Raw genomic sequence first — 288,358 nt, 5'->3', positions numbered from 1 at the left:
TCAAAGACACATAGGAGGGGGAGATTTTTTTTTTAAGACTTCCAGTGGCAAATACAGACAAGGGGGTAATGCAAACACAGTTAAACTCTTTTGATGCAAAGGAAGCAAATGCTCATATTGTGGCTTGCAACAGAATGAGTCAAGAAATTAAGACAATCGAGCTATGTCATGTTTTAGCTCACAGTCACTGTAAAGTCTGGGGTTGTAAACTCTTTCCTTTCAGACAGGCAAACAGTGAGAGCTCTGTTCTGTTTTCAAGGGGTGGATGCTATCACTTAGACAAGATCCTAACTCCCAGTGGGTGATAAAAGCTTATCACCCCCATGAACAACGCAGCCCAGTAACTGGTGGGTGCCTCTATCTCGCAGCTCCAGCTGCTGGCTTCCTCTGCCTTGAAGTAAGGGAAACATAAATAAAACAATCACCATATGGATATTGCATTATGTAAATGGCAGTGGTTGTGAGAAATGCAGTTTCATACAGTATTGGCAAAGGACTGAATTTATCACCAGCAGTTCAAGACTGGCTGAGCCGAAAGAAATGTTTCTCGGGCATGTTCCTCTAGGAATAAAGGACAGCTGAGCATTATCTTCTGGACACAGTCTTCCTGGCTAGCTGACACAAGGAGACTGTTGGAAATCAATAGTCAGTGTGTGAGGATGGATGAACTGCCTGAAATGAGCAAGATTTGGTACCAGCAGAAGAACATGCTGCAACTTGCTTCTAGCTGCACTTCCACGTAGCATCAGCTTCCAGGATGCTCATGCAGCAACGGGTGGTTTGGGACAAAGAGCTTCAGGAAACATCATTCCTGAGCCTGAGTCTCTCTCCTAGTTAAAATCAGCAATAATAGCACTGAAAGGTGAAAGACAATGATGCACTGTGACCCCTGGACTGCAGCAGGAGGGACTTTTATATTGTGCTTAAGCATGAAAAATGGCCTTCCTAAGCTTTCTTCCGTCTCATACTGTGTTGTGCTGGGGCTGATTTGCTGCTCATGTCCATTTCCAGCCAAAGTCTGTTATTCAGTTAAACCAATGCAAATCAGGAGCAGCCCCAGATGAAGCTAATGAGGTTTCTCCTGACTCGTAGAGGTGTACAAGCCAGCAGATTTCAGTCCTCTGTGGTCAGTGTTTATTACCGTAAGCAGGGAGTTGCTCAGCTCTGGATGGAGAGCCAGGACCAGGCTGATATACAAGTTAGTCACCAAAGTACGCCATGAGCAACGCCCCTGAAGGACAGCCAAGGACAGAAGTTTAGACCTTGTACAATTTTTAATGGTTTCGGCGCCGGCCTTGAATCATCGCTGACCACCTAGAAGCAGTTCAGGACTTAGGAATCTAACATGGGACTGAAGCTGAGCATCAGTGCCAAAATCCCAAACTGAGCACAGCAGCCCTGCACCTTCCTTTCTTTAAGTTTCTTCGAAAGGTCTGCGGGCACGCACGTGTTTGCTTTTCTGCACATAGCCAACCCTATCCCAGGCTTGATTCGTGCACTGCAGAGTCAGGACTGTCCCCAGCCTGGTGCTGTGGTCCACAGGACATGTTCAAAGGGTGCCCAACACATCTTGAGAGGTAAATGGCCGAGGAATTTTAAATTCTATTCCAGAACCTAAAACCAGGGAATTGCAGAGCCCTACACCTGCTCTCGGACCCGGCCCTTCATCTCTGTGCCTGGCTTTCAGCACAGGTGTGATTTTCAGCCTTAAACAACTTGAGTGACTTCATTTAAATAAGCCACCAGTCTGAGTTCTCTTTAGTCTCTGAGATAGGGGATTTTTTTGCTTGTATGTTCTGTGGTTGTAAGAATGAAAAATGAGTGGTCAGACCGGTAGTTTGCAGTTATATTGGCTGTTTCCTTTTCCAAAGATAATTATTGTTTTTTTACTCAATGAGTTGGTTTTCTTAATGGCTTGCAGTAAGGTTTTTTTGTTGGTTTTTTTTTTAAAAGTTTTGTTGTTAATAATAACTCCAAAGTAGTCTTAAAGCAGAGTACCTACAGTTTTACAGAAGTGTGAATGCTCTGCTGTGAACCCCATGCAAACAGATCACAGCCCCTAGGAGAGACACAGAAGTCTTAAAACTGACAGAACAAAATGAGTAAACCCTCTTACACAAACCACCGTACTGTCTAAGAGACAACGATTGCTCATTATCCTTTTATTATACTTAAACAGAAGAACCTTCTACAAAGCAACAGACTCATAAAAGCTCCTACCAGCTAGGAGTCTTTGAGAAAGCCATACCCATCGTTCAGTGCAGGAAGTTAATTCCACAGCCATGGGTAATTATCTTCTGATAAAGTTCAGAAGTACACAGCAATAGTGGCAATCATTCAGGGGTTTTAGAAACAAATAAATTACTGGGGTCCTTCCCATATGTTACAAGCCAGTGCTACTGAAAAGAGTCATTTTGCCCATTATGAGTGATTTATGAACATTCATTTTCCTTTCTTAGTCAGATACTAACAAACTTGAGATCAGAGGCAGAAGCAGGGCCTCAGCTATGAATAGGATCGTAATGCCTATTGTTCTTTGTAGCGGATATGTTGTCCTGAAGACTGGGGATAGGAGGAAAAAAAAATCCTCCGATCCTAAGGATACTCCAGCACAAGTAAAACAATGGCTCCTTTAATAAATCTATAGAAGATACGGAGTTTCACCCATCCAGGTCCTGATAGGGTGCCTCAATACAGGGTGTAGAGACAGGCCTCTGAAATCAGCTTATTGAATTGTACCTGTCCAAGGATGCTCAGGATGAAACTTCTATAAATGAAAAGATGAACTCAGATAAACGTTTCACACCTGAAAGCATTTTCTGATAGTCGGGACTGTTAGTTCCAGTGTTCGCAGTTCATATTTTCAACATCCCCTTTTTCTTAATAGAAGACAGAAACAACTTTTGGAGAGGAGACTGACTCTTTCTGGTCAACAGTTTGACTGGGTCTGCATGTCTGCAGCTGACTACAGATATGGCGTCACTTGATTATGCAAACAGATCACTTTTCTCGATGTTATTACATCCTCCTCTGTCCCACGGATCACCCCTAGTTTCAACTCAATCAGACCAATATTTGCTTTGCCTCCAGTCCTTACACAGGTCGTTACCTTGGAACATCACCCTGTCCTTTAGATTAAAATTTGTGAGATGCATAGAGCTTGCATCATTTCCTGCAGTACCCATAGGCCCTTTGAGGTGATGCCTATCCAGGGACTTCACCATTTAGCATTTGTCCGACACACCCACAAGAACCGCCTTCTTCCTCCACAGGCCTTTCTTCTCTTGCCAACACTTGCACTTTCTCTTCCATAAGTAAGAACATGGTTCCTGGATTACTCACAAGGTATGTCGCAGCTGCGGTCACTACTCATCGCACAGATACAGAGCATGGAATTAATTTCAGGATTTGGACTGGCCTGAGCAGAATAACTACCCATGCAATTAGTCTGCATAAGGATCCTTGTTGCAATACTTACGTCACTTAAAGTGCATGAACTAGTCTTGCTTAAGCTAACTCAGAGATGCCAACATAGCAGAGCAGAGAGACACGGAGCTTCCCGAAGCGCACATGCTAAATTCTGTCTTACTAGAGATGTCCATGGGCTTTGGGTGCTCTTGGATCAGACACATTAAGGCCAGCAGATTTTTAGTCCTGACCTTTGCAGCACATGGAAGAGCAACATGGCCACACAAAGCATGGAGTTCTCCACCATGACTGCTGGAAGGACCCATAATTCTTTACCCTGCTGTTTAGCATTAATTCAAGTTCTGAAGCCTATAGCAGTTGCAGTGCCTCTGTGCGTATTTCAACAGTAAGGAGAATTTCCAGAAAACTTCATAAGCTGTCTGTCTTCATTATTGCCACAAGCTGCTGAGCATACAGAACCCTGTAGTTACTGTTTCAAACTCTGATAAGGGATCTCTTACTTTCATCCATTGGCAGAAGGATGAATTAAAACAACCAGTGAATTTCTTCCCATATATAGGTCTCAAGGCTGACTGAATATTTTTAGTTCTCTATACGATAAGGCCAGTGTATGAAACCTTGAATGGCAAACAGCAGATGACTAGGGAACAATTATTCATGCTTTCCCCTAAAACCAGAACTAGGAGGCAAGCAATGAATTATCAGGTAGAGGATTTAAACCAAAAGGAAGTACTTTTTCACGCGATGCATGCCTAAACAAATGGAACCCATTGCTGCAGGATGTTGTAGGTGCCGGGAGTTTAAATGAATTTAAAAAGCAGTTAGACAAATGTATTGAATGAAAATCCATTAGCGACTACGAAAAAATAAATATACACCTCCTTTACCAGAAGTTGCTGGAAGGAGATTCTGGGGGAAGTGAAAGCAGTGGCTTGACTCATCTTTAAACAGTCACAGCAAATCAATGTCAGAGACAGAAGTCCTGGGATAGCTGCTTTAGAGCTGCTCTTATATTTCTGTGTTTAAAAGGCATTACCTTTCCTCAACTGCTGTCAATACGCATTTCTTTGTGGGACAATTCTGCTAGCACCTGTCTTTAAAACAAGGAAAGACATATTTACTAGGTAATGGTTTCCATTTCTTTCTTACATGCTGTAACCTCAGTTGCTAACAACCTCCTCTTTGCCAGAAGTGGCTGCCGTTTTTATTTAGATATTAATAGCCCTTTTACAGAGCTGCTAGGCACACTTGTCCTCTACCATTCCTCATTTTCATATTTTCACCTAACATAAATTGAAAGTTTGAATGAAAATGTACAGCCATGACTCGTGTGTCATGGCAATATCTATGGAATATAGCTAATTGTACACAATATTTCTGAAGTCACTGGGTTTCATAATTCCATTGACATGACAACAGTTTCAAGGCAATTCAAATGATCAGCTTAATCAAACTTCCAAGGGATAGAGTTTGGGTTTCCTTTTTGGTGTAGCACACCTTACAAAAAGGATTTCTGAAAGGCATTCCTGCAGTATACCTCTGCCTGTGTCCTTCTGCTGTTAAAATGCTTTTTTCCACTACTTGAAGAATACAAGGGTACCCACTCTTGCAGTTTCTCCTAATTGGTCTCGTGTGAACACCTCATGAAATCACTTTGTGTAAAAGACCGACAGGCAATTCCTTCAAGGCAGCCTTGTGTGTTTTAGCATTTCTTGTTGCTTTGGGCCATTGCCCAAGGAGTAAAAGCTGTCCATGACATGAAGCCTCTACACTTGAAATCTCTCCTCGGAGGAGGTTGCCTTTTCTGTTTATTTTCCAAATCTGTTTCAGCAGTACCTGGGCGAGATGGGAAGATGCATGACAGAGAGAAACATGTGATAATTGCTTCCACAAACTCTCACCTACCAGCCCCTGCCAAATATAAAGTTGCTCGTTCCTTTTAGTATGCCCCTAGAAACACTGCTATTCATTTAGGAAAGCCTCCTGGAAAAATCTCCTTCTGAGCTTTTCTTTTGTTCAAAAAGCAATAATAATTTGAAAGCGAGCATCAAATTCACAGGTCTACCTAGTAAAAGCACATATAGTTGAAGATTAGATCAAGAGAGGGGATTAAATGCACAGATATAGAGCACAGATGCTAATTGGCTGTCAGTGAAGGTAAATCATTTCTTAAAGGAGGAAATATTAACAACAAAAGATCCACACAACATTTTAGACTGAGGACTTCACCCTGCAGCTACATCCCTTTTCCAGGCAGTGTAATCATCCTGTGGGATATTGTCTGGAGAGCTGGGTACAAGTCAGCAGTGCCCAAAGTCACTGGGAGTGGCCCATAAATGCTGATTTAACTCTGGAGCTGGCTGTTCTGCACAGGTGCAAATTTTGCCCTTGGCAAATATAAGCAACGTAAGTGACACAGAAGCAATGACTTCCGCGACCTCTCTCAGATGATTTGCATCTGAAAAGAGACGTTTTTGGAAATCAAACTGTTTCGTCTCGATGTCTCCAAAATAAAATGATTTGACTCTTTGATTCAAATTGACTTTTAATTCTGAGACTTCCTTCAGTGCTCAGCTATTAAAGTCCTGGACTGTTTTAAAGGTTAGACTCCAGAAGGATTTTTTCTTTTGATTTTGACCCAACTGTGACTTCAGAGCAAATTGCCAGAAGGGAATCAATCAAGCTGAGTTCTTAACAGTTGTATCAAAGTGAAACAAGGGTGAGTTTATCACAGAAGGTGTTGCCCACAAATTTCCAGAGCTTTGCTCAAAACATGGGGTCATTTTTGCTATTTTGGAGCTATTCTTTAAATATGTGGACAGCAATACTGACATATAAAGAACTAGCAGCTGAGGCTACAAAGAGAGCTCTGTGCCTACAGAATTCTGTCCCAGGGACCTCACTGTAGCACTAGACCTTTGATATCCATGGAAATGTGGATTCCCAGGAATTGTAAGTAACCCTGTGGGCAAATTCATCTTATAACACTTGGGAAAAATAAAAGGCATCCAGCATGAGGTCATCAGTTCCTACTAAGGGAACAATTGTCAAGATGTAGTTTAAAGAAGCAGAATTCACTTGAAATCCCTCTACATCTGGAGCTTACTTCTCATGTTACAGGAGTCCCAAATGTTCAAAACAGTGAACCATTAGTGACTGAAGGAGCAGCAAAACATCTGTATAATGCATGAAATGTCTGGAAGTGCCTGACTCTCTGGGAATCAGCTGAAGCTTTCAATTGATGCTTTAATGGTGGTAATTGAAGTTTGCAGAACTGGCACATCCTAGCTCGGTAATTAGATGGATTACAATCTTTCTTGTTTGGCAGCATTCTTTAAACAAGCTTCAGCTTTTCATATAGTCAACACTCTAGCAGAGATAAATGTAACATCAGTTCAGAGTGAAAAGTAATTTAAGGAAAGACTCAAATTTATCTTCACTGAGTACCGAACAGGAGATATTTCAAAGACAGGACAATGGCCCTTTCTATGGTAAAAGAATGGCCCATTTCTCACATATAAAGGCTAGCTTGTGAGGGGGAATCTATGGGTGTGCCTTCCCTGAAATCACTGAAGCTAAACCTGCTTATAATATTTCAGGATCCAGTCTATGCATTAATGAACGGTTGAAATTCTGGTAAATAGAAGTGTGTAGGGAAAGGAGAAAAGGGAGAATTCCAAGGGAGAAAAAATATATTGCCTATCAATTAGCAAGATAGGATTTGTCACTGTGATTGGTAACCATATGGCCAATGGGAAAAAAAAAAAAAAAAAAAAAAAAAAGGAAGCCATAAAAAAAAGATCTGTATTGGGATTATTTAAAGTGAAATTAAGTAAAGGTACTAGAGATCAGGAACCAGCCTCCATCTATAGCGGAATGGGAGATTTATTCTTCAGTCATTTACACCCAAACCTTGCTTCTGTAAATAATTTTCATTCTTAGCCTTAAAATGGCAGCATCTAGCTTGTGCTTGTTTTAAAGCCACTAACAAGTGTGCTACATTTACCTATCGTATTTTATTGGTGCCTTTTGCAATTTCAGAAGCAATGTTTTGAAACTGGCTCTATTTCCTAGTGCTCATGTCTAGATTTTCTCCTACCTGGATATTTTAGTTGAGTGATATGAAAACTTCTAAACATCAGTGGATTGGTTTATCTAAAGAACTGAGCAGCCTGATGATTTCACTGAACAAATCCTCGTCCCTGTGTTCTGAGAACCAGATCGCATGGTTGTGTCACTGCTGTGATGGAAACAGACCTCCAAAGCAGAACAGACAGGTACGGTTGTTCTTCTTGTGGTCACACTATTGCCTCAGTTTCCTCTAGAGCATCTCCCATCCCTTCACCTCCTTCCTTCCTCATTCAGCAGGTGGACAATGTTGATGCTCTTGCTATCCCACCAGAGTCAAAATATTTAATGTCTGGGGCAAATCAGGCTGGCATAATTCCAGCGACCAAGAGAGGATTGACAAAGGAACTCTATGCGTTCTCCCAGTTTTTATCCAGGGTCTTCCAATCACGTGCACTTCATCTGGAGGAAATTCAGTAGCTGCCACCGTCATTATTCCCTTATTGCAGATTTTGCATCGTGCTTGGCTCCCCCCTGACTAAACAGAGTTTTGCGGTACAATATCCCTCCCACACCTTTGTGTTAGTACCTTGAAACAGGAAAAGCCTGTGACCTCCCTGTGTGAGCTGGTGGATCCCATTTCAGTGAAATTTATGAAGCACATATATATCGAAATCTGAATCACTGAAGCCTTGACCTAATATCCATTGCCGTCAGCGAAGGACCTTACTGACAGTAACAGCCAGGATCTCACTCAGTGTTCAGCAAAGATTCCCATGAAAAATATCCCACAGGACACGCTTCATTTTCTCCATAATTTGCAAGGTGCTCAGGTACTTAAGTGATCAGAATAAATAAACAGAAAAAGAATGAAAAAGCCAGAGACACAGACAGATGACTGAAAGAGACTCTTTCTCACTGCAGCAAATCACTCAGAAAGTCTGGGTTATATTTCCAACCTTGTCACAAGCTGCTGTCTGATCTTGGGAAAGCCCCTTGAAGGCCATTTCCATTCTGAAAACTGTCTACCTGAAAATGACAACACCTTACTCAGCAGATCTACTTTCTTGAGCAGTCATAGCCATAGTGCCTTCATTTCATTAAAAAAAAAAAATTAAAAATAATTAAAAAAAAAAAAAAAAAAGGGCTGTTGTTTTTTTCTTATTCAAAGAGCTGAGCTCAGCTGTAGGCTGCCTTCTGCTTGCTCAACAGAAAAAAATAGTTGTATCCCTGCAACCTCAACATCACAGGCTGTTCAAGAAAGGTCCCTGTGGACTTATTGGCTTGCACAATGTCCGGTGCAAAATATGCTTGTATTTCCAAGAACAAATGAGTGTGAACTCATCTTGATGAAAGACTGCAGCATCTCTAAACATCAGGGCAGTGGTTTACCAGAAAAAACTTCAAATAAGAACATTTGGGCATAAAACATATTAACTACTCTTAAGATTGAGTTTAATCAGTTCATAAAAGGGATTATATAATGTGATTGCCTGCACACAAGAGACCCCTTTCAGGCCTGCACTCCTTAACTGCAGAATATATCTTAAGGCTAAGAGATCAATCGATGGTAAGGACCCTTCAGAGATTTGACCATGTATGGGAGGTGTAGTTTAAATGAAAGTGCTTTAGCCGTACATCCCTCCTGTCTTACAACATTCAGTAATGTAGCATTTAGGAGGATTATGATAAATTGGTAGTGTAATGATAGGGCAGGGATACCCTGGGTGAAAGAAAAGCCAGGATAACGCTGCTTGCAGGACTGGTTTAGTGCCACAATCCTTGCACATCTTGGAGGTCTCCAATGCAATATGGTGCAAAAGAACACCTTCAGTGGAGGTACAGTGTGAAGCACTGAACCAAAACAAGCTGCTCTGTGAGAAGCAAGTACTGGGGATGATGGACAGGTACCCATGATGGCCTTGCAGGATCGCCCCCACATTCAGCAAGGGGCACGTAATGCCTCTGATTGACACACGATGGTTTCCACATACCTCTGCCACTTATGAACCAGTGCTGAAGAGGGACCTCAAGAGTTAATTTAAAGCAATGGGGCTTATCAACTTGTACGCAGTGCCACGTAAGTCATAAGTATAGCTACACTATTTTGGGACCAGCACTGGCTCTGAGAGCAACATAGATACATGCACTTGGCACTGTGCCTGCACTAATAAATGATGACTTGGGTGGTTCAGGTCTGGATCTCTCATCACCTACTGCATGGTTTATGGGCAAAATTCACCCATGGATAATGGTGAATTGACTGTACTGCTAAATAACTTCTGTTCCCACACACTGTATCAAACCAATGGCCACACATACACACACAAACTGAAATCTCCATGTGGAGGCGAGATAGAATTGCAGCTGCTGCAGAAATCACCGCTGTCCGATGTAGAAGAATTGCTAACAGCTGTCATTCACCCATCCATAGTCGTCTGTTGCTAAGCTTTACAAAGAGGACCTTGATGCCTTCATTGACAGCTTGATTGTATAGTTCACAAGAACACTTTCCCCTTTCTCCAGGCTGGACCTTTGAGCAACTTAATTTGTGAAAACCATTTCAAAGTTCCTTCTCAAAACACAGGATGTCTTCACCCAGGAATATAGTTCGGGATTGTTCAAGGTGACAGTGAATACCTGCAGGATACACCAGGTACCAAGTGTGAAGAGTTGTAACAACTCCTGAATCGAGTGTGGAGCATAGAGTCAATGCTGAATGGTTACCATTGCCCCTTGATTCAGGGGATTTGGGATAGGTGAGATACAGAGGCTGATAGTCTTGTTTTGCTGAAGTTTTCTATGCAAGAATATTATAAAGTGTATTCTCCAAAGCACTCAGCTTCCTATGCCTCACTCAGGTGGCATAAAAGCTGTACAGACTGGGCATACCCTGGGGGTCAGATCTGAAGACTTTGGAGGTCTGCAAATGGCATGGAATTGATACAGCAGGATTGCACCAAGAGCAGATGATGCTCCCTGTGCAACCATTGCCAATTGGCTCTTCTTATCTGCTGAAGGGTGGCTGGAGGTCAGACTGCTCGAACCCCGGTACAGCATTATACTTTCTGTTAAACAGAAACATGCTGCAGCAATTTCTTTCTTCTTTGGACCCTGCCTCATGCCGTCATATGAATAACAGGCTTGCTACTTGCATATACATGCATATCCTTTATATATATATAATTTTCAATGAGGCTGTGGCATTTCTGTGTGAAATATCCATGGACCTCATTCATGCACAGCTATGAGTCTGATCAAGGTAGGGCAGGAAACACAGAGTGATTAATTTTAGCTTTAGCTCAAAGAAGTACAAGAAAAAAAAAAAAAATTGTGGAGTATTTTCAACCTGACACAATTTTATTCATTGCTATCTGTGGAATTCAAGTGGAGAAGGTCACTCACGCAGCAGAGAAACTAATCACTATGGGCAGGATTCATTTTATCTGAATGCCATTTAAGAGGCAAGCATCTAATCTAAGGCAGTTTTCTATGCTCCATACTCAATGGAAAGAGAAGGCAACACCCAGTATGGGCTGGATCAGTGACCCTCTGAAGACAACTCTTTCTGCTGACTACAGAGGGAGTTCGAATTACAGTTTACTTTAAATGCTTGGCTTTTATGTACTTGAGGTTATAAGAGGCAAAACTTCCTCTAAATATTTAGCGCCTGCAATACTCAGGAGTTATGCGTAGCGTGCCATTTTGCTTGGGTTCCCCTACCATTTCGGGTAATGTTTTCTGCCAAGGTTAAAATACACCAGATCATAAAGGAATAAAGAGCATTACCTTCATGTTTCTCTGAATAACACACATAGGTTGGGTGCCTTTTCCCTTCACCTATAAAAAAAATATGGGTCATTAGTGCATTCAAGAGGGGGAACCAGTCCTGAATTTCAACAGGACGTTCATCAATACCTGGCACTGCAATGGCTGAGAAATGTCTATTGTTCAGTATAAGCCCTGCTTAACAGACTAGGGATAAGAACCATAAAGCAAGCAGACACTCTTGGATTTTTGTATCCTCAGAAGTGTGATTGAAAAGCAGTGACTGGTTCACTGCACTATTGTTCAAAGATTAAGGCAAACAGAACAAAGAAATGGCAAGGTCATCCAGTCCATCAGAGAAGACACACTTTCCACAGTCTGTTTCTGAGTGTTTTGTCCGATCTCATTTTTAAAGTCTCATTCTGTGGGGGTTATACCAGCTCTTTTGGGAGTTTGTATTAGTCTAATAATAGATCTTCCTCTCAGGAGAAGTTCCTTGGTATTTGCCCTGTTATTCTTTGCATAGTATTATAATGTTGCTACATTCACTTCTTAGATAATTCCAATAATCTTTCCTTCAAATTTGGTCTTTTCATATACTTACACACAAGCTTCGCTTCATCATGTTATAGATAATATTTCAAACCTTTGCTGCTTAGAAGACTGCAAAAGCAAAGAAGTCTTGACACAAAGCTCAAGATGTGAATTCAAGTTCACGTGAACACGATGGCTACGTGGATTTCTGTTCTGGACAAGTATCAAAGGCTTCTTCCCATCCACAAAGCTACACAAGAACCTTAGCTGGAGGAATAAAAGGCAGTTTCTCAGGTGCCTCCAGCTACAGAAACCTCATATGATTTACCCGGCCATGCTAGTCCTGTGCACTCAGGTTGTTTTTTCTTAACTCGGCCTCACACTTTCTTGAAATCCTTTCTGTTTGCCAGTACTGTTTTGACATAACATGTGTCCAGCACTGAATATTTTGCCACAGATACTTTTATGGAAAACAGAAGCCTCTGTTCCCCTGAGCCTCCCTAATGTTTCTGTAACACCTAGAGGCTCTGGTACCATTATGCAATGTGTTGTAAATGAAAAACATGGTCCCTGTCTCATAATTAAATGATTCATTTGTACAATGAAGCCTAAGACAGTGTACCATGCTCATTTTCATTAACTCATTGATCACTTCCTCAATCTGGCTGCGTTTTCTCATCAGGTATCAATTATCTCAATATTTTCAATTGAAAAACACCCAAGATTTGATTCATTTTCAACACTAATTTAAAGAAAACAGAGTCATAACACTTGCTATCTCAAAACAAACAAAATGTTCCATGAGTGGTGAAAGTTTTTGTTTAAAATACACCTACATTTAAAATCAGAGGCAACATTTCAGGTGGGGAAAAAAAAGCTGGCTTTCATTAATAAAATCAAATTAGCTTTAAGTGGAAGCAAGAGAAAGCAAGCCTGAGGAAGGCAGACTGAGATGGCTTCTAAGTTTCAAAATACAATGAAAAATAAATAGAAATGTAAGTGGAGAAATCAAAACATAATGTTTTTGATTTGAGGCTTGTGCTGGTGTGAATGTATTTAATACAATTCTTACTACCCTAAGTTCTAACTTACAAAAAAGTTGCCACTGGTAGGGAAAATAATCATAGGAGGAAGTATATGGTAGGTTTAGAAATTCACACACCCACATGTTCTTCCTCTGTCCCTCCACCCCAATTGTGTCTGTCTTTTTTCTCATAGAACTCAATTTATTTTGCTTTCTTGATCTGTATCTTGTCATGATCTTGGCTGGGGTAAATTTCATGGTTTGGCTTCACATCCCTATGTTGAGAGCAGATGTGTCCCAATCAGAAGCTCACTAGGATAAAGCTGATCAGTGCTTAACTCATCCTAAATTCATTGACTTTTCTGATGTGTAGATTTTTTTTTATCCCACAAACCACCATATCTTGCTTTCCATTTCCACCACAGGACCTTTTTCTGCTCTGCCTTATTCTCATATCTCTGAACAGGCTTCCATGCAGTCAAAGTGGCTACATCTTCCTTGCATACTGCTTTTATTGACAATTGAGCATGGTGCCACTCTTCCTGTGATATGGGGGGAGATAAGGCTCTTGATGCCAATCAGTTACTCTACATAGGAGATACAACATTCCTCTGCCAAATATTTGACTAACCTTTCTCCCAGCCATATTTATCTCAGTGAACCACTATAAAATCCTGTGGCCTAACAGATCCATGTGACATTTCAGGGAGAGGGCTTACCAGAAATTTTAAGGAGGGGGGGTGGGGGGGTGGAGGGGAGGGAAGAGAAAGAAAAGAAAATCAAATTACAAGCTAAAATTTCAGCTGGTATGAATTAACAAAGCTTCACTGAAATCAAGAGCTATATCGTTTCACTTTGGTTAAGAATTAGATCACAGAAGTTTATGCTTCCAGAACCTCTCCTGGTATAAATTTTAGTATTGAGAACTGTTTCAATCAGGCAAAGATTTGGCATCATGTTCAGCCACTTAATGGGTTCAGTATAGAAAAAGTTATATGTAAATGCCAAATGAAGTCAATGCACACCAACGCTTCCAATGGATTTAGTGCAACTCTTTCATCTTTGGGGAAGACCCGAGTTTTAAATAGACCAGCTCTTTGTTGACTTCATATGAATATCTTAATCTCAGCTTGATTGGCAACCTTTTGTAAAGGGATCACTCTTGGAGGATGAAAGCAAAGGAAAATTTTCTTCAGAAACCAAAAGAGGTGGGCAGGAAGCCAGCTGGTGGGAAAGTCTGAAAAGATAAATGGATGTTGCTTCAATGGGGACCACTGAGCAGCCCACAGCGACCAGTGTCTAGAGTGATGTACCAATTGGAGATAGTGCTACTCAGTATAAACCCAATTAAAACTCTGACCAGGATGAAGACCTTTGGCACATTCCAGACTATTTACATTGGGATAGAAAGCAAGACTTGAGATTTAGGCAATTAGGTAGCCAGGTCTGCAACACATGTGCAGAGCTTGCTACCAGGGACTGGCCAAAAAGTACCAAATACATATGGATGTGCCTCAGAAACCAGCTGCCCTCATCACACTTTGGCTGTGATATGTTTCAATGGCTGCGACAAGTGACAACGCAGACCCAAAATGAGAGGCACTATCCAAAAGTGCAGAGAAGGAACTGACTAACAGGGAGATGACAATGGCCTGTGCACAAAGAGGAACTGTTGGGCTGTAGAGAATATTTTTGGAGTTCCTCAAGGATCTGTCTCAGGACTGATGTGACAATAATTTCATTAATAGCATTACCACACAAAAAAAAAAAAAAAAAAAAAAAAAAACAAACCACAAAAAAACCTGCAGCCTGCTGTAAATGGAATTTGCTGATGAGAAGTTTAAAATATCCAGGATTATCAAGGCAGAGAAGGATGAGGAAATCATACAGAAAGCACCAGATAGTGTCAGTGATGAAGTAAGAGAAAGAGAATTACTTTCAACAGGGAGAACAAGTTTGGCACTTCCCTTACAAATCAATGAGAAAAGGATATGTGGATCAACGGTGTGAGTATATGAATGCAAATCTGCAATAATATGGATCCTGTTAAGTTTCTTGCTCACCAGTCCGAAGGAACAGATGATCTGATCAGATAAGTTGGCCTCAGCACCAGCATCTCAGTTAAGGGCCGACCTGACTTGCAAAGTCACCAATACGAAAAAGAATTGGGGATAACGGTGCCGTATGTGTATCCGAACATTTCTGAACACGCTTTCTTAATTTTATATGGAGAAGTGCTCTCAGCGACGTAAAGCATAAATCATTACCGTGTAGACATTGCAGTACAACTAAACAAGGACTGGGGCTCATCCCTCTTGTGCCGATGACTTTTTGGCCTTAATTGCTTTGTGTAGTATTTCCTTCTTTTTTCAGGATTGCCTCAGTCAAAAGCAGGCAATAGGCACAGGACAGGGTCTGGCTGCTGGGTGCTTAGGGGGGACGTGGGGGACACTGCAGCCAGTGGCCTCCACTCTTCAGACAGTCTGGGACAGGCTGGTGGGTACAGGAGAAGGAACAAGAAGTCACCCATTGACAAGACAGACGAGCCTCCCTGACCTACACCGCCTGATGGCCCCAGCAAGGTAATAGAGCAAAGACAGCGAGTCAGAAAGGAGAAAACAATGATCCACAGGCGAGGATGAGAATCAGACTTTCTGCCGGTGAGGGTGGCTCTGAAAGCCATTGCTAGGGCTGCCAAGAGGCTGAATCCCAGAAACACCACCCGGTTGTCCACTGCTAATCCCCACTGTCTGAGCTGTCGTACCCGCCGGCAGTCTCGCAGGGGGTCAAAAATCAAAAATCTGGCCGAGAAGGCGGCAAATCCCAGGGCACCCACTTGACTGACTTATCCTGCAAACGTGACACACACATGCTGCAGGGATGGGCATCTTGGAAACGTTTGCTGATACCACCCAACATATTCATTTGGGATACAAGAGAGACACATTCAGACGAATGCACTATCTGGGAGAAACGCAGCTCTGCCAGGTGTACAGGAGCCTGGGTCCTGGGACAGGGACACAAAGCCACACCTGCAGTCTCCCATCAGGCAGAATAAATTGCAGTTTTGGATCATAGCCCTTGGGCATTAGTACAAGCTAGCAGATCCAACCCTGGAGCGTTTCCCCCTAAGGTTATAAAGAACAGGGGGGTGGTTTTTTATTCTACAGACTGGTTTTTTGGCACCAGCATTGGTCCTTTTTTTAAGAAATCATTTAAAATGTGATTGGGGGGGTGATTCACACCAGGCTTTTCAGAGACTTTGTGCCAATATATCTGAAGTAAGAAATTGTAGGCACCGTGATCTACAGGCTGAATTTTGCAGAAGCAAAGCAAATAAAAAAAAAGAAAAATCAAGACCATCATTTAAACTCCAGGGAAATTAATCCAAGTGCCATAGATTTCCCACTCTCCACTGCTTCTTGCAAACAAGACAAATACACCTGAGCAGTTAACATCTCACTACTTGAATAAGTGAAATTGCCCCTTCTAAGCCTAAAGCTACCACTACGAGAGAGCAATGGTGAAAAAAAACCCATTAAAAACTACTGCTGGAGAAAAATGCTAAGGCTTATTTGGCTCAGGATTTTCAGTCAATCTATTAAATCAACAGAGACACACTTGCAAGTTCCTATTTAGCCATACAACCCCAATCTTAAGATATTCAAACATAAAAGTTTGATTCAGGCCATTCCCAGTAAAGATGTTATCAAAACTAAAAATGTCTTACACTGCTGGTAAATTTATTACTCAGAGAGTCTACTTGTCTGGTTTCTTGTCAGCCTACAGAGGTTTTTTGTTGTTTTTTTTTTTTTGACAGCATAGTAACATTTTCTTTCTTCAATGCTTCATTAGCTCATCTTACTCATGCAATTTTCCCCATTTTATTTCATGTAAATCAAATTACTCATCAGCTCTTTAATGCCATCAGTGTACAAAGAGCCTTCTATTAAAAAAAAAAAAAAAAGTCACATAGTAAAAAACCCAAACCTGATGCTTATACAGGTAGTATAATTTGTTGGAGAACTATTCATAAGAGATATATAAAGTTAAATGCTCTTATGAGGATAGAAGGACTTGGGAGGAATTTTAACAGGATTAGATTCTCTAGTATGTGGCTGAGGTAAGGTGGTCAGGAAATATTTTTCCAAACCAGAGGATTTTTGCCTTAATATATCCTTTTTTTCTTTCTTTCTTTTCGTTCTTTCTTCTTTCTTTCTTTTGGCAGGTGTGGCTAATGGTACTCACGCTTCAGTGCCTTAATTCATCTGCTAAGTATTCCCCTCTTGAAAGCACGTACCATAAGCAGAATATTCTGTTTATTCACCAGAATAGGCAGGTGAACTTCAGGCAGTTTACAACTTTGCATGCGAGTATTTTCTTATCCCCTGCAAGATCAAAAATGACAGCAGAAGCAAGCAGCAGGGGCACTGGTGCAGACTTGAATTTGACTGTGCAAGAGAGGTTTCAGTGAGAGGTTTGTACTCACAGCCACGGATGACGAACGTGCACAGGTCAGGTGAAAAGGGGTAAAAAAGGTGAAAAGCCCAGAAGCAGGGTGCTAGGGCAGGACTTGGGGTGCCCTGTCAGAGATCCCTCTCATGGCCTGGGTATCTCACCACTTCTCCCCGCCGAGGACAAGCTCCTCCTTGCACGTGTAAGGTGCAGGGCAGAGAGGTGGAAAGCAGAGGGAGGGGGTTGTGAGGATCAGTGCATTAAACACCCTTGTAAATCACAGTTGCAGGGTCTGAAAAAAAGCAGGTCAGCTAGAAAAAAAACCACTTTTTCAGTTATTAATCTTGTTAAACATCAGGTTACTGAAATTCAGATGCATAGATATATGTGCATATGCACACAATTCATTAGTTTTAAATGTCTCATTTCACCACTGCTTTTTACCCTAACATTAAGGTACAGCCAAATACTAAACACAAACCACTGGAACAGACAAAATTAAAGCAGTAAGAAAGCAAATGGCTGATCGCTGAGCCAGCAGACAAGAGAAAACAGTGTAAATCGTACCTAGTGAACCTCAGGGGTCTTTCCCAAGCATGATCAATAACAGGTTAGTCTTCTGAGCAGAAGGAATTTCTTCTAGGACAGACAGGCAGCATCAACTGAGATTTGTCTCTCATAGACAGGGTATATAGGAAGAGGTTTCCAAATGTTCTTATATAACCAGCAAAACTGGTGACTTGTAGGATTGTCTCATAAATACTGAAAGTGATGAGACAGGGGGTCTTGAAATGTGCAGGCTAACCTAGGGAACAAGCATTGAAGAGGTATCAGTATGATGAGACACAAGAAGGAACATCTGTGAGAAATTAAAAAAACAAAAAAAAAAAAAGTAGACAAAGGGGCTGATCAAAATCTCAGGGAGAAACTTGGTCCCAATTTCATTAAAAAGAAGATTTCACCTGCAATTAATGCCCTTGCTTGCAAAAGCTTTTTGGTTTTTAACAGAGAAAGAAATCTGGACTTTGAAAAGATCACTATTCTGGCAGGGAAAGCACTAATTAGCCAGTGGGGACCCTGGGGAGTAGATCTGTGTATAGTTGTGAAGCTCAACATTTCTTGCTAAATTTTCTGTCAGTCTGAAGTGAGGTAGGATGCATTAGCCAGAAGCAGTCTTTTCTCACAGTATCACCACTTTCAGCCCTGTCTGAAGCTGGGAAGTATAGTGGTTTGTGAGAGTTAAAAAATTATCTTTCAGTTTTTCACCACGGAGTTCAGTTTTCCCTCATTCTGGATTGCATTTCCAACAATTTAGCCAGTAATGAAACCAGCTGAGGATAGCATACCAGCTGGGGCTAGTGAGCCTTCAGCATGGTTCATTCTTCAGCCTCTGCTCCCAAGGACTTCACTGAGCCAATTCAAGTTAAAAAAATGATGGGGAGATTTCAACATCTTCTACCCCGGTTCTTGCCTGTGATTTGTCCTTGAAATGCACACACTAGCATAGCAGTAATCCAGAGCCAAGCACCTGACACATCTCTAATTAGCATTGTTCTTGCAGTTTTACTTTGGATTTTTCCCCTGTGAAATCATTCTTTTTGAGTCAGAACACTTATTGCATCTTAAAGCTGTTTCTGCTGCATTTGTTCAAGATTATTTGTTTCTACCTGATGACATCTAAACGCCCTTGTAATGGATGGTAGTAGCTATTCTTTCAGTCCAGAGAAAATTTTCAGATAACCAGGAATTTACTGCAAAATGCTGCCCTTCATTCCTCTTACTCATTCTTTTGCATGATTGCAGCTGACTGGGGTGGAAATTTGAAGAAGGTAAATGCTGAACAAAGCTGTCTCCTTGCACTAACCTCATTTTCATGAGATAAATCTTTCTGAACTTTTAGCAGACCTACTTTATGATTTGATGTTGTCCTTTCAGCTCTTCTTACCCAAACAGGTCAAAACCTCCTCTGTAAGAACCTGATCCTGCATCAATATTGGCTCCTGGGAATCGTAGCCACCCCAGAAGCCCCATTTTTAGTGGGAATGGGACATAGCAGAGCTGTGGTTTCCAACAGCTTGGTGAAATACAAGTACCTTACAAGCAGGAGGCATGGATTACCCCTGTGAACAAGGTTTTTTGGAGCTCTGGCAGCTCCAGGGTCTTCACACACAGCGAATCTTGGAGAAAGAGCTACAGGACAGATAGATAGGTTCAGGCAGTCTTGCTAGCTCAGTGTCAGCATCACCACCAGGCTGGGAAGAAAGTGCAGACACAGGAAGGGATGAAGACATGGCCAATTTGCTCAACAGAGGCTTCGCTGTAAAAAGATCAGGTGTTGCCCATACTGATACACGTCCATCAGGCCCTGCTCCACTCCTGGCACAGAGGAAAAAAGTCCATTTATACCTATCCACCCCTAAATAAAGAAAGTTTTTTCCCCCGGACAACACGTATCTGTCCACAAGTAAGGGGGATGGAGACCATGAGTGCTCTCGTTGAGCAGCGGAGTTTGTATTAGGGCTGAGAGAACCTCATTTGGGCCTCGCTGGTGAGTGATGCTCAGAGTCTGGTTTAGAGGTGGGACAGCAGGAACCTGCAGAGCAGGCTGCCTTCCTGCATCACGTACATTGGTGGTTGGTCTTAATGCTGCGAAAGTTGGGGTCCTCCAGAGACCACAGGTTTCTGTGGAGTCGATAGAAGAAACCGAAGGAAAACAAGCCCATTTCCTCTAGGATTTAACTTCCTACATGGGGATCCTCACCTCTTGGCAAAATAAAAGGAATCATCATGGGGAAACGGACTGAAACCTGCAGAGACGCACCGTAGCACGAGATGTAGGGCAGGGAATTTTTTGCGTTTGCTGTGCACGCTCCACTGAGGGGACACAGTATTTTCACAGTATCTTACAGAGTCTCAATTAGAGTTTCACTCTTGCCTTCCACTTGTGCTGGCTTTCCACCCCCCTTTGACATCACCTCCAGCTGTGTCTGCTGCACTTCCCTTGCCACGGTGCTCTGCACCGGTTGCACAGATAACAGCCAGACAGAGGCAGCCAGAGGGCTAAAGGCAGCATCTCTTTCTGAATGCAGATTACATGGCTGAAGTCACAGAGTGAAGTTTACACAGGCAATCCTCCTGCGTCAGGAAAAGCAGGCACTTGCACTGGCCTCAGGAAGGTCGGGAGGCTGTATGAGGACTCTGATGCTTGTCCTAAGATAGCGTTAATTTGGCTTTGTGCAAGAGCGGCTGATGAAGCTCTTGGAAAATAAGTAGTACGGGGTTTTTGCATAAGAGCCCACAGTCCCTTCTTGTCAGAGGAGAGCCATCTGCTTCCTTCTGCCTCTCTGTATTCTGCTGGGTTGCATAGCTATGAACAGGGATAAGACCCAAGAACATCGAAGGCCAAATTCTCGGCTGTGCTTTTGCAACTGCTGTGGGGCAACCTTTGTTGAGATTTCCCAGTGGCAGGAGGACATCCAGTATTGCACCATTCCAAATAATCCCTAGCTCCAGGAATGCACTGGGAATGTGCCCTGAACAAGCCCATACCCTGCTGCTGCAACCACTCCATGAGGGTCACTGAACTGAGGTTGCTCTGATTTGTTGCAGTGAGTCGAATTATCCATCTGGTGCAGGGATCCAGAAAACACGGGCATGTGAGCTTCACTAAACTACTCAGTCTTCACAAGTATCGGCTAAAGTGAGGCATCTGAATCCTGAAGTCCCACAAGTATTATAAAGAATACTTCAAACTCCCTTTGAACTCACTACAGGAGTGAGTTTTGAAAAGGAAGGTGCTGAGATTTGCTCCCTTTTTCACTGGAGGTCTGCAGATTCTGCAGGGCAGGAAAGCTCCCCTCTCCTTCAAATAACTAGGAAACCAGAGGTGCTTTTCCTCCCAACCTCTCTTATCTCCCTGCCCTGCCATCAAATTTCTGAGTGTTGCACCTCCAGCAGAGATATGCTCTCAGGTTTGCCCTCACTGGCAACTGCTTCATACTTACCCTCCCAAGAGGGTTTCCCCAGCAAAGATCAGGATCCCCATAACAACTCAATGAGATGTATTAGTGAGGTTCAGAAGAGAGGACACACTCCTTTCTCTGCTCTGCTCTGGTGGCCTCTGGAACAGCCTAGGCAGAAACTGCTCCCCCAAGGCAAAGGGGACAGAAATCCCCCAGTCCACAGGAAGGAAAAGTTTTGGATTCCCATAATACCCCAAATATATGTCAGATACCATCTATTTCATGCTTCCTATATCTTCTTATATAAAATCTGAAGTAATAACAGAATAGTAATTTCATTATTGCACGTGATCATGTAGCCTCCAAAGCACTGGTAAGAGGTGTAAGCATTTCCCTACGCAAGTCCAGTGCAGCTGTAAACAAAATTAAATGTACCTGGAACTGGAAACATCACAGGGAGCTGCAGGACTACATTTCTGGCTGTTTGTTTCAGCAGGCAGTACAATCAGAAAGGCTGTAAAGCGTGATTTAGATACTCTGCAGCATAAGCATCAAAGGAGAACTTTGACACGAGAGTTACAGGTCATTTTCCCCTGACAGTCTCCTATGCCCGTGGTGTGAATCTACAGCCATTCTAAAACTAGTGATCTTTGGGCTTCATGAAGACTTGATGATTAAATTGTCATCTGCGACACAGAAATTAAAAATAGAAAAGAAGTATTAGAATAGCCTGTACATTCCCTTTCTACATCAGGTGCCCTCCCTACCGTGCATCGTACAGAGGTCTTCTCAGCTGATTTTTAAAGGACAAATAAAAAATGGATCTAGCAATTTGTAGATGGCTCTGGCATTTTGACTTCATTTGTCACCTTCCTGCCACGTCCAATTCTCCCCTCACTTACCCCTACTTAATATGTAGGTAAGATACCCCCATTTAATACCTCTACCTTTAGCATGGGCCCCTCTGTTTGATAACTTAAAAGACTGATGAAGTGATTGTGGACAGAAATAACTTCAGCATCCAGAGAGTCCACAACACTCAACTCTGATATGAATTTTAATTATCCACGTAATTCAGTTTCCTTGACTCAGATAACACATTTTTGGCATCACGAGTCTCAGAACAGCATGATGCTCACTAGGCTCAGGCTCACCTTTGCCAGGCAGAGATGGCCTGTCAAGTCTATAACCTCTGCCGAAGCGGCCGCCGAGTCACAAGGTCATTAGTAAGAGTTTGCCAGCATGCCACACAGTGAGTCATATTTAATAGCCCATCTGCTGTCACACTTCAGAAAATATTTTCCTATCATTTCTCCTTCCTGTTCTATTCCTAAGGAGCAAAACAATCCTTGGCGGATCTGTAACTACCAGAACCTATTTTTGCAAATAACAGAACAGAAACATAGCTGTTGCCTTTCCCACTACCCCCAAATGTCTGATATCTCTTAACATTCTTGCTGACATTTTAACAATGCTGGCTGCTGTTAGGGATCAGCATTAGGATTCGTAGTCACAAGCCAGGGCCTGATTTTACTAGGCACTGTAAAGACATAGCACAAAAGCTGAACCCCAAATGGCTGCAGACTAAATACATTCACAGGGCAATTCCCTTCTCACTCGGCACGGATTCCCCTTTGGGACCAGGCTCCCAATTTTCGCTGCTGACTTTAACTTGCCTTTATGGGGACCTGCTCTTTCTGAATACATAATTCCTCATCCTTTTCCTTTATTTGCATGCTCAAGACTAAGTTAAAAGTAAATGGGTTATTTTATGGCTATCTCTGTCTTAACCTTCTTTTATTTTTTATATTTTTTTTTGTTAATGACATAAACTGTCCTGCATTTCTAAAGCTATCTAAGCAGCAACAACCTTTACAGAAATTCTGTCTTCATCCTGCTGTTCTATGCTATGTAAGTCTCATTAGTCATCTTGAAATTTAGTAGCTCCATTTTGTTGTCTGTTGGGGCTTTTTCCTAGAGGATCTGAAGGGGGCAGGCAGAAGAGATTGTTGTGAATGAACTGATCATTTTCTGAACTCATTAAATATGCCAGTAATTATTAATAATTAATGGCAGCAGAGGTACATTCCCTCCCTCCCCAAGAAGCCAAGAATGCTCTTTAATAGCTGTACAGCAATCCTTTGAAAACAGACAATGAATCTGCTCCTTGGGGGTAACAGTAAATGACCTGGATTGATGCTTTCCATTCCTCTTCCACTGCAGTTTGCATATAACAAGAACTTTAAAGAGAAGGGATTTGCTTTCTAGTCAGTTAATATTATGCTTACTTCACCTCTGCAAATGCCTCAAAGTCTAAGTGGCAGATGTCACAGAACCTCCTCTCTAGAAATCTTTTTCTCACTTCATCTCTGTGATGAAGCTGCACTGCAAATGCCAACAGCCTTCCGCTGAAGAAGTCTTCGCAGACATCAGCTCCTGAAACCTCGCAACATCTCCCCGCAGCAAACAAGACACCCTTCCCCTGTCATGGAGCAGAAAGATGAAGCAGAAAGAGTGACTTGCAGGACACTGCGGGAGCCTCAAAGCCAGCAGACAAGAAAGAAAAATGAGAGCATCCAGATTCCTGACACTGCCGGCTTGGATATCCTCCTGATGCTTGGGCAACACCGATCCTGGTGTCAATGGTCACGTACTCCACACCTCCTCCTTCCACTCTGGACTAAATCAGTCTCTCGTGGCACGCCGCTGGGAGAAACGCTTTCAATTTTTATTCACCAGTGGGTGATACAGCCAGAGCAAAGGAGGAATCTGAAGTGCAGGATGAAGCGATCTCACTTTGAACGCATGAGATGCAGAAGGTCTGCTTATACTTTCACTGCAATGAATATTGCCTGTTTCAATCTTATACAACTTAGCTGTTTACCCACAGGCAGAGGGCTGAAGTTTTCTGATCCCCCAAAAAATGTAAAACAAGTGAGCAAAATCAGCTAATGATCAGTGTATTTTTATAGGTAGTCAGGGTTTTGTTTGGAGATTAGTTTGTCTTTATGTCAGACGGAGAATTTAGATTGCAGTTTAATAACACTAATGAAATTTAACAGGTTTTTAATTTAATACAGATAGAGGCTGTTCATCCTTCTAGTTCCAGTAACAGAGGATGCACTTTGGCAAAAATTTAAGGATATGGACCACAACACAGTAGCCTATGACTGGAGCAATCAGGTCTCGCATGTATAAGCCAGTTCTACTGTCCTTTGCATCTTGTACTGCATTTTACACCTTTGAAAAATTAACACATAAATCAGAGTTGTCTTTCCTTATTCCTGTGCGACACAAATGCAAAACTGGGACATTACAGCCATACGGGGTGGGGGAGACAAAATCTAAAAAACTATTTAAAGACAAAATAGTATTTGGTGGAAATTTTTTTTGGCAGGAAAAGTTATGGTTTCACCTGTAAATAAAGAGAAAGAACAGGCTGATTTGCTTTAACTGAAAAGAAGAAGATTTGTACTTTCAACTTTTGTTTCCAACAAAAACACAGATTCATTTCTGGTGACTGATGAAAAACAAGGCGCGCTTTTTTTCTACTTATTTTATTTTTAGCAGATAGACTGGTGCAATTGCCTGTATGTGTCCATCAAAAGATGCATTGCTAGTCCTAACAGCAATTTTACCCTATTGCATAAACTAGCAAAGAGGAAGGAAACGTTCATCTAGAGAAGTAATAGTAATAAGAGATGGAGATTCTGCCTTGAGTTTACAACATGGAGAAATAGATTCTTCTAAAACGACATGGTAAAGGCAGTTGTGAACCTCCACACAAAGCAAATTATGCTTGTAATTTGCACTAATGCTCAGTTTTGCAGGAACAGAAGAGACCCATGCTGTTCTAAGGACAAACAAGGGGGAGAAGCACTCAGCAACGTTTGGTGTACATGCTCAGGACCAAGTGGAGCAAATTAGGGAAAGCTACTACTTCGTAAGTTGTCCCAGAATCCAGGAGAAGGTTGAAATTAGCTGCAAACCAGCCCAATCCCCACATTGTGATGACTTGTACAAAGCAGAGGATATGAGCCCCGTGGCAGCTCTGTGGGAAATTGTTTTCCCAAACCACTTCCACTTTTAAGATTTCTCCTGTTTCACACCAGGACAAATCTGTGACCTCTAGAAGATTTTCTCAGACCTCTGAGAGCCACCCACCTCAGAAGGGTCAATAATCCGGTGGGCAGGGCCTCCATGCTGGACAAAGACGACCAAAATTCAACTCCCTTGTTGATTCCGATCAGGGGCTGGATCTCAGGTTTTCCATGTGCCTAGCAAGTCCTGTTAAATGCCAATCTGTTGGCTGTCTTGGGCAGGGCAAGATTAGTTAGCTAAAAGAATATGACCTCAAATCTAGACTTTCTGTGAAAAGCACAGAAGATTGAAACCTTAGGGAGCTAGTAGGAAAATTAGTGCAGCTAGGAGAGATTTTAGTCTGGGGAGACTTTCTTTTATGGATTGGTGAAACAAATTGCGTTCGTACAGCCCACATGAGCTTCAGGGGGAAGAAACAGTTATGTGTGAACAAAAAGAAAGCATCAAATTGACTGGGAGAAAAGACAGACAACCACTTCTGTAGTAGGCAGCCCCAGGAAATGGAAAGAAAGGAAAATAATATGAGCTATACACTGGAAAACTCCAGAGAGTAAAGGGAAATAGCATGAAAAGAAACCAAAAAGAAAAAGCGTATGAAGCTTTAAAATCAATGGAAAAAGTAAAATTATGAAAGAAGTCTCCACATGAAAACAGGCAGAGGTGGTGACTTAGGGGAAGTTCAGAGGGTTTCATCTGTAAACAAATGTAAGAGATTTCAGAAAGCAAATAAGGAACCAGTAGTAGCAGCAGAAGATACACAGAAAGGAGTGTTTCAACATAGTGGGCACAACCAAATAAGAGCGAGGAAGTGAAAGAGAGGACGGGTGATCAAGGAGGGGAGTGATGTAGCAGCTAATGACACACAAGCTTTCAGATTTTAACCTGGCAAAACTGAGATATCAGGTCTTGCAGAGGTTTCTGAGTTCATCTGCATATCAGACCTGCACCCCAGTAAGCATCACCTTCATTGTTACCAAAAATCTGCCCCCAAGCTCCCAGGGATTGTGTCCACATGTCCTGCCTAGGGAAACTACTATCAATTTACAGGATCAAGTTACCACTGAAAACAGAGTTGGAAGGAGTCAGGGGGTCTCCTAGTTCACTGTCCTGCTAAAGACAAAGTTATCTGCACCTTGTTCATTCCTGGCAGATGTTTGTCTGGTCCCTATAAGTGTCCTTACTTATCTTCATCCAAATGAAGTCATTGCTGTAGTGAGACTGCATCAATTTTTAATACATAAATCTGTTCAAAACCTACATCTAGCTCTGCCCAGAAAGTTGTCATCTGTACAGGCTGAGTGAGGAGCTAAGTCCCCCACTGGGCTGCAGGAGGCTGACCCTATTTCTTTGTGGATGGGAATGAAACTGTATCTACCAGTGTTGTGTTAAGTACAGATTTGTACCGTGCAACATGTATTTAATTCACTCACACACACACACATGCAGCACACAAAGAACAATCTGAAGGCCTCTGTGCTGAAAAAAAAAAAAAAAAAAAAAAAAAAAAGCTTGTTTTTTTCTTTAAAAAGTAAATATTGGCTTAAAAGTTCTCCAATTTAATCTGAACGTCAGAGTGGATGGTGTCGCATTGCTCAGTGCTGGAGAACAGCCAGCAGCTGCACACCACAGCCTTGGGCAGAGGGAATGACTTTCTGCACCATGCAGCTTCTTCTCCAGCCTCCACCAGACGCACTATTCACACCTCACCTGCGTTGTTCCACAGGCACTTTTAAGCCTCTCCAAATCCTCTGCTACCCACTTGCGGGGTCTGTGGGACAGATTTCCACAGGATGCCACAGCTGAAAAGGGTCCGGACAGTGTCAGTATGGAGTCAGGCAAGGCTCTGTGGCATGAGTCAGCCTAGTTGGTGTGGCTACTCCGACTCACCGCACTTTCACCAATACCGTCCCACAGCAGCAGCTATTCAACTGGCCAAGCGCTAGGTCTTGTGTAACCAGCCGCAGCACAAAAAGTTCACACTGAGCAACACCACGCTGCAAGTTGCCAAATGTTTATTGTACAAGCCTGGGCTAACCATAACGGGAACCCAGCTTGGGCAAAGCCGAAAGAAAAAGATGCTTAGCTTGGGATGGAAGCCAAGTCAATTATTTTGTAAACAAGCTTGGTGCTCTTCCTAAACAGGGAGGTCAGATCCTCATTTGGTGTAAATGGATATGGCTTAAACTGGTCTCAAAGAGCAGGTCAGGAGAAGCAGCCAAGCACTAAAAATCACTTTATAATGGCTGTCCCGGCTGTTTAATGCTGTTCAAAAAGCCAAGCACAACTTCCCCAGGCTCTTCACCTCTACTGACTGCAGGAGCAGTCCCGTACCAGGACACCTGCATTTCCATTCCTGACATTGACTATAACAAGAAGCTATCAATGGCAGTATATTAGCAGCTGAATAGCAAAATGCCTTAAAAAGGCTCAAGACTTCTGCCATGGGAGGAATGCCCCAAAAGATGGTCCATACTTCTCTGTGTGGTTTGTTGCTTTACCCACAGCAGTAGAAAATTAACGCAGGAAGGTCATCTACATCAGAGGAGATGACCCTCCCTCAAGTTGCTCCTGAAGGCCACCAGGGAGGTGGCAGAAGCTGGAAAGAACCTCAGATGCCTGGTGGGGTGACAGGCAGGGGAAGGAGGCAGTGGAAGAAGAGCCAAGCTGTTGTTCTGATGTGACTCATTCATTTTCCACTTGAGTTTGTGACTGTTCTTACAGAAAAAAAAAAAAGACCAAGACTGCTTCGGGGCCTTATTTTAATTTTTTCTGACACAAACAGAGCTTTTCTTCATCTTTTCTGTTCTTCACCTGGCATTTCACTTCTTAGTATGGGAGAGCTGATCTTTCTTTCCTGTTTTTACCCCATCTCATAGCTACAGATGATGTGGTAACATTTGTTCACATTTATGCAAAACATGATGACCCAAAACACAATGATTTTTATTCCTATTATGCCACAAATCTGGAATTTGGGCTAAACCACACTCTGGATGGAAGACATTATATCAAAGACTTGCTTTTCTAACTCACATTTAGGAGATTTGAGTACATTTACTAGCATTCAACTAGTTTGTTTTAAGCCCTCTATGCACTTTTTTGTTTTACTTTAATAATATCAATGTGATAGGAAGTTACGCATTATGTTAAGAAAAATCAACAAACACTTTAGTAATCTGCTTTAACTGTGGTCTTCTACATTTCTTTAGACTTTTATTTGGTTAGCAGGAGAAATGTTATACTGAAGCCCATTTTTTACTTTCTCTGTGCAACCCAATATTTTATACACCTTTATTATATCCATTAATCTTCATCTCCATTTTAACCCAAGCAACACTGCTCTGCCAACTCTCTCCTCTCCTACAGGTCTTGCCTGACTTTCAGAATTTCCCATTCCCCTCTATGGAGCTGTTCTGTTTCTGCAATACTTGAGAGGGAGAGTCCCTGGCAAATGCCTTTTAAGTTTATTAAATTCTCACCCCTTCCTGACTAAAGATTTACATGGGGTTTTACCCCATCCATAAAACAAGGCCCTTTAAATGTGTTTTTCTCAGATACATGGAGAAAGTCTATGTTTATTTCTGTAAATAGGGATCTGAACCTCTATCAAAAGGAAAAAATAGCAAAGAATCACCCCCTTACACACACATAACCAACGGATTAATTTCAGCAAAAGCAGAGGGAAAACCTGGCAGATGGAGTTTTCCTCCCTCTGAGGCATTTTGGCTAATTTACATCCTCGTTTCAGAGCTAAAGGCTCCCACTGAAAGGCAGCCATGTGTTCCTTTTAAACAGGTAGATTTGATTAAAGGCTGGACTTCTGGGGCATGATCCTGCCGCCTCTGTACAATCGGTCCTACCAAGGATAATGAGATTAGTCGCAGGAGTAAAGCACCGCAGAACCAAACCCTGGAGTGTCACCAATTAATAGAAGAATTTTCTCCTCTTTTCCCCTCCACCCCTTTCTTTATTGCTCTTAAAATGCCAGGGGAGCTTCAGAGTTATAGCAATTATTGTTATGGAGAACAGGGCATAAAATGAACTGTTATTGCCTTTAAAAGAGCTGCAATCTCTTTACCTTTCAAAAGTAGGGCATAAAAATCTGTATGCAAATGAATAAATATAAATGCAAATATAATCTACACCAGGAAAAGCTGTTTTTCCCTGAGCTAAGGAAGCATAACGATATTCAGGCTCCCAACTGTAAATGGTGCTCAGTGTTTTGTAAGGGCTGTGGAAAAATGAGGCAAGGGTTTAATCCACTTTCTCCTCTGGTTGGAGGAAACAGGTGTAGCTCCATTTCTAGGTAGCTTATTATTTTTCATGAATATATTACAGGCACTCTTTGCATATTTCAACTGGTAGCAAATTTTGCTGTTCCTGCTCAGGAATACTCACTGGCTACAGAACAACATGGACTAGGAGGTTTAACTCTGCTGCTTTGCTCAACTTTGATGGTTTATGTGGATTTGAAGAGGCAGTAAAACATCCTTTGGCAAACGAAGGCTTCCAAGTGGAGGGAAGTTGAGTGCATCCTTTGTTTACCAATAGACAAACAAAAGGGGAATTAAAAGGCAGAATTTCTTGTCAAAGGCCCCACCTTGCAGCAGATATTCCATGTGGGAAGCTTCCAGGAGACACCTGTCCCCAGCCCACATGGGACAACTGGGGTTCATACAGCTGAGACCTTGTTAGCAGTGGAGCTCCCTGAAGAAAGATTCGCATTAATTCACAATTCAGCACTGAGACAAACGGTGAATGAACAATGAGAGCATCAAGTGTGTAGCTGGGCAGAGGCATACAGGCAAAACCACAGGCACCTGAGCGAGTGCTGGACCAACGAGAGCACAAGTGGAGAAAAAGTGTTGGTGTGAGGACTACTTCTTTGCATGCTCTTGGTTCCCGAGATCCAGAGTAACTCTGTTGAAACAAAACCACTGAATACCACTAATCACTGTGACTTCAGCCCCGGGAGAAAAAGAAATGCAGTACAGTGTTCTCTTGTCTGGATCAGAAGGGGAGCACATGGAGCAGTTTTGGGGAAACTTGATGATCCCAAGGAAAAAAGAGAGAAGGGGAGGGAAGCATTAAGTTACTCGCAAGCATGTACTGTGTCCCAAAGTCCAGCGTGATACCTGTAGCAAGTTGATGGGAGTGAAGTCAACTTAATGAACAAGACAGTGAACAAAGCAAGAGATGTGAAAAATAAAGACAGTAGGTCATGGGGAAGGAAGCAAAATGACTCAGAGGACACCAAACTTCTTAAAATGCTAAATGGAAAGACCAGTAAAATTCAGTTGCAGACAACAGTCTGGGAGAAAGTAAGAATTCAGCAAAGGAGACAGGTTTAAATCCTCCCAGGATGTGACACAATTTATTGGCAGAACAGAGAAGACATTAAAAGGTCCCTGGTGAAACTAAAATTAAAGGGGATTATTTTGCTGCAACATTCACAAAAGGACAACAGGGAAACAAACATACATTTCCCACGAGGTGCAAAGGTCAGAAAAGAGACGTGAACAGATGAACAAGAAATCGAAACTGCTAGAGATTTCATTGTAGTGATGGGATTGTTGCCAGCACTGAGAAGAATGGCAAACTTCTAAGGAAAATTTGGCAATAAACCAGTGAGTTGGGAGACAGCAATGAAAGTAGGTCACAGTGATGACCTTGACTTCAGTGTTAGGGGGAAAGAAATGCAAGGCACAAGGTATTTTAATCTGGCATAGAATAACGTACCATCAGGCCAATACTTAATATGGGAAGAAAAGAAAACATTAAACAAAATCAAGAGTCAAGAAAATCCAGAAAGTTTCTTTAAATTTAATGGAAACTTCAGCAGAGCCATATTATCATAGAATCACAGAATAGTTTGGGTTAGAAGGGACCTTTAAAGAAGATCTAGTCCAATTCACCTGCCACAGGCAGGGACATCTTTCACTAGACCAGGTTGCTCAAAGCCCCATCCAACCTGGCCTTGAACACTGTCAATGATGGGGCATCCACAGCTTATCTGGCTAACCTGTTCCAGTGTCTCACCACCCTCATTGTAAAAATTTTCTTTCTTATGTCCAATCCAAATCTATCCTCTTTTAGTTTAAAGCTGTTACCTGTTGTGCCGTCGCTACAGGCCCTCATAAAATGGGTGCTCAATGAAGGCAAATACTCCTGATGCCAACTGGCTCTACTGTATCCCAGCTGGAAGGGTGGCAGGGAACCAGGAGGGTGACAGCCAGGAAGAAACACGGTATCAGGGAGAAGGATGCCCAAGAGAATCGTGGATGGGTGGGAGGGATACCAGTGGCCCAAAAAGAGCATCTGTAAAGAAAGCTTGGAGAGAATGCATAAGCAAGAAATGTCCTGGGAACCAAAATGTCTCAGCATGGTTCTCTGCACGCGTTGATAAGCCTCTTCTGTCCGAAGCAGGTGGAGAACAGTATATGTCCACAGCAAGGGAACCAGCTGGGACATAACAGCAGGGTGCATTTGCAAGGGGAACCATTTCAAGGCACACAGGAAACCCTTACAAAGACACACACAGCAGGCAAACAGCTCTTGTATGAAATTGGACATAAACAGCCTGGTAGAACCAATTGATAAATTGGGGCAAGCAAACCCAAGAAGATCATTATCGAGTGTGACATATAAAAACAGGCTCTAGTGTTGTGAGCTGCTCTGCCTGGGCAGGCCCCTAAACTCCCTCAAAATGTTACTGATTTCAGTGATGCTCCATATCTCTGCTGTCATCGGTCTGAAATAAGCAGGATGAGCTGGAAGGTGCTTACACACTTCAGTACCTCAATTTTCCCTGCAGCAGGCCAAGATCCAAAACAAGAAGAGCAACCTCTCCATGGGCCCTCATTTGATATCCTGGCCAGGGTAGAGATGAATGGTTGGGGATGGGGGAAATCATAGTGAAAGCCCCAAAATGTTCAGCAGAGTTTTCAACAGTAGCTGGAGAAATTACTCACTGGTGATTCACAAATTCTATGGTCAGAAGGGGCTGGTGATCATCCCCTCTGACTTCCTGCAAAACAGGCAACTAAAGCCTCGCTTTGCATCAAGCTTTTCATTGCTGGCTGCTCTGGAGAATGTCATTTAGGCTGGGTTCAAAGCCTTCAGGGACAGAAATAATCTACCTGTGTGTAAGGATCTGTAATCTTGCCTTGGTGGTCCTTTTACAGTCGGTGGGGATATGGTCAATATATCAAATGGAGCTTTGGATCTTCATTCGCTTCATCCTAAATTAAGTGCCTGCCTTTGGTTGGGTGAATCATACGCTAAACTTCATTAACTCTGCTGTCTGGATCCTCACCAAAAGGAAACAAGACACAGAGTTCTGAGGAGCAGATGTAGATGCATTGTAGGCACCCAAAGCTGGGTGAGATAAATCGCAGCCCAAGAACCTAAGGTTCCAAAGCACCCTTAAATTTGTTACGATTGTTAATCTCATTATTCTGAGCATGTAGATAAATCACACTAGAAATGAGGTATAATATTTCTGTCTTCAGCTTCCAACCACTGACTTTGTAATGTCATTGCCTACTTAACTGAAGAGCTGTTCACAATTAAATTACTCTGCTGTTATACTCTCCTTTTCTCTGGATCAACAGAGCTCATTATGGGCTAGATCTGTTATCACTGAAGACTAGATAATGATGCCAGATCAGACCAAATAGTTCCGTTATCCAGGAAAGAAGGATCTAAAACAATCTGTGAATCAAATGCTTTATAAAAGATATTTGGTTTGCCTCTTCTCTACCTTTTTATCCCTTTCACAAGAAAAAAAAATAAAATTAACAAAACCACCCCCCCAGACCCCCCAAAACTCTTCTACTTCCAAAGCAATTACAAAAATAGATAAATGTGGATATTGATATATAAAGCAGCAGTTCTTGACACAAGGAAGAAATATGTAAGGAGCACAGAACATAGTAAAAGAATTTCCCCTGCTTGTTTACCCTGGTGGACTTCCTCTTGGATAGCATAACAGGTGTCGTGCTCATAGTGTGGTGGAGGCTTTGCCTCCAAAAATACGGCAGCCAAAGGGAACAGCCCTCAGGTGCTATTTTTCTCTCAGCCTCGGAACACAGTTTCTTCCTAAAGGCCAAAGATGAGCTTTAAATGAGCCAAACCCATTGCAACTGGATCACAGAAGAAATTGTGAAACCTACCTGTAAAAGTTGACATTCTGTTATCACGCAGACCTACTGCACGTTCAAGAAGAAAACTGCTACTCTGAAAGTTGTATTCATGCATAACTTATCCGGAAAGGTGCAGTTTTCTTTTTTATTCATGCGTAACCTTCCTTTTTCGCTAAAACTATTTTTATTCCAAAAATATTTTTTCTTTTTTGTTGTTTCACAAGCAGAACCCCAAGCCAAAGGGGAAAAAAACCCCAAACCATATGCTGCCAGAAAAGTGATACATCATGTTTCACACTGGCGAAGGATAAAATGAGCAGCTCAGAAAACACAAGGTTAGACTTGGTGCATCTGCACAGTTTGCTTAATAAAAACTGATGTCTGCTTTGCAGTTTCTCTTCCCCCATTCCAGCTAGCTGGAACACAGACCAACATTTCTTAGAGCAGGATCCTGTTGTTAATGATAACTACTGAAATATCGCCTTGGCAAAGATTTCAACAGACCATCCAGCTCAGTCCCTGGGAGGATCAGGAATACCTAAACCACTTCTGACGAATTCTAATAGCAGATGCCTCAAAGGTGCTTTGATGCTGTCCTGAAGGCTGTGGTAGAGGTATGCCATGACAGCCCTACAGAAACAGCAGGAGACTGGGTCACACGCGCATTTCGAAGATACGCTTGCACATTTCAAAGATACGCTTCGCACCAGCCCTGAGGACTCTGGGAACTGCGTATTATCTTTCCCAGCCTAAGGGCTTCCCTTACCTCCACCAGCTGATCTGCTCCGGGAGCTCGAGGGGAAAAGGCAGCCGACAACATCTCCCCAGAGGGTTTTCCCAGCATGTACTAAGGCTTCCACAAGTAGAGAGGAAACCCAAGCAGCTCCACTGACCCTCGCAGCCCCAGAGCTGGAGGACAGTAAGGATGGAGGGAAGGGAATATGCCTGAGGGACCACTGGCTGATAGGTATTTGTTTTGAGCTCTTTTGAGCTGTTTCCACAGCATTTGCTGTGGCTCCTTTGCTGCTTCTGGCCCTGGGGGAAAACTTGCTCATTATAAAATCAAAGCAAGAATCCAGCACCTTCAAAACTGTGCCCCAGGGGCCTGAAATGTCCCTGATGCCTCCTTTCTCTTCTTCCTGAAAAATGCCTTCTACATAAACCACATATTTTCAGGTATGCCCATGGTGTCCACGTGACAATCCCAGGCAGGAGCAAGTTAACACTGTTCCAGCCTTCCTTCCAGCTTAATGTCCCCATCTCCTTATCATGACTGTGTAGAACTTCCCAGATGGTGGGCACTTAAGGCATTAAAGGATCCTTTCAAATCCAAGTTATATTGGTAGCCCTCCTAGGCTTTAATACTCCATGCAAGCAGACATCTGGTGCACTGTGGAAAAGAATTAAAGAACAGAAAACATTAACACAGAGGTAAAGACTGTAAATCGAAAGCCATCAGGAAAAGAAAAGCACAAAAAATCAGAAATAAAAACTTTCATTTAATAATAATATTCTAGGATGGCTTCATTCCATGACAATTTCATCAAAATTGCTCCCATAAGAAAAAAACATATTGATGTTTTTTGCATTTCAGGTCTGAATTCCATCAGCCACATTTAAAAAAAAAAAAACAAAACCAAACAACCCCCACCAAAAAAAAAACCAACAAAAAACCCAAAAACCCCAAACCCTAACAAACACAAACTCAGGGGCTAAAATCTTGTCAAAAATAGTTTCCAATTAATGGCTATTGGCAATTTGGATGGATTTATATGTAAGACCACAATGAGCTATGTCTTCCAGTCTTTTTTTTTTTTTCTTCTTTTTTCTGAATTAATCATCAGTGCAGAGAAATAAGCTCTCTTCTTTGCGCATGTCAGTTCTGTGTTCCCTTCTCTTGGAAGAGCAATCTATTTGACTTTCTCTGAAAGATGGTCTCACCCACTCTTCTTCCCAGTTCTGTGTCAGAACCAAACTGGTTTCTTGAACAGTGAGATTAAGACAGTATTTCTGCAGCAGGCTTCCACTAAAATATCTTTTAGATATCATCTATAAGTAATTTCTGCCCTACTCTTATGTCAATGATTCAAGTGCCTCTACTCAAGCTTGGGCATTCTGTGAGTTATTCTTGTCTCTGAAAAATACTCTTACCCATTTACAGTTCCTCCTTGTCCCAATATACTACTTTAATTGTTGCCATCATCTGCCTTTAGTCCACTATAAAGCACACCAGAAGAAGCAATGTTGCAGATATGGAAGTATGGAGGCTGGTTTGGAAAGCAGACAGGCGTCCAATTTACATATGAGCAGGTAGAAATACATTTCTGCTTAGTGATATCTCAAACTTCCTAAGCAACACAGGGACTTCCTCTGATTATAAGCCAACGTTGTTTCGATTCAGTTATTTGTATTCAGCTATAGCCTTTGTCTGGGAGCACAGCCAACTGAAGTACTGAATACTTAGCGAGTATAATTAGAAAGGTAAGAAGCTCCAAAAGGAATGAAACCAACATACACACAGAGTCATTACACAGGACGCATGAGGAGAAAGTTGAGGAGTGGAGGGCAAAGACTTGGACACACACAATAAAACCCCCACACCCTAAGCAATCTGTCTCTACAAAACTGACAACTCTGTCAAATGAACTCCATTCCCCTGATAATTTGGAGAAATGTTTGTTTGTGGAGTGGGTGGGTTGGACTCATGACCTGTTTGCTGAAGCAACAAAAGCTCTTGAAAAAGAGCCTTCCTAAGATCTGACAGGCTTTGGCCTTCAGCAAACAACATGTTCAAAATAAGCAAATAATGAGCAACCTTCATCGATAAACTGCCAGCACAGAATGCCTTCCGATCTCCCAGAACAGTTCTTGCTGGGCTGTCCTTCAGGCCTTTTCTCATGGCCCCAAATAATCACGCGGCTCTCTTGCTCTCCAGCTTTTCTTTCAGTATGTGAGTCATTGCTATGCTTAACATTCAGTGCAACTTCATAAAGAAGCCAGCTTATCTCTGGCCAGATTGTTCCAGGTATTTACATGCTACCTGGATCATGAGAAAATCAATAGGAATCAAGTACGTAAATCTTTGAGGATATGGACCACTGTTCCTCCTGAAATGCCCATCCATCTCCTGTCCCTCCAGTTGAGTAAAAGCACTACTTTTCTACTAGTAATATGACGTAGCCTTCCTGTCTACCCACAAACAAAGGTTTGCTACGAGGAGCAGAGCTTTGCACTTAACTAGGACAGGCTGTGGTGACTAACACTGGGAAAACATGGTCAAAGTTACAAGTGGCTGCAACCACCCGATTGATCCTGGGTGGTTTACATAAATGGGATTACTCAGATTGGTCCTTTGGAGCAGCTGTTAGGCTCTGCCTGAGCACTTCGGTCCCGTCCCTCCCTAAAACATCAGACTGTCAGCCACAGAGCTACCTACCAGTTACTAGGAAGAAATCCAGTCAAAGTCTGATGCAGATGCCACTGGAGGCTCTGCAAAGATTGCCACTAGCTTAAACTTCTCATTAGCTCCTAACTAATCTCTTGTTGCCCATCTTAGTGGGGAAGTCAAGCAATGTGTGTAAAAAAAAACCCCTCTCACACAAAAAGTCAGGGTTGAAACCTGCTGGGTAAGGATTACACTATGAAAGTATTCACATTACCGTTTCCCACTGTTCAGTGTAAAAAGTGACCCAAGAGTGTAGTCTCCAGGCCCTATCAGTGCAAGACACACACGCCATGAACTTCTGCAGTCCGCTCAGGTCTGCCCTTGTTTCCAGAGCTGGGAGAAGCCATTTCACAGTGCTCACAGTAAACCCTCCTCCTCTCGCAGCAGCGAAACATGTGCACCTCGGAGAAGAAATTCTGGAACCAGCCCTTGTTCTCATTTGAAATCTCACATCTAACTTTACGACCAGGAGGCTTCAGCATCCTACAAAGTAAAGAGGATAAGGGGGTGTAATTTGAGGCCAGGCTAAAGCCACTGATTTTTGCTGGCCCAGCTTTGCCGGATTTAGACTGACATAGCTGTGCTAACTCCAGCAGAATGAAAGATGCTCCATTAAAACAGTGTTCTTTTTAAGCAGAATTTATTTTGCTAATGATCAGAGGATGGAAAGGAGAGGGCTAAATCACCAGCCAAAGCAGAGTTTCACCAGGATAAACTGTGTTCCCACTAGGAGAGCTCTGTGACAAGTACCCTACATGGCAACATCTTCCAGCACAGATCTGGTCTGAGTCTTTCAAAGGAATCCAGGTGTCGGTTTTACTTGCGCTCAGGGTTTCTTTTCCCTGCCTCGGAGCTCACTCCCTAGAACTATCTCTGCTCTTAAGCCACTGCCTGTGTCGTGGCATCCCAGTTGCTTTTCTCATTTGTTTTCACCTCCATCCATAAATAGTTTTGCACAAACTGAAATTCCCCCACCCCACACCTAGTTTTTAATTTTATTTTGGCTGATAGCCATGATAGCCCATTAATCCAAGCCTGAAATGAAGCATTAAAGCTGGGCCAAACTCCAGCAAGCCCAAGGCAGCCTCATTCAGTGTCCTGACTTTTCCACAGCTAGCTAAGGATCAGACCCAGGAATGATTCCTTCAGCTTCACGACCATCACTATGGTCAAGCCATTCCCCAACAATCATGCACTTTCAATATTCCTGCCTTCATTTCAGCCATCCTTTCAACAGTTTGTTGAAAGGAGGATGTGTTCCACCTCCCTAAGTGGCTGTGGGACAGGTACAAGGTGTGTGACCAGCACACTCAGGATAAAGATCCGCATGCAAGCACATAATCAATACACCTGTAGCATTTTAAGCCCCACAGACCGTTCTCACCCTCAGCCTTTCCATGTGGTTGCTCTGGACCACAAGCTGGTCTCAAAGTCAGTATACCGCTGTTATCCCATTGCACCAAAACATTCCAAGTAAAATCAACCAAATATCCAACTCCAAGATGGAGATTTCACTCATCGTTGACTTGGATCAGATATTTTCAGTTGTATACCGTGTTCACGTCCGTAACACAGGAGACTGGAAAAGGCAGTTTTGCTATGTCAGTCTTCTGGTTAATATTTTAATCACTTAACCGTCCCTCTGCCCTTCGGTTGGAAGGGGAAGTCTTCACTTCCTGGCCTGGTATTTCTGCACATTTCTACTTTCTGCTTCATTTTTATTCCAAAGAGGGCTGGTTTTCAGCTGTGGACAAAATGACCTTTGAATATCTGTCTACAAAGAGATTTGCGATCTTTCTGGCTGAAAGTGACAGCGCGTATTTGCCATCACTACCAATGCTCTGATTTAAGTCAGGTTTTAACTTTATTACCAAGATTAAAAAAGAAAGAAAAAAAAAAAAAAAAGAGGAAAAAAATCATGACGGTACTTACACTACATCCAGTAATCATGTCTAGATTATACAGAATAGTACATCTGAACGCACTGTACCTTTGCCACACTGTGGCATCACTGCTATTCATTGCCATTCTGTGTGATCCATCATGTATTCCTTGTTAATTTTAATTTTCCGTGGTACTTTTCTACTTATGAAGATGCTTTTTCTTGAGCTAAGGGCAGGTTATCATCTCTTTCAGTAAATCAGTTTTGACCGAAGAGCACAGTTTGTTTTGGCCTCCTTATGCGGACAACGTGTCCCTGATGTAAAGCAAACCACGAAGCTGCAGCTCCCAATAACTTGCTCACAGTTCCAGCCTTGTCTGTGTTGCCTAAAAAGTATGTTTTTCACACAGGGATTAATTAAGGCACGTTAGTCATCTCCTGAAAGCTAACAACAGGACAATACAGTGCTAACACAATAGGTCCTCCCAATTGCCTGGCAGAGCTGTACTAAAACTGTGACTGGCCTGAACCTTGCTTCCTATAGGGCCTCATAGGTTCTTGCTGCACATTTCATTTCTGCTTCAGAAAAACTCCTTTTCTGGCTTTTAATGTTTTTTTCCAGAAAGTGGGTGTGAAAGTGGCAAAACATGAGTGTACAGTGCAGGCACTGCAGTATCTACAGCATTATATGTAATATGAGGTGATGCTAAAGTGCTAATCCAACCACAGATGATGCAGCAGCTCCGTTGGTGGGCAGATGGGTTCTGGTCTGAGACATTGCGATTGCTCTGTCTCAAACCTGGCTCTGGTTTTGCCCCTAGTTAACAACTGACAGTGAAAACCCATAAAGCCGGAGTATAACACTTTTGGTGAGGTAACCTTAATAAATAAAAAGTTCATTAACAGTACTTTCTCCTTGCTGGGAGGAATGACCAGAGAGAAAGTAATAGCTGCTTGGCTACCACTGAAATATTCTAGATTTCGTGAGGATTTAGGCTGTTGATGCTCAGTTTGACACTGAGCACTCTGTACCATCAGAGTTTTTATGATGTTTAAGTAGATGCATATGAAACAGTTTCATAAGACAGCTTGGGACATCTGACTGTGGTGGTTTGTTAAATGCCACTAAAATTTTCTGAAATGCTTAATGTAGGGTAAACCCATTGGCTGTCAGGGCCTTTAGCACACATTGTCTCCTGTCCAGAATAAGTTAAGCAAAGCAAAGGAGGAGTCATTGCTTTATGACAGGGCCCTTCCTAAAGGGTAGGCAAGAAAAGTAAGTCTATGAATAGGAAAAGACACCCAATACAGACAGTCCAAAAGAAGGAAGGGCTGAGAAGTGGAAAAGTCCCCGAGCAGAAAAACACAGACTTGAACTTGTGAAGGAAGAGTACTCAGCACCAAAGGAAGTTCGGGAGGTAGAGAGGAACCAGATGACTCAGTTGCTTAGCAGAAGACAGCCTATGAGACCAGGCAGGAAAGAAAAAAGTTTGCTTGGTAAAGAGAGAGGCTTTGTGATTTGGATCAGACTCCATACATAGGAAAAGAGGATGTTTTCCTTAGAGGGCTCTATCTTCTATATTTTAAGGAAAAAGTGGAAATAAATATGTACAGAGCATTGGAAAACGTGAAGAGTTCATGTTAATTTCTGCATGGCCTGTGGGAAATAAAACCCACAGCTTGATGCAAGACCATTTTATTATCTGAAGACTCTTTGAAGGGCCAACTTCATTATCTGTTGCCATCTTAGGGTGCTCCTTCAAATGCTAACTATTGGATGAAGACCAGTGGATGAAAGAACAACAGTTTGTGTGTAGACAAGACATGAAATGCAATAGGAAAGAAACATACCAGCTGATTTAAAGAAAATAAAACCAAACCCAGTAATTTAAAAGAGAGAAGACCCTGGCTTTATCTAGTCAAAATGTATGTTTCTAGCTTCTGCCTCCAGCTTCCTCTAAAAAGGGTATTCTGTGGATTTTCTGAAAGTGCCTGTTTATGTTAGAAAGAGCCCTTGGAAGCTGAGCAACGACTTGCCATGTCAAATGTGTTACACTCACTAGCTTATAAATATGCAAAACTAATATAACACAGGCATGGTGCTCTGTTGCTGTCTGAAAACTTAGCCATACTCAAGGGTGATTCAATCTGCATTCATTGCTTCTGTGGGAACAATCCATTTGTCGGATGTTTTCCATGTGCACAATAACCTCTGAGAAACTGAAAATGAATTGCCATCGAACGGAGATGACTTCTCAGGAAGGTTTGCCAGTTTAGCTGTAATCATATAAGCAAAGCAGAATCATTGACCCTCCAAGAATCAATACAGCTATGCTAGTGTAAAATTATTTATAATACAGCTATGCTAGTGTAAAATTATTTATAATGGTTCTTTTTAGGCCATGTCTACAATACAGACTTTGGAAAGCATCAGTCATGGGAGTGCTAGGCTGCAATGTGTGACAGACATAACCGAGCTGGCAAGAGTACCCAGCCTAAACTGATTTCCGAATGGCTGTGATTTAACATGCGCAGGATACTCCACTAAGCTACATCGGCAAAAGAGGAGTTTTGCTCATATAACCTTCACCCCCTTTTCTATGCCAGAAATATGCTCCTTGAAAAGATCTGACCTTATTCTTGTGTAAAACATATTTTTACCAGTACAGGTGTCATATGTGCTGACAAAAATCCTTATAATACAATACTGTACAGGCACATCCTTTTAGATTACCCATGCGCAGGGCAATGACTTGTATCTTCAGCTCCCTCCCTCCACCCTCTCAGGTCAGCTAGAGATAATCCTAGCAGGCAGGTCTGCAGGCTCAATACCTTCAAACAGGAATGAGTGCCAAGCAGGGCATCCCCCAAAACATCTCCTGATATTCTACTTCTGCAGTTGTTTAAAGCAGGGTCCACCAGGTTAGATGAAACAGCCTCAACTCTTTGTCTAGATTAACCCAGCTGATTTTAGAAGAAATAATTTTGTCTGAGAGGTCAGTAAATACCAGCAGGAAACCATGGCAAGTACCTCAGAAAAGTAACCTCTTCTACAGACACAACTGATCTGGAAGGATATCTGTCCAATCCTCACCAGGTTTTCCTCTCTCCTTCCATGTCAGACCAATACGTTATCTTTGCTGGTGTTTTCTTTCAGCCTTCTTTTCCAAGAATATGAGGCCTATGTAATCACACTGTGTAAGACTGGGTGTACTTGTATGGTGGCCTTTCCTTCCCAGCAATAACTTTAAAACCCATTATCAGTTTAAAAATTATTAAATACATTGATTGAGAGGTGGAAGACCCAAAGACACAAAAGTTATGCAAATAGAATGATGAGGAAGAAGACGAAAAATCACATAAAGAAAAAACCTATATTGTGTCTTGTTCTGGGACCATCACCCCGCTAGAAGACGTAGATAAACTGGAAGGTGTCCAAGCAAAGAGGACTAAGATGGTGAGGGCACTGAAGCTCATAATGTACAAGGAGAGGCTGGGACAGCTGGCTTCTTTCAACCAGGAGAGGAAAAAGCTAAGGGCAGGGAGATCACATTGCTGTTTTCTACCGCCCGATGGAAGGAAAATAGGGAAAATGGAGCCAGCCCTTTCTGAGACATGCACAGTGAAAGGACAAGATGAAACAATTGCAACTTGCAGTGGGGCCTATTTCAGCTGGACAAAAGAAAATAGTTTCACCTTCAGAGGAGTTCAGTGCTGGAACAAGACCCCTGAGAGGGCAGGCACTGTCCAACCTTGGAGATTTCCAAACCTGGCTGAACAAGAAACCGAGGAACCTGATCTAACTCCAGAGTTAGCCCTGCTCTGACCGTGATGCTGGATTAGACGCCTCAAGGGGACCCTTCCCACCTAAATCGTCCTATGATTCAGCTATGATTAGACACCAGAGAGACCGCACAAAAATTCAACCTCAAGATACAAATCTATAGGAAATGAAATTTCCTTGGCTTTGCTGCTCATGGAACTATCTGAGTTTTCAGTAGTGGTTTTTCTCTTGGTTTGCCTTATATTAAGAGGAAGTTGTATTAAAGCAGTACTGTGGAAAATAAAGAATGGAAATAAGTGTTCAGCTTTCCCTTCAATAGGCAGAAAAAGAAAATGCATCTTTAATCATAGTGAAAATCTGCTTAAAAGATGAAAGGAATTTTGCTGTACAGCATTGAGTCCTGGAGACAATAGGTAAGCCTATGGAAAATTAGGTGTGTGCCTTCATTTCCAGTGCAGGAAAGGAAACACCATAGCAGCAAGGTAGCAGACATTGCTAGTGCTCTATGCCCAGAATATTTTTTTCCTCTCTCTGTCTCATCAGATGGTCCCATTCCCTCAGTTTCCCCTCTGAAATCACTGCCCTTAGCTTTGGGTGATCTGAAATGTGACGCCGTACCTGGCTCTAGACAAACTGTATGATACTGCTTTTGCCCCAGGAAAAACAGTTGTTGAACAGAAGCACTAAGCAAACCCCCTGACTTTACTTTTCCCCAGCTAGATAGAATTTTTCCTGACTTTACTTTTCCCCAGCTTTACGTACAGTAGGGTATCAGGCTCTGACTGATGAGGGCAGAGAATAGAAGTAGGGCAACTCCATAGCCCTCTCTTGACACTTCCAGGAGAAAACAATTACACTCAGCGCCTCATGGGCTCTTGTGGAGTATCCAAAATCTCATCCATCTAGAAAGAAGAGGGTGCAGTTAGCCTCCATTCTAGGAGGCTAACTGGATCAAGCCCTGAGCAGCCCAGTCTCGGAGCTGCCCCTGCTTTGAGCACGAGTCTGGACCAGAGACCTCCCGAGGTCCCTTCCAACATAATTCATCTTATGATCATACTGATATTTACTCAAGAGCTTTAACACTCAACTGATGCTAATCTAGCTGTCTTTCACATCTCCATTCCCCCTGCATTCACCAGCCTCAAAAGAAAACATAAAAACCAATTTCAACCAAATGTGCTTTTGGGGTGTTTTGGGTTTTTTAATGAGCAAAAAATAGAAACTGGGGTTGACAACTCCTTTTTTACAAGTTTCTATCTAACCCATTGAATTGTTTTAGTTTTAAAAATTACACCCCCCACTCTGGAACTATTTCATTTAGGGATTTTTATTCAGAAAACACTTCATCTTTAGACAGGATTTTTAACAGCCTTCAATTATTTTTAATTGAGAATGATTCAAAATTGCTTTCTTTCATTTTTTTGGACCTAACAAGATGTTTTCAGCCCTCTCCCAAAGTTTGTTTATCTAGAGACAAGGACTCCAGTCTTGACTTTTTAAGGTGTGTGTTGGGGCTGCTCATTAGTTCACCAAAAGTATAGATTAACGTAACGTTGTCAGTGTGAAACAAATGTTGGTTGCAGACTTTGAAACAGCAGTCAAACCAAGAAGTGGTTCCTCCTGTGCCCTGAGCAGCCTGTGCTTTCTTATGTCTCCTGACCATTTCCAGCTCAGCATGGGTCCTCTCCACCTTGGCCGTTACACCACAGCAATGCTCCTAGGGCTGTATGTGTTCCCAGCTTTCTGACAAAGCTCCCTTAGGTAATTTATTTGGAGCAACAAAACAGTACCTGTTATGGCTCCAGATCTGCTCTCCCAGAAAGCCTCCTCACCAGCCTCTTGGTGGGGAAAAGGAAGCTGCTGCTATTGCACATCACACTCCAGCTCCCGCATGGAGCTAACAGCAGGACCAGATGATGCTGGGAATACTATTCCTCCGGAAGGGTCCAAACCTGAAATCCTGACATAATCCCAGGGGTATGGCTAAGTACAGGTGATTACACAACATGCTGCAAAAGTGCCAGCAGACCTCTAGGACATTGTCTGTGCTAAGAGCACTTCCATTACCTCCCCAGAGAAAGTAGCATTTGTCAGTCTGGAAGAGGGAGAGGTCAAGCGTCCCTGAGACAGGAAAACCAAAGAACGTCTGTGGTGTTAGCTAAGACTGGAACTTGCTCAAAGAAAGTGCCTCGTGTCAATTTTCATGCATTGAGTGAGATGCTGCATTAGGTGAGAGATTGACCGTAGCTATGCAGCTTGCAAGGGACAACAACTCCTAGGCAAGACATCTGACTCCTTAAAATTTTGCTGAAAAAGCCACAGGTTGAAACCCAGTCACCTGGTGTGCCTTCCCACCTAGAAAATAAACGTGAGCAATCTTATATAATTATAATAATTAGCATTTGTAGTATGATGATGCTTTGATGCAACCCATTTTATGTGGCTTTTTATCATTGTTCTTTAATTAAAAAGATCTCCAGCTATTGAGATCAGCACGAGTGCGTCACACCCAAATGAGTGAGAAAGCAACTTTACCCCAGATCCTAAAAATAAGGGTTGTTCAGAATTTGGATACCCCTGAAGTTGGCAGCGCTTGTAGCTGGGGTTTTGGTTTGCACTCATGTCGCTAGGTTCTAGCTTACGCTTGGCAGATAAGGAAAAGGAGCAGAGCCAGTAAGTTTCCTAAAGCCACAGCTGGAGCTGGGATTGACTGTGCTGGGTCTCAGTGCTCTGCCAGATCCAACAAACTGTGCACCTTTCCTACAGTAAAAGTTGCAGATGTGAAAAACAGACTACGAAACAAGCCAAAAAAAAAATTTTTTTTTTCCTTAACCTGTTTAAAAAACAGGTTTGAAAAAAAAAGAGAATCCATTAAAGGAATCACTATGCGGTGTATTCTGAAATGCATAGAGTTTACAGCAGCTTGTGAAGTACAGTCATGGGACTGAAGCATGCAACAAGTGTTTGAAGGTGCTTAACATTCATTCCATCTTTGTTCTGATTTAATTAGTAAACATCTTCAAAGGGAACTGGTTGACTGCTCAGGCAAAGGGCACAAGCAGTCCAGCACCGCAACAAGCAAATAAATGTTTAAAGGAAGATATTTGGAATATACAAGAGCCTGGGGTTTGTCCATGCAAAAATGAGAACCAAAACCTTTCTGTGACTCACAACTCTAGTTAAAGACAAGGCAAAGCTGTGCCTACTCTGAAGAAGCCTGCTATGGAAATAGGGTGTTCATTTACAAAGAACTGTGTCTATATGCAGATTTGTGCTGAGATGCACTTGGGATTAGCAACTACATTAGCTATGTCAATACTGTTTTCCATGTAAACAGGTTTTTTGTCACCAGTTATCATAACATTTTAAGAAATATTGACCTATTGGAAAATAGTGCCCCCGGGCTTGCTGTAAGAAGTGAGCTGTTTCCAGGCGTCTGCAGAATATTTCTGTGCACATCTTGGCATTAAGCTGGCCACAGGAGGGGCTGGAGAAAACCATGATTGTCTAAACCGGAAACCTCTTAAAACCAAAACGTTTCTAAGTAGACAGAAATATCTGCTTGCAGGTGGACAGTGTCAGGCTTTGATCTTAGTTAAATAGGAGTCTGCTCTCCTTCTCAGGACCTAAATGTCCTGAGGAGTCTGGTTTGCAGGCTTGGTGACCAGGTCCCAGATACTTGCTGCGATAGATGGAAGTCAGGCACATAAGCACCCCTGTGGATCCTGTCGGTGGCCTTTCATGGCACAACCACCCCACGCATCTCCTGCTCTGAGCTGGCATGGGGCACTGGCGACAAAGCTGCTGTGGGGCTGGGATGGAGAAGGGAATCTGGGCTATGAAACGGAGGGGCAGAAAGGCAGGCGTCTACTCCCCTGCACTGCTGGGCTGGGGCTGGAGAAGGACTGGGTGACCATTTCTTAAACCATCCCAGAAACCTTCAGCGGATGTCTTTCTTTTCATTGCCACACCAAAAGAGATCAAAGGGCACTGCCCAAAGAAGCATTGCCAAAACGAGCTAAAAGCCTTTCCCCCAAATGCTATAGTTTGACAAAACATATGAAGGAAAAATACTAGAGTGGAGAGAAAAAGGAGGGCTGTTATTACGTCACCTGACTGTCATGGTAAATTCAGTTCTGGATGACCGCAAACTTTCCCTGGGCTTTTACAATCTTCCAGTGCAATCTGGATTCACTCTGCAATTCATATTCTATAATCCTTCCTCTTCGCCACCTGTCAATCACCTCTAGTTTGAATGTGAGTTCTTTTTGGCAAAGGCACTTTTACTGCATAGAAAAGAGCTGATTACCACCACAGAGTTACTGCCCCAGCTGGAATTTCTATATACCCTTGAAACACAGTTTTAAAAATCAATGGGTTTGTAAATCCTGTAAAATGAATATTTAAGCAACCACAAGACATTTTAGGACTCTTAGATACCAATATTTCTAGAATTTATCATTGCAGATGAAGAGCATTTTAGAAGACAAAATAATGGAGTAATAAAAAGCCATAGATTCTTTACTTTAAAATAATTATCATGTAGCCTTATTTTATAATCATATTAACACAGAGCACATAACCTGTATAGAATTTGAGAGTAGGGCTTATGTCTGTAATTAAAAACACGAGCGAAAGCTAGTCAGGAATTTTTGTGTCTTAAATGAAAAAGCACAAATAGTCGTAGGGGATTTTTCAATCCCTCCTCCCCTGAGATAGACACATAGAAAAATAAAAATTTTCAAATATTAAAAATGTGAAAAAACACGGGGATTTTTTTTTGGGGGGGGGGGTAGGCTTTTTTCTTTTAATGGAATTTTCCCATGATTAAAGGAAAACCACAACTATTGCAAATGTTTCCATAGGAAGTACTTATCATTTCCCAAACAGCTCTCATCTTCCTTCTTTTGATTCATACTTTAGATTGAAGCTGACTAAACCCTGACTCCCAAAATGGTACTTAAGCACTGTGAAAAAAAGGGGAATAATAAAATAGTGCTTGGTGGACTATATATAACACTACATGACTTACCGGCTAATACCTGTCCTGTTATTATTTCTCTGCTGTGGTTAGGCAGATGACCTCAGGACAGCAGGGAATTCACTAAAATAATCCTTCCCTCTCCAAGAGTTAAAACCCCACTTCTCGAACATACGAACCAGAAAGGAAATCAAGCTTTGCAGCCTTTTCTTTGCCATAAAAGGACTCCTCTTTCGGCAGCCACCAGAGTCCATTAGCTGGGAAAGCAGGCAGGTGTAAAAGAAGTTCATGTTTAACCTCACTGGGTTTGAAAGCCAGCGCTGAAGTTTATCAGCTCACAAGCCCGTGAAGGGAGGAGGAAAGGCAGAGAATGGGATTTAGTCAAAGACTTACTCAGAGCTAACACAGGCCACTGGCGCTAATAAACAAACATTGCCAGACATCAAAAGGAAGTAAGTAAATCTGGGAAGGTTTAGTCCAAACAATGGAAGGGCAAGCTAAGCCTGTTGCAGGGTGGGCAGTGGGGCCGGTGACTTTGAGAAGTTAACCCTTGCCTGGGCTACAGCAGCATCATAAAGGGAGGGCTGGACCCCAGATTTGTTCTAGGGAAGCAAGAAATGGTTCCCCCCAAAATCGGAAATAAACCTGCAGTCTGAACCTCAAATTTCTGTGGTTCTCCATCTTAAATTAATTGGCTTGTGTGAGCTCAGGAGTCAGCTTGGTGCAGCCAAGAAGTTACTCAACCAGTGATGTGCCAAAAGATTTGCAAAGATTGATGAAGCAAACCTGATTTCCAGGGTTGAAAGCTGGCAAGTTTCACACAACACCTGGACAAGTGGTGGGTGATGGCCTCAGAGCGGAAGCCATGGCTGCTCAGCACACCAGAGCACGGAGGTTTTCTGTATTTGGGAGACAATCTCCACTGCAGCGCATGGACCTGGGGGATGGAGAAGCCGTGAAGATGTAGCAGCACTGCCTTTTGCAAGCAAGTCCTTGAGGTCTCCACCGGCTTTTTGAGGAACACACAGACTAGCGCAGGTCTCAAGTCCTCCTCGTTTAAAGAGCATCTCTTTACCCTGGGCGGTAGCATCTCTACCCGAGGTGGGGTTGATTCAGCACAACCAAATTGCACGCCCGCCCCCACACACAATTCAGTGGAGGGGCAACAGTGTCATTTGATCATCTAAGACTTCCTGATCTGCGTAACACCCTTCGTCTTTTTTTTTCTTCTTTCAGTTTCTATTTGAGTATCAGTTTTGCTCTGCCCATGGCATAGCGCCTTGTGAGCACTACTCTGATGGTGGCTCCAGGGAGGACATATATACACCCATCCCGAGAAAACGACTCTTCCTGAAGCGAAAGGCTTTGAGGAAGCAGCCCGGAGCTGGAAGAAAGGAAATCTCTTCTCTTCAGGTGACAGCACTCAAAGAATTGGGAGTCTCAGACCTATGGGTGATCTCTGACCCATTCGTGCTCAGCAGGGTCTCCTGAACCAGCGGAGTTCAAGATGGGCTCCACCAGCCTCAGCCAGGGATCCCCTTCCAGGCCCGAGGAGCAGGACCTGCCTTGCACAGGATGCCCTGAAACTGCCCATCTTTCTGCAGAGCCAAACCTCCCCCTGAGCACTTGGCAAAGTTGGGAGATGCTGCCTCTCACCGAGGTACAATCTCACTTTTTTTGGAAGCATCGTCCGTCTCCTGCTGAGGAGAACAGGAGGCACTGGGGTGAGTAGAGAGCATTGCTTGTGGAGGTCAGAGCCCACCTCCCGGGGCTCCAGGTGCAGGAACCTCAGCAGCAACAGATCTTTCATGGGGTCCTGCTGTGCATCACCCCAAAGGCTTTTTGCATCACCTTGTTCCTGAAAGAAAGAGCCACATGGTGACAACTCAATTGTAAGAAATGGAAACTTGCCCCTCAGCTCTGTACTTCAAGTGGGTACTTCAGATACAGAGCTGAACTGGAGACATTACACGCCTCGGTTTCCTTTGCCCAGGAAGAGTAAAGGAAAGGGAAAATCCAGAGCTCTTTTCTAGCAGCTAGTTGCCTTCGATACACGCTCTTCCTCCCAAAGGGTGTTCCTCTGGCTGGAAGCACAGGCACTGCCTCCCACAGGCTGCCTGCAACTTATCCCTCAGGAAAGGGCAAGTGTGCGAAAGGGAGAACAGAGGAGAGAGCTTGAAGAGTCCAGAGAGCACAAACAGAGGCCCCGAGCAGGACAAACAGCCAGACATAATCATGTAGGTTTTGCTGATCACCATGGCATTATGTCTGCAGGGATTAGGGCTCCTCTCCTGTAGCTCCCTCTGCCCTTTTGCCTGAGCAGTGAGGACAGGCAAGCCAGGAGTGTCTTGCTCCCAAAGCCAGGTCATACATTAAATAAAACAAAACAAACAAAAAAAAGCCCCATAGAAACCACGATCAACACAGGGGTTTAAATAACATCATGCATAATACACTGCAAACTCCCACCTCCAAGCAAGGGAGAGATGGCTGAAAAGGAGTGTAAACTGAGCCAAAAACAAAGCAAGGCTTTTTCCAAAAGGCAAGGGCTGGCAATCTGTAAGAGACTGCAATCTGCCGTAGCGCAGGTTGTTTGAAGGCTGGGATGAAGAATAGCAAGCCAAAAAGGGCCCAGCGCCTGAGGATTATTAACCTTTTTTTTTCTTTCTTTTTTTCATTTCTTGTTATTCCTGCTTAGTCGAAGCTCACTTTGGCACCTCACGAACTCCCATCTGCCGCCAAGAGTGCAGACACAGACCACCCAACACAAAGCAACCAGCCACAGCTCTGGGTGGCTCCAGCCTTGCTCCCTTCCCATGCTCCCCATCTTCCAACTCCCTTTCCATCAACCAGGATGCCTTGTCAGGCGCTGTGTCACTTCGGATCTCTTCAGATCACGGTGTGCCGCCTTCCTTTGTCAGGCAAGGTAACGCAATGACAGGATGATGTGCAACGGGCCCATGTTTCTTTTATTAGGATCGTGTACCTGCTGTCACTTTGGATAAGGACTATCTATTTCAAGTGGTTTCCTGTGAAGTCAACGGGACCGAGTTTCTCCGGGAGGTCATGAGAATTATCTGGAACCTCCAAGTGTGTCCATTCAGACCTGTATCATCTATCATAGCACGGCCAGCTTCATTATTTCAAGATCACATCAGGTACATGAGCATCTAAAGCAGTCACAAGAAGTCCAAAGAACATAAGCACATATTTAACTTTGAGCTAAAGGATTCCTCTAGACTTCAGTTTTATCACCCCTGTGCTTAAAGCTAGGCACATGTCTTTTGTGGATCCTAACAGCATCAATAATTTATGTTGTGGAAGCAGCTAGAGGCCCCATTTAAGTTGAGATTGTTGTACAAACAAAATAATTGACAGTCCCTGCCCTAAAAATCTTTCAGACTGGAAAGTGAATCTGCAATTCCTTTTGTAGCTTGCTCTTCCCTGATTTATTTTTCCCTCATATTTAATCCAACTTAAATACTGCTGTGCAGCAACATCAGCATGTTATTTTTAAATTCAGCTCTTATTGACTAATGAGAAGAATTGACCCTCGTCTTTACTGTTAGAAAAGGGCAGAGGCAGCTGGGCTCAAATGCTGAAAGATTTACTGTAGAGCAACTGTTCTGTTGAGGCACTGAGATATGAGCCATGAATTAAGATGCTTCTGAAATACTTTTGTACACTTGCACAGGCTTCTTGTCAGATCAGCTGTTTGCCAGTCAAGACAATAAAAACGTACCCTCTAGATTAACTCTCCCCCAAGGAGTTTGGGCTTAAACCACCCAGGATGCTTTTCTGACTGTATTTGGCTATGTAGGAAATTATATCAGTCCTCTTGCAATTTTGATCAGATGCAAAAGCAAAATAACAAACAGAAACAAGCAGCCAGGTCTCCATTTTCTTATTGATACCATCTTGTGTATTCAATGTATTTTTGCAATTCTAATCCCATACAGAGCGGGGTCCTGGAGACAGAGCACCTCTGATGATCAGGTGCCTTGCTGCAGAGTCTGAGTATTTCTGTGTGTAATTGTCATGAGCTGTCCTTGCTCACTTCTCTTCCCATCGGGCCAGCGTCCCTCCTCTGCAAAAATACTGATTCTCATTTTCCACAGCTGCTGTCATCTCCTCTCCAGACTGCCACTTGTCCTCTTCTATAACATGAAGCCCCAAACCGAACCCTGTGGTCCAGCCACTGCTGAGGAAAGCAGAAAATTGAGTGTCTGGGTACTTTTTTATTTGGTTTTTGAAATACACTCCACACTGCCTGCAACCCAGTAGAGCAGATTCCTTTAGCACCATGTTGCCCCACTGACTCATAGTCAATTTGTCATCCTCTAAAATCCCCCAATTCTATTCCATGATAGGAAAATACTGGTTAGAAAACAGCAAGTTTCCTCTTTTTTAGGAGACTGTCAGAACTATTTAAAGGTTTTTACAGTAGCCGGTTTTTTTATAACATACTTAGTATGCTCAAAGTTGACCACATCCAATATTCTTAAGTAATACCTCTGTAGCTGCAATATAAGAAGAGCTAAGAGAGTGAACCAAGGTAAAACAATAAATAAACATTTTTATTAGACTTCAGGTTTTCTATGGAAAAGGACAGGAGCATCCACAGCTTTGTTAGAGATTCCCCATCACTCCGTGTTACATCCAGCACTCCCCAGGCAGACACAGAAGCCATTCCCAAAAGCTAACATCCCACTCAGCCCAAGAAGACGGAAAGAAGTCCTTATTCTTCTTATATGTAAGCATTTCAGTAGCATCTGGAGGCTCCAATCAAGGCCTTCGAGAGCTAGACACAGTTCACATGCAACCCCTCTGCCAAGCCTTGAAGGGGTCAGGTTTAGTCTCCAAAGTCCCATGCTGAAGAGCAGCACCAGTCCCAGCCCAGACACCTAAGAGGACAGCTGAGATTTTCTCTGGCACAAACAATATTCATTCTAGCAAGTACTGAATTGAAGACATGAAACTCTTTCTTTAGGGAAAGGAGGGATACAACACACAGCCACACTCCCTATTGCACTACCTGCTAACTCTCAAACCTGCCATCCACACCATACGGTTGCCCTTACTGGAATTTTTTAGCCTAAGCAGAAGATGAGTTTGCAGCTTTCCCAGCTTTCCCTCTTCCAGCTCCTGAGTGCCCAGGGCTCTCGAGAAGCCCCATCTGATCCTCAGATCAGAACTACCCTTTGTGCATGACCCATCTGGCACCGAGAGGTACAGCTCAGATGGAGAACAGATGAAGTTTTAGTTATCCCTGTATCCAGCTTAGGTGCTTCCTCAGCAGCTGAACCCATCTACCTGGAGCGACTGGTGGTAACTGTCACTTTTGCCAACTGCCCTTGGCCAGGAGCTCTCACAAGCCGTCCTCTTCGGTAGTTGCCTCAGTGATGCTTTGCTGCAAAGTCGGGGTACAATGGCACATGCGATCCATACATAAACCCTGACACAGAGGAGGGACCATGGAGCTTGCTCCTCGGTCCCTCCAGGCTCCCCCTATGCTTCCCTGTTCCCCCATGAAGCCATCAAGGACCCTCTGCCCTTGTGCTCTTCCATCCCTTTGGGACTTCTCAAGATCAGCTGCTCTTTTAATTTAGACCTCTGGGCAGTAGTCCAGAAATAAGGAAAACTTCTATTTCCATAAAAGACACCTCCTCAGTGATAAGGGTATTAATTAAAAAAAAAATATATTAAAAAATCATTCATTGCTGGTTCTGGGGTAAGATTTGAAGCCCCTTTCCTTAGTTCCCACAGATATTTGCCAGTACTGATTCAGACTCTTGGCCCATTTCGCCATGTTGACATCTATTAAATGGTGAAAGCTGACTAGTTTCATATGTCTTTTATTACAGCAAGTAGGGTTAAGGCAGAGGTGTAAGAAGTTGGTCCAGCGGAATTTGTCTGCGGGGCAGAGGAAGCAAGCTGCATAAAAAAGATTGCTTTGTCTTCTATGGTTTTCTATTGAGTTGTATTTAATAGAAAATATTAGAAATCATATTGTATCCTGGAGGAAATCCTTCTTTTGTTATCTTTTTCTTTGGGACAAGCAACTCTCTGACAGACCTGTTTCAAGCAGAGCATTCAGGTGCTATACTGAAGTTATTTGATTTCTGCCTTCCTGAGATCAGCTTTCTAAGAATAAGTTAAGGGTGTGCCTTCTGATTTCCGAAAGGAGTGCAAGCGAGGGAGATGACTCAAAGCCAGCCGACAGCGTTAGAAAGACTCCCCTCAATCTGAATAGGTTTTGGATCAGACCCAAAGCCACTTGGTCTGAAGAAAAAGCAGAGGAGCAGAATTTGAATATTCCCCAAGTGTCAGAGACATAAGCAAGGCTGCATCTAATGGAAATAAGGAAAGGCTGGCTGATAAAGATAGGGCAGCAGTTTCCTTACAAGCTTTTCTTTGTTCCTGTGATTTAGGACAAGCCAGTTTCTGACAGATTAGTCAAGTATCCATTTTCCTTCCAGGAGAAGCTGTGGTGAGCATCACTAAAGGCTGAATATACTACACTGCAGAATAATTCTGCTGTTTGAGGTAACAGCCTTCAGCAAGACCAGCCAGCTGGTCTGAACAAGAGGTAGGCACACAGGCAGCGCGCTGCCAAACACGCAGCTGTATTTGCAGTACACTGTTACCTTCAGTACCAAACAAGGGGTACAATGAAATTTCTCTCACCCAAATGCTGATCAAAGGCACTGAGATACTCCGGGCCAAGGAAATAATAATCCAGCAACATATTCCCACTGTTGGTACGGAAGCAATAAGCCCCAACACAATCCAAAGTTAACATTACTGCTGGTGCTTTACAGCCCAACCTGCACAGGCCTTTAAAAAATCCCATAGCTCTTTTACAAGAGTGAACACAAAGTCCTGATAAAACTCCACTTTTTTATAATTACATGCCGCCTACCTACATCTTCCCCATTGCTATCCCATATAAAAACTAACAGACCTCGTCCTTGGTTGTGGTTGCATTCGTGTGGAAGGAAACCATGAATCAATTACTGTTTATAAAACAGTAATTTCTTACAGTCTTTCAACCCCTAAAAGACTCTAAGTCCCTCTATAAACATACCACACTACCATAAGCTTTCCGTTGGGCTCCAATGATTGATGAACTTTGAGGCCAGAAATGCCATTTTGATCAACTAAGTCAACTCTGGGCAAAAGAGAGGCCAGGGAATTTCCTGCAGCAGGTATAATCAGATTAAAACATGTGGTTATAGCTTAGAATCATAGAAACATAGAGTCCTTTAGGTTGGAAAAGACCTTTAAGGTCACTGAATCCAACCGTTAACCTAGCTCTGCCAAGTCCACCACTAAACCATGTACCTAAGCACCACATCTACATGTCTTTTAAATACCTCCAGGGATGGTGACTCCACCACTTCCCTGGGCAGCCTGTTCCAGTGCTTGACAACCCTTTCAGTAACAAAATTTTTTCTAATATCCAATCTAAACCTCCCCTGGCGCAACTTGAGGCTATTTCCTCTCATCCTGTCACTAGTTACTTGACAGAAGAGACCAGCACCCACCTCACTACAAACCCCTTTCAGGTAGTTGCAGAGAGTGATAAGGTCTCCCCTTGAGCCTCCTTTTCTCCAGACTAAACAGCCCCAGTTCCCTCAGCTGCTCCTCATCAGACTTGTGCTCCAGGCCCCTCACCAGCTTGGTTGCCCTTCTCTGGACACGCTCCAGCACCTCCATGTCTTTCCTGTAGTGAGGGGCCCAAGACTGAACACAGGACTCGAGGTGCGGCCTCACCAGTGCCCAGTACAGGGGAACAACCACCTCCCTGCTCCTGCTGGCCACGCTATTTCTGATGCAGGCCGGGATGCCGTTGGCCTTCCTGGCCACCTGGGCACACTGCTGGCTCATATTCAGCCGGCTGTTGACCAGCACCCCCAGGTCTTTTTCTGCCGGGCAGCTTTCCAGCCACTCTTCCCCAAGCCTGTAGCGCTGCATGGGGTTGTTGTGACCCAAGTCCAGGACCCAGCAATTAGCCTTGTTGAACCTCAAACAATTGGCCTGGGCCCATCAATCCAGCCTGTGCAGATCCCTCTGCAGACCCTTCTACCCTCAAACAGATCAACCCTCCCTCCCAATTTGGTGTCACCTGCAAACTGACTGAAGGCTCGCTCGATCCCCTCGTCCGGATCATTGACAAAGATATTAAACAGAACTGGCCCCAACACTGAGCCCTGGGGAACACCACTTGTGACAGGCTGCCAACTGGATTTAACTTAACTTGCTTATGGCAACAGAGGCAGCAAACAAACAGGAATGTTTTTGGTTTTCCCAGGGAATGAATAGGTGATACCTGGAAGAGTTTTAGCACCAATGTCTCAGTGAATCTTGAAATACATTTCAAGATCTTTACGCTAAGTTTTTATTTAGGGGACAAAGGTCTGTGCTGCATGTTGTAACTGTTTCTGTTTAGGGTAGGAGATTTTTTTCCTTCTTCCCTGGCCCAAGAACCACAAAATGGCTTTTCCTGGAATGGCTCGATTGCATGTAACTATAAATTAAAGATGAGCTATCCTTATACTGAAGTCCTGTTCAAGACCCACATCAAAATATGCCTGTGTCCCACATTTACAAAATGCACATTTGCTTCATGCTAAGAAAAACTGACATTTAGCAAGCAGCTGTGTGCTTTGTGTTTCACTGAAAAAAACAAGTTTTAGCGGTGGTTTGTGAAAGGTGGGCTTCTCTCACCAGAGGCACATATTTTCCCAGGAAAGAGGGGACTGGTCTCATTAAGATCCAGTTGAGAACAAATTGCCCTGCTAAGAAGACTGTTTTGCAAGTTCAGTATCTAAATAATGAAAAAAACCACAGAACACTCAAAATAATAAGATCTGTCATTCATGCACAAGTTTAACCTGGAAAGCTGAAGCAAGGTAGGTAGGAAAAAATGAAAAGCATTTCCAAGTGCCAGGCAAAACTCTAAATGTGTCTTCCCACAGTGGCATCTGCCCACCCCTTGCCATAACGGTAAGGGTGTCTCGATCATATCAATATTTTACAAAAGTCCTCCATGCCTACATAACAAAAGTCATAGGAAAAAGTATAGGGGAAAAAGTAATGCAAATTAACATGCTTGGGATGAAATTCAAATCTCTTAAAATCAATGGCAGTTTTGCCGCTGCTTTCAGCAGAGCTAGATTTCATGTACAGCTAACAAAGCAGGTCACTGATGTCCACATCAGATCGCTTCCAGATTCCATGCATGGAAGCTCCTCTTGGCAAAGGGAGCTTTCTCCTACCTTTCTAAAGTCCTAATTCAACCTGGTACTTAAAGCCCTTGAGGGAGAGATTATTCACAGATTTACACTAAGTAGGCACTTACCCTGTCCAACTCCAGCCTATGATTATATCTTCAGGGAAAACACACAAGTGAAAAGGAAGGGACATGTCCTCACCAGGAGGATGACAAGTCTGAGTTCTCCCTAACCCTTGCTCTCAAGTGTATTTTTCTTTCTGGTATTTGAGTGACTGGAGAAAACATTTTTCATTTTTCCCCAGTTTGGGGGAAAGTGGCATTCCTGGATCCTAGACAACAGGGAACTCAAGGAGGAAATGTCTCCAGGCTCTCTGCTGAGTGTCACATTTGTATTAGTCATGGCACCCTCAAAGCCTGGAAGCATTCTCATACTTTGGGAGTCCCAAAGACCTGGAAAATCCTCTGAAAACAGCGGTTAGCTAGGTATGACCAGAGGCCATGGTGAGGTTCAGAGTGGCCCCTTCCAGTTTTGACAACTCTTCCCACTCTGAAGCTGCCATCACCTACTTGGTCTCTGAGGACACCTGACCTCACTCTCCATGAGAGCCTTGAAACCTGTCCTCTCCATTATTCCATTTCTCCAGGAGGAAAAAATTCCATAAAAACGCTCTTTTGGTTGAAAATGCCTCACTGCATTAGACAGCACGTTCCACCTTTTGAGCTGAGGTGGTGTAGAAAGGTCAACCAACACCCAACAAACGAGCAAGCTGTTCTTTTTCAGTGTTTCCAGTTTTAGAAAGCCCCAGTAAGTTCTCTGGATAGAGCACATTTTTAAATAAAATGGGCCAGAAAGTCCTCTACAGATGAGTCACACTGACTGAATATCAGAGCGGAACAACGGAGCTGTTGTCCTATCAGGGCTGAGCCAAAAATAGTTGTTTTCATAAGCCTTTTACCTGATCCTCATTCTCATCTGCACTGAATTCCAGTGGGGATGGGAGAACCAGTTTTATTTCAACTCTAAAATCTTCCAAAATGTGTAGCAGAAGTGTATTACCAAAAAGGATGTAGCAAATGAGATTGTTGGCAAATGACTAAAATGTTGGCAGGTGTCCTTAGAAGGTGGTAAGCAGGACATGGCATCATTCTGGGTTTCTGCCTACCTAATAAAACTTTTTGATGTGCATCGTAAGTATTCCTCTTTCCATGTAAATACCCCTGTCATGACCCAGGCTGGACAGACCAGGGAGTCACGTTGAATTCAGAATTCCCTCAGGTTAAAATAAAGTGAAGCAACACTAAATGATCAGTTAAACATTTCATTTATGGCAAAAGCAAACTGAAGTCGAGAGGTATAACATTAGGTGGCGGGGTTTCTCACAACAGGAATTGGCATGGAGCTACCTCAGTAAACTGTGTAACCTGTGGTGACCATATACATCAATTCAGGGAACAAGGAGATCCCTCCCGTTGGGTCACAAGGGTCAGAGTGGACCCCCTTGCTTTCTAGACTCCTTCTCAGGGAAAAGCCTAGGCATCCACTCCTAGTCCCAGACTTGGTCAACAGTTTATGTCTTAAAGGGATGAGGTGTAGGGATTATGGAAAAGCAAAGAGAAAGAGGGAGCAAGACAGAGAGAGAAAAAGGAAAAGAAAGAGAAATATTTCACCAGCCCTGGGTCCAGCGTTGGTGCAGTCTGTCTAAAGGTCCAGCTCCGGTGGGCACGCACCCCGTGGGGCTTCAGTTTGTGTCCTTTTATCATCCTTGCCCCTCATTCGGGTGGGCACTCAAACTCATTAGGCTAATTAGGTGTCACGCACGGTTTGTGCTTTCAGAACCTTTGGGTAAATGGGTTGGTGGGCTTGGGGGTCGTTTGGGGAGTAACTTCTTCCGTGCAGACGCAACCATTGTTTGATCTTTGGCCACGCGTGGTGAGCTGCCCTGCTCAGCGTATCAGAACCGGGAGCTGCGCACCCTCCGGCCTGCCCTCCCCATCCTGCTGCTGATGTCCTGTGTTGATCAGCTTCTTTTCACCTGCGGTTCCTTGCTGTGCAGGGTTGGTTGTTATGCAGAGTTTGTCGTTAGGCAGAACTTGCCCCACCACAATGTTTGAGACACTGACTCTTTCAGTCTCTCACAATCCCAACACTTGTTTATTAGCATGTATGAAAAGCAGGTGCACTCTGGGTATTATTACTGACCCCAGCAGCCACATCACTCCTGAAATAAAAATCCATAATGACTGAAGAATTGCCCTCAGCTATCTTTTTATTCCCAGTATTTCATGCTTACATAGGTCTTTCATAAAGAGCAAACCCCACTTCTTGGAGGAACATATGAGCGTGCTACAACTAATGTACACAGGACAAAACTTTCTTATATCCCTGCAGCCAAGATATGTAACATCCCATCTTTTTATCGCTCTCACCTCCATACTCATCTGTGCCAAGTTAGGTTGTATGCCCAACCAAGAGAAAAATGTGTCATGCCAAGGCAGTGGTGTTTGTCCTAAATGCAAAATGGCCCATGGTTTTAGATGCCTGAATTAAGACATGATAAAAGAAGTAAATTTTTGGAAGTATTAAACATTCGTCCATAAAGAGAGAAAGAAAGAAAAAAAGATGCTCTTTTTCAATTTGAACACCAAAAAAAAAAAAATCACTAAAGCCTACATTAAGTCTCCGACATGAAAAGCCCTTCAATAAGCTACACAACACTCAAAGATGTTAGAGAAATAGTACAGTATTAAAGATTAACTGGCTGCCATACAGAAATCAAACGATTTGTTCAAAACTGCTACGGAGATGAGGGCAGAGCCCAGAAGTTAGATATTTCAACTGGTTACCACATATCCCTCCCCTGGAAGCTGGCAGCTAATCCCATATGCATTTTTTAAAAACCATTATGGAAGTTGTCACGTTCTGTGACATGTTGATCAAGGTTCCCCACCAAGCAAGGGGCTTTACTTAACCTCAGACCTGCTTTTGAGTTGTGCACACATCCAAGCACAAACATAAAAGCACAACTCAACAGACCCGCAGTGTCATGGAGCCAAACGATATTCTTTCAAAGCATCAGGCTGGGAGAGGGGGCCAGAAGCCTTTGGCAGGACTCAGACCTCCCAGCCTGAGAAGAGAGGCTCTCAGGTTGCTCTGTGGCTGTGCACATTTTGTCAACTGATTTCAGACCTTGGGAACATGACAAGAGCTTTATAACCTCCTCCATCCCCCTTCACCCGCCTTGGTGAGCATAGTCAAAGGATGGGATGTGAGAGGATGCAGGGCAAGGAGAGGGTGCATTTTTTCCCCATCTCCTCAGTTCACCCTGAAGGGTTTGTTTTCAGCACTTTAGGGCTACTAATTTATTCACATGGTTCTTCACTTCAGCTTAAACATGTTGTAAACCCTCGTGCAGCTCCACTAGCTAGAGCAGTTCAGCTATAGCAAGACACCTGAGTCACGTCTCATGTCCTTTCCTTCAGGGCTAGTTTTTGTTAAAAAGCAGAAGATACAAAAGACTAGATGGATAAAGAACCACGGACAAAGAACATTCAGGACTGAGAAAGGACCATCCTACACCCTAAGCCCTCTGAGATACCAGACAAATCCTGCTGCCTTTAGAACTTGTCACATGCTTGGTCTTGACCATGCGCCCTATGCTTATGGGACTCCATATTAACAGGTCATGCAGATAGACCAACGTATACAAACAGGGCCCAGGTCCACCTTCTATTTTTCAAGTCAGACACATTTCTAGCCTTAGTGCCTTAGCCAAAGACATGCTAACTCCTCTGAAGGTAACCTATCATGGGTCAGTGCACACAAAGAGAGTGCTGTCAATCTCTTTTGGCTGACCAACCAGGCTACTTTCTAGGATGAGACAACTGTGTAAGTTGAAAGAAGTCATAATTCCCCTTTATCTGACACTCGTGAGATTGCATCTGGAGCATTGTGTTCAGTTTTGGGTTCCCTAGTAGAAGCAATGCATGGATGTAATGGACCAAAATACATTTCATCTGTAATTCAGCAGTGCTGGATTCCAGGACTAATAGCTCATGCAGGATGAACTTGACAGCATTGATTATACTTAGAGGAGACCTACAGGAAAGATGGGGAGGGACTCTTGAACAGGGAGCGTAGAGATAGGATGAGGAGTAACAGTTTTAAACTGAAAGTGGGTAGATTAAGATTAGATGTTAGGAAAAAATTCTTGACAGTGAGGGTGGTGAGGCACTGGAACAGGATGCCCAGCGAGGTTGTGGATGCCCCATCCCTGGCAGTGTTCAAGGCCAGGTTGGATGGGGCTTTAAGCAACCTGGTCTAGTGGAAGGTGTCCCTGCCCATGGCTGGGGGGGCTGGAACCAGATGATTTTTAAGGTCCCTTCCAACCCAAACCATTCTATGATTCTATGATTCAGATGACAGTACAGGTTTTTTCCCAGGGACATCATTCCTTAGAGGCAAGACTACTTATTTATTTGTATCCATTTCAGCTGGGATTTTAAAGGCAGAAAAAGCGTAATTTTTCCAAAAGAAACTGCAAGTATGACCAGTTTGACTACAGTGGATGCCTTTTACTATGATTTTATGCCTAATAAAAAAGTAGACACTGGTACAGATGTGTACAAACAAAGCCTAGGCATTACTACGTGACAAGTAAGACCCTGTACATCAGGTTGCCTGACATTTCTGTTTGGTATTTCCATGTATTTGATATGTCTGTCCTTCTGTTTCTTCTCCCTCTTCTCACAAATACGCTACAGAATGCGTTTTAATTGTATCAGCAGCAATCTATGAATCTCCTATAGTTTCTCTGTAGACCAGAACAAAATTCCTGCCCAGTCATTTCACATTTCTTTCACATTATTTTATGTCTGCTCTCTGAAGATGTAGGGTTTCTTCCCTTCCTTGCCATATGGGAGCAATATTAGATATTCAGCAAGTGCTGGGTTTTCAATAGACACAGTATTTGAAAGCAGTACCTGAAAGTTCAACAGAAATATGTATTTCAAAATTGCATCCAGAATTGCAAAATTCACATATGTTGTACCTCACCACTGAGGCTCCTGTATCCCAAAGCTTTCATCGTGTCCATACATGTAAATAAGACAAGCCAGGGACTGTTCCTTGGCACTGGAGCCAACTGCCCAGCAGCTCGTATCCAGACAGCTAAGCCCTTTCACCTCCCCAGAACAAGGCGGCTGCAGCCAAATTGCTATTACGGATGGCCCCTGGCCAGTGCGAGTCCCCAGATGGTGCCCAGGCATTGTCTGGAGAAGCACTAGCTGGAGTGGGCTGGAGCTGTGCTAACAGCTTGCGGTACGGACAGGTATACACCAGTGCTCAGGGCTATGCCTTGCCCCTGTTTAACCTGTTGGGATAAACCTGGCCACAGCCTCCTATGGCTCTTGGATTTGCGGGCTTTTCCTCTCTCTTGGTCACTGCAGAAGAATGGCCTCTCTTAAGGCAAAGCTCAACTGTAGGTCAAGAATCATGTCAGCAAAGGCTGGAATATAGCAGGACAGTACATAAATTCTGAGAGTTTATTGTTATTATTTATCAGAACTGACTGTTTAAGGTGTATTTAAGGGCTAAGACAACTGTTGTTTTTCAGGAAGCAGATTGGTAGTCACACAGGGAGGAATTGGGGGTAAAACCCAAAGTGTCTATCAAGTTCTGGAGATACAACATTTGACAAGAGATGACAGATCAAATACTGCATGTCTGTCACAGCCTGGTCGCTAAAGCTCCAAAAGACACAGCTCTTATTTTAAGGTCATGTTTCCACACTCTTCTACAGTATCTTTGCACAACTTGATGGAGACACATCCCTGAGGGGCCACCTTGTATGCGCCGGCCCTGCCTGCCATTTATCATCGTGCTGGAAGCGCTCATGAATTACTCTCCACATATACTAGTTTATTTAGAGATAATTCGAGTTGCCGTCTGTGTGAACAAGGCCCTTCATTGAAAACCTGTAAGCAGCCAGATGGAGGGAGAGCTCGTCAGGAGCTGTGATAAAGTGTCTCAAGCAAACGACACCCCGAACAGTTCCACCTCTGCAACACCAGCAGGCAGCCCGCAGCACGGGGGAAACACCAGCGCAAACAGCTGTCACTTTTTGCTCGGCCAAAACTAGGAGTTCTGCATATTTATTTAAAATCAGCTGACTATTGAAGTATACACATGTAATGCTGACCATGGGTGCAGCAATGACATGTTTCATTGGTATCTTGTTTTCTATTGACCCTTTCCAGCTTGACCAGAAATGGGTAATTCTAGTTAAAAAAAAGACTGGAAAAAGGGAGGGAAAAAAGCACACTTTCCTTCTTACCATCTTGAAATAACTTAGGGTTTGTATTAACAGAACCTGGGTGGATGTCAGGTTTCTACCCACCTAGAGGGAAGGCTTGAGGATATACTTCATTAGTGAAGATATAAGAAGCCTAACACAGCAGATAGCTACCTGCTCTGTGAATATTAATAACAGTGTTAAGCAATGTCACGCCAATCGCCTTACAATTACAATTGTAATTACAATTACACCTTAAAATGTGAATCCATAGGTGTGGAAGAAGGATACCCATGTGCAGCTGTACATTGGCAGATCACTGCCTAGGAGGATTGTGACCATTCAGAGGTCTCATATGAACCTCCCTGGTCTTCCTATAATTTCCTGTTCAGCCCTTGCTATTCTCCTGTTGCTCTTCTCAGAAGTCAGATTGTGAGCCACCAGCAGCTCATGTATGAAGGACATGGTCACTTGTTGAGCTGCAGCAGAAAACCCCAACCTTAGGCAGTGGAGAGCACATATTTCCTAGTCTTAGTCAATGTGGTGGTTATTAAACTGTAAAAATAGCAGGTGCCATTGCAACTACTATGGTATCATTGGATAACTCCTGGTATTTCAAAGCCGGAAAGCCTGGGCTAAAGGTGTGTAGCTTGTTTTGCAACATGAAAGAAACATAAAGGTCTGAGAGTGTATGTTGCTGTACAGCTGGTGTAATCGTGCTGACTAACTGCATTGACTAAACACATATTGATATATATATATAATCATTGATATCAATGTCAGTCCAAAACTAGGCCATTTACTTACTACACTGCTCTGTGCAAACTTTACACAGACCTTTCAGCTAATAACTGACCTCTAAAAGAACTCTAGCTACCTCTCAGGAGGTGACATCTCCATCTAATGACCCCCATCATGGTACCAGACACCAGCATTCAATATCACAATAGTTCTGTGAAACCAAGCTCTCTCCTTCTTGAGGGATCTGGCTTCCAGGTACTGGCAGAGAGGCCAAAATCCTGACTTGAATGCATGCTAGACCAAAGACTGGTCCCTGCTAAATAAAACTTGCAAGAATAATGTTAATGATAGCTCACGCTACACAGAACCGTACTTTATTTCACCTAGATCTGCAGACAGGATTATTCCACCATCAAAAAGAGCATCTCTAGAATTTAGGTCATGACTAGATGTCACCATGAACCATTGTCATTTCCAGCCCAGAATTTGTCCTGTGGAACTAATTTGAACTGGTATCAATATACACAAGGACCTTCTGTTCTTTGCATGTTGTCATTCATAGTGCTTTAAGCAATTTGTCTGGTGTCAGCCACATTATTCCCCCACGCAGGCAGAGGGAAGTGAAAAACAAAGAGTAAACAGCTTTTTGTGGAGAGAGGTCTTCCAGTCTGAAGACTGGTGAAGAAGAAATACTAGGTCCACCTACAAAAAAGAGCAAAAAAGAAAGATCCAGGAAACTGCAAACCAGTCAGCCTTGTTTCAGTCCCTGAGAAAACTATGGAAGAGGTCATTACAAAAGCTATTTCCAGGCACACAAATGACAAGAAGCTGACTGTGAAAAGCCAACATGGACAGACTGAAGGGTCAATCATGCTTGACCAAACAACTTGCTCAGTGGATGAGGGGAAAGTTGTGGATATCATCTACCTTGATTTTAGCAAGGTGTTTGACACAGCCTCCCTCAAAATCCTTTTTGACAAGCCGTTAAGATATGGACTGGACAGATGAAACACAAAATGGCTGAGAAACTGACTAAACAGTTGAGCTCAGAGGGTGGTGGTTAAAGGCTCAGAGTCATGCTGACAGCTGGGTACAAATTAATTTCTTCTGGAGTCAATGTAATTCAGCTTTATAAATGATCTGGAAGGTAGGATTGAATGCACTGTCACCACATTTGAGGATGAGCCTAAGCTGGGAGAGGAGGTAGATGTGCTGGAAGGAAAAGCCACCATATAGAGAGATCTCAACAGGCTGTTGAGATTTGGCCAACAAGAATGAGGTTTAACATGAGGTTCAGCAGAGATAAACATCAAGTCCTGAACCTGGGATGGAATAATCCCAAATAGTAGCACCAGCTGGGCACAGGCTGGCTGGACAGTTGCTCTGCTGAAAAGGCACAGGGTGTCTTGGCAGGCAGCAAACTGAACATGAGCCAGCCATGTATCCTGGCAGCAAGGAAGGCCAACAGCATCCTGGGCTGAATTAGTAAGACTACTGCTGGTAGATGAAGAGATGTGATTGTCCTACTCTGCTCAGCACCTGTTAGGCCACACCTGGAACACACTGTCCAGTTTTTCTCTTCCCAGTTCAAGAGAGACATTGGAAGCCTGGAGATGGTCCAGAGGACACCACAAAGATTAGAGGGTGGGAGAACTTCACAACTGAATGAATTGTGCTTGCTCAGCCTTGAGAAGGGAAGGCTTAGGGTGGGGAAACCAAATCACTGCCTTCCAAAGTTGTGGAGATGACGCATCTTTTCACAAGGATGCACTATTATGGGAGAAGCAGCAATGGGCACAAGTGGCTTCAAGGGAAGTTCCACTTGAATATTAAAAAAATTCTTTCCTGTGAGAGCAACTGAAGAGTAGGATCAGTTGCCTGAAGAGAGTAGAATCTTCCTCACTAAAAATATTAAAGACTTGGTTTGACTGGGCCTTGAATAACCTAATCTAAGGCCCTGCTTTCAACAGTTGGACCAGATGGTCTTGGGAGGTCTCTTCCAACCTAGATTTGTCTCTGTTTCTGTGATTCCTTTCCATTTCTTCTTAATATATACTTTGCTCTGTATTTATGCCAGGGGAAAAATTGTCCTGAATTTTTCAATTTGGAGCAGAAGGCAGTAAGGATGCAACAGTATTTGTTGTCCGTGAGTGTCCAAGATACAAAGAGTTAAAGAACTCTCGCTAGCTCAGACAGCAGCTCCAGCTTCCACATACGCAGGCTTTTAATGGCCTGCGTTGCACCCTAACCTGGACACCTGGCAGACATCCTCCTTGCCAGGTTTCTGCCCAGTCTAACCCTGCCCAGAGGGGCAGTGAGTCTCCCGCTCCTCACTGGCCATGCTTCCCCTGACTACTGACTTGTTTCATGCTCCACATCATGTGCCAGCCCAAAGCACAAGCCCTGCCTTTCCACCTCCTGGACGTGAGCTGGCATGCATGGCGTAGCCTCCGAGTGGGTGCAGCAACCTCCCATGAAAGCAAGGAAAAAAAAGGCGACTGTTACCGATAAAGGCAAAACTGGCTGCAGCCGAAGGTCTCAGCCTACCAGAAGCCCCTGTCATGGCTTGAGCTACGAGTCCAAGAGATGAACAGAGCCTCACAGATAACCAACTCCAGGGCCAGCGACCAAAGGGTTAACCGTGGTAGCAATAACAAGGCAAACGACTGAGCTGTGCAATTTTTGGCTGGGCACCTTTAAACTCGCCATCCCACCCACCGTTTCCCTGCTAGGATCCATAGTGGGATAGACACGATAAGGACGGTGGGTTTATCGCTCACGCCAGCCCTTCCCTGTCCTGCACGCGGGGGCAGGAGGGAAGGAGAGCCGGCTTCAGTGGGAGGCAGCAAGCGGGATGGCAGCGAGCTGGAGCAGCACCGGCAGCCTGCACCTGGGGAGGAGGCGTCGGGGCCACCAAGTGCCATGGCAAACCTTTGGGGTGGCTTCCACCAGCGTGAAATCGTCTCCATCGCGGAAGCCACACCTGAAATACCTCTCCCAAATTGCTTCAGATAGAAATACTTCTCCAAAATTGCTTCAGATAAGCAGCGATTCCTACCCTGAGGAGACATGTCTCATCCCAAACTCCTCCCTTTCCTGGCCCCAGCTCCTAGCTTGCCGTAAGTGAGAGCAATACAGACACCTCCGCCACTATTAAGCACAAGGAGACGTCTGAGACAATGGGAACCCACTTGGTGCAGCCGTCCTTGAGGTACTTGGGGTGATGCCCGGCTGTGTTTTGCTTGGCCCCATCGGCAGGCTTCCAGGAGACCCGACGTCACGGCTCCCTGTCCCAGCAACACGCCAGGGCAGCCACGCAAGCCGGGAAGGAAAGCGGGAGCGTTAGTAGCAGGGCAGGCAGCAGCCAAGCAGCCACTGCGGAGCCGCTTGGAAATTAGAAAATAGGCAGAGCAGGCACCTATTTTTGTGAAAACAATCTGCAATTAAATTGATATTAACTGTTTGAGGTCATGCACAGGAAGACAACGTAGGCTTGAAAACAGGCATGAAACACAACTTCACAAAGGCAGGAAACTGATGTATGGTCATATTTATACCGGTTTCCCACATAACGAGGTCCAGCAGATCACTGTCTGTCCATCCTCCCTCTGCTGAATACATTGGGTGAAAGGAACCAAACATGTCAGAGAACTGAAAGATGATGGGATTTCGATCCATTGTGTGAAAACAGCTGAGCAGAGGAGAAAAACCCTAAAGCTGCCAGCCCGGCTTGGGGATGAGTTCATGCACTATCAGAGAGCAGAGGCTTTGGATGGGGACCAGCTGTGGTCCCAGGGCTGTGAGTGCAGGGAAGGCACAGATCCCGTATGGAGATATGAAATGGTGGTGAGCAGGTGTCCAGGCAGGTGACAGACTCAAGTGGGAGATGGGATATGGGCCTCCCACGTTAAAGAGGAACTGCTCAGCGGTGGTCTCTGCAAGCTCTCGTGCTTGGTAAAACATGGCAAAAGCAGGCACACCCAAAGAAACAGCAAAGTTTGGTAAAAATAGCATTGCAATTTCCTCCTTACGCTGACCTACGCTCCCAGTGGGATTCACTGGGCACCATCTTTCATCCACTGGTTTCTCAGCTCCTAAACACTTCCAGTGTTTCAAAAGTTTTCCTATGTCTCATAACATCAGAAGTCTTCAGCACAAACACAAGCAAAGAGAAATGTGGGATGGCCAGGATGCCCAGTGCTCACCCAGTGCTCTGCTCTTTTCCCTGCAAGCATAGAGGTGGCCATGAGCAGCAGGGAAGACCTTGGTGCTGCCCGAGGAGGGGGCAGCCCCAGCTCCTGTCTCCTCTCTTCTGTAAACAAAAGCAGCTGTAACTGTTGAACTACCTGGTTTGCAGTGGAAGCATTTTGAGATAAATCGCTACGGATCTGGGCGCTCTCCTAAAAGAGTGAGCAGACAGTGATTTGGGAATGGTTTAATGCCCTTGGGTGTGGGCATCTGCAATTCAGCTCCTTGGTCTACCTAAGCATTTCAGGGTCTTCACCTTAAATTTTCCAGAGCTCTTTTGAGTGCCCATTCACCACCTGCTAACTGGTTATTCTGGGACCAGGGCACTTTGATTTTTATTACAAATCCCATCCTGATATACACAACTTTGCACAAAAGAGGACAACACCCCAGAAGGACCAAGTGTGGATGACAGGCGTGACAGTGAGGGTGACAAACACTGCAGTCCTGGTAATAAAGAAAATGTAGTGGGCAACGCAGACATGTTTGTGGCCTCCCAGCTGGTTCAAGGTTCAACTATAACACCCAAAGTATGACAGAGACACAAAGTAAGACAGTGTGGTGATGTGGAAATGATAAGAAGTGGTGGGGATTCTTCCTTTTATCCAAGCAAATCTTCCTGTGTCTTTTTAGGAAACTATTTCAAGTATCTCACTTACAATAAAAGGGGGTTATCCTAATGGAGGGTTAAAAATGGGAAATCCCCTGGCCAAAAGAAGGAATGCCCATCACAAGGAGGGTATGCAGGAGATGGCACCTCCACACTGAGAGAAAGATCAACAGTTTCACAAGAGCTGCAGACTACTCAGTGCCACATTTTAAAGCTTTTCTTGAACCTGGGATACTTACTTCTTAACTTAGCAGACCCTGAGGTCCTTATCAGTACTTTAAGTTTAGATGACTTGGCAATCTTCCTGAACATTTTCTTTAAAATGAATAAACCTGACAAGTGCAATGCAAGTTACAAACTGCCTTGACTTCCAGGAATAAGAGGATGGTTCAAAGAATGCAACCCTGGAGTTCCCAATAGAAAAAGAGCATATCTTACGGCAGAGCCTTCCCATCCCCACCCTCATTTTTTCAGTCAATTTTCTACCCCCTGCACTTTCACTACGAGGCAGTCGGGATGTCTCTGTGCAGCAAGACTTATTCCAACTGGCAGCTCTGGATCAAAGAGCACTGGAAACATTAATCAGTGTGCCTAATCATTTCCAATCACAAGAAACTTTTCTCTGTGACCCGGCATATAAACACCGAGTCATTTCATTCACTGGTTGACGGACCAGAAACCAAACAATCCTTATCGGACCTAATTCATCTTACTCCTCCTGTTATAGATGGATCAGCCTGCAATGCTCCAGCAGCAATGGCAAACTTTAGGCGCTCTACTTAATCAAACTGATTAGCAACCTGTCTGTAGCGTCTTTTATCTGTTAGTGCAAAAGTAGTTTACAAGCATTAAGTGCATCTAATTTTGCAATAGCAAAGCCAGATACGGTTACTATTGTGAAAAGCACCTCCAGTAATGAGGGAAAGCTCTTGTTTTAAGGGGGTGGGGAGGTTCACGGCAGCAAGTTTTGCTGATGCATGAAAACCGCTTTGAAAATTAAATGAGCGAATGGCGAAGTCAGGGAGGGAGCCCAGGAATTTTGATTGCCAGCTATCTGTGCTGCCCGTACTGCCATATGGTTTGTAGCAATAGGAAAGGAATAATCAAACCAGACATCTGTGCCCAGAGTCTTATCTATTTGGGCACCATCCTCTGGACAGCCGCACTCTGAGCACAAACAAAGGGTGATGAGATCTCCTCTCCCCTTGGCGGGTCCGCGGGGGGACGTGGTGCCTCCTGCGCTGGTTCAGGTTAATATGTGTGTGATGGCCACCTGTTTGGGAGTTTGCTCCCACGGTAACATTGATTTCTCACTTAATGTCAAGACCAGAATAACAGCCCTGTCACTCTTGCAAGGAAAGCTGACAAAAAGCTAAGGTTGCTTTAGCTTTCCTCGGTTTTCACTTGAACGCCCCCCGACTTGGAGGAAAAAAAAAAAAAAAAAAAGAAAGAATTATGCCAAAGGTCAGCCTGTTCCAGGGCAGCTTGTTCCTGCTTTGAAGGAGAGAGAAGTGAGGGGTGGCACAGAAACCTGCTGCTACACCTGACAGGGTCTCACATATAAGAGACAGCAATGAAGCCCTGCGGGACCCATTTGCAAACTTGCACGACCTGCCTTGAACCTTGCCCAAAACTGTCCTGTTCTGTTCTCTGGTGCATGGTGCCAGAGGCAATCCAGCTCCCTTTCTCCTCTCTCCTGGACACCGAGTAATATTTCTTTTCCTTGAGAGTAGGTGCCTTCGGGGAGAGGTGCAGGGAGGTGAAGAAGGGTGGAAGAGATGCACGAGCACACAGATTTCCCTCCTACACCAATGCAGTCCCATCCGCTGCGGTGGAAGAAAGTTAAACGAAGGATTTCCTGGTGGAAAGGCTGCCAACCCGAAACTTGGGAGAGCTGGATTTCAACACCTGCTCAGCCACAGGCTTGCTGCCTGGCCTTGCACAAGTCACTCAAAAGCCACATGTATAATGGTACTGACATATCTGGCTCCTGGAAAGAAGTCTACGACACCGAGCTGGGCGGCTGCAGAGGATTAGGCATCTCTGAATAGGTTTGGCATGAGGCAAACACATCCAACGACGGCTGCCAACCAGGGCAAGAGGAGGTGCCAAAAGACAGGAGCAAATCTCCCCCCAGGTCTCCGCCGTTTGAATCGCACGGCTCCGCGGGAGCCTGCTGGTGGTGTGGGCAGCAAGGGGCTGGTTCACCCTCCACTGCTCCAGCACCTGCAGTGGCTTAGCACATTATCACTCCTCGCTCCCATCTCCCTGCCCCAGGTTTCTGCAACCATTCACAGACCCCAAACTGCGCTTTATCCCTTTGATTCCCAGTCCCAATCTGCCGCAGAGGCTAATAAACCCAACTGGACAGGCAGGGGACAGGCAGGACAGCGGGAAGCAGTAATACTTTCACCAGCTTCAGGGAGCGATGCCAGGGCTGGTCCCTGGGTATCTCTTCTTCTCTCTCTGCAGATGGCTGGGGACAGGGATTTTGTACCTCTGCTTGTCACCTGGTGGTCAGGCACCGAGAAGGGGAGCTGAGGCTTTAGATATAGGGTTGTGCACAAACTCTAGGCAGCTCTAAAAAAGCAAAGCAAAGCCATATCTCCCTCCAGTTAGGAGCAAAGTGCTGTTTTCTTTGCTGACCTGGCTGAGACAGCATTACATTTTGGTAGCACCTCAGTACCCTGGGGCTACAGGGTCCCAAGAAGGCAGGAGAGAGCCAGTCCGACAGTGTCAGTGCCATGCTTGCCCCAGGCTGGGCACTCCCAGCAGCAGCACTCCAGACACTGGGGAGCTGTACCAGCATCCTACATGCCTCTTGGGTTTACTGCCCAAGACCTTTTCTGTAGCTGCTCGGCTGGCCTGTTCCCTACCATCAAAATGGGAATAAGGACAGAAGACAGAGACAGTGTCTGAATCTCACAGTGAGAAAATCAGAGACAGGCAGAAGCTGGAATATTCCCACATATCAACCATTAAAAAATCCCTCCTTTTTAAGAGACAACAAGCCCATGTTGCTGTGTTCCTAGGTGCTGGCCGAGGATGCCTGTGAGGAAGGTCTCAAGAGCTGCAACAGAAAGATCACCCTTCCCTGCACCTGACAAGTGCCAAAAAAAAAAAAAAAAGAGGACTCATGGAAGAAAAAGTGCTGCTGTTTCTGCTGTAAGACCAAAACTGGGAATGCCAAAGTCATCAGAAAGTGAACTCTTTTGATAACGATGAAGAAAGGCCACTAAGCCCTCCTGAACCAAACACGAACCACGCAGCCTGCGTGTGCTGGGAACAGGCTTCAACAGAAAGAAGGGTCAGCTGCTTGGCTGGCACAAATCAACCCAAATACATCAAGGTCAATGGAGAAGCACCGATTTCCTTAGGTAAATAAAAAGTGGTTCTCCGGCTGCTTCTTCAGGAAGACAGTAACTGTGGGCCAGGTTGGATGGGGCTTTGAGCAACCTGACCTAGTGGAAGGTGTCCCTGCCCGTGGCAGGGGGATTGGAACTAGATGATCTGTAAGGTCCCTTCCAACCATTCAAACCATTCTATGATTCTGTGACTTTCCCAAACCCAGCTGAAGCTGCTGGCATGCCATCCCTGCAAGCAGAAAGGCAGAGCTGCTGTGGAGAAGAGCGGCTTAGCAAAATCTTGGATGAATCGCAGCCAAAGGTCCATCTTCCCACAGGCCAAGCAAGCTGTTGGTGAGCTCACTCGGCCCCGGGAGCATTGCAGCCGTGCTCCCATGCTGCTAACCGGAGTTGATGTACCCTTCCTCCCAGCAAGGCTTTTTGAGTTCAGCCTTGGCACTAGTGGCAGGCTCCAGAGCTCAGGGACCAGAGCAAGCACCCGTCTCTCCGTCTGCACTTATCTGCACTGATGGGCCCTACATAAAAACAAAGTGCTCGATGCAGCCGTGGTGACTGTGAGATGCACGCTGCTGTCATCTGAAAGGGAGCCAAGGAAAATGGTGAGAGGAGCACTAGTGGCTCCTTTTTCCTCATCCCCTTCCACTTGCTGGAAATTTGCTACTGGTAACAAAAAAAAATGGTAAGGTACACTAAAACACCCAAGTCTGGGCATACCATCAGAGCAGGATTGCTGCTAGTCTATCCTGTCCTGACCTGCTGCATTTTTGAAGTTCACCATGATCACACCTCCCATTCTGTATTTATTCGCTAATGTGATTTGAAAGTGGGTCAAAATGAAACGCTTGCCATTTTGCTGAAATTTAAATAAAAAGGAAAAAATCGGAGAAAACCAAAACCCAATGCTTGGCTTCTCCTCACCGTCACTTTCCTTTTGCCAACAACTTCTTTATCAGAAAGCATTTAACATATGGAAATCTTCATATGTGAGTTAACATTTTAATTAAAAAAAAAAGCAAAACAAAACAAAAAGCCAACACTGCAGCAAGAAAAGGGGAAAGATCCCAGCTTTTTCACTCCCATGAAATACAGTTGATTCATTCAAAACTGGGAATGAGATTCAAGGATTAAAAAAATTTATCCCACAAACCCCACCATTCTCACGTTTTCCATAATGACTCACACTTTTCAGATGGCTCAAAAATATGCCATGAATGTTAGGTTTATAATCAGATCGTCACCCTATCAGTTAAAAACCAAACAAGACCTTCGGCCATCCATCAGTGAACGAATGTCAAATAGGTGAAAGAGGATTGTACTTCAGTTACTCAGCCAAAAGAAAAGAAAAAAAAGAAAAAATATCAGAAAATCAAGGTGTGTTGTGCCCAGGGAGGAGGTGGTTTGCTCTCACTTTGCTGGAGTGTTGTCCAAAGGCCCTGGAGCATCGCTCCACCGGGGCTGTCCAGCCAGGCAGGCCTCGGCATGCCGGCGAGTGCCAGCACCTCGGCATCCTCCTGGGGTCCAGCGAGGGCTGACGGCATCCCAGCTGCAGCTCGTGGGATGGGTACACGCAGGAGGGTGACAGCTCGGTGTTTGTTTGGCAGTTCAGCAGCCCTTCCGGGGAGCATGTGGGAATCATCTTCCCAGCAACACCTTCCTGGAAGGGAATATGGATTACGGTTTGCTGCAAATAGTCCACTGCTATCATCTTCTCAAAGAGATGTTCGACTTGATTTTTACCCACCGTTGCTTTGTCCGCTTAGATGCCCCGATCTGAAGCAAAGTGGTCACATCTCCTTTAAGGAGCTTAGGGACGGGACCCTGGGTTCATCATGAGCCTCCGTTGCAGACAGTCCTGCCAGCAAACGGGGACATTTGGCAAAACAGCCATGCTGCTACTCGCCGGTGGCAAGAACCTTCCCTCCATCACCGCAAAGCAGGCTACAGCCCGAGATGGGAGCAGCCCCTTGATACCAGGCCAGTTACGGTGCTGGAGCTCAGCCCCGAGGACACACGCTCACAGCTGCTTCCCAAACATGGCACAGCTGGAGAGATGGGAATGCAGCAGGCAGGGGTTCAGGGAGGGAACTGGGAAATCATTTGATCAGGTTGAAAAAATCTCTCCCAACACCTCCCTTCTTTCTGAGCCGCTCAAAAACCAGAAATGCGGCAGAAGGCAGGTTTGCACATAATAATGATCAAAATAGCCCAACTCGTTCTTAATAAAGTCTTACCACTCATTGCCTTCCCCTGTGCCTCCTTGTCTCTTTTTAGATCGCTGTCCTTTCATTTCTCCGAAGGCAGACGGAGGAGCGCCCGGTGCCGCACCACTGGGACCCAGCAAGTGGGTCAGGCTCGGTACGGGACCTCCAGGGACTGCTCAGCTTGTGAGAGCTGATTAAAGTTTCTGGATTATTTTCGTCTTGGATGGCGTCAGACAGCTCTTCATTAGGTGCTTTGTTCTAGTAGCTCCTTCTCACTCATGCAGGTGGTGAGGGGGGGTTCATCTTGTGCAGCTTCAGACATCCAAAGTGCAGGAGTCCACGTCTCAACCAGCTGTCTGGCCTCCCCCCCCACGGTCGCTGGAGGACAACAGTCATTACCAGTGGGAAACCCACCTATTTTAGATGCCTGCCTTGAGATGGCTCCACAGCATTTTGACCTGATAGTTTAAACTACGCCCAGCGTTGCAGGAGAACTGCCCTATCCCAGGGATGGAGAGAGGAAGGTGTTAGGGAGTATCAGAGCTCTGAGCATAAAGGCAGAAAGACCCAAATGGCCCATCCTGCCTTCAGTACACTGCAGATCAGTTCCTTACACCCGAGACCTCTACCTAGTAAGCCCAGTATTTTAGCTGCAACCCTAGAGACTCATGATTTCCTCTAAAATCTGAAAAAAGGCATAAAACTTCCAAGAGTTCCCTCTGCACCCCAAACCTGCTGATCGAAGCTTTCTTCCACTAGACATGGCAATCAAGTCACCCCCTCACCAGCCTTCATCCCAATTAGCCAAATAAACTGAGCTCCTTAAGCCTGGAGTTCTGGTTTGGCAATCCCAAGCCATTTGTGACCCTCCTTTGAATCCTTCGTGGCATTTCCCCACCCTTCTTCAAGTGCAGACACCAGCCAGTGTCCCCTCCTTTAAAGGGACAAAGTCACCTCCCTGCTACTTGCTCTCCAGAGTTAGAGAACCTTTCTGTCCCACTACTCCATCCAGAGCTCACTTTCACACGATTACACACAACTCCTTAAACTCCCTCCCTGATACTGTGCTCCCCAGAGAGCCTCACTCAGGTTTTAGACAGAGTCTTAATTCTTTTTTCCCAGCTACACAGCAATACATTCAACTGCCATAAATGAGGGTTTTTTTTCTGCATTCATGCTGTTCAATCAGATAGTAGCCTACAAGGGCTGATTACATCCTTACTACTAAGCAATGCAAAGGAATATTCCCAGACACTGGTAGTCAAATCATGTCTGCTGTTACACTGCTCCTTCGCACCCTCTTGGCTCATGACAATTAGCACCTTCCTGAACAACGACTAGGAGCCAACATGGACCGTTCCCAGTAAGCAGCTGGTCGCAGTCCCCTGACATGGAAAGCTGGGGACTTTATGCCCTACGGATACACGTTGTCCCACACCATTTGGCAAAGTGACAGAAAGCAGCCTTGGGTGCATCAAACCGTCTCATCACACATACCAGGGCCTCAATAAAAAATGGACATTAGCCCGAAACCCCTACTGAGACCTTGCTGAGGTTTGGATAGAAGTCTTGCTGTAGGACAGGAAGGGTGTTGGAGCTCTTTCTTACAAAAGAAAGTGGGTCCAAGCTGCTGCAAAGACAGCCCAAGCCTGGGGCATACAACCAGGGATGTCTACTGAACTGCTGAAACCTCCAAGTGCTGGGTGACACCATGCTACAAGTCACATTTGGCAGGGAGGAAAGGGCTGCAGTTAGCAAGTGCTCTGCTCACGCCTGCATTTTCATCCCAGTTGCATGCTGGGAAAGAAAGCAACATTATTTCACATTTTTATTTTCATTATGTTTCTGCCACATGACCTTCCTCTTCTTTTCTCCAATTATTGCACCACTCTGGGCTTTCCCAAATTTTCCTGTTGTAACAAGGTGCCATGCAGGACCAGAGTCCAGGAACTCTTATGCAGCCAAGTAACTAAGGTGTCTCTTACCTTCTTGCTGGTTCCTGCAGCCCCAGGTTTGGTGGCTTGCAGATGGAGTATCTGGCCACTAATAAGAGCACATATGCTGCCTTACGAGCTTTCCTTCCATCTTGACCTCGTTGCAGGATCCCATGGTGCACAATTCCCACAGGGAACAGAGAAGAGACAGTTGGTGGCTATGCTGCAGGGATGAGCTGGTCCTCAGATGTTTGTTAAATCAGGGCTGGCATTAGGCATCATCCATTCCTGTGGTCATGGAAGGCCCGTAATAATCAAGGTACAGTTGCTTTTGCTAGCTATACTGAAATTTAACACGCCCAATTTCATCCTCCTACTAGGACAATTCGAAAGCAACACAGTATGATGAAAGGACGAGAGAACAGATGGGCTTTGTCTGCATGCTACCAAGGCAAACTTTTCACGGAAACTCAGAAAAAACCCTCCTGACTATGTGATTCATAAATTTTAAAAGCCAAGAGAAACCCGCTAAATGATTTTGTCTGACCTCCTGCCTAATAAAGACCACAGAATTTCATCCAGTGATTTCTGCCTGAAGCCCAGTAATTTGTGGTTCAAACAGAGCATCTCGACTAGACTACTGTCCAGCTTTGATGCGAGGATGTCAAATGAGGCACTAACCACTTCCCATGCTGTCAAAACCTGGCTCTTCTACAGGTTGTCAGCATCTCTTCACCACTGCATAACTTGCCATAGCCTTCCCAAGGACATGAAAATTTTTATATGTTTTGCCCACTCTATCAAAACTCTCAAACAATCAGAAAGAGGGAAAATGGAGATTCTGAAGCACAAAACATCAGGCAAGGACACACCGGCAGAAGGATAACAGAGCATCTCAACGTAACCTTCTGCTGCGGTAAAATGGATGAAATCTGCATTAAAATGAAACTCAAGGTCCACTCGTTTTCCCACTCTAGATGACACAGTGGAAGAGTTACTTTGGTTCAGAACAAAAATTTTCCAAACGTACACCTATCTGTGTGACTTGTAAGGAAAACACATTTATTTGGTTACAAAAGTAGAGGGTTTTCTGCCACTTGTAAAGCTTGCTACAGTTTCACAGCAATAAGTATTTCCACAGCAGAGACCCTGAGTGACCAGAGAAAAATCCACTTCAAAGCCATACCCTGCGAGATAGGCCCAGTAAAAAGACGGCTTGCTGCTGACTATACCTTCTGGCTTTTTGTTTCCAAATTTCTGTGGTTGGAAGCACTGATGGGGTAAAAAAACTTTTTTTTTTTTTTTTTTTTTTTTAAGGAAACAAACCCAAAATGGCAACAAACCCAAAATGGCAAGCAGCCCAGAAGGCTACAAGACGAGACTCTTCTCAGGTGAAAAATATTTACGTTGAGCACTGAATTAACACGAGCTCTTTCTTTCTTGTATCTTGCAAGTGCAGCATTTGATGAGAACCCCGGTGATTAAAGTTCCTCACCCACAGACCTGCAACAGCCCAGGCGACAGCCTGGAGATTACTCTGTAACATCAGCCTGTGTTGGAGGGTGGAAAGGGGCTTCAGGCACAACGTCCCAATTCCACTCCCGTTCCTGTTCATCACTAAATAACCATATTCACGTTTAATAAAACCAAGCCAGAAGGTTCATTCCAACAGCATCTCTTTTATTGCCGCTTTCAAAGAGACGCTTTCTCACCCTCTGCATCTCGCCCTTTGCCTGCACTCGTGCTATGGCCAAACCCAGGCTGAAAAACAAATTCTCCAGGCGGACATCTATGCCCTCATGGCTCAGCCTCTGCCAGGATGAGCCTGGCTCAGTTTTCTGCTCCCCCCACGGAGGGATTAGTCTCATCTGCGGAGCAGGTAAAGGTCCAACTCCAGCTCGTAAAGGTGCTGAGCTGGCAGCGGTCAGCGTGGTGCTGCTGATAAAAGTGCTGAGTGTTTGCGTAGGGTGTCTCGGGGGGGGTTGAGGTCCACACTTCATTACACGCTGTTATAGCCATACTGTTTGTGGCACCCAAGCTAGCGAGCTGATGGCAGTAACTCCTCTGGCCGTGGCTTTCTCAGCCATCCGTGAGCTCCTGCTACCTACGTGGCACAGAGGACTACGGCAACAGGAGCAGCACAAATGTCTAGAAGAACAGGACATGTAGGTTTCTGAAGTAGACACCCGCCTAACAGGCCTAACACAAACCACCTAGTGCTTTACCGCATGTGAAACTTCAGACTGTTTTAAGGCACAGTTAAGGTGCTCTTCTTTAAGGTTTAAGGCACCATCGTTTTGTGCGTGGAAGCTCTTACATCAATTAAAATCCTGTTTATGTTGAAATGTACAGGTGCAATCCAAAGTGGCGCAGCCTGCTTGAAATAAAAATAAGAGCACCTGAAGCAGGAGATGCTGTATCCCATTTCTGTACTCAATGTTCTGCAGCAATTAATGCTGCTGCCATAACATGAAGATGCTGTATGTCCACATAACTGCACCAACACTAAAGGGATTCATACGTAACAGTGGTTCAGCTGAAAAGGTATTGCTTCTGAAAAAAGCCTAAAGCACTGGTTTTTGAGGTTCTGGGTAACCAATAGTTAAAGTTCTGCTTTCAGATCATCCATCCTGAAGCATCACAGCCAGCAAGAGTAGCAAAGCTAACAGTGCAGCAGCATAGACAACGTGGTGAAACCCCACAGCCAGTTTAAGTATAAGCCTCACAGTTTCCATTACTGCTACTGTAATGATTTTGCAACCCTCATTTATTTTGCACCATTTCAGCTGCTAGTTTGTGGCAAATATTTTGGGGGAAAGAAAAAAAAAAAAAAAAGAACCCAAAACCCCAGAGACTGCCCATCCTTGACAGGAACAGTCCTGGCATGCCTGGAATGTGTAAAACCACAAAAGAGCCATTTCTGTTCATATTACTCCTTATGAAATCCCCTTTTAAAGAAGACTCAGCATTGGAGGCTTCAGCCACTCGAGAGAGCCCCTTCAGGATTGCCTTTCGCTTTGAAATGCGACTTATCAGTCAAAGCCCAGGCGGGTTTGGGTATCTCACTATTTTGTCCTTTGCTTTGAACTCCAGGACCGTTATGCGCACAGCTGCGAAACCGGTCAAGCCATTTTCCTCTCTTCTTTTGTCCCCAGGTTCAGGGTAGATAAAAGCCTCACCAGGCTCGCTGCCCTGCCAACGCCAATTTGACTGTTAATTTTACATTTAAGAAAACCCAAATAACAAAACCCAACACCACACACAACGATTATCACCGTTACCCACACAAAGCCCAGAGAACAACCACAGTGTGATTCAACAAGACCCGGGCTGCAGCGGGTATCTCTGGACACACACGGGAATATTCTCCAGGCCGTGCAGTTGTGCAGCTCTCTCTTGCTCTGACATGTCATTTTCTTGAGAGTCTTCTTTTCACCCTCACAACTTGTAGCATCAGTGCGATGCTGCTGCTGGCAGCACAGTGGGAGCCTCGTGTGAGCAAGGCTTTGATCAGCCCTTTGCGCTTCTAGGGATACCTATAGGGCACAGGCTGGGCAGATGCGAGTTTGCTTTGCTGGAGCGAGGAGGTGACCAACTCACGTCACTGCACTAGTGCAGTGCTGAGCACGACATCTCTTAAGGTGCCTCAGGAGGGTCAAATCCTGCTCCTGTTTAAGTTACTAAGTAAAATTCTGCTGGCTTCTCTTTGTTTTCTACCTCTCCTCCTTCCTTTCCTGAGCTTCCTGAAGGTTTCTGGGCTCGCCTTCCCAGGCAGATCATCACTACAGGCACATGGCAACCTGTAGTGTGAGGTTCATGGCTAGCTGGCTAGCTTGAACATCAGAAAGCACCAGAGCAATGCAGGGCAAAGCTGAAACAGAGGGACTGTTAACCCCAATTTCCAGCACTTACTGCCTTTTATTCATGGAGACTGACATGGAGCCCTGCAAAATGCAAGAAGCACTGTAGTTCATAAGCAAGAGGTCCGGCAGGACAAACATTAAAGACTGTAAGAAAGAGCAGTATCTTGTACAGAACTGAAAAAAAAGAAAAGATAAAAAATGATAAGCAGGAATTCCCCAGTGGTCTGAGTTTATCAGTGTGATTGCTTTCAGGACTTTTTTTGTTGTACCACCTTGATTTGCATACAAAGCATCTCTAACAGGAAATATCAGCTGTCCTGGAAAAAAACACAAGAAGGATAAGGATTTTTTGCTGTCAAGGTTAGAATGGCTTTTGGCACCGTAGGACATGCCAGAAAGCCCCTCGCCTCATGAAAGCAACTTGCAGTGGCACACTGCAGTTCCTCCTCACTCCCACCTCTGCATCCCATCCCAGGGGCAGCAGCGCGTGATGAAGCTCCTCAGGAGAGCTTCCATAGTTAGAAAACCTGAAAATGAAAGAAAAACAAGCAGGTGAGTTGATTTGCATTCCAGATTCACAATTAACACAGCACCAAATTAGCTTGTAGGAAGTGGAAGAGTAAAAAGGAAAACCGCCAACTTGAAAATGCAAATCTTCACCCTACTACAATTGCAAGCCACAGCCAGGATTCCTATGGGCTAGGAAGGCACTAGTAAGAACACATTTTTCACTACTTTTTCAATGCGGTCACTTTATGAACTCGACAGTGGCTTGTGATATGTGGTTTTATTCCCATACCATATATACTCAGTCTCATTTCCTGAAAAGAACACGAACAGAAAAGCAGAAAACCTTTAAAATGATTGTATGGGTCTTTCTGTCTTTTCTCTCTCCTTTTTGTCTTTTATTTCTACCACACTGCACTAAAAACCCCAGCATTTTTTAAATTAGTACAGGATAAAAAAGTGGATCTTTTCCCAAGGCTCGTGGATCTTAAAGAATATAGGTTGCTGGTTTGAAACCCACACAGTAACTGTTGGCAGCACAGAATGAAACCGCAGCATTTTGTTTCACTATGGTATACATACCTATATACATACAATTCCTCTACGCATGGCTACCAGAAACCATGCTTCGTCCCCAGCAGTGAGCACAGCAAGTGAGATTTGTTCAACAACCCTTTGCACTGGTATTGCAGGACCTCAGCTCTCCGTGGCCGTCAACAGTCACAGCCTCACGGAAAGCACAGCAGCGAGTAAAAACTTGCTTTACAGATGAGTAAGTGAGACGGTGGTAATTATAACACTACACCTCTTTGTGTTTTTCTGCAGAACTCAGTTCATCACGTTATCTGCCTGGGCTTGGTCCCTCTCCTGGTGGAAGCCCATGTCATTAGCAGTGAGAAGGGGTCTTTGTCACCCCAGGGCTCCTCCATGCTCCTCTTCCCTCTTGGCCGCTGAGAAACACTAAGGCTTTCCAAGCCCAGTGACAGGTCCTATGTAAGAGATCATCGAGGCACAGCCCAGCATCCCAGCTGAGCAGCTCTGCCACCGCTCGAGGGCTGGGCTGGCAGTCATCGGGACCGCAGGCCAACTGGAACCTGAGGAAAGAAACTGCAGCAAAGACCAACAGCATCCTGGGCTGCAGGAGCAGGAGCACAGGCAAGAGATCTCAGCCCTCATTAGACCACATCTAGATATTGCATCTAGTTTTGGGCCTCCCTGTACAAGAAACACATTGACAAACTAGAGCAAGTGCAGTGGAGGAGCACCAGGATGGCCAGGGACTGGTGGACTCGCCTGAAGAGAAGAGGCTGAGGTCGCTGGGCCAGGGGAAGAAATGGTTTTGAGGGATCCAGCAGCAGCCCTCAGCACCTGTGGGGAGGTTACTGAGAACACAGAGCCACGTTCTCCACCGTGGTGTCTCGCAGAAGAATGAGACACCACACATGATTTGAAACAAGAGTAGTTCAGACTGGGTGTTAGGAAAAACTTTTTCCATGTGATGACAGTCAAGCCATGGAGCTGGCTCTGCACTCTCATCCTTAGAAGTCTTTAAGACTTAACTGAATGAAGTCATGAGCAACTTGGTCACAGCGGACCCACCTGAGGTCCTTTTCAGCCTGAATTATCCTACGGTCCTACAAGTCATCTTCTAACTGCCACCAGTGCAGAGGCTTTGGACGAAAGGGTGGGAATCACTCAGTGCTCAGGTACTGCGATATCCCCCAAGCGAAAGAGTTGAGAGAAACAACCACATCCCAAGACCATGAAGGCCCAGAAGGCAGCGCTAGGCACCATACCTTATGTTCCCCTCAGGACATGACAAATCCCACTTCTACATGCAGTCCCACAGTGATCCATTTGCAACTGTCTGTCTCAGTTTGGGCATCAGGGGCCAAGGAACCTCTGTCCATGTCCATCTGCAGCACACACAAGAGCAGTGCTGGAGGGCAGTCATACCTCCTCCCTCCCATATACACCCCATATTTACAGAACAAGCAGGATTTCCTAAGCCTTGTGTATAATGCCAACTATAAAAAGGCTCTCTGTACCACCCAAGGCTGCAGCCTCTATTCCACAGTATGGAGATGCCCCAAGAAGCCTTCTCTCTGTCCCGCAAGCTGCAATGCTCTGGCACGGGATGAGCAAGCTACACTGCCAGTACGGCCTCCCCCCCGTCTCCATCCCTTGTGTCATAAAGAGTGTTGGAGCAATGTTTTGCTTCCAGTCAAAAGAACTTATGTGGCAAAGAGACAGGAAATGTCACAACCAAGAAGAAGATGAAAAGGGACCTTACAGACAGAGCCCGCTGAGCTCTGGCTTCTCAGAAGAATCCATACAAACCATGAAGCAACTGTCACATGCGCTGGTTGGGCTGGAGAGGAGGATGTGGAAGGGGAGAGGTTCATCTCCTCATCACAGGTCACCCAGGAGGTCAGTGGGAGAGCCATAAACCAACCTCCTCCCCTCTGTCCCCGAGTCTTGATGCTCCCTGTCCTCTTCACGCCACTGCTTGACAAGCCAAGCCGTACTGGGGGTAAAGTTGCCCTCCTCACACTGCACATAACTACATTTCTTTTTGGAGATCAAAGCCTAAGGGATGCCAGCTCCCCACCAGAAGTCAGCCCTGACCAAATAACATCTTTTAAAAATGCAAACCTGCATCCCCATTAAGAAACCTGTCTAGCTTTGAAGATAGGCTCACCAACATGTTTTGAGATGTGGTCTATTCTCACAGAGCCTTAGAGGGCTCTAAGGGTTTATCCACGTGTGGTTTTTTTGTACTTGGAAGTGAGACCAGTAAGCATTTTTATATCTACCTATTCATAGGGTTTTATTTTCAGTACAGAAGAGGGTATCAGATCACTCAGTTTCAACTTCTGCTGAAACTCCTGTGTGACCCAGGATGGCTAATTTCAAGCAGTTTCTGAGCCCCCATAGTGACTTGTGCTGGCCTAAATTTCTGTAACTGCACCCTTACCAAGGTCTGTACAAATCAGCAGGAGAAACCACAGCCTCAGTCAAAATTAGTACCTTGGTACAGAAATAAAGATTAAAACCCCATCCCCTCCTCCTCATTGATAGGTGAGGTCTGGAAGCCAGATATGCCTTCAGAAACAGCCTCCCCCTCCTCTTTCTACCCTCCCATTCCTCCATCCTTTGAGCAAAGTCTCAGGGCAATACTTTGCAGCCTTGTTCGCTGGAGGAGAAGGATGCTTTCTGTCTGGGAAGCCGGGAAGACTGTGTCGGAGCAGAGCAGACCCTGGGCATGCAATTACCCAGGCAGCAGCAACAATATGTTAATTCACTGGATCCCTCTGAAACGAAGCACAGTGCAAGTCCCTGGAAAAAGTGAAAAGGAGCCTGTTAAGGAAACTGTGTGAAGGCCTTGTGCGCAGCAGCCCCTTGGAGTCCAGACAAGGACGGACTTTGCACAGACATCGTTTTTAGAGCCGAACTGGCAGCCAGCATGCCTCCTCTCCCCGCCGTGGTGCATCCAACAGGAGTGAGGGCAACCACCCTCAACGCCGACAGGTCGCTCCTGTCCATGGGACAACATCCTTATTTTAAAGAGCTGCAGACACACGGAAGAGCCCCTGCAAGGGATGCGTCACCTGTGGCGAGTTCACCCTGGACAGATCACGGTCATAAGGCCATGATGCCATGGACACTCTCTCAGTCTCCAGAGCTTTCTCACGCTTTCAGGAGCACAGGCTCCCCCTTGGTGTCCTCAGCTGCCAAGTTTATGTCCCGAGCTCTGCCCGTCCGTTCAGGTGCCCAGGGCTCCTTAGGTAACTCCTGTCCTCCAAGAACAAACAAAGACAACATAGCAAGGAGAGAAGAAAACTGAAACGGTCCTTTAGTGTGAGAAGTCAAGGCCCTCAGAAGGTCTGCACTAACCGACTATCTCGGTGCATCACCCTTCTGACTACTACTGACTGATTTCTCTAATGCCCAACTAGAAACTACGGCCCCACGCCAGCATCACGACAGAGGTAGTCTTGCACTCCTAAACCAGAAGGGGTGCCTTGCTGCAGGTGGGAAAACCTGCCTCCCTCCTTGGGAAAAAGGGCAGAGGAAGGGTCAAGATCATTTCTGCTACCTCTGCCTGTTGGACAGACTGCCCACCCGCATGCTTTTAGTGCAGCTTTCACATGACTACAAACCTCCTTGAGGAGCAAGCAATGATTTCCATCAAAGGCAAGCATGGCTTTAAGCCTGTGTAGCCTCTTGTAGGTAGCTTTCTGTTGTAACCCATACAAAGATTTAAGCTCTGCCAAGTGGAAGAGCTGCACACCAAAGCTCTTTCTGCATAAGGCTGTTGACCACTGAGCTGATATATTGAGGTCAGAGGCTCATCTGTGCTGACACACTTCTTCAGGGACCTAACCGTGGCTTTCACGCATACGGACAACTGTTACCCTGAGGAGCAGGGGTCAACCAGTTTAACTACAAGAAGTTTAAATTCAGCCCTTAGGTTGCACCAAAACTCCTGGGTTCCTGCAGCAACAGGATCAACAGCAGTGAACATCTAGAGAAAATGTTTACCAGCTCCTGCCACGCACTGGCTTTTTTGGACAGATTGTTTTCTGAGTGAAAGACTAGGAGGAATCACACTGTTGACTCTTGTTTAAAAATGCATCTGTTTTTAAGGGACCGACTTTTGCTCTCCAAGGAGAAGATGGGGAAAGCAAAGCACAGCACTGAGCTGCAAAGACACCAGTGCGTAGCCAAGAGCCCTGGCCTTCACAGAGCTCCTGGTAGCTGTCCCTAAATTGGAGCACTTCATCGCCAGATGACGTGTCTCAGGCAAGATGTGTTTCCTGAAAAGCACTGACAACACACGGTTAAAAGCTCAGTTCAGACAAGCAGCGACACAAGTCTCCTTCTGGTTTTTGAGCTGAATATTCAACGCTTTCCATGTTTGCTCACTCACAGGTTATCTGGGCTGCACAATCAGCAAAACTCCCGCAAAAACACTCGCCAGGGCTCGGCTACCAGGCAGTCTGTAATGGAGCTGTTCTAGAGAAAAACAGAAGTGTTATCACACACGCGGCTGTCCCAATACAATTAGTCATACCTGATGGAGAGATACGCGTCCTCGCAGGGCTCTTACCACCTTGTCAACAGATGAAGTCAAAATGAAAACATCCTAACTATCAACAAGCAACTTGAAAGCTGAATCATGAATCCTGATAGCAGCCTCAGTGCTACAAAGAGACGTCTTCTCTGCAGAAGCAGACAGCTGGGTTCCTTCCGTCTGTCCTCCGTTTCTTCTTCCCATATAATTTCCTGAAGTTGCACAGTGAAATAACATCTCTTCTTTCATCTCCCCGCTCAAGCGACCCTTCTCTGCTCCGGCTGAGGGGTGCTGTGGGGTCAGAAGAAGAAATGACACTCAAGGCGGGAAAAGGAAAAAGCCAGAGCTTCGGTGGTGGGAAACAATGTCCCAGTCGTCTCCTCTGCGTGACCTCGGACAAGTTCCCCAATGTGCTTTGCCTCATTTCCCCACTGAAATAGAAAGTTCCCTACCACGCTGGGTGACTACCAGTATCTGTGTGGTAGATTTGGTGTTGCCAACCTGGGGTTAACACAGATAATAATCAGGGGAGACTGATGGTGTGTCTAAGCTTCCCTCCCATGTCAGCATCTCGTTTAGTCACACGGCGATCTTCAACACAACCTAGAGCATGGTTTCATGCAGCACTTCTACACTTGATCCTGTGGTCACTGTCTGCAGGGAGGACCCTGGTGCTCGGCAGGACCTACGCACGCGTGCACAATGGTGGGGATGGGAGCAGACACCCAGCGGTTACTCTTGATAACCGTTATTAAATTCATTTGGAAACAAATTTCTTATTCAGAGGCCTCCTCCCCGGTACTGACAATTCTTTCGAGATGCAATCTGTACTGCCAGGGCTCACAGCAAGGTGCAAGGGGAAGCGTGCCCTGCTCTGAGGGGTGGCCGGCAAGGCCAGGAGCTGCTGGCTCCACATCCATGGCAGAGCTCATAATGAAAGCCAAATCTTCCAGATTTGGGTGATTCCCAGGCAAGTCTCAGCCAAAACCACACATCTGCGCTCACACCAAAGAGCAGAGACACATCAAGAGTGAAGAGCAATTGCTGTAGGTTGCCATGGCAGTGTGCATGGGTGATTTTATCACCCTTATCAGCTGCAACAGCATTTAGGTCCATTATCAGAGAATACCGGAGTATTTTTTAAGGGCGCAATAGGTGGGAGAAGCAGAAAATCAGTGTCAGCCAGAAGCCAGCAGTCAGCACACAAAGCAAGAGCCCTTGCTCCGAGTGAGCTGCCTCCCATGGGCACACGGCCATTTACCTAGCCCTGGGCTTGTGTTGGAGTCCACGGGTGATGCAGGACTCCCTGGCAGCCCCCGCAGCCCAGGAGGAGAGCTCTCCCCTGCACGGAGGGACACACAGCCCTCCAGGGAGCATGGAGACAGCAAGCGGAGGGCATTTGCCTGTGCTCCCCGCAGAGCCGATGGAAGTAGGTCAATCCTTCTGCTCTGCTGAACCTTTTGGCAGGTCAGTGCTGCGCTGCCGTCGCCGCTCGCAGCTTGTCATTTGTGCCGCGCGGCAGCCACGTCGTTCAGAAGTTAACGAATTCAATACATCTAATTAAATCAACCTTGGCATCCATTCAAAACCCATCTCGCTGCTTTTTTTTTTTTTTTTTATTTTATTTCCCTTTTTATTCCCTACTGTTGGTGGTGAAGAGACACACGAGAGGAGAGATACAAGAGAGGGTTGCTAAGGGGTGAGCTGGTTTTCATCTCTCGGCTATTTCCCTGCTGCTCTCCTGTCATCGCAGAGATGCTTTGTTTTCCTCCAGGGAACGTGACAAACCCACGTGGCAGCACTCCTTATGCCCCTTTCCTCCTCCCGCCCCTGAGATGAAATGACCTTTTCCGTCTTCTTGCAGGCTTTGCAAACAGAGTCCAACTCACACCGGCGATCCTTTGGCTCCGCTGCTGACACTCGCCACACTGAACGTGGGCTTGGCAATCAAGCCAACCTGGCATGGCTGGCAAAGGCAAGGCACATCAAAGCATGGCCTGCAGCACCTGGGTTGGGCTAGACACACTGCAAGGTGTGAGCACCATCTTCCACAATCAGACTGAGCAAAGCCAGAAAGCGGCAGGGAGGCCACCAGAGATGGCTCACCCCAAGCCAGGGGCTCCTCTGGCTGCTCTCCCATGCAGCTCCCAAGCTCCTCCATATGCCAGTGCTGCTTGATGGATGTGGTCGTGGTCATGGGCTCATCCAAGATGAGAAGCCATCCAAGACGTGCTAGCGGATGGCCACAGAGCTCTTGTAAAGCACCGCAGGATGCAGAGCTGCCATTCGGACGACATACTCGATGAGATGGGGACACACCGGTGAGCTGCCCACACCTGCCCTTTTCCGCAGCCCAACACGGACACTGGGACCACCCTGTCCAACCTCTCATGTCTCTTCACTGTGGCAGATCCTTCCTCTTCCACCAGCTCTTCAACTTCTGCCACATCCTCCCCCTCCCTGAGACCACCGCCTGGAAGGCAGGACCGTGGCACAGCCTGACACCTTTCTGTGCCGTGACTCGCAGATGCCAGCAAAACTGCCATTGGTGGCTGGGGAAGTTTAATTGAAGGCACTTGGATCATCCTAGAAGAACACACCTCTGATCCTTGGAGCAAATTTGTTGTCTTTTCCATATCCTTCAGGTCTTCCATAGCCTTGCTGGGCTGGGGAACCAGGACTAGGGAATATGCCAGGTGCCACCAGACCAAGGTTATGTTGTTTCTTCCAACCAAGTGTTGTTTCCTCCTTAGTGTGATATGAAAGATCTCTCTGGCAAAGAGAGAAGAGTGTTATATCTGGATGATGGCACTTTGCACAGCAAATTCATCTGCAGTCTGTTCCCTGCTATCAGCTCCAAGCCATCCTTGGCCTCCCTGCTCAAAAAGTACTTGTTTACCTTCCCATATCTGTGATATTTCCTCTCATTTAACCCACCCTCCCTCAAAATAATTCCTAAAATACTCAAAAAAATCCTGGGCAGCTCTTCCTCCAGACTCCTAAAAGGACTCCATGCTGTGGTGTTGCTTTGCTCGCCAGCAGAAGTGGGAGCATTTGAAGAGCTCCAGCTCCCAGCGCCACAGCTGCAGCGGTAGGTGCTGCTCTCCTGGCAGGGAAGGACATTTCACGCAAAACCTATTGCTCATCCCTTTCGCAGCACTATGAAAGTAGTCTAAGAAGCACTTTGTACTCCTGTGGGATGAAAGGCGTCAGGAGTGTAAAATATCCCTCTCCCCCATGGCAGTAGATATCACATGAGTCTCTTTGTGAGCACGGAAAGTCATTTCTCTGCAAGCAAGCTCCCCCTCCTCGCACAGTAATGACGATGTGTGATGCTCTGCCAGGCTTGGGGCCAACTGTCCCCTCTGCCCCCTTCCTTGCCTTTCACATGTGGGCCATGCATGCCCCAGGCTGCACACTGGTAGAGAAATACTCCTGGATCAGAGGAAAGAAATGGGAGTAGAGGATACCAGTTCAGGGCTATTACCTTGGCTGCTGTGAATCAGCACACCTTCCCTGACACCACCACTGCCAGACCCTCTCCCATATGCTGACCTGATTTGCGAAAAATGCATTTACATTTTTATTTACATTTCCTTAATACCCATCCGATATAAGCAGGGCATTCGCATGCCCTCCATACTATAGAAGCCTGTCCCAGCCTTGCTGGTGGCACTGGGTGCTGCACAAATGCAGAGGAAAAGGCAGTCTTGGAGGAGATGCTGGTGACCCCAAGAGCTGAGAGAGGCCAAAAAGATCAAATGCCACATGGCACTGAGTTTCAAGCAGTGGTCCCTCACACTGCTGAATTAAGCGGCAACTGTCCTTTGTACAGAAAAGGGTAGCGAGAGAATCTGGTGGGTTTAGCACCAGGGTTGACGGGACCTGCTGTGACTTTCAAACTCAGAAAGAAATAGGTGCTGGTTTGTTGAGGGGTACAAAAGTTCACACAAGCATTGTCACAAGAGATGGATGTCTTTCCTGCACCCCCTCAGGCAGGCCAGATCTGGAGGGAGACCGCAATTATGGAGGTGGGCTTGCAGATTTTGGCTTGCCTGCCTCTCCTCACCCTGCCAAAAGGCTGCAATAACCAGCCTCTGGTGTGTGCAGCAGCTTCTTGCGAGATGACCCAGCAGGGGACATGCCCAGGTTCGTCCTTGCTGGGCCACATGCCTATGGTGGGACCACAGCAGAAACCCCAATTTCTCACTGTGAGCCCCAGCAGACCAGGTCAAGTGCTGCCTCTGTCAAGCCACATGGCTACAACCATGACGGGGAGGCATGGAGAGGGGAAGGAGCTACAGCTCCTACTGCAAAAATGGAGAAGGAGCCAATTTCAGGTGCTCTGCACCCAGACAACAACCTTCTCTCTGTTCTCATCCTTCCCTCTACTTGCGACCACCTCTGGCAGCAAGGGGCTTTTTCAGTTGCTCTTTTGCTGAGACATCAGATGGGTAACCACTAAGCACAGACCAAATGTCATGGCTAATGGAGTTCTGGCCTCTTTGTAGTGGGTTTTGCAATTGGCTTTCTCCAAAGGATGAGGTGGTATAGGAAAGTCCCATCCCCGCGTTGCACATCATTGCTCCATTAGATATCAGAAAGGACACAGTTTACAATGATGTGATCTGGATGCTGAAACACATCAGGTTCAAACCTCTACAGCATGGACCTAAGAGCTGCTGGAGCACACACAGGAGTGCAGCGATTTGTACTTCCAGGGTGAGAAAGAAACCAGAAGCTGCCTTTGGCACTAACAAACAAACACTGCATGTTAGTGAGTGTATGTGAAAAAGGGTCCTCAGAGGAATAACCATCAGCTCAACATCTCCTTTGCATTCAGCTGTTTTCTGCTTGCACAAACTTCTGGTGCAAGCAAGCCAAAAAAGACAAACTAATTCTAATGTATTTGCTTTTTTATGACATCTAGGTACACGAGGGGCCAAACAACAGGACAGGTGAACAACCCCGTGTACCCTTGGAACAAAACAGCACCAGCTAGGGAGCTTCACCATCCCTTCAGCAGCAACTTCTCTCCCTTGCGTTTTCCTCTTGTCCAGTCCTAGACGGTGGGTCTAAAGCAATTTATTGGAAGCGATGGGAGAAGAAATCTGGAGGACCAATGTTCCCAGTGTCCCCAGATCCTGTGCACTCTTTCAGCTCTTCTAGATACTACAAAGCAACAAACACCAGCCTGCCCCGGGGCTGGCCTGGGTCTCACCACTTCTGCTTCCAACCCCAACTCAGCCAGGACCACCCTGCACGGGCTCCCTACCCTTCCCCCTTCCTAAAACAGGATCCTCGTCTCCCAGGACCCAGCCTAGCATGCTCACCAACATTTACGAAGTACTCAGATAACTAAGCAGCACGGGACAGCCTGCGAGTGATTCAGCCAGCCCGAGGCCAATGGCTGGGACGTTTCACACCGCCGCTGTCAATGCCACCAACGTCTCCATCACTGGCGGGAGCCCTGCGGGGCCGCGACAGGAAATAGGGTCTTAATCACCGTCTCACTTTTCATTCCCCACTTCAGTTTTGCTATTTTAGCAGCTGCTGCAAGCTGGCTCCACACTTTCAGATGAGCAACCGTTAGGGCACAGGGTTTAGCTCGAGTGTTTTCAGGCTGCAACTCCAAATGCAAAGAAAAATGTGAAGCTGGGGGAGGCTGGGGGGTAGAAATCAGGCAGCGATCAAGGCTTTAAGACACGACCAAGCAAGCACCAGCCTCGTGCCCAGGCTGACATTGCCTGCACTGCCTGGGACAGGCAGCCAGGCTGGCGAGACCGCACAGGCAGGACACTGGCACCGTGTGGACCTACTGGCTGGGGTTGCTGCCCACTTGGGACAGTCGTGAGACATGGTCCGATGCAGATGTGTCTCCAGGTGCTTCCCCTTCTCCTTGTTCATGATACATCTATAGGTCTGTTGCAATACCAGGGCTGGGCTTTATCAGCTAACTGCTCAGGCTCTGCGGCAGTCAGGGAAAATTCCCCTTGCAGGGGGGAAGTCTGCTGCCACTGTAACCCATGCAGATGGCAGAGCCAGCCCCTGTACACCTGCACCAGAGACCATCTAAAAAGGAGAGAGGGTGCTGGGACCCAGAAAGACATGCGGCCAGAGCTCACTGGCACAACCATACCCATGCACCGGGGATGTCACTGCTTGACAAGTGCCCATCAGCCCATGCTCCCCATGCTCACAGGGCTCAGGGACTTCCAGAGGCAGCAGCCGGCCCAGGAAAACCAGAGGTTGGATTTTGCACCTAACTTTAATTGCCTTCTCCTTTTGCAGCTCCCCCACCTAGGCACAGCGGGAGGTAATGAGAAAGCAACCCCAAATCTCTCCAGTCCCGAGCATCCGGACTGGTGCAGGTGACTCCTGGAGGTAACAAGTGACCTGTGCAATTTCACAGGTGCTTACACAATGTGCTAGAAGGACAGGTCCCTGCTGTATCCCGGGGGACAAGGGGCCACTTGCAGCCCACATGCCTAACAGCCTGCCTTATCCCTCCTGTGTCTCTCCCTGCCAAACACTGCCCAGTTTGGTGTTCAGTCTGGCAGGCCCCGCTGCCCATCCTCATCAGTGTTCTTGGCACGAAGCAGGCTCAACGGCACATTATCGGAGAGGCAAAAATAGCCCCTGCCCAACTCCCGAGGCATCCTCACCCAAATAACACCATGCCACATGCTGTGACAGGCTACTGCGCGTGGGAGACAGAGATAACGCTGGCAAAAATGGGAGGAAAGAGGTGGCTTTTACAGCAGGACAGGGGTCCTAGCTGAGTGAGGTGCAGAATGAAACCTTCCCCACTTCTTCCATGACCGTGACCCTATGGCAATGCTTTTGCTGCAGCGGGAGGACTTAATTTGCTTATTTTTCCCCCTTCTGATCCACCGATCCCAGTGGCTGCCTTACCCCATGCCATCAGTCCTTGCAGTATGAAGAACTGGATATGGGTGAGCAGAGCCCAAGCAAAGGAGGCCTCTCCCTCTCATTTCAAGCTGGCAGTGTTAAGTGGCATCCTGTGGGATCCCCCCAGTTTTGTCATGCCACAACCATTAGATACACTGAATTACCATCAGAATAAAATGACAGCGCTGGCCAAGCACTTGAAGGGTCCTGGCTTCGTAGGAAGAGATGACCGAAGTGGCAGGGCTTGCAGGGATGCTAACACAAAAGCGAGTCCTGCAGCCAGCACCGCTGCCTTCCCTCTCCCTCTTCCCTCCATCGTGAAACCACCCCATGGCAAAATGAAAATCATACAATCACAGAACGGTTTGGGTTGGAAGGGGCCTTCAAAGATCGCCCAGTCCAATCTACTTGCCATGGACAGGGACATCTTTCACTAGATCAGGTTGCTCAAACTCCCATCCAGCCTCACCTTGAACACTTCCAGTGATGAGGCATCCACAACTTCTCTGGGCAACCTGTTCCACTGTCTCACCATCCTCACCATAAAAAATTTCCTCCTCATGTCCAATCTAAACCTCTCCTCTTTCAGTTTAAAACTGTTGCACCCTAATCCTGTCACTAGAGGCCCTGGTAAAAAGTCTGTCCCCATCTTTCTTATAAGCCTTTTTTTATACATTGAAAGGCCGCAACAAGCTCTCCCTGGAGCCTTCTCTTCTCCAGGCTGAACAACCCCAACTCTCTCAGCCTTTCTTCATAGCATCACAGCCCACAAGGACCCAGAAACCTTTACAAACCTCCAGGCAAACAAAGCCACCAAACATCCCTCTCCAGCACAGCGCCCACAATCCTAACGGCCGACAAAACTCTTCCTTGTTCATTGTCACTACCAAGATGGAGGCACTGCAGAGACTGATGTTTTCCTCCCATTGACACGTGGATGTTTCCAGCAGAGCCTGATGTTGCGATGTCTCGTTTGTCAAACCCAGCTCCTCCAGGAGGGAATGGAAAATGTGAGCAAAGGAGGTGGTGACCTTGCCCATGGTGAAAATACACTGAATCGATCAGCCAAGATGAAACCTTGCAACACCCTCTCAACGTGCTCCTTCATTGCAGTGAGTGACCTGAAGTTCACAAGGCCCCTGCCATAGTTATTGATGGTAGGTAACAAGCATTTCTATGCCAAGTTGCCAGCAGCACAGCAACACCCTGGAGAGACCATAAGGAGAGGGAGCAGAAATGACAACAGGGTTCTCGTGACTGGCCTAGTACCTAGAGGATGACGTGTGCTGGGGTGAGATGTCAGGGCAGACTTTGAGCCTGCCACTTTCCTTTGATTTAAGTGTCAAATATTCTCCTGTTGCCTTCCCATCAGTTGCAATGTTCTCCCGTAAAGCCATCACACAACGCTGATGCTGTTTAAAATACACTCCAGACATCTGCTTCTTAGATGGCCACTGATTAGCCTATTCATGATAGACCACTACGGTTTCATCAAAGCATCTTGTGACACTTGCCCAGCACAATTTGCCCAGACATGGTGAAACACCTGAGGATCTCTTCTGTGTAACTTAGGTACCAGCATCAAAACAGCAAGTCTTAAAATTATGGAACATTTGAGCCAAGACCCAAAGCAACCTTTGCCACAAAACTAATTAAATCTTTGGGAAAGAGGATGGTATTTACCTCCTGCCTTACCCATACTGCCTCAAGCAACATTATTCTTGAAAAGTTCCCAAACGGTCCTTGTGCCACGCCCTGAAGTCCTGCCCTTCCCTGCCCATCACCTCCATGTGTCACAGCTGCCAGCGGGTGTGGAGCCTGCAGGTGACACAGTCATTGCCAGATTGCCGATGACCTATAGGAGTTTTCTTTTCTCCAAGCTGGCCTTGATCTGACCACCTTCTTCATCAGAAATGAATGGAAATTAAGTCTTGCTGCAAGAGGGGCTCACAAAACTTGCTTTAAAAATCCCCCTGAACAGCCCACTATAGCCTGGGGCACAAGAATTGCTACAGCAGGTGTAGGATTCATCTCACCTACCCTATAGCCATCTAAAGTATATGTATCTAGTCTAAGCGAGATGGCCAGGGGCATGCCATATCTGATCAAAGAAAGGTGTTTGCAGCGTTGGCATCTGCATCTGCACAAGTCAGCATAGGCTGCTTTTGCAACCGGTGAAGAGTCTGCCTCACAGACAGGGAAGATGAAAGTGCAATTCACCTCACTCGTCAGATCCATCACACCTTAAACCCCATGGACAACGCTGACTAGATCTCCACCAACTACAGCAGAAACCAAACACTGCACTGCCAGCCTACCCGGGGGCGGGGGCGAGGTGGTGGTGGTGAGTGCCGTGCAACGACTCCCATCTCACCAACTAGTCAAATGCAAAGAAGCAGAGGGCAAAAATGCTCTCAAAGCCTAACTTCAGCATCTGAGATGTCACTGCCTCCACCCTGGTGAGCTTCCAGTGGTTAATCCCGCATTCCTCTAGCAAGGGGAGGCAGAACAGATATGCCACAGTTTGGCTTCCCCACCTTGTGCTCCAGCTCTCCCAGTAAGCGAAGCTGGTTTGTGCTCATACGAAACAATGGAAAAGGTGCAGATGCACACCTAGCCCGACCCATAGCCCTGTCTCCGCGGGTAGCAGCAGCTTTTGGCACCAGGGCAGATAGGAACTGGGAGCAGCAACATCTCAAACGGCTCCATCGGGATTCATTTCACCTGAGGATGGTTATCAGAGCGTGCAGATTTGAGTGATACATTCAGCGTAGCTGTATTAAGACAACTCAGTAAAACACCCTGAGACTCCAAGACAGAAAATGCCACATGGGCAGCTAATATCCTCCTAATACACATTTACCTCTGGCAGAAGTTACGAGACTGAAAGTGCTTCATGAGCCATTTGCAGGAACATTGGTAGGCATTACTGAGTCACTCAGGAACTTAATTATCTCTTTTAAAATGACCTGTGTGATTTAAAAACCTATTTGGATTTTGGGTGCCCTGGGACCTGTAATCCCTGATCTAGTCGCTCAGCTGGCACAAAGTTACCATGCAGGTCACTCACGTTGCTCTAAATTGTTCTACCTACCCACCAAACCCACAGGCATGCCCCAAAATCCTCTCACCACCCAAAAAGAGAGAGAGAAGCAAAACTGCAGCAATCACCTCCTTATCCTTATCTGCTACCTGCTCGAGCTTCCCAAATGAGAGCCAGAGTACACATCCCCTACTGGGCTCAGCAAACTTTCAGCACAAATATATGCCTGAGCATCTTCAGACGTAAAATATACATATTTAGCGAAGTTATTACGCTTCTCGGAAACTTTTTGCAGTATTATTTACAAGGCTCAGAAGCAGCAGTTTAATTTAGAGTCCGCTGGCAGTTCACAGCTTGAACCAAAAGACACACCATGCGCGAACCCTCTTACTAATAATGGCCCGTGGGGCTGGAAAGCCCCCGTGCATCTCTCAGCCCCATGCCGCAGCAGGGCGACATGCCTGGGTGCTCGATTTGAATACGTATGGCTGAGGCCGCCCACGGGGAAGCACCAGATCCTACCTCTGAGCTGCAATCCTGACCCCAGAGATGCAAGGTGAGCAGGGCAGGGGCTGATGTTGTCATTTCTCTACCCCAAAAGTATTTCCACCAAGCAATGGTTAAGAGCATTCATTGGAGTTTGGGGGGTTTTAAGACATGTCACTGTAGGAGGACATGCCCAAAGTGGAAGAATATGCCAGTAAAATTCCTGATGCTCCTGCCCTTGCGTTCACTGGCTGATGCTACACGATCCCCAAGAGCCAAACCCCCATCCCTTCCTCAAAGAGCAACGCCAGATTATCACTCAGAACAATTTAGTCCTGAGATCAGTTCACGGCACACAAATATGTGATACAGAGTCTAAGGGGAGAAGGCCTTAAAGGCATTTTCTACTTTACTAGGCAGGGACCTAATTGAGCCTACATTATAAGCCATCACGCAGGGGCTTCTGCTACAATGGCTCCTGGAGCCAGCTGCAATGCAATTTATTTTTATAGCACGAGGAGGACACAGCTCTTTACTCCAGAGTGGCACAACATCCTGAAGAACAGAAGCTCCCATATAGAACTCAGCACAAAACACCTCGCAAAGTGGATCCCACATCAGTTCTTCCAATGAGCATAGCAAAGCATCAAAATAATAGAAGCACAGAATGGTTTGGGTTGGAAGCGGCCTTCAAAGATCACCTAGTCCAACCTCCCTGCCATGGTCAGGGACATCTTTCACTAGATCAGGTTGCTCAAACTTCCATCCAGCCTCACCTTGAACACTTCCAATGATGGGGCATCCACAACTTCTCTGGGCAACCTGTTACACTGTCTCACCACCCTCATAGTAAACGCAGAGACCCAAATCATGCGACTGGGACACAAGCACAGATCCTCAAGACAGATTTCTCTTTGGTATTAATGCACTGGGGCTCTGGTTCATGTTTGCTGAGAAATCGAGCGCAGAACCTAACATACCTTCACTGCCCCGCTGGAAGCTCCTGCCTCAGGCTGGCCCAGGCGAAAGGGACATGCTGCTCATGCCGCAGCTATTCAGCATCACAGTCCAGCACCTTAGTGGAAACCAAACGTCTTCAGTAGTTTATGCCATGGCATGAAGCCCAAGTGTGTGGTCCAGGTGGGGCATCAGCTGTCCCCCGTGACCCCACATAGAGGAACATCAGGCAGAGCTATGCACACCGCCATCGCTGGCACATCCCTCACTGCAGTGCTCCCTCTTAAAATGTCTCCTTTTGACTCCATTTTCCCTCATTCCTGTATGGCCCTTTGCACCCCTCCAAGCTATCTACTCACCTCCAGCTAAAGCCACCCCAGCCCGCTGCCAACTCACTTGGGTTAACACCTCCCCAGCAGCTCCTGCTGTCCTGTACGTATCCCCCACCTTTGCAGCTCAGCTCCTTCTGCATCTCCCCCAAGGACAGGTTCCTCCCCCTTGCTCATCACTTCTTAAATCTCATCACTTACTGCTCGCACAACCTTAATGTCAGTGATTTTGGAAGCAGAGGGAAGTTTGTGTGCACGCTTTTGGGTAGCCTGCAAATTCATCCCCGAATATAGTTATTCCAGTCAGTTTTATGGAGCCGAACACATTGGGTACAACTCTCACTGCCGTTGAGTCACCAGGGTGTTTTTTACTTTACTGCAGCCAGTATTTCGCCCTTAATGACTCAAAATTAACATGCTGCAACAGCAGTTGCCTTACCTGTTTCTGCACCTTCTGGTTTGTCATGCTGGAGAAGGGGGTAATGGCTCTGGAAAGAAAACAAAAACAAAAACCACAAAGAATCGAGGAAAGCCACTAACGGCATCTATTAAAAAGACAAAAACTGCAAGTTGCTCTGGAGAATAGCTACAAAGCTGCAGCCTTTCAACACTAGCTTTCATTTCAAGGTGACACCTTGAAGTGTGGCTTGAAATCACAAGAGCTGCCCCATACCCTGTACCCCATCGAGGGAAGCAAAACCTCTCTGTGAACCCTTTAGATGGACGAACCAAGGGGAAAAGGTGCCAGAGAACCAAAGCACTCACGGAAAAGCACGGATGGTGGAATTAAGGTTGCTGGCTCTTGGCATCATGCTACAGCTGTTACAAAACAACATACTCATCTCCGCCACACAGCTATCAATACGCTAGCATGAGTCATCTGTAATACTTATCTAATGGTGAGTAAGCTGCTCCCGACGGTCATACTTTCCAGATAAATCTGTAAACAAAACAAGAGGGGAAAAAAACGTATCAGAACATGTTGTCAAAGAAGTAAAAGGAAGGGGATGGTAGCTGGGCAGCAAGACAGCACCCAAAGTGGCAGAGGGAACGTTGGCTTGAGGGTCATCAGATGAAACACACACACCAGGAGGAGTAAGACAATTAACTATGAGAGTCCATAGGGAGTATGAGTGATGTACCACTAAACAAACCATAACGTGACCCTTCCCACTGGCGGATGCTGCAGCAAACACCTATGGCAGAGGCGGTACATGACACAGCTTTTGGGATTGGGACTCAAATTTACAGAAGATATGGCAGTTTGGGGGTTTGTGCTCATCATTTCCTTGCCACAAGCAGTACTTGGCAGTAAGTGTGGGTCCAACTAAGGACCCAGCCCCGGGGAAAGAGCTGCTTGGGGTCAGCGTCTATAAAATCCCAAACAGCAGGGAAGCCCCAACCCACCCACGCAACGGGTGAGAAACAATCCTGACCACGGGGGATGCTTCCTCATCTAACCCTGTTTTTACTAAAGCTCAGCAACTAAATTGCAAATAATTTAATGGTGCAATTAATGAAAGAAAAAGACAAAGCCAGCTTTTTTCAAATCTGTTTGATGAAAGCAACCCTGAATGACCACGTTTGCTCTTTCGCACCCAGCTGTACGTGACCTTTGCGTTCGCTGCCTGCCTGCGCCTCGGCGGGTTATGGTGAGCCACAAGAGCAGAGGCCAAGCCTTAAAGGACTTTCTCACCAAAGAAATCGCTGCTGGGGAGGTGGGGGAAATACCCCAAGGGTCTCCCAAGTGGGCTGAGTCATCACATGGGTGTCTCAGAGATTTCGGAGGGGTAGCTAGGGAGCGGGGGCGGAGAGGGGAGAAAACTCCAAACACCTCCCCAGCTTCACACGCAGAAAGGAAGAGAAAACCCCGGGTGTGAATCACCCTGCCCAAACATCTCAGTCACCAAAGCATTTCACGCAGGCTGCCACGAAGGCTCCCACCAGCAGAGAGGAGCCCATCCGCTGTCCTTGCAGTCCGGCTGCAAGGCTTTGTGGGCAAGGAGCTTCAAGGGTGGGCACAACACTTTTGTAGGCTTGCCTGCAAGTCAGCAGCAGGTGCGAGGGCACAGTCATGGGGACCAACCCAAATGCCCCAAGCCCTGGCACCTCCATACCCAAGCGTGAAGTCCGACATGGCCACCTCCATCTTCTCCTACCTGCGAGGGACTGGAAAACAAAAGCTCTGTCACGGCTAGGACAGCCTTTTGTAGAATCACAAAATGGTTGGGGTTGGAAGGAGCTTTTGAAGATCATCTTGCCCAAACCCACTCCCATGGGCGGAGTTCTACTAGACCAGGTTGCTCAAAGCCCCATCCAACCTGGCCTTGAACGCGTCCAGGGATGGGGCACCCAAGAGCTCCTCTGGGCAACCTGTTCCAATGTTTCACCACTCTCATCATAAAAAACTTCTTCCTCACGTCCAAATTAAACCTACCCCCTTTCAGTTTAAAACCATTGCCCCTTGTCCTGTCACTACAGGCCTTGGTAAAAAGTCTCTCTCCATCTTTCTTATAAGCTTCTTTTATATACTGAAAGGCCGCAAGAAGGTCTCCCTGGAGCCTTCCCTTCTCCAGGCTGAGCAACCCAACTCTCTCAGCCTTCCCTCATAGGAGAGATGATCCAGCCCTCTCTGCATTTTCATGGCCCTTCTCTGGACCAGCTACAACAGGTCCATGTCCTTCATAAACTGGGGATCCCACTCTTGGGGCAGTTTCTTCTGGGTTAAATTTTGTTCAAATCAGTGTTTTGACCTAGGTCGCTGCAGGGTTGTGTGAACCCTAGCACCAACATCAGGGATGGGCTGAAAACCAGTTTCAGAGAGGAAAGTCAGGAGGACCAGCCCATTTGGCATCGGCACACTCACCCGGATGAAAAGGGCCATGTAACCACAGCCTCGGACAGTCACTCTCGGCACTAACCATCAACCTCAGAATAAAACTGATTCCTTCATTTGAGCACAGGCTTTGTATGGGGACAGCCATTTAGAAATTAAACCAGGCCAACTTATTCTCTCCTGAATCCTCAAACTCATTTTCATTATATACATTTTCTTCTCTATTTTTTTTTTTTTACATAGGATTGAGAAAGGCCTCCCTGGAGCATGAACTCCATCTGAATCTACCTCAGGCAAACACATAAACCTGCCCAGAAACCTACCAAAAACCTCACTCCCACCACTCTTATGAAAAAGCTTCTCCAAAACCTCTCTTCTTATATGATTAGAAACTTTCTCCTTGTTTCCAGCTTAAGCACAGTCATGCCAAGTGAGATCCATTTGCTCCTGAATCAACAGTGTCCTTCAGCTCCGAGAGATCATCATCTCCCTGATACACCCAGACTGGGCTGAGCAAGCTGTGCTGCTCCAGGCTCTCCCCTCCCAGCCCTTCCCATCCACCTCACTCCAACTGAATTTATCTGGAGGACACAAGAACTGGACCCAGGTGGGGTCACCCTCCTGAAACAAACAGGCTGTTGATGGGGTCCAGTTCTTGTCTCCTTTGCTTTTCTAGGTGCACATCTGCTGCTCTGAGACCTTTCTAGTAGAGTGTTTCACTCTGGGTTTTGGGCGTGGTTTTTTTTTTTATTTCCTTTCTTGAGCTGTACAATCAAAACTGCATATGCCTTTTAAGTGTCTAAATATACATTTCATAGGAAATCAGTGTACAGGGGAAGAGGGGGAAAAAACCGCCACATGTTACTGTCAAGATGCAAACAAAGCACTGGGTAGGAATTGAACCAGCCATACCTGTAATCTAGCTCTAGCAGTGCTTTTGCAGCACGTGTGATACAAAATTAGACACAGATTAGGAAAACCCTGCAAACGAAAATACCATTTTGCCAGCTATAAATAATTTTTGGTGAAAAAATTTTGGTGGAAAAAAAGAAGAGAATTGAAAACTTGGTCTAACACAGCATTTAGCCTAGACAGTTGGGGGGGGGGGGGGGGAGAGAAATCAATAATTATCTATGTAACAACTTATCACAGCTCTACACATTTCTATTGGTAAATAAATGTAGCTGTATTACAAGGATTGCCCATCTGTATTACGATACAAAGGCAAACAAATGCACACCGCCAGTTTTGGATGGAGGCTCTGGAATTTACAGAAGCAAGGAAAAATCAACAGGGGCTTTGGCTGAATAAAGACCACTGGTTTAAGCATACATGGCTTGCACCCATGTTCAGTGAACCAGCTTGGCTTGCATGTGTGTGTGCACCCTTAAAGATAACTATCTCAATATATTTATATCAAAGAGGGAGAGAAAAAAAATCTCTCATGCAAAACATGGTGACGTTCGCACAGATCTTGCAGATCCGGAGGAAGCTGAGCAGTGCTCTCACAAGAAGTCACAGCTCTGGAGTTGATAACTCCTCTGACGTGGTCATTTGCTGAAGGGTGAGCTCATCTGGCTGTCCCTACGACTTCTGCTCTACACACCATTGGTGCAAAAGTCACATACCGAGCACGCAATGAGGTGACACAGCACTGCGGTCATCCAGCTCCTCGTTTTCTACAAGCTGGAGAACATTTTTTGGTGCCTTATTTTAGGCTTCAAAGCTTGGAGACTGGATTCTTAAGAAAAATGTGTGAAAACAGTCTGTTCCTCTTAACCACTGATGTGTCCATTTGCCTAGATGGTACCTTTACCCTGGAATTGGTGAAGTGTTGTGTTTTTTACAGAGCAAAGTCGCAGCCACTGGTGACATGTAAGAGCTGCAGCTCAGGGTCACCTCCTCTACAGTCAATCTACTTCTGGATTTGGTTCGGTCACTCAGTTTCATCCAGCTGCTCCAAGTGCACCTCCCCATTCCTACAGTAACTACTAATTCTCGTTGTACACTGAAGTGTAAATATAGCCGTCATCTAAGATGTTTGCAGCCATTAATTAAATTTCCAGCTCTAGGTAATGAGCTATCTCTCTTCGAAAGCAGCAGCTTTGACTCAGCATACGGTGGAGAGGGAGAGACCGTGCTTCTTCACTTTCTTCAAAGGTCAGCAAGGTAACGCCCCGGAAACCCCGAGTAGTAACACCTCGTCCTTAACCAAGGTACAGGAGCTGTATTTAGGCAGCTGCCTGATCACAAGAGCTGCAAGGACACGTGTCTGCTCAACAACAACCAATTTGAAATACAGATACCTTCAGCCGCCCTTGTATTTAGCTTTGCTCGGAAGAGCGTGCTGCTCCGCTGGTGGGACCCGCAGCGTATGGAAGAGCAGTTATTAGCAAAGCTAATTGCAAACAACATGGCTACTTAAGAGGGCTAAAAATAGCATCTGTGTATTAATAGATAGAGTGCAAAACTGGGACACAGAAGATGAAGATTCTCATCTCGAGCACCGCAACATCCTACACGATCTTGGGCAAATCTCTTCATCTGTGTGTTTCGTTTTCACGGTTTACAAAGCAGGCAGAAAAATCACTTCTCAGAAAAGCTGTGAGGCTGAATTCCTCAACGCCCGGGAGCACCGAGAGGTCCTCTTCTGTATCTCCACGCAAGTGGAAAACGTTCCCGTGTCAGCTGGACTGGCTCCCTGACAATAATTTTACACTGTTTATGCGGCAACTCAGGTGACAGTTCCCAGAAAGCTGTAACATTTACCTTAAATAGCTGAGTTCACTAATCGGTGATCAAAGGAACGCAGGCTTTGGAAATGGTTTCCAGCTGACCTAGAGCTGCTGGAGCAGAGCAGCAAGCGAAGCCCTGAGCACACCAGCTCGCACCCAGCACCGATCTGCAGGCAGGAAGACCATGGCAAAGGGGGAAACGTCTGACTCATTTACTCCACGCAAACTTTAGCCAATTTCAAAATCTTAGGATTTGCATCTAGCTAATGACCAGAGACACAAAGACTTGTAAAAAGACATTATACAACCCTCTGCCTCCCCACCAGACAAGCCCAGCGCCTGAAAGCAGACATGAGAAATCAAGCCCGCCCTTCCCCCAATCTGCAACCTCTTAGTCAAACTAATTCCGAAAGCAAACAAGCCCCTGACTACCCTTTCAGGCTGGACAAATGCTACCACTGTGCCGGAGGACATCTCCTGAACACTGGTCTGGCAGCAGGAGACCACAACAGCTACTAGAAGGAAAGGACATGAAGACTCACAGCTCCTTTCCCAAATCCCTGATGTCCCAGAGAAGCTCCAGTGCCCAAATCCTGACCAGCCTTGCAGGGGTACCAAGGCACCCTTGCACTGCTCAGGCTGCCACCTCCCCAGCTTCCAGGCTAGTTTTGAAACTTCACAGCGCTGATGGCTACGTGCAGGGTAGCCAGATGTGTGAAACCTCTGGTCCACCTGTGCTAGCTGCAGTTGTGTGGATGCAATCCTGGCATTGCCCCAGGATGCTGAACAAACCCTCTACATCTATCCCTCTGATGCAGCTGTTTGTACAGAAGAATTTAAAAAATTGTCTTTAATGACAATGCAACTTCTGTGCTATAGGAGACCTGCCTCCTAATAACTATAATGCAACATACCTTAACGAGTAAGAAAAGGGAATGGAAAATTAATGAGCTCCAGCTTTTGCAGAGGGCTTCATCTATTTATTTAAAAAAGAGCCTGAGTCTGAAAATGAGATGATGCAATCCCATGGTAAATGACAGTAGTTATCCTATCTTTGCACTGATGTAGAAGAGATAAGACTCTGCCCTTCAGTGTTTTGTTACCTTCTGCTCAAGAGTTCAAGATGTTAAAAAAAACAAACAGCAAAAAAACATAAAAGCCACAAATTGTACCGGTTTCAATACAAACAAACAAGATGTTTTCTTTAGCCATTTCTACTGTGGCAGAAGTGATATAAGCGGACCTTTCATATGAGTATTGTGAAAAAAGCTGCAGGAGCATAACAAAAATTGAAATACGTCAGATGTAACTGTCAGCTACCGTCATCTCAGGCTGTAACTGTTCGCACACTTAAAGATGAGCAAACCAAAACACCTAGCAGGGCTTCAAAAAGTCAGCATCCATTGGCTGCACAACTGGCTTCCTAACCAGGAGGAGTGGTGGGAGCCCCCGAAGTGGAGGCTGAGTCCTGGAGGCAGAGCGCTGAGCGGGAAGAGGAAGGATGGAGGGATGGAGGGGGACAGGAGGAGACACGGGAAGGAGGAGCAGTCTCCTTCCTCCTCCAGGTTTCCCTCCCTGCCCGCTCTCATGGTATCAAATTACTTAAGGCTTCCGCCACCCGCCATGTCTTCTAGTGGACATAAAGTCTTTTACCACCTTCAGGAGCAGGCACTCAGAGAAGCCCAAAGTTGCTGGCGCAAGGCAGTCCAAGTTCCGCACTGAGCTCCAGTAGACCCAGGAGCAGACCCAGCTCAAGACTGAGGTGCTGGGACATCCTCGGTCAGCGGTGCTTAAGCCCTAGCTGTCCTGTGCAGTAATCCTCCCTGAGTTTGGCTGAGATGTTTCATGTCTCCTAAGAGTCTGCAGTGGAAAGGGGGATGACCCCTCTCTTCTGTACTTTGCTCATCACAGTAATTCAGCTGTACGACTGCTGCAGCCCAGGACCTTGGCAAATGCATGGGGACTGAGCAGCACAGCAGGTCTTTGCTGTTGAAGGGGACTCATGGGTGGTACTCTGCAAACCACCACCAAGAACGCAAAAAGAAAGCAGCACCAAGTTACAACCCTGCGAAGAAAGAATGGACATGCCTGTACACGCTTCTTTCTTCTTTTTCAAGCAGATGGAACATTTTCAAAGCTATGACCTGAATTTTTCTAAAATACCTCTTTATTTTGGGATAAAGTAACTTGTTGAGATGGAGGTGCTCTCCAAAGCCGATACCCACTGCACTTCTGATGGACCAAAGGATGTTTTATCTACTTAAAGGTAGAACAAGATGCTTCAAAGTGAAAAAAATGCATAAACTGTCAAAAAAAGTGTGGGTTTTTTTCTTTTTTTAAATAATCACCTAACTCATAAGCAAAGTGAAATGAAATTAAGAAAAGGGAAACTTTAGCAAAACACTGGGAAGCATTTAACAACTTCAGGCCTCTTCCTGTCGGGAAAAGCTTCCCATGGGAAGGTCGTCAGTGGGGGAGTGCAGTCACCACCGGCTTCCCGGCCCAGGGCTGCGCTGCCTAATCCGGCGCTGGCAGCATCGTGAGCAGCAGATGCGGCGGGTCCTTCCCAGCTCGCCCGCTGCAGGACAGAGTTCAGCTGACTTCATCGGAAGTGAATCCCCCCCCTTTCTCTCCTCCCCCTGCGTCCCCCCATTCATGTTGGGAAAGAGCCTGGCAAACCCTGGGGAGATTACAAGGCAGGGGAAGCAGGAGGTTGAAACGCTCTGAGGCCCCTTACAGTCTAAAAGACAAAGTAATCGTGAAGCTAAAACAGATGCTTTGCTGAAAATAAAGAGCGGTTTACACAAGTCTCAAAGAGAAGCCAAAAAACAAAAATACCGTAGAGTCCCAGGAAACCATGAGCATCCTGCTCTTACAAATAACTATAATACTTGAGTCTACAATAATATTACTGCAATATTTTGAAATGGTGCTGAAAGATTACGTGTGTTGTTTGAAGGGTAAATTTGAGATGGCACAAAAAGGAGACCGTGCCGCTGCGTCTTATCTAATGAAAGCCCTGAGTTTAAAATGATACATATTTACAATTTACTCCGATGAGTGACACCAGGAAGACTGACAAGACCAGCCACTCAGGCACAGGGATGAGCAATCACCCATTTAAATGATGAGCTCAACAACCAGAGCAAGAGATGCCAAGAGAAAGCCCATGGAGAGAGAAGCCAGCAAATGCCACTTTTAAATGTAATTATGCTCGACTCCCATCCAATTTGGTGGGACAACCTGTTTCCCTGGAAACCCAGAGAGGAGGGATATTCCAAAAGAATATTTCTGTAGGTTCACAGACATTTGCCCATGGTCTTTTATGGTGCTTTGACCCAGCTCACCTGTGCAGATGAAAGGATGCTCAGGTTCTGGGCTCATCCACTCCTCCTTTCTGCTTAACCTGCCACTTCCAAGTCACAGCAGCTCCCAGTGGTTTCTTGGCATGAGCATGTCTCTGCTGCTGAAGAGACAAACTGCCATGTTTCTTCCCCCTCAGTTAATGCAAATGGATCAATTGCAATGGGGGATCACAACTTGCAGGATTTGAAGGATCATAGTCACAGAATGGTTTGTGTTGGAAGGGACCTTAAAGATCATCTAGTCCAACCCCCCTGCCACAGGCAGGGACATCTTCTACTAGACCAGGTTGCTCAGAGCCCCATCCAACCTGGCCTTGAACACATCCAGGGATGGGGCACCCACAACTCCTCTGGGCAACCTGTTCCAGTGCCTCACCAGCCTCATCATAAAAAGTTTCTTCCTCATGTCCAAACTAAACCTACCCCCTTTCAGTTTAAAACCATTGCCCCTTGTCCTGTCACTACAGGCCTTGGTAAAAAGGTCTCTCTCCACCTTTCTTATAAGCTTCCTTTATATATTGAGAGGCTGCAAGAAGGTCTCCCCAAAGCCTTCTCTCCTCCAGGCTGAACAACCCCAACTCTCTCAGCCTTTCCTCATAGGAGAGGTGTTCCAACGAGACACTGGAGTACACAAAGGCATCTCTCCTGGAGGTGAGCCCACCCCTGGAGTTTGGGCTCTATTTCTATTATCTATCTGATGAACACCTCTGGTTGCTATGCTTCCTAACCCACCCTTTCGAATGGCAAAAGGACTCTGCATTGTCTTTCCCCAATCTCTAGAGCTCCAGGTGAGGAGCAAGTCTGCCAAGTAAGGGAGCAGCACAACTAGCAAGATTTGGCTCTACTTTGTGCTGCTTTCCAGAAAGCTTGAAGCACCCGTGCAACTGTCCTGGGACCTGGCAGTTAAACTCTGCTGCAGCTGCATCACAGGTATTCATGCTAGACCACGCCTCATGGGTTTTACGTTCACTGGCTACTTACATACACCGAATTCAAAAATGGAGAAAAAACCTTCTAACTACTGCCACCTCAAGCCATCTCTTACCCCGCTGCCAGAGCAGCTCTCTGCAGACTTCCCTTCTGCACCAACAGGTGATTTTTGATCCCCAAGTTGAAGCCAGACCTGTATAGAAATGACAGCCCCTTTGTTTAGTTCTTATGTGGCCAAAATACCCGCAGCCCAATTACAGCTGAAAACTCCTACCGCCCGGCAAAAAGAGCTGCCATTTTTTCACATGCCGAACCTCGTGGCAAACAGTGGAGAAAAGGAAGAACAGAAGAGAAAAAAAAAAAGTAATGAAAAAAAGGAGAAAAAAGAAAATAAGGGGAAAAGGATGGAAAGGACAAAAAGACCAGGTGGGGTGACTTTAGTAAGGCTCAGACACTAATCCAGCACTTGTTCACCTGGCATACTGCCCATGAAGAACAGGCTCTGCATTAGGTACCAGGTCCCCGACATGCTGCCCAGCCCCAGGCTTTAGCTTTTCTCCTGCACAGACAGCCCCCGATCACGTTTCAATCCTTATAAATTATTTACATCAGATATGAGGAAGCGGAGACATTAGAGATGGAAAAGATGCACCAGCCCATCCCCTGGGGAAGAGAGCTGGATCCTTCCCTGTGTCACACGACCAGAGCAGTGATGCTCCGTCTCTCCTTGGGAAGGTGTTTTGCTGCTCAATGCCCTCACCAGGCTGAATTTCTTCATGATATCTTGGCATAAATTGTATTTATTTTGACCTGTAATGCCTTCCTCCTGGCATTACCACCTGCCTGCATCCCATGCAGTCCTCTGGACTTGCACAGCATCTCTGGGACACTTCCCTCTTTAAAATTTTCAAAAGAAATGAATCATTCTGCAAACTCCAGTAAAAGATACCTTAAAAAATAATCCAGAGAAAAAGTATTTAAAAAGAAAAATTTAAATCAGACTAATTTTGAAAACCGAGGACCTTCAGCTAGAACTTCGCTCTTCCTGCCTTCGCCTCCCAGAGGGGGAGGGCAATCGCTAGCTAGGGATGCGGTCAGCAGAAAAATATTTCCTGAGCTATGGACTGCCTGCTTTGTAAAGTTATTCCTGCAGCACCAAAGGAAACGAGTGACTCCAGTGCAGCTTCATCCTGCATCCCGTGATGCTCAGCCAGCTGGAGTTTGTGGGACGGGGCAGCACCCACCCACCTGAACACTTGGCAAAGTTCAGAAAGCACGTAACAACCCCATCCCCATCCCAAGCATCACATTTTAAGAGCTAACTCCCTCCTGACAACTGAGATAGAGTACATAAAGGAGCATGTCAGACTTTGAACTCCACGGTAATTCACCTCCTTGCCAGGATTTGCACATTCTTTCTCTTGGCTCCAAGAGTTGCCAGTGTTTCCTTCCTTACACAGAGCTTCGTGCAGACAAGACTCCTGCCACTAGTTGTCAAGATTTACTGTAACTTTGGTTCAGATCAGGAAAGCACGCCCGTGTGCGCTTAAATCACTGCCGAGGTCAAGGGCACCCAGTTGCATGCTCCCATACTCCAAAGGAATCAAGCTGAACCCCTTTTTTTTTTTTTCCATTGGATAAAAAGACATTGAGAATCTTAATTAAAGCTAGATGGCAATTACCTAAATGAGCTGTTTGTCACTGTAACAAATCAGGTGGGAAGATGATCAAGCACAGTTTGGATGTGAGGACAGAAATTGGATGGGGAAAAGCTGGCTCTGAGAGTTTGACCAAGCAAGCACAGGATGCAGGACACAGCATTTGTACACAGCATCTTTGAAAACAGGATTTGTGTTTGCAAGATGCCAAAGCTATAGAGGAGAGGTTGCCACCTAACTTTTACTGAAATTTCCCCTTCTAACAGACATCTTCTCAAAAGGTGCTCAAAATGAGAGGGACCGAGCTTGTTCGCTTCTTCCCCATGATATAATGCATTTCTGCTGGTTTATCCTGCTTCGCATGCATGAACCTATGCTGGCACTGGGAAGCCCTGAGCATGGAGCAGATGTTTTGGAGGGTCTTCTAGACTCAGGACTCCTACTTGGCTGGCAGAAGCTGTGCTGAACAGATTTTGGGATTCAAGTATTTGGGAATATTTGGTAGTTCAGCCCTTCCAGTCCCCATTCCCGTGCTCTCAGAGATACACATGGGATGGCTACCAGCCACAGTCAACCACAGCCCCAAGAGGTTGCTCCACAAGTCTCTGCTGCAACATCACCTGAGGCTGTGCCACAGCAAGACCAGAATTGGGCACGGACAACATCCTGGCCATGTGCTGGAATCACTTCAACCCTCCTCCTATAAGCGTGCAAGCCTAACCCAGAAAATGGTTTCTAGCAAGAGCACTGCAGGTTCCAGGTTGACTGTGCTCTGGTGGCTTCTAGAGAAGAATTACCTCAGCTGACAAACAAAATTACAGGTTTGGGTTTTTTTTTCCAACTGCAAACTCAATCTGGGAACTGAAAGCAAAGATGTGAGCTCTCATCTTCATCTTAAGCACCGCTACCTGGCACGTAATCTTGACACGCTTGAGATGCACATGCTATGAGTACACTGGCTGCATGCTGTGGGTATGTGGGGTACATGCCATGATGCTGTGGGTGTGTGGGTTGCATGCCGTGGATATGCAGGATGCTTGCTATGGGGATGCAGGGTGCATGCTGTTAGCATATAGTATATGCACACCGTGGGTTTAGGGGGTGCATGCTGCGGGTATGCGGGGTGCACACCGTGAGTATGCGGGGTGCACACTGTGGGTACACTGCCTGAAACCAACTCAGCCAAGGTTATCTGCAACAATTCAGAAGCCACAGCAAGACTCAGTGCCTGAGATGACGGACAGACAGAACACATGGTCAGCAGTTAGAGGGAAACTCCTCTCCTCTTTCTTTTAACAAATCCAACATGATCCTGCAATAGGATGAAGAGCAGGTGCCCGGCAGAACAAGTCAGGCTGACTCAGCTGGGAGTGATCTGGCTACACCGGCTGGGTGCCCCAGCTGGCCACCAGCCCCGAGCACAGGGCTTCCCCACGACTGCCTGCAATCCCCCCCTGAGGCAACCACCCATTTCCACAGGATGGGACAGCGCTGCACCCAAAGGTAAATTGGTGATAAACAGATACCTCAGCAGGAGCTAGGTAACAGGGAAAAACCTGACTGTGGTGGTGCGATGCCGTGTGGACCTGGCCAGGGAAGGAAGCCCAAGGGCCAACTGGTCACCCACCGCCCCAGAGACCTCCAACCTAGAGTGACCTCAGGGGACCGGCATTTGGGCACCAGCAATGGTGGTGCAGGGCCAGGGGCTGACGGGACGGCCTGAGGTCGGTGCAGTGAGGCTGGGCCGACTCAGCGTGATCCGGAGAGGAATACGGTGAAGAGAGAAAGGCTGAAGGAAGGGGAACCCAGCTCACACGTGATGGCACCCGGAGGTGCCTGGGACCCCCATGCTGTGAGCTGTGACGGGTGCTGGGCTGCATGACAGAAAGCAGGAGGCAGGACACAGAAAAAACTCAAAATCAGGCTGCGGATGCTGTTTCAGGAGAAGGAGGAAGGCTGTACATCCCCAGGGATGGTGCCACCTATGAGGAGGGTGTCACCGTCCCACTCTGACCCCCACTGCCCTGCCCCGGGGACAGGGCTCCCTGGGGATGCTGCACCCATCAGTCTCAGCATTTCTTGCAGGGTGACAAAGAGGATGGCTGCTGCAAATGGCTGAAGAGCCTCCCTGAGGAGTCACTCATGGCACAGTCTTGGCACACCGCCACACCACAGAGGGCTGTTTTCTCCAGGCATCTCACGGGATGCTGCAGAAAGCGGTACCGGCGGTTTGGCTATCTGAAATGAAGCAGTTGTCTCCAGGCAGTGTCACTCTGAGACCCGTCCCGCGCTCCCAAGAGCGTGCCAGGGCTAAGCCGGCAAGGGTGCTCACGGTGGGACCCTTAGCCACAACATCCTCACCGTAACCAGCATGGCTGTCAACCTTACACCAACATAAAGAATGTGTTTTGCTGCACACCTGGGACTTGACCTCCTGCTGTGCATTAGGTGGCTGCCACAGGACAGCTTGAAGATACTTGTAATTAAAAGGTGAGTGAAGTAACTTGCTATTGTCACAGAAAAACTGAAAAACTCACCTGAGAGCATCTAGCAGAAGAAACCCATGGTGCACTTTCAGACAGTCTCTCTCCATGGAGGAGAGCATTCTATCAGATTTATTCTGAGCTGACATGACCCTGCCCTGTCCTTAGTACAACCCTGTAAGAGAGTATTGACATGGCAAAGATACTCTCCTGCAAGGAGAAAACAAAGAAGCTAATTCAGAGCTGCCTTTTCCAGGAACCTCTTACGGAGAGTTTGACCACGCTTGGGTGGCTGGGTGGGTGGCTGGCCCTGCTTTCTGCCCAGGTGGGCTCCTAGGGACAAACCTGCCTTTGTGGACAGAGCCTAGCTAGAGGAAAGGACAATCCACCAACAGGTCCTTCTGCTCTCCATCAAGGGCTTTGCCCAGATCCATTGCAGAAGCCGAATGCCCCATGCTGTCAGTTCTGCACTGCAAAGAAGCAAAGAGAAGGCAAAGGGAAGGTGCTGGGCAGGAAGAAGCTCTAAGGAAGAGCAGTTGTTTCTCCCTGGCTTTCTCCTACCTACTAAACACCCAGAGAACACCTTGAATCATTGACAGATACCAGAAAAACTCCAAAGCACGCAAGAGAGAAAGGGAAAGAGAGGAAGGAAAACAACCCGTCCTTTAAAGAGTGGGAGGATGGACAGACGAAGTTTTATGCAAGCTGTAAGTCTGGAGAAAAGCTATGGTTGCTGGTAGGAGGGGATGGTTATTTACACCACCTAATTTGAAGGACAGCCTTCGTGCGCAGCAGAAGAGGGTCCCTGGCTCCTACTGGCTGTGAAGCCTGAAGTTATCAGTTATGCATACAAGGACCTTCCAAGCAAAGATGTGTTTGCACAGCTGTAGGCCCCTCCATTTTAGTTAAACGAACAGCCTCGCTTCCCCTCCTCAATCCCACGTCCTCCCAGGCACGTGGACAATCCTCGGATCTGCAACAAAACCTTGACGCAAGCGCCTCTGACCTACAGACACAAATCCATTTATTGCTGGGCTGGGAGGCTGGACAATGAGGAGCGGTGTCTCAGAGCTGGGTGCCAGGGCCCTCTCTGATTCAGCAAAGCCCTTGATAAGAAATGTCATCCTCCATTGAGTAATTTTAGCCTGTGAGATAAGAATCTCTATCAGGCTCAAACATATGGCTGGCTGCAGACCACGCAGCAAAATGAGACGGGTAATTTATTTGCTTGTGCTAAGAGCACTCCCAGACTCAGAAAAGCTGATGCAATGAAATAAATAGTAAGTGCCAAATTACACTCCATTCTTCTTTGGAGACCTGGAAGAGGCTCCTGCGAGATACAAGGGGTTGTATCTCTCTCCTCTGACCATCAAGCACCGAGGAGACAACAGTACTACACAACTAAGGAAGATGGGGCTGCGTGGGATTTTCTAAGGTCTGTTCCACTCATTAAACGCTACTCATTATGCAGGAACTTACACCCACAGATATGACCGGTGCTCTGTATGAAGTGCCAGTAGATGCTTTCCAGGGAAGGAAGTGATTAAGTGACAGAATCACACAGGACCGAGGGCTGAACTCCAGTCTCCTGAGATAAGCCCTAGTCGTTAGAGCAGGACCATTGGTCCGCCCAGCGCTGCAGCGTTCCCCTGCCAAGTCCAACTTTGCACCTCTGATTCAGGTCACCTGGGCTAATCCGTACAAACATGATATTGGGCCAGACATTGCATGGCTTGGGTTGCTCAGAGTAATGAACTCCCTAATCCGTGACAGGAGCATCTGATCCATGGGGACAACCCAAGGACACTCCCAAGAAGCACTCAGCACATCTAACCACTGGTTGCGGGGAGGATCTGGTGGGGAAGGCTCATGCCTAGACACCTCTTTCTTACGCTCTTTCCTCTCCTGGTTATCATCAAGGGAGATATCAAACTAGGTGGTCTCACTGTGTACAGCCACTTCTGTTCCCTCTCATCTTCAACAGCATGGCTGCTGTTCAACATGTATTACACACTTTTTATGGGTTTGTGTGGTGCAGTTTTTTTGGTAGCGGGGGAGGGGCCCGCAGGGACGGCTCCTGTGAGAAGCTGCTGGAACCTTCCTCGGCTCCAAGTTGGACCCGCCGCTGGCCCAGGCCGAGCTCACCAGTGATGGTGGTAGCGCCTCTGGGAGAACGGATTTAAGAAGGGGAACCTGCAGCAGAGAGGGGAGTGGAATGTGAGGGGAACCCCTCTGTAGACACCATGGTCAGTGAGGAAGGAGAGGAGGAGGAGTGGGGGAGGAGGGGATGCCCCCCCAGCCCGTGGTGAGGCGGCAGGCTGTCCCCCCACAGCCCATGGAGGGGAGCGGGGGAGCGGAGGCCCCCCAAGATGGCCGGGACTCCGTGGGAAAGCCCGCGCTGGAGCAGGCTGTGACTGAAGATCGGCCCGTGGAAAGGACCCACGCCAGGGAAGTTTGTGAGGAACTGCAGCCTGCGGAATGGACTCACATTGGAGAAGTTCATGCAGGACTGTCTCCCGTGGGAGGGACCCCCCGGTGGAGCAGGGGACGAGTGAGGAGTCCTCCCCCTGAGGAGGAAGGAGCGGCAGAGACAAGGGTGTGAGGAACCGACCCCAATCCCCATACCCCGTCCCCCTGCGCCGCTGGGGGGAGGAGGCAAAGAATTTGGGAGTGAAGCTGTGCCTGGGAAGCAGGGAGGGGTGGGGGGAAGGTGTTCTACGGTTTGGGTTTAATTCTCATTATCCTTGTTTTGATTTGATTGGTAGTAAATTAAATTTTTTTGGGTTTTCCCCCATGTTGAGTCTGTCTTTTGCCCATGACCATAAGTGGTGAGTGATCCCTCCCTGTCCTTGTCTCGACCCACGAGCCTTTCTTCATATTTTCTCCTTGTCCCACCATGGCTGGGGCGGGGGAGTGAGTGAGCAGCTCCACGGTGCTTTGTTACCGGCTGGGCTTAAACCACGACAGCACTCCCACACCATCACCTTTAAATGGGGGAATTTTACTCTTAAACTGAAGATTAACATCCAAACGTCCACTCTGAAACAGAAACTCACGCTTAACCTGCAAATATTTCAGCGTGGTGCTTCCAAGGAACTCGGCCAGACACAGACTTTGAAAATGTCCTTCCTCGTTCTGATTCAAACCCGCTGTAGAAACGTAGTAGCTACACACTTGGCCATAGATAGTCTCTTCACTGATGTGAAATCAATGTTGCTTCCTGGCCAGTGGTATCTTTCCATCACCAGATCTACCCATGTCATTGGCATTCTCACTGGAAATATCAGCAGTTAAACCAATGACTGAATGAGTCACAGAGATTAAATACTTCTTGCTAATACTAAGAGATGGTCCCTACAGCTCAGTGCTGAGACATGGGGGTGAGGGGGAGCAGTGAAACCTCTGATCTGCAAAAAACGAGGGGATTTTAATCTCAATGGAGTTCAATTCAGCATTTTTCATCATTGCCAAATTTATTAGGGAATGTTAACATGATGATACAGGTCTATACGCACATGCTGGCATGGCCTTCATGGCAACATCGCACATAGCAACCTCAGAGGGAGAGTCTGATGAACCCTTTCCATCCTCACCACCACACAGCCTTCACACAAACCAGCTGGACTGCACAAAGTGCAGCAGACGAAAGCCACGTATCCCTCATGCACGTTGAGTTGTATCACTAGAACAAACCAAGCTTAAGACACCCCTCTGTCATCCTGGCCAGACCTCTCCTCTGAGGAATGCTTCCAGCACTCCAGAGCCCAGGGCACAACAAGCGAGGAACCACACGTGTTTATGAGGAAAAACGTTTGCAGCAGGAGAGAAGCTAAAAAATAAATCAAGCTTCAACTTTCTTTTCTGCAACCAACATTTTTCAATTCTCCAAAGGTGGTAAATTGAAACCAGGTAATTTTCCTCTATTTTTTCCAGCTTCTGCCCTTCTCCTCATGTGGCTCTGTACGAGGCAATGCAGTAAGCCCATTTATTTCAGCTCTCATACTCTTCTCAGTATCTCATCAGTTTGGAAAATACATCACTGCTGTGCTCTGGAGCTGGAGCTGCAAACAGTGCAGATGAGTGTGAGGGACTTGACCTCTTCACTTCCAAAAATAAAGCAGCAAGTTCCTCTGGCATAAAGTAAAGGCACAAAGCTTCCTCCAGAAGCAATATATTTAATGTGTGTGTGTGAGCAGAGATGCTTGGAAAATTAAGTCTTAGATATGTGGACAAGTAAGACTGTAGAAATTCGCTGATCATTTTTACATGAAGCCTGCTCAAGTGTCTGCTGGCCTCTGCGATGGGCTCTGAACAGGGCAAGGGAACAGGAGGGAGGCTGGGGGCAGTAGGAAAAACTACTCAATCAAGAGTCAATGCGTGGACTCACCCACTTCTTGTCTGATGGATATTTGAGTGAGGTGGGAAGGAGGCAAAATATTTGGCTGGTTTGGGGGTTTTTTTACCTTGTTATGAAGCTTCAGTCCCACTCTGGAGGTCAAGAAGCCGGCTTGTAGCATCACCTCTCCTCCTACCTCCTGTATCTTCTTCCCTTGTGCACTCTCCTCCCAGGCAAAATCCATCTCTAAAATGAGAGCTATACTCCAGGCTTTTCTCCTTTTAAGAGCTCCGAACAGCAACAAAGCACTGATTTTAGTTACTTGTGCAAAGCAGTCAACTTTGTTCTTTCTCCTGTGTGTAACATTGGAGATATAAACTTAAGCTCCCCTGTCCCCAAAGTCTAGGGGGAGGGTTGCCTGGTGAGTTCAGAAAGTCTTTTGAAATATTGTAATCCAAGCCAAATTGCAGCTTGTCAAGCTTCATCATCCAAACAGTGGTTGCACCTATAAAGAAAACACAATTTTAATTTCTGGATCAGGACAGACTGATAAACTTTCAGGTTTTATGTCTGGTTCACCCTTCAAGGGATACCTTGACCTTGCAGTACTGACGGAAGAACAACTTGTTCTTGCCTGCAATTTCATCCAACAGAAGATACTACTCAAGCAGAGATGAACAAGGGATGTCAAAGAAAGCTGAAAAAAACCAATTCTATCATCCTCAGAGGGTTTCAAGATGTTGACATTTTTTCCCCCACTCTAAATGAGTGGGGAAAAAAAAAAAAGATAAAAACCTTGAAATTCTGAAGGTTGCTAAATTCAAACTCATTTTGATTTGAAGCACTTTGTTTCAACAGTTGGCAAATTTCCCTTCAGTGTCATGAACTTTCTACACTTTCCATTGTAACTTGCATCAGAAACAAAGAGTCATTTCAAATACAAACCAAAATACAAACACAGTTGGAAAGTTTATATGTACTGTCAGTAGCCAACCCTCTCCAAAATTTTACCATACCTTTCCCAAAAAGGAGGATTTATTGAAGCCAACTCTCTCCTGAGAGTGCATTCAACTTCAACACAGTGGCATATTAGTGAAAAATTCCCAGTCAGCTCAAATGCCAACAAAGGAAACACCAAGCTACTTTAATCAAATTAAATGGATTTTAATATACAATGCAATACAGTTAGTTTTCCATGTAAATTCTATACTAAAACAACTTCAATGCTCAACTACAGATTCACATAGACTAGCAAAATGACTACATTGCGTGTTGATTAATACTAATGCAGACATTGTTCCACTGGGTATAAAATAATGGACCAATGAGGAGGCAGAAAAAACTCCAAAAATCAGATCTAGATTAGATTCTAAGTTTTGTCCAAAATAGCAGGTTTTTGTGTACAGAGAGAAAAAGAAACACAGTATCTAGGTACTTAATCAAAGATTTTTGGAATATCCAGGAGTTCTTCCTGTGGACACTGGCCAGATGCAAGCAGTCCAACATAATGGTCCTGAGAAAGAAATAACAAGCCTTCATCTGATTTCAGGGGACATTTGAAAGAGATGGAGAGTCAACACAATGGAGATGTCTGCAAGGCTTCTTTGGATGGCAAAAGCTGCAGAAGAAGGAACCGGCAGCCCCTTCTCATTAGAAACAAACTGCAAACAAACTCCAACCCAGCAACCAAGGAGGACTGCCAGGGTAGGTGACACAGAAACTCGTTCATGTTTAGGAGGTAGCTGGGAATAACTTGTAATTTAGCCTCATAAAAGAAGAGATCTGTTTTATCAATGGATGATTAGTCTTAGCCAGATTTAATGTCCTTGGTTACAGAGACCCACAGTGAAGTGACAGGCTGGCAGGAGAAGCAGGAGAGCTGGTCTGTACTGCTGAAAAAAATCCTCCCTTGGGCACAGAATGTGGCACAGGAGGTACAAAGCCACCAAAGCTCAAAAATATTTTTGCTAGGAAGCTCAGAGCGGTGGATCACCTCATTGCCAGAGGAAACAAGATCATAACTAGTGTGGTGGAACCAAATGGCTCTGGCATTCCCTGGGAGCATGGGAAGGACAGATAGGAAGATGGGAATTGGAAAAAGGGCGCAAGACATGAGGCTGGCAATACCATCCACAACTCCAGAGGTGGGTCTCTCTTGATCATCTCTTGCTGCCTTCTGTATTTACGTGTCAAGCATTTACATGCTGCAGCGTCTCCCTTGCTCCAAGACCTGCTGTGCTGTTTTGGGGCCCTGGCTCTCTAAAGGCCCCCCCCCAAACATACCAAGCCGCTGCAGGCTCCTCTTGGGTTGTTCGACGCTATTCATCACGTCCATCTCCAACCCATGAATCACTAGGCCAGGCCTGCTCCCTGCCATGTAACCAAATGCCCCTGATGGCCCATCCTTGGCCAGGTCATGCATGATGCTGTGTCATGCATTAGAGAGGAAGAAACACAAATAGGATGAGATCTACGCCTTTGGGCCACCCATCTCACACACACCTACCACATCAATGTCTCCTCCCCACTGAAGTGCTTTGCCACACCCCAACCACACGCTTCCACCTTCTTCCCCCATTTTAACCTGCACAACCTCCAACGTCACCTCACCACCCCTGGAAGGAGGTGACACACTAGCCCTAATTTTGGGTGACGAGATTCTTTTTTTATTCAAAGACCTTGTGGCTGCTGAGCACCTTTCAAGACCAGGTGTCCACGTCAGTACTTTCCAATGAGCACCACAAACTGGTCGTCTCTGAAGACACGCTCTCTGTGACGTTGAAAATTAGCCACCAGCAGAAGTTGTTAAGGAAGAGGCAGAAAGAGCAGCGCAGTGTGAGAAGCTCCAGCGCACACTAGGGCAGGGCACATATCGGGAAGGGCTGTGACCATAAATTGGGCGTTTGCAATGTGCAGCCTAGAAAGAGACTGCATGGCTCAGGGCATCTGGAATTACGGTGTGTTATCCTCAGGCTGCCAGCGATATTCCCCTGGGCAGGGCATGACGCTGACACAGCAACATTAAAAGCACAGCTTCCAGTAGCATCCCAGCTGCCTGAAGCCCTGGCATGAGCCAGCCGAGCTGTCCCAAAGCTGACCCTCCCTGGGAGGAACACTGCATGCTGACAATCCTGGCACAGGGATTAGCAAGGCAGTGTTGAAGTGCTAAATGCAGATACAATCAGGGAGCAAAACAGCTTCCCATGAATAAGGGGACAGGCAGGAATATCTTTTCATGCATCGGTCACTGCACAAGAGGAGCTTGCCCTGTTCTCGGCTGAAGTCAACGTTCAGACGGACAAATGTCTTGCCCACGTGGCTGAGCTGCAACAGCACAGGTACACAGTGACCTGTAACCATGCAAACCTGGGGCACAGTACATACAACAATTACACGCAAGGCTACCTCCAAACACCCTACCCAAATGGTAAAAGCAAAAATAATTTGGGTTACGGTCTGGATTGCCTTCCTCTCCCACGCTTCCTTGGCAGCTGGTTGTCCCTGCTTCTGCTGCTGTCTAAATTTCCCCCTCCTCCATTCCTGCATTACTAATAAATTAGCATCACACACAGCAGCAGGCAGTAAAATGCACCAGCAGGGCTGCTGAAGGCACCGACTTCAACAGTGGCTTAAGCAGATGTGCTAAGGAAACATCTGGATGTTATTACCAAAAGGCTTTCTAGGTTCTCCATCAGATCAACACCTCTGTTTCCTCTGAGTCATTATATATAAGAAACAACATAAATCTGATAATAAAAGCACCCCACTTGGAAATACAGTCAGCCCTCTGTGTCTAACATCTAGAAATATGCTAGCACTGACCCAAACCCTCAATGGGGGCAGCCGACCCATGACTTCCCAGCAAGAAGCGTGGGTGCTACCCTCTGTAGCCAGCAGCAGCAGGTTTGGCTGGTACAGGGCTTGCAGATTAACCATTTCCACGGTTAATCTCCATGGCAGAAAGTGATCCATCAAGAGCTGAAGAGGTCAAAAAAACCTGCAGGACTCTGAAGCCCGGTGGCATGCAGTCTGTCCTGCCCCACCATGCGTTGGAGATACATCTCAGTGTTATTTCCCTCTTGTGAGCCACTTTCCTTCCCCCAGCTCTATAAAATAAGTTCCTAGCAGCTTTCAGCTATATAAAGGTTTTTGACATGTGGCTGGTACAGTGGAAAGGTTGGACTAAAACTCCTTTCAGAATACAAACCAAGAAAAAAATACATCAAAAACACTAATGAGACGCTTGGCGTATTAAAGAAATGGCAACATGGAAACTTTTCAAACATATGAGACCTACAGGACTGGCTGAGGTAAGAAGCATAATTAGCCCAACGTGAGCTCGCAAGGCAGGTCCACAACGCTTGGATGCAGAAATGAGGGATGTCACGTACCAGCAGAGAGGCCCTGTTATCTTTGGGCCTTGGGCTGGCACAGTCGATGGGAGTGCGAGGTTTAATACTTGTACCCACACTTCAAGGATAATGCTGGAAAAACTGGAGAGAGTTCAGAGGACAGCCGCAAGAACAAAACCAGGCTTGTACCAAGGAGCTCAAGGAAGTCAATCAAAGAGAAAGTTAAAAGGTACCTCACAGCCTGTAAGTACCTGTCAGGAAGAGTGCTCTTCAGTCTACCAGACAAAGGCATAACAAGACCAAAGGTTGAAAGTTGAAGCTCGACAGAAAACAAACCAGGAACAACAATACCGTTTTTCAACACTGCAGGTAATTAACAGGGGGAGAAGTCCTCCAACTGGCACGGCCAACGATCCCAAACTGGCAAATTTTAAAATAAGATGGGATTCCACGTTGCCTCTCTTGCTCCCCCAAAAATGCATGTCTGGGTCCATCCACAACTGTTGAACCTCGAGTGGAAACTAATTCAAGGAATCTCTGTTATACAGCAAGTGGGACTAAACAAGCACCATGACCTTACAACCTAGAAATCAATGAGGCACAAAGAACAAGAGGCCCAATTATCAGTGGTTGGGCCCCTCCAGTCCCAGATCCCTGCCCCATCCGCAGGTCCTCTGCACCTCATCACTACCAAGACTTAGATTTTGCCGAAGAACAGCAAAAGCAAGAAAAACACACCAATTTTTTTTTTTTTTTTCCAGCCAAGGAACTGGAAAAAATTACAACCAGACAAAAGCAAGTAAAAAAATTACACCAACAGGAAAGAAACAAAGCACAATATAAGAAGTTTTTTACAGTGGGAACAATCATTCACTGTAACAACCTCCCCAGGGACGTGGTGGAGTCCCTATCACTGGAGGTTTTCAAGATGCAACTGGACAAGGTGCTAGATAATCTCATCTAGGCTCCCTTTCCCAGGAAAGGTTGGACCAGATGATCTTTCAAGGTCCCTTCCAAGCTGGGCTGGTCTGTGACTCTACGAAAGGCACACAAAACTTTCCTGTGTGGTTTTTTTTCAACTCTGAGAGAAGGGGATTTAAGTTCTCTTTCACAGTCAGAAAGATTTCTTCTCAGCACACGTATTCCCTTCCCCTTCCCAGGAGCTGAGGAGATGGGACAATTGTGTCTCTCCAGCGCTAGCCATCGTTTGGAGGGATGTCCCTTTAATTAGCTTTCTGGCCGAGTTGGCCGCAGACATTTGGCAGCCAGATTTACCAGTGGATGCAGAAATGGAAATAAAATTGAGAAAGGAATCATTTTCCCCAGATGCTTATGCCAGAAATCCCTGTCATGGAGCATGGTCCTCCCATCCCTGGCAGTGGGAACAAGCCAGGGATGTCTCTGCAGGTGTCACACTGCAGCGGGCAAGAGGACAGCCATTTATCAGAGCAGGGTGACTTTCTGAGCTTGTTAAAAACAGCAGTTAAAACCAGTGGAGACCAGCTGTGTTTTGACACTGTTCCTTAATTCCTGCTTTTGAGATTTCACTGGTTATTGGTAGTTTTTCCGGACAAGTTACCTGCGGGCTGCTGGGCTTCTCCACTTGGACATAGCTAATGTGTTTTCCCAGACACAGTTGTGATTTAGCCCAGAGCTGCAACACCTGCAGACTGCCACTGCAACCTAATGTACGACGCACTGGACCAGGAGCCTTTTTCTCTTCTTCCCTGTGATCCGGCTTGTGGCAGCAGCAATTCAATTAGCCAGTGCCTCAGTGCCCCATCTACTAATGGTTTGCTCTCTTACACAGAAGCCACGAGGATAAATATCAAATCATGCCTCCGGGCTAGAGACGATGTTCAGAAGGATCATAAAGAAGAGCACAGGCAATACGGCAGACTGCCCATCGCTCAAAAAACTGGTTAGCAGAACCACATCTTCTCAGCACATCTGTGGCTCCCTAGAACTCAGAGATGGCAAGGGGATAGTTTGGGGATCCCAAATCAGCATTTCTGGTGCCCCTGAATCAGGAGTCAGCAGAGCAAGTTGGAGGAGCAGTGCCGGCGATGACTGAGATATGAATCAGAGCTGGGCGCATTTGTAAAAGCAACTGTTAAAGAAAACCCATTAATTTCTGCTGATCCATGCTCCTCCAAGCTAGTTTTACATTACATTAATACAGGTGTTTTGAAGTCACTCAGCTCAAATGCTGTGAAGCCCACAGGATTACAGAACTGTTTCTCCAGCATCTGGCATTAGAAAGGCTCTAAATATTTTAATAAGGAGATTTACTTCTGACCACGCTTGGTCTTAATGGCTTAGGAAGAGGGTGGGGAAGGTGGAAGTGGAAGGGCTAATTAACCTACACTGAGAATGGAGGCCTGCCAAAACTGTCTCCAGCAGCAGCAATAATGACACATCATCATCATCATCAAAAGGCAAACCACGACAATCCCCCATCAACATTATGATAAGGCTGGTGGGAGGCCAGTTTGGGATCTGAACGATGCAGATGATTGTGTTGACCTTATTCCCCCACAACTGTTTTGGAGGAGGAAAAGAACCTACTCTCCTCCGAAGAGAGGACACAGCTCTACTTAAAACATTGTTCGCATGATGCATAGCACACAGAGCTTCACCAGCTCTGCTGGTGGAGAAGGCTGTGTTGTCTTGGGTTTCTTTCTTTCTTTCTTTCTTTCAACATGAACCTCACCAAGTAACAGCATGCAACTTCATCCAGACCCACAATGGCTCTCAAGACACCCAGACTCTCAAGATTTAGCGCACTTCTCCAAAGCTGTAGCTTCTGGAGTCATGTGAAAATATAAACATCAAAATTTTGCTTTTTTTTCCAAACGGGGGAGAAACCACCTAAATTTCATAGATTGGGAAGTGTTTGTAACTCAGAAAAAATATTTAAGTCACAGATATGTAAAAGTAGTCTTAAATATCTAGCTTTATGTACACATGAATATGCATATTATGCACACACACACTTTTTAAATCTGTTGACTTTTTATACCTTGCTATTATTTTATTTTGCTTCTATTATTGTTAACACCTTAATTTCTCTGTTCACACAGGCTGAATGAGCATAAGGAGGTCCATGCCCACAGACTAAAGGCACTTGAGCTAAAGGAATGAAGCTCCCAACTCTGATGCCTCAAAACGCCCATCGATGTTTATCATATTTAGGCTTCCAGGTTCCCTTTGTGCTTCTCGACTCCAGGATTTTCACATCTGCTGGGTTCCTCTAAGCCTCAAAACCATGTCCCAGGACGTGGTCCCTCACTGCATCCTCTCTTAAGAGAGCTGAAACCCCCTAAGGATGTAAATGCCCTGGTCCAGCCCTTCCCGTGAACAGAAAGCAAATCCCAGCTCCTGGCTGGTTTGTATGAAGTTTTCATCATCGTGGTGGTGGTTCATGGTTGTTCATTTGCAATTCCTTCCCTCACCCTTGTCTCTTCCTTCAGAGCTTATAATGTGCAGCCCCACTGTGACAGCCATAGTATTAAGAGAATGAATTAACCTGTGGCACAAAAATCAAGGAGCTGCTATCACTCCCTAAGAAACCTGGAGGCTGCAGTCAAAATCCAGCCTCCTCCAGCCCCAGACCTGCACATGGTGGCTGGAAAATATGTGCAGGGGGGAGCTAGGGATGGGGATGAACTTTTGGGGCCACAAAGCATGGGAATCACTTCCTAAGACTTTAAGGACCATTGGGTCACCCAGGCTGAATCTTGAGTAAGGGACGTCACAAGTTTCACTCATTTACCTTTGATTCGAGCTGTATTGCTAGTGTTTGCCTAAGCCCCACCTTCCAGGGAGGCATGCAGGCTCCATGCAAAGATCTCAAGATATGGAGATGGTAACTCACCTTTTTGATGGCTGGCTCGAATACTTAAAAGCCTTTGGTATTTAAAAAAGGCACATTAACTCTGATTTATCTGCATTGCATCTGCAGCTAGGGGTGCCTGTGATATAGCTGCTGGCTGTGGGAGGTGCTTTGCCTGGTGATTTCCTCAGCTATTCACAAAATCCATCTCCAGGAGAAATCCTGGGGCCCCTCAGGTCCCTTCCCTGCAGACAGCCTGTCTTCTGCCCTCACCCTTTTTATTTATTTCTAATCACCAAAGGAGAGGTGATTAGAAAGGGTGCTTTCAAAGGGTGTAGCACAAGTGCCTGGCAGGGAATCCCTGCTGTGGGTGGCTGGGGGTGACACCACCATAAAAAGGAGAGGGGAGGAATGGAAAGGAAGGGCAGAGCAAACACTTTCATCCCCATTGTTTCCATTCCAAGATGAATCCATGCATTTCTCCACACCCACTTTTTTCCCTGGTTTCCAAACACCTTTTGCTCTCTACCACTTCTTCCATATACTCACACACATAAGGATGCCCTTCCCCAAACATCCTCCTCAGATGCCTCACAACCACAAACTCCTGTGACCCCGTGCCATTCTCCCACAGCCTCTCATTAATAATATTACCCAAGTTACTAAACTGTCTCCTCCGTGCTCACATCTCAAAGGGCAATTCTAACCTGGCTGGCTAAGCTGTGCTCGCCACTGAGCAGTGAAATCTGGACTAAAGGAGATGCTCATGGTCACACCAAATACTTCCAATGGAAACAGGGATCTCATTCCAGTATCCAGAGCCACATCCACACAGTGAGCATCTCCTGCCAAGCCCGGCTGCTGTCTGCAGCATCTTCATCCCACTTGCAATGGCACAAGTTTCGAGAGCCTTGTACTGATGCTTCAGCAGTTCTACAGAAAACACTCTTTGGTATTCAAAAGATTTATTTTAAAAATGTGTTTGTTTATCTCTAAGCACAGATTCATTTCCAATTTATGTCAGCAAAATGAAAACCAAAATGCAAAACAAAGAAAAAAGAGCCCGCCTGACTTGGAAGCCTAAAAATAGATCTGTGTATTGCAAATAGTGAACTGTCAGGTAAAGGCTGTGGATTGAAGGTTCAGATGAATAATGTGTTTGTTTTTCCTGCTTCAATACTTTCCTGCTGTTATCGCTGTACAAATAAGTCAGCACACGCTAATTACTCTGATGGCAATTTCCTGGGAGCTGGTACTTAAGTATCAGGCCAAATTTATTCCAAGCATCACGGACGAGTCCTCCCCATGCACTCCCAAACAAATAAACAGTCCAGCTGCCAAATCCCCCCTTCCTTCCTTGTGGCAGACCCAGCGCTGCCAGCGTGGTCCCACTCCTGACTCCGACACTGGCTACAGGATCTGCCCTGAGTGACATGTTGTTCCCGATGAGCCCAGCGAAGGCCAAGATTCTAATGTTGAAGATGGGTCCGGCAGCACCTGAACCTGGACTTATCTCCTTCGAAGTGCTCAATATATGTACAAACTGTGGATCCCAAGCAGTATTCAAGCAGTAAAAGGGGTTTAATCTTGGGAGCCAAGAGTACAGGAGCCTTTTCTGCAAGGCACATGCATTAAGAGAGAAAGGATGGGAAGGGAAACGTCTGTGAAGTGTTTTTATAAGGCACCCAACAAACCAGTCTCAAGCCCCTTTTAGCCCAAAACCATCCCACAAGGCTCACAGAGTTTATATTCATGGGTGAACTACATCAAAGAACTGCTTAAACAATGCCTGTGGTTTCTGATGGGGTTTTTTTTCCCCTGCTTGGTATTTATACAGCCACGGATTTGCACTGTAATTTGGTCAAACACATTAGAGCAAAGATGAAGGGAAGAGAGAGGAGAGGAAAAAAGCGCTGTTACCTGCATTACATCCCAAATGGCACTGAATTTCTGTATAAACCTTTGGTGCAATCCCAACCCAGATGCAGGCTGTTTGCTGAACAGGCAATACAAACGCAGCATCCTTGTTTGTGGGTTATTTCAGCTTTTCGGGTTCTTTTTTGGGGGGATGGTTGGCTTGCTCTGGATTTATTGTATTATCATTCCTTTCTGCTTTCACTTTGTGGCAAAGGGTTAAGCGACCTTTCAGATCCTCCCTGGATGCAACTCCATGCATAACAAGAAAGCTTCCAGCCCAGTGAAAACAACTTGAAAGAAGGGCAGTGACCCAGCCACAGGCTTAAGTTTCGGGTCACAACACCCCTGCTCAAAACCATCCGTTCTCCTCTGGCCACAAGTCTGCAGCAAGTCACCTCCCATTAGAGTGATTTGACTCCAGGATTTACAGGAAAACACTTTTTTGGGACTTAGGTGTCAGCATCCTCTCTTGCACCTGGGACGAGAGCGATGAGCTAGCAAGGGACATGGCAGGTACACTCTGATGCAGCATCCCCTTCCATCCAGTAATAAGTGCCAAAAACACATGGGCCATTAGGAAAAATTAAAAAAAAACCAAAACCCACAAACTGCAATAGTGAGCTTTGGTTTCATTTACTCTCAACTTCCGCAAGGGAAACTTTGCTAGGAAATGGGTGTTTATAACCCCTGTCAACCTGGACACATGCACACCACATTGCACAGCAGAATCAAAGCCATTTGGCTAGTGCAGGAGCATCACGCTGCTCCGTTAAAAGCCCTGAATCAAAGAAAAGAGAGGGTCTGGCATTACTGCACACTGTGCAGGGGAAATGGTGCATCTCAGAAGTGCCATGTGCTGGAAGAAGGCTGTGGAGGGGAAAGATGTGCCCCCTCTCCCGTTTTCCAAAAGGGGCTCCCTCAAGCTGGTTAGAAATAATCACCTGCTGGACCACAGTATTGGGAATCATAGAATGGTTCGGCTTGGAAGGGACCTTTAAATGTCATCTAGTCCAACCCTCCCTGCAATGAGCAGGGACATCGGTGGCTCCATCTCTGCGCTGCAGTGAGGATGCTGGCAAGCAACCCACTGCTGAGAAAACAGCCAGCAAAAGGTTCAAAACCCAGTTCCACACAAGCCGTACAGAAACACGGCTCATGGGAGGGGGATCTTGGCTCATCTGGGGCAAGAAGGACAAAAAAGGCAAGTGTGGGCATCCAGCCTTGAGCCTGGCACTCAGTGAAGCTCTTCCCAACCTCACATCTACCAGGGGTGCTCTTGCTCTGGACCAGTGCTTACAGAATATCGGGATGGGATGCAAATACAGAAAAAGATGAGGATGTGAAAAGAAGTATCGAAAACTCTCCCAACCTCCACCACTTTGCACTGTCAACTCTAAAATCGAGAGTGCAAAGGAACAAACTGCATGTGTAGGTACTTGGATGTAGAGACTTTCCCATTTATGATCATCAACCAAACCACCCCGGAAAGCGGCACAGAGTGGAGAGGCAGAAAGCCCAAGCAGGTTCCCGGTTCAGCTGCAACTCCCAAGGTTTCGATGTGATTACGCCTGTGACTCTCCCCCACAAGCTTTTTGGCACCAGGACCAACCCATGATATTGTTTCCATTAGTTCCTCCCTCTCAGCTGTGACAGGACACGCCAGTTTGCCATGCAAGACCAAGAACTGGATTGGGGAACCGAATCTGCAGAATAACAACCCAGGGGACTGAAAAAAGAGAGTCACATCAGCTGGATGGGTTCCCCGTTGTGAGTGGGTTCAGCGACATCCCTCGCTGTCAGCAGCCTGAAATGGTTTCGAGTGCAGCAGTGCAGAACGATGCCTGGATTTCATGGTAACGCTGCTCGGCTGCCAAAGGGATGAGCCACCGAATGTGGCCATGGGCTTTTATTTTTAGTGACTAGCTGTATTTATGTATGCTGTCCAAAAACTGGACTGACTTTGGTTAAGTGATCCCATTTCTCAGCTGACTGGCTTACTGTACAATCCTGCAGCACCAGAGGAACCAGCTAGAAATATCGGCTGCAAACTGAAGGCAAGCTATTTCTGACTAGGTGCTAAAAAGTGAAATCCATGGCTGAAGCTTGGTATATACCAGGGACAACGCAGGCACGGGCTAAAGCACCATCAAAGGACACGACAGCTTCACCAGTTTCCCCGACCAACAAGCAGTGCAGTAGTAACAAGATGCTGATCCCTTCAAGTGCAGTTATCTTGCACTGCCTTGCATATACTCATGTGGGACAGATATGCGTATTTATTTTATTATTTGCTGAAACTGCAAAAAATGCAGTTCGGTGCCCAGAAAGGCCCATCCTGTGGGAAGATGCAAAAAAAAAAACCACCCGTGCTTTGCCTCTGCAGCTGGCCTTGAGACTGATGCATCCTGCTATGGAAGAGCAGACACAGGTAGGGTCTGCAGTCATTAGCCTTTAAAAAGGCCCTGAGCCATCCATATTGGGAGGAATTTCTAACTGAGCAAGGAGAGTCCTCAGACCTCCCCTCCATGCACACAACCCTTTGCTGCCCATGCCACCACGTGCTAGGTCAGCCTCCGTCCTCCACTCCTGCAGCTCCTGCCGCTCCGTGCCGAGTCCGGGGGATGCCCTGCACCCCACTCGCTCCTCCGGTTAGCCAGGCTGGGGGTTGCCCTCATAGAACCAGAATGGTTTGGGTTGGAAGGGACCTTTAAAGGTCATCTAGTCCAACCCCCCTGCAATGAGCAGGGACATCTTTGCCTAGATCAGGTTGCTCGGAGCCCCGTCCAACCTGACCTTGAATGGTTCCAGGGATGGGGCATCTACCACCTCTCTGGACAACCTGTTCCTCCTCCTCCTCGAAGGAGACGAGTGAGCAACACACACACCCTACCTCCTAAAAGCACCCCATTTGTGCCGGTTGCTGCACTCTGATGGACCTGAAGCATGAGTGATGATGACGCAGGTCAGTGGGAAGATGTGGGGACAGGACCGTGGCGTTTCACCCAGTAACCCCAGTAACACTGGGCATTGCCAAGCTGGGAACCAGCCCCAGGGAGCTTCTGAAGCCTGGCTCTCTCCACTTGGTTTGGAGAGGTCAGAACAACTCAATCCTTGGCTCTGGCACTCATCGCCACCCCTCTTTTTCTACAAAGTACCCAGTTTGGGTTTTCGAGCTACCCTGGGGCCACCAGCTCTGGGAGGACCCTGGAGGACAGCAGCACCAGAACTGGGGGCCGTGACTTCTGCCCTGGAGCTGTGTCTCTCCACCACAGAGTGCACGGGGGAACTCAGGGCAAGCGGTAAGACCCCCACCCCCAAACCGCAGAGCGGCTCCAACGGGGCACCCACCCAGGGGTCCAGCAGAACAGCCCAGCGCACGCAGGAAAGGGCTCGGCCATCCACAGCATTGCTTCCGTGCCGGCATTAATCACTGCTCCGCGCCACCCAGGGCTGCCAGCCAGGGCGAGCGCCGGTGAGAACAAGCCCTGGGGAAGAAACCCAGCTCTGCGTCCTGGCTTAGCAGCCCGGCTGCTATGCGGCAAAACAAAACGAGAGGCGCAGCTCACCCTCTCCGAAGCATACGCCCTTCCTAATGAGAGTCGACCCAGGAGCTATGCGGGAGTCGCGCCCATTCCCAGGCAGGCTTCAACGCCACCGAGAGCCAACACCGGAGCCAGGCAGCCTCCGAGAAAAGAGACACGAGTTGGAAATTTTCCTTTGATGCTGGCTGGCCAGCCAGCCCCAGCACCAGGGAGGAGGACAAAGGATTGCCGGCGCTCGCCCCGCTCCCCTGCATGTGCGTACACGTGGGGCTGAGCTCAGCCGGAGATCCCGAGAGAGGGATGCAACAACCGCTGAGCAAGTGCAGAGTCACCAGCTGTGTCTGCCTGACTGGGCAACGCGCGGCTGGTGCCGCCCGAGCCCCGAAATGGCAACCGAACACCCACCGCCGGACAAGAAAGCCCATGGAAGAGGGCTGGAGCGGCAAAGACGCTATGAAAGGACCGTGCCGTATGACCGTGCATCGTCCCAAGATGTCGGTAGGAAAAACTCCATTATCTGCAGCTAAATCTGGGCAGAGCGCAGTGCCAGGACCTCTTCTCATCCCGAAGAGGCTACATTCCAGGAGACATGAATATTTTTTATCGGCCTTGCTGCTGCTGTTAGCACAGTAATGATGTCAAGCATCATTCAGCAGAAAAAGCAAGGTTCAGGGCCTTGCATTAACCACCGTCTCGATCTAGCTCTAGAAAGCCAACAGTAACAACGGGAACAGAAAAAATACAAAGGTGCTACGATGAAAAATCTTTCCCAATTAAATTCCTGACACTTGCATCCCTTCCCTTCCCCCACCCCCTCTCTCATATCTCTTTTAATTCGCTTCCATAGATCTCAAAGCACTTAAAAGACTACTTAAGCACTGTTAGCATCGTCATCCCGATGAAGAAACTGCAATTCGGAAAGGTTGTGCAACCCATCCAACATTGCCCAACAACCTGCTGGGAGAGGGGAAGGCAGGACTGGTTTAGCGCAAGTCTACCCATCCCACCACGCTGCCTTGCTGCAGGGCACGAGTTACCAGCAGGCGAGCTGGGGCGGTTACACGGCACCACCGTATTTCCCAGGGTGGGTCGTGCCCCACTGCCACATGGGGTGGAAAGCAGCAGCCACTGTCCCTGCTAAGAGGATAGTGTGAAATACATCACTTGTTTCTTTTCTTCTTCCCCCCCCCACCCCCCGGCAACAAATATGAGCTGTTTTTAAAGCTTAGGAATGCTGAATTTCTAAAGAGAGCAAGGGCTAAAAGAGGAGGTGGCAGGCGTGCCTCAGTTTCCCCATCCATGAAATAAGATTGATGCCTGCAGGTGTTTGCAAGCAAAAAAACCCAAAAAGCGCTGAGGATTTCTGTTCTGTTACTACTGCCTAGTCCCAAACCCTCTCTGTCCAAGGTCCGGGTAAAACAACTACGACCAGGAGAGGGCATTTCAGAGAAACAGAGATACAGGGTGCGGAGTGGACCTCACTGTACAGAGTCCCTATCAGAGCAAACAGGACCTTAGAGCTGCCCAAAGGTTGCAAAGCTGGATCCTTCAAGAAGCAGCAGACACAAAGCCAGGGGCGGCAGCTGTGATGGAGCCTGACTGTTTGAGGCACTGGTACAGGTGACCATGAACACCCCATGGTCAGCAGGTCCAGCCTGACTGGAGAAGCACCAAGATATAAGATGAAGCAAAGTATTTCTATGTGCCATATGTATTCTCCAGTGTGCTGTCAAGCAACTGCTTCTTCTCAGTCCAGGGCAGTGAATGTGCCAGGTGGAGAGAGCAGCCAGAAAAGTCTCTCACCTTGCCACAGAGTTATTTGCTCTTCTTTAATTCCTTCACTTACTCTAGTGACCCCATCTTGTTCATCCCATCCCCCCACCTTCCTCATATTAATTCATTTGGCCTTCTCGTAACCTCTTAAACTACCATACAAATGAACAATTAAAGGACTATCGTCATAGCGGCTGAGGACGATGTGTCCAAAGGTCACACCTCCAGAGAAGTCCACCAACTTGACAAAGAGGAAACTGGACAGAACTATCTGCCAGTGATACCCATGACCAAAAATGAGCCTGATACAGAGCATGGAAGACCGCCTCTGCCCTAGTCTTGCTGTACAGCTATGGACCACGGGCACAGAGCAGCTTAGTGGCCTGGCCTAAAATCCAGAAGTCGGGTATGGAAGCACCGTACCTGAGCATCCTAAACATAGGGCTGCTACGCAAATGTCTTTACTGCTCAACTCTCCATCACGCAGTTCTGCCAGGAAAGAGGGCTTAACTAAAATTTCACAGTAAAACAAGTGCAACTGATAGACTGCCCAAGTGCATCCCAGCTGTTGAAGCATGACTAATTTTATCTCGTCTTCTAGGCACAAGCTGACTCCGTTTCGGTGCTGTGCAGCATGAGAAGCCTTGGGGTCCCCAGCTAATGGCTGGTCCCCAGCTAATTGACTGAATTAGGCTGCTTCCATTCTCATTATAGACCCTTCAAAACAGTGTCCTTTAAACACAGACCTTAACGCTACCTTCAGTAAAACCTTCCGTGTGTCTCTGTGGCTCAAATTCAACTGTACAGCTTCTATTAGGTCGACAGTGCTATCGTACCTGTGCCACTCACTTCTGCCAGCAAACTCTCCAGCCGCTCGTCCAGTGCATCCCCAGCTAACAAATACTAGTCTTTGCATTACGGATTCAGCGTTACCGGTCCTCCTAACTTCCCAGGCCCTTTATATGAAACTCCAGCAGTGGAGCTGAGAACGGCGATGGCAGCAGCTGCCGCAAGCAGGCGGGTCGTGCAGAGCACTGCATTCCTCCTCTGGGAACAGGCAGCGCGAATAAACCTAAAATCCGATTTTATTGCATCTTTCAAATTCTTAACAAGCCAACAAAAATTACTGCTGCCTTTTTTTTTTTATTATTTCCCATTTTTAAAGCGACAAGGCTTTTAAAATCAGTAGTTAATTTTTAAATGCCAGGGTATTGTTAGATGCATCTGGGGATAGTTAATCAGAGGCACTAAAGAAATAATAATAAAAAAGACAAAATAAATTCCCCAGCAGGATACACAAGAGTTAGGAGTGACTGTCCTCCTCCTCCCTGCCCGGACTCAAGAGCAAGAGAGCATCCACGCGTCTCGCTGCCCATGCTGGCACTGGGACAGTGCTATACAGGCAGTGTGGCCCAGGACTTGCAGGACAGGCTCTTTGGGAAGGAGGTAGGAGCCATTCAAACCTCAGCTGGGGCCATTTGCAGGGCTGAGGGCTTGCTGGGGAGGCGGCGCCAGCAGGTTTTCCCTCCCCGACAGAAGTAGTACTGGGAGGAGCACAAAAGCCATTTTGGAAGCAGGCATCTGCCCACGGCAGAGGAGCCTGGGAAGAGTTAGGAGTAGGGTGGGATGCGGGGCGGGATGCGGGGCGCAGCTGGGTGGGAAGGACAGCCCTGCTCCAAAGCACCAACCTAAGCTCTTTCCCAGCTCCGACCTTCCTTCCCAGCGCTGTGCCACACACATCTGCGCGGGGAGGGCCGGCATGGCGGCAAGCCAACTCAACAACTCAAGAGGTGCAATTATCATTAAAGCCAAGCAGGCTGGAGCAGGGGAGAGGAGATGCCTCCCCACCAAATGAATAGGTTTAACGCTGCGCGCATTCCTGCATTCCTCTGCCACAGCGTAATGAATAAACCCTCACAAACTGCTAAAAATGAGGTGGTTTTGGTTAAGCCGTGTGAGCGTGCGAGTGTGTGTTTTGTAACCTTACACCTTTGCAGACAGAGCACTGCTATGTTTGTAATCTAGGAGCTGAGGTTTTCCAGAGTCGGCTTGTGTAACCAGGCGGAGACGTCAGCACATGCCTGTTTTATGGGAACAGCATCCCCACCACGAGTGTGCGGAGATGGGATAGAAAGCATGCGGAGCCAGGCAGACACCTTACTGGGAAGGGGTGCAGCATGGGTCCCTGACCAAAGCACACACACAAAGCCACTTCTGATAGAATAGGAATAGAATAGAATAGAATAGAATAGAATAGAATAGAATAGAATAGAATAGAATATTTCAGTTGGAAGGGACCTACAGGGATCATCTAGTCAATCTCTCTGACCACTTCAGGGCTGACCAAAAGCTAAAGAATGTTATTAAGGGCACTGTCCAAATGTCTCTTAAACACTGACAGGCTTGGGGCATCGACCACCTCTCTAGGAAGCCTGTTCCAGTGTTTGACCACCCTCTCGGTAAAGAAATGCCTCTTAATGTCCAGTCTAAACCTCCCCTGGTGCAGCTTTGATCCATTCCCACACATCCTCTCACTGGATCCCAGGGAGAAGAGGTCAGCACCTCCCGCTCCCCTTCCCCTCCTCAGGAAGCTGTAGAGAGCAATGAGGTCATCCCTCAGCCTCCTTTCTCCAAACTAGACAAACCCAGAGTCCTCAGCCGCTCCTCACAGGACATGCCTTCCAGCCCTTTCACCAGCTTTGTTGCCCTTCTCTGGATGCATTCAAGGCCTTTAACATCCTTCTTAAATTGTGGCGCCCAGAACTGCACACAGTATTCAAGGTGAGGCCGTACCAATGCTGAATACAGCGGAATAATCCCCTCTTTTGACCAGCTGGTTATACAGTGTTTGATGCACGCCAGGATGATGTTATACCCAAAGCTTTCCACTATCTGCACTGGTTTATCTGCAGAGGATCCTGTCTGGGTCTGGAAGCAATAATATTATTTATTTATGATTTTACTGAAAAATTCAGTGGCTCCTTAGCCAAAGGTCAGAATCCACATGTCCCTCTGCTTGGCCTTGGCTTCTCAAACCTGCCTCTGACAGTAGCATCTTTCATCTGTCCCTTCCTACCTCTTCATCATCCTCCAATTCAACTTCAGGCTTCCCTCCCCATGGGCCCTGGGGCTCCTGCCACAGTCCCATCCTTCTCTACCTCCCCTTCATCTCCACCAGAAACGCATATCCAGCCCTCCTCCGCACAGACTCTGGTCTCTACTCCAGACTGGTCTCTTTATGTTCAAATTAAGTCTCAGGACATCTCTTGGATGCTCTTTCATCCAGCATCCAAATCTGCCGTTGTCATCAAAGCTCTTACTTTCCCACATCACGGACAACACAACTACCCCTCCCTGAGAAACCTAACTTCTCCTGACCAAAGAGTATGCCACCACATAGATCATGTTTTCTATCCCACTTCACCTTCCCAAGGCTGCCCCCTTTCCCTATCTCATCACACAAGAGGTCTCTAACTTTCAAGGCTTATCCTATGCCCTACAGTACCCACTATCTGCTGTTGACTCTTATAATGTTGACTTCTAATTGGGAACCTGGTCTCCTGGACCAGTCAGTGGAAAACATCTTTGATATTGAATGGTATTTTCTGCCTTCTGCCCCTTTCTTGTCTAGTAGGAATTCCTCTCTAATGTCTGCCAACCAACCTCATCGACTTCATCAAAACTCTTCTTTGCTGTGACATTTACAACAAAACTCAGTAACTTCTGAGGCTGTTGGCATTCTGAGACGTGTCTGTCAAGATGATCAGTAGTGTCCTGGCATTTTTATTTTACTCCCTCATCTACACGTATCCAACCACAACCTTCTGTCATTGACCAGACTGTAAGCTCCTTGGGGGATGGACAGCCTTTGATTCAACACTTGTACAAAGAACGATAGGCTTTGGGGCATGGTTAGTGCTCCTAGTGTCACAGTGGTGTAAATAACACGTTTAAACACTCATCAAGTCTGCTTGCAAGTCTGCTTGCACTAGGTATGATCCCCAGGTTTACAGTAGGGAACGTGGCCAATAAGTCCACTCACATAATGTTGCCAGGAGCCACAAGGTACCCGAGGACATTCCACAGTGCACCGAGATCCAGGTGCCCTGTTGTTGCATCTAGTTACAACAACATCCTATTTGTTCCCAAGCAAATCACGGCACAAAGTGTTCCCTCTAGTTACTACTACCATCTCTCGACACACCACTCCTGGTAGCACAGAAGGCATCCCATGACGATTTTTTGTACATGTCAAAGAACACAGTGTTACCTTTGCTTGCAAGCACAAGCTCCATGCTGACTACTCAACCATGACTGCTTGACCATGACTGCACTTCAGTGACGTTCTCTCTACTAGACTGGAAATCATAGAATCATAGAACAGGCTGGGTTGGAAGGGACCTTTAAAGGTCATCTAGTCCAACCCCCATGCAATAAGCAGGGACATCAACTTCAACTAGATCAGGTTGCTCACAGCCCCATCCAACCTGACCTTGAATGTTTCCAGGAATGGGGCATCTACCACCTCTCTGGGTAACCTCTTCCAGTGTTTCAGCACCATCATCGTAAAAAATTTCTTTCTTCTATCTAGTCTGAATCTACCCTCTTTTAGTTTAAAACCATTACCCCATGTCCTATAGCAACAGGCCCTACTAAAAAGTCTGTCTCCATCTTTCTTATAAGCCTCCTTTAAGTACCGAAAGGCCGCGATAAGGTCTTCTCGGAGCCTTTTCTTCTCCAGGCTGAACATCCCCAACTCTCTCAGCTTGTCCTCATCAGTGTCACTGTGCTCCTGGGAACCAGACAAACTGGTCCGGATCTGTGTATCCTTGCCATCCCTCCACTTTTGTCATCCAAAGGTGACCACCGCCAAGCAGCCCCTGCTGCTGTTCAGCCCCAGGAGCAGGGGCAGCCCCGAGCAAAACCTCAGAATGCTCTGGTCCAAATTCTGCCCATAGCTCTGGCCCCCACATGTGCACTGGCATCTCTGCTATTAAATCAAGGAGATGATACCCAACCAGCCAGGAACCCAACCTGTGAGTATCACAGCTCACGCCTCGGGCAGCTCCGGCACAGAGTCACAGCTTTGCACGGCTCTGTGGATGCTACTAGCAGATTGAAAGACACTGAAAAAAAAAAAAAAGCAACCCCACGCAGAGGTGACTTTCCCTCTGCTGTCCAGAAGAGGCTTGCAAGACAAGTTCTTCCACTAGGCTCCAGGGCTGGCCATGCCGCGGGCAGGGCTGAGCCTGCCCCACTCCACCACCGGTGCCAGCAGCCCCGTGCGGCACGGCGCCGCCGGCTCTCGCTGACTGATGAAAATCTAATAGCCACATGAGACCTGTGCATTGCAGCACAAAAAGGAGATGCACACACAGCAGGGTTGGGGTTTTTTTCCCCCTTTCTCACTCATCCTTTAGTTGAACTTGGCCTGAACTGACACTGTAATGAGAGAAGCCAGGCATAAACCACTGGCCTTAGAGACCTTAGACATAACATGAGAGCTCTCCTGTCTCTTTTAGTGCTTCTCGCTGGGGCTGAGCCACATCTCTGCAGATTCAGGATCGATTTGCGCCATGCGGAGGGGACTCTGCGGCATCTGCACTGCAGGAGGCACGCTCTGCCTTGCCCGGTGGGAAGCGTTTCCTATGGCTTACACGAGACATTTTGCACATATGCACACAAAAATGTTTCTTGGGCAAGAGCTTGCGCCTATCACCTTGCAATCACCTGTCCTGTAGGTCAGCTACCAGCACTTTTGATCGGGGTTTCTCCAAGGAGTGCAAGGCTGAAAACACCGTTCACTGCGAAACAGCAAGATTCTGCTTGGTTGAACACAACTCCTTTTGTTTTTATTAACGTTAACAATTTCACATTACAGGCATTTTCAAGCTCACTTTGTTTATTTTGTACATCCAGTGCTACACAGTTCACAAGTACAGCCAAAGGTGAGAAGGTCCCTCTAAGGCTCCGATGAGCAGGGATTTCACATGATTCAAGCGGGATGTGTCTACCTGGACGTGTGCAGACAGACCTGGGCTTGCTCCGCTTGTGCCCAAGGCCGACTGGGACTCAATCCAGCTTAAGACAAAAGCCACAGAGCCACATTAGTACAGCACTCTGCCCAACCTCATATGCCCAAAGTGGGTGCCCTCGGCAAACACCAACCAGACCTTTGATTTTGTCCTCCACAACAGTTACATGAGAATGGAAGGGTTATAAATCATGAACGAGCCAGAAAATCCCTAACAACCGTAACTATTAACTATTAGAGAGAACAGATTTAAGTGTACTGCTCTGCCCTGTTCGAAGGGTGGCTTTCAAGTCATTTGGTCCTTGGGAAACCATGTACCACATTGTATGGGTCTGTGGAAAATAATGCAAGTAACACAACTCTATTGTTAGAAGACTTAAATTTCCTTGAAAGGATCCCATACCTCCATCAAAGAAAAAATAAATTTAGGAACCCAGAAGGTGAGAAAGTGTTGGAGAGCCAGTTAGAAGGTGCATAACGAAGGGAAATCCACCCTTGGGTGTTAACAGCTGCTAAACCCCCCCCAGAACAGCCATGGTTTGTGAGGAACAGCTTATTCAACAAAGAGGAAATTGTTCACAGGGAAGAAAGTGAGTTGAAATTTAGCCAATACAAAGATAAATGTGAATGTACAAAGAATGGCGTTAAGATCCTGAGTGATCATCAAAAAATACCTGCAATAACATGTGTCCCTTAAAGGTGGGAAAAGAGCCATATGCTGCATCGCCAACATCCTTGTGTACAGACAGCACCTGGAAGTGCCCAATGAACCATCCAAGCAGCCACCAGGCTTAATCACGTTTAGCTTGAATGCCTCAGTAAACACATGAGAAGAAAGCGTATTTCTAGATGTACGTGGGTGACAAGACAACCATATACTGAAATAAAAGGAGCTGATGGTGTACTAGACTTTTCTCTTCTGTTGGAATAAAATTATACCCTATGCTGTGTTTATCTGCGGAGGGCTTCAATTAGTTTCAAGATAGTTTGGAGGGAAAAAGTCAATGACCTTCTACACCTAGGCACTTTCAGGACTCTTGAGGCAGTTGACCTTTACAGAGGGAAAAAAAAAAAAACCCAGAAAACTTTTTCATCTTACAAATCATGTGGACGTAACCTCAGAGGGTGAGGGGGACTGGTCTGAAACTCACCGTTCAGAGTCTAACACCTCATCACTGCCAAAACCCAGGTACCCTTTCCCCTCTTCCCCAGAGCCCCGGCTGGCCCTGGTGCTCACCAAACCCCTCCAGAAGCTGATGCAGCTCACCGACCAGCACGGACACAAGCTCACTTTCTAACAGCACAGCGAGCTGTGGATGGATCAGTGCCAGCGCCAGCACAAGGGCTGAGGAGGGCTGGAGAAGCCAGCGGCACCATCCTCTTCGGTGGCAGGAACGGTGACAGCCAGAGAGCAGCGAAAGGGAGAGGTGGACAAGGAGGAAGAGGAAGGGAAGACAATAATATATAAAAAGCTCATTTTGTTTTTGGGAAACTGCCTATAATTAAAACCCCAAATCAGATGCAGATCTGGCAGCTGAAGAGAACACTGCTGGGTTCTGTTTTGGTTTTGCTTGGGGTTTCTCAGCCTGGTTGGTAGGACACTTGCAAGTAGCTCATCCTAAGGGAGATACCTCTGATCTTCCTTAAGAATTCCAAGCTGCTTCAAACAAACAGCAAAAACTATTCTCAGGTATCATCCATCCCCAGATTCCCTGACCAGACAAACACATTTATTTTATCTCTGAAAAAATTTGACACTCCCTCCCTCTGCTTGAAGAAACCAGCTAAGAAAAAGAAGACAACTTCTCTGCTTAGTCCAGAGAAGAGAAACAGAATATGCACACGATGCTTTGAAAATTGCACAAAACGCTCAAGTGGGAAAGAAAAGCAAGTCAGCAGACAGGAAAGGTGCTGTCGCTCCTGGTGCCCTTCACGTCATAGTACTGGGTATGGGAGCGGGGAGCTCTGAACACTCCTACAGATGCCTGCAGCTGGTTACTCCTGCCTTGCAACCTGTGCGTGCCCCACGCTGGGCTTTCTCTTCTGTTCATTAAACCACACCAAAACACCCTTTTTGAAGTGGTTTGCCAGAAAGGGCTCCGACAGATTTGAGGTGTGGCTCTGCCGCCGCTCCGTCGATCCAAATTAGGGATGCTGCCCTCTGGGCCATGCTTTGCCTCCCAGCACCAGTGCTCCTGCCCGTGAGCAGCACGGCCACAACCCAGCTCCGTGAGCCATCTTCTCCAACTGATGACATTATTTGATTTTTTTTAAATGTATATAACTTCATTAAGGTCACTTCAACTTAAACAAAATTCATCACAACTTGTCTATCAGCAGTAACGCACATCTGCTCCAAAAAGACAACTCTGTACGATCAGGCTTTATTCCACATCAGCTGTCGCCTGTAAAGCTGGCATGAGGGTGCCGTGCATCCCACCGCCAGTCAAGCTGGACCATGTGTCCCTTGCATGGCTAGGCTCAAAGGGACAACGCGGTGGCTGCAGCTGGAGGGCACAGACAGTACCAGCGATGGTGCGGGCAGACCATGCTCCGTGTCGGGTTCTGGGGTGTGGGGACGCAAGTACCAAGTCAGAAGTGACGAGTTCAGTGGAAAGACTTCACCGGGCATCAGAAATGGCACCGAACAAGCACCCAGAAACTCGCAGCCCTGGGCGAGGGAGCAGGGATGTTTCAGCAGCGCTGAGTCAGGGCAGGGGCTGGCACACAGCTCTGTGCCATGGCAGTGCAGGTGAGGAGCCCAAATTAAGGGGAAGGACAGAGGGGCTGGAAGCAAACTGCAAGGTGCCTGGTAGGTGCCCGACAGGAGGAGAGGCGGCAGGGGCTGTGCCGGCTTCTCCTGCCCACGGGACGCCGGTGGCCCTGGGTGGCGGAGGGAGGACGAGTCACTGGTGGGAGAGCACCAGCACTGCGCAGGAAACAAAGCTGGATACACCAACCTGCAGCACAGAGGACCTCGAGGTCCAGCATGTCCCCGCTGTGTCCCATGTGCAGCTCCTGCTCCCTGAAGACCTTTGTCCCATGGACCACGTGAATTCAGACACTGCAGACTCTGGAAGATTTCTGGTGGAGAAGATCATCAGATCTCTCATTCCTTTAGGCAAGTTTTGGTGGTCCTCTTTATTTTGGCTTCACTCCCAAAATATTATGATTATGCAGAGGATGCTTCAAACACAGAAGGAAGCATTGCAGAAGAAGCTTGCAGAAAAACCAAGCAGTTAAAAAAAAAAGCAATTGAGTTTCCAAACCATCAGAAAACAGAGCGAGGATGGTAGAATCCTATAAGAGGTATAAGAGCCGCAAGAATTAAAACACAGGGATATATGGGAAGGGTATGAAGGAGCCTCATTGCAGCACGGGGATGTTACAGAGACAGGGGAAGGCAGATAAAGTGAATACCACAAGGGCAAATCAGGCAGCATGCAGCCAAGATTCATTGGATTAACGATCTAAGCTAGGATGAAAATACCTCAGTAAATGACACAGTAAAATCCACTCAGTCACTTCAAAAAAAAAAAAAAGAAATACCATGTAATTTGTGTATAATAACGTCATCTGTTGCTGACACAAGACCTGAGGCTGCAGTTCAGCAGGATGCGGGCATGGGCTCTGCAGCCCCTGCTGCCACCGCAGCACCTCTGCGAGGTGGCACGATGCAGTGATGCTCGGCCCGTCCAGGTCTGCTCAAAAATGGTGCCAGGTAAAGCCACGTCACGCATCACCCCTGTGCCCCACTGATTTTGCACACGATCTGGTATCATCTGTCCTCCTACGGCCGGCGTGAAGCCAGCCCAAACACGGCAAGCCAACATAACCTTCACGTGGCAAGTTCAGCCCGATCTCACGGAGAGGCCACTGAATGCCCAGGGCTGATCTGGATCAAAGCCATGCTGCTGGCTCACCCTGCGGTGCCAGCAACGGGTTGTAACCGTTGTGAAACCAGCGCCTGAGAAGGGCAGGGGAACAGAAAACAGCACAGCGCCCAGTTTTGCTGCCCAAGAGCAGTTTCACACAGAAGAGGAACGAGACAAGATGGTAGCTGATGCTGTTGGTTTACAATCCGGAGCACTGGGGAAAGGCGGGTGTAAAAGAAATTAGGTTACAGTTTTGTTGCTTTTTATTGTTTTCTGCAAAAACCAAGCTTGACTATTAAGAAAGAACAGAGAAAAAAGGAAAAAAGCCAGCAAAAATGATAAATGCTTGGCGTTTCAAACAGTGCTCCCAAAATAAGCCATGTACAGTCTCGCTCCTAACTCAACTTTGAGGAGAAATATATTCAGTAACCAAAAATAAAATAAATGCTGTATTCCCCACACATCCTTTGCTGTTTGCTGTTCAACAGACGCTGACTCCAAAGACCAGCTGGAGCCATTTGGATGCTAATAGTACAAAGCATCTGCAATCTAAGAAACAAACCATTCTGTGAAACAACATGCCCACCTAATCCACTCCTCCTCTTGCTCTTTCACCAAATGGCTTTACACCCACCTTTCCCAAGGATAGCTCTTCTGTCTCAGTGACCTTCTCTGGACTTGAACCCATCCGAACTCCTCCTCTTCCTAGCTCCCTTTCCTGTAGGCGCTACAAACTGATGGAGGCTCATCCCCAGGCAGGAGCAGCTGCAAGATCTCAAAAACACTTCAACGTTTGATTTTTCTTTTTCTTTTCTTTTTTTTAATAGAATTTTCTTCAGAAATTATTTCAGTGAGGTCACAGTTGGCCTGTTTACCGCTTCATCCACCTGAAAAAGCACCACTCCTCTCAGAACCCAACGACACACGTGGGGCATCTCTGGAGACCCTCTCACCAGCATGGCCCTGAGCATTTCACACGGCAGCACACGAAGAGCCACCAAGACCCCACGTGTAAGGGAGAAGGTGCTGGAGGTGACTCGCCCCAGCCACCGTCGGGATGACACCTCGGTCGGGGAGCCTCCGCCAGCGGCATTGGCAGCCCACCACACCACCCACTCAATACTTGTTGACCTTGCCCACAGCAGCAGCCTTCAAGCTGTGACTCCCTGCAGCTTCCACAGAGCAGGAATGCTTTCCAAACACGACAATTTGGGAAAACTTTGGACCTATCCTCAACCAACCTTCATGTGCAAATTCATTTCCAAAAGAGGTTCCGCCTGGACGAGGTGATGCTCGGACTTTGAAGGACTCTGCTGGACGTCTCCATGCAGGATGGGCAACACAGCCAGTGAAGAAGGGTTGGGCTGAGAGGGGGTATTGCTAGCTGAGAGCGGGTATCTATCGCTATTGCTATCTCTTGGGGTATCACCGAGGGAAGTCAGCATGGTAGCACAAGGCCAACGTGTTGCACAGAAGCCCGTGATGCTTCTACCCAGACCGCGTCAGCTGCAGAGCCGGGAAATGGAAAGCAATCCGAGAGGAGAAGAGAGAAGAGATCAAGAAAGGTGCAGCGAGTGCTAAATTTGGACCTATTCCCAGTTTCCAAAGGAGAGGGCTCAGCCAGATGAAGCACATGTTTCCCCTGCAGAGCTTCCCCAAACCCCCCAGCCACTGCTGCTGATCTCCCCAAGGGGCCAGCACTTCAACATTCGCCGCTGCGGCACTCACGACAGGCAGTGAAAAGTGCCTGCAACCATCACCGACCAGTCTGCTGGACATCCAGCTGCAAAAGTAGCGTGCGTACAAAGTCACATATGTGCAATAAAAATAGCTGACATTGGGATTCCTGCTCCTTTAATCAGCTTTTAACTGCTAACGTATAACAGGATAGATGCTCAACAGGAGTCATGCTTGAAAGCGTCGAAGGCGCGATGGGCGTTTTTGTGGAAATCTTCCTTTTTTCAACAAATACATCTTTGAAATCAAAAGCAGCCTGCGGGAAGACACGGGGAAACCTGAGATAACAGCAATGATCCAACCGGCATGCACTGCTCAACACACCAAAGGCAAATGCATTTAAACTCAATAAAGTTAACAGCACACCTTGGAAGTTTTTAAGTTAACAAAAAGTTAAAGAAACACGAAGCAGAAAGACTCAAAATTACCTACGGAGATGGACAGGAAACAGAAAGAGAAATGGAGAGAGGGGACAGTAAATCTTCACCGATCGCACCGGCTGTTTGCAAGGGGCTACGGGGAATATTTCAGCACTTTCCTTCAAACGACAACACTATTTATTTTATGAACATGACCAAGAAAACTGGCACGGCCCTGCCATCGCTAAACTTTTTTTTAAACCCTTATTTTACCATACTAAATACCGGCAGTTTATGGGCAAACTGCCAGGCAGGCTCCTGCCCAGGGAGCAGCAGGCTCGGTGCTTCGGCCAGGGAGCTCTGGCAGATGCGCCAGCCATGGGTCTCTATCCCAACTCCAGGCTCCTGGAAAGACATCAACCCGTAGAATCGGAATGCTGTAAAAAAAGCTGAGCTTGGAGTGTTGTAAAAAAAGCTGAGCTCATCCGGGGAAGGTGAAGCCCATTTCGGTCTGGGAAGGCTCCCATGACGTTTTTTTAAATCACTGTCATGCACAGGGAGGCACCCGGGCACAGGGTTGGAGCATCGGCTCCTGCGTGTGTCCTCCGTGGCCGAGCATCGTGGGGATGAGCAACAGCCCCGGCAGCCTGTTACACAACACCAGGCTGTTTATGTTTTTAACTAAAATGCTGAAAACAGGGGGGGGGGCAGGGGCAGAATTCACCTCAAGCTACTGTATTAACCAGCCAGAAAGGATGCATATGATGGCTGCCCCTTCCACACCGTATAGTACCCTAATATCCTGTCAAACCCACACAGTTTGGATTACCAATGCACCCTCTGGAGAGACAGCCCTGGTTTGGGATGCAGGGGGGGCACAGTGCTCCCCTTGAGCATGGCAGAGAAGGGGAAGTGCATCCCAGCTCCCAGCCCTGGCCTGCCATCAGATGGACATGGATTTGGAGAAAGCACGGTCCATCTCCCAGACCTCAAATGCTGGATAACGCAGGTTTGATGGGATACCCTGGGAAGTCCTTCACCGGGGCACCCAAGCACTTCTGTGCCAGCAGGGTCGCTTCATTTACCCACCGTGCAGCACTGGCAGCAACCATGCAGCATCCAAGCAAGCTGGGATGGATGAGCCCTCTCTAGGCTCTATCATGCTTAGAAAAAACAGGTCTGATCTAGCAAAACCATCAGCCAAAAATTTGGTCTAGGACTCTACTTTTTGCCCACAGGCTTCTTTCCTCCTCTCTCAGACTGAAGCAAAAAGGCATGGAGTTAAGTTCAGCCTGGGATGCTCAGCCCTTGCAGATGGGCAGAGGGAGAGATGAGGAGGACAAGCATTTCTTTGGTCCACCTGAACACAGAGAGCATCTCCCGCACTCCTAGATTCCCGCTACTCCTCTGAATAACTTTATTCACCAACTGCAAGCAAAGTTCCGGAGTGATTTTCAGCACTGATTCAGAGGCCTGTGAGATATTTCCAGATGATTATTCTTTTTTTTTTTTTTTTAACTGGCTGCGTATTTCTGGCTAAGTCAACAGATCCAGTCATTGCTGTTACACATTGTCCTCAGTCTGAGAGCTATTTTTGCTCATGGTAAAAGAAACTGCAGTTCTTTCTGATTAACTCCACAGAAATGTCCATTACTCAGACAGGAGTCTGTAAAGCTGGCTTGAACTAATCATTAAATTAGTTTCAAACAATTATGTTTTGAGGATGAGCATCCTCTGGCATCCAAAATATCATTCTGAGGATTTTTATTCACTTTTAATGTTATTTTTTGTTTTACTGTCACCATCAGGTTAATCACAGACAGAACAGAAACATCATCAAAACCAGCCAGCCCCTCGTGGTATAGCCCAAAATAACACAATTAGTTTCCGTATCTGGCTTCTCTGCAGCAGCAACGTATCCTATTCCAGTCTTGGCTCTCTACATGCCTCATGATTCAGTTTTGAAGGGAAGAAGTCCACAAAGAAGCTGCACGGGTTAGTGCAAAACCCCAAACCGCATCATTCAAAAGGTGGTAAAGAGCTGACCCCAAAGGCTACTCGGCAAGCGTGGCGCTTTGGCTTGCAGCAAGCTTGCCTGGCTGGCCAGGCTCAGCCACTCGCTGGTGGTCCAGTACAGGATAACTCATATTTATGACAGGAGGAATGGGTTTCAGCAAGTAAGCACCCACTACCTGGTAGATGGACACAAAAAGACCCTAAGTGGGACTTACAGCATACAGAAAAAGCCAAGGCTGTCAAGCCAAAGAGTTGCGCAGTGCCCCTTCACTCACCGTTCCCCCAGATCTGACAACATAAGAAAATGAGGCTGCAGGTACTTCCACCATCAGCTGGGCTTTCACAGGAGCACAGTGCCCGTGCCGATGGTTCCAAGTTGACCCAGGGTCAGCGCAGCTCCCCAGTAGAGAAACAGCCCGGCGGGACTCCACACGCGGCACGGTGACTCTCTTCTCTTCTCCTTTCCCTTTTGTTGAAGCATCACTTGAAGCAAAAGCCTGGAAATGCATTATCCAGGAAAGAAAAGCAACCACATTACGAAGCGAGTGCACAAAGCACACCATGACATTTACAAGTGAGGTTGGTCTTACTCATTTGTATTTCAAAGGCCAGGTTGACACAAGACATTTTTCTTCTTCTAGCTTCGTCTGTGAAGGGAATAATACATAATTTTGAGTGTTGTTGCCACGGTGTCAGCCAGAGCCTTCCTGCAGAGTCAGCTACAATGACATTCAACCTGCCTCGCTTGGAGAATGTAAGGACCAACCTGGGAAAATCCCCCCTTGGTGATATGACCCCCACTGATTTCAGGAGGCTTGCTCATGCTCATACACTCACCGACCCATCCTAAACTGCCTATGGCTTGAGTGAATAATAAGCTAATAGTGTTGAGTGTCTTCCCTCCTTCAGTAACTTCACACTGCCGAAACCTTTCCATCTTCAGAGCTCTCGCTGATTGACGGTGACAGTTAGTGACAAAACTCAGGCTCAACGTTTTAACACATTTGTGGCCTCTTATCACACTGTAAGGTCTCCTCCTTTGCAGGAAAATGGTATTTTTGATCCCACTACCAGCAACAACCCCAGCAGAAAGGATGGAGGACCACCAGTGCCGATCAGCCCCAGCCCTTTGGGTGGCAAGCTGCAGTGCTCCTTAGAGCAAGAGCTGCCTCTTACTTCAGCCCAGCAACCTGATGTAAAATCAAACTGAAATCCAGTTTACAGTCTACACTGTCATACCAGACCCACCAAGACCCTCGTTGGAGGTGGCAATATCCTGCTCTGGCATAACGCCTGCCTTAGCTGACGACCTCAAAACTGGCAGTCAAGGTACATGGAGCATTTCCCTGTAATAATAGTTTCAGCCTCACATGCTCCTCCTAGTAAAAACCTAACTATCTCAAAGGGAAAAGCCATCCTCTACATGCTACACCTCACACATTTTATGTGCCTGTTTTCAGGTCATCAATCTAGAAACTCTGGAACTTCTTGGAAACTTTTACTAGCCTACAACAAAGCCCACCACAAATCAGCTGGACTGTGATTTATATTAGGCAAATACGTAAAACTGACCAAGTCACAACAGAACAGGTCTCCATCTCTTTGGTAGATAACATCATGACCGCCTTCTTGGTAGATGCAGAAGCCTTAAAGAGATGCCAACATAACAAAGGCCATGAATGTCCATGCAATGAGAATGTCCTCTTCCAAGCGGGATGAAAAGATGGGCGCATTAAGTGGGCATTTCGCTCCACAGGTTCCTTCAGGCTAGAGTTGACCACAAGGCTCTACTTTTCCTTCCTGACTTGACCCTATGGTTAACTTTGGCTCCTTTTCTGCCCCGAAAGCACGTTGGCATTGTCAGAGTCCTTCTACCCAGTTATTAAGTCCATGCACATGAGCCTAGCAGGCACACTAGGAAAGCAAGTAAGCGAAGTAGCAAAGTAAGGTAAGAAGCAACGGGTGAACCAGCTTGCCCCAATTAATGACCTTCCAAATCAGAATTCTTTCAAGTTTGTCATCCAGTGCAGAGTTCTTCTCACCCATCTCCTCCACCCACCATCACACACTCCACCTCTGTGCCAGCTGCTGCCTCCAGTCTTCACCCATGCCAGTAACACCCTAGTCACGGGCCAGCGCATCTCCCCTCCTCTTTCAGGGCAGTTTTATCCCCATTTCAAAAGGCATTTTCCCCATATATGCTTTGACCACGTTTGTGGACACATGCCCATTTGCACACACGCAGCCAACAAGCATCCGTAACTCAGAGATTTGGGGGCTTCCACCTAGCAGCTACAAAGACCACGCACCCCTCACATACAGGCAAGTGAAATGGTGCTGGATGGTTCCTGCAATGGTGCTGGATGGTTCCTGCCTTCTCTCGCCCAGGTGGAGCAATGGTCTTATTTGGGGATGAAGGGGAATGAACAGGGACAGGTCACAGAGAGTTCTGGCAATGGACTGGTTGGACCCAGCAGATCCAACCCGAGATCCCACCACAAAAGTGAGAATGATTTCCCCGTGACAGCGCAGGCAAGACAGGCTGTATATAAATCACATACAGTAATGCATACAGGCACAGAGCTATATATAAGCTATATATAAAGTACACACCAAAATAACAGCAAGGGGTACGGATGCCAAAGCAGGGATAAAATTAGCTTATTAGAGAAGTGGCAAAATCTTACAAGATCATGGAAAAAAAGCCTATTTTGAACAGTAATGATCACATTTCAAAAATAGTGGATACTCTTGGCTTGGAGCCCTACATACCACAACAGACGACGATCAACTCGGATCTCATGAGAGAAAAATCAGCCAGAAGGTCCATGGGAGATATCCCAGGAAAAACAAGGATTTCATGCGTTAGGGCACTGCAGCAAATTATTTCCCTGGCATCACAGAGTGCACCAGTGTGCTCTCTAAGCCAGACTGCTGCTGAAATGTGACTGTCTTAAAATCACACAGCCCTGACATGGCAAAAATCAGCAGAACCTCAGAAACAACTTCAAAATCTATTCCTTGAAGGCTAGTTCAACATTAACTAGACAGAAAGTAATGTTGGCAGGGAATACCAGGATGCCACCCTCGAGATTTAACCCCAATAAGGCAAAAATGTCAATAATGTCAAATGCATATAAATTAGAATAGAGCAATACTGTTGTTAGCTCAGTGACTTTGTAACAATCAAGTTACAGTGCTAAACAAGACTGAAAATGAATGAAAATGGGCTGGAGAGTTTTTATCACAATTGGATAATGTGTCCAAAGGCATCACAGGGGGCACGCGAGCATCCCAAAGCTAGGAAGTATTTAACAACTCCTCTAGAAAGGTAAGAGTGATAAATACAAGGCAGTAGAAATCTGTAATAAAGCCTACTATAATATTAAACAATCATTAATCAAATTCAAATAAAGGCAACACTTATATTGAGCAATAATAAGTGCAGAACATAATCAGAATCACTGCACCCAGAAATTAAGACCTACCACCAAGGCAGGGGCAGGCACAGTGCATCTGAAGAGGCAGGCTCCACTCCACACTTTAAGGACCTCAGGACTTTTATTGTAAAACCTTGGGTAAAATCCCTCCCCAGCGCTTTCCGAAGAGAAATCTGTCCGAGACGCCAACGCGGCTCTGAGCATCATTTGCCCAGCTCAGCTTACAGCAAAAAGTTTTCCTAACTTTCCCATCCTTTTCACCACCGTTTTGCTGGATTATTTGGTTGTGGGCACGAGGGATGAATTACAGGCGCAGGGTAACTCAATCCCTCTCTCCCCTGGAGAAGCTCCACTGGCAGCTTGAAGTGAGGTGCTGACCTTGGTTATCTTACCCTCTTTTTTTCCTCCTGCAAGCAACCACAACAGAAACCTCAAGTGAAATTGTCCTAATCTCTCCTGGAGATTTTGATTTCAGTCCGACGTGGGTGCTATTTGAAGCTTCATGAAAGGAACATCTAAAATAAAAAGGTTTGTGGTGGCGTGCAGCAGTAAAATTGCTTTCAAAGCCTTAATGCATCAGTTCATCTGGAAAAACCCAAGAGTGTTCATTAACTCCTGGTATGCTGGCAGTTTCAAAGATGCTGCCCATGGCCAAGATCAGCCCGTTATCCCAAACACAATCACCCATCTGCTGCTGTAGCCAGGCAGCAGCTCCAAATTTTATATTCATCCTCTGTTTCAGGGAAACAAGGACTTAATATTAAACTCATTTAACACACCAGCAACAGAGACATCAAGAAATTAAAGGGTGGGACTGCTCTCTCCCTAACCTCAGCTGTCTAGAAGTTAGGCATCTAATGTAAGCCAACTGTCGGGAAACTTTCCATGGTCCATGAAGGAACAGGCTGCTCCAAAGCATCATTTGTTCCCCCTCTTCCCACTGAATATAAGTGGAGCTTACATTGGGGGCAAAAAAAACCAACAGGTTTTTTAGATTTCACACATAACCTCACCTGACTCCTAACCACAACCATTCAAGGGCAGCGAAGGCCACTAAATACTAGCTCCAACTGGCACAGTCGTGCTGGTATATCTCCAAGCGGGCCAGAATTTTGGCTGCCAAGTCACACTTCTGGACACCTTTGGTCCAGCTGTGTGACCTGTCTGAGGTCACATGGGAAGTATGTACCAACACCAGGACCGGGGTGGTCCATGCTCAAGCTTGAGCTCTTCCCCCTTTTGGAAAATGAAACTGCTTTAAAAGCCTTCATTTGTCCTCTCAGAAAACACACAAAAATGAATCCCAGGAAGCACCAAGTTGGTTTTTTTTTTTAGCGCAACTGTTACAGAAATAAGAAAATTCAATTTGGCAAGACAATCCATTTTCTCCCTTTGCCAAGACATCTCTTCCCCGATAACCTATGTGGTATGCAACTTCCCAGCAGTCGGACACAAGGAATGCCCATTCTGCCCCATTCCCACCTGGTTCTCCTCAACTGTCCGGCAGCCCTGCCTGCACCAGCGGCACCATCACAGGCAAGAGCATGGGGAAAGGGTTGCAGCTTCAGCTGTTTATCCAAAATACCAAGGCATTTGAGAGTAACATAAAACAGCCAGAACCATCAACTTTATGCTCTTTGGGACTATGCCCGGATAGGAAATCTTCCCAGGAAAAGATCATTTGTAAAGCATTATCTATACGGTAAGGTCTAATGAGTTAATCCCCATCACAACGTACATCTGATGCCTTCCCACGGAAAGATGCAACCCAGTAAGGAGGTATTCCTGGCATGTCATTACGCATGGCCACTTTGCAGCAACATCAGCTCTCCCTGTCATGACCAATAAGATGGAAAACCACCACCCATCTCATTCCCAACAGCTCCCAGCATGCCTGCTTGGAACAATAAAGCCCCCCTCTCACAAGGGCAACCCCTTCCTCCACAGCTGAGCTCCAACTATTGCTGTTAAAGACCTCTCAGGTCCTCTTCTTTTGGGAATCCAGTTGACAAATTCAGGCAAACGCACGTGAACAAAAGAAAAAAAAAAATGCAAACCCAACACATGCAGCTGTTCGGCAGTTTGGTTTGTGTGTTTTCCATTCTGAGTTTTAATCCCCCCTTCCATAAACGTGCATTGGCACCACGCACCTGCCAGCCCCATCAGCGTGGACCCCTCAAGCCTCTTGGCTCCAGCCTGCGTGCCACCTTCTCCGAGGCAATACTGGTCTGGTTGCAAGTTGCAATAGAGTGGGTAGTTATGACTCAGGATTATTGTTAAGAAACATTACCCCCAGAGCACTTGGACGTTAGCAGAATACGCCCCAGTTTTAATAATTAATCCTTCTTGACCTCAGCCCCTTCTGCTTCATATTGGTTTTCAATATGCAACTTCATAATTCAGAAAATTAACACGGTTTTCTTCAAAAGGGTCAAATTCATTAAGGAAAAAGATCTGCACAAGGACATCTCCCCAAAGGAGACACGTCTGCAGGACATGCTGCAGATGCATTTGCTGCCCACCAGTGCCATCAGTTGCTGCCCACAAGTGGCCCAGAGAAGACCTCTCCCTGCTTCCTCCCAAACCCTTCAACACCCACCCCACCGCAGCCGAGACAGACTATATAATGAAGGGTAACATTCACAAGTTGTGGCCACGCAGGACACATGGGAAGCTTTCCTATGAGCAAAGTGGTGCAGTGTTGAAAGGGGTCACCTGGAGAGGTGGGGATATTTCCATCCCTGGAGGTGCTGGCTGCCCTCCTCCAGTGCTGGTGGCACTAGAGACCTCCCGCGGTCCCTCCCGGTCAGCATTTTGGGGGCCCTCCCTTGGGTCCTACTGTGTTGTAGGGAGACACCAATGACCTGGCTGCTCTCCCAGGACCTCCCCGCCTTTCCCCCCAGGTCCCCACCGTGGACCACGTCTGGTTGATGTCCCTCAAATCCCTTTGTTACGTCCTCCAGCCTCCCAGGAAACGCAGTGCACAACCTGGGCAGACACCAAGGTCAGGGCAGCTCTGTGTGCGGTAAGGCAGGCAAAGGCATGGGGACGTTGAGAAGAAACTCAAGAAAAACATACAGACCATACAAACCACCTCTGAGAGCAGCTTTTTATATGCGTGTGATTTAACCATCCATAGACACCGTTAACTTTAATAGGAAGCAGCAGAACTGAACAACCCACTGATGCAAAACCTAAAAAAAAAAGACCAGAAAACACCTGTTTCAACTAAATATACACAGTCTGCTACTGGATCCCCCCCATGAACACGAGACCCACGTGGCCGTACACACCATGCAATTTGTAAAGGAGATTGTACAAATCTGTACCGATGCCATGCTCTCTCTAGGCACGGACACGTGTAACCACTGAATGTGGCAAATCACCGGCTGGCCCAGTCGATGCTGGGAGCCGCTGATGAGGAGCAGCTGAAACCTGAAGAGGAAAATGCAAGCTGAGGGAAGACCAGACTGAACAACGCCACCATTTATTTTTTCCAGATTTATAGCAATGGCTCTGAGAGGATGTAATGCTTCTAAAGCTTTGATCAAAAGTCTGGGTGCCCACACGGGCAAGGATGGAGCCTGCGGAGAGTATGGGGCTGCCCAGCCTGCTGCTTCCCACCTCCCCATCCAGGCATCCACATACTCATCACCCCACGAAGCTACTGTAAAGAAGTAAAAATGCCTGAAATAGGAGACAGCTCAAACGGATTTTTATCATCACATCCTGCACATATCAAGTGAAATCAGAAAGGGGGAGGAGCAGCCCACAAAATAAATACGCATTTAACCCTCATGGTGAAAGAGTTGGGAGTCTTGGCTTTGGCGAGGAGGGGGGTGGGGGTGGCCCTGACAAAGTGCTCATTAACATTGGGAAAATTAGTGAAACCATCAATAAAATGAAGCAGGGCACGTCACGCCGCAGGAGAGCACAGCAAGAGATGTGGGGAGCAGGGCCGTCTGTGGCCAGGGCTGAGCTGACGGCGCCTGACAGGGCACGTGTGCAGGTCCAAATCACAGCAAAAAAATCCACTGCGTTTAAAGCCCTGGTTCGGCGTAAGCCCAGGTTGGGTGTGAAATTCGTCAGCAGCAGAATCGGGGCGGGAGAGGAAGAGCGACAGCTCAGCGCCGCTCCCCACCGCACTCCGCATCGCCGCGCTGCCCAAGCAGGGTCCTAAATCCACAGTGCTTTCGAGCTAAGGGATGTCACCGCTTAACCAGTTACCTTTTGAGCTGCAGCAACTGGTTGGATTCATGTACTGCTGCTACTGCATCAAACATGAGGCAAAGCAGAGCCTAAAAGCCCTTCCAGGTAGGTTTAAACTAACCGATCTAATGTTTTGCACTTGAAACAGTCTCAACGGGCAGCAGCTCAGCAAGCTCTGCTCGCCCAACACTCCTCAGATTGCATTCATCAAAGAAGGTTTTAAGCCGCTATGCACACTCCTATACTGGGGATTGGCGTTGGTTTAGCTGGACTACTGCAAGACCTGGAGGACGTTCCGTTGCAGGGACCTCACAAGTGCCAACTGGACGCTGTTAGCAATTAATTGCTGATGAAAATGCTGCCCACACCTGAGCACCCCACTCGCCCCAGGACGCAGCTCCTCACAGGGTCAGCATCGCCACAGCCCACCCCATCGTGTTTTGTGTCTCCGGGGCTGGCCTCTGGGCTTTTGCCCCATTTGCCTCTTTACAAGACCCTTAGGCTTGACAGAGTTATCTTGTCATGTTGGACCTGACTGCCTTTTCTCAGGGCTGATCAACTTGCATCATGCAAATTACCCAGGGTGGAGGTAAACTTCGTTAGTGGCAGAAAGGGGCATTCAGATGGTTCCTTTTATGTTTCACAGGTCATTTGCATCTTATTCTCTGCCTTTAGGGCAACTCCCAGTTGACTGAACACCTGCTTTTAGTTGCCGGGAAGCAGATAACAAACCTCCTTCTCCACCCACCCCCAATTCACACCCCTTCCAAATATTTAGCTGAATATTTAGCTGCGTCACTGAGACTTGGAAAACCCTCCTCACTTCGTGCAGGCTGCTCATTTTATCTTGGTCAAGATGGAGATGAGCACATTCCCCTGCTTACTGTGTCCCAGAATCCCAAAGCATCCCAGCAAGCCAAACCCAAGGAAAGCAGAGAGCCTCACACCAGGTCACAGGCTTGGCGGCTCCACATCTCTGAGCCCTGAATGCTCTCACTGATGTCCAAGGTGTCAGCTCAGCACAAAGATGCTTCCAAAAAAGGAGGGATGGAGAGAGGAAGCCAGCTGGAGTGAACTTTATCATGGAACAGGCGGCCAGCAGCCAAGTAAAAATGAGGCTCTTTGCTGGGATACTGCACCGATACTGCAGAAAGCATCACCCCTGCTCAGACACAGCACTAGGATCTCCTGTTGGATAGCCCGTCCCTGAAGAATTATTCACACCACAACTCCTAAGACTCAGTTCATCCTTATTCTCTGGACAGAGAATCCAAGCATGACCTGAGACCAAAGAGACCAGCAGCAGAAGCAAGCATCAAACCCAAGGGCACCATAAGGCCCTGCAACATCTTCTGGCTTCCAAGGTAGACAGACGGAAGGCAGAAGATGTACGTGTCCCCCACTTGGACATGGCCAGGGCTCAGAAAAAGGGCAGTGACCACACAACTTCACCGTGACAGTGTTTCTCTCGCTATAAAAGGGAGCGTTTCCTCTCTCCGGGGCTGCAGTGAAAATACTTCAATGACTAGTAACACAGAAAAGCTAACAGTAAATTGCAGAAGAAACTCCATATGTAACAAAAACATACACACACATTCTCTTCACCCACTTAAAACTAAACAAGAATGATGCACTACAGCAAATTATTTTAGTTCCTCGCTTTAAGGTGACAGTCTTGACAATGGACCATCAACATCAATCCCTCTTTCTCAACGTGCTGCACCTCTGAGAACATACTGAGGGCATCAGCAGAAGCAAAAGCATACCAAAAATCTTCCAGAATTGCATCTGCTTAGGTACAACAGCTTGTACATCTAAATTTTAACCTTTTTAACTCAGTATTTCTCCACACTACAATACGGACTAGCCAGCACAGGCTGAGCACTCAGCAAACATACACAGAAGATGACATTCCTGTCCTTCAAAAAAAAAGGAAGTGAAGTGGAGGAGGAATTTCCCCTGCACGGGAGATGCAGTGAAGTGCACAAAAGCTCTTGGGGGAGACGCTGTTCAACAGAGCCCTGACAAGCAGGTCTCGGCTCTCTGCGTTACCGCACCTGGAGGCTGGTGCACCGTAGCCGAGTTACCGGGATGCGGATGCTCCCACTACAGGTGTCAGGCTGCCATGGGGACAGAGTAAGCATCACTCCAAACCTTCCCGCGGCTGAAAAGCTACAAGCCGCAATATTCAAAAAGGCAGAGGCCAGAGCAGCTCCGGGGCTGGTTCCCAGGAGGTTCACGGGCAGCCCCAGCAGCCTCACCAGGTCTCAGTGCAGCAGCTCCTGGGGCTGGAGTCATCTTGCTGGTCCCTACCGGGACTGCAACAGCCAGCATGAGATGACCCAGTTGGACTGAAACCTCCTCAGCGATCATACCTTATCCTTCAGGAACGTCCTTATGCTGCCAGTCAGGTTGTATAAACGCTGAGAGCAGGCTCAGACAAGTGGCTCACAGATTTAAGCTGTGTCCAAACCTTGAGGAAAATTTAAGGGAAGCCTAGGAGAGGCCCAAGCGTTCATGCAGTGGGTCTGGACAACCCAAAACACTATCAAGCACGCTGAACTCCAGCCCTGCTCAAGGTGCAGACATTACACACACCTTGCAGACCCTACATCCAAACAAACCGTCTTGGCTGTGCTGACAGTGCGGAGAAGCAGGTCTTGTAGGGAATGACTCATCCCATGCAGATGCAGGTCTCAGGGTCAGGCACTTCCTAAAAATAACCATTTCCCTCCAGCAACTATAAAAAGGAGGCTGGGCGAGGGACTGGTTCAGTAGCAGGTAATCGCAGCAGAGGTCTCCGAATCTAGAGGAGCAAGGTCCCCTGCTGTAAAACCCAAATACAGCCAGAGACAAGGTCTGTGTGATACACAGACCTCAACATATTCAAGATAGTCTCCAGCCCTTCTGAGACCCCCAAGCACATCAGCACTCTAAAATCCTCCCATCAGCCCTGAAGAGGCAAAATACAGGGAAATCCGTAACAAAAATGAAGTCTGGAGGTTCAACAGAAGAGGTCTCACCCAAAGGGTGCAGAGAAGCCCGGGAGGGCTTTTGTCTCCAGGCTTACAAGTGCTGAAAGCTGTCACCACTCACCTCATTTCCCAGGAAACCCTGGCAGGATCAGACCTCCCTTCCACACGCTCCTCCTTTCTCGTTTTCACAATCAACGGAGACCTACATGACATTACAACAAAAGAAAAGTCAGCGAGCCCAACCTTGACCCCTCCCTCCAGCCCAAAACCTTCATTTCCTCAGTTCTTCAAAACAAGGCTGCACTGGAAAGCAATTATATATAAATGGCAGCTTACATTATCTATTTAAATATATTTTATATTTATTTAATATTTATTACCTATTTAAATATATTTATATATAAACTGGGGAGGGGACAGGAGGCCCCGGCGAGTGGCCAAGGCAGCAGCACGTTCCTCTGCGGTAGCGAATGGACCGGCATCAGGGATGAACCCTACAGCCTGTCCCGTGATGAACACCCACGGTGACCCAGCAATGGGGCACTGAGGCGAGCCTGACAAGGTCCTCTTGAGATGTTCACTGTCAGCTCTAAAGCAATCCTTCAAACACTCCTAAAGAGCAATGGGAGAAAACACAGCCAGGAGTGCCAGGGAGCCTGGGACGATGAAGAAATGCCTTTCTCGCGGTGCTCGCCCAGGGCTGGCCAAGAGCTGCGAGGACAAGGTGTGGAGGCAGCAGCGGACCCCTGCTCCATGACCCAGAGCATCCCGGCACCATCCCGGAGAGGATGCGGGCTGTTCCCCATGGTGACCTCCAGGCCTTGCTGGCACCCCACGTTACAGCCCGAGGGTTGCCCAGGACAGCCAGCCAGCCGCCAGGCTGCTGCTCAGGTCCCCAGCGCTGCGCTGGGTGGTGGTGCTGGTGGTCTGCTTTCTCACACCATCTAGGTCCTCATCCTCTCCTTCCTCTCAGGCCACGGGACCCCATATATCACACAGCCACGGATCACAGAGCCACTGTGGCGGAGCAGGGTAAGGGGACCTTTCTTACCATCAGAATAGCCTCATCGCTCAGCCTGCTTAACCCAGCCACATTTGCACTGCTAAATTTGGGAGAGTATGAGAAGCATTCCCTCGGAGCGGAGCGGGAGGTGGGGGAGGGACAGGCAGGCTTTTGGCCTCCTTTAACTCCCTGCCAAGTGCTCTGTAATTCAAAGTCCGTGTCAGGGATGCCACCCCGAGCTGCACAGCCATGGCCCAGACCCAGCAAACCTGGAGATCCAGTGCCTTAACCCCTTCAGAGGCAGCACCTCAGCTTGGCTATTTTAAGAAAATGATTGAGGCAGGCTTTCTGAAACAGCTCCCACCGAAATAAAAGGTTTCCAGGAGGTATGTGGGGGCAGCTGGGGACATCTCCATGCAGGGAAGGAGGCACTCAACTTCAGATAGCCAAGTTTGAAGACCCTGCCCTGAAAGGATGCAGTGCTCAGCTTGGTTAACAGCTAGCAGCAATCCTTACATTCAAACTGATTTAAGAAGCTGTGAATGACTATTTTTGGGTGCAAAATAGATGAACTACTCAGGAAAGACAGCACTAATACCTGCAGCCAGAAAGGGTCACCATCCCTGGCAGCACCTAGGAACATTGCCCTGACCTGCAGCACAGGCACCTAAAAACATCTCATCACCGGGCTTTGCTTTTGAGATCGTAGAAGCAAATTAAACCTCTCTCTCGTTCTTGTTGCTGGCGGGTACAGGAAGGAAACGCAGGTTATGGTAACATTTCTGGGCCCGTTTTCCATAAACACCATCAGCACCTGCACCCTCCTGCAGATGCCCAGAGAAATCTGCTCCTGGAAATCCAACCCATAAAAAATGTTGGGGGGGGTGTTGCTGCCCACACCCAACAAAAAAACACATTAATTAATCCCAGAGGGTGCCAAGTCCAACGGCGTACAAGGTGAGCCGGATTATCTTCCCCAGCGCCCACACCGAGATGTTCGAGGGAGCTTTTGAGGAATCCAGGCATGAGCCTGGGCAACCAGCCGCCGAGCTACGGCTGCTCTCCTGGGACCTTTCCCAACCAATTCACAGGCACACACGGAAAAAAAAACAACTGGGCTTGTTTTCCGTAGAAGTGGGCATCAAACGCTCTGACATCAAGAAGGATGATTAAAGACAGTTGAGTTACAAGGAAAGATTAAAAGAACTAAATATGCCCAACTTGGCTAAGCAATGAGTAAGAGGAGACGCGATAAAAGACTCCAGGCATCTGAATGAAGGGAGTGGCATGGCATTAAAGGACTGAATAAAATACCTTTCTGAGAAAGGGATCCATCAACGATCTCCCAAGAGATAAGGTACAAGCCTCATTTTTTAGGCATTTATAAAACCGGTTGCTAGAACTGAGGGTTTTGAGGAGAAATCCACATTGCCCCAAAGGGAGCACGCACCAAAGCTTTTCATCTCCAGCACAGGGTGCTGCGAACAAAGCACGCGATGCCACAAGGGAGCACAGGAAACTTGGGGAGTGGCAAGTATTTCATTCTGTCTCACCCAAGAAAGAGAGATATGTTTTTTCACTGTAAAATTAAAAAAAAAAAATTGATTTTCACGTCTTGTTTTTAATTCAGCAGCCCTAGTCCATAATGTTTCAGGTTTAAAAAAAAAAAAAAGAAAATAACCACCAGCCCATTCAAAATGAACAGGTCTGGGGGTCGTACAAGTACTAGACTTTTTCCCCCAATAATTAAAGATACAAGGAGGACCGCAGAGGCCAGAGCCCGGCTTTAGCTGACCAGTGGCATTCCCAGGGACTGCAAGCCCGGCAGCTCTCCGGAAAGCATTTCAATACCTGGCTCTCCTAAGACTGTACCCCTCAGAGAAAGTGCCCTCTGAAACCCAGGGACCCGATACACTTTATAAAGATCAGAAGTAAGCCCTAAACCCTGAGAAAACCGCCCAGGAGGAGAGCTAAACCTGTTATGCTGGCTTTGCCCCAAAAAGCCATGTATAATGCATGTAACGTACATACCTACCTAAATATCAACTCCGTGAAGCCAAAGCAGTGGATTTTGTGTAATTTCACATGACGTCCAGCCATATGAGGGTCTCCTGAACATCTCCCCACAGCGCGGACAGAGGGGTGTACCCAAGGCAAACAGCATGACCTGGCCAACAGTACTTACTGAGTACAGACACATGCACAAGGAGATTTCCACCAACACCAGCTTATCAGTTCATCTGATGTACCTGCAGGTTGCAATTAACCCCCGAATGTTCTTTCGGCTATTTCTGCCTGGATATTCTTGATGCAACTAGGCCACTGGGTATGATTTACAAAGCTCGGCGGCATCCCAGATTTGAGTACCTGACAGACTCCTTTCATCCTCAACAGGGAAAAGCCAGAAGACATTTGTTGATGGTGCAATTTTAAATCACAGTTAAATTCACACAATGGCTATATATCATCAAGGAGGTAGTCCCGTCCCAGCTCCCCCTGGCTCCCCTGACCTGGTGAGTCATTGCAGGGCAATCGGACCTAAGAGAAAACTAGCTAGGAAGAAAAAAGGTGAATAATTTTCTTCTAATTAATTCCCTAAACCAGTTCAGTGGGCTTCAGGCAAGTACTAGAAATCTTTCCCCTTTTGGCATGAGTGAGATCAGCTGAACTGCAACATGTGACCACAATCCAAGGCAACCTTTGTTTGCAAGACCAAGAGTGGATCTTTTTGATTTTTTTTTTCCCCCCTTTCCCACAGCAACCTCTTAAGTCTGCAACTGCCTTTCTCCATGGGAACAGGAGATCCACCGTTTACTGACCGGTGAGTTTTATTGCAGAGTTGAAACAGGATGTTCACAGAGGATTTTTTTTTTTTTTTTTAAATAAGTAGAGCATTTCAGTATGCAGTAAATCTTCTTGCTTTATGCTTGCTTGTCTTTTTGGGAAGCTGAAGTACGAAACCAGACTGCCAGACTAATTTTATATATTGAAGAAACATGATTCTACCCAATCTGAAGGGCAGGCCAAAAGACCTGTTCAAAGTGGAGGAAACTCTGCACTTACAGTTTGGGATGAAAAGGGGAAAATTAAAACATCTAAGAGAGATTATTATACCTTCTATCAAACCTTCCTCTACCCGTACAGACTCAGCTGCTTCCATCACTGCAGCGACACTGATGCTCAAGATAACCAGGCTCAGGGTATCACTGCCACAAAGAATTAAAGGCTTGCAGGTTGTATTCAGAGAACTCCTTCCTTTCCTTTTGATGTTAATTTTGGGTATCCCCACTCAGGCCACAACTGTAGTTTTACTCTGCTCTCATCACGCATTCAGACAGACAGCCCTTGCGGCCCTCACAGCTAGCGTGGCAGGAGGGCAAAGCCCCTCTCTGACCCACAACTCATCCTTACATGAACGGCTTTGGGGATCTGAAGAAGGAAATGTAAAATTTTGACACCTGCAGTTCCCACTACAGGGAGTAAAGGTTATTTTTTCCCCATTCAGCTAGTTAATAAGAAACAACTGACTCCCAAAACACACACAAGATTATACTATTCAGAACAGCAGATTGGGATAATGCACGTGTAAAAAAAAAAAAAAAAGTAGAGGAGCCTGAAAGAGCAGCAGGTCCCGGCGTAGCAGTGCATCTCCTGCATCACCCGCCCAAACGCGCGGTGCTGCAGCGAGGAGCGATGGAGGAAGGTGAGCCCAGGTGAGGTCCACGCACCCCCACCATGGGTGAGGAAGGGCAGGGGGGAAGGTGAGACCCAGAAAAAACAAAAAGCTGGATCCCTGTGTCTCTGCACAGACAGTGCAGATGCCCTGGTACCCGGCAGGACCACAGCTCGCTCCCGCGCTACGGAGCCCTGGCACCTCCACGGAGCCGGCATCCTCCTCAGGAACAGTCCCTCTGAAAGCCAGGGGAGGGCTGACTGTGCAATTAACGACCTATAAAGAAACCCACTTGCTGTTACTCTTGGTTTTTTTACTTGCAAAGAGCAGCAGAACCCGATCCTGGGTGCACAGCTCTGCAGGGTGCAGGTGCTTCGCCGCCCCCACGCCTGCCCAGCCTTCCCCGGCACAGAGCCCCGCTGCTGACAGCACCCACCGCTGCCCCAGCTGCGACAGCAATTTCTGTGTCCCTCCTTCGCTAAACTAATGTAGCGCGGTGCCTTTTGGTGCTTAAGAGAGGGGATTGCCGGCGCAATCTCGGAGAGCGTCTTGCTTTCCAACAGACGGAGCCTCAGGATACCTTTGGAGATGCCTGGGAAAGACAGGCTAATGTATTCTGCATGTGGGCAGCGGGGAGACATGCACCGAACCTGGCTGGATAGGCAGGCGGGCAGGGAAGCATCTTCTGGGAGATGACAGAAAGAATAAAAAGCAGGAACTGGCAAGGACAGCCTGTTCAGCGCTAAGGCACAGAAGACAACCAGCCCCAGTGCCTCCGCTCCAGGCTCTCGCAGGATGAGCCCCAGGAGGGAGGTGTGCGCTGGGAAGCGGCCAGTTCCCCATGTCCTTCCCGAGAAATGCATTTCTCACCCTCACACGTGCATTTTGGTACCCAAGTCAATCCCCACTCCCCCTCAGCAGAGCCTTTGCCAGCAGCCATTTTTCCTGGGTTTTTTCCAAATGCTTATCCAGAGCTTCCCATCCTCACTCCCTCATGACAATAACTGCCGTTCTATTTTTGCTTGAGATCTGAAATGGTGCAAGAGAGAAACGAGTGGGTTTTTTCAGGTTTCAGGAAGATGGGCTCCTCTGCCTGCGTGGGCAGCCGATCCTTTGCTGGGGGAGAGGGGATGCGCTTGCCCTGTGCACAAAGCTCTTGGAAAGGGAATGGGGCAGGGTATAAGTGCCGGGACCGCTGCTGGCAGCCTGGTGAGAGTTACCGCTGGGCTCGGAGGATTTCTGCCTTCCCAACAAGGCGGCCGGCGTGAAGAATGCAAGTGACGCAGCAGCATCCTGCCAGGAGAGAGGGAAAAAAGAAAAAAAAAAAAAAAAGAAAAAGTTTTTTAAAAAAAACACTAAAGTTCTTTGGATGAGGTTCAGGATGACTACACTTTTACTGTAAGCGTTTAGTAACTCTGAGTCGCATAACCCTTCTCTGCCCACTTGGGGCCACGACACACAGATTACAAACTACAAGAAACACTTCACACACATACGCCCGACCGAATCCCCTGTCTGAGGGAGGACAAAAAAACCTTTAACAAATTAAGCTGTGCTTCCCATTTAAGCAGAGCCCAATCGCTATTTATTTAACAATTTTAAAGTGTTATTTTAGCCTTCCTGGTTTGTGTGCGTTGAGAGGCTGTTCCTGGGAGAGAAGCCAAAGTTGATTAGAGCAACCAAGCAGCCAGAGAGGGAGTGAAAAGCAGGGTGGAAGAGCGGAGGAAGGTGCCGGGACAAGGCTTCATTCCGGGGACAGTCGCCGGCAGCCCCCAGCCACGGAGCTGGAGGGAGGCAAGTGGAAAATTGGGGACGGCAATGGTGAGAGAGAGCTGGGTTGGAGAACAGTGCCTGGTCCACCACCGTTCCGTGGTTGCCAGCAGAGGCCCCCTGCTTTCGGCACACCGATGCCTTGCCCCGAGCAAGCATGCCAGGAGATGAGCAGGTGAAAGCAAAGCCACGGCAGACCTGCACGCACAAGCATCCATCCCGGGAGGATGACACAGAGCTCCCTGCAGCGGGGATGCCCAGGCAAGGTGCTGAACCCCCCTGACAGACGGTTTCACGGGAGAACCGAGCAGAGGATGGATAATCCACTTGGGTACAAACGGTGTTTGGTATCCACCTGCTCAGCACACCCTGCGGCACCAAAAGCCCTGGGGACAAATGCGTGGAGGGAAGAACAACAACGTTAAACATCTCCCCGCAGGTACCAGACAACTCCCACTCTGGGATCCTGCATCCTACTCCTCCTGCCATTGCTGTGCTTCCAGGTCAGCCTCCGGGAACGCTTTCTGGAGCAGGCAGGCAGAGGTGAGATGGATGGCAGTGAAGCAGGATGGATGCTGCCCCTAGATGAGCGGCTTTCCTGCCTGGATCAGGGGAAACCCACCCGGCACCCACTGACGATGGGGGCTGTGAAACACGCAGCTTAGACCAGAGCCAGCCTCTTCCACCTCCACACTCCCGAAGTGAGCCTTTTATCGGTTAACACGAGACCCCCTCTTTCACCTGTATCGAAGCACAAAATGCTGCTTTAACCACCAGTTTCCCCTGAAGCTCTTCAACCGTAATGGCTCTTCTTCATCCGCAGTGCAGGCGGAGGGCGATGTGAGAGGGAAACCCAGGGACTCGATTGCACCCAGCTCCTCTCCTCCAACACATCCCTCTGCCCATTAGACATGGGTGGGTGGAAGGAGAGATGCAGACAAGGGGTCTCCCCTGGACCAGGGATGAGCAGGCTCTTCCACGTGGCTTTTCAAGCCCAAGCAGAGAAGAAGAGCACACATGCCAGCGGGAGCCCTGCTAAAATATGCTGAGAATAATGATTTAGGGGTGCAAATCCACAGAAGGAGGGAGCCAAAATGCACCAAAAGGTTAGAGGACCCAAGGACAACCCCTAACACTTGCAAGAGCCGGGCAAAAGGGCTGCGTGCTGCCAGAGACTTCAGCAGACACAGCCACCAGGACTACCCCCATGGACTCATTAACACAAGCACACACGGTGGTGTGCCAGGGCGTCACGACCCCGTCCTCCACAGACGTTCCCAAGCGAGGTTCCCACGTGAGCCCCGGGAGCAGGACTCACGGCCGTGACGGTGCATTAGGCAGAGCAAGGTTCAGCGCAGACCCGGAGCCGGTGCTGCCCCAAGGCGCCCTGGCCGACCCCACGCAAGCAGAGCTGTTTGCCAGAAGTCTCGGTCGCTGCAGCTCTGCAGGGGGAGTTTCTCCTTCCCATGCTGGCCAGGCATAGCCTGTGACCCAACCCAACCCAGAAGCCTCAGAGCTCCTGCTAGTGCCATTTTATTTATTTTATTTTATTTTATTTATTTTTAATATGACATATATTATTGCACAGAGAAACACCTGGAAAATGCAGGGCAAGGGCGATGCTAGCAAATAGCACGCCCGTGCATGAAAAGTGACCAGCGGGATCCAGGCTCCCCGCAGCAGCTCTGCAAGGAGTGAGCCTGCCCCATATCTCAAGGCCAGTGCACTTCCCTCCAGCACCCCATCACCACCTCGGAGCCGGGCTCAGCACCCGCCGGGTGCTTATTCTCCCTTTGCTCTCATTTTGGGGAAGTAACAGAGCACTGAGGAAGGTAACAGGTGGGAAAAGGAGCAGAAGGCAATCCTGCTCCAAAATCCATCACGCCGCTGGGGAAGCGAGCAGCCAAAGGAAAGCGAGAAGAAGCAAACTGAGAAGAGACACAGCAAGCCCACAGACATTATTCTGCACGCTCCAGAAGTGCACACTTGGAAGGAGCCATGGAAAAAAAAAAGCTCACCCCCAATGCTCGAGGCTCACCCTGCTCCTTCTGAGCATTCAAGAAAATAAAGATCTTCAGCATCACCCAAACCACCCACTGTATTTTGCAGAAGATGGGTTTTCCGTGTGCCCAAAGGCTTGTCCCTGAGATGCTCCTACAACTTGACTGACCGTACTGAAGAGCTCTGAAGCTCCACTATCAGTTGTCCTGCCACACCAGCGCTGCCACAAGCTTACCATCCAGCAAACTTCATTTGGTGGTCACTCCTTTTGATATTAGGTGGTGTGTAGGAACTGCCTGGGGATTTGACTTCTTCCCAGTGTAAGCCCCAGCCTGTTAGCCTTGAAAAGGCACTGAACAGCAAATGGCTCATTCTCTTCTTCACTTTCTCTGTATCCTTTTTGAGACAAATTACCATGCTGTTTTTATTTTTTACGCAACCTAGATCAACACAAGTCAGAATCAGTGCCAGCATGTCACAAGCAAGCATAGCAAGTATTTATGTGGTTTTTTTCAGGGGGATTTTAGCATCAACTAAGCTAGAACTGAAGCCTGGATCTTCCTAGCAAGGCTCACATCTACATCCTCCAAGACAGCAGGCACAGACGCGGTGCTCTGCGCTGTGCAGGGATGCAGCAAGGCAAGGGAACCCTGCAAACCACTGTGGAAAGCTCTGCAGCCTACAAAAAAAGATCAGGCGTATCCAGTAGGTCTGCCTATCTATGATCTTCCTCTTCAAGGCACTTTTATATCCTCCTGTGATTTTAAAACCCAGCACACGCTGTTTCAGCTTTGATGCTATGCGTTCTCATTATCAACCAACCAATACCAGAATATCCTTTCTTCTTGCAGTAAAACCCCTCTTTTCCCTAGGGGGTACAGCTGGTAGGACAGAACAGACCAGGCATTTAGCATTTAATCATAAGCGTAAGTATCAGCTTGAATCATCTAGGCTTGCATGGCTCCAGAACATTCCCACCGGCTGCAAACACCAGCCGAGTAACATCACCGTCAGACGGCAGTTGCAGGGGTATTTGGGTTAGCATCTGCAGGGGAGGAAATCATCAGCTTGCATCACTGCACAGAGTGACCAATTTGTGGTCAACCAAACTACTCCCAGGGGCCGAAAAACCAAGTGCAACGCAGTAACGTCGGAAATTTGGATTCAGAACATCAGGAGGTGTTGGGACGCTCGGCCTCAGCAGGACCGACAGGGGCAGAAGCCATGCCAAAATCTGGATGCAAGGACCGCAGAAACGCTGGGCCAGAAGGGACATCAAACAGCCGCCCAGCCCTGAACCCTCTCGTTGGCTTGTTTGTCTTCGTGCCGCTCTCCAAGGCAACACCGGCGCAGCTCTGCCAAGAAGGAAGCAGGACTCGACTGCAGTTCCCAGCGACAAGCACCGTTCGCCCCACCATCCGGGAAGGGTTGCTGTGCTGCTAACAAAGCGGTTTCTAATGCTTCTTGGGCCAGCTCCAGCATCACTCATTTTCCTTCACCACCACCACCAGGAGCTGGAACCTATGCTTTGAGAAATGCCAGCTTACCCCGCGGCTACCAGGCACGACGGAGATGATGCTGTGGAAGACAACGTCCAGAGAAGCACTTCCCTGTACGCGATTTTCTTCTGGTCCTGTCCTCAGACCTGGAGAGACATTGGGTGCTGCACTCCTCACACCACCTTCCTGGAGGTCTCAAACCTGCTGTGTTCCCTTCACGTCTCAACTCTACCAGGTGCTCAACCACGTCTCTTCTCCCTGCTCTCCTTCCCTCCTCCTGCGTGCCATCTGTTGTCCAGGCAAGACTGTGTAGCCATACTTTGAAATAATTCTGGGGAGATTTTTCAGCTTTTTCTATACTAACAACAGTTCCTTGTCCCAGCTTACGGTGTGGACATATAGGTTGTGGCTACACAACTGACCACACGATGAGCCGCAGTACAGCCAGCACCAGGAGAGCAGAGATACCTGGCTCCAAAATTACTGCTGAAGGCAGCATCCTATCAAACCATGGCCTGACACCTGTGGGTTGTTTGGTGGGGTTTTTTTCCCTAGGTTTAACATACACAAACCTTCCAGCTATTCCTCCTAAGTAAAGTTTCCCAAACAGAAGCTTCACCTTCCGAAGCCACCTGCTTTCATATTAAAAATACAAGGGCTAAGTAAGACTGGACACTGTTATTTAAACAAGGTTTTATATGACAACTGAGATTGAATTATTACCTTTGCCATTTTTCTGTGGGTTATTCAAGATCTGCCTTTCTTGTAACACCATCTGACTGTAGATTCACAACCAGCTTGTGATTCACTGCAGCTCCTGGATCCTTTTCTGCAGTGAACCTGTTACTGCTCATTTTGGGTACGTACATCCAACTTCCAAGGTCACTGTTTTGCACTTGTCTTTATTGCATTTCTTTTTCTTGTCTTCAAACCACTCCTGCAGCTCATTACGACAACTGTAAGAGAAGATGCTATCACCTAAAGTACCTGCAGCGTCTCTGGGTGCATTTTACCTTCTGTATCGTCTGCAGTCTACCATCTAATCTGCTACTGACCCTCAAAATGCCTTCCTGGTCCAACAGTGAACAATTTCTTTTAGTGCCTTAAGTACCCACTTACGATGATTTCATCTTCAGCACATTTCCCGAGTTTGTTTATCGAGCTGTCGGGATTTCCTCAAGAACTACTCGACTGCTTTCAGCACTTTTTTTGGTAAAGTCACTAAAATACCAGACTTGGTAGGAGTTTGCCTAGTAGTTCTACAAGCCCTCCATCCTTCAGGAGAACTTGCTACACCAGAAGGTATCACAGTTAAGAGCTGGCAACTCAGACGCTACAAGTTCTGCAGTTGCTTGAAACTTTCTTTAAAGTCAGATCAAGCAGATCATCCATTCCACATTCAGGATCAGCATCACCGTTTTTCTTCAAGTCTCACCTACCCAGCTGTCTCTCTGTTGCTGTTTCCCTTGGCTGAGCTTGGACTTCAGGGCTTCAGGAGTTTACAAAGAAAAGCTCACACCCAAAGGGTTAAGACTTGTTTTTTCATGATCTTTAAATCATAAATATGATTTCCACTTGAAAAGGGAACACTTCATTTAACAGATGCAGTGGCTCTGAAGGGTAATGCAGGGCTTTGAAGGAAATTAAAAAAAAAGGAAGCAAGAGGAGAAAGCAAAAAAACACTTCCAGAAAGTTTTCCGAAGGAAATGAGTAACCACTTGTTATTAAATGATAAATCACAGTCCTCAGGAAGTGGCATTGTCTGTGGTCTATTTTTAATGAGAAAACACCCCTGTCACTGGCACAAGGGCTGAACATACTGATGGGATGCATCTGTGGACAGCAGGAGCGTTCACTGGGAGCCATCATCTCATTGCTGCCATTCCCATCACTTATCAGCAACCGAAACAGCACAAAAAGAACGTGGCTTAGGGGAAAAAAAAATGCACCCAGGACAACAAACAAGGGCTACTGTTTTCCATTGAGGGAGGACAGGGGGAAACACTAGAGACCAAGCAGAAGAACCAGATCCCGTGCGTAGTCCTAGGCTTTGCTTTTGTTTTCCATGTGTGAGGGATGCACGTGAGGCACCGGGAAGCAAATCTGTGCTGACCCCCCTGTCCCCATAGGGGTTTAGGTGGCCTCCCACGTGCCCTAGCATCCTCTGTGTCCCCAAGATGGGGACACATTGGGCACAGTAAACCCCTCGGCCTCCTTTCCCTGGGGTCTGCCACCAAGACGGGGCTTTCTAGAGAAGCACCTGATGCTGCAGCTCTGCTGCTGATGAGCACTTCAAAGGTGTAATTAGCCTCATTTTGTGCTGATAAATGAGTCCCAGATTCCTGTGGCAAAGTGTCTCGCTGACTGCGAATAAGCACACAGTGTCAAAGGAAGGGAAGCAAAAGTCAGCAGAGCTAGCTGGAGGCACAGCTACAGGCAGAGCCTCAAAACCAAACCAGAGGGACCACAAGCTCTCAGAGACCCCACCATCATGCAGCAAGCCTCCTGGCACACCGGTGAGGGGACCATTTTTGGCACCTTGCACCAAGCCCAACCGGCTCCGAAGCCCCAACCACGCATTGCCGAGCCTGAGCCACAGGGTTCAGCTGTAGACCCACGTCCTCCACATGCTCAAGCCAACTCCAATGCAAAACCACACACCCACCCACCCCAAACTTTCCAAAGTGCAACCAGGAACGAGCAGGAACCTACGACCGACTTGCTGAAATACAACGCGATAGGCCTAATTTTACTCTGAGGGTGACCAAGCGCTGGCACAGCTTGCCCAGGGAGGTTGTGGAGTCCCCATCCATGGACATATTCCAAAGCCAACTGGACGTGGTCCTGGGCAACCGGCTGTAGGTAGCCCTGCTTGGGCTGGGAGGTTGGCCCAGATGACCTCCAGAGGCTGACCCTTCCAGCTTCAACCATCCTGTGATTCTGTAACTGCAAAGACATACTGCATGGCAATCCTGCACATTAAATTAGCTTTTACTGACCTGGTGCAAAAGAGACTGTAATTATTCAACTTCTCAACTATTTCTGACATTCTTTCCATAGATGAGGTTTAAGCCTTTTTTTTTTCCCCCTTCCTTTTAATAGGAATGCAACCCCACAGTTTGCAGGAGATTATATAACACACACACACATCACTCTTCCAAAACAGCGTCTGAAAGCGCTTGTTTGACGATATTTTTTTTTTTTTTTCCTCTCACCCATAAACCACCACCCTGCTGGTCTCATTCATTGTGCGGCATTTTGCAACGAAGCGTAAAAACGGTATTAATCATAGCTCTGAAAAAACACAAACTTCTTCTCTGAGGTTTGAAGTAAGCATTTGGAAGGAAAACTTCCAGGAGCCAGAGGGACTGACAGGGCTGGAGACTAAAGTCCTTCTTTTCAAAGGCCAAGTGTATCCCAATATATCCCTTGGACAGTTGCCCCAAGCCAAAGTTATAATACTTTATTCTTCACTTCAAGTAGCAAGAAGGAGATTTGGTACAAAATCAGGACAAATACCCAAAGTGAATGGGGACGTTTAGTGGGCAAACATGTCATAAATCTAACGGGAGGCTTGAGCTCTAACTACAGCTTTGGTGAGGATCAATATCTGAAGCCTCAGCTGCCTCTCACCTCCAGGAGATACTGCAGGGATTGGGGCCAAAATGACCAGGTAAGGGCACCCATCCCTCACAGGCAGCACCCAAGCATCCCAGACCGAGCGCTGGCACGCACCCATGGCAGAGTGTTGCTTCAGTAACCGGCAAAAACACAGATCTGCAAAGGCTATGCCAAAAAATAAAAATAATTATCTTCTTTATGTTTTCTGGCCAAACACCATGGGAGAAAATTACCTTCTACATAAATCAAGCTCTTTGTCCACCTCCACAGATTTAGAGCTTCTCCTGGACACAAGGAGGGGCTTCTGTCAAAGACGGAATTGGGACAAAGCATGAGGCTCTTTTCTACGTTAGATGCTTTAGCAGGGATTTGCCAAAGGCTTTGGAATCCCTCTGCTTCAGAGGTAAAACATTAATAATTTAAACCCCTCCTTTTAAATTAGGAAGGGCACTAAAAGAAACTATTGAAAGAGAAAAACCATCAAGCTTGCCACCACCTCCAACTCAAACACTGACATTTTCTCTCAAACCCCAAAAGTGGTTTCAATGAGCTAGCAAACAAGGAATTTATCTTTTTCTTACCCATCCTTCCCCCCGCATTTGCTCCTCTGCCATTAATCTTCCAGGGAAAGCAGTCGACCACAGGGAGAGGGTACGCCGAGCACCCAGGTACAGAAAGCCCCAGGACACTGCAACCAGGGGCAAGGGTGCTGCGAGCAGTTGCAAAGCATCTCACAGGGCACGCCAAATATTTTGGGTTTATTGTTAGAGAAGAGGAGAGGAGAGGAGAGGAGAGGAGAGGAGAGGAGAAAACAGTTCAGTTGGAAGGGACCTACAACCATGATCTAGTCCAACTGCAAGCAATTTGTATTAGAAGAGCAAAGGGGGAGAAAGAAAATAATCAATGATTTATCTTTTTTCTTCTTTTTAATCAATAAACCCAGACTCTTGTGAACGATGAAGTTCCCTGCTTATTCAAAGCACGTGTGCCTCTGCCTGTGTCAGCTACTGATACCATTTCTTATCAGCACGTTTCATTCTTTTCCATTCTTGCAAGAGCCCTGCAAAGTAAAAAAAAGGATATTATCTTCATATTTGAGAGGCAAAAAAGGCTGACAGGGATAGGTCTTCCTCGCTATCGAGGCTTTTCCAAGAGCAGGAACAATGTGACAGCCCAAGATTCAGAGCTGTCTACACAAGCGCCGCCAGGGACCGCAGCTCCTTGGTCAGCAACCAGCCCAGCCAGCCCGGGCACAAGCCACTGTCCTGGTGTCGAGGTGGCCAGGTAAAAGCACACACTCAGAGACACATCCCCCTCTTCCATACAGGTGTATGTACTTCAGATGACCAGTCCAAATTTGCAAAGAAAGATGCATAGAGCCAGGGAACATCATCCACTTACTCCAGACCGTGACTCCTCTCGGGCAGCCAGCTCAACCAGCCAAAGTGAAGAAGACCTTTGCATTGACTTGAATGCCCAAGGCAGCCATGTAAACCCTGGAAGAGTGCAACCTCATGTCTCTGCAAAGGATGCTTAAATACATCCTTTTCTTCAGGAAAAATAAAGAGGAGGAATAGCTATCCAAAACCTATGTGCCAGCCGATCTGGTGACTGAGTGCCACCCTCCGATAGCTTTTTTAGACAGTCATGAACTTTATTTTGCCTCCTGCTCCCAGCAGCTCCTAAACAGTGCGAGCTAAATATTTATACAAGAGTCACTGTTTGTTTAAGTTTCAATCCATACTCGCTGAGGTCCAATTTGCCCAGATCCCGAAATGACAACTGATTACAGAAGAGTCTAAAAACACGGCAGAGGGGACCCTGATGCTTACCAGACCTTTCATCTGGACACTTTCTCCAGCGGTTGTTTTGCGGCACCTTTCCCAGCTTCTTTCAAAAGAAGAGGAGCCCCAGCTCCCGCCAGCCAAGGTCCACCTTTCATCAGATGCTTTGGCACAGCTCTGCTCAATGCCACAGAGCCCCAGGTTTTGGGGAGCCCCTGGCATGCTCCAAAGCCCGCTCCTCCCCAACTCGCAGCGAGGCGGCTAGATTGCTTCTGGAAACGCAACCGAAGCACTTGAGCTGCTTCACAGCACGCACCAAGGCAGGGTGCAAACAACTCCGAGCGTCCAAGTCCGTACAACCAACCTGCCGCAGGTGGGGCGCAGCACGGCGCTGCTCCGGCTCAACAAGTCCTACCCTGACCTGTCCCTTCTGTCTCTCCCGGAGTCAGCAACAGCTTTTCCAATTTACCGTAGTGCCCACTCCAATGGCACAGCAAGGTCCTCCCATACCTTACAGAACAACTGAGGACACCCAAACTTTTTGGCTAACGGGACAACCTGTCAGAAGTTGATGAGACACCTGTATGTGCCGACACGCTTCTGCTATAAGCTAGTCAAGTCCAGCAAGTCACGCGGCAGAGGAGGACAGCACCTTCTTGCACGTGGTGTTAACACGGCGTCACGGGTAGGCCAAGAAAAAAAATTAGACTGTGCTTCAGACATGGCGATTTCAATTTATTCATCCCATAAAGTCACATGTGGGCCCAGTTAAACACTCCTGGAGTCCTTCACTTGGGGTATGACTGGGGACTCATCACCATGAAGATACACACAAGAGGCAAGGCTATCAAGCAGGGATAGTGCTATGCCAACACATCCCAAAGGAGCATCTCACCCTGTAGATGTTCAGCGTCCAGCTTTGCAAGCTGCCAGAGGAACATCAGAGGCAGGGAAACACCATCCAACCAAACACACTTCTCAGCATCTTTCAATCACCACCCAAGGCTGGTAATTCCCTTTGTTTTTATGGTTTCACACAAAAGTTCCTGCGTGAGGAACTGAACAGAAGATGCCTATTCACCTCAGATAGGTGAGAGGTTGGGATGTCTTTGTCCAAGTTCAGCTACTTCAAACCCAGCACCTGATTTGAACGGCCTCTTGGCTGAGTGCGCGTTGCTGAAGAACTCAAAACCCTCGCTGACAGCCATCGCTGTGCTCATCCCATCGAGAGAAACTCTTTATCAGCGCTGAAGCAAGGTAGGACGCAGCAGCATTGCTCTGTCTTGGGGTTCTCCGGGAGATAACAGGACCTGTTCTCCTCTGCACACGGTGTTTCAAAGGCATTTCGCCCCAACAAAATGGAAAATGCGGGGTCGAGCAAGAGGATGACTTTTGTCATCAGGATCTCAAGGTCAGGTTGGAACACTGCCGTCATCGGGAATCTCAATATCCAGCGTGAAGGCCCTTGCATGGATGAAGAACCCACCCGAGCAAATGGCTGTGCAATGCCATGCGTGCACACACTACCCGCACGCTTCCTCACACACATTTTCTATCCGGGCATGCCTATGCACACACAGGAAAGCACCTGATGAAGTTTTATGGATGTGCTCATATGTACATGCACATGAATATGCATGAGTACACAGGTCCACCACAAGCAAGCCATGCTTGCAGATGAGATTAAAGGGGAGACTGCAACATGGAAGCTGGAAATAATGACGAGCACTTTCATCAGTAAAACCCCAATTACCCAGCCTGCACACAGCCTCTAATCTCTATGGAGCAAGTAAAGCTACTTATTACAGAGATGCCTTTACTGTGATCTGACTTTTAGAGAAAGAAGAGGAGCTGCCCTGGCTTTCCCGTGTTTTATGTCTCCAGGTCTCGGAGGTGGGACCCGTTATTCGAAGCGCACGTCTCGCCACGCACATCAACGCAGCTGTGTGTCCACTGGAGCCAGCCGTGACCAGGAGATTGAAGACACAAGCCTACGACCAAGGAGCCTTCGAAACCACAGCTGGTGTCCTCCAGCATCATCCACACCGTTGAGCACCATGGGGTTGGCTTTACTGATGCTTCATGGGAGACAGACATAGATGCTCCATGGAAGAAAGCAAAATTTTACTGGGGCACAGAAGAGAGACACTCTTCTATTTTATTTCACCGGGTCCTAAAAAGGAAAAATAAAGAAGAAATACAGCCCCCCCCCCCCCTTTCCCCTTTTACATAAATATTGGATCTGAGCGCTTTCTGCTCTTAAGAAGTTAAAAATAGGAAATAATATCAAGTCTACATGCTGCATCTTTTATCAAAGCCTTTTATGAACATCAAAACCAGCTCTTCTGCGTTCTTTTATATTTTCCTGCTGTCACTCACAATTCATAAAAGAGGACTACAGAGATACAAAGGGTGAAGCACTTCCCAGCACTGTCACAGGGAGCCAGGGACAAAAAACAGCTTTTCCTCAAAGCTCTAAAATCTAAGAGCAATTTTATGATATAATGTCACTTTTAGCACAAGAGATGAATAATAGATATTGAAAATATAATAATACTTTCACAAGTAAACAATGCTTTGCAGTGTCAAAGCTTTTCAGCAGCACTGTCAAGCCTTTGCAGAAGGATCGACAGTGCAATCACCGTAACACCACCGGGAAGAAAACACTGCGAGAATAAACACGTGTTTAACCGAAAGGCAGGGTCTCTCTGGCCAAACTCCATCTGTGTTCTCTAGAGACACAAATCCAGATCCCCTCTATAAAAAAAGGGAGGTATGGAGATTAACAAGGTGAACCAGAAACTCTTTTACACATAAACTTGACTTTGAGACCTGCGATAAATCCAAACCTCCTCCCCATCTGTACAATGTGTGGGCTTACGCTCACCTCTATTCAAGAGATATGAGCATTAATTAACTCCAACATCAAAAAAAAACCCCACATTTGAAAGACGGTAGCTGCTAGAATATTCATGACTGTTCCCCAGCCTGTTTATATGGAGCAAATCCCCCATGCAAACCATGGCTAACCCGAGAGCACTGTTTAGCTGTTCAGCATCTTTTCCACAGAAGGCAAATTCCATAACTTGTGGTCACTATTATTTTTTTCCTGCCTTGCACAGTAAGAGTTAGGAATTCGAAGGGAGGAAGTGATAAAGCCATGATAAAAAAAAATTCCAGTGAACTTTCAGCATTATCCTAACCAAAAAAGAATTTCCTCCTTAGTCATCCACAGGCAGGACAAGCCCAGCTCCTCCGTGAATTACAGAAGAGCAGTGAAAAAATGCTTATCTGGAGATTACTTCTCTTCCTAATACCTCGGTATTTAATTTTTAAGCAGGGCAAAGGTCAAATGAAAACCACCTGATGCTGATGTAAATGCAGCCCTGGATAAAACCGCACAGGGACCCCAGCAGAAAGAGCTGCTCCTTGCAAAAAGCTTAATAAAAACCAAGCGATGATGCCAGCGCGGAGGGTGATGGCACTTCAGCATCCATTTGCCACAAGGATGCTGCCAGCTGGCGGGAGGGCACTTCCACGCTGTGGAGGTGGCCGAGCCAAAAGGTGAAAAAAGCCCCCGTAGCCCGCAGGGAGCCAGGGCAGCACGGGGGTCCCAGCATCACTCAGCACCCTCGTGAATGCCCCCAGTGCTCCCCTTTGGCCAGGCAAACTGGAGTGTTGAGCCCGGGCTAGAACCAGAGCTCCCAGCTGGACGGTGGGCAGGGGTCCACCTTCCAGAAGTACCAGGGCTGGGATGCATCTGTGCCTCTTCCCCAAACTTGTCTACGATAACCTATATAAAAATATATACGTCTTTTATTGCACGGCAGCAGAGCACATGCTCAGGTCCCCTTCTTGCTGCTGGAGCCTCAGGTTTCTAATTTGACCTCCTGGCTTTGACACTGCAAAGGTAAAAAGGAGGCGATGCAACGATGGTTTCCTGCAAAAGCAGAGCTGGCAAAACCACAGGATCCCCAAAACATTGCCAGGGAAAAAACAGGATGGGTGGCGAGATTTGCTTCCAGCTCCAGAAACACCCTCAGAATAAAAAACTGCCCAAAACAGTATTTTGTATGCCTGAACTGGGCTCTATGCCGCAGGACCAGAAGACTGGTGGCAGGCTGGCCCCGTGGCAGCCGTTCCTGCCTGGCAGTTTTTCTGCTGGCCGAAATCAGCAACCAGACCAGCTTGGAGATGATTAAAACTTAATTACGAACTCTTCAGATCATGTCCCGTTCACGGCTTTGGGACGGCGCAAATCCTGCCACCTTCACCAACGGCCCCTCCAAGGGCCTCTCGCAGACTTGGGATGCCAGCCAGCTTTGGAGGCTTTACATTTTCGTGGCATGAGACAAAATTCACCACGAGTTCCTCAATATTAATCCACATAATGCTGCTCAGCAGATGGGAGCCCAAGAAAACAGCCTGTCAACACCTTCAGCTCTGCAGAGCCTCTCAAAGCAATGCAAAGGATTCGGGAGCCGAGCAGATACTCTTGCTTTGCTGGCTTTAGCAGTGGTATGTCTTGTGATAGTTCACTGCTTCTTTGCAACCTGAAGCAACACAGTAAGTCAGCAGACAGTTAAGTATTTACTGCACATAGTAAGTCAGCACCTCCAGATGCAGGCGCTCACGGAAACAGCAAAGATCACACTTTAAGATCTTTATTCTGAAAGTAAGCGCCGAGCAACATCTTGAAGCGATAAATAGAGGACCATTCAACACACACTAGCAAGATTATTCCAGACCTTTAAAAATATATAAGTATTTATTTACTTACAGAAATATATAGAAATATGGTCTTGTGTATCCCCAGTTAGATGCCCTGTAATGAGGGCACGAAGTTCGGGCACAAATGGCACGTGCTGAGATGCTGTTAGCGAGCACCCCAAGAGAGGGACAGACCCTAAGGAGCAAAAATGCATGCTGCAAAAGGGGTTGAAGGTTTTAGCGTAACCTAAGAACTGAGATCCACAATTAATTTGCTTTGCTCGGGTTGGCTCCCACCAGTGCCTGGCGACCAAAAGCCAGCGTCCTCCAAACCATGGTCCTGGGTCAACAGCAGCAGGATGAGCACAGGTCTATCAGCATCCCTCGCTCTGGGCACACTCCTCCAAACCCCCCCCCCCCCCAGGCAGGACAGGGAAAGAAAGATCGAAGCAAAATTTCAGCATCAGTGGCTTCAGCATTTTCCCCAAGCAGAGGAAGAAGCAAATCCAAAGATTCAGCTGTAAATATTTTAAAAGTGGCAAATGGACTTTTGGCAGCCAAGATACGAATCTTTAAAAGCACTTACTTGCATTTGCTGCCCCCAGCCCTTGCAAATCCAGCCTGCTGAAGTGGTAAGGTAGGTTGCCCACAAACCGAAAGCTGAAACTAGTTTCAGCCCCAATTCCAGAGAATTGGGAGTAATTTTAGAAGCAGGAAACCATCAAGCAAGAGACAGCCTCTGTAGATTAAATCCTCTTCCTTTGCCAGGCTTCAATACATTTGACTCACAAAACCATAAAGAAAGTAAAGACTCCCTAAAAAAAGCTTCATTGTCAAATTTATTTTATAGCTTTGAGGTTATTTTTTTTCCCTTAAACCAATAAATACTTGTAATTCCTTTATTTGCTTCCAGCTGGGGAGAGATTTGAAAACTTCTGCAAACCTGCAATTTCAGTGCTTGTCTGTGCTGGGCACTAAAAAATTCCTCTCGGGTGAGAGTGAGAGGGGTTAGTCATGACAAGAACATCCCTGCAATGTGCCAGGGCTGCTTTTCACTGTCATCCAACCATCGTTAATACTGACTTAGCCCATCCATGATTTTTATAACCAGTTGTGCGCTTTTGAAACACACATCCAAATTCATTACCCTCACAAGCAGCCAAACTGAAGCTTTTTGGGTTTCTGTTTTGGTTTGTTTTTGTTTTTTTTAATTAGTAACATGCATCTCTTCATAAACCTACCCCCTAAAGGACATTTTGACCCAACGCTCTGCACCCTGACTGAAAAGCCTGAGAGGCTTTGCTATTTTACCAGCAAACATTTTAAATGCTGATAGAGTTCATCTTTTAACTGGGTTAACTTTTAACCCAGGGATGCACCTGGCAGCCCCTCAGCCCAGATGCTCGTGCTGGCCGAGGGGAAAGCCCTTAAATTACACTCCCTTTGAAGCTGCCCCACGTCTGTGCAGGATGAGACTTGGGCTCTGAACAAAACCCGAGATGACTTTTCTTCCCCGTAAAAGACAGCTGTAAATTTGCAACCGAAACATAGTTCTTCGCCAAGCTCTAGTTCTTGGGCCACCCCCAGGTACCGGCAGGCTCTCAGGTGCCTGCAAGGTTTTATGTGACTCCCTTTGCAAAGGGCAATGCAGAACACAAGATTCGGGGTACACCTACCACGGGTCTTCTCCTTGCCCGGTGTCAGCGCAGAGCCATGCGACGCAGAGAGCAAGCACTGTTGGGGCTGCTCTAGGTTACCCAGGTAATGGGCAGGTTTTGTTCGGTCTCCAAACAGGCATCTCCAGAAGCACCGAAGCGACTGCATGACTGGAGCAGAGCAAATGACACCCCATTTTCTGGGGTGACCTTGAGCACTACTTCTACTCCGCAACTGTAGCCAACACCTCTTCTCATACTTGTGATCCATGAAGAAATCTGTATACAAGCGGTGATGACACCTCTTCTGGCTCTCTAAACAAGAGGAAACCCACAGAACTCCCTTCCATCAAATTATAGAGATGCTCTTCCTAAAAGGTTGAGCAACAAGGGCTAGGAGGAGACCAATAAACACATTTTGCACCTATGCTCCAAGTCTTCTAGAGGTGTTCAGGGTTCTAACTAGGTTTTTCTTTGACTGCAAGGAGGAAAGCCCAAGCTCCTAGTTACATTCAGAAGATAAAGCTCATTCAACTGCAATGCACTGCTGACAAAGGACATTTTCACATCTTACAGGAACAAGCCGAGATCTGGTTTGCAATGACTTTATCAAACAGCTGGCTGCAAAAAAAAGGACTTCAGCTATCAATGGTGTCTGCTTTAATTGTAGACAAAAAGCTCACGCGGCCAGTGATCCTTCTTTCTTAGGTGCCTTAGAAGTTGTTAGGAGCTGGTTAATAAAACACCGGGAATTTCGGTGATGGGAAAGCTGTGTTCTGTATTCCTGAGAGAGAAAAACAGGCTGAACAACTTTCCTGATCAACCCAAACAGTGGGGCTTGCTCACCTGTGAAAGTTAATTCAGGTTAAGGAAGGAAAACTCTTATCTCCGAATGAAAGGCTGAGACCCCAGCCAAAGACACAGCCAAACCCTGGATTTTTAGTCATTTCTTAATTTGGTGCACAGGATCAGAAGGCTCTGAGCAAAGCTCTCGCTGGGGCTGTTCTACGGTGGTACCCACAGGTCTGCTCACCCAGGGCCAGATCCTGCACAGACTGGCAGCGTGCTTCCCTCTGGCTCCACCAGCAGAAGGCCCAGCAGGGCTGGGAAGAGAGCGAGATCCCGGGATGCCCAAGCTGTACAGGAAAGCCCAGCCAGGGGCATCTCAGTGGACGATTCCAGCTCTGCTGCCCAACACGCAGCGACGTACCAAACCTGAGTTGCAAACCAGTAAACGAGAGTGGAGTTTGGCTTGGTGAGCCCCGGTGAATCTCAGCAGGGTTTACTTGGGTTTAGTAAATTGTTCCTGTGTGCTGAAGGACAAAAAAAGCAAGGGGAGAAGAGAAAACTTAAATGCCTCTATACATAACATTATCACCTTTCACATGCGGACCCAAGCAAACAAATAAAATCATTTGCTGACTTCACCAGAGGTACAGATGGAGTCACCGGAGGAGTCAGCTGCAGAATACTGATTTCCTAACTGCCCTTCTTCTCCCTCCTGGCTATCAGAGAAGGCCTTCAGATGTACAGAAGAGGCATCACACAGAAGAAATACGATCATTTTTCAGCGCCTTTTCTACGTCATTTGAGCCGGACTACAACATGCCAAGTGAGCAAAGCAGGAGCACAGTTCAGCTGGGGGAACGCTGAACATCCCAGTCCCAGGGGATGCTTCTGCAGCAGTGCAGCGCACACAGCCCACGCAAGCGATGCCGGCCGTCTCCATCCTCCCCGAGAGGTGGGATCTTGCAGATGCTGCTGGGCTGAGCCTCCAGGCAGTCCTCCTGGAGAAGGTCCTCTCTTGGCACATGACTATGTTGCATGGGGGTTGACCCCTGACCATCCCCACCAACCTGGCACACTGCTGCTTTTCACCCACCGTGTCCAAATCCCCGTGGTTAATTCTAGCCTCTCGTACAGGCACAGCAAGCACTTGACTTTCCTGCTAATTAAAGAACTTTTTTATCCTCAATCTCCGTCTGCTATCTCCATTTGGCCTACGGGTCACAGTCAAATTCAAGAGCGAGGCAACCGATTTTGTTCCCCCCCCTGCACACGCTCTACCCTCCCATTTCCTTCCTTTAATCTGATGTAAAATCGTGCTTACAAAGCAAGAAGATGAAACTTTTAATGCCTCACAAATGCTGATGGGAATGCAGAATAAATGTATAGCAAAGCATTTTCAGCCCCTTCCCTTCAGCACCTCCTCTTTGTATAGTAAAAATAAATAAGCTAAATTCAAAGAGCTAACTTTTCTCTGCCCCGTAGAAGGAGCGATCTGTTCGCCAGCACACGAGCGGATTCAACCCAAACCAGCACAACTGCCAAAAAGGATGATTTTCGCAGCAAGTTGATACCCACAGAGGCTAACACAATGATCCGGTTCTGGTATTACAGAAAATGGAATAAAAGCTTGCCACCTTCACAAAAACATCTAATTCATTGTAAATGACTATAAAAATGCAAATTTGGTTGTTATCACTACAGCTATTGAGTTATCCATGTCTATATTGAATGGGAACGGTTTTAGTTTTAAAATGTAAAGCCATCTCCTTTTTTACAGGATAAGTCATCCTCAAAATGACATTCTTCAGCAGAAATACTGTTAAATTAAGAAGAGGAAAAATGGATTAAACACTCGTGTCATGTCCTTTGAAACCAGACAACGGAGCCCGATAAGCTGATCCACAGGCAGCCGGTGCCGGCTGTGGGTTACAAATACAGCGGGCAGCTGCCCAAGAGTCCGGGGCTATCCAGGAGGAGGAATAAGGAGCAGCAGATACGAGCACCTCCATCCCCCTCCTCAGATGCGAGGCTCCGGTTGGGCATCAAAACCTTCAGGAGAAGCTGAGCCCACCACTCCGCACAAACCAGCCTCTCAAATTGGGTCTGTGTCCTAACGAGGAAAAGCCACCTTCAGAGCATGGCACCAAGGAGTTCAGAAGATCTTACCTCTAGCAGAAGCTAGTAAGGAAAAAAAAAATGGTTGAACTCCTAAAGATCATGAAACCAAACTGGCTAGTGAATGAGAAAACCATCTACATACCTGCTGGACATGAGCGCTGCTGCACTGGAAAAGCTCTGGGAGAAGAAAAAATATCCTTCTGCTGTGTAAAGCAACGGCTCCATCTTGAGAAAATGCAAGGGGAGGTATTCCAGTAAGTGACCAGTTTGCTATAATCCTCAGGACAGAGAGGCTTCCTTCCCAAATGACACAAGGTGACTCAGGAAAAAACAGGGTAAAAAGATGGTAAGAACCTCCAGATGCTTTTATCCGCAGCCAACGTTCTCCAGAGGGTTTTCAGGGTCCATACATCCCATGATCCTAAAAATCCTTGGGAGCTACTGAACGGACCATGCTGCTGGGCTCCTCCAAACGTTACTCTGGACCAGTAGGAAGCGTGGGGCTGGGACCTTCAGAGAGAGGAAAGGGACAGGCCGTTACATGACAGCTCTTACTACGTTGGATGAGGCTTATTCCCATGCAAACTCATGTCTTTTGATTTATCTTTGCACAGTATGAAGTTCTTAGGGGTTTTTTTTTCCTTTTTTCTTTTTTTTTTTTCCAGTTTGCGTGGTTTATTTAAATGAATGTCACACTGAGCGTAGGCACACCATGGGGCCACCACCTTCAGATGCCTCACAGGTGCCAGGTGATGTGAGAGAAGGAGGACAACGAGCCAGTGATTGAAATAAAGCTCTCATCTAACCAACAGATCCTTCCAAAACCCTCTTTTTTTTTTTTTCTTTTTTTTTTTTCTTTTTTTTGTCAGAGGAAAGGAGACAGTTTTCCTCCCCTCTCCCTTTTTCTCACCCATTCTAAACCTAATGAGGCGTTTTCTCCACCAGGGAAGAGAAGGATGGAAAGGGTTGTAAGGTGGCAGGTCAGCAGGACCACTTGCCCTCCTGATTTCAGAGGAGAATGTCCATCCACCGTCAGGAATCCGTGCGAAGGTCTAGCCCAATCCAATCCATCAGCGGGTTCCTACCCCCGACATCTCAGAAACACACAACAACTGAGTACAACAACCCTCTTTGACCTCCTATCAGGCAGAGCCACGCTTCCCACCTCTATATTCAAAGAAAACAAACACATCCCAGCAAAGTGGCTCAAAATACTCAGGGAATTAGTCATAAAGATTCTAGTATTTGATGTGTATAAAACCATCATAATCTGGGGGGGGGGGGGGGGGTTGGTTGGTTTGTTTGTTTGGGTTTTTTTTGTTTTCTGACTTTACTAATTGTGCTGGGAATAGAGTTGCTGGGATTTTTGTTTGTTATTTTAAGATATGAAAACTGTTGCACAAACACAGGCAATTGCCAGGCCCGGAAATAATGCCTAGCAAGCACTGAAAGGAAACTCAAATACCTCTTCGCCCAACACTGCTTTCTAGTTCATCTGTAATAAAAACAGCAGAGAGCAGCTGAGAGCCAAAAGGGGATTTTTTTTCCGCTTTGTTTTAGCTGCAGCAGCACAGGAAGGTGATATCATTGTATAATGTAACCAAGCAAAGGAGTAATGAAAGTGCAAGCAAATAGATCAAATAGCACAGGGTTAAATAAAAGGTGTGATAATCATTTGTTTCACTAATTGTGTCAATAAAGTCCTATCTATCCTCAAACAACAGAAACGCCATCAGATATTAAAAAAAAATGAAGTGAATAATTAGATGTACAAAATCCCATCATTTTTTGCCCAGATGCTCTCTTTAAAGGGTTGATTAGGAGAATCACGTGTTTATTTTAAATAAAATTCCACTGACTTTGATCATGTTTAAATCACCTCGAGTACAAAACCTGCTTTGAATCAAAACTTCTTCCCCCCTAGGGAAAACAACAAAAATTGCCTTCTCTGCAGTAAAGATGCAGCCTTACCACAACCTAAGATAACCTGGATCGCAATGCCACCAGTGGGAATGGACGACACCGTAACCCATGAAAATACTGTGTCATTGCAATAAAACACTGGGGTTGTTAACTACAAAACCCAGGGCAAGTCAGTACAAGGCAACTGGAATTCTGTAGATAGGCTGGCAAACGGAATTGCAGTTGAAGTCTGTTAATTCATGGAAAAAGAACTCTGAATTGCCTTGCCCTTGCTTCTAGGTTTTTTCCAGTGATGGGGAGAGTTAGGGAATGAAATATTCCCTAACCTCCCCCCCATTAAATGAACTGAAGCCGGAGAAGGTCTGACCCAAACCCCCGCGCCGATGAAAACATTTTGGAAAAGGACTCGAATCCCCCAAAATAACTCACATCCCACAAATTACACAGCAAACCTCAGCCACTTTGATGACTATATGACACTCAAAACGCCTGTAAAACCTGTTTCTCTACTGCAAGAACACCTGCCTAAAATCCTTGAGCTAACGGTTTTCTCTATAAACCCATTACCTCTAAAATACGAGCATGCAAACAGAGAGAAATCTCTGCCACCAGAGAAATGAGACGTGCCCCATAGACCCAGCCCCTGGTCCTGCTGTGCCTGGAGCACCAGCAGGGCTTTTTGTCCCAGCTCTACCACGGATGTGTCAACATGTACTTTGCTCGCTTCTCCTGGGAGACGAGCCCAGCGGTCCTCACTGTCCAATGAGCAAAAACATAATTTTCTTGTTTTCTTCCTTTTATTTCTCCCCCCACCTCACATATACCACACCACTTCCATCACTCCCATCATTGCCTTCAAGCCCAGCAGGATGGCAGTAGGACCCAAGGGCTACGGGAGAGCTCAGTCACCACCGTCTTGCACACATTACGTTTTTACATAAGCATATGGGCTTTTCTAGTCAGGTTATAAGGGCTGGGACAACTGATAAATGATTACTGCTAAATGACAACTGACAGGTGATTAATGTTCATTTTAAGCATCTTCCTTCATGGTACGGAGGATCCTCAGCACCTTCCACCTCTGATGTAAGGAGAAGATACTATTTCAGGGCTTCCCAGTTTGGGGTGCGGATGAAGTTCAAACTCTTGTGCACAGGAGAGATGCCTGAAAAGTCAATTTTTCAGTTCCTTGGGCTCTACCCTTAAAATGCACCAGGTCGTTAAGGCTAAGCACTCTGCCTGCTATGAACATCATACCTCCAGCTCCAGCTCACTGCACTCCAGGCTCTCAGCAGCCTGCTGCTTCCCCCTCAAATCAGAGGGTCTTCCTTGCAGACTGCCTGTGAGTACTGCCTGACATCAACAGTTTAGGTTTTGCCCTAAAGAACTCACTGAAGGTCATGCGGTAGGTTGGCAACAAAGCCCTGAAGAACATCCAGATTTTGCAAGTCATGGGCCAGCACTTGAAAAACACAAGTATCCTCCCCACCCCTTGAAAAACACATTCATCCTCCCCATCCGATGATGAGGAATAACTCCGTTACTCATACACAACAAGGGTTCAATCACCCACATGAAAAAAAACCTAGGCGCTGAGCACGCGTCCAGCTCTGAGCAAACAAGGCATCAGCCTCAACGCGGAGAGCAGCTCTCTGAGCCTGTGGCTCCTCTCCAAGGGCAGCAAGAACAAGTCAATGTGAACTGAAGGAAACCAGCAGTGAGCAAAACATGCCCTGCTACGGAGAGCCCCCGAATGATTAACAGCCCCATGAAAAAAGTTGAGAGACTCACTGCTAATTAGTTACAAAATAAGAGAGGGGCAGGGGGGAAGGAAGAAGAATAAGGAGTTCCACCTGTTAGATTTTTACCGTTAGAGTCCCACGTGCAAATGGACTCATTTTAAAAAACAAAGGGTGTTTTCTGTGCCTGTGTTTTTTGTTTTAAGGAAAGGGCTGTTTTTCCACTTCAGCATGTTCATTACAACCCAGCCATGTGAGTTAAGTGCAGTGAGGGACCTGTTAAACCTCATGATCCACTGTAGTAAGCTCCAGCAGTGACTTTATTACGGGCAAGAACGCAGCCAGGGGCATTCACCTCCACTGCTACATCCACCAGGCACCACAGGCAGCGTGCACTCAGTTCACTGACACCGAAACCCCCTCCTAAACACAAGGTGAACATCCCAAAATGGTTTCGTTACATCCCCATGCAGAAGAACATTTCCAGGTGCAGAGAACACTTATTGAAGTCAATGCTACCCAGCAGCGGAAGTAAAAAAAAAAAAAAAAAGAAGAAAAAACCCCAACTTTTCTATTTTTCTGTAAATTCTCGAGCTCATTGTAAGTGAACAGTTGCAGGTGTATTTGCTGAAAGGCAGCAGTTCACTATAGTGGGTATCCCAGCTACCTCAGGGGAATGGTTTTCTCCCAGTTTAGTGAGCCAAAAAGCAGGCTCAGCACCAGTGCCAGTGGAAGGAAGAGGGCAGGATCAAGCCCGGACTGTCCCCTGCAATAACATCCAGCCGGTGAATCAGCTCAAGCCATCTCCAAAACCCCTCCTTGGCTGTTACCTCCCTCTTCTTAGGCATGTAATTTTAAAAGAGCTATAGACTGAACCTGGCATAGCTATGACAGTGGCAAAATCAGGGGTTTTCAGGTCAACAGGACTTGTGTTTTGTATCAGTGAAGAAACACGAACTTGTTTACTGTTCGGAGTCATGGAAGGACACTGGTAACAGTCTCTTCTACCATGTGCCTATAGTATTTACATTCTTGTAACAGAGAAAGAAACAAAACCCTAAAAACAAATTCCGACCCCCCCAAATTGTAAAGGCTGCTGCTCCTTTTCCTCCTCGCTCAGAAACACCGAGTTCTTGGAGTAACCTGACTGCTTTTGAGGGCTTCACAAGCCTGGCCACCAGCCACATCCCAGGCAGTCTCTAGAGCTAGGGCTTTTGCTTCTAAATCAGAAAAAGCAGCTATGGCTGGGACTCATGATTAATGAGGGGAGGGCACTTCACAGATGCTCCACCAGCCTGTGACCAGGTGAAGCCACACGCACACCCAGTTAGCAGTGCAAATCAAGAGGAGACCATTATAGTTTGCTCATTAACCCCCAAGAGCTGGTAAACTTGCAGCAGTCTGAGACACCCTCTAATACAACTCGCTGTTTGTATTACAGAGTATTTTAGGAAAACAAGATGGAGGGAAGAACCATTTATCATGTCCCACCCTACCATTTTTTCATCCTTAAAGTCAATTCCTTCCTGCAAACTCCAACCAAAAGGTGTTTGAAGGACAAGGACAAGCACGGAAGGATTGCCTGGTAGATTGGGAACTCCAACCTATGCTCTGCCCAAAGACGAGTCGCTTGGTACTGCAACATAAAAATGCTTCCAAGAACTACTGACTCTTGTAATAGTTCCACAAGAAAGTGTACTTTTTAAAATGTAAGCCTAGATATTCCATTGAAGGTATCATCACACAAATTCTTCTCCCTCGCATCCATCCAGGACTCTTCACCCACACTCGGTATGGATCTGCCAACTAACCCAAACCAACACCCAAGGGACCAAGGGGCTGTATTTTTACAGCTCAAATTCTCACACAAAATGCAGGTCATGACTACGCTATTTTGTCTTCACAAAATGATTCCAAATGAGGATCACAAGCAGGGATGCTATTATTTAAAACAGTGCTGAGATGCCTTACAATGAACCTGTTCTTCTAACCCTTTTTGTTTTGAAGACAAGAAGCAAAATTTTAAGCAAATGTCCCACAATCTGACACTTTAAGCACCTAATGTCACCTTGGACCATTTTCAAAGTAAGATTTAATAACCTTATGCTCCATCTGCACCAGCTGACATAGTTATACTAAGAGAAGAAAAAAATTTTAAATGTTCCTTAATGGGGAGTAGGAGGAGACACTCTCCTAATAAATGGAAGACTGTTGCACAGAGAAGACCAAAGGAACAAACTGTAAGGTAAATATTAACTAGCATTTTTATAATATTCAGGACAGGATTGTTCCCCAATGTTACAGTATGTGGTAGTACCAAGAAAAATCATTTTATTTCATGCTATCAAAATCACCTCTAATATGGCAAAGAGCATTCCATACATCCTCCTCTTCGCAAAAGATGCCTTACAATAAATTAAAGAGTGTCATTCTCAAGAGATACCGAGTTGCCTCACCTGGAAAAATTGAAAGGTCACAGAAAAACCAAATCTATCAAGAACGACTGTTTCAGCCCTGAACCACTTCCAACTCAGACAATGGCTACGCTCCCTCTGAGATGCAATCGGGTTCCTTGGGTAAGAGGAACATCCACCTGATCCCTCAGTGATGTTCTGAGAGTGTGGGTCACTCAATAATGAGGTGACTCATTAAAAAAAGCCTAGCTTTTTTTTTTCTTCTTCTTTTATTTCAGAACATCTGTGCAAGACCCCAGCACAAACTGCCCCTATCTGGCAATTATGACTTTAGCAGGGTGCGGGTGACACCAGAGGAGCAGTAACCCCTGTGCTCTCCCTCCAGCTGCCCAATCCCACCACGCAGCAGCACAGGGCACTGCAGCGTGGGGAACCCATTGCTGATCTGAGTTCCCAAACATTGCTGTCATGGGATGTGCATGAGGGGAAAATCAGACTTGCAGATCCGATGCAGAGGGATATAAAGCAAAGGACAGTACTTCATGCCTCCTGCTCTTCCACCACTGTGGATTCTGGCTTCAGTTTTACAGAAATGCTGGCCCCCAGGCTAAACTTGCAAAGATAAGCTGTGCCCCTTCAAGTGCAGGAGGAAATGGATTTTTGTTTTGCTTGTTGGCTGGCTTTCTTTAAATAGACTCTCATTTAAATCAATAATCTCTACTCATCAGCTACAACTACCAAAAGAAAAGTCAAGATCTGTGCATCAAAATGAAAGGCAGGTTCCCACACCTGGGGGGAGGAAGGGTCCTTCCTGATAGTTTTGTTAAGTGAAGCAGCACATCAATCAGCCCAGGGAGGACCAACGTCAGCACCCCAACATGGTACCCGGCCATGCTGCAAGAGCAACTGCAGAGCCTTCAGTTCTCTCTCTTCAGTAGGTGAGAAATTTCACACTTACTGGGGGCTCTCCTGCCCCTCTGCACTGGCCAGGAAGGAGGTACAGATGGATCGCCACCCTGCCAGAAGCAGAGCCACTCTGGTCCGAACTACATCTGTCTAATCTTCTCTGCTGCTCGTGGGTCTTGAGAGATGCAGGAAGGCACATAATTCGTTGCAGGTTGTGTGGTGCTGTGGAACGAAGGCAGTGGAAAGAAAAGGCTGTGAGAGGGTGCCTCGCACAACTCATCACATCTAGTTTTAGGAGGAGTGAGAGTCAGCACATGCTTTTTGCAACACCCCTCTAAAAACCCACCAGGGAGAGCAGTGCCCACCACAGACAGAGCGGGGACAAGGACTGCGATGCTTTGTGGTACGTTAGTCCTTATCCTCCAGGACTCCAGCACGTACAGCCTCACGCGTCACCCCTACCTTTTGTTCTACTCTTGCAATTCATTTTGGTCTTACATGCACACAAGGGAAACCGTGTCTTAGGACAGCCACGCTTGAGGGCTGGGTATCTCGACCCAGGTCCAACCAGTTACCAATACGGCTGGACCTCTCGCAGCCTTTCACCAGTCGAAAGTGTGAAGAAGTGTCTCATCCCACCAAGAACACCAGAGACCTGACAGACAGACTCGTCACAGAGAGGATGCTTCACCCAGTTCAACGAGCAGAACACACAGCAGCAGCCCTGGGAATATGCTTGGGCTTTTGTTGGCCCACCCTTCCTTTCGGGACATTTTTTCAAACGTAATTGGGCAAAAGCACTATTTCCCTCTCTGCAAGATAAACCTCCAGAAGCCCTTCCCGGTACAGATCCGTCAGCAAAGTCCTGCTGGCAACACCGCGGGCTGAAGGAGGTACCGGGAGCCATGAGCTCTGTGCTGCTAACCTTGCTGCTGGGGGGTTTCAGCTCTGTCTTATGGGGGTAAAGTCTCCCATGACGTACACTGATATAAAACAGAGTTACATGATGGGTGTAAAATCACCAAGTTTGTGTTTTTCTTGGTAATCCCTCAACAACTGAACCAGGAGACGCCCAGAGCAGATACAGATCTTTGTTACCTGGTCGCCAACATACAAGAGTAACGCAGCAGTGGTTCTCCTCCCCATCTAAAGGAATCGGAGGGGTTCATGTTTGTTACCAGTACTTCTTCCATTTCTGAGATCAAATTTAATTTAAAAAAAAAAAAAGTCCACTTATAATAGTTTGAGCTACTGAACTATTTAAGTATCTACCTCCATACCTGCAGCAGCAATCTCCTCAGGACAAGGGGACAAGGCTGCCTGGGTCTGCACGTTCAACAGCTGGACTGAAATGTCACATCACCTCTTACAAATGCAGAAGAAAGGCGGCTGGGAACAGACGAGAGTCCTCCACGACCTCTGAAAAGCCCTTGGTGACTCCGCAGTTGCTACAAGCGTGCAGGAGGCAACCACTAGCCATGACAAAGACCCGAATGGGAGATGAGAGATGATTCTGTTCAACTGCACAGAAAAGCCATTTTTGCATGAACACTGCTAGGGGACAGCCTTCCCAACCAGCTGACTTCTCCTCTTCCAAGAGAAACAAAAGGCACTTGTTATACCTGGTGGGGATGCAACCATTTTGGCGTTCCGCGTATATCCAGCGAAGCGCGTAACACGGGCACACGAACTATGCGGTGATTACAGTCCCGTCCGCTGGAGAGGAGAAGCTCCAGATACGCCTGATTGGGAGACTAATTAGTACACTTTTTTTTTTTTTTTTTAAATTCTTTAATTCTCTTAATTCCTTACAAAACAGATATTTGGTATTTGCCCATCCGCTGGAAACTGGCGCTCACCCAGGTTTCCATCCCACTGTTCACACCCAAGCAGGCACCATTTCACCTCCCGTGCCGCTGGCAGGCTCAAACAAGAGCCTCTTTCTTTCCTCGGGTCCCATGCGCAGGCACGTGGCAGCAAGGAGACCATTAGCTCTCCCACCAGCCCAGGTCTAGCCCCAAAGACCTGCGACAGCTCTCACAGGTACGAGATGGAGCTGCTGCTCCATCTCCAGAGCTGCTCAGCTGCATCCTGACGCACAGCCCAGTGCCAGGCTCCCTCACTGGGCACCGCTCCGGGATTCCCAGGAAAATTTGCTGCAAACTCACTTCTTGCCTTGGCCAAAGTGAACTGCAGCTTCCCACGCCCAGCTTGGTCACTGTGAACCAACCTGGCTTCCCAGAGTGGGGCTCAGTCTGAAGCTTGCGGTCACTTCTCGCTGCTTTTTATTTATAATTTTTAGTCTACAGCGTTAGTTACTAGCTTACAATAAAAAGAAAAAAAAAATCACTAGGCCAGCTACAAAAATAATCCTCCTGCTCATTACATTTTCAGTTCTTCATCTTAGACCTATTCTTTAAGCCTTCAGGATCTAGGCTGTCACCATGAAGGCTACAAACAGGCTTTATAGTCATACAAATGCTGAAATTCTCACAAGACTACACCACTTCAGGAGCAAAGGAGCTGTGCTAAAATTATAAAAGTGGCTAACAGAGAGCTAATTAGATGCTATTAAAAAAAAAACCACAGAAGAGAAGACACCAGCCCCTTACTTTTCAAAGATAAAATCAAGCAACTTGAGGCATATACTTATCAGCTGACGTTTGCTTTCGTCAACCCCCTGTGACCGCAGCCTCCTGAAATCCCTCTATTAAACTGGATTTGCAGTTCTCCCTGTCAAACCAGCCATACCGCCACTGCTTCAACCCCAAGAAGGTAGAGATGTGCCAGCCACGGGAGTTGGGATGGTGGGTTTGGTCCTCTGAAGGCACCTGTGGGACAAAGACTCAGCAGAAGACCTCAGCGCTGGTGAAGTTTGATCACTGCAGCATTGGGCCAACGCAGCTCCAGCCCCACAAACACCAGATTGATTTGCTGGTCCAATGAGGCCAAAAGGGGACATTTCTGAGCCTGCTCCTCCTCTCTGTGCTCCCCTGGACCAGCTCAACTCATCAACCCAAAGGAAACAACACACTGCTCTTGCTGGGAGTGTTTTTTGCGGGTAAAGCAAACCAGCCCAAAGCCAGTTGAGAAGCAGCGAGGGGGTAAGGGCCAAGAAGGAAAAAGTCATTTTTTTAATGACCGTAATTCACCCTTTGCACAGCTGACATGTTTCAAGATTAGTATTTGGCTCCTTTTAAAGCTGAATTCTCGGTGGCTGCCTCCTCCTCCGAGAAGCGGACGAGAGCCCAGCGGTAATGACTTTCCCTGTGCACTGTCACACTTGGCTTCAGGTCCGAGCATCCCCGCGGAGCCCAGGAGAAGCCCCACGTGCTCCAGGACTGGCACACGGCTCCGCAAAGGCAACTGAGGTGAAGATTTCAAAACATCTCTGGGAACAGCAGCACAGAGATATTTTGGCAGATTAGGCTCTGTCTTCCTGTTACTTTTTTTAAAGCTCCCACTTATTAAGGGCACATGTTCAATATTCCGTAAATAATAACAGAAAGTGTTTGCCATTAAACCAAAGCCCATGGAATAATTTGACTCATTTCGGCTGGCAAATCCAAATAATGCCTGCCACACTGTTACAGGCAGCTTTAATGTACAGCTCAGTGAAGTCAACGGGCACGAGCTCAGGACCTTCTTGAGGTGAAAGAAAATATTATTATTATTAGGAAAGATTTCATAACAGCGTAGGATTAGGCTTCATCCAAACATAGACGTTGCATTGGTTTAACTAAGTCCAGCATGGAAAAGTTTTATTGCATCACACAGTTACATTATGAAATTACAGCCCAGGACTCATTTTTCTGCTGATATCCAAGAGCAAATCCCTTTTCTGCTGATGCAAAGATTCCCCTCAAGGACTGGGCTCCATCTCTGCCTACCCCATCCCATGCATTTGTGAAAGGATGTTTTGCTGTCTCGTACTTGCAGAGCACTCCCTACTGTTCACCACAGTTTTAATCCTCCTCACCAAAACCAAGTCAGTCCTACCAAATGTCCATTCCCACCACTCTGCTTTCACCCCCATCGCCTCCACCCTTTGTGAAGATTACTGCAGCCACATCAAGAGGAAAAAAAACAGAAACACAAAAAACAAGACCCCTGAAAACACATCTGGCTCCTGTATAACCTTCTCTGTGTTTGCAAAATAAATACAGGGCCTAACAGTGGCAAGGAGCCGCAGGGAACCAGCTGTTTGCTCCTCACCCTGGAGCTGCCTCCCACCAACCCTGCACCGTGCACAAACAGGCTCCAGCTCAGCTGGGTGGATGGATGACCTCCCAGGTTGCCATCCCCATCATTTTGATGCCTGGATGTGCACACAAAACCAACTAACCTTCCTGCAACCCAAAGAGGAGATTTTTTTAATTTTTATTCCAAGACTGACAGTGTACTGCACCTCTTACCACTCATTTATTGCTACTAATATTTTTATTTTAGGCATGTCCAGGCTCTTAAATGCTTAACGACCAGGTTTTCTGAAGAGAAAAATAAGGAAAAACAGGATTATTTTATCACTACATTAGCATCTAAGGGCATCAAAGGCATTCCTAGCCACATACAGCTTGCTGTATGTGAATGCAGTCAAATACTGTATTTACATACGAGGACTGCTCCAGGAGTCTCAGAAGAACTTAGTCGTAGAATCACAGAATGGTTGGGGTTGGAAGGGACCTTGGAAGGTCTTCTACTCCAACCCCCTGCAATGAGCAGGAACATCTTCGACTAGATCAGGTTGCTCAGAGCCCCGTCCAACCCGACCTTGAACGTTTCCAGTCCAAAAGGTCCCTTTTCTTTTGCAGGGATGGTGCTGCCCTGGAAGGTGCAGGGTTGGCTCTGCCAACACGTCTCCTGGTCAGGCATTTCTGCCCACTTTGCTCTGTGCCGCGACCCCGTTACTGGAAGCACTGCCTGTGCCGCCATGCCAAGACAGCGATGCAGGTGAGTGCTCTTTGATTTGCTCCAGAAGGAGGAAAAAAAGGGGGGGGGAAGAAAAAAAAAGAGTAGGGTCAGAGGAAGCTCTTTAAACGTCAATCTGAGCTCACTGGATGGGGAGGGAAAATGCCTGGAGCCTGTACAACTGACTGCTCCCGCAGCACTGACCGTCCGCCGCTTCCACAGCTCCTCTGCCCCAGGCTCAGCTAAAACCCCCACAGGGGCTTCCCAGCGGGAGAAAGGCCCGCCAGCACATCTACCAAACCCACAGGTAAAGCCAGGGATGTCTCTCACCTCCCCGACAAATATACTAACACCAAAAGCAGATCCATCTGCCACCACCGGCCTGAAGCACCTGAGTGTGCCTGACCCAAAGCTGCTGCCTGTGCTCCGAGCTCTCCTTCCCCAGAGCTGCTGAAGAAGACGATAAGCCTTCCCTAAACATCTGACTTAGCAGGAGCAAACAGTCCCACTTCAGCCTCTCCCCGAATTTCAGTGGAGTCAGGATCTCTCTCTCCTGGTCGTAATCTGCTCCAGGAACAGGGTAGGGGAACAGAAGATCTGTTTTCATGTAGATTCCCACCCTTTATCACAAAGAAAAAAGGGAGGGAGATTATTGCAGCTGATACTATCTTTCCCTAAGTGAAGCAATGCTGGCCCCAATCCGTAAGTCCCCAAGGCTATTTGGCTGAAATATCTGAAGTGACTTCCTTCTGAAGACAGCTCATCGAGACACTCTTTCTGCCAATCTCCTTCCTAGGCTGAACTCATTTCTCTTGGGGATGATGCTGGAGCAGAAGCCAGCGGCCTTTCCAGATCGCTTTTACCATTTACTTAAGATAGCAAATGCAAAGCTGATATGGTACGTAATCAGACTGCAGGATATGTTTGGTGAAGGAAGCTCCCAAGGTTAAAGAAAAAGAAAAGAGGGAAGGAGGGGACACTTAACCACATCAAGAATATCATAGTAAGTGGCGTACTAACAACTGGACTTCATGATTCAGGGCTGATAAACAGCAAAAAGAATATTAAAACCAGAATTTATTACAGGAGATTAAGCTCAGTCAGTTTTTTCTCAAGAAGATGACACCTCCTGGCCTCCTCTGACCCATCCGACGCCGCTTATTTGGGAGTCGGGCTATCGGATTAGACACGTTTGTGGCTGATGCAACCCAGCAAACCCAACGCTGCGGCACCCTCGGCCGCCGCCTCGAGCTCCTGCAGCCGACACGGCACACGCGTTCCCGGCGCTGCCCTGTGATCCCAGAGCCGACGGGAGGTGGGTGGCAGCTGCGGCGTGATGCAGCAAGGCTATAAAAAGCTGAGGACGCAGCCGGGAAAGCGGCAGTCGACCTGTGCCGGCAGCGTGCTGGCATCACCTTTCACCTACATCTGCCAAGCCGCTTTCCCAATAACAGATTATCTTGGCAAAACAAGCTCTGTCACGGCTGCTCGTTCCAACAGGTCCCGGGATCAGAGTTACGTCCTTGTAGGACACGGCAAGCTAAGGGCGGGGAGGAGGGCGCCCCGTGCCCAAAGACGTCCCCCAAGTCACGGGGATCCGAAAAGTCTGTCGCAGGAAAAGGGAGCCCATTCCCAAGCCCAGTCCCGTCCCCGGTGCCTCCTGCCAGGGCTCGGCCCCCCCCCCCGTCCCTCCCCAGAGCTGTCCCCACGCTGCAGGATGAGCAAAAGCCCCAGCAGCTTCAGGCGGAAGACTGATGCCCCCTTCCCAAAAACGGCCACCAGAGAAAGCGCGGCAAGAACATCGCTGGAGATGCACGTGGAAAAGCCCTGATGGTTTTTCCAGCTCCATCCCCCTGGCTCTCTGGCCCGGCAGCAAAACACAATGGACTCGAGACCCGAGAGCCAGCAACAGATATGGGAGATCCAACTCAGGAGACTCACAGAGGAAAAACACACCAGAAGTGCATCAGTCCCACCGAAACGTGCCAGAAACTACCATCAAGAGGATGTTTAGTTCCTCATCTGACGCTGGTTCCATCAAAATACTCGCACTGCCTCCCATGCTGGAGCAGGGTGTTCGTGCCTGGTCATAACTCGGCTTCGGTCTCCTCTCCATCCTCCCCAGTGCCCAGCTGGCGCTGGTGCCCAGCTCCTCCGCATCCCGCCTGCAGCATCCTGGGCATCGTGGGCACCACAAGGGCGATTCCAGCTAGGCAGACAAGTTCATCTCTTTCCAGCTAAGCTGGTGTGCTCACAAGGATGGACTTCTGAGCTATCAGAAGTGCTGAAGGCAGCCAGTGAGACATCAGAAAAGTCAAGAAGTTACGTTAGCTGTTAGTTGCTACGTTTTTGATCTACCTATCTGGGTTCACGCAGATGGCAAATTTTTATTTATTCATTTATTTTGGTATCTATCTTTTAAAAGTCCTTCTATACCACTTGCAAGTCATCCACATGCTGCCACTATACACACATCACCATACCCCTCCCCCAAAAAAATTTTACCAGAGTCTTGATTATACAAAAAAGCACAAAACCAAGTCTCTTCCTGATGGGTAAAATGATATATCAAAGGAAAAGAGCCTCACACAATACAGCAACAGGGCTGCGAACAGAAGACTGGCAGAAGAGTCAGGACTCCTTAGGAACATGCTTTCAGGAAGAGTGTGGAAAAAGATCCTGGTAGATATTATCATATTTTCCTGCCTCAAAAGCAGCATGGATTATCAAAGCCGATAAAAATGACCTGGAAACCTATACTGGAGTGCCTTGGCCTTGATTTTGATCTTGAAATAACCTGGCCCAAGCTCAAGAGTCATTTTTAATTTTTTTATTTTTTTATTTTTTTTTTTTAGAATAGAATGCATTACTTTCAAACCTCCAGATCTGTCCTTTATATAGTTCAACACGTTAGACACCTTTTCCATTTTTTTTCCACGAGGCTGAAAACACAATCTGTGAAGTCACATTTATCAAGAGAGACTTGTCCATCATCGCTATCTCAGCAAGTACTTTTCCAAGGAAAGCTGTGTTCGTTTCACAGCAGATGTGGGCTTTCCCACCACCTACCACCAGGAAATGCATCATGTCGATATCCAGACATGCCAAAGCCAGCCTGCTCTTTCCACAGCTACACCAAAGTTCTGGCCTTGAGTTGACAAAGCCCAGTTTAGCTGGCAACTGTTATTCTCACCAACACGAGCCAAATCTGTATAAGAACTCACTCTGTTAGGGCAGTATTTTCTCACAGCTGCCAACCTTGGTCCACCTGGCAACAGTTGGAAGCAAAGGGCTTGTTGCAAGCAAGACTAAGTATGTGCAGCAACTGTAAGCACGTTTCTACTTTATTTGAGGAGGTCTGTGCACTCTCAGCCAGGTCTGGGAACACACACAGCTGCCCGACGGTTTCCTATGCAGTTCGTGTACCTGCACCACCACTAATCAGGACGCAAAAATGAGGGATATTGCTGGTTTTTGTTGAATACAACAGTCACATTGGCAGAGGTCTGCATGAATGCACCCAAGCCAGCACGAGGACATCCTATCCTCCTGTCTTCTCCTGAACGTTCACAACAGCATAAAGACTTTGAAGACTGCACGTGGCACTGGGAGGGATGGTGGGAGTCCATTCTCTGACCCTAACGCAGTGTAACGGAGCAGTGTAAATAGCCCCACTTGTGGGACACCCGGGGACGAGAGACCTTGTGATCCTCAACTGCCTTACCATCACCGGTTCCTCGCACCCTCCTCCTCCGTGTGCCCCCCCAGAAAGGGACCTCTGCGAAACTGCCTTCTCAATCCGAACCCTCAAGCATCCCCATGGACATGCACAACCTGGAAGCCTGCAGTAGCTTACTGTGTATTATTTTAAGTGGTTCAGTTGCATCAATGAAGTCCTGTTCATCAGGATGCCCTGAAGCACATTAGGCTGCAATACCCAAGATCACAGCCCTGCATATCTAAAGGGACCAGGAATAACTCTGAAGAATGTGAACCCTCCAGAAACCACGTGATGAGCGTTCCAGTGAAAGGGATGGCTTTCAAACATAGTGACACAGGAATCACCAGATGGGATCAAAACCAACCACCGCTCTTGCTCAGCATCCGGCCCCCAACCTCAGACACCGTGGAGAGCAGAGCCATGCAGCTGGCAGGACTGAGAGGACGCTCCCACCGGCACCCACCACCGGCACGCACAGACGACCTGCTGCACTCTCCAGCTTAATTAAACCGACAGTTTAAACTAATTCCTCAGCTGCTACCAGTTCCCCTTCTGCCACCCATGGGGAGCGTAGCAGCCTCCAGGAAGCAGAGCAGACAGCTGACAGAGATGACAACATCCACCACGGTGGCTGCATCGCTGGGAGACCACCTGCCGCAACCCCTGGGGGTACATTTAACCACAGGGTCACTGCTTAAACAACCATGTACTTTCATGTATATGGTTTTTTATATCAGGTATCTTTCTTCCTGTGTTTTTGCCTCATCAGACCTTATTCTGAGTCTCACCGAGGTGTAACTTCATGTCTGGCAGTCAAGGAGGGTGCTGGCTCCCTCGCCCAGGTGACCGAAGCGAGGGCAGCTCAGGCATTTGCCACCCACCACTGTCCACTTCGCTCCTACTGGAGAGCACCGAGCACCACCAGCAACCCATTTCGGCAACCCCATGCCAGACTACAAGGCATGACAATGCTTGAGCTGCTTCATACGGTGGTCTCCGTTCCCACGTGTCCCCAGACAAACTCCGGGAGAACTGGTGTGTGAGCCTGCAAGTGCTTCAGCCACCCCAGCCAAACCTCCTGCAAGTCAAAACCTTGCGTATTACAATGGTTATGTGGCACCCTGACCTCAACTCCCCAGTTTGGTGGCTCAGGTACTGCCTCTACAGCCACAAGTTCCCCTGACCATCTTGTACCGATAACCCTGAGCCACCCAGTGCGTTGGGAAGCGGCGAGCGCAAGCAGGTTCTACGTTCCAGTAAATGGGGGTACGTCTGGTTTCAGGGAGTCACCGAGGCAAGGCACCACGTTTTGAGAATGGTCCTTCCCACTGCCAAGACTGAGAAGTAAAAAAAGCTGGATGAGGAAATGAGGGGAAAAATAAAACAAACACCCACAACATCACATCATGGTGCATTTATTGTTTCAAACAGCTGCAGCAGAAATTCTGCTTTTGTTTTTGTTGGCTTTTCTCTTTTTTTTCGCTTTCCTTCCCTTCCCTTCCAAACAAATGAAACAAAGCATGGAAAGCAAGGGCTCTGTCGGCATCTGTTCTTCACCGACTGTTCATTCCTAAGGGCCAGTCAGGGAGATGGACCTCGAATTACAGCCACCACAAGTACGACTGGACAGATAAACCCCTCCCAGCGATAAAACCCTTATTTACAGCAGAGTACGCACCTACTTCAAACTGCACTGCTGCAAAAAGCATCTTTGTCCATCTACAGCAGGGGCTTGTCCTGACTTCATTGTGCGAGTAGCTGGAGTTGCAATAAACCCTCAGCGCAGAGGAGGACCTCTTGAAAGCCAGGTGAAGCGTGGCACTGCCTAAAAGCTCTGGTCTTTCACTTCAGCTCCTGTGACCCCCATTTAAAAAGATGCAAATAGTTTAAACAAAGAAAGGAAGCACCAGAAGTCTGCAGAAAATTGGAACTGGAAATTTCATTTTAGCAGCAGAAAGTCTATTATGAACAAAACCCCCACAGAATTACAACTGTATCTTCTTAGTCATCACTGCCACAATTATAACCAAAACTAAATACGCCATCACATTACGTGTACTTTTTATACCCCATTATTGCCAAACAATCCTGGTAAATAAGAACCAATCATGAAAAATAAAGTTTTTGTTGTTGCTCCTTCTAAGTACTGCACTTTTCCGCAACAACTCCAAGCTTGGGGCTTGGTGCCAGAGTTGAGCGAAGGTCGGTTTTAGTTCAGGCTGGTCCCACTAGAAATTTCACCTCTCTCTGCAGGTGAGTGCAGGTGAGCTGGGGACATCAGCGCGGCAGGGCTTAAAGGGCAATGTGACTCTGGAGAATGCTGGAGAGCAAAGTATTTCTGGTAGATCTAAAGAAGACGTAACAGCAGGATACCCTGCCCCTGGGATGCTATGTCCCACCTGGGAGCTTTCATTCAAGAAGGATGCATTTGAACAGAACTCGATAGAGGATCAAGCTGCCAGGAACAGGAGGGGAATGATGAGCCCCTCTTAGACGACAGGACAGGGGGAGCTGCCTGTGTTGGACCCGCACAGCTCAGAGGGTATGAGACTGCTGTCTGCATCACAGAAAGAGTGATATAAGCTAAAGGACAACAGTGGCACGCAAGAACAAATGAGTATCAGCTGGCTACGAATGACTTCAGGCTGCAGCAAGAAGGTCCCTTGCCATGCCCAGCTCTGGATGCCTTCCAGCAGTCACAGGGCAGGCAGCCCAATCAGTCTTAAGATGCAGCTTGATAAATTTATTAATGAGATTATACCCCTTGGCTGCTCGTGAGGGTAAGGAAGTGACCTTTGTGATCCCAGCAGCGTAACGCACTCTTGTATTCCTCCTCTCATTAGCAGCGTTTCTTAATTGGTTGCTGCTTATCCTCTACCACCTAGACGCCACAACTCTTACAACCGTCCCCTCTGATGGGAACTCATTCTGAACATGTAACAGGATGCTCTGGAAACCCAGAGGTTTAATTAAAATCCTACTGCAGAGAAAAGAAGTATTATTTACCCCATTCCACAGGTGCAGCAACGAGGACAGGAGGAATCTGCTTCCACACCACAGGGAACCACCTCTCAGCACTGGGCCACGTATCACCGACATGACTTACACATCAAGCCCAAACGACCAGCAAGGACAGAACCACACCATGACAGAGTGCCATGTATCATAGGGATTACCCCACTCCTCCAAGGACAGGAACTCCCAAACCTTTCAACTGAGTTTGCTCTGCCTGATTTTTGTTACCCTTGGCCAGCACTTAAACGAACAGGCAAGGCTTCACCACCCTTGTCTACCACTGAAAGCTCTTCATGTACATGCTACAATAAATCCCACGTAAGCTCCTCTATCTGACTACATTTTAAGAGACGGGTTGTCCCCGCTGCCTCCCAGTGTGTCTCCATCCCACTGCCCAGCAGCCCCTCTGCTACAGCAGACACTCTGGTTTCTTATCCCCCAAATACTTCCATCACGGTTTTGGGGATGTCTTTGGAGATTACTGCTCAGTGTTCTTCTAAGCCATTTGTTTTCAAAGGCACTCAGATATTTGCCTGTACCTTTGATAGGTTTCCAGCTTTCAGATCCATATGTTTAGATAAAAATTACTTTCAAGTCCAAGATTCATAGTTTAGCCTTTCAGCGGCAGATTTTCAATGACCAAATCTCAGTTAAGCCAGTAAACGCGGCTGCTGCCTTGCCAACGCGTGACACCATTTCCTTCTGGACGTCCCCAGTGGCTCCGATACAACTACCAGAATACGCGCATGGATTCATTCCTTGTATTCCACTGCCTTCTAACGTAAGGTCTGACTCGGGAGCTGCGAGAGTTTTCATGAGACCGGTGGGTTTGTACCAACCGGGACACCCCCACCTCCCTGCCAGGCTGGGAGGTCTCTCCTCGCACATCTGCGGAGCGGTCCCATAGGCTCCACAGCGCACACGGGAACTTGGGAAACCCTTCAGACCCTCAGCCAAGCGAACGGGAAAGCCCGGCTGTATACAGGCACGGCTGCAGCATGGGCTTTACCTACGCTGAAACACATCTCATTGCCACTGAGGACACGGGGAACAACCTGAGCACAGGTTCTCCATAACGCCTGGGGGCAACCGGCTGGGGAGAAACCTGAAGGCACCCGCGCACAATAAACCACAGGGTACGTCCCCTAAAATGCTCCAGCCGCAGCTGCTCAGGAATAACCAGGAGGTTTTGCTGTTAATCCCGATGGAGGCAGCACCCGGGTTTACTCTGGAATAGAACAAGCCTGCCTGGGTTTAGACAGGTCTTGCCGTGCACGGCCGGGCTGTGCCGGGCGCTGGCGGCCAGGTGTCAGTCTCTTGGAGGAGCTCCACCTTCAGCAAAAAAACTCATCTCGCACGAAGCCTCCCCACCCTTCAAGACAAGAAACTACAGCCACCGACGGCCCCAAGCTGCTGAGGATTACTTAACGTTTGGACAACCATTTGCAAGCGAGGAGCCCTGTGAAAGCATGGGGAATTATGCAAATACAAAGCAAAGAGGAAACGTCAGCGTCTTATACAAGTTTGCCCTCATTCTATCAAAGCCTCACAGCGGTAATGCGTTCCCCCCTGCCCCCCCTGGTTAAGCTGCTGGGATCATGTCACCTGCTTTAATGCACTTGTCTTTAGACTCTTCTGCATGCCAGGACTGCATGAATTTAATTGGTATCTCCATTTTATTTAGATTTCGTATACGGGGAGGGGATGTTTGCAAAGGGAATCCGCTTCTCATTTCAGACCCTTCGCCAGGCTCAGCTGGACGGGTATTTATTTAAACCACTACCACCCTCCCCGGCTGCTCATATGCCAGGGGTTGGTATCATCACAGCACCACAGGTCACATCGCTTCAGCAGGCAAGGCTGGCCTAAGCAGGCTGGCTGAGGCAGTGACTGAAGGCAGCAATCGGGCAGGTTGGGGGACTGATCCTGTGTTAAGGTGCTGGGTTTGATTGGGAAAAGGTCTGTCTGCATTCCAGGTCAGCAAAGCAGCGCTACGGGTAATGCGGCTAAAAAAAATAAAGTATTAAATATCAAATCAGTGAAGATTTTGCATACAGGCAAATGCTTTAGTATTTAAAAAATACAAATTTCTCTTTAGTATCCAAAGACTTCCTTTCCCCCTTAAATCTCATACACAGGGAAAGAAAGAAAATAATCCATATCCAGAGACTTGCAAATTCCCCATACTCACACCTGAAGGCATATTAGCTCCTTTCTGCAGACAAGAAACCCAGGCATCTCACATTTGCCTTGGCTTGATCCATACTTAAGATGTGCCAGGAACCAGTAAAATGATGAAAAGAAAATTAAAAGAAAATTCAGGATACACCCACAGCCCCAACCAGTGTAGTTATGCTGACAAAATGCAATCGATTTAGAAATAGCTCTGTGAAGGCAGTGGGGAAGAAAATCAGAAAAAAGCCTTTTTTTCTTTGCTGAAGAAGCTTTTTTTTCTGGGAACTGGTTTCGGCTGCCCAGCAGAAGAGCTCTACGCAGCAGCAGGGGACTGGATAACATCACCTGCTTGTAGGTGACATCTGCATCACCCAAACATGTGTTGTCCCCCCCAAAACGCTGCATTCTCTTTTCCTACAGGGAGGAAGCAAATGTTATCAGGGAACTGAAAAATAACCTTACACAAAAGGGAAAAAACCCAAACCAACCTATAAACTTCATAGTGTGGATCACCACTCCACCCGAGCTGTTTTAGGTGTAGGAAACCCAAGGGGCAGTGAAACTCAGATCCAGCACCAGAAACTCCGAGCTGCCACTCCTGGACTGGGATGCTACCAGCTTTTCTCTGGGGAGGAACATTTATCCTATCACCAATACCTGTAATAACGAAAAATTAATTAAGGACATTGTAAGGCAAAAAGAACAGTCTCATATCCCAATAAAACACCTTGCTCACTGAAATTTAAATCACCCACACCTCTTTTCAGGATGTGTGCAAGTGGGGCTGTGCGTGCGTGCATTAAATTTTCAATTCTGCATGCTTCAAGCAAAGGAAATAGAAACATTTTTAAACACATACAGAGCCTAGAACAGTAGCTCATATTGATAATACAACATAATTAATGTCACTTAGTGACTTCATCCAGGAAATTAATCTAATCAGAATAACAAGACAGCCAAAACTTGGCTCCCAAGGCAGAAGCTGCCCTTTCTGGGGGGACCAGCTCTGTCACCCACTACCCTGCGACCACCACGGGCTCTCGGCCACGTCTTTGGGGACGTCTGCTGCCTCTTAACGCTGCTGAACAGGACCGGTCCCGGGGCTTGGTTTGATACTCCATCCCTGACCCTACTTCTGTGCAAGAAAAGAGCTAGGGGCAGCTATACTTTATTAAATGAGTGTTGATATTACATACATCTTTTGGGGAGGGAGACCTAATCAAAAGGAATTTAACAGAGCAGGAATCATCATGCGGTCTGAATCTAAAAGCACAATGAGAGCTGACTGACAGAACAAAAAGCCAAAAATCAGATGCCCTGTAAAAACATACAGATTTCAAGTTCCTCGGGGTCTTAGGCTCAGTTAGCTGTAGGAACATCTCCGGGGAGATAACAGCTAGTTCACTTCGGTGTATTTATATTGCCAAGCTGTGGCTGCTGGGTGGCCGTCAGCATATTAAAAGTCCCCCTCGTAAATCATTTTGAGATGCTCGAAGTGCAGGTGCCAGTTGCAAAACAGGGATATTTTAAGGATTTCCACCCCCCCTCCACTGCCCAGTGGTGGCAGAGCCGTAGGGGCACAAACAGCTGCCGGCATGGGGTTCCCCCCGCCGGCAGCACCAGCACCCACCTAAATCCACTGGGATTTGGGGGGAGTTGAGGAGGGGGAGCAGTGCCCGGCCGGCCAGCCGGTGGTAGGGAGTTTGGAAGGGCTCAGATTTGGCTGGGAGGTGGGGGGGACGCCACGCTCGGGTGAGTCGTGGAGACGAGGAGGGGGGAGACAGGGCTGCATTCTTCATGGATGAAACAGCAGAGAAAGGGCTCTCGCTTGCTTCTCTGCGCGTTAGTCAGCACGCAGGAACACACACACAAAAAACCCAAAGCAAATCCGCTTTGTAGTATTAGGGATTATGACTCAGAGACATCTTTTTTTTTCCTCCCCCCGCCGTGATTCATCCTGTGCAGCCTCACAGCACAGATTCAGAGCAGCCTCACCATTTTGGGATCCCTCTGCCCAAAATCCCACTAAATAATTGCCCTTTGCAGTCAGCGGTGAAGAATTCAGGTTTGGTTTTTCCCCTGTCGAAGCAGGGGCCGGAGGGGGCAAGCGCTGCACGCCAGGACCACACGCCGGCGCGGATGCTCAGCACCGGCAAAGCCAGCACAGCCCCGTGGGAGCCGCGTGACCGACCACGAGTGCAGGCACAGCCCAAAACGGGTGATAAATGGGATGTTATCCACGGCACAGGGGACAGCTGGCTGCGAAGTGCTTCCTGGGAGACGTGGAGAAAAACACCAGGAGGGGGGGACAACTTCAGCGAGGTGGCAGTCATTTGCCGATGACAAGAAGCATCCCACAGAGCAGCGGCAACTGTCTGGAAAGGACCCGGTTCAGCTCCCGGGACGGGTTAAGAGTTTGCTGGGAAGGAATCCAGAAGCAGGACGGTGGGGCTACATGGGGTTTCTAGCTAGGGAGACCATCCTCTGCCTCCTCTGCACCTTCTGCACCACTGGTAACGAAGGATGCCTCGCTGCAGGGAATGAGACCTCCAGAAGCATCCCGTGCAGCCTGCCACCCCACTCGCAATTTTTAGAGGAAAAGGAGCTGTAGCTGCAGGACAGGCTGCTGTAGAATAAGGGGAAAAACATTTATTTTGCAGAGGACGTGTCCTGGGCAGCCTCTTCCCGCAGCCCGGACCCCCAGAACAAAGTGATCCGAGCTGGGGTGAACTAAACAAAAAGTCTCACGGCCCCTTTGCATTGGGATAATAATAGCAACAGATAAATTCCACATTTCAAACAAGGGGAAGATATTAAACAGAGCCCCTGTAGAGAGATTAGGTGGGATACGAAAAACAATAAATCTTTATGTCCTTGGACTTGAACCGATTGGCGCGGAAAGCCAGGGAGCGGGGCCTCCTTTCCCCCAGTACCACCACGGTGCCCTGCAAAACCAAGTGCACTGGGGTTCAACAGCTTGCCCAAAGGATGAGGGCTGCAAAACATGGAGTACAGAAGTATCTGAAAGACCTTCCTCCGGGTCCACTCCCAAAATCACTATGTTCCCAGGCTGCCACGCATCTGTGAGGTCCCTGCTTGTGCTACCCCACTCTTCTCAGAAAGACCATGTAAGGGCACCCAAGCAAGCTTGAGATGCCAGGTGAGAAGCACTTCACCTTCTCCAGCACGAGAGGCTGGACAAGCAGGGCATCAATAAAACAGGGTGAAGAAGTGGCAGAGAAATTGCTTTCCCTTATAGAGCTGTACAGGGAGAAGCTACAAAAGCATTAACCCCTTTCCAGGCTCCTGCAGGTGGGATTTTTGAGCCTGAAAGCCAGAAGCAAACATCAGTAAAGGCAAGAAGAAGAATGAAGGGGGGGAATCTCTTATCTAGATTATTTTTTTTTACTTAAGGCTATTTCTGTTCTGTGTGCTCTAGACTGACTCAAAGTGCAGTCTTCATCCTTCCCACACACCCTTCTGAAGCTGAAGTTCATTATCTCCTGACCCAGCATGGAGGTACCTCATGCTCCTCCTCCCAGGTACCTCCTCACCTCCCAGGACCAGACTCTGCATGAGCCAGATATATAGTTTCAGCCAAAAGAATGAATATCAACAGTTAAGATTCCACCTAAATACCCTCTTTTTAAAAAAACAGCTTTTAGATTAATGATTTAAGGCAACGAGCTTCAAGACTGAATTTACTGTACGGAGGTCAACCCAAGCTCCACCAATGGATGTTGATGTCCTACAGGCACCAGGTAAGCTGACACATTTTCCATGTTTAAAACCACACTCTGGAAACGGCGTTTCTGCTGCATGGGAAAAAAAAAAAGTGCTTTAATGGCTTAAGGATCCAGTAAAACTAACTGGTTCGGAGGGTCTCGCATCTTCTGCAGAGAGAAGCCTACACTGTCACAACCAAATTATCAGTTAACATTGCCTTGTTTTGCAATAAAACCCAGCTGCAATATTGCATCATATCGTGGGGAGATAAGCACACCTAACGCCAGGGTTGCTTATGCTTCCAGTTAGCCTTGACAGTAAAATAAAGAACATTAATCCAAATAACATTTGCTGGAAAGAGCTCTCAAATGTACTTAGGGGTTTCTAAACCTTATTTCCTTACCCAGATTACCATGTCCCTTATATAAGTGCTGGTGACACTGCAAGTTAAGTTACCTGTCTAGAAGAAAAGACACCTCACCCTTACACAGCCGCAGGTCACCTACACCAAGGGGGAAGGCAGCAGGAGGTATTGACAGAAGGACAAACACTGACTCCAAACGGACAGGCAACAGCTGGGAGAAGACAGGCAGCAAATAACGAAAGGAGGACAGAAGGTATTTATGAGTGTGAATCACACATTTTCCCAGACGTCTTTCCATTAATGATGAATATCATAATTCCCCTAAATAATGTAAGGAAAATTTGTTTAATCATTTAAAGGCATCATCAATAATAAATACGTCAGCTCCAGATGCTAGCCTCACCGTTCCTCCCAGCTCTGGGACTGTTTTAAGGAAAAGACTAAGGTCGCTGTCACTTCTTAATTTTGGAAAGATGCTTCAGGATCAGTCAGGGGAATGAAGTACCTGAGACCAAGGTGCGCAGACCCTGCGCAGCGCAAAAGCTCTTTACACCACAGCTGCTACTCCTGAGCGATAAAGCAGCAATAAAAGCGGAGTTCTTGTTTACTCAGGCAAAGTGTGTACAAGCAGAAGTGTGCACCGAGATAGCTAGGGCCAGTTAAGAGAAGAGCCCTGCCCGTCTGCCAGGAGAAGGTCCCCCACCAAGGACCCACGAGGATACAGAAAGGGGCTGCACCGGCGGCAGCGCATCCATCACCGGCAGCATAGCAGGCGCGAGGGCGATGCCACCTCTGAGGGGTACCCAGCTGCTACGCCAGCACCAAGACCAGCATCTGGACGAGAAGAAGGAGAAAATGATGCATGCCACCTTCCAATACTGGATTTCTCAGGAATGCAGAGCAAAAGGAGATTTAAGAGCTGCGTTGATTCAATGCTGCCTGCAAAACCCACCACGCATCCAGGAGCATCCTCTACAGCACCAGAAAATCGGGACAGGTTTCCCAGCCCATCTTGACCTGGGGCACCCATCTTGACTCTGAGCCACCCGCCACCTCACCTGCACACAAATCACACCCTCCCCGAGGTGTGGACTGTCTCGACATGATGCTCTGTCCTGACGAAATCATAATCCCAAGGGCCGCTGCTGCCACGGCAGTCCCAGCCACTGAAAACAAAGGCAACGGATAAACTGTGTGGGACTGGTGGGAAGAGCTATGGGCCCGTTTGGGGATGTTCAACTCACAGTATGGAAGAAGGGAGAGGAAAAAGAGGTCAAAACCCAAAATCATGGGGACACCATGTTTCCAGAATGGTGGCACATTTTCCAGAAAAGCCTTTTCCCTGCAAATACAGGAGGGATTCAGGAAGCAGGGGAATAAATCTGCATAAAACTGGCATAGTCATATTCTGCCATCCCCAAAATAAAAGTGGGTTGACTACCAGCAGAGAAGATGGAAACCCAACTGCACGGCGCAATCACAAGCATGCAGTGTCTCACAGCGAGGAAACCCAGCCTGCTGCCTCTGCCAAATTTCTATCAGGGGTTGGGGTGGGACAAAACATTTGTGCCACCAAATCATGATTTGCATTGTTTCAGCTTTTCTCTTTTCCCTTCGAGTCACTCTTCCAATTCAGAATCTGTACTATTTTAAGCAACTCTGCTAAAAAAAACAGGATTTAATGCCTGTTTGGGCTGCCCATAAAAATCTTTTCCACTGGAACAAAGATTTCAACCTGTGACTCAAAATGAGTTTACAATGGGGGGCTGATTATCAAGAGGACCAGAATATCCTCTTATTAGAAAAATGCTCACTGGGCTTTCCTGAACTTTACACGGTGGTATTAATTCAACGGCTTATTTAGTTGCATGCCAGCGATACCGGTTGTCTTTGACACAGGGAATAAAATATATGTATTTTATAATACAGAAAAAGAGCAGGTACGTGTGTGTGAATGTGTGGCATGTGTACCCATACATGCACATACATGCATGAACACACGCATCCTTCTGATTATTGCCAGCAAGAGATATAGGAAAGAAAAACACAAAATCACAAAAAACAAAGGTTGGAAAGGATCAAAGGATGCACTCCACCTGGTTGCCTCAAGTAAAACAAGCCTAATTAAGGCACTTTTTTTTAATTATGATTATTTGTCTATTACAGTAGCAAGCATCGCAGGGGAAAATCAGGGCCCTATTTGTATGAGTCCTATGCAAATACTTAAGGCAGTTTGGAAGAGAGCTACAGTCTGCTACGCTTAGTAACTGATGTAAACCCGTAAGAGTGCCCTATATTCATCTCAGCTTAAACCTACTTTCCTAAGGACTTCTATTGGTACAATATTTATTTGCACACAGGCTGGGCAGCAGCCCAGGCAGAGCCCCCTCCACAGCCCGGGTCTGGGGATGCCCATCCCGGCACCATCCTTAGGAAGCGTTTCCCAAGCTCTGCTCGTTTTGGGGGGCTGGATCGGCTCCCACAGCCCCTCATCCCGGGCCTGCCTGTGTACGTTCCCGGGGCGAGCTTTGCCCCAAAGCCTTGCACCGGGTGCTGCGCAGTGCCACCTCCCTGTGCAGGCAGAAACCCTGCCCTTGCTGAGGAAGCAGGGAGGTGAAAGCATGCGTAAAATGCCCTGCTCCCTTTTACGCAGCAGGGCAGATTAGATTTTAAGGCAACGAGTCATCAGCGATGAGCCTACGAACTCGGCTTTACACATGTCAGAGCAGCATCGTATAATAGAGATGTGTCTCTCAATCCTGCTGACCCGGATCTGAACCAGCACCCATGAAGGAGAAGCTTTGGAAGGTTTCCTAGCCCGTTTTTTAGGTCCTGGAGCCAACAGCTAGTCACAGTTTGATCTCCTGGCAAGCAGAGAGAACATATCCAACAACTACATCCAAGTTTAAAAAAAAAAAAAAAAAAAAAAATTACCTTGGGGAACAGAGCACAGTGTAAAACTCTTATTTACGCATTTTCTGGCTGCATTCATCAGCAGAATTTACTGGAAAAACTGAAAAGCAATCATCATTTTACAAGCATGTTTTGCTTCATGCGGTTCCTGCACCCAGTTTTACATGGAAAACGTCAACAAGGTGACATGAGCCAATTGCCTCCCCAGGCAGCTGCAGCGTGCGTTCCTCTCGCCATGTTAAAAACCCACCTCTCAGTTTATACACTGTGCAATAATTATTTTGCTAATCACAGGCTGCTCTGCGCTTCTCAACCCAAATTATTATTATTAGAGCTGGCTCAGCTGTAAATGTGCCTGCTTTCCAAACACAGGGTACTCGGCTGAAGAAGAGGAGGGGGGAGTTTAATCCTTCACTGGTTACAGCGTAAGGCAGTGAATGGCATTCTGGCATGTAATTTCTTTCAGTGGGAAAAATAACATCTTTCAGGAGGTTTTCCATTTTGAGTTAGCACAGAATCACCACAAAAAGAAAAAAAAAATACTGGGTAAGGCAACATAACACATACTATGGCCTTCTTTCAATTCACCAGCTATATTTATCTCTCAACTGCAGCGTAGAAACATATTTCACTTAGAAAAACTTTTAGCTGCTTAAAAGCAACACTCAAGTAGCAAAGGCCACACACTTAGATACTGGGTGGGGGGGAGAAAGAAAAAAAGATTTATTTGTTTAGATGCTGTAAGCTAGCTGAAATCGGCCACCTACAACTCATCACCAAGCCCTCCAGAAGGCAGGCATGACTTGGGCACAAGCCAACCTGAGCTTGAAATGTTTTGGTAGAAAACTGGTCATATGATCTGGCTACTTTTTAGCCATCTATTTCACTTTCGCCCACTTCTTTTTTTTCTTTTTTTTTCTGAAATGTCTGCCTTTGATCAGGGCTGAGGACAGGATGCTGGCTAAGAAAAAACACGAGCATCTGCCCCAGTATATTAAGTCTACCATACTTGAGCCCAAAAATGTGGGACCAGCAGCATCGCAAGCCTCACCATCAAACCCGGTACCACCTGCACGGTGACAACTCTGCCATCAGCAGATGACTTTTAAAAACAATTTTTCCCAGCTGTCTGCCAGGCTGCCTCAGGCACGACTTGCTCCTTATTGTTTCCAAGGCAAGGTCCTCTGCATCCCCCCCAAGTCAACCAGTGTCATTCGGGGTCCCATCCCGAAAGGCTGCAGCCACTACAGAAGTTCAGGTGCTATCGCTGCGTGCGGTGGACTGACAGCACCAAACTTGTGAACAGCCCACTGCCGAGCTAAACTAAACCAGGGCGAAAAAATCCCATTTGGGCGTGCACGGGAAATAGGATCGGGCCCGAGTGACTTGAAAATAGCAAAACACCCTAACAATTGGCGCTAAGTGATCCTTGAGTGCAAGGGTCATCAGCAAGATCAAGTTATGAGCATGGCCTGAAATAGCCTCTTGTCCAAGGGGGGGTGATGGGAGGGGGTGGATGGCACAGGACACTGGCACCACTTGTGAAAGCAGGCTGCATTGCAGAGGGAGGGAAAAAAGGAAGGAAAAAAAAATGGAAGTCATCCTGAATGAAACATGACACTGAGTGTTCACATTTCATTTAAGAAGCCTCACATATTATCATCAGTGACATGAAGGAGAAGGTCTGGAGTTCGGTTTCTGTTTATTCACCTTGATGATATCCCTTAAAATTTTCTGCTCAGGTTACATCTTCCCAAGAACAACAACAACAACAAAAAAATCTTTCCATCTACCTGAAGGAAAGACCCCTCCACAGATCCGCTTGCCTAAAACCGTGCTCAGCAGAGCTCACCCGGCCTGACCTCGGTGGAGCGTGGGCTGGGCACGTTCAGGAATTGCCACCCGTCGAAGAAACCAATGCCGCAAACCCGGGCTGGGAAGCATCGTCTTTCCAGCACGGGAAATGCAGTGCTGAGTCCTGGGATTTTTTTTCGGGAAAAAAAACCAGCTGTGCAAGCAAAGCCACCCAACCCACTCGCTTTGCTGCAAGGCTGATGCAGCCAAGAATAAAATGTCTGCTGTCAAGTGGTATCGAGCGTGTTCTTTAGATCGCCAACACCAAAGCGCTTCCTGATTTCAGATCCCTCCGTTTCTCTAATCGGAAGCAGTCGAAACACTCGGCTTTATCATCTACGAGTCAACCACTAAAAGGCACTGCACTTCGCAGGGCTCACTGCCTGCACAGAAGTGGGAAGTGCTGTGCTGGACGTGCCCCCAACTCCATTTAAAATCCCCCCTGCTCCCAACGCTGCCTGCCCAATCTCCGCAGGGCAGCATTTTCTTACGGGGACGGGGATTGCTCAAGTCGAGCCATCACCGATGCATGCACAAACCCACCGGCTCAACTGCTCACGCGTCCAAAAGCCCTCTGCCATCCGGACCCGGCACCCCTCGCGGGACCACCACAAACTGCGGCCACATCCCTCCGGAGGGCAGAAACAGGGTTGAAACCAGGTGGAAAAGCCCTGGGCTGGCAGCAAGCCAAAAGGCTACTAAAATCAGCAGCAGAAAGGTAAGAGAGGTAGCAGCAGAAATACAGAGCGGACTGCTTTGAGTGCGGACTGCAACCGCCAAGGAAGGACCATCACCCAGCCTGGGGTACAGGGCAGGAGCACCAAGGCCATTAACCCCAATTTTACTCTTAGCCATCAGGTCTGAGAAACACCTACTCGGCCACACCAGCTGCAATCCAGAGCAGGCAAGGGAAGCCAAAACTGTCAGGTCGAGGCTCATTTCGACAGAAGGGAAACGAGAGCAGCTCCGACTCCCTTATTCCTTTTTTTTCAAGAAATAAGGGGCACAGCTGCGGCCGCTCCTCAGGCCGTGAACTCTCGGGGTGTGCAGAGATGCTAACAGGGTGCTTGGCCAACCTGGCCCAGCGAGAGAAAGGAGGAGCCACACAGAAGAGAAATTATAAATCAACTTGGAGCAGAAACAGGTGGACAAGAAGGTAAAGAATGAAAAGCCAGAATAGGAAAGAAAGGGGAAAGAAGGTAAGAAAAAAAGGGAAATATGCCTAAGAAAATCACCACAGGCATAAAACTCAAATGTGAAGTGAAACAGAAAAAGAGAAGTGGAGGGAAACTGGGAGGAGGAAGCAAAGTTAGAGCTAAACAGGCAATGGTGCCTTACCACATACGTTTGTATATATATAAAATTACATATAAAAGTTACTTGGACATAGATAGATATATATACACACACACAAGTAGAAAAACTGGGCCATGCTTTTATCCACATTGCCCTGAATAAAAGCAAAGACTTCACCACTGGCCACTGGCTCTGACAGGTCAGCACAGTTTTCACCTGCACAGGGATACTCTGTACATTTCTTGTACTGAGCCGGCTCCCACATTTACTGCTATTTGGAGCTAAAAACAACACAGAAGCCATGTAAGAAAATTCACACTACAGCAGCACATTTATGGTCATCATGTCTCCATCATGTGCACAGATAGCCACAGATCCCCAGGAAGAATATCAGTGCTATTAGTTATTGGCATTACATATAGCACCACCAGGAGCTTGAGATACCAAATATGTCTGTGCTGGACATTACATAAAAACAGGACAGAAAGGCCAGTCTCTGTCCCAGAGACCCAATGACCCAGGGTAAAACCAAGATATACATAGAAAGTACAAACAAATAAGGCAGGCTGACCAGAGTGGAGCAAAAGACATTCCAAAGGAGATACCATCATCCCACCATCCATGTCAATCCTGGATGGGCACATCTAACAATCCTGCTTTAGACAGGAAGCCGGGAAGGGGTCAACCACAACAGAGCACAAGCGGAGACCCACCCATTCCCTCTTCTCCGAAATCCCACTTAAACCACTAATGGTGGTTTAAGATCCCCCTTTACAGAAAAAAACAGTACTAAGTAGTAACCCACATCAGAACCACCACATCCATCAAACCATGCAGAGAACAACCCCTAACTAACGTGGCCACAATGTCCATCATGATCTTGACTTCTCAGTTCCTCTGCTGACTGCTGGTTTGTTTAAATATCACGTTTTGGGACATACAAAACAGATGCGGACCAAGAGTGTTACATGAATTAATTTGGAATCTATGAGCCCAACCACAGGGTGATAAAGGAGGCAATGTAATTTTAAAAAAACAATAATTTAACATTTAACACATCTGCTAGATAAAACAGCTGGCTTTGACCTGTTAATATGACAGGGTGTTACAAACCAGTCTAGCGTCTGCAGAAAATTCCTGGTAATTAACCCTAGTTTGAATGGGGTGAAGAGAGGAAACAGAGGGCAGAGTAAAGGATGTCTGGGCACGTACCTCAATCCTGCTATTTCCTAACTTTTTCTGTATTCTGAAAAGGCTCAAATCACTGCAGGTAACTGGAATTACAGTCAAATGTGTTCTCCTCAACACTCAGTTTAAACAGTGCAGTCATCACCAGACTACCTTTTGGGTACTGTATTAAGCGATGAACTAACATCTGATACATGTTGTTTCTCCTCTTTCCTCCAACCCAGCCATGGAGAGTCTTGTTTTCTTTGTGTGTTCCTTAACTGTCTTTTTTAAACATTATACAAAATGTTGCTATATATCTAGAAAAAGGACCTTCAGTTGAACGTACCTTGCATGCACTTGGAGCAGAATACGATGAGGTTTGTGGTGGTCCTTATCTCCTGGGGTCGCCCAGTCCATGCGAAACTGGACCCTTAGAGAGCAGAGCTTCATTCCCTTGCAGAAAGCTCCTAAGGTCTTTGGCACAAAGCTTTAAGCAGTCTTTCTGCTACCTGAGGCAATACAGGGCGCACCCTAACAAGAGAACAAAAGACCTCAAAACTTTTTATTTCCAGCAGAAGCCAGCACAGAAAGACATCCCAAGCTGCCCGTGCAGCGGCGGAGACGGGCTGCAGCTTTCTGGACTGGTTGGAGCTTCCTTCACTTGCAGGCTCCCAACACACGTATGTCATTGCTGTTGTCAAGCCAAGATGCAATGACAGACCAAGACCAGGACTCCTTCCAGGAAGATGGGGCTGCACCTCCTGATCAGCCAAAGATGACAGAAACACCAGAAGAAGAGCTAGAGAAGAGCTTATCACCAGAAGAAATCCAACAGAGCTCCTAACCCACCAACTCAACTGATGGGCTGTGGACAGGTATCATCAGCCAGCAGAGCCAGCATGGCAGAGGCAGACTCTTCAACCCCTTCCTCATGCTCTTCTGCACTGCTGGAGCTCAGAGAGCTGTTCCTCACCAGGGAGCCCACAACGTCCAAGAAATCGGCTCCTTGGCAGCAGCTGGGTGCAAAAAGCTTAAACGGAGCTATGGATCATCTTCACGCTGTGGTCACCTGAGCCTGGCCGGGTCACCTACTGCAAGGCCACCTGGGGCTCCAAGTGTGAAGATTGGTGGGAGGAGGCAATCTCTCATCGCTTCTCCTGTGGTACCAGTCACCCCAAAGGGCTCAGACGTGACTTCAAGCTCCTTCTTCTGGAGCCACCGTGGCCTGCCGCCGTGGAAGGAGGTCAGGAGCCTCTCTGGGCAGAGCTGCTCTGCCAGCCAAGCCTCCAGTGAAACCGCAGCTGCACGAGCTCAGCCTTAACGCTTGCCAACTTCTAAAGGGCATCGAAATCCCTTAATATCTTCAAATGCAGTTTTAATGTTATAAGCAGTTATTTCATGGGTCCACAGGCTTTTGTCACGCCTCAGGGAGGCCTTAAACAGATTTAGCCCAGACTTCAAGACTTTCTAGAAAGCGTGGCTCCCAGGATCCCACACGCCAGCCCCAACCCTGACGGTATCTCATAGCTTCATGAGCTTCAGCTGTCTTTCTGCTGCCACAGTGGAGGCAACAGCATTTTTACCTGCTCAGCATCCAGATTTTCTAAGCAGAGCAAGATACAGGTGTTTGTCACTATGAATATTAGCCCTCCTAATATTATTACAAGGACGTGAAATGCATCAGCAAGACCAACTGAAAGCTCTTCCAGTCACGGTGGATCAGCACAAGTGACTGCAGGTTGTTTAATCCCTCCCATACCACCTTGTTCCATGAGGCAGCGTTAGCAGTTAATTAACAGATGGATGTACAGAACTGAAATCCTATTTGTTGTAATTTGTCTCACAAAAGTACCCAAGAAAAATACTCACTGAAGTTACTAAAAACATCCTGCAAAATAAGGTCTTTGCTAAAAGTCTCTTAGATGATCAAGATTTACAAGGAAGACAGGGACACCGGGTACCAAGAGTGGTGCACGGGGATTACCACCAGGCAATATAATGTTATGCCTGATGCTAATGGACATCTTGAGTTCTGAACAGGCTACAACCTGTCTCAAAGATAGTTATACCAAAGTTACCACCCAGTAACCTGTAAATTGTACTTGGTATGCTTATCTTTAAAATGAAAATTCTAAAATTACCGCAAACCTCCCTTCCCCTTCTCCTCCTCCATAGGAAGAATGGCCATTGACGGTGCTATGGAAGATGAAAAGCCATTACTCACTCACTTAGCTAAGAGCTAAGGAAAATCTTATTTCCAGACCTTCAACACTTGCACTTGCAACATAGAGCTACTTGGTGCAAAGTTTTCAAAAGCCTTTTTCCTGTCTAGTTGTGTTGGTTGCAGCCACCAGACCTCCCCCTCAAAGACGGCAGCCTACGGAAGTCCCCATTGCCATTTCCGACCATGTCAAGCAGAAGTACAGAACCTCAACCATTTCTCTGACGCTCTGAGGGTCCACCTGACATCAGGGCTCTACCGTCCTACACTGGGAGCAACTGCACGAAAGGCAGCATCTTCTCTGACATGTTCACAGCTGAAAGAGACAAGCAGAAGAGTGGAAGGGGAAGGAGAAGAAATGGTCTGCCAAGGGCAGAGCCCCCAAATCCTACCCACAGCCGAGCCCTGGGAACCCCATCATCTCTCCAAGCCACTTGTAACAAGCAGGACTGATGGGTCTTAATACTAACCACCCAAGATAAGGAAAACATTTCAAGATGAACTCCTCACTGCTTCAGCGTCTTGGACGGCAAAGAGCAGCATCTTCCTTCCCCTCTGAACCTGCTCATCTCAACCGCATTTATTTACTCATCTTGTGCATTCATGAAACCAGGGCCTCCTTCCATCTTGTTCCACAAATGGAGACTTGAAGCTCAGCTTTTGAATTTTTCCTCAGCTACCACAGAAACAGAAGTGCTAGTGGGAAGAACCCTCTGGGGTCTCCAGTCCAACCTCCCAGCTCGTAAATGAGGCTGATTATTTTTCTCCGTAACATCAAACACACGTACTTTTTTGTTAGTATTTTTATGTAATCTAATAGCAGCCTTTTCAACGTTTAAGAAAAATGTAAAGCTTTGCCCACCCCACCCCCAAAAGCAAACCAAGAAGCACCAAAGCCAGATGTGAGATACCTGTAAATCAAGATCCAGCAATTCACATAGCAAACACAATCATCTAAAGCCCGTGAGCAGCATCTCAATTGCCTGTGACGCAGCACAAAGCTTTTGGCCTTTGCTCCCCCCCATGATCATTTCTGGGAAAGTATATTTCAGACTTTCCTACTCTTATGAAGGAGGAAAAAAAATAAACAACCCATTTTTTATTTAAATAGGGCTGGAAACATTACTAAATCTTTCCAAAAGGATGTATGGTGGCTTTTTGCTCTGAGTGCTAAATTACAGGTCATTGCACTGATAGGTGTGACTACCTATTTACAACATCAGCTGAAGCATAAAAGGGTTTTGGTACACAACGTATAGAGACAGCTATAGCATGACTACGTTAATCTATAATAAACCTTACATCTGCAACACAGCTAATAGATTAGTAATAGTGATAGTGATAATGACGAGGAGGAGGACAATAGCAACAACAACAACAACAACAATAATAATAATAATAATAACAACAATAATGCTATCAAACTTTAATATTAGCAAAGACAGACCCATGCCTTTTCCCATGCAGAGGAAATGTAACGTAAAGGGTTTAAGCACAGCCTGGGCTTTGGCCATTCCTCCACATCCCACATGCTGAGGCATCAGCCCACGGCTGCTGTTTCCACCACGTAAACCATCACACAACATCACGTGTATGTCAGCGCTGCACCACTGCTGGGGACAGCAATACCCGATCCGACACCAAGCTACAGGGACACAGCACCTGGCTGAAAGCTGCCCAGGAAAAGCCACCTTTCCTAAACCTACACAGGCAGTAACGCTTTAGCCTCTTGCACCACTCGTTCCTTGCACAGCCTGCAAGCCCCTTCCACTTGTGCATTCAGGCCTCACTCCCCTACCTGGGGCAGGGAACTGCGCAAGGCAATGCAATGCATTTTATTTTAGCTGGGATTTTGCTCAGCTGACATTTTCGAGAAGAGATGGTTGCAATATGATCAAATGTAGGCCTCAAAATACAAAGTGTTAACCAAGAGTCATAGGTTGTTGCTTTTTAAAAAAAAAATACTCCTAAGTTGGATTTTTCTTCTCCTTTCTAAGTTACTGGCAATAGCTCCCCAACCCCAGCTGAGATTTATACAGGACCTCACAGGATGCTGCCCCTGCAGCACTAATGAAAAGATCAAAACTTTTAGTTCTCCTGACTCGGAGGAAAAAAGCGAGGCAAGGAATCTCTTAAATCCAGCTGTTGGGATTTCAGGAAAGCCACAAAATGTCCTGAGACCAAAGGCGAGCAGTACATAAGCGTGCAGCAGAGGGGCTGGCCCATACCTGCTTCTGGATGACTTTGAACCTGTAGGGTTTGCTACCTTGCAAAAATCCCCTGATGCAGAAGAGCTTGCAGCAGTACTAATGTGATGGCTTCTACCAGTGCAAGGAACCAGGATGCTGCATCCACACCAAAGGCGTTACTGGCGTGACGTACCCTTAACCGGCTCAACTCCACCAGTAAAGCTAAAGTGCAGACCAGGCGTCCAACCAGCAGTTATCCAGGGATGCCAGGCAGCACAGAAAGGGCATTCAGAGAAAGTCAGGGAGAAGCGGACTGGACTGTATGTACCAGCTAGATGGAGGGAAGATGATGGTGGGTGGTGAGGAGGACTGGACCAGAGTTTTCCACCCTAAAATCCCTGCACTGGCCTGCTTCAGAGCCTGGGGGTTCCCAGCACAACCCGCACTGTGCTGAGGGCCTCCACAAGCTGCTTAATAAACTACGTGACGGGATGTTATTTCCCTCCCACCCACCTCTGCTCTCCGCTTGCCCCTAAGGAAGCAGCCTACAGCTCCAGGCACGGCTCTTGCGGTAGGGACCTCCTCTCCCCAAAACAGGGAGAACCTTTGGGGGCTTCCTTTAGGCTTCTCTGCCACTCGCTCCTACCCCCAGGAGAGGAGCTGGGTCCCGTGCCTGGACAAGCCCCCAGCCTGTAGGTGAGAACCCGGGTGATATCATCCTCTCCCCTCGGGAAGCTCTCAAAGTCTTGCAGCTCTTGGCCACACACACAGTCTTGGTATTGGGTATTCCTGACCGAGGCATGCAAAAGAGGTGACAAAGCTGTCTTCCGAAATATCTCATGGCAATGACGCTCTCCCGTGCAAAGGCACAGTCCTTACGGGGCTTTGGGCTGCTATTTCTCGCCAGGATGCTCTGCACGCCCCAGCTCAGCGCAGCTCAGCCCACTCTCCAGCAGCGCAGGTTGGCTCCCAACGCCCACAGAACCCAACCTAATGGAGGGGGGCATGGTCAAACCTCCCCTCTCCCATCAAGGGACTTTCTAACGAGCTAATTTGCAGGAACTTACGCAATAATTTTTATACAAAACTTCTACTGATTTTTCCAACTCAGGTTTTAAGGCAGAAATGACATAGAGAGAGAATCTGCGCCTTCTCTTGGCAACTTGTTCCAGTGGCTAATCACCCTTGCCATTACAGACCTGTGCCATAATTTCTAACTTGAATTATCTGCCAGGCACTGGTTCTAGCTCTGCCTGTCACTGCTGCATTCCAGAGCCCTTTACTGCCTGATGTACTATACCAGCAGCAATTCACGGATCATTTTTCCTTCGAGGCGATGGGGGATGCAACCATAGTACCTGCGGACAAATATAAGATATCAATAGCAGCGAAGATGTGACAGCACAGGCATCGGAGTGGGTGGGACAAACCTGCCTGGAAACCCTGGGTGATACTCAACCAGCCCCTGATCTGCAGGATACAGCTCCACATCGGTATTCACATTCGGACCTTGAATTCACAAAAAGAATGAAACCACCCCGGGATGCAGTAAAAGGCACTTGGATCATACAGATCTGGATGCTTGCAAACCACCCAGACCACTCCACGTGCCCAGCCCGGTGTTTGTGTCACCCTGCAGACTGCTGTCCTCAGCTGAGCGGAGCTGACGCACCAGGTAACCATCTCGCGACTTCTCGTCTGTCACCCTTGGAGTGACGGGGAAAAAAGCACCACCAGCAAGCCCCGTCCTAAACAACCTCTGGCATTTGCCAGAGAGAACTGAGGAAAGACTCAGGAACGCTGCTTTATCACAACACTGATAACTCCAAAAAACGCTGTCCTCCGCTGAGCTGTACCAACAAGGGAAGCAAACAGCAGGCACTGCATCTCCAGGTATAAATAAACCATGTGCCGACGTACAGCCGTACTGCTTGCCAGGGCACTAAGCACTTCGCTACATAAGAAGACGGACCCGCTCAGGAACAGATCCAGCTGTGATGAGGGAAAACATGCCCCATACCCAGTGCTAATGCGTCCAAGAGACGGATTATGTCTTTATTCCCTCCTCACTCTTCATAAATCTCACCAGGAACTGTGCAGATGTTCAGTACTAAAGATACCAGCCAGCGAGGAGACAGAAAAGAACACACCGTGCTTCAAAATAAGATCTGTATCACCTTGCTGCAAGTAGGCAAAAGCTTCCTGACCAGGTACGCGTCTTCCTCTCCACGAGTTCAGTCTGCAGCTCTGCACCCTTCTTGGCTCACGAAGAGGGACCTCAAACCACGCCGCCGTCCCCTCGGCCAGCAGCGGGGGGTCGGGGACACGTGCCCACCACCTCGGCCTCTCCAGCAGCAATGCACGGAGAAGATCAGCACAGAAGCTCCGCTGGGGCTCTGACGGACCCACTTGCATTGCTTAACTGATGGGTATACAGCTGCAGTGCACTGCTCCAAGCCACAGTGCACTGCACCACAGGTACCTATCATCAGCCTTTGCTAAATTCATGTACTGGGAGCAAAATACAAATCCCCAGCACTCCCGCAAGCAGCAGAAAACACCTCCCAGGTCACAAAAAACAGCATTTCCCCTTCCCATGGCCTGCCAGCGCTATTGTCTGCACAGAGCAGTGGGGGGTGGGGGGGGAAATATGTTTTTTTTATTACAATATCATACTTGTAAGCCCTACCTTGCAATTCCTAGTAGAGCCGCACCAGCATAATGACATAAAAAGCCTGAAGAAAGCGGCCTGTAGAAAAACAGTGATACTGTAATAACCCACTGAACATCTGCAGCCATGAAAGGTGACAAACGAACACAAGACGTACCGATATCTTAAAAGTATACAGATACACAATTATTTTTCCCTAGCCTTGCTCCGCAACATCGGCACTATGGGTCGCTTCTCCTGCCAGTAATTCCTCGTATGAAAGTTAAGAGAAATATATACAGCCAGGAAGCATAAGATGTCTTTGTAAAGCATTCTGATTAAAAACAGGAAGATACGGTTCGAATCTTGCAAAGAAGTAAGCATAAGCTCCAATTTTAGCAGATAAAGTCCTTAATTAAACCAAAATCTATGCTTTGGTTCAGCAGGGGCACAGAGAGATAACACCACGACTGCAGAGCTGCACAAACACGTCAGAAGACACAACTCACCATCAGCTCTGAAAGCTGTGTGCTCCTACCAAAGTTATATTCCAAGCATGCACGTTCACCTAGGGAGCCAATATTCCATTTTACCAACTAATTGAAACACACGATTCCTTTCTGCAACAGATGGGCCTTTCAACGGCGGCAGGCCTAAACCCTTCCTTATTTTCGCTATTGCAGAACTGCTCTGATGTTGCGTGGACATCAGGGTGCAGATGCAAACGATGTAAAATCCTTCGGGCCTTGCCGAGGCAGAGAGCTGGCACTGCTCTCGCTGTCCCCGTGCAGTCAGACCGGCACAGCCTCCCTCCCAGGGATGCTAGACGTATAGATGTACAGTAAATTTTACCCCTAACAGGTACAGAGGCATTCCCATTGGCTGACAACCTGCACCTGTACAACTAATTACCTTAGCATAACATCACTTCAGATACACGAAGGCACGGCCAGATCATCAGAATTGTAACAACGCTAAGCTAGCTGTAAGCCAGACTCGTGACTTAACATAATGAGATATAGGAGAGAGAGAAAAAAAAGTTAGAGGCGCAAAGTATATATAAGATCACTTGAAACTCCCTCGGGTGTGAACTGGCATTTATCAGAGATAGGCAGCACCTCGCACAAAAGAGCATCCGACTGGTCCCCGTGCTTGGAAAATACACATATTTATTAAATAATTTTAAAATCACAGTAGGCAGGAAACGGGATGTTTATGAGACGCGACTAAGTATCAGCCTGTATCCTTGTTTCTTACAGTGATGTCAACACTTCAGAGCTAGGTTTTTTGAATAGCCTCATATTTTACAACAACATTTATAAGCGGTCTTACGATAGTCCGGACCAGTTGGCACAAACTGACGTTAGCGAGACTGTATTTCTGTTCGATGAAGAAATAAATACTCCCATTTCACAGAGCCGTAACGTGTACCTAATACCTTGTGTTCTTTGTATTTAGCCATGGCTAACGTACTCTAATATACCCCCAGAAAAGCCCTTTTGTTCCAAACCAATGACTTGCTCAAAGTGTATTTTTCAACGTGCTAGTAAAAAGGAACTAGCGTGAGGTTCAACGACTCACTGTGTCTGACCATATACGTGGACAGGCGAACATGTCTAAACTTGTCAACTCGAATGGGATTAAAAAAGATCTCGCTGAAGGCCTCCAGCATCTCTCAGACACAATTATTGGTTCTGCTGGGATTTCTCCGCACGGCATTTTAAGACGCAGCAACCGAGAGTTTTAACGGACGGAGACCCAAGTCCTAAAGCGCCCTGTCAATGAAAACATGTCGATATTATTCACATATAAAAATAAAACGCGGCCTACTCAAGCCGTGCCTCAAAGAAACCCACAGCTTTTTTTTCAGGGAAAGGCGGCCTAAAAAAACCCCTTCGCAGAAACGGCCCCCGGAGCCTCCAGAGTCTCCCCCCGCCCGCCCCCCCCCCCCCCCCCCCCACTCACAACGGGGGCAGCCCGCGCCGACCCCGGCCGCTCGCCCCGCAAACCCGCGCAACCTCCGCGCAACCTCCGCGCAACCGGCGGGCGGCGCAAACCCACAGCCCCCGGCCCCCCCAAACTCCCCCCTCCCGGCCCCGCGTTTTACTCCCCCAGGCCTACAAAAAAAAGGAGGAGCGGGGTGGGCAGCCCTCTCCCCCTCTGCCCCGTCCCCCGTCCGTGTCCGTCCCCCGTCCCCCCCCCTCCCGGGGCCGGAGGAGCCGCCGAGGCGGGCCGGGGGATGGGCAGGGGGGAGCCGTGTCATTTCGGAGCGAAGCCGGCCCCCCCCGCCGCCGCCGGCCCTGGCCGCGGCCATTTATTGACGCTGGAAGGGCATCCCCAGCCCTTCGCCTCCCCGTCCGCACGGATTTCGGTTGGCCGGTGACTATTTTTAGCCCACCGTCGATTAAAAAAAATAATAATAATAAATAAATAAAATGAAACGCAATCCCCACCACCACCACCACCACCACCACCACCCCCCCACACACCCATCCGCACGACCCCCCGCGCCCAAGCTGCAAACTCCGCCGCGACCTGCGAGGTCTCCCACCGGGGAGACGCAAATAATAAAGCAAAAGGATGAGGAAGGCAAAAAAAAAAAAAAAAAAAGGGAAAAAAAAAAAAAACAAAAACCAACCAAAACACCCCAAACATGCAAACCACCTCCCCTCACCCCACCGCCCTTTAGCTGCTGCTGCAGCCCCGGTACTCACCGCGCTCCCCCTCCCCGGGAAGGGGTCCGCCGGGGCAGGGGCGCGGAGCGGCGCGGGCCCCGCTGCCCATGTGCTCGCCCGAGCACGCGCTCGCCTCAATGGAACGTTGTGCTGGCGAGCGGCTCTGTGACGTCACCGCCCCCCCCACCCCCCCCCACCCCCCCCCCCCCCGCCGCCGCCGCCGCCGCCGCCGCCGCCGGCCGCCGCAGCCCCGGGGGCAGCGCGCGCCAAACGGCCGCCCCCGCGGAGCCCCACGCGCGCACCGCGCCTCGGCGCACCCCGAAACGAAAATTCCAACAAAAAAAAAAAAAAAAAAAAATTTTTTTTTTTTTTTTAAAAATAAATAAAACGGCGAGGGCGGCGGTGGCGCTCCGCAGGTGCGGGGGCAGCCGGCGCGGAGAGGGGGGGGGGGGGGGGGGTGGCTCGCTCGGACCGGCACACGCCACGGGAGAACGCGATGGGCTTCGGCACAAGCGACTGGGAAGGACCGGGAGCCTTCCCCGCTGCTCTTCTGCCGGTTTTGACCTCGAGAGGTGCCTTCGGTCCCGTTCCCGCCGGGCTCCGCGAGTTTGCTCGCTCATGGAAATCACGGATCGCCCCAAAGATCCCCCCCCCCCCTCCCCGCGTGCAAGTGCTGAAAGGTCACGGATGACGGGAGAGAGGGGTACGAGCATCCCACGGGCGAGCGGGGAAAGTAGCGTTGCGGTCCTCTAAGTACTGGGAGAAACGACATCAAAAATACAGAGCAGACTGGTGAAACAGTAAAACGAAAGCAAATCTCCAGTATACGGGCAAAACGAGCTTTATTTTCCTTTTCTTTTTTTTTTTTTTTTCTCGACAAACTAAGAAAAAATGAAATGTATCCTCCTCGATTCCAGGCTGGAACTGAAACAAAGCAGAAGCTTCGATGCCACGTGATATTTTTTTTTTTTTTTTTCCCCATACTGTTTTTGCTCTGTCCAGGAGGGAACCTAAAATCTTACTGTGCCGGCACCTTTGCAAGGACACGGGAGGTGCTGCGAGTCTTTCCCCCAGCGTGCGCAACCCCAGAGTACCTGTTAGCACCAGCATGGGCTGTGGTGCCCAGTCTGGGAGCTGCCCCTGCCACATAAGGCTAATGAGCTTCTGCACAGAGCGAGTCCTATATCCAGCACAGGGACATTTTCGTGTGGATAGCACATGCCGTTTCATTTAATTAGTGAATATGCCCCCGACTCCCCTACAATGCTTTGAATAGTGCAATAAAAAGCTGATCTGCAAGAACAACCCAGTCACGACAGGAGAAGCAAATGCTAGTGCCAAAGGTACAAAATTACGGCGTAAAATGCGGCTTTATCCAAACTACAATTCTGGGGTCCTGCAGTTTAAGCAAGATGCAGCACCGGCTCGGAAAAAGAGGCTTTGCGTGCTCACAGCAAGAGAGACGAGAGCCCTCCTGATCAAGCAGATTGAAGGTCTTCGTGCCGTACCTCCAGCAACCTGCTGCAGCAGAAGAGGGGTGGAGGAGATCCCTTTGGGCCGGCCGTGCTCTTACAGCTGGCTGGAGACCAAGTCCTAAAAAAATGACCTCCTGGGGTCAGCGAACGCAGGAGAAAGACCAAAAACTGCGGTTACTCCTGCGACCAAAAGAGCATTTCGTCAGCTGAAAAGAGCCCGCGTGCTGGAGCAGCCTGACACGCTTTTTCTCTCCAAGCCCATTCCCGCTCCGGAGATTGGGAGAAGCGGTGGCATAAAGCTATTACTCTGGCTTCGCATGGGTATTGCCCTTAAATGGGGCCCTGCTGGCTCCTTCACAACTCCTGGCTGCCAGAGCAGGAGAGAAATATGTATCAAATAGCACTGAAAATTGAGTTTTCATTCCTCTCTCCCTAGGACTCCCTTCCTTCCTCGGCAAAACACACACAGAATCTGCTATTAAACATCAGCTCAAATTAATACTGGTTTTCCCGACGCCACAGGCTTGCCTGTGTGTTGCCAGCACCGGCAGCACGGCCGTGAACACAGCTCTGTGCGCCGTGATGAGACACGGGTCTCTCCACGTACAAATCCTGGCGTGACAAAGCCAGGAAAACATCGTGAAAAAGAGAGTTGAAAGCGTTTGCCTGCCTGTTTATGCACAGACAAGTCACACCACAATCACGCAAGCTTATCCGGATGCTGCTCCACGAGGGACCTCTGCAACCTGTGGCAGAAGGACGTGCTGCTCCCATCCACCGCGAGGCAGCCCCAGGGTTTGGAAGTCAGGCTCCAGACCCCATAAAAATGTACAAACCATCCTTTACGCTGTACCCCTTTCTGGGGAGGCTGGCAAGGGGATGGCAGGTGACCACCAAGCCTTTCCCCCAGCGATGGCACATCTGGAGCCTCAGCAGTCACGAGGGGGGGGACCAGCCGTTTCCATCACACCCAGGGTCTCTCGTTGCAGGAGGTAATACAAATATTCTCTTTGCACAGGCGTGTAGAATATGTCTTGTGTTCGTATTGCTCAGTCCTGCAGCCTTTCTAGCGGTCGTACCCTAAAAATCAGCTGCTATTACGACCTAAACATACTCAGTCCATGTCAATAAAGCGCTCGAGTTTAATTATCTTTATGACAGCTTAGCACACTTACAGAAGGCAATTGCATTGCTCTAAGTTCACCCCTGCGAGTTAAACACGGCGAAGTCAGGGCCAAATGATGCGGCGCGCTCTTTCGAGGCCAGAAGAAGATTTGAGGCAAAGATCAGGGGTCAGGCTGCGGCAAGGCTGTGCCAGCTGAAGGCTTTTGCCCTCCGGTGCTTTTCTACTGCTTCTCTCTCTACGGCCCCACCAGCTTTGCCGGCTGCAGGGATCACATGAGTGCTTCTTAATCCGTGTCAGGCAAAGCTGGCCAAGTTAAGCGAAGTGCCAGCGGAGCCAACGAGAGCTGTGACGTGCTCCTGGCGGTTAGCACAGCGCGGAGGTGACAGCCTCCAGCTGGTGACCAAAGGCAGCTGGGGAGTGAAGTGTCCTCAGCCAGGGCAGGTAGGCGCAGCGGAGGCTGGAGCAAAGCCCCACACATGCCCCCCAGACGTGGGTCATGGAGACACACAGCAGAAAAAACAGCTGAGAACGTGTAATCACAGCAGTAATTATACCTTCCCTCATCCAGGGATTAAGCTTTTTCCAGGTTAACTCTGGAACCGTCCAAAAACCTAAGTCATGTCAGACGCTCAGAAGAAAGGGCTGGGTCGTTGCATCTGCTCCTCTCCAAGTAGAAGCCATCATTTCACATCAGCCTGCTCTTAAAGGCACCAAGTTGAGCATCAGTGTCTTGTCCTCACTTCACCTCCTTGGATATTATCTTGGAACTTTTCTCCTCTGAAGGTTAGAAACCACCTAATTTCCATCCTGAATGTATTCAAAGCCTGTGTACACCCATTTGTTCTGCAGCAGGTGTTATGATTTGACACAACAGGTTCTTCTCCTGATCCTTACACATACCTCCCTGCTCTATTTACCAATATCAAGTTCATTCCATGAAAACATAATGGTACAAGGCAATGGTGTTTATCATAATTTACTTCTACTCCCCACTCTCAAGTATTTGTATTAATCCAAGGAAAATGCATCCCTGTCCCCAAACAGTGACCCATCTCTAGGGGATGGTGACTCACCTGTGATTTTCTTAAGAGCCAGGAGTGGGTGGCAATAACAGAGCAGAAGCAAAGACTGGAAATTTTCTGAAGCTGCTGGAAAGACTTCCACTGCCTTCCATGTGGCTCTCGGTGTTGAATGTAAGACGAAGAATAATGAGCAGGAAGGTGTTAGAGTAGTACGGTGGCTACTCAGGTGTATAAAAGTATCCTCGTCTGGAGTCGTGGGAGCAGATTACACCATCATCATTGCCAGTTCCACTCCCCAGAATTTATGTAATTTTTTTTCAATAGGATTATGGTGCTAGGTTTCCGCCTGTCCATTTCTTCACACGGATTATCCATAAACATAGGCTGGCTCCTGATGGCTATTTTGAGCATGAAGAAAGGTAACAGGTAAAGGAAACAGAGATGATCCAGTTCATAACACAGCCACGTTAATGAAGCTGGGCTCAGTTTTGCTAGAAAAACTGCACAATGCATCTTTCTCTACAAGACTGTAGGGAGGATGTTTGGCAAATCATTGGGAGCATGTTCCAAGGTGAGGGAGGTTTCTTAAGGCTCTGATTCAGGGGAGCTTAGTGGTGACTCCAGAGCAGAGAAAGCAGACATGCAGGGTTGATATGAAGCACAGAAACAACAGACTTGTCACTGATGGCCCAACTACGGAGACGTGTGACTCAGATGCTCCATATATTTCCCAAGTCTGTGCAATTAAAAAAAAAACACAAAATGACATTTTAGAGTGGTGCCTTTCTGACACTGCAGCAAGACTGAACTAGTAAGGCAGAGAGGTGCAAAAACTCCATTTGAGATTATGAAGAGCATTTGAGATGACTAGCTTGAGCATGATTTAAGAAACAAGAAAGCAATGGGATAAAGTGAACCCAAATGTCTGCATTACTAAATCTGTGTTGGACCCATGGGATGGAAAGTAGATCCAGAGGTGAGTATGCTTGAGTTTGGGGGAGAATTAAAAAACCTGTGAACTGGAGGTTTAGCATCAGTAGTGAAGAAACAAACGTTATGAGAGAAAGAAGAGAGAATTCAAGAGAGAGAGAGGCAGCACCATTCGGGGCGCAGCCAGATTTCCCAAGGAAGCCCCTGAGAAAGGGACTGACCAAGCCCTTGGGGAGAAGGAGTCCAGTTTGTTTGTTTTATGTGAAGGGTGAAAGATCACAACAGAAGTTGCAAGCCTGGGAGAGGAAGTGGAAAGTGGTGCTGTCAGCAGGGATAGAAAACCCAGGACGTGAAAACATCATCAGATGAGAGGTAAGAGTCATAGGTCTAGTCACAGGAGACAGCACAAGCCCACTGAAGCCAATGCCGTGGCATTAGGGAGATGTCCCACGCTGAGCATGGTGCACCGAGGGGTCATCCGCCAGAAGATGCTCAGCTTGAGAAGTGACTGGAGATACCCAGCTATGGGCATGCGGAGGTCCCGGGTACACTGATTTGGGTTCCTCGGGCCCTATGAAGAGAGGAGGAGACCAGGAGAGCCCCGTGCACCCGGCAGTGCCCACGGTGAGGACTGTACACCTCAACAGCAGCAGAAGACACACAAAGTAGGTGAAACACCACCAGCCTCTGGAGAAGAGCCTCATGTCTGCTTCCCTGTTTCTGAAGCACTTGGCTCCTGGGAAAACACCAGGGGCCCTGCTCTCCTTACACAAAGATCCTGTTGCTAAATGGCAAAGAGGAAACTGTTTAACTTGTCGGTTATTCTTTGGCACCTGTGATTGTGTTAGACATTATAAACAGGTTGGACCAGCCAAGCTGGCATACACCACCACAGTATCCCCAGGGTCCTTCCCTTTCTGTTTACTTTCTTTTTTTAGCCTTTACGCTAATCTCTCCATCTATAACAAATACACAATATTCATGTGAGCGATTTTCAAGGGAGAGTGACGCTGGCAGCCCGTGAAGTGTCACGACAGGCGTGCTGCCTTGTGCTCGGGGGCGATGCACGGTGCTCCCCCGGCAGCAGGATGGGAGCGGGGGACAGTGTGGGAAACCCACGCTGGACCTGGTGTCCCACCCCTCTCAAGCCCAGTTGCTGTCTATGCACTCACATTTAAAGTTTAACCTTCCCAGCGTGCTTGTTTCTGGATGTTCCCCACAATCCGCGTGTGGGCACAGCCACAGGGCAGGCGTTGGGGCTGGGTCCTCTGCGGGCTCGGGCAGACTGGTTTGTGGCTGCAGGGCTGGGATCTTCCTCGGAGGCAGTTGGGAGACTTGTGCTTTTTTTAGCACAGCCGCTGACGGTGGCACCACTGCCCACGTTTCATATAATGACCCAGCACCACCCTAAGAAGCAGGAGACCTGGTTCTGCACCCTCCTTTGCATCTCCCTGTTGCACCCTGGGTGCAATGAGGCGTCTCAGCCTTTGGCCTGTACTGAGCCCTTTCTTCCCACCTCCCGCGTCAGAGGTAAAGGTGTGAACTGAAGCAGGACACTGTCCTGGGAGCTGGAAGCCCATTTCATAGCCATTTCATAGCTGCTCCTATGCTACAAGGCACAGGATTCCCCCTGGGATGGGAATACTAATATAGGCAGGCTGGTTAACAGCCGCTAAATAAACTCCACAGGCACTGGAGAAAAGACCTAAGGAGGGAGGGAGAAGTGTCTGGTGTGGACGTCTGTCATAAGCTGCTCACCAGCTCACTGGTTTAGTCTCAGAGAGTGTCCCATTTAAGCCCCGACCTCTTGATGGACACCTTTGTAGCTGGTATCCTCACTGTACCAAGAAGAGATTTAAGCAATTGCATATTACAGGCAAAAATTTAAATCAGAGGAGCCACAGTGTTCACAAAGGTAGATAAGCACCAGGCTGTACTCCTTCTACATCTCGGAGGGTGATAATTAATTTTGTGTTGTGCCATTCAAGCAGAAAAAATGGAAACCGTTTTAGAAGCAGCAGTGATCAATGAAGTTTTATAATGCCCCTAAGGTGCATCTATATATGCTACATCCAAGTTCACAGATAAATAAACTGAGGCGCAGGTATGTAAAATATCTTGCCTGTAGCCATACAGGGAGCACACATTGACTTCTGGCTGGTGTAACTGGGAGACACTGGAGTCCTGACTCCCTGTCTCCCATTCTCAGCATTGGGTGATCAATGGAGTTGGCTGAGGGAGTGGGATAACCATGGCTGACATCTCTGCAGTATCATGATTCACAACCCTCAATCACTGTTAAACAAATCAAAAATGAAATTACATGTAAAAAGATGGGAACTACAGAGCCTAAAAAATGCAAACATGTTCTTCCCCATCAAATCTAATTAGATTTGCCAAAATCAGTGTGCATTGATCTGTGATTCAAACAGTATGCTGATAACAAATTTTCATGATAGACATGGTTATGAAGCTACTTGACTAGACTATGAATTAGCCCCTTCAGCAGAAGCTCTCAGCACATTATCTCAGCGTGCTCTTCCACAGGCAGCTTTTAATCCCCAAATCAACAGGCGATCCCATTGTTTAAGGTTTGCCAGGCTCTCTGCTGAGCGTCCAGCAGAGAAGCAAGGCAGGCAGCATATTCACGTTGACTATCAATCTTCATTAAAATAAACACACCATTTTTAGCCACCCATCTAAGCAAACTGTAGTATGTGCTGGGAAAAGACTTTTCCACCACTAGGCAGAGCAGCTTATTTTGTTGTCCTGCTGCATAGCATCACCTCGGCGCTGATGGGTAGAGAAAGCACGCGTTGGATGAAAAGCGTCACATAAATAGACTATCGCTCCAGAAAACCAGCACCACACAGATGCTGCGTGCTGTTATTTGCCTTCCTGCCAGCGCCCAGTCTCTGTCCTCAGGATTTAAGGATGTTGGTTTTTTTTCTCAGCTCATGAGAGTGAAGCCACGCCGATCTGTTTGGATGGTTTGTCTTATAGCCAAATGATCCCGATAGGTACAAGTGGATGGCAGTGAGAAAACGAGGGCAGAACAGGTAAGTTTTAAAGAGGTCAAAGCAAATCCTTGATGTGCCAAGAGAGACCGAAGGACAGGATTTTCCATTTGTGCTCAGTTTCAGCTGAGCTTTGCATCCACTGACATATGAGAGCTTCTGAAAACGTGCCTCGCCTGAGAGCCAGAGTGCATCAGAGTTTAAAGTTACCCAGAAAAAAAAATGGCAGAGGGCCGGCAGTGCACTTGTATCTGTCTGTACCCCAGATTTATCCTTTCTCTGCTATCTTTTCATCCAGAAATCGCTACTGCTTCGGGAGAGGAAAACCGCAGCAGGTCTTTTGCCTGATCTTTAAAAGCAATGAGCGTCCCCAACCGTGGTTGGAGGCAATGGGACCTGCACAGCACCTCTGAAAATTGAAAGCCTCTGTGTTAAATCATGCGTAACAACAAGACCCACCCTGCAAAGCAGTCGTGACAGGGATGTTGCTCACTGAGCGCTGGCACAGGTTGTTCAGGGACGTTGTGGAATGTCCATCCTTGGAGATATTCAGAAGCCATGGTCATAGTCAAAAGGTCATGGTCCTGGGCAGCCTTCTCAAGGTGGCTCTCCTTCAGCAAGAGGGGTGGACCAAATGACTTCCAGAGGTCCCTTCCAACCTCAACCCATCTGTGAGTCTGTGATGAAGGGCATGAGGATATCCAGCATGCCAACTATTTCATCACGGTCCACGGTCAGCAGGTGGTAGCTCAATACGGAGATAAATCACCAAGCATTTACTGCAGGGAGCGAAGGGCTGGATAGTGTATGGCACACTGGAAATGACTGCCTAACTCCACAGCCCAACTTGCCTCAGCATTTTTGTGAGCTCGTTATCCCAAGATTTACACATTTTCAAAAAAACCAATGAGTTACAGCAGTGTAGTAGGGGCATAGCCATGCTAATGTGATTTTTTTCCACCTAGAAAGAGATTATACCAGAATAAGCATTTTTATTCCAGTGCTACGGGATGGATTGGGGGCCAGTGGGGGGTCCTGATGCAAGTCCTGCCAGTCTGCACCCTGACCCCTGGGCTTCTCTCGCCCTGACCCGGCTGCAATGCCTGTCCTCTTCGCTGGGTCCCTGCTTCACACCGGCTGAGCCACAGTCACACGGAGGCCAAGGAGAAGAGGGCACAGCTTGTCTATACTTAGGTGGTGCCATTAAGATTAACTGTACGTATGGTGGCAGCATGGTATTTTTGCGTGGCTAGGCAAAAAAAAAAAAAAAAAGGCATCAGCTGAGCTCATTTCATAAATCAAAGTAAATGGAACAAGAGCACGGTATGGATTATATACTTTTCAACCTAAATGGCTCCCTGCAAGCTGTGGGTTACTGCGTTTTCCCACCCACACCAGAATTGTCCACCCAAGGCGATCGCTAGAAGAAACCCCCCAGCAAAGACCTGGATGCAGGTCCTGAAATTAGTTAAAACTGGAACGAGCTGTAAAACTTCATGAAATCCTGCCTGCCCTTCAGTTTTAAATCGGATTTGGCTGAACCGGTTTTAAAACTGACTGGAGAGCCAGGACGGGCCAGCAGGATCACCTGGAGAGGCAGACGGTAGAAATTCAGCTCCTCATGCCTACGTTGATCAGAGCAGTGCCCCCTCTACCAGGGAGGGTGGAGTGCTTTGTCTGATAAAAGGCTGAGCTCAGCAGACATTAAAGGAAGGTTGTTAGTAAAGATCAAAAGGTAGGAATGGGAGATAGAGCTGCAACATTTGCAAAGTTACCAAAGCCTTCCAGTGAGAACGAAGAGATAGATGCTGTGATGCTAAATGAACGGGGCAATCTAGATAATGATATCAGAATTAAATTAATTAAGAGAAGATTAAAGAAAGATTGCAAAATTAAGGTTGTAATCCTGGCCCTGTTAGAGTCAATAAGCGTTTTGTGGTTTGTGTGGTGCCCCATGAAGAGGCCGAGATTTGGCTCCCCATGCATACCAAGACAAAGGAAGGTAGGAATTGAAAGCTAATTTGCACAGAGCCAACTAAATTAGGGAATAAATAAGTTGTGGTGGCCTCATAGTCACAACATGGAAACCGTGCACGGCTGGAGCATCCGGCAGGGTAAATGGGATTCGTATCAACATCACCACTGATCTGCACACTACGGGGCGTTCATGATGACTTCGGAGCAGCTGTGGTAGGACACCAGGTCTGCCATAACTTCTGGCAGGACAAAGCTTTCTATTCAAAGCGTTTTCAACAGATCCGAACCAGTAAAGTGAGTTCACACCAGATCGGCACTTTGCGTTGCGTGGACGCGGTGTGACTGTTCCCGGAGCCAGCGCTCTTCGGTGGGATTTACTGTTCCTCTGAGCAAGCTCCCCGAGGGGCAGCAACAGGCACCTTTACAGAGGAACCTCATGGAAACACCAACTGAGCTTAAAATCTTCTGGCACATAGCATTCCTGAACAGGAGTGCATGACATCAATGGAATTTGGCTACAGATTTCAAGAAAAAGGAGTCTGAAAAGGAGTTTGAGGGTTGGGGGAACCCCCACGGCCAGGCAACACCGCGCAGCTGCACGGACCTCCGTGGCAGTCACCTCGCTGCCCAGGTATTTTGCTCCAGCTGCTAAGCAGGTCATAAATATCTGGTGATTATTTTGGCCCCTGGAGCCCCGTTAATGCTTTCGCAGTTTATGTTCACTGGTATGGGTGTCACATTCAGGTCTCAGTTTTAGGGCAGCACGCCGAAATGAATGGGGAAGGGGTGGATTCATTTTAATCAAGCACCAAAAATTAAATTTCAAATAAAAGTACAGATGCTAATGAATACTTTTGCCCTTGTAAAACATGGGAAAATGCTATATTGTTCCATAAGGGCAGGAGGCTCATTTTTTTTCTTACTTTCACAAACGCAAAAGGAGGAAAGCCTTTTTCAGTAAGAATCCAATTTTACAAGGAAGGAATAATATGTTACATAGTTGAATCACTTTGATGTCAATTTTATTTTGCAATCACTTCGTAAGATATTCATATAGCCTTTTACATTCCCTCAAAGTGTGGAAGTCTAGGCACAATACAATATTATCTTACTCTTTACCATAATGATGAACGATAATGAGAACACATAATAAGATTTTACGTGTGCCCAAAGAAAAATCTGCTTTACCCCAGATGAGAGGAATTTTGCAGATCAAATTAGTATTTTAAAACAGTACAATTTATCAAAATAATACAGCTTTTCTTCTCCGAATCCATTGCAAATCACAATGTCTGCAGCCGATACGTGGTGAACTATTAGAGTTTGATGGATTTTTTTGTAAAACCTCTGTCTATGAAAAATACTTGGTTGATAAAATAAAAAAAACCCCAAACAACCAAACCCTCCCTTTTCCTCTCCTGTCCATCACACTTATAAAATATAAGAAGTCTAATATTTGAAAGCTAGGTTGCAGCTGTTACATAGTGATGCTGTTTACTGTTGAAAACCCAGCCCAGTCCAAGGCAAAAGTATCTTTGTTCAGATTCCTAAGAAACTAATGGATCACATTTGATTTCTCTCTGAAATTTGTATGTGCATGGAACATGGATTGTAGCATAATGCTTGCAAGATACCTTGTTACATCCTTCTGATTTAGATTCAGGTTACTCCTCTATTCCTGATTTTAATGTGTAGCCTAAAAGTAAATTAGTAAAGTGTGGAATAGTCAAAAAACCCTTATAGAGACTGGGGGTGGAAAGGTTGTCTTTGCTGCCTGATCCAGCATCCTCACTACCTTTTCTACATTTTTTTACTTGGTTTTAGCAACTTCAACACCAGCTTCCCAAAAGCGCTCTTGTTGGAAAGCCTTGTTCTGGTAGCAGTTATTCCAGAGCAGGTTTTCTTTCTTGGGACACATATGACATGACTAAAACCAAGTTAGTTAAGGAGTGATTGTAGTGCAGACAGATGAACACCCAAAGAATTTTAGGAAACGGCATCGCCCATATCAGACTGAATGGACCTAACCAAACTACATACATCAGACTGAACAAATCTGGAAGCTGAGGAACGTGGGGTCTGTCCAGAGCTGGGGTAGGAGCCCGCCTGGTCCTGCAGACACCCCTTTTCTGCCAGGGAGGGACAGCAGGGATATTTTTTTGCCACGGGGAAGCGAGCAAACCTTTAGTTCACCTTTGCTCTATCTACACAGTTGCAGAGTTGATCCCTCTTTCCCTAATTCATCCCTAGCGCAGCACGGCCTTGGTCACAAGCCAAAAAGGGCTTTGTCAGACACTCAGCCGGCCACTAGAACACAGGAACTACCTGCACCGAGAGGCTTTGTTTGGTTCTGCTGTCGTCATGGAGCAGATTAATGGAAGAAAAAGGACTGGAAAGAAGCTCTCGCTCAGGCAGCTGCATCCCTGCGAGCAGCCCCTTGCACACGCGTGGCGCCTGGAAGAAAAATGGGCTGGGGAACGGGAGGGCTGCGGCGCAACTGCAACTTGCGGCGATCCAGGGGGATGTCCGAAGGGCCGTGGCTGCGGGAGCAGGGCTTTGCCTTTGATCACGCACGCTCACGCTGTAGCCTGCAGAATTTTGGAGGTTTGCCTACTCGTAGTAGTTGTATATAAAGCACAATTCCTGTAATTTTTAGTTCTTTTTTTTCCTCCTGCTATTTCTGTCCTCTTTCATCATGGACAAATTAGCATGAAGGAAGCTGATGGGGCTAATTAGTTCCAAGCGGTGTTAATATCTCTGCTTGGAACTCTTTGTTATCCAGTCAGATTGCTCCATTTCTGCAGCTTATATTTTAAAACATCTTCATTCATAGCACCTAATACTTTATTTCTACTTTTTTTTTTCTTCTTTTTGATCCTATAGGGAAAACATACTTCCACATAATTGGGACATAGAACTTTGCGATGGAAATGTCATGGTTTAACCCCAGCCAGCAACTAAGCACCACTCAGTCGCATGTTCACTCCCCCGCCCCACAGTGGGATGGGGAGGGAATCGGGGGAAAAAAGCAGAACTCTTGGGTTGAGATAAGGACAGTTTAATAGAACAGAAAGGAAGGAAATAATAATTATAATAATGACAATAATAATAATAAAAGAATTGGAATATACAAAACAAGTGATGCACAATGCAGTTGCTCACCACCTGCCAATCCAGTTAATTCCCAAGCAGCAATCCAACCCCCCCGGTCAACTGCCCCCAGTTTATATACTGGGCATGACATCACATGGTATGGAATATCCCTTTGGCTAGTTTGCGTGAGCTGTCCTGGCTGTGAACCCTCCCAACTTCTTGTGCCCCTCCAGCCTTCCTGCTGGCTGGGCATCTGAAGCTGAAAAATCCTCGACTTAGTCTAAACACTACTTAGCAACAACTGAAAACATCAGTGTGTTATCAACATTCGTCTCATACTGAACCCAAAACATAACACTATACCAGCTACTAGAAAGAAAATTAACTCTATCCCAGCCGAAACCAGAATAGAAAATTACACATGGTTGCAAGAAAGGTTTTGCCTTGAATGGAAATGTATTCAACAGAACAGTAGCCATGGCGAGATCTGTAGAGAGACCTACATGAAGGGTGAATTCAGCAACAAAATGTAATCACCATAATACATGTCAGGAGCTAACCTACCTAGCTGCTTTCTCCCAGACTTGTGTAGAACAAGGAATAGCTCCACAATTCATATCTCAAGCTGGAAACTGGAAAAAGTGCTTGTGGGAAAAAGATACATTGCCATCAAAGTGAGCTGGAGTCATGCGGCTCCACTCTCAGCCAACGACTTCTCCCTCGCGCCTCATGGCTTCAAGCCCAACCATGCAGATCTGCCTTGTAGCTTGGGCTCCCATGCATTGGTGGCACCTTGAAGCAAGGTTTGCTCAGTAACTCCAAACATCAAATGGTTTTGGTAAGTGGCAAATTAAACTTTTTCATATGCACTGATATTCAGCACCAAAGGTCATACCCTTTATTATCAGAAAAACTAACTTATCTCGTTTCCTAGGAAGGTGGAGTCTGGGCACACTTAGAGACAAGGTGCATGGCCTCTGTAGAGATGTGAAAAAATACCCTGCCCTATAGACAAGAGCAGATTAAAAGGTGGTGTCGTCACTGCCTGGCCAGTGTCTCACCCAGCCCTGTTCCCACCTGGATGCACGGTAACTGCAGTTCTTCCATGACGTGCATTACTCACACCGCTGAGTCCACTGCCATCAGCAAGATGCTCCAAACGCTTGCACCCTCCCTTCGCTCGAGATCTCTGTAGAAGGTGAATGGCAGAATTAGGACCCCCCCCACACACACACTTTGACTTCCTAGCTGTTGTTCTGAATCTCTCGCCGTTGGCTGTCCCCACTGACTCTACAGCTATGCCTGAGATGAGTAAATGACATGAAGGTAGATGAAAGTTGCTGAACGTCAAACGTTTTGTACTGGAAATGAAATACGGCTTCTGCGGCTTAACTATCTCATTTCTTGAATTTTCTTTTAGTTTTTTCTTTCTAGGCAGGTTTAGGCCTCATCTGCCTGGAAACCTCAAGGGGAAACCAGAGGTTAGTTTTTAGTCAGCAGAGCCTTTTTTCAGAAGATTCCATAGATGTCTTTTTAAAATGAGGAAACAGCAAACCCATAACCTGGGAAGTAAATCCTGAGCCTCTTCCCAAGCTGTCTGCTTGTGCTAGGATCCCCTATTGTTCAGTGTTATTTTTCTGATAATTCATTGGCAGATGACTCTAACACAGATCAACCGAAAAAAAAATAGTTAAAAAAAAATAATCCAGAGTATTAGAAGATGGTTCATCTCTGTAGATGAAACAACCACCTCTACCTTCCGTTTTGAATAAATTCAGATTTTAACTGAAGTGGCCTGGCTTATTTCCAGTTTACAGTAATTCTATTCCTACCTGAAATTCTCCTTTTAATACTGGCGAAATGCTTGTCATCTCTCAACTGCCTGCAATGGTTGCAAAGTGCTACAGGAGCAAGAGTGGTTATGGCAGGGGCGAGTAAAGTGATTTCTTTATAGGCAGTGCCAAAATTTTCAAGAGCATCCTCCACTGGCACGAATCTGTTTCCCTGGAAGAAACGTGGGACTTCCAGAGGCTCCAATGGGAGCTGAAATAAGCAGACAGGGGTGCTGTTATACATCCCAATGGTCCCCCAGCATATCCTGCATTGATAACATTGAAGTAATTTAGACTATTAGTTGGCTGGAAAACCAGAACTTAGACACAAGAAAAAAGAAAAAGCTGGAACCCTAAAAATCTGTATTATTAAATGAAAATGATGAGGGTATATGATAAAGGCAATTTTATTTTCACCATAATGGCTTGTTTCTAGTTTGCTTTGATGCCATATTTTGCCTAATGTTTTTCTGGAAGCGAAGTAGCTTGAAATGTCCTTTGAAAGTAAAGGAGCAGCGAGATGAAGTTAAAAATGCTCCTTGTATTTCAAGTAGTATTTTGGTACAGCTGTTTGGCAAGCACTGTAAATACTTACTGCATTTTATTTCAAGGCTCAGTAGCTTCTTTTATAAGCTTATCTCCTTTATTGCTCCAAAACAGCAGCAAACCCTAGCACTTTCTTATCCATATACAACGCATTACTAACTGAATACAGCCCAGAAACTCTTGTGGGATGTCTGTGTCTTCCGAACATCCTAACCTCTTGCACTGAGTCGGAAAGTGGCAGCCACCTTCCTCTTCATTGTAGCGGCAGTTTAATGACCAGGAGAGGTTTTTTTACCCCTGCACCCATAGGCTGTTTTAATTTGTTTTTGGTTTGGGTTGTTTGTTTTGGTTTTTTTTTTAATGACATTATTTAGGTACTTTGCAATCCTTCAGCAAAGTAAGAAATGTCATAAATATGAAGTGTCCTCCCATAAAATCATCCTCTTTTGGAGTGGCACTTTGGGATCATGTTCATGATCTGGTGTGCTCTTCCAGTGGGACAGTAGCAATCGGAACTGATGCTCTATTAAATGATGAGAGTAAGAAATCAAATAACCGCAAGCATCCTATTCATCAAAAGACTGAAGACCTTCTGCAGATACAATAAAAAACCAAAACTGTTCTCCAAATGATTTAAGAAGCCGAAAAATAAGGAGAGCTTTATTAATCACTGTGTTCTAACCTCATTTAACGGGAAGAAGCGAGGGGTTTTTGCTAACACATGAAACTGGGACCCAAAGGTGACAGACGTTTTTCATCGTTCGTGGATGGACCTACACCTCTTGGTTTGTTTTGGAGGATGGGGATGTAGTTAGAAATTCTTCAACAACAGCTTGCTTCTGTACCCAAGCAATATCTGAAATAGGGTGCACGCCAAAAGGCAAGTGAAATTCATGTTCTTTTAAAATAAGTTATCCTGTCTAATAAAGGTAGAACTTTTCTGTTATTCATAGCTGGAAGATGTCCTGATTTACGGTTCAGATACAATTAACAGTTTCATTTCGCATCATTCTTTTTCCTCATAAGTGAATATCTGAATCACACACTGAAAAAAGCAACTGCAGACCACTTCTATAAACCCACTTACAAGCCGGTGGTGCAGACAAATTGAAGAAAAAAGCCTTGCTTTCTCCTGTTTTTCTCAGAGAATGATTTTTTTTTTTTTTTTTTCCAAGAAACCTTCAGCCCAGCACCTGAAGCACTTAATCAAATGGGATTTGGACACTTAGTTTCTTTTCGAAGCCCCACGGGCAAAATTGTTGCGATGGTTACCGTAGGCTCTGCAGGGCAGAGACCTTTGGCATCCACCCTGTCTATAACGTGCTACCTGCCCCCATCCCGTATACACCCACACTCAACCCTTCTTCCTCCTCCAAACTCAAAAGCAACAGAAAACCTGAACCCTCAGTCCCAGTTTGGTTGCTGGCACTGGTGTTATCTGGCAGCACTGCTCCTCAGACGGCTAGAAGCCAAGCAAAAATGTATTTAACGGGAATTATGAAAATGAAAAAGTACAAGGTTCAACTTTTTGAAAAGCACCTTCTTCCCCCACATCAAAGGGCTCATTGATTTCTTGCTGAAGTTCTGACCAAAGTGGAGCTCAGTGGGTGAAAGGGGGGGGAGAGAAGAAGTTCACATCTGATCTTAGGAGCTGTGACAAGCAAGCATTTTATGGCCCATCCAAAGCTGATTGTGAGACAATTCCTGAATGCAAATACGATTTAATACGGCTGGCAAATGTTAGGAATCTGTCCGAGCGTATTCTCCAAGTGAGAAAAAGCTCTTCTTTCCCTTTGCTCCCTTTTGTATGTCCTTGAACTTTGTATTCCTTGAAATCCCAAGTAACTGTTCACATTAATAAAGTGTTAAGGTGTTTGACCAGGAAGATTGGCTTTGCTGATTTCAGCACTTAAAAAGGGAAACCACTCTTGTTTTACCCACTTAACACTCACCAGCTCAGTTTATTTTCTTATCCCATTTAACTTCTGTTCAAAATCAAACAGGAAGCAATTAAGGTGAGCAAAGCAGCCCTCAAAATACGCAGCTGGGTCCCTAGCGCAGAATGAAGGTCATGCTCCCCAAATGGAATTATACACATTTGAAAGGGCTGCAGAGCCCATACGTTGGGGTGACCGGTGTAAAAATACACCGCCTCAACTTTACTTTCAGCAGGCAGATGACCGTGGCCAAGAGAGACACTGCTACCACCACCTTCATGGAGGCACTGGGGACAACACAGGTTGAACCTACAAAGCACATTAGACCAACGATTTTATCTCCTAGAATCGATAGAAGGGGGGAGGAAGAAACTCGACTCCTTACTATGCTGCAAAACCATCATCGTTTCCTCTCGCCTAACTAACTCCCCTTTGACTTTTGTCAGGTCACTGCCCTGATGCCAGGGGGAGGGATGTCGTGGACATAAGCATCTAATGACAACAGTGGGAGACAAAGCAAAGTCTTTACACAGGATTTAGCTAATTATATTTTGGGCAAATATTTATTTATCTAAAAACAAAATAAAAATCATTTTTAAAAGAAAAAATGTATTTAAATAAAAAACAAAATTGTGAAATGTTATGGCACAGAAGTTCAAGACAAGTATAAATCCAGTTGCCACAACTGTTGCGTATTAATGTTGCACATTTTTCTATAAAGGCTTTATTAAAGGTATTTACATGGCAATAAGATGTGTAAATATATACAGCAATCTGGGGACAACTTTTTTTTGGGATTCTCATATGAAAAAATGCCTTAAATACAAAATTTTAAAAGAAAAAAGGTTGAAGAGTTCATCCCCAAGCATGAAGAATGTCCCATCATCCCTTATGCCCAAAGTATCAATTATGAGGCAGTTTTGAGGTTCTGGCCAAACCCTTGGGAGATTCAGCCAAGGTTGTGTAGTCTCAAGTTAAATCGCACAGCATGCAGTTGCAACAGTTCCATGTTGGATGGACTGGCGTAGTTCATGAGTGATCTTAGAAACAATATTTTAGCATAGTTTCAGTCTCATTTGGGTTATTCTAAGCGACGCCCAAGAGTTCCTACGCACAAGAGTTCCTTAGCTGCTCGAGTTTGTGTTTCAACTGTTCTCTCCTCCGCCTCAACTGCTCTTTCTCTGCGATCAGTCTGTGTTCGTCCGACTGGATGGAAAGAACGTACTCGGTTGCTTTTTTCAGGATGACGACCTTGGGCGCCTTTTCGTTGTTGGCCACCTCGGGTATCTGGTCACGCAAGGCAAAGAAACTCAGCTTCAGCTCGTTTCTCCTCTGGCGCTCCAAGACATTGTGCGTTCGCCTCTTGTCGTTCTCTTCCGAATCTGACGTGCGGGGACTCGAGCATTTTCGGTTGTTGCTGATCTGTTTGAGAACTCTGCCACTGTCCAACTTTAGCCTTTTTGCAGCTGGATATTCAACCTTGGTGGAGGGAGGAGCGGCGTAATTGTGCTGATGGATGTTGACGTGACACCGTTTGAGAACCAGCGGGCTGTGGTGGGGCTTACTGTGCTCTTCTGATGTGTCTGTGCTGGACTCGGTGCTGGATTCGGATTCATTCGCTTCAGCTAATGTAACGACATCGATTTCCTCATCTTCCTCTTGTTCTTCCTCTGCAAGGGGAAAAACAACAACAACAAAAGGACTCATAAGCTGATCCGTGCAAATACTCTCAGGACCGCTGCGTTTATAAGGGAAGGTTATTCTGAGCTGCACAGCAAGGAACCCATTGACAAAACCTTCTGAAACCCATCTGAGGCTGCTGGACTCCGCTTTCCCCCAAGAGCCTTTCCATGAAGGAAGCAACGCTTCAAGTGCAACAGGACACACAGAGCGCGCTCCAAAGCCCGGCTCCCCGATTTCAAAAGTTGCAAAGACGTTGCGTAATTCCGAGGAGCGCAGCAGAGATAGCAGGAAAGTTTAACCTCGGTTGTCAGCAGTACAGCGCAATAAAGCTCCCAGACTCGAGCTGCCCTTAATCGAGGATTTAGAAGGCTTTGGCCACGCCTCAAAAGAAAGCTTACTTAACACACATGTGTATTCAGAGACATTTTCTGAATCCCTCTTGATCTGCTAACTTGTGGAAAATCGAAGGGGGGCGGGGGGGGGGAGGGAAGGAAGGCTGTAGGGCTTGAGCAGAAACTCACTTTCAAACGAAATTTATGAGGGAGCGGAACACGCTGTCAAATACCCAAGGAAGCGTTTCTAAAACTTTCCCAGCCCCATTCGCTCTGCAGTCACTTTCACTAGCACCTCCCTGACTGACTGCACATTCCCCCCTCGGCTCCCGGGCAGGATTTCTCTCTTTCCCGGCCCACGGGTGGCACCGGGTGCCAGCTTCCCCGCGACACCGCGCTGGAGACCGACTCTGACCCCGTTATGAAAGTTTCTCTCTCCCTCCCTCCTTTTTTTTTTTTAATTTCTTTCTTTCTTTCTTTCTTTCTTTCTTTCTTTCTTCCTTTCTTTCTTCCCCTTTCCTCACTCCACCCCTGGAGGGAAAACTGGGCTGGTTTTCCAGGAAACAAATTCGCTGGGACTCTCTCCGTGCCTCGCTAACGTGGCATTTCCAAAAGCCCACGCGGGGCGAGGGGGAGGAGAAGGGGAGCGAGGAGGGAGGTGGCGGGGGTTGGGGGGGGGGGGGGGTCCCGCCGCCGCCCCGCTCCCCCAGCCCCCGGCGGAGCCCCGCGCGGATTCCCACGCCCCCCCCCCCCCAGCCCCCGCGAACACGCGTGGGCTCCACTCACCCGAGTCGCTGCTGGTCGTGGGCGGCGTGTCCTCGCCCAGCAGGGACGCGGGGCTGGCGCCGGGCGGCCCGGCCCGGGGAGCCCGCTCGCTGAGCGGGTAGGGGAAGACCACCGAGGGGTCGATGCTGTCGGCGGCGGCGGCGCCCAGGTCGTGCAGGTAGAGGCCGGCCGAGGCGGCGGGGGAGGCGGCGAGGCCGGGCGGCGGAGGCGGCGGCCCGGCGGGCGGCGGGCCGGGGCGGGCGGCGGCGGCGGCGGCGGCGGGGCCCCCCTCCCGGCGGGCCGCCTGGTAGGAGGCCAGCTTCTCGGAGACCACCTTCTCCAGCTTGGCGGCGGCGGAGAAGCCGCTCCACATGCAGTCCTGGATGATGATGGACTTGACGAAGGACTCGTCGTCCGGGTCGCAGATGAAGCTCTGGTTGACCATGTCCCCCCCGAGGAGCTCGGTCACGATCTCCAGCTGGTCGGCGGTGGAGGGGAAGCAGGAGGCGGCGGCCAGGCTGGAGCGGCGGCTGGGGGAGAGGGGCGGCGTGGGCAGCAGCTCAAACTTCTTCCAGATGTCCTCGGACGGGGCGGGGGGCTGCAGCTCGCTGCCCCGCTGCTGCGCCGCCAGGTAGAAGTTCTCCTCCTCCTCCTCGAAGTAGAAGTAGGGCTGCACCGAGTCGTAGTCGTAGTCGTAGTTCTTGCTGGGGAAGCCGGCGCTGAGCGGCATCGCGGCGGCTGGTGCCTGCGGGCGGGAGGAGGGAGCGGGGGGCGCCCCGGTGAGCCGCGCTCCGCCGCGGGGATCGGCTCCCCCCGGCCTCGGCGGGGGCCGCCGGCCCCCCCACGGTCGTACCCCCCCCCCCCCCTCCCTCCGGCGCCCGGGGTCCCCGCGCCGCGCCGGCGGGGAAACGCGCAGTCGCGTTCAGCGATTAAGAAGGAAAAAAAAAAATAATAACAAGAAGGGGGGAAAAAAAAAAAAAAAGGTAAATGCACCACCTCCCTTCACCCCCTTTCCAAGCTCGGCAGGACAAGCGGGCGGTGCGACCTATATCTACCGAGGGGTCGGCTGCCGGCTCCGGGACCGCCCTCCCGCAGCCCGGCCGCCCTGCGTGGCTCGGCTCGGCTCGGCTCGGCTCCCCGCCCGCCGCCCCTCGCTCGCTCCCACGGGGCAACGCTCCGGCCGGCTCCGGCACGAAGCTCCCTTCTCTTCTTCCCTTTTCCCTTCCCTCCCGCGGCCGCAGCCCTAGCCTCCGCCTCCCGGGAGCCGGGCGGGAAAGAACGGCGAGCGCCCGGCAGCTTCCAGCCGAGAGCCGGGCTGCTGCTGCCCAGCCACCCCCACCTGGGCGTGCTGGCAACGCTCGGCGGCGGGCAGGCACCCTGGCAAACTTTGCCAAATCTTGTCGTATATACATGTATATACGCATATATATATGCATATAAGCAGTACGTGCAATAAGCATAACCTGCCCGCGCATAGGCGGGAGAAGCAAATGCTTCCCCCTTCTCCCCCCACCCCCCCCCCCAAAAAAATAATATTAAATCAAATTAAAATGCGAGCGCAACAAAAAGGATGGGGAACGCCGGTGCCCCGGCAGAGGAGAGCGTCCCTCGGGACGGACCGTCGGTGTCCACGTCCGCGGAGCGCAGCCCCGCCGGCAGCGCGGGTGTCACCGGCCCGTGTCAGTCGAAACGCCGCAACCGCGGGGGGATCGAGTGATGGCAAAAGCAGAGCCCCGCAACTCACCGGCTTCTCCAACGCGCCAGCTGCGAAACGTAGCGAGGCAATTATTGCGGGCGGTGCGGGGACCCACAAAACAAGGAAAAAAAAAATAATGATACAGATAGATCTAAAATAATCAAAAAAAAAATTAATAAAAAAGAACCGCCGGAAAGGACGGAAAAGGGAAAAAAAAAAATAGACAAGACGCCGGGAGAATGTCGATCTCTTCCTCCCACCAGGGCTTCAGAGAAAAAAAAAAAAAAAAAAAAACCACACGGAGCAGCGGAGAGAAGCCGCCTTCCCGGCGTGCGGCGGCTCGTAGGGTCCAAGGCGGCGCGGCGCGCTCTGTCCGGTACAATAGAAGTTTAGTTGCTTTCCTCCTTTAAAGCGGCGAGGGGCGGGCAGAGGTACGGCGGGGCGGGGGCAGCACCGCGGGCGCGCGCTCCCGCCGGGCGCGCCGCCCGCTTCTCCCCCACCCCCCCCCTCCTCCTCCTCCTCCTCCTCCTCCTCCTCCTCCTCCCCTGGCAGCCCCGCGCAGGCTCCGCGCTCCCGCCGCGGGGAGGGGGCGCCGCGAGGGGGCGGCCGCGCTGCTCCGCGCTGCAACCCCCCTCCCCTTCCTCCTCCTCCTCCTCCTCCTCCTCCTCCTTCCTCCCTGCTCCTCCTCCTCCTCCTCCTCCTTCCCGCCGCCCGGCTGCGGAGAGATCCGCGCCGGTGCTTTTCTCCGTTCCTCAGCCGGGCGGGAGGGAGACGCGCCGGCGGGAGGCGATGCAGCGCTCCGCGGTCTCTTCTTTTTTTTTTTTTTTTTTTTTTTTTTTATTATTTGTTTTACTTTTTTTTTTTTTTGGCGTTTTACTACGAGCCGCGCAAGGAGAGGTCGGAAGTAAACATAGTAAAGGAAAAAAAAAAAAAAAATACTAGTAGGGATTAAAAGGCAGCTCTTCGCCGTTCCCCTCCTCCCGCCGGTTTTCCAGCCGGGAGAGCGCGATGCCCCCCGATGGCGGCGGCGGCGGGGGAAGGGGCTTCGCCCCCTCCTCTACCGCCCCCCCCCCCCCTCCGCCTCCCCGAGAGGCTTCGGCGCGCACCGAGGGCGAGCCGGTCCCCGCGGGGGTGGCCGAGGGCCGGCGGGGGAGGCGCTGGCTCCCTCCACAAAGGAGCGTGTGTGGCTCGGGCACCCCCCGCCCCGCTCGCCGCTCGGTTATCCCGCCTCTGCCGGCGCCTGCAGGGGATTAAACCGGGAGAAGGAGGCCGGAGGGGGGGGGGGCGCGGGCGGAGGCAGAGCCCCACGGGGGTCACCTTGCAGCCACGCTCCTTCGGACGGTCCCCGGGTGTGCCCAAGCCCCGGCTTGTGCCGCCCACGCTGACCCCCACCCGCGGCCCCTTCTTCTTCCCCCGTCCCGGGCTGACCCCCCCCCCCCCCCTTCCCGCCCTCCTTTCGGTCATCCCCGAGGGGGCGCGGAGCCCCGGTGGGGGGGGGGGGGGGGGGCGAGTCCCGGTGGGACCGCGGCCCCTGCGGCCCGTTAGCCACCGGCGACCCGCAGGGACAGCGCGGACCCCCTCCCGCCGCCCGGTTCCCGCACCTGCGGTTCCCTCGGGTGGGTGTGTGTGTGGGGGGGGTCCCGGGGGCCGCCTCCAGCCCCCGCCGCCCCCCGCATCCCACCCAGCCCCCGCCCGCCGCGCTGGCGGGAGACGGAGAGACACCGCGCTGTGTCCACCCCCCCCCCCCCCCAAAAAAAACCCCACCCACTTCCCTGCGTCCCCACCGCGGGCACCCCCGCTGGGATTTTTTTATTCCTATACGTGTATTTATTTATTTATTCCCCCCCCCCCGTATTTTTTCTAAGCACACGGCGAGCACAAGCCCTGAGTGGGAGGTGGGGGGGGGGGTGATGCGGGGCGCGGGGGCGCCCCCCTTCCCCACGCCCGCTGAGGCTCCCGCCGGCGCGGGAGGGGGGGGGGGGGGGGCGGCCCCGCTTTCCCACGGCCGCGCCGCTACCGTGGGGCCATCGCGCCCTCTCCCGGCCGGTCCGCGCCCGCGGGAAGCCGCGCGCAGCCCCCGCCCCGGGCACCTGCGGTACCACCCCCACTCTGCTCCGTGGGCTGACCCCCCTCTCCCCCCCCCAATACCCCTCCCTGCCCCAAAATACCCCCCCCACCACTTTTTTTTTTTTTTTGCCCACCATTTCTGCTGAGCAGCGTTTCTTTGCAAGCATCAAACTCATCACGGAGCAGAGGGCCGCGAGTGAAATTTGGACCGTTTTCTCCCATCCCATGCCCTGTTGGTAAAGGAGGGACAGTTTTACGCAGAAAGGGTGATAAAGCAACCATGTATAGTCATGATGTAGATGCTTCACGTAGTGACATTTCCAGAATCAGATTTACCCTCCCTCAGAGATAGCTTAAAATACAGCATGCTATTTTTAAAAAACATCACCCTCTGTCTATAGTAGATCTTGCTGCTGTGAATGGAAATAACGTGACTAAAGGCAGGCCTGAACTCAGCCAGAAAGGTGCAAGATCTGAATTAATCTAGTTACAACTAGCGTAAAACACAGTGTGGGCACTTTTATCTATTTAAGTACAGCATCAGGATAGCCAGATCGGCGATAAACGTCCTCAAAATTGTAAAAGCCATTGAAGTTCAGCCGGAGCTGGTGACAGGAGAAATATTTTGAAATTACTCCAGTACAGATAGGGTTGAAAATCGTAATCCCATTCATGATTGCAATATAATCATAGGCAGAGCAATTAACTGTAGTATCACAGAGGATTATGACTTGAAGTGAGGAATAAGTAACGTGAGCAGATGGACTCTTAAAATACCCTGCGTTCACATGAATGGAAAAACAGGAAAGGAGGATTGGAAGAAAAGTGCTATTGAAACAATACAGCCTTCAGAGGAAACAGGCTTTAAAATATTCTACAGGGTTTCTTCAGCTCTCATGCAGACTGTAAGTAAATTCCCTTTTTCTTGGGGTGCCAGCTCCGAGGTGTACCAGTGCAGCTCTTACGTGGCAGTTTTAGCGGGGATGAAGACAGACATTTCCCTCCGATTTCTTACGTCCAGCCCCAGCTGTAAAAGAACACAGGCACGGTACGAAAGCAATAAGTATAAATCTCCAGTAAAAAGGCCATTTTGACAAAATAGCTGTTATACGGAAAGAATAAATACACAAGTATAACATTAAGGAGGCAGCACAGTCAATGTGATTGTTTTGGCATGGGGGGTTTAGTGATAAATAGGAAACGGGAGGGGGCTGAGCCGGGAGCCTGGGTGGAATTTATGTGTGATGGCAGAGTGGGAACCTGTGAGAAGCAGAAACGAAAGTAAAACCTGAGAGAGAAGTGGAGATGGTGGAAAAAGCTCTCCCACCTCTCTGCGTCTGGAAACCCCTGAGACAAAGCGTAGTGTTACGCGTGCCTATGCCACCTACTGCATGGTTTATTTTCAGGAGACACCTGCAATTTCTTTTTCAGTGGCCAAGAAGCCATCTAATAATTGTAGGCTCACCACGAACGCGTAGCTATCTTCAGAAATTTCTGCTGAAATTTTCACTTGACCTCTCCACAGCTTTGCAGGTTGCTGGTTTTCCACCGAGTGAGAAACAGGAAAGTACTAACTAGATATTAATTAGTCCTGGAAAGTCCTAAGTCCTTGTCAGGAGTGAGAGAGTTCACCCAATGAGAGATTTACCCAAATAAATGTGGTCCTTGCACTCAGAGCCGTTAAAATAGGTTCAGCGCACCTATGTGCGGCCGATAGCACCCGTGCAGGGAATCATGTCTCCGCAGCTGCCCCAGTCGCCCAAAGGACCCCGGTCCAAAAAGCAGGCCCACGCTACAGGGGCAAGAAGAGTCGGATTTGCCTTATTACTATAAAAACCAGAAACGTGTTACTTTTTCACGTCTTTCAGCAGCTGTAATTTCTCTAACAATGGGAGGTGAGATGTGTGTAGGCAGAAGCTGACAGTGTTTCTGCAAGCTGCACAGTACTGGCTAAATTAATAACGTCTTCCTAGCACTAACAAGTACCTTCTCAACGGACTTCCCCGGCACAAAGGAGAAATGCAGACATCTGGGAGGGCCACTGTCCTTGTCTGGGTACCGTGGTGAAAAACAGAGACCAAAATACACCTCCTGTCGAAGACATAGAAGGACCAGCGCCGCTGCAGTTTCCATCATTGCGAGCCCAGTATAGCAGCCCCAGCTGTGGGCTACAAGTCTTCTGAATGATAATTCAGTCTGCAGAAGAAAACAACAGGTTTTGTAGATGATGTGTCATCAGTAAATAGGAATGTGAAGGTCGCAACAGTATCATAAAATAATATAAAATAAAATAAGGTAAAATAAAATAAAAATAAGCAACCAAAATAAAACGAAATGAAACAAAACAAAATAAAATAGTGCTAGTTTTAAACCAGTGGTAGCGCGTATCAAATACTAAACTCTCGTCTGCTGTTGGAAGCCAGGGCTGTGCGTCCTCACCTTGTGGATGTCCACCTTCAGAAAGCGATGTCATGGGGTCACTGAAAGTGGCATCTGGTGTAATTATTTTACATTCCTGCATGCTCTTAGCTATGTGCCCAAGAGTGCTTGCAGCAAACGCGGCAGCTTCTTCCTCTGTACCATGCTTCTTGTAAGCTGCCAGCCTGATACTCACTATGGAAAAGTTCAGAACATTCATTGCCAACAGGAAAAGGGAAAGACACAGAAGGAAATAGAAGAAAACTAAATGGGGAGAGGGCCGGGGAAGGAAAGTGTTATGCTGATATTAAATTAATCACCCAGCACTGCGGTGAGTACCACATCTCTCACAGAAACCCACTGATATCCCAGAAAAGTAGGTTTTGTCATCAGGAGAATAAGAACAGAGCCTGAACTTCTCCTCTGGCTTGGGCTGCAACCACCAGTCTTCAACCCAAACCAAAGGAGATTTGAAACTATCATGCCCAGGATCTAGAGTTAGGACTTTTTTTTTTTTTTTTTTTTTCATTTTTTGATTGTTAAACCCAAACATTTTAGAGGTTGACCCTGCTTCATAGTTGATTTTTTAATCTGATGGTGCATATGAAATCACATCTTCAGTGAAACTAAAACATCAGCTGTTTTTAAAGGCGGTCTGGCATCACAGAGGTATGTATCAGTATGTATTTGTCCTGCTTTATCCTATTCTTTGCGATTGTAAAATAGAAGATGGCATCAGGAGTGAAACACAGGAAAATACCTTTATTGTAATGTAACTAACTTTTCTGACTACAAAGAATGAAATCCTTTTCACCAGCTTTGGTCTTTCCATCATGTGCAGCCTTTCCCTTTTTTGCTTTAGGGTAAAATTACCACAGCTCTTAATTTGTTTACAGACAGTTTCACTTTGCAGTTCTTTCAAACCATCACAGTTTGGGTATCAAATTTTAGTTTGTTTTCAAACAGGGCAGCCCTTGATTAGTTTATTCTTAACTATTTAAAATAAACCCATTCAGATGCATATACAGCTATTTTAAAATCTCAATACCACCTACTTAATGCTGGCTGTTTTTAAATACTCTACCTGTGAACTAATCTAAGTCCCATTGAAGCAACCCAAAAATAGGAGTAGAGTTTGAATCAGCCCTTCCTACACAAATTAACACCTTTTGACATGGGCAACTGAGAGGTACCGAGCTAACACCGGTAGTTTTGACATTCCTTGATAGAAGAGAGTTTTGTCCAGCTGTGGATTAATAGTGAATTACAGGAAATCTGCACTGATTTAACTGCGTGATAAACAAGGAGATCTTCAAGGCTCTTGTGAAAGATAAACAGTTATTTTTGAAAGTCTGGGTAATTTACATTTCTCTTCAAAAAGAAAAAGAAGAGCTGTTTCAGAACAATCAGCCCCAAAAGGCCAGTCATGCATTCCCAAGGCCTCCACATTCTCTGAATTTTATGCTGCAATTATCAGATTGTCAAGACGTCCCAGCGCTGCTTGATTAAGTCCTCTTTAAAGTATTATGGCTATTTGCAACTACTTAATGATCCTTTCAGGTACCAACACTGTCAAGACTTTCTTTCATTTTAAAAGCCTTAGTCTTTAGAGCTAGGATGGGATCAGAGCCTCCCCATTGCATTGTTCCAGCCCTTCCAAGTTGGCAGGTGAGAGTTTCTGAGCGATGCTCCCCGTTCTCTGCCCTGCACAAGACAGACCATCAGACGTGAGGCAGCAGGAACGAGCCTTTCTGCCCACCCGTGTACTTCCATATTGCCACTTCCCATGCCATTCCCATGCCACTTCCACATTGCACCCGCCGCTTTGCTGTGACGCCGAGGGGGTCTGCAGAGCCTGGGCACCCAGGGGGAAGGAGCTCCAGAGCCCCATCGCGGTTGGAAAGCAGGGAAGGATTGGAAGTTATTAGGCAGGTTTCTTATTCATGGTCAAGAAAAATAAACAACCCCTCTTGCAGCAACTTCCTTGCAGGTTTGGTATGAAGGGAGAGGAGCACGGAGCTCGCTGTAGTTAGTTCTTACGGCACGTCCTGTGGAGGCACAGCTTCAGAAATATCTGAGTGTATCAGATATTATCTGGAGGAAGGAATGTGTCAGCTGACAGCAAGGCTGGAAACTATTGAAACTATTGTCAGCTGGGCCATTATTATAACTATCTCTTGTCTCTTTGAGAATTAATATCCAGCAATCCTGTCCCGTCTACGAACAGGTGAGAGGATACAACCCTTCCAGGAATAATGCAGGTGGTTGCAAAAGAGCTGCTTTAAAGATGAGGCATCTGATTGCTACCAAATTAACAGGTTCAGCCACAGGAAAACATTCTGGGAAAGAAAGTAACCCCATAGAGGGAGAATCTCAAAAAAAGTAGATATGTATGGGCTTTGGAAAACAGTGGAGACTGGAGGTATTACTGGCCTTGTTGCAGCTCTTAGGTGGCTGTATTTGATTTTTGGGGGCCAGTGGAAGTGTGTATGCAATCTACCCAACTGAACCAACGCGAAGTCCAGAGCTCTGGTTCAAGCTGTTGGTAAAGATCGTCTGAGCTCCCTTGTCTGGCTCCCTGCTGAGCAAGCTCAAGAGCACTCATGGGTTTTGCTCGTCTTGCTCAGCAAGTGAAATGATGATGTTCTTGTCATCAACCCTTATATTAATCTTGGAGCTCCTGTTTGATCATGTCTTTATGGGAGGGAGGAAGATGAGCTTGTAGCAGAGAGTTTGTAGGTATTTACAAGAAACATTTCTCACTTCAGGTGTCTGTCTGGTCTCCATGAGTTTCTGCTATCAAGTCACGCCTTCTCGGGGCTGGTTTATGGAAGAGATAAAAATTACGTTGGTGACCTGGGAATGAGCACAGTTGGCCTCTGCAGTCAAGGAGAAATCCTTTCCAGTGCTATCTCAATGAAGTTAACTTTCCAGCCACATTCAACCAAAATGATACTGACTCTAGCACTGGGAAACACATACCAACAACAGAGCGCAATCACCCTCTGCTCAAGTTAGTGTGATGCTGACACCTTTCTCATGGGTACTACTCTGTGCAAAGCCTTTCGGAGTAGCTGCTCACAGCACAGAGCAGGCCAGTGGGGAACATACTGTCAAACTGAGTCCTAAAAAAGCACCAGATGGTTTCTAACTCTTCACACCTAAAAACCTCTTCATGCATTCAGCTGTTACAGTCTCCTAATAATGTCATGTGGCTGATAACCCTAACCTCTCCCTAGCTTTATTATGCTGTGCAGTTAATTCTGAATGGATTTGGGCATACGTTGCCAGGTACAGCAAAAGCGTTACCTTGGCTAGATCAGGGCTTGCACATTCCAAGGTTTCTGGGTCCTAACTGTCTCAGGCCAGGCACCCACAAGTAACGGATGCCACTGAGAAGTGTGGCCTAAGCCATCAGCGATGGTCACGTCAGCAGGCTTTGGTCGTGCAGCTTCTGCGTTCCTCTAGGCTCTTTGTATCTCTGTTTTAGCATCATTTTTGTTACTTTTGGTGAAGTTTAGTTTACCAGCAGTCAGAGCAAATTCAGAACTGTCTAACAGCACTCAGACCAGATGTCTTGGGGAGATGAAGCATTCTTATCTGTGGCTGCTGCTGCATTTTGAAATGAGCATGAGAGGTAAATACATCCATGAACATTTGCTGCCAGTATGGATTTAAAAGCAAAATGCAGTCAGAAAGGCTACTGAAAAACTACTTCACTTGGCTGATAACTCAATTTGTTGATAAGAAAGAGGGAGTGTTTTGTCTCTCTGTATCAGATAAGGGACTTATCACTCCCTGCACTGTTGATGATGAACATGTTCATCTGGCAGATAGTGGCAATAAAGCCACATCTCCCCTTTGCACTGCAAGACATATGCTGCATCAAATGAAATTACGGGAAATGGATTTAAAACACTTCTTGGTAAATGTTTTTTAAACCAATTTATAATTAACCTGTGGAACCTCCTGCTGCATTTTATCAGAAAGGGAAATACCATGCTTGAAAATGGATGTTTCCTGTGAGCAATAATATGAGGACATGAAAAGTGTAAAAAGAGGGGAGAAAGGACATCATTGGTAAGGGCTAGGATTGCCTAATTTAAGAGGTGGGCTGTAATTGAAAGTGTGAGGTTTTATTTTCTTCCTGCACTATCCAAACGTAGGTTGTTGCTAGATATAGATGTATTTCTGAATCTGGTTGGCATTTTTTTCACACTATGCAACCAGACCCACACAACATTGGGGCCCACCTTTGCCAGGAGAGCAAGCCTGTCTGGGATGGAGGGACCTTCTGTCACAGCTGTTTGCTGAGATGTTTAAAGCGCTTCAACAGTTTGATCCTGCAGTACAAAAAGACCCTAACTGGACATGTGCTTATATCTGTGTTTGACCTCAGCAAGAAGATGTCAGGGTGCATTGCAGCACTACCCAGACTAACCATTTCAGGTGTGGCTGCAGAGCCAGACTGTAAATACAGGATCCCAGTGTGGGCAGAGAGCCACATGAATGCCTTTTACTTCCACTGCTGAGGGTGGTGTGGACAGAGAGAGCTTGGATCTGTTGGTACTCACCAATGCAAACCAATGCAGTGGGTTGTACCCACATACCTGCACTGATCCACTCCTCGAAATTAAGTCTGAGCTTCAGAAAGCTTGAGTGCTAGACCAGGCTTTGACTTGGTAGGAGCAATGCTGCTTCACTGTGCCTGTTTTTGCATGTCTTGGTTGAGTTTGTGCATGGCAGAAACTGGGCTAAGTCTCCAGAAGTGGCTGTGCACTGTGCACTGATGGGCAATGCCAGGGGACTGCTGAGACCCAGCGTATCAAACACAGGTACCAGAGGACTAGGGCCACAAACCCCAACGTGAAAACTCCAAAAATTGATTCGGGACTAATTGGTCCTTCTGCAAGGTGATTTTGTTTTATTTTCTTACTTCAGAAGATTCTTGGTGTTGCCTAAGTCTAGTCCTTCCTCCTACTGACATTCAGACTCTGTCCCTTCCTCAAACTGGGGAGGGTTGCAATTATGACCGCAGTGGCAAGAAAAGCTTTGATCAGAAATTGGCCTGACAAGGGGTGTGCTGAGGGATTAATGCAGAACTGACTTCATCAGCAGCTGAGAGCTCTGTGGAGGAGGAATTTAGGTGCTTCTTACACCCTCAACAATGCAAAGCAGCCATCATCAACAAGGTGTTCCCCGGAGGATGCTAATCACTCTCCTCCCTCTTGATCAGCAGTTAAGAGTGTCTCTCTTCTTTCTACTTATTGCCTTGCCAGAGATGCCAGAGGTATTTCTTAGAAGATAAGAAATTATTTACACCCAGCCTTAGAAAGGAAGGAAAATGTCCTGAGTGAGCTACAACCATTATTGTTACTGTTATCATTTGTATTGCAAAGGCACCTAACCATGCTCAGACCCCATGGTGTAAGGCCAAGTATATTTTATCAACCGTACTGCCTGCTTTTGCTCTAAAAGGGTTTGTGAGGTGTGCAATAGGGAGGGGGGAGGGTGGTTTAGGGGGTGAAAGTACATAGTCCAACACTGCATACAGGAATAGAGCAAGGGAATCTGGGAAGCCCCAGATTTTCTCTAACCTATCGTGGCCTGTGTGTTTGGGAAGTAGGGAATATCTCTGTTTCCTATTCTCTTCCATTAGGACTTATCTGCAGATCCAAACCATAGCACCTAAAGGATCTAGGATAACCCTCCTGTACCAGTATAGCTCCCGTCTAGTTCTTCTGGTGTAGATGTACCCTCCCATGAGTGTCATGGGAAAGGTGAGAACAGAAATCAAAAATAAGAATATATTACTTTAAGACCAGCTAGCTCTGCTCCTTACTAAGGACTGTGCATTCTTTTTTTTTTTTTTTAAATAGATCACCACAGAAATTATACAAGTTAAGAGTTGAGACTACTGAATGCTTCAGAATATCAAGTTCTGCCTACACATGATGAGAAGGTTAGGTAGGTATGTATGCTAGCCCCCACAATGTGCTAATATGTAAAGATATGACATTGTTAGTGCTCTGATACTTAACCAGAAGCTATCTCTGCCTTTAGCTTATGATTGTCTCAGCTTCCCCGGTTATTTTTTCCCTCAAAACAAAGAGGGAATGTGCTCTGATGATATTGCGTCTATGAAACCAAAGGCTGTGTGTGTGTGCTGTGGAGTTAAGTCATAATATTTCTAATTGGAAGGTTCAAGGTCATCCTTACTTTTATACGCTCGGTCATTCTCTCCTGCACTGCTGGCAATGTGAGAGGTGTTACACACCTCCTTCAGAGTCCCAGAAGCTGCTGTTTGCTAAACACTGAATAGATGGGGTTCTCCAGGAGTCCAAAATGGGAAATCTCCTGGATTATTTTATGTGAGGAGGATTCCTGACTGCCCTTAGCTTTTCTGTACCTGGAAACTCTGACCTACAATCCATTTGTAGGTGACTCAATTAAAAAAATAGAGCATAAGGAGTGTAGGTGTGTTACATACCTGCAACACTATGATCAAGACAGACACTGAACAGCTTTAAACCAGCAGACCTCAGTACCTACAGTCCCATGGCAGCTCAGAGCTTAGACAAAATTCACTTACTTTGCTTTGCCCATACAGGTTTTACAGCCTCTTCTGAGATCAGCAGTTGGTAGAGGAGGGCCTGTACTATAAACTGGGTAGCTCTGAGATGCCTCAGATGTCAGCACGTCGCTGCATTACCGCTTTCCACAAAAGCTGCAGTGTAGACCTACCCCTACTGCCAAACGCATTGGTACTGCTGAAAACTTAAGGGAAAGATCTGGGGAAGAAGAGGGGTGGGTGGTCATCTGCAGATGCGTGCTGGTAGTTTGTCTGAGAAACTTCTGTCCCTCGCACAGTGCTGCCTCTGGTAGTTATCCTTAGCAGGGTCGTTCGCTTGGCAATGCTGATTATTACTTAGAGGTTTCCCCATGCCATTGTCAGGGGGTGTTTTGGTGGCCACACAAATACCCTGGCAGAGGCCAGCGGTGAGGAGGGATTTCTTAGTGTCCCTTCCAACTGCCTCAGGAACCTCAGAACCCCTTTACACCTTCAGAACCAGAGATGTTAATGAACATATCTGTCTCCCTAGCACAGCAGTGTGTAGGAGAGACTGCACCATGGAAGCAGACACACTGGAAGTTCAGACCTCAGCTTGCCTCCTAGCACCTTCCCGGTGAGATGGTGTTTAACCCCAGCCAGCAACTAAGCACCACGCAGCTGCTCGCTCACTTAACACCCCCCCCCCCCCCCCAAGTGGGATGGGGGAAAAAATTGGGAAAAGAAGTAAAACTCGTGGGTTGAGGTAAGAATTGTTTAATAGAACAGAAAAGGAGAAACTAATAATGATAATGATAACACTAATAAAATGGCAACAGTAATAATAAAAGGACTGGAATATACAAATGACGCACAGTGCAATTGCTCACCATCCGCCGATCAATGCCCAGGTAGTCCCTGAGCGGCGATCCCCCCCTCCCCACTCCCCCCCAGTTTATATACTGGACATAACATCACATGCTATGGAATACCCCCTTGGCCACTTTGGGTCAGCTGTCCTGGCTGTGTCCTGTGCCAACTTCTTGTGCCCCTCCAGCTTTCTCGCTGGCTGGGCTTGAGAAGCTGAAAAATCCTTGACTTTAGTCTAAACACTACTTAGCAACAACTGAAAACATCAGTGTGTTATCAACATTCTTCTCATACCTAACTGAAAAACATAGCACCGTACTAGCTACTAGGAAGACAATTAACTATATCCCAGCTGAAACCGGGACAGATGGACTACCTGAGGAAGAGCAGAGGAGGTCATCTTGTGTCCTCTGCCACTTCTCTTTGACCTTGCAGCTATTTCAGAGCCTGTGGTATCAGAGTAACTGTCTTGCTGCAAACTTAGACTTTATCTGTCACACATACGCATGAAACTCAGTAGTAACTAGCTCATATATTCATACAGCTGCAGAGAGATTCAGTATTGTTTAACTCATCCACTATCACTGCTCCCTTTTTGTTACAACATTGCCTGAAGGCAAAGACTTTGGTTAAGCTGGAAATGCTGGTAGTTTCTGAACAGCCTCAGTATCTGGACCAAATGACTGTTTGGTGGCTTACAGTTGGGAAGCAGAGTAAAAAATCACGATGACTGTCTATTCAAGCAGAAGAGGGAATTCTGTGATGAATAGTCGCTGCTATACACTGGCTTTCAGGTGTTATGTGAGGAGGGGGTGACTCTTCAGGCTCTGGTACTAGCTCAACTCCTCCAAACACCAGAAAAGCCCAGATACAAACTTTGTGGTTTAGCCCCACGTTGATACATTCCCAAACACTGATAAAGAACAGTGAATGAAGAGACAAATGCAGGTTAATGTAGCACACCAGCATTTTCCAGACAGCCTGCCAAATGAAAGCTGTGGAGATGATGTGTAAATAGAGGCCAGCAGCCTGCACAGGAGCGAGCTGGAGGGTTTGGTCTGCTGTAAATGCTGGAGGGAAGACAAAAATAGGTTACAGGGTGAGAGGTTGTGGGCTAGACCAGTGTCCAAAGGGTAGTGGGAAGGGAAAAACCTGGGGCATGGGAATGGTTTGATATTCTTCCTGAGGGCAAACTTTGGTGCCCCTCATTGCCTTAGGCAGAATCTGCTGGGAATAAGATGGAAGTGGGGGTAGCTGGGAGCTCGGAGGCACGCCTGAGGGTGCTTGTAAGCAATGAAAGGACAGTGATGCCATTGTGGGTCCCACCTGCTGATCCCACTCTTGATGGGGAGCTAGAGAGGAGTTCTTAAGTTCCCAATCTCTGTGCTGGATTTCTACTCCCTGAGTAATGCCTTTTTTTAGAGCAAGCCCTGTAGGCAAGGCTGCATTCCATTTTCGCCTACAATCTCCTGATATGGGGACCAAATAGGCAGTTGGAGAAGAGCTTTCTCTCAGTAATGGGCCACTTGTGTGATTCCTGTAGCTGGCTTGACGCAGGATTGACTTCAGCAAGTAGGTAAGGGATTTTTGCTCAGCAGTGAGTTAAGAGCTCGGTGAGCTAAAAGCCAGCAGTTTTCCTCTTCAGTTCAGCAGGTCTGCCCTGTCGTTACTGAGAAATAACATCAGCTTCATGCCACCAAAATATATTGCTGGGCTGTTACTCTCCACAGGGGTCATCTGTCTCTTCCACTCCTGTTTCTTCTGGATGCAATATTCCTGGCTTTTTTGGAGGTTTGACATCCTTGAGTGGAAGGTTGTAGGACATCAAAGCATTGCAAGGAACAGGTTTTTGGGAAAGGAGAGAACACGAGGCAACAGTACTATAAAAGAGGGAAGGAAAACAGGTCAACTTCAGTGTAAAATATTTACAGTGAAGCTGTTGACTTGGAATACTGTCACAAATTCCTGTTTCAAAGCAGGCTTCTTGAGGGGTTTGCTAAAGCTCACAAACCTTTGGACCAGGCCTGTCATATACAGTAAGTTTCTACAGGCTTCTTTTCAGTGACTCTGGTGCAATTTGCAGATTGTTGCAACACTTTCTGGTCCAAACGCAAGGGCCTCACTGTCCCACCAAGTACCTGCTTGTCTCCTTGCTCTCTGGCTGTGGATCCCACAGCACTGAATCGGAAACTGTTGCAGAGGTTGAAGAAGGGATTGTATATGTTGTAAATGGACCTAACTGATTCTTTTAGCTCTCACCATGAAGGATATTTTGGGATTTTTTTTCTCTGTCTTACTTTCATGAGTTGAATCGTAGAAAAGTTTAGGTCACAAAGGACTGCCAGAAGTCAGCTGGCCCTCCCTGAGGTTCTGCACATTGTCTTTCCACACAGGTACTCCCTTCTTGCCTTTGGAGGGTGAGGGTTGGAATTTCTGTGTTTTGCAGCACTCGTTGTATTACATCTATTTTTTCTTCCCCCCATAGTTTCTTATGTCTACCTCCAGAGAAACAACATCAGATGGAGCTGGTCACCAGGTGATGGGTCAGTTATTCCCATGTGAAAGCTTGTACCAACACTAGTTTAAATTTGTTCTGAGGTCAGCAAGTTCCCATATCAATTTTTCCTTTATATTCCCTACTATGTCTTCTTCCCTTCTCCCAAGCCACATGGATACTGAACACACTTCTAAGCATTTATAGTATCATAAATGCACGTAATCATTAAAATGAACAAAGGTAATGTGCTGCTTGGTGTATATGGAGGTGAAGTGCTGAATGTTTCCTTGCCTGGACAGATCTGGAAGAAATGCAGAAGGGGAGCAATCTGAGTTCAGGAGACGAAGCACCATTGAATTTAACACTAGCTCAGGTTCGTCTCCGAGTGGCAAGCCCCAACCTGGTGTTGGGTCTCTGCAGGCAGGCAAGGAAAATTAAGGTTTGCATTGGTCTCTGTTTATCCCAAGTGGAAGCAGGAACGGAAGCTACGGTAAAGTTTTTTTGACTGATTCCAGCCAAGAAAACAGGCAAGGTCAGCAAGCTCTTGATCGTAGTTTTGAGGGGAGGAGAGCCCATCTGTCCATTTGCCTTGGGCTCTGCAGGCAACCATCTGCCTTAATAACAGAGCTGTGAAAAGCACAATCTCTGCCGGATGAAAGCAGAAGCAAAGGAGGAGCTGGGAGCCGCCTCTCCCACCCACAGCACTTCATACAGGGTGGCTGTCAACGCCAAGCTGGCGATGGGTGTCCGTCAATGCCAAACTGGCAATGGGTGGCATCTGAGAGCCTCCAGGGCACAGCAGTCCCAGCAGTGCGGCGATCGGGGCCCCGTGGTACAGCTTTAGCCATCACGGAGGATTCACTTTGGGTGGTATTTGGGCCTGGCCTCCACAGCAAACTGGCATTGAGCAAACAAAGGCTGCAGCACAATAATTGCGGGTTAGCTTCGGGGGTAGGGAAAGTGGTTTTTTTCTCAGCAGAGGACCTGCGTTGTGCTTGGCTTGCTGAGGAGAAATGTCCTTATGCCTGTGTTGTCGCTAGCGTGTGTGGCAGGGAGCGCGATTTGGGTTTCTCTGGTAGATACAACCAAGGCATGTTATAACATGGTACCTCACGGGGACATGGACCACACAGACCTGGTGACCCATGGGTCCACGTTGTACTTATGTCTGATGTGTACTTTCTGTGCTTGAGTGCAAATCGAAATCATTCCTGGAAAATGGTTCAGTATCATGATTAAGCCCCGTTCATTAGCTGCCCAGTCTTGAGGAAATGTTGTTAAAGGAAAACTTGCCTGTACCGATGTTCTTAATGTAGCATGCTCATTACTTAGCACAGACCTGAGATGTAACGAGCTGGTTTACAGTTCAGTTGTGTTTGTATTAGAGTAGTATTTGCAGTTTGCACGCTAAGGGCAGATGAAAATCTTTTAATTTAGAGTAATCTTTAGGAAGTCCACTGCTCTTAATAGCTTACTCCAATTTTGCATGAAATCAGGATATAAGCTGTAGTGGAAGATAGAGGAATTAGATTTTTTTATATGGTGTATTATACCATTACCGTTAATACCAACGTGTTAGACTGTGTAGTATAACTATCATTTATGTTAAGAATCTCACCTTTTTTTTTCCCAATAGAAATTGGTATGTTTTGGCTGAACTTAAATACCTTCCCGAATGACCTAAACGAAACCAAGACAGAATAGAAAGTTATGCCTATATAATTATATCCATTTGTACTCTTGCCTTAAGTTACAGGGAAAATGCTTTCCCAAGTAGGCTGCTTAATTTTAGAAGAATTAGTAACAGCTATATCACTATTTACTTCTGAGGATTCACTGAGGCTCTGCAACGCATCAAATACAAAAAAGAAATGTGATTTAGCTGTGAAAAAATGAAAACATATAAATCCTTGTCTCTCACACCCCAGTTGGTGTGAACCGAAAAAGGTTCTGCACTCTACATAAAACCAGAATTATATAGATATATAAATTGTCTTCTTCTAGTCCTTCTCAACCTCTGAAGAAATAAAGTGAAAATCTGAGAAAAGAGGGGAAACCGAGGTAGTGTGAGGGATGACAAAAGGGGGTGCCAAGGCAGTGATTTTTGAGGGGCTGCACTTGCACCATGCTGGATTTCTTTCGTAATCCTTTTTCCCAGGGCTGCAGAACCCACTGAACATCTGGAGGATGTGTTCACATCTGGCTGCCTAACCTGCACTGCCCCACTGCTCGGGATCACCAGCCTCGTCCGTGGGGAAAACATGCTGCGTGAACCTAAACTGCTGGAGCTCAGCACTGCAATCCACAGCACGGATGATTGTAGCCTGGTAGCGTACAGGAGCGGCGTCATCAGCACAGATACAGAGGATGCTATCTCAGCAAATTCCTCCCAGTCTCTGCTGTGGACTTGTACAAGCACAACGGCATCTGCCGGGGCCTGAAGAAGGGGCACTCTGTGTCACAGCTTTTCTGGCAGAAATCCTTTGCACTGATACTATTTATAGACAAAATTGCACTTTTAGTACTTTAACTTCTCCCATGGGGAGTGGTTTTCCTGCAGCAATGCAGTGGTTCCAGGAGTGCTTTATTTACTGCTGAAAATTACTGCTATTCCTGCAGGCTGGAGCACCGTACACACAGCCTTTGTGCAGCTCCTACCTTATCACAAAAGAAGATATTTGTGATATCACTTATTTTACCATTCCTGAACAAAATATACCAAATAGGCAGAAGCCTGTAGAGCTTTCTCTGCGCTGAGGACATCTGCCAGCAGAGCTGTCTCAGTCCCGGCTCATGCCTCACCACACCTCCCTCCAGCGTAGCTGTGGCTAAGCAGGTTTGCCGTGCAGGTTTCTAGCATACTGCTGTGTCACCAGTAAATGCCTGGATAATTTTTAACCTCACACGGGATTGGTTTATCAACTGCAGGTGGCCAAAATAATTATACACACTGCTCTCTATGAAAACTGGGTCAACAGGGTAGTACTTCTTTTTATGTCCTGTCAGGCTTCTCCGATTTACACCTAGGGTCAGACTTCAGGGAGAAGGGTGTTTGAGCTAATGCGAGCAGCCATCACATCTCTTCAGGTGATGCCACCTTTCTAATGCATTTACTTCCCTCTAATTTTGCATCATAATGTTGGCTATGATATAATAATTGCTCTTGACAAAATGAAAAAGGAGAGCCCAGAGCAAAAAATATTGATATTTATTTAAAATGAAGTATGATAGATAAATGCACACCCTCATTATTTCAGGGCATGAGGAAGCATGGACTTCCAGCACCGCAGCTTTCCAGGTAGAGATGCTAAGGGCCAATGTGGTCACACTGGAAAAACTGCACATTTAGGAGCGTATCTCCCTTTGCCCATGGGATGTGGTTTTCCCACACCAGTCCAGCATGTGCTGTGTATGTGTGTGCTACATCTAGGAAAGCCGTAAGGTGACAGAACTAGTTAGCTGGTGGGGTTGTGATAGTTTCCAGCAGGAGGTGGTGGTTGTTAGCTTCGGTTTTGGAGTCCCAAAGCCTGAGAACCGCGGTGTCAGCCCAATGGTCCATCAAACCTCGATATCGGTGACTTCTGAAGAGGAGCAGGGAAGTGTCAGGTGCAATACGTCCCTAGAGTGTGTTTCTTTGTAATCTCCACCAACGTGTAGTTGGCTTCTACCTTCGTGTTTTCCTTCCCCGTCGAGTGCAACACTGGGTCCTGATAAGGATCTCACACCTTTTGGATTCCGGATAATTTCTCCACCTGACTGGCCGTGTCTGTGCTGGCGCACAAAGCAGGCCAGGGCCTGCTCCAGCCCAGAGGGTGAGAGGCATGGCATGGCTTGTGCTCAGGGAATTAAGCCTTCCTTCTCCCCAGAACAGGGTAGTCTTCTCTATAAAGCCAAGTGGGAGCCGGCCCCGTGGCTGAGCTTCATTTTCTGGTGTCGTCCTGGTGTTGACCAATGATGGGAATGGGATCTGCAGATGTTTTTGCCCCTAAAATATCCATCTGCTGAAGTGCAATTGCCTCTGGTTTGCTAGGAGTTCTTGCGTGTTGGGAGACATGGTAGGTAGCCGTAACTTCCCTAGACCATTAATTCTTTTACACGCTTCCACTATGTCACTCCTTGTTTGCATAGTCTTCCAAGGAAACAGATGCAATCTCTCCCCGTGCTGACGTCTTTCTGCGCTGCTCATCACTCTCATCAGCTGTTCCTGAACCGCCTCTTACCCACAGTTGGAAATTCAAAGCTGGGCCCCTCCCCGCCTGCCTCTTTGATGTCCCTTTCTCCCCCTCCACATCACCGACATCGCTCCCTTTGAATGCGGGCATCGTGATAAGGTTTACGAGATTACTTCCCGCTAAGAGGAGGGCACCCAAGCCCTGCACGTCTGAGGACCATCTGCTGCCTCTGAAACGGGCACGGGGCAGTAGCTCCTAGCAGAAAGACAAGGTTAGGTTGCTTCAGTGTGGAGTTGTCACAGTTTGTGAATCAGAACCCTCAAATACATGCATAAACACTAATTAAACCCAATTTAAAAGTGTCTGATATTTATCAAGCTTCATTTAGTTAGGGATCAAAATTAAATTATTGATTAGCTACTGAGTTAAGCTACATCTGTGTCATCCTGTAAAGCAAACAGAAGATCTACCTGAAGGGACAAATTCAATTCTCAGTCAACTTCAGAAAACATTTGATTTGATACCACTTAGGCGTATTGTAAACCCCAAAGCCACAGGTTTGCATTTAAATTACATCTGAACTGAAATTTCAGAGTTTGAATTCGCTCCATAATTCACTTCTCCTGAAAGTCAGAGCTTGGATATTTGGATCTGGAGCTTTTTTTTTTTTTTTTTGGCAGTTTAAGAGACAGGAGCCGGCAAAGCCTGCTTGCTCAGCAGCTTGCGGAAAGTTTTCCAAATCTGGCCAGATGAAGGGGGGTGCATCAGTGATATCACTGGCAGATTACGTTATAACAGTTGTTGGAAAAGGCCTTCAGAGGATCAGAATACAATAGAAATGCTGAGGCAGAGTGAGAATTACAGACAAGGGTCTGGGATCTAGTCTTGGAATATACCCAGTATTAGCAGCTTCACTGGAAGGCTACAGCAGGCCATTAGGAGACAATCAATCTCTGTGCAAATGTTGTCTTAATCTCCATAGGTTTAGGGATAATTTATACCAGCAACCATAGGAGAGATATCTGTGAGTGTAAAGAATTTTCTGGAAAGGAAGAAAGAATAATATTGGCATTTTTTTTCCTCAGTGACTCCATCTTGCTCTTCAGCACCATTTCTGTTGTAAATGGGAAAATATTAGCTGCGGATCTGCTGCTACTGTTAATTTTAAAATTAATACCTCCTTTCCGCCCCCCCCCCCCCCCAAGTAGGAACTTTTAACTTGTTAGTAGTTGGTGAGATATGTGGACCTTGGAGCCAACTGGAGTCTCACTATTTATGTTATGGTAGAGCCTAGAGATCATAATCAGTCTTCCAGGTGCTGCGCAGATAGAGACAGCCTGCTCCAAAGAGCCTCAAAATAGGTAAGGGGTGGAGGGGAGACAACAAAAAGATAGGGAAAAGCAGTGTGAGTTCAGGCTGCCAAGCAGGTTGGAGCTAAGAGCAGCAGAACCCACTTCTCTCCTGCGTCCTCCATCACTCTGTGCTCCAGGAGGGGTTTTCCACTGTTTTTCTGGGTGTTGTCTTTGTGTAGTACAAGCTGATTTCTAACTCACGTCAGTGACATGCCCAAACCTCAGCCTATAGCCTTTCTTTCTTTTTTTTTTTTTTTTTTTTCTTTTTTTTTTTTGAGTGGGGGGTGTATGTGTGTCACTCCCCCTTGGAGATACTGACCCCATGAATAGAAATGCTGCCAGAATATTCACTCTAAGGGTACAAAGGACGCCACTACAGAAAGCCCTGCTGCTATTTTTATCCCTCATCCAGCTGCCCTCTCATAGCTTTCTGTTTGTATTTTCCTCTTTTAGTAGACAGCCTTAACACCAAGCAGAGGGTGGGGGCTGGAGCTGGGAAGAAACACCTAAATAAAGCTGGTTGCAAAGCAGAGGTGGGTTGGTTGTGGTGGGTGGCGACAGGGAATTCTTCCTCCAGAGCCTAACTTTGACCATAAACTCTAGTTCCAGTTAGTAACCTAAATTGCCTCAATTTTGTCCAGCTTCCCCACTTCACTCATATAAAGAGCGATAAAGGAAGACAAGGGTGAAATAACCTCTAAATAAAAGATGAGGTAATTTTGAAGGCACATTAGACTTTTATGTGTATTATGGCTTTTTATATAAGCGCACTGAGGGCTGCAGCATCTCCAGTATGGAGACGTCACCTGGTATTTTCCGCTTTACGGCAGTTTACGTAAAATACGAGCGCCTCTGGATTCCTTGCTAACTTTCTGGGGTGGGGAGGGAGGTGCATTGAGGAAGGTGGTTTTGTTGTTGTCTCATGTTTTCTTCTAACCTTAGCCATCGTTTTCAAAGGAAATAAAAAGGAACCCTCTGTATACAAATCAAAGATCTTACTGAGCTGAAAGAAGGTGTTGCCCAAGCAATCTGCTGAACTGAATGTATGGGATTGATGTGGGTGAAATTCTGGCTGAGATTCAGAGGTTTGTTATACTGCCTGGATGATCCTAAACATCTGACCTTAAAATCCGTGAACCATACATAGTGAGATTAGTGCCAGTATGGATGCTGTAACAATCCCACCAGTATAAATGTCTATTAGTCCGGTATCTTCCAAGTTCTAGAGTTGCAGAATATTTTGCACTGGCTGAAAAAGAATAATTATTGCAGGGATTGCTGGCTAGGAAATTCCTAATTTGCCTCTTTTCTCCTTCATTTTCTATCTTGTTTGGAGGATTAGGTGATGTGCAAAGAAGTGTGTGAAACCCAGACGTAGGACAGAGAGGCCAAATGCAGTAAGAACACGCTGTTAGCCATGACATGAACTACTCTGTAGTCCGGGTTCTGTTTCTGCTCCTCTCCTCTTCCCTGAAGGGCATGGGGGAGAAGAGATTAGCTGTGTCACCTTTGATGGAAATCAAGTTGCTTGAAGGCAATCCCTGGAAGGTCTAAAACCTACTTGGCTACATTCAGACTTGTCAAGTCTCATGTATTATCTGGGACAGTCCCTCACTTGCTCACCTCATGCCTCATCCCAGGCACTCGCAGCAAGGTGACCTACCTCATTCTTGCTGTGGGACCTTGGGGCCAGTGTACCTTACTGGGGAAAGCAACGACTTGTATCAGGATTAGGGGTTGCAGTGCTTGGAAACCAGAGAGTACATGCACTGGAGTGTGGTCTCACGTCCGTAGGAGGCTTGGTGGAAGAGACAGTCTTCCAATGCTGCTTGTCCAACTGACTTGTGAAATCTCACATGTAGGGTTAGAAAAAACAGAAAGCCATAGGTCCTCCAGCACTTTCCTCACCTCATTTTTTTTGAAGCAGGGTGTGCTGGAGGAAGGAGTAAATATTTCTGATCTCGTTGCACCACAACTGTCATTAGTTAGGGTATGTTCAGAGACAGATGGACTCCAGGTCAAGAAGGAGGCAGTGATTAGCAAATTTCACCCCCCTCTCCCCTCTGGTTTACTTAGACTGTAGAACTTCTCCCCAGAAATGGGATTAAGTCACAGGTTTGATAAAGAAATCTAATCTTCTTGTAAAGGATCTAAGCAAAGTGAATCCTCCTCTCACTTGGCAAACCGTTCCAGTGTTTAATCATCCTTACCCCCAGGAAACTACATCTTGTTTCAAAGTCAAGTTTATCACATTTCTACTCCAGCTACTGGAACCCTTCATGAATTTCTAGGAGGCAGGTTCCTCTGAGAGCCGATTTAACTGTCCTGAGCTGCCTAGCAAAAAGTGATGGGTAGTTTTCTGTCACTTCAGTTCACTGAAGTGACCTCCGGATTGGTCTAAGGAGCTCCTAAGCTGGTAGGATGGGGGGACAGCTGGGATGAGAGAGGGACCATCCAGGAGGGAGAGGAGGAGAGAGTTTCTCCAACTCTGGGAGTTAGTAGTCATGCTTACAGGGGCTTAACGCCCCACAGGTGTGTCAGTCATCCTTGCTCATCGGTCTCCAAAGGGACAATTACATTGATTGAAGGGGCTGGACTTACATCAGAGTGTAACGAAGGGAGCCAGGGCTCCCCTGGTTGTGTGCTGCGACACTGAACCCACCGCTGCACAGCCCCTGCCTCATTCCTTTTGGGTTAGCCGGAGGCCAGGTCCACTCGAGGAACTTCTGTTGGTGTACCAAACACGAGGCAGGGCTCTGGGATCTCAGGCAACGCTTCGAGACTGACCCAAGCTGTTGTGAGCGTGCCCTTGTCCCCTCACAGAAGTGCTCTGTTTATTCTGCTTGGGGACCTGGCAGAAACTCTCCTGGCAGAAACTTCTTTTATATGGCCTTGTTTTGGCCCATAAAAAGTGCATCTACACGAGGTGGTTTTGAACTGCCAGCTGTAGCCCTGGAGTCAAAACCTCAGACCTTTTCGAGCATCGCCCTGGTCCTGGAAAAGAGTCAAATGGGCTGCCTGTTGTTGGCCGAACAAATCCCTTATTATTCTAGCCAGAGCCCTCCAGGTCTCCTGGCCTGCCTTGACCCCACGCTCGTCAAACCATTATTGCAACAGTGACAAGGGAAGATTCAGGCCAGCCGGCTGAGAGCGGCCAAAGCAAACGCGGAGGAGGCAACGTGTTCTGGAGCCCCAGAGCCAAAACCTCTGCGTGCAGCCTGCAGGGAGCCAGAGACCGGGGTCTGGGGCTCCGGCTATCTCCTAGCAGACCCAGAGCCAGAAGCCGGCTTCACGTTGCTGGAATCCAGCCACAAGGGAGAACTCAGTGGAGGTAAATCTCTGGAGTCCTCCGCTGAGTAGTTTATTGATGTCTTGGTTAACCACTTGTGGGATGAGCCAAGTATGTCTGCGCAACTGAGTGCTCCAAGAGCTGCCAGACTAAGTACCTGCCGTCTCGAGAGGAGAGAAAGATGGATGGGGGAGAAAGGCAGGACTCCTGTTTGCAGTCCTGTTGGTTAGCGTGAGGGAGTGAGAGACGGGTGTATGGTGGAGAGAGGGCATTTTTGACTGTATATTCATTATTGCCATGAAATTAGTGGTTTTTTTCCAAGTAAAGCATACAGTGCCACTAATGTCTTGCACAGCATTGGAGACAGAAAAATGCAGTGTCCTCAAATGCCTCAAGAAACTTATCCTTAAGTGTGCAGGATCTTGACTCAACTCCAGCTGAAGATACTTGGGCCAAACCCATCAACATCTCTATTGAAGTGCCAGCCTGTTGGTGGCGGCTTTTCACGTGGGCTTCTAACAAATACTCCTCTGCAGTCTTTGCAGGGTTGTCCTTGATCCATCTAAAAGAAATAGTTTTACAGAGGTAGCTGGCACATACTCCCTTGTGGCTCAGTCCTCTGGTTAAAAATTGCTAATGGGTGTGGACAGCCTTGTCATCCTGGATGTTCCTGTCTTCCCCTGGCTCACCTTCACTACTGAATAATCTGCAGCCTTTCATCTGTGCAGAAGGGAAGTGTTGTGAAACTCCCTGTGCCATCTCCAAGCTGGTTCCTAGGTTAATGAAAAGGGGAGTGTCTCCATGTTCCTGGGTGTTGACTAAGTAAATCTAGAAATGATCCTTCAGCTATCACCACATTCCTTAATGATTTTTATTTTTTTTTTTTTGGTGGGTAATCCGTTGAAGCATAGGAAACACTGATAATTAGTAGGGCTAAAAAGAACTATGTACCTGTGCTTGTTTTAATAAAGGAAAGGCTTCTGTGGACAAAAGAATAAATACTGGTTAGAACACTAGCATGTTTTGCTCATAATAAGCAAAAAAGTTGTTCAGTAGATGAACTAGGGTTGCAGGTTCAGCATTCAGCTAACTAAAATAATAGATAAATAAAGGTAAAACAATTACTCTCAAGCACCTGCTGTTCAACTAAAAATGTCATTGGAGGTATTTATGCTTGTCTCTGAAGGGGGAAGGTCACTCATGAACACAGGCAGATTGAACTGAGATGACCGAGGCAGTTATTGCTTCTAGCCCTCCTCCCCATTTGTCTCCTGGTGGTCACTGTCCTGCTGAAATGCTGGTGAAGCTGCTCTTGAACTACCACGACTGAAACCCCAAACCAAGGTTTACTTTCACATGCTGTTCTGTAAACTGCAGTGGTTTTGGGGCATTTTGTTGGGCTGCCCCAGTGGCAGGGCTGGCAATCTCCGTGAGCAGTAACTGCTCCAGCCATCTCAGTTGTGTTTGAGACTAATGTCGTAATTGACTGATTTTAATTTACAGCAGCTGAAGATGTGGTCTTGCCTTGTTTGCTTTCTGAAGTCACGTGTGGCTCTGATAGGTAAATGCAATTTGGCCAGTAGTGCGGGAGAACCAAATAATTAGATCTGATCTGTATGTAAATGAATATCTATCGATAATTTGGCCTCCGTTGTCTACTCCAACCTTGCTTCTTTGTATAAGGACCACTGACACTAATAACTAGGGTTCAACCTGTGACTGTTTAAGTAAGATCCTGAGTGAGTTTTTTCATAATAGCTTCAGCTTTGGAGTCTTCCCTCTGGAACCATTCAGTTATTGTCATCATTCAGAAAATCATCATTGCTCTCAAGCAGTAAGCGTGTACAAAACACACACACAAACACAGAATGAATGCAGCAAACCCACAGGCTTCTGCTCAGCCTGAGTTGCTGCTTGGTCCCTTTTGTTTGCTGGGCCAGTGCCCTATCCCGACAGTGCATGGGGACATCTAATAATTGAGTAACGGACCACAAGGAAACTCCCCATTGTATGTCTGGGTTGATGTTTTTATCAGAATTTGTTTTGTCTCTTCTTTGCCACTTTTTACCTTAAAATTTGTCCATTTTACTGATTAACTTGTTGAACTTACTCGTTTTTAGGGGCAAACTGTAATTAGCTGTAATCTCAGTCTCATTAGCAAACTCCTTTTTTTCTAAGCAGAAGCAACAGAGAGAAACCTAAGGATACTCATCTGCCTAATTTAGCAAGAAAGATACAGAGATGACTTGATTGTGAAACAGATATACTTCCAGGAAAAAAAATACTAGATGTTGAACTCTGCTCAGACTAGCAGAGATAGGCATAATCAGAAATAAGGGCTGGAAGCTGAATTCAAGTTTTGTCACCAAGACAGCTTGGTTTTTTTGTTTTGTTTTGTTGTGGGTTTTGTTTGGATTGCTGGGTTGGTTTTTTTTTAAATCTGGGGTAGAGTCCTGAAAGAAAGGAGTGGATCTTCCTTTTCTTGACATTGTCAAATCACAACTGTATGCCTTTCTGCAAGATGAGCTTTAGTCAAACGTATCAGCCCAGGACTGTAATATGTGGTTTGATGGCATATGTCATATAAGAGCTAGGCTTAAGCTTTTAATGGGGCTGTCTGACTTGAAATTTATGAAGAAATATGTGGTGTTCTTGGTGTGCTTATAAGACTCTCTTGACTGCACCTTTGGTTGGCATAAATCTTTGTAGTTCCTTTGACCACGCATCCTTGTCTTTTTGCTTCGATGGATCTCTTTATATTAGCTGGGAATGTCTTCTTGTGCTCACCTTTAGGTTCCTCTTCTGTGCTGCTCTGACATTTCAACCTCAACTGTTTTATTGCCCAGAAAGGATGAAGGCTACTGATGTTAAAATGCGCTCAGGATATATAACCCTTTTGCTTCTGCTTTGATTCTTGTACGTCCTATCTTTCAAACTGGACATGGTGTCCAGATGTTGGCCTACAGATGACTGTAGCTATTGAAGAAATTCCTACATACTTCATCAAGTCTTCTATCTGGACCTTTGTACTGTGAGGAATCCTTCAGGTTAGCACAGTTGCAGGTTACACAATAAGTTCTGCTATGGCTTGGGTAGGCAATCACATGTCTAAATTACTCATTGGAAAGCAGAATTAATAATGTTAAATCAAATCTAACCTAATCTAAAGGCGTAGCTGATTATGTGCTTATCAACATACTTCACTGATTTTTATCAGGTGGAAAGTGGTATCTTCGAAGATTAAAGGAAAAAGAAATCTTAATACCCAGTGATAAAAGTATTGGTGGCATCAGTGCAATCTATAGATCTGACATAATATTATTTTTGAAAATTAATTTGCTGGTGGGTCCTTGCTGTTTCAGAGTATTAGTGAACTTGCTTGGCTCTGTGCACATGCCTGAGGTTTTATTGCTGAACAGAATACCTTGCGGAATTCATCCACCTCAGCCCTAATCTGGTTTTTGCATGACTGTAAAGAAATCTTCACATCAACAAGGAGTCAAACTGAGGTGCCAGGCTCCAGAGAGGCGCAGGAATCCATCTAGGCAGATGAGGTTTTATGGTCGGGCCCTGCATTTAGCTATGATATGGCTATGGGTAGCAAAAGCAGGGAATGAGGCAGGATTATGGGATACCAATAGCAAGGAATCAGAACATGAGCTCAGCCTGAGGTATCCACCTGTCTGTCTTCCTAAAGCACTCATTACCATTGCATGAGTTGGGATTGGAAATCAATGTGTGAATGCAGTGTATTACATCATATCAGAGGGTGGTGTCTCAAATAAAGGTCAAAGCAGAAGCCGCTGATGGAAAAAGTGTATTTACTAAAGGTATATTAAGGGAGGCAGAAGCTTTTTCTTAGATGTTTAAGGTTAATGTAAATAAATACATGTATTTTGGCTTCCTGATTTTCAACTGCAAGGAGAAATAAACCGTAGATTACTAAAATAAAGCCAGACTAAGACAATGAAACACCACTTATTACATTTAAAAAAAATGCCCATTCTTGCATGCTGTGGAAAGGAAGAAATCTGTTCAGTCACTGGGTGAAGGCGTAACCATGACCAGGCTGAGCTGGGTTTGTTGATGATGTTTGTTTGTCTGATTTTTACTGTGTGATTAACAAAGCTTGAGGTGGGAGCAAAGCTTTCATTTTTGCAATTACATTCAGAAATTAAAAGCCTTAAATGACTGAAAGTTAAGGGCAATTTGACATGTGCTTTGTGCAGTGTCAGATAATGATACTTTTTCTGGAGGGATAGTTCTTTTATGACTAACGTTTCAAACATCTCATTCATACTGGAACATATGACTAAAAGCACAAAGGACTTTAAGTGTGTCAGGAAGGGGCTTTTGTAGCTAACATCTAGGTAACACCAATTTGAGGAAGGAAAAAAGATGGGTAGATTAGCTGGAACCAAATCACAGATTTCTAACTAGAGAAGGTTACAGGCAGACGTAGTCAAGTATGACATTTGTTGTATTAATGTGTATTTGTGAAATGTAAAGTTGACAAAGTTGATTCAGTAGGCTTTGATGGCACAGAGTTACATAGATCTTTATATATGCACCAGATGTTTGCTCAGAGACTTCAACTTCAAACCTGGCAAAGTGAAAGTCTGACAATGCACCTTAGATTTTTTTTTTTTTTCTTCTCTCACTTAATAACCTTGCACTGGCTTTCTCCAAGAACCTGTCCTCACTGAAGAGGACCTCATCCGCCTTCTCCCATTAGGTAACGGCTAGCACTCAAAATGTTTTTTAATGTGCAAAACAAGGTACTAATTCAAAGACTGGTGCAAAAAATTTCTAACAGGACCTGAAATTTGAAATAATTGACTGACAATTTTTTTTATTAATCCTCAAAATAACAACTGAGTTGGTTTTACAGTTAGTTTTGAAGTTTGCTTTGTTTAATCCATTTCTCTGTCCAGTGCCTGCTTTTACTATAGTATGTGAACACCTCAAATATATGTGGAAAGCAAAGGTAAGGCAAAGAAAGGCAATGTAATTTAAGGTCATGTAGGAGTCTTGTATTAAGGTCCCTGTTCTGCAATAGGTTTTGTAAATTCTATGCCAATACTCTAACTACTGGATTAACCTTTCTCTTTGAGCCAACCCTTGATTTCTCTGACCAAATGCTGCTCAAAAGTCTTGCTTTTATTTGAAATATCTAAGAGTGGGCACCCATTTGAATTGAAATGGAAAAAGAAATTGAACCGTTCTCTCACAATTAGTCTTTAAAGTGATTCTCCATTTCCTGAGGCCAAAGGAAGTAGAAAAAAATATTAGACTTTCCTGCCTAAAATTTGTTTCTCAAATTCTGTGCTTTTACACATGAAAGACCCTTTGGTTCTCTTGTCTCTGCCACACAATGAAAAATTTCCTTAAGAAATCGTATGTGTTTTTTCCACCAGCCCCACATTCTTTTCGCCTTACACACCCTGGATTTAATGTGCAAAGACAGAGAACACTTATAAAACCTTGCTTTGGCACAGTAAAAATGGGAAATCACTGAGAAGTGGGCAATAAATGTTTTCTTTACGCCAGAGCTGTAAAGGAGGCAAACTGGTACCATCAGCATAAATGATAGAGTTGCCACCTGTGTTTAGAGTTCCTGAAACACAAACCTTTTCACCACCCCCCTCCATTTCAGCCAGCCAGCATTCTCTGCAGTGATTATGGGCCCTGGATCAAGTTTTTGCTCAGAGGCTTTTGCAGCTCTTCCAGAACAACTTGTGCCAGCGGAAATGCCGTGGTGGGATGAACACAGTGCTCCAGCCAGAGTCAGCACTTGACGTTACAAGGACCATAATCACTCTGGGCTTTCTCTGTCACCAACATAGAGAGGAAAGTGTCTTGGGGAGGCAATTCTGTTTTTTTTGTCTCCACTGAGTAAAGAGGGAGTCTCCAGCCTGCATGAGATGGGGCGAATGCAAACCTTGCTGCTTCTGGGAGTGCAGGAATTACTCCTGTGTCCATCAGCTAGCTGAGGAGTCCACAGAGTGGTAGGAAGGCTCTTTGTATCCCAACTCTTGAAAACAAAAATAAATAGTCTTGTGTGTTTTAACTTATTTTCTAGATTTTAGGACAGGCTTTTTAGCCTTGTTTGTAAAGAAAAGAGGTTTATGTTACGATGCTCTATTTAAGTATGTCCATATGTCTTATGCTGGTACATTCTGAACCTGTTTGCTGGCTCTGGTCATATTTGGTGGTACATAACAAAACTGCAAACATAACTAAGTTCTTCTAAGTTTTGTGAAAATTATCAGTCAGATGATAAAAAAAGTGATCCTGTACATGCTCTCAGCTGTGGAGAGGAAGTAGAGAATCCACCCCAGAGAGGGCTCCTGGAGACATCTCAGATGTGGGAAGAGCTTCACCCACAGCTTGTGCCATGGGCAGCGATGTGAGCCAGCCACCAGGTGCAGGTGCCTCAGAAATCAGCCCTCAAGAGTGCTGGTGTTCATTCTGACACAGTTTGAAACAAAGGAAGATATATAACATCTCTGTCCCTGTCCTTAAATATGCGCATAGACGTCGGGGCTTGCAGATCAGGCCTTCTGAGAAGATCTGGATTTAACAAAACAGCAAGTGAAGGTGAGTTGGAGGGATCCAATCCAAATGTGAATTTCCCCACTTTCTGTGAATGTCTGCTCACGCTGACTTTAAATCCACTGGAAGGAACAGTCTCTGGTACCACCACATCAACACAAGGTCAAGGCAAACCTCACACGTGAGTGAGCTCCGGAACTGTGTGTATCCTGGCTAGCACATTTTCAGCAATTTACTTCCAATTCATTAGTGCGTATCGACTGAAGAGAAAATCTGAAGCGTGCCTTGCAGAACAGCTCTCTCTGTCTTTCCTACTCTGTTAACTTTTAGCCTTCTTTCCGCAGAAATGTTTCTCAGAGCAACTTTTCTAAGGGCTGTCCCTTTAAATTGGGCAGGAAAAGCCTACATAAGTGCTAGACGAGTCATTTTCTGCAGCAAGATCTGGCACTTTCCTTCAGCCAGAATGAGTATTATTATTTCTTGTTATATTTTCCCTAAGCTTTTCTCAGTTTGTGTTCCCAGATGTAAAAATGCTGTCTAGCTGAGGGAGCCCGGCAAAACCCTGTTCTATGGCAAGGGAAGAACTAAACACTGGCAGCGATGTCTAAGATGGGTTTGATGCAGATGCTTTTAATCTGGCGTTTGGAAGATCCCACAAACACAGGAAATAACATCTGTCTAAATTACATATAAAAACCTAAGAGCCAAACAGATGTGTGATATACAAGTTATGTGCCCTGGGTGAAACTTTAAAATTTTAAAACTGTTTAAATCTCTTGTAAATGTTCAAACTATAGGCTCAAGGGTACTTAAAATTTGAGTTTTGCTTTTTGTACAAAGGATGAATTTTATTTTAGACATAGAGTGGGAAGTGGTCTTCTGGTTCACTAAATCTGTTCCCATTCTGTTGGAGGCAAATAAGTCACAAAAATGTCTTTAGTAAATTTATCAAGTTCCACCATAACTCTATTTATGCTTTGGAGTTTTTCCTATGGAAACTTCTAGAGATTAATTACTCTAATACTTAGAATTTTTCTTCCAATTTCCAAGCTGACCGTATTCATGGCTGATGTGTACCCGATTCCCTCTTGAGTCAACAAAGTCCTTAAGATCCCTAGTTCAGGCCCTACAGTTATAGGGAAAAAAAGTTGTATCCCTGACAATCTGTTTTGCTGGACTGAGCAAGAAAAATATTTCTTATTTGATAAGATTTTATTTCTCCTGGACTATTCTAGAAAATTTTCGTCTTATCTATTCCCATTTTAATTTGCTTTGAAAATGTGTGGCTGAAATTGTACACATTATTCTCATGGTTTTGTGTGGTGGCTTTATTCGCACTTCTTTTTTTCTTGAAATATCACATCCCATAACAGTTTAGGATTGCATTCTCCTTTTTTACATTTGTAACACAGTGGTGGCATATAGCTCTCTGTTGACTGTATACACAATTTTTTCTGTCTGTCTTTATAAGCCCTTATTTGTGATTAATATTAGTGGTGTTAATTCCCAGATATGGGACCTTACATTTATTTCTTTTGCATTCCAGTTCATCTCTAGTATTCAAGGTTGTCCTGTTCTCCTTGTATGATAGTCTTGTGCCACACAGTGTAAACAGTGCCTCCCATCCCTCTCTGCGTCATCAATTTCTTGGTTAAAATGTTCTGTCTTGAGGTTGATGATCTCCACTCTAAATTTTTTGTATTTCTCAAATTTCCTATTTACCATAGCCTCTTGCTTTTTCCCAAAGAACAATGAAGGTGTTCAAAACCCTATTTTTTTATTTCCCACTTTGTTCAGTTTAAATAATTTTCAAGGTAGCAGCTACGTGCTAAGTGTCGTCTATTGCACTGGAGAGTATCATGGCACAATTGCACCTCCTTGTTGAACATACCTATTTGCTCTCATAGAGAATATCTGTTTAGCCAGACAAGGAATGAGGAAAGAGAAGGGGTTTGGAGCACCAGCTCTTATAGCCTCTCTGTATGCAGAACGTAGCCTTTTGCTTTCACAGGGACTGTAATAACATGGCTCTTGCTCCAGGCCTTTATCTGGAGATCGTGGTGGGTACCTCTACTGGGAGATATAAGAAAGTAGTCTTCATGAGTCCTGATTTAAAGATTAAGACTGCTTTGGGCTCCCATTATGCTGGGTGGGCACTGCAACACCAATTTCCCATGAAGTTAGCTCTTTTTTTTTCCCTCCCTATAAATTCTGTTCTTATCATGGCACAGCTGTGTGTAAACATATGATATGACAATCGTTTGGTGGCTGTAGCATCTACCAACATGTTCCTCTCACATAAACTACGTAAACATAACCTTGTCACTCTATCATGACAGTGTGCCACCACTAACTTATAGTAGATCCAGCTATTCCTCGTCATATTTGTGATGTTCGGTTTTCTTCCCTTTCTTCTTCTCAGATTTTGCTCATTCCCAAGCATATTGCATGTACATACATTGTCATTCCTTTGCTGTGGTTTTGTGATACCAACCTGATTAGAGCTTAAGACTGCCGTGTAGGTGCACAATGCCGAGCACTGGTGAAACTCCTGGTGCTCTGCCAAAGCTTCTAGGTGTTACTGAGCTATAAAGGAAAAGAGATAATGACGGTGTGGGAGGGAAGAAAAATGTATTGTGTGGACAAAACTTCCCTCTCTTTTCTATTAGCCAGAATCTGTGTTAAGAGTAGGGAAATGCGGAGAGGGTTTTGATGTTCATGTGGGAAACAAAGTGAAAAATGGAGAAATGGATGCGTTTGGGTTAGCTGGGGAAGTGCTGAACAGCTGCAAATATATCTGGTGTTTAAATGAAGATGCTTGTGGCAAATGCTCCCCAGTATCAGCTGTATCGGGCGCATTAACCTCATTACCAGGGGGGATGTTGCAAACATACCGAACCTCTTCTAAAAGCAGTTTCACTTAATAGATAAACCATGTTATTGAAGGAAAAGATCGCTTTTATCATGGACGCAATCCAGCTTTCTGCTGCACCTGGCAGCTTCCTTAAGATAAATGACGTGATCTGAAGGGATGGGAACTGGGCTGCGTGTTCGGGGTAGGAATGAGAGTGCCCTTCTCTCCCAACGACCTGCAAACCCAAACCACACAAGGTGTGACAGTGTGGGACCGTCTCTCCTATTGACATGGGCTTACGATTTACATGCACTTGGTATCTTGGTTGTCTTGCATACTGCTCTATCTGGAGATAATGGTCTTATCCTTCTTTCTGCTGTGATTCAGTCATTGTTTTTCCAATTCTGTACCGACTTTCATGCCTGCAACTCCGTACAACACAGATGGCCGGTACCGCTATAAAACTGATAACAGCGAGATCAGGATCTAACTCCTGCAGACCTTTTCTGAGGTTAATATAGGTGTGAACCACGATTTCTGGGAAGTCCTTGAAATAAAGTACACTGTGAGGTTCTTAACTTGGCTTCCCGCCTTTTTTTCAAAGAGTTTCATGGCTGGCAGCCTCCTGTTAATCTGTTCTGTTTGAACTCAAGCAACATACAAGCCAACAAAAGCAATTAAAGTCTGCAGTAATGATCAACTCTGGGAAATGATCGGCATGGATTAAAGCAAATTTAAGGGGTAATTGCTTGGCAACAAGTTCCATAACCCTGAGTGTTAAGTACAGGAGGGGACTTTGAAACCCTGGTAATTAAATCAGAAAACCTGTTTGTATAATGCATATTGTTCTTTTAGCTTGATTGAACTGAAAAAAATATTCTTTTAAAAGAATCCAGTATTTTGTTTGCAGGAGATTTTATCTGCCCAAGATACTGCTACAACTTTATTGCCAAAATATGTGGGTACATCACAATCTTTGAAGTATTCAGCCTTAAACAGGGAAGTGCTGCTCTCCTTGCTTTGCTGGTGAGGAGAGCAGGATAAGGCACAAAGAGGCTTGGCCACACACCCAAACGGGCATAGGAAGTCTGTGGAAAGCCGTGATTTGACCCAGGTAGCGAGTCCTGAAGATCCAGCTCCTGAATTTCAGTTTTATTTGTGTCTCTGAACTTCCTACACTTTTGCTTCTTGTAAGTATGGGTAAAAACCTGCGGTCACCACTCAACAGCACCGCGATTTATTGTTCTTATGCAATGCTTAGCATGCACCATCAAGGGAGTCGCTCCCAAGGGTCGCTAACATCATGCTGATAAAGAAAGGCACAGTTTATGCCTTGAGAGGGGAGACAAAGTTCGTATTCGAACCAAAAGTAAAAGGCGTTGTAGAGGTGAGGAGGTTAATCCCCGTACAGATAGCTCAGCACCCTGGTCGTTCCCAATTCGGGCTCTCTGTGGACTTCGGGGCTTGTTCAAGGGCAAATGTAGGCAGAGTGGCCATTGCCTCTTTAACCTGCAGCTGCCCTTTTGCTAGGGGCAGTCGCCCAGGTCATGTACCTGTTTTCTGTCATACAGATTAGGGCAACAGGAAGGTTTCTGGCCAATCATCTGTACGATACGCACGTGGCATCTACAGAGTGGTTTGGGCTTTTTTTGTTTGTTTGTTTTTGTTTTCTTCAGCTGTCTTGTGCTGGAACTATGGGACAGAGGCAAATAATTTCATCTCTTAAACCTACTCATACTCTGCCAGCATGGAGTTTGTATATGCTGAGTCATTGGGTATTTGCAAGTAAACTCTTCCTGCGCTCTTCTAGTTCATTTTTGAAGAGATGATTTATGAGCAGTTAGGTTGGTAGTAGACAAGTGGCATGTTAGTACGTGTCATGTACCCCTACATCAGATTTTTAATAAAGAATTTTCAGGCACATGAATCTTGTTTATGCATCATACCCAATGTGACCTCTGACGTGGATAGGATTGATAGATTTCTACACATTGGCTCTCAGATGGTTACACATGGATTAGAAGGCCCTCAGCTGAGGATTTCAATACAAGTTACCAATGCAGGAAAGATTCAGAATAAATAAGGATGTGAAAGTGAACTTTATTATGTATGGACCACAGTGAAAGTCCTCTGGTGTTGGAGAGCTGAGAACACCTTGCAGAGTAGGGTGAGGTCCATCGTTTTTAGATCTCTGCATCATGGACATCTATTATAGTCAAGAGAGAACTAGTCAAAGCAGTTAATAGAACTGGTAAGATGCAATTAAGAATGTAGGAAACTAATGAGATTAATTGTGTCACCATCTTCATTAATTTGTTTGTCTAATTCTTTCCTGACTGTAAAGACATCTTCCGGTGACCTGCCCAGATACAGGCACATATTTTGGTAGATACACATCAGGTTAAATGAATTCTACCTCCCAAGTGATTTTTTTTTTTCTGTCTGTGGATTTTTAAAATCTTTTTGTCTGTTCTGGACATATTTAGATGTCTGGGGTGATATTCAGGGATTTGTTCTTGTGGTCACTCACTTAATTACAATTTGTGGAGTTTTGCTTTTTTTTTTCAAACAAGGTTTCCCAAGCACTGTGCTCAGCTCCCTCAGGAGAAGCTGTTCTAGGAATCAAATTGCAATCTACTAATTTCCATAGTCACAAAATTAATAGCTTGTTTGATGTTTTAAGTATCCACACAGTTTTCCACAGCTGATAATATATTAAACCCAAGAGATAATGGTGGTGTGGCGTGAGGAAGCCTCCAATGCATATTAGTTAGAAATACTTTAAAGATACAAGGCTACTTGCAAACAGTAATCTCTTCAACAACATTACAAATAAATCTCCACAATATAAAAATAATTCCTCAGAGGTGTTTGAGTGGCATTTTGCATCCCTCTATGATTTCTTAATCTGTAGCTCCAAAAGTGATTTTTTCATTGGCCTGGATGATCTGTTACGAAGGTTGTGATTGAGCCGCCCACCCCCAAAGTTGAACAGGATTCTTGTGATAGCAGGAGCAGCAATTGTTTCTTGATGTTGTTATGGGTTGGAGTTTCACTGGTTGCATGCCAGCAGCAGGCTGTGTGCTGGGGAACAGCTAAAGGGTGATACACTTTCACATGGAGGAGTTTAAAGAGTGGAGAGAGAGAGAGATCAGACAAAAAAAGAAACCTGATCTTTGCTAAGGGCATGTGCAGATGAGAATTTTTCTTCCAAAATTAACTGATTGCCAGATCGTTTGAGTTAATTCATATATTAGATAAAGGCAACACAGACACTCCTATAACATTTATTCCAGGACTGAGGGGGGTCTGTGTTACCCTGTGGGAAGGTAGCTCTAGCTCGTTTTACTCTGCGAATGCTCTATTGAAGTTAATATAGAAAGAAAATATTCAGTTAGATGATACTCTACAAAGCGTTTCTGGGATGTACTGTCCCCCAGGACACATTGCAGAGGACACGTTACCTGCAGTACAATTTCATATTACACGTTATCAGTGTAACCCTGTTTTCCCAAAAAAAAAAAAGCAGTCCTGCTCCTTGTGCCTCCAACTGTACGTTTCCCTTCTGCCCACCCTGTGTCCGATGTTGGGTGCCTGTGGCTCCTGCATGAGCAAGCTCGGATCACAGTTCAGACAGACAGGGGATTGTTTTTCATCCCATCAGCAAGGCGAGTTGTCTCACCTCGCAGCCTCGGGTCCTCTAGATGTGCTGCAGAAGGATGGCCGGAGCATGTCGTCACTGTGGGAGGGGAGAGGTGGCAGTCCGTGGTCACAGAGGATTTGGGCTGACACGCAGCATTGGCCTCAGAGGTTCCACTCCGTGGCTGCGTCTCAGCCAGGTGCTGAGGGCAGTGATTTATGAAGAGCCTGTAAAAGCAAGACCCCTTCTCATGGCAGGGTAAAACCCGTGAAACCCAACTCCACCTACCTCATTTGGGAGAAGAAAGGAGGGAAAGGAAAAGGCAATGAATGATGGTGAGCACCCCAGCTCTGGAGATGGTTGTCCTTGGTCTAAAATGCAGAACGACTAAGGTCGTTCGCATAGCCCGCTGCGAGGAGGACGAGTCACTGGGACCCAGACACACGTCAACAGGCAGAAAGCCTGTGATAGGAATTTGTGATTTTGAGATGCAGAAACCTTCCTAAACCCACTGATTTCTGGGAAGATAAGATTGCTCAGCAAATTCTGGCCCAAGGGAAATTTCATAGAAGCACCATGGGCAAAGCAGCAGAAAAATCCAAAGGCAGATGGTGCTTACTGCTTTATAGTGAAGCCAAACAGGAAAGAGGAGGAGAAACTGAGAAAGAATAAGTAGCTTTATCTCAAGTCTTTCATCCAAATAATTTTTTAAAATAAATAATCTAGAATGTTTCCTTTTTTTTTTTTCCAATATAACTCCTTTGGTTTTATTCGATACTTTAAATTTTTTCACCATCTCAGTTTTATTCTAGTATCTATTTTGCTAGTAGTCAGCAACTCAGTCCAGGATTATTTTTCTTGGTTTAGGTAGAGTAGACTAATTGTATCCCTGGGATTATTGTAGTACCTTTTTCAAACTTAATCTAGGAATATTTTTCCCCTGGACACGTATGTATGACATAGGTGGCTGATTTTCACATTAGTAAGTATTTCCTACTAATGTATCCCCCCCATCATGTTAACATTTTGTTAATTTCTTGAATCAATTGGCTATTTCATAGAATTTGTAAAGATTAAAATTAAGCATATAATAAAGACAGATACTTTCAACTGCATCTCACTGGAAAGCGTGGCAGCTTTTCTTTCCTTGCTGTCATTAAACAGCCAGTGAGTTACAAAGCCAAAATGGCACCTCAGCATCTCACTTCAGCAATTAAAAAATCCTGAGTGAAATTATCCATGTAAGATTAGTACCTCATATCTTAAGAAATACAAATATTCTCTGTTGTCTAATCTTGCTTCGATATTTTAGTTAACATTTGGCCAGTTCTTTTGCCTTTCATTTGAAAGACTGTTTATATCAATATTTTGATAGTTTAAGGAATATCAGAATACCTTTGCGTAGACTTCTACTGCACATTCAAAGACAGCATGAGAAATGATAAGTTTTTCTGTTTGAAAATTTTGGTGAACTAGAAACTGTAAAATTCCTGTTGAAATGTTAATTTTTCACTGAAAGTCTTTCTCTATTCCCCTCTCAAAATGAAACAAAACAAAATGAAATCAAACCAAATAAAAGGAATAATTTTCTCTTACAGTTTTACATTTAAAGAAATCAACATTTATTAAGGAAATCAGAAACTGCACTCAGGGCTGTTTTCAAGGGAACTGTTTGAGCTCTTCTACCAAAGCAGTTCATCTTCATCACAGTGAAAACATTTCTAGATTGAATTAAATTCCACTGCATCTAGAAATGGCCACATTTTTTCCTCCATTGAAGACAACAGCATCAAAAACCATCTGGTGATATCAATTTTTGTTTGGTGAGTAGCCATTAGTCATTTCAGAATTTCCATTGGATTAATCAGATAAAATCCACACTTCCAGATCTTCACTGGTGTGAGAATGAGCAATAACAGGTCATAACCTCTTGCCTTAACTCGGTCAACTGAATGCAGCCAAAGCAAGAGAGACCCAGAAATTCACATCATCAGGTGTTTTTTTTCAGTGGCTTGTGTAAAATGAACTGGTGACTTTAGCCGAGTTGCCGAGACTTCTCATAACCAGTAAGTTTTAATCAACTTAAAAGTAAATTAAAAGAAGATTTTCCCCCTACTGACTTAGCAATAAAATGCATAAAAATGTCGTCAAAATAACGCTAGGATAGTCTGCCAGTAATATTGATGTGAAATTCTGTATTTACAGAGATGGAATATGTAGACATTTATTGAAGTTTAGGAAGATTTTAAACCACTGGCATAGATCATGTCAGAATTTCCAAACTGCAACAAAATAATGATGCTTGTTGGAGATATCCAAAAGTGGTCATCAGCAAAGTCAAGACAGCATCAGAGCTGTGATATCAGCTTTTCCATTTTACATTATTTCTCAGAGGAATGGCAGCAACAATAAAGAAGTTAGTAGAGCTGCCCCAGTGATGGATTTGCCACACAGAGCACTATAATTAAATGAGTTGTCACTTAGCAGCCCAACTTATGTCTCAGTTTTAGGAAGGCAGGCATAGAAATGTACATTCACTCCCCTCTTTCTCAGTTTAAATCATGGAGATAAATTTTAAAGAGCTGTTAAAAATCTATTATTTTCATACTGCACACTTTCTATGACTGGAATTTGTAATCAGTAAGAAATTAACAAAAAAAATCTCTTCTCCTCAGGTTGAAGCAAAGCTGTCCCTTGCAATTTAGGGAGATATGATTAGTTTATTTGTTTACATATGTACAACTGGTTAATTAAGATTTATCTTATCTCCATTTTAATAACAGCTGTGGTTCTACAATCTGTGTTTATGATTAAGTGTGAACATTCAGCAATCCTAGAATCAGAGAACAATTGGAATGGGTGTCTTTGGGCTCGGCTGCTGATTTGAAATATCTTGAAAATAAGTTGCAATATAATTACCTTCAAAAGCTTTGCCTTGGCATATGCTTGTGCAGTGTTATAAAGAGAGTGTTAAAATCTATCTAATTAGAGGGAGAGCGCACATTTTCTGGAAAAAGATTTCCTGCCAAGTTAGAATTCTTAAAATTTTCTTTTTCAGAAAAATGTTAATTTTGATTATGTTTTCTATTTTTTTATTTAAATCTGAGAAGTTTCAAGGAAATATATTTGGTTTTAAATGGGCAAAAGAGCAAAATTTAAAAGTGAAATTTCACATTTCAGATTGCAACACATTTAGTGTCCAGAAATCCAAAATAAGATATTGGAAAGATGGGCTTGAAATGTCCCCTTTCTTCTTGTAAGACTAGTCTTTTGCTATTAATTTTGGAGAAATAATCTGTTAGCACGTTGTTAATCATCTAATGGAATAGTACATCAAAGAAAAATTCCCTATTGCTGCCTCTCATTGTAGAGAGTTTGTAGAGAGTTTGAGACCCTCTTGTCTTTTTACAGCCTTATTCTCGAGGTATTTTCTGAAAGCATGAAGATAACCAGAGGGTAAGTCCGTGTATGAAATGTTCCTTTGCAATACCAGATTTTCCTCTCCGCAGCACTCTCTGGACAGTACCACTTGGACACTGGAATCAAAAGATCAAGGATCCTGCAAACGGGTCACCAAACTCTTTGAGAATGACTGGAAATGTCCCACCATGTTAGTTGCAACTGGGTTAAGGTTTGCTTTCAGGGTGACTTGTCCGTTCCATGAAGGGCGAGTGTGACTCCCCTCCTTTTGGTTATACAGCCTCATTCCTCCCTCTGGCTGATTTTGGTCCCTGAGCCTCCTTCCTGGGAGCTCTCAGCTCCCCAGACCTGCAGAAACGACTATCTGATCTTTGCCTCCCAGCCTACAGCGTAGTTTGTGCTGGGTTAGTGAAGTGAATTGGCGAAAAGGAGTGGCTCGAAGGACATCGGAGCCAGCCCAAGATAAGAGTACGGGGGAGGGCGAGTGGCATAGGGAGGAGAGGGAAGATGGGGAGAACCGCGGTGTCAACACCAAGGTGAGTTGTTAGGGTGGCTTACCCCATCTCATGGGCACCCTAAAGCCTGTTCCTTTGAATGGTTGCCCTCAAGTCTTTCCCGTGCTCTTTTGCAGTGCTGCTATCAGGGTATGGAAAATTTCTTCTGTATGGTCCTCGGCAGCGTCATAAACCCATGTACTAACACCACCAGAAAAAGCCATCAGGAAATGTCATGCATAGTTTCAGCGGTAAAGCACTAAAATGCCAGAGGATAAAATTGAGATTTTACAAGACTTGAAGAGAATAGAGGAGTTAAAACGTATTTGTCACTCTCTAGGAATGTCACATTGTATTTTAAAACCAGAGAAATCATCTGACAGCAGCTAGGACTTCAGCAGCTCATATATTACCTGCACTGGAGGAAACCTGGAGGAGAGGGGTATTAAGGGGAAGCTGTCGTTAATGAACTCTGAATCCTCCTGGGCAACTGAGAAGATAGCACCCTCAGAGGGGAGAAGGAAAAGTGAAGCGATGCACGTTGGCACGTTGGCTGCTGAGATTTACAACTTAATCTGTCTTTGTATTTGGTTAAACTGAAATGGTACCTTGCAAACTGTTTTCTGCCGAGTGGATGCCTGTGTGGTTTTGTGTCTTTGTCGGAGATGGTATTTGCTGCTGGCAGGCGAGGTGGGCAGCCAAGGGGATCGTCTCCACAGCTGGCGAGGCAGGATTTGGCAGAACTTGTCTGCTGAAGCCTTAAACAAAAGACGACCCTCTAGACAATCAGTGTTATGTAGTTTCCAAAGATTTATTTATCATTTTGATGGAAAAAAACATAGGGCAGGAGGTCAAGATAACTTGCATGAAAGCTGTAAACAGCTTTTTCTTCGGTAGGCTTTGACTTCATTAATTCAAGATGTTTACTCAATATTTTGCCATAGACCATGTACTCCCTGAACAGAATGTGCACAAACTGCTTCAGACAAGAAGCTTGCAATGGATCAAGGCATTGCGGTGTAAGAGGTCATCCTTCAACCAAAGATGGTTTTAAAGTAAGCTATTTACATTTTTCACGACGGTCTAAGCATCTGGTTATTTACTGCACCTCAGCTGAGGGTCAGTGACTTCTATAACTGCATTGACTGATTGACCATATGTTTAGACATAACTGATTTTAAGATTAAATGGATTTAAATGTTAGGTAAACATACGGAAATATCTTATGTGGACACCTTAAAATTAATTTACTCTCTATTTGCATTTGAAGTCAATTTTAGGCCATCAGTAGTGAAACTAGTTTAAGTAAAAAGGTTTAAAATAATATCTTTAGTTAAATCAGTGCAGGTTCAGGTTTAAACCAGGTCTTAGATGAAAGGCACAGCAGCAATGTATAGTACTTACAGAAAAAAAAATATTATGGCGATTGTTTTATTATTCATCTTTAGCACAAACCTGCTCTTAGAGTGATAAATGCAACAAATAACCCTTTCTCCCATATAGGTCCCCCACTATAAAAAAGAAGCAAGCAGATTTAGTGTTTCACTGGCAATAAGTCAAATGTTGCTTAAGACATAAGTCAGTGCCATTTGACACAACTGATAGTTTCCACTTGAGTAAAATTCATAAATGTTACCAGCATGAGATCTGAACAGATTTTTAATCTCTGGAGTTATTGGCAGGGCAGTCTGGGGAAAACTAGGGTTATTTTGATAGACTTATATTTGGCCGATGAATAAGAAGGACCTTTTTGAATTCCCTGCCTGAGAGCTAGCCTGATATTTATCCATCTATCATTGTCTGTTTTTCCTGTGCGTTCCTGTTTTATCCAATTGTGAGTTGCTCTGTCTTTTTTTAAAAGGGCTTGTGTGTATGTGTGAGTAGCCGCACTTAATATTGTAGTTCTCTCTGAGATGGAGATTGTAATTGGTTATTGATGGCCTATTTGTATGCTAATGTTGCTCAATAAAAAAAGCTAAAGCATAATTAACACTCCTGCTTCACCAAAAAAGACAGGGAAAAAGGAAAGCTTGGAAAGGTCAATGGATTTCATATAATAAATTACTAAATAATGGAAGACATAGGATCCTACATCCTAGAATGTAATGCTTTCACTATTTATTAGCTATTATTTATTACAAATGCTGACTATACTTACTTTTCGGTAACTATTTTCTATATACAATGTATTTAGACGTTATGACCCTGTGGTTGGTGGTATAATGTACTGCAGCCTGCCAAATTTCAGATGTAGTGGCTTTCAAGAGAGCAGCATCTCTGTTTATTCTCCTATATTTCATTAACCCACAATTCAGTAAAACTGCAGGCGAAGCTGGCCAGCTCGTGGTGCAGAGGCACGCGTCAGAAAACCTAGCATCAGATCTCGCAAACACTTATTCACGGAGTGGTAAACTGCAGCCCTGAAGGCAACACATGCAACACATTTACTGCTGGAGTCAATAAGTGTTGGCAGAATGGGCTCCTTGCATGCTTAGCTAAAGCAAGGAAAATTTAAAGCCCAAACCCTTGTTCATGCAAGTGATATAGTTGGCCTTGGTGGATTTTTGGGTTGCGCCATTGGACACAAGAAGTATTTGGGTGTATGGGCAAGTGTGGAGCTGAAGCTGGTTGAACAAGTGACCCTGCCCTGTTTTCATGCTGCTTCGGCTGTGAGATGAAGTAAATTGAGCTGCCTTACCTGAGATGAATTAATGTGTATAGCCTCGTGACTGGGGCTGTGTGCACCAAGTGTGATGTATAGGTGGTTATCTCTACTTGGGCAGGAGGGCAGTCACAGTTAACTTGCTACACAGCCACAACGTGATTGCATTCAGTCATACGACTGAACCTTCAGATGCTGTTTGGGTTTTAATGTTAAAATGACACCAAAATTCTAGTTGAAAGAGAAAAAAAATAAATGCAAATTATGACTGCAATGGTTATACATAACTTTTAAACCCAATGTCTTGTAATGGAGGCAACAATGCCATAACACCACCATCCGTGGCTTCCTATTAGCATAAAACACATTTTCAGAATTAACACTCTCAAGTTATTGAATCTTAAAACTACTTCTTCAAGACAATTTCTTTCTGTTTTGTTTTATTTGCAGATGACAGAGCATAGGAAACAGACTTCCCCAGCAGCGTAACCTTGCCTCTTTGGGCGTATTACAAATTACAGTTCTTGCATCTACTGTTCTTTGTTTTCCTCATGGAAAGCAGGTGTTGGATATTCACAGACTAGTTGTATGGTCTAAAATCAAATAAAAGACTGTTCCAGGAAAAATATTTCCTTCCCTAAGAAAATTAAGCATAACAGTAAAAAAATCAGAGCATATGTTCATATATTCAAAAACTAGCAAATCCAAACTGTGTACTCAAAAATCAGCACACTTAAAGATTGTTTTAATTTGTTTTCCCTTTTTGCTAGACCTCAGTCACAGAAATCATGTTTTGCTATGCTTCAGAGTCATTGCTGGGTGATAACTACATGTGGAAATTCAATTTATATGCTACATTCTCTGCTAGTGTTAATCAAAATATTTCTTTTGTAGTTAATGGAGCTATTTAGTAAGCACAGGTGAGGATTTGTTCTACACCATAGCACGTGACCTTTGTTTCTGGGAAAATATATGTGATGAAGTTTGTGTGTTACTGTATATAATTATCCTCAGTTAGTGGAACTTCACACTGTTTCTTCTTGCCATTCTCTGATGAAAGGTAAATGATGAGGTCTAGGATTTTAGTCTACACATAAGGAACAGCTTACACTGAGTCAAGGAACACTTGCATGAAATAATTGACTTTGTTTATATCCATCTGCAATTTATCCGCAACAACAACACTGAAAGGTGACATTTATCTTATGAGTTTCTCATTCATTCCTGTACTCTGATCTCATCGTTCATGCAGCTCAAGTGCATGATACATGTAGATGAATATTTATTATAGATGATGAAGTGTCCTTTTGGCAGGATAATATACTTCACTATAAAAATAAACAGATTGTACACGAGGCTGTCTGATTTGAGTGTTGGCATAGATAGTACCTCACTCTTATCTAGTGCTTTTCATCAGCAGATCTCAACACTGTTTACTGAAGAGGGAAGTACCATTATCCTTCCTTGGTAATTCCACATCCTTTATTGGACTGTGCAGGGCTTGAAGATCCTGAGACCTCAGAAGTCCCTCTCACAATGCCCAGAGTATTCTTATGCAAAATTATGCTTTAAAGTATTGGAAACACCGTGGGCCTGTAGAGACTGAAGAAGGTCTGTATTTTGATATTTCCAGGGGTAAATACAAGTTTCTACTGAGATCGCACCTGGTTCTTCAACAAATATTCTGATCTCAATAGTCTAAATTAAATTTCTCTTAAGAACATTTGTGCAATCTGCTCTTTTATTCGGACTCATGTCTGGGTTGCTAGTGGAGAGAGTTTGCTAAGTTTAGTCTTTAGTTTAACTCTGCTGTAACCCAT

The 288,358-nt window shown here is 46.6% G+C and overlaps 1 protein-coding gene and 2 long non-coding RNA genes across 5 annotated transcripts; all 3 read right to left on the bottom strand.

Moving 5' to 3' along the window:
* Positions 1 to 73,591: 73,591 nt before the first annotated feature.
* Positions 73,592 to 80,199, bottom strand: LOC126048644 (uncharacterized). Its single transcript, XR_007508933.1, has 4 exons — positions 80,117 to 80,199; positions 76,256 to 76,492; positions 74,301 to 74,648; positions 73,592 to 73,723 (listed from the first exon to the last, which is right to left on the bottom strand). It is a non-coding gene; the product is annotated as an uncharacterized LOC126048644 (long non-coding RNA).
* A 34,710-nt stretch (positions 80,200 to 114,909) lies between these two features.
* On the bottom strand, positions 114,910 to 222,391 carry LOC126048197 (uncharacterized). Its single transcript, XR_007508813.1, has 4 exons — positions 222,307 to 222,391; positions 180,551 to 180,918; positions 155,907 to 155,987; positions 114,910 to 116,226 (listed from the first exon to the last, which is right to left on the bottom strand). It is a non-coding gene; the product is annotated as an uncharacterized LOC126048197 (long non-coding RNA).
* A 17,390-nt stretch (positions 222,392 to 239,781) lies between these two features.
* MYC (MYC proto-oncogene, bHLH transcription factor) lies at positions 239,782 to 243,956 on the bottom strand. Of its 3 annotated transcripts, none has more exons than XM_049827922.1 (3): positions 243,747 to 243,956; positions 242,024 to 242,747; positions 239,782 to 240,892 (listed from the first exon to the last, which is right to left on the bottom strand). In XM_049827922.1, exons 2-3 carry the CDS (start codon positions 242,730 to 242,732, stop codon positions 240,330 to 240,332), a joined length of 1,272 nt encoding a protein of 423 aa, XP_049683879.1. In that variant the 5' UTR covers positions 242,733 to 242,747; positions 243,747 to 243,956; the 3' UTR covers positions 239,782 to 240,329. The 3 variants fall into 3 exon arrangements, with proteins under 3 accessions (XP_049683879.1, XP_049683870.1, XP_049683882.1); XM_049827913.1 differs by lacking the exon at positions 243,747 to 243,956 and adding an exon at positions 242,996 to 243,732; XM_049827925.1 differs by lacking the exon at positions 243,747 to 243,956 and having other exon boundaries at positions 242,024 to 242,831.
* Positions 243,957 to 288,358: the final 44,402 nt, after the last annotated feature.

This window comes from Accipiter gentilis, chromosome 2 (assembly GCF_929443795.1).
Source record: "Accipiter gentilis chromosome 2, bAccGen1.1, whole genome shotgun sequence".
Classification (NCBI taxonomy): domain Eukaryota; kingdom Metazoa; phylum Chordata; class Aves; order Accipitriformes; family Accipitridae; genus Astur; species Astur gentilis.
The sequence above is the reverse complement of the archived record's forward strand: the minus strand, read 5'-3'. Positions and strand labels throughout refer to the sequence as shown.

Coding starts and splice junctions, on each gene's coding strand:
- MYC (XM_049827922.1), bottom strand. CDS start 242,732: ATGCCGCTCAGCGCCGGCTTCCCCAGCAAGAACTACGACTACGACTAC. Junction 240,893..242,023: donor CACGACCAGCAGCGACTCGG/GTGAGTGGAGCC, acceptor TTCCCCTTGCAG/AGGAAGAACAAGAGGAAGAT.